The sequence below is a fragment of the Prionailurus bengalensis genome, chromosome B3 (genome assembly GCF_016509475.1).
Source record: "Prionailurus bengalensis isolate Pbe53 chromosome B3, Fcat_Pben_1.1_paternal_pri, whole genome shotgun sequence".
In the NCBI taxonomy this organism is placed as follows: domain Eukaryota; kingdom Metazoa; phylum Chordata; class Mammalia; order Carnivora; family Felidae; genus Prionailurus; species Prionailurus bengalensis.
The window spans coordinates 24975589-25263946 of NC_057355.1; the positions used below are offsets into that span (position 1 = coordinate 24975589).

At 41.8% G+C, this 288358-nt stretch overlaps 1 protein-coding gene across 3 annotated transcripts; it reads right to left on the reverse strand.

The window, feature by feature from the left end:
• Nucleotides 1-32408: 32408 nt before the first annotated feature.
• ATP10A (ATPase phospholipid transporting 10A (putative)) lies at nt 32409-231356 on the reverse strand. Of its 3 annotated transcripts, none has more exons than XM_043554896.1 (22): nt 230709-231356; nt 142818-143022; nt 85918-86003; nt 71407-71513; nt 70883-71014; nt 69694-69824; nt 67964-68216; nt 64579-64796; nt 62357-62551; nt 59360-59942; nt 52015-52118; nt 51795-51921; nt 48846-49030; nt 47264-47350; nt 47023-47119; nt 44316-44392; nt 41176-41301; nt 37351-37551; nt 34719-34799; nt 34537-34641; nt 33879-34066; nt 32409-33710 (listed from the first exon to the last, which is right to left on the reverse strand). In XM_043554896.1, the coding sequence occupies exons 1-22, from the start codon at nt 231173-231175 to the stop codon at nt 33092-33094; spliced, it is 4374 nt and encodes a 1457-aa protein (XP_043410831.1). In that variant the 5' UTR covers nt 231176-231356; the 3' UTR covers nt 32409-33091. The 3 variants fall into 3 exon arrangements, with proteins under 3 accessions (XP_043410831.1, XP_043410830.1, XP_043410829.1); XM_043554895.1 differs by having other exon boundaries at nt 33879-33903; nt 34036-34066; nt 47023-47350; XM_043554894.1 differs by having other exon boundaries at nt 47023-47350.
• Between the last annotated feature and the right edge of the window lie 57002 nt (nt 231357-288358).

The window sequence follows — 288358 nt, forward strand, 5'->3', positions numbered from 1 at the left end:
GTGTCTGTTTGTTCCGTCTTTTCTGTGTGAGCTCATTTCTGAAATTCTGGTAGTGCCCGACGCAGTCTAAATGGACACACTGGAGGACCATGGCTGGGAGTTTCAGAAGACATTCTGATCCTCCCTTTTGGAGGGATGCAGAATCCCCTCATCGGTTTTGGAGGGACGTGGAATCTCCTCAAAGGTCTAAGCTAGCTTTCAGTTTTGCTTCCATGGAGTTGGAAGACTTTCTAAGGGCCTTCTGTTTGTCTGTTTCTGTGTTTCTCTGTTTTGTTCTGTGGACTTACTGGACGGACATTATGGGACAGACTCAGACTACCCCTCTACCCACCCTCTTGGCTTAAGCCCTTCCTAGCCCCACTGCCCCTGGAGCCAAAACCCATTCTTGCTATGCAGGGGACAAAGAAGAAGGAAAACAAGAAACGTCTTACCCAGCCTTCAGCACCCCACTACCCTGTCCTACCGGGGGGGACTGAAGAAGAATTAATTTTTCCTCCCTGTATAACCCCCCTAGGATGCCGGAAGAACACCATCCTCCCCCTCTGGGGAAGGCAGACGCTGTTCTGAGAGTGGGAGGTGGAAACACTCCAGTGGGAAGCCTGCTCTTTACCAGACAAAGGGCTCAGAGGGAGCAATCCACCTCCGCCAGCGACTCCACTATTCTGCCCCTGTGAGCCACCAGACCCCCGGACCCGGAGGGGAATCAGCCCCATCGCTATTGGCCTTTCGCCATTAGTGACCTCTACAATTGGAAAGCTCAGAATCCTAAGTTTTCCGAGAAACCGGCAGGGCTTATTGATTTATTAGACTCTGTTCTTTTTACTCATCAGCCCACATGGGACGATTCCCAGTAGCTTTTTTCAGGTTCTGTTCACGACTGAGGAAAGAGAAATAATCCTCAATGAGGCCTGAAAACTAGTTCCAGGCACAGACGGGAATCCCACCGCCAACCAGGCTCAGATAGATGCCTCCTTCCCCTTAACTTGGCCCCAGTGGGATTTCAACACGACAGAAGGTAAGGAGAGGCTCTGGGTCTACCGCCAGACTCTAATGGGTGGTCTCTGAATGGCTGCTAGGAAGCCAACCAATTTGGCCAAGGTAGGAAATGTACAACAGGGAAAAGATGAATCTCCAGCTGCCTTTTTAGAACGGATCATGGAGGCATTCCGTACCTATACCCCCATGGATCCAGAGGCTCTGGAAAGCAAGGCAGCTGTTATCATGGCCTTTGTAAACCAGTTGGCCATAGACATTAGGAGAAAATTACAGAAAATAGATAGACTAGGAGAAAAAAGTCTGTAGGACTTACTGGTGGTAGCTGAAAAGGTATATAATAACTGGAAGCCTCCTGAGGACAAGCAGGCTTGTGCCATGGCGGCTGCCAGTAGTAAGCAGACTCAAACCTGGCCAGAATACTACTAGCTATCTCTGCTGACTTCCCCGAGGAACGAGACTGCTGTCTCTGGCAGCTGGCAGATGACGCAAGAAAAGGTAAAGGATCCACCAAGGGGGGGAAGCAGAGGCTGCAGAAAGATCAGTGCGCATACTGCAAGGAGATAGGGTATTGGGCCCGAGATTGTCCAAAAAGGGCCGACGGGAAGGGAAGCAAGACTGATCGAGTAAAAGTCCTAGAGCTAGATGAACTGATTAGGGGAGTCAGGGATCATACCCTCTCCCCAAACCCAGGGTAACTCTTAAAGTGGAAGGGGACCCCCGTTGACTTCCTTGTCAACACCAGAGCACAACATTCGGTCCTCTGCACCCCACAAGGAAAACTAGCCAGCAAGAAGTCCTGGGTACAAGGGGCAACTGGTATGAGCCAGTATTCATGGACTACCTGAAGAATGGTAGACTTGGGGCCGGGCCGGGTATCCCACTCCTTTATGGTAATAGCAGAATGCCCCTACCCACTGTTAGGACGGGACTTACTGACCAAGATTGGAACGCAGATAACTTTCAGACAAGGGGGGCCTCAGGTCACCGATGGCAAGGACCACCCCATTCAGGTCCTGACCATGAAACTGGAGGATGAATACCGCCTCCACCAGGAGGCGCTCCTGAGAGAGGATAATATAGACAGATGGCTACAAGAATTCCCCTTGGTTTGGACAGAGACCGGGGGGGGGGGGGGGGGGGTGGGCGGATAAGACTAGCCACTCACAGGACCCTGGTCCTGGTAGAGCTCAAGCCAGGAGAGAGTCCGGTAAGGATCAAACAATACACCATGTCTCAGGAGGCCCGGAAGGGGATCCAGCCACACATCCGGAGACTACAAAGCCTAGGGGTACTAGTTCCTTGCCAGTCTGCCTGGAACACCCCCCTACTACCAGTCAAAAAGCCTCATACAAATGACTACCGACTGGTACAAGACCTCCGGGAAGTAAATAAGAGGGTCACGGACAGACACCCAACTGTTCCCAACCCATAAACTCTCTTGAGCTCCTTGGCGCCCTCCAGGGTCTGGTATACTGTACTAGATTTAAAGGACGCCTTCTTCAGTCTGCCGCTGGCACCCCAGAGCCAACCCTTGTTCGCTTCTGAGTGGCATGATCCGGAGGAGGGCTACAGTGGGCAACTCACCTGGACACGGCTACCTCAGGGATTCAAAAATTCACCCACCATCTTCAACGAGGCACTACACGAGGACCTGGGTGAGTACAGAAGGGAGCACCCTGGCCTCACCCTCCTACAGTATGTAGATGACATCCTGATTGTTGCAGACAAGGCCAAAGACTGTGAGTGAGGGACCCAGGACCTGCTGGCTACCCTGGGGGCCTTAGGGTACCAGGCATCCACGAAGAAGGCTCAGATATGCAGGGAGAGGGTAAGTTACCTGGGATATATCCTGGAGGGAGGACAGTGGCAGTTATCAGATGCCAGAAGAGAAACTGTCCTAAAGATCCCTACTCCCACCTCCCAAAGAGAAGGGAATTCTTAGGATCAGCAGGCTACTGCCGCCTCTGGGTTCTAGGTTTTGCTGAGATCGCCAGGCCCCTATTTGAAGCTACCAAAGAGGGGAAAACATTTAAATGGCCTGAAAAGAAGAAACTGCCTTTAATCAGTTAAAAAAGGCCCTCCTAAGTGCCCCAGCCCTGGGCCTGCCAGACATTATGAAGTCCTTCCACCTCTTTGTAGACAAACATAAGGTAATACCAGAAGGGGTTCTAACTCAAGCCTTAGGCCCCTGTAACCACCCAGTGGCTTACCTTTCCAAGAAGCTAGACCCAGTGGCTGCTGGCTGGCCGCCATGCCTAAGAATTATTGCAGCGACAGCATTCCTAGTCAAGGACGCAGACAAACTGACCCTAGGACAGGAGATCTGGATCACAACCCCACACGCCATTGAAGGGGTCCTGAAACAGCCTCCTGATAGATGGATGAGCAACACACGTATGACTCATTACCAGAGCCTCCTACTCAACCCTCCACCAGTGCGGTTCCACCCCTGTGCAGCCCTCAATCCTGCAACCCTGCTGCCCGACCCTGACCTAGGTGCTCCACTACATGACTGTGCGGGGATCCTGGAGCAAGTACATGGATTCAGGACGGACCTGACTGACCAGAGCCTCCCCGATGCCGAGGCTACATGGTTCACTGATGGCAGCAGCTTTGTGCGGGACGGACACAGGTATGTGGGTGCAGAGGTGGTCACCGAAACGGACACCGTATGGACCGAGGTTCTACCTCCGGAAAGTCAGCCCAGTGAGCAGAGCTCTTCGCCCTTACCAAGGTGCTAACGTTGGGAGCTAGAAAATGGCTTAACAACTACCGGACTTGGGAGACCCAGTTTTACCAGACCTGCCCAAATACTCCCAGGAGGAGTTACAGCGGATCAAGAAACTCCCCATGGCCCAGGAGATAAAGGGATGGTGGTATACACCTAACAAGGAGCTCGTGCTGCCAGACCGGCTCGGAGTCTCAATATTAGAGCAAGTTCATCGGTCTACTCACATGGGGGCCCGAAAATTAAAAGACTTAATCCGACATGCCAGAACCAAGATTCACCAACAGGACACCAAAATAGAGCAAGTTTTATCTGCCTGCAAGACCTGCTAACTCACCAACGCGAGAGCCACATCAAATAAAAAAAGGAACCAGGCTCAAAGCACCAGACCGGTAGCCCAAATGGGAAGTCGACTTCACTGAAGTCAAACCAGGAAAGTATGGTTATAAATATCTTTTAATATTTACAGACACCTTCTCTGGCTGGGTGGAGGCATACCAAACCAAGCATGAAACAGCTCAGATGGTGGCTAAGAAGCTACTAGAAGACATCTTACCCAGGTATGGTTTTCCTGCCACGATAGGATCAGACAATGGACCAGCTTTTATCTCGAAGGTAACGCAGGCAGTAGCCAAGGCGGTGGGGGCAAACTGGAAATTACATTGTGCTTATAGGCCCCAGATCTCAGGACAGGTAGAAAGAATGAATAGAACCCTAAAAGAGACCCTTACCAAATTAACCATGGAGACTGGCAGGGACTGGGTGACTCTCCCACCATATGCCCTTTACAGGGTTAGGAACACTCCTTACTCTCTGGGTTTTACTCCCTAGGAGATCATGTTTAGCAGGCCACCCCCTATTATTCCCAACCTTTAGTTTAAAGGTCAAGAACTTTTTCTTTCCTTGAGAGGGCTCCAGAGGGCGCACGAGGACATTTGGCCATGCCTCCGTGCCATCTACGAGGCTGGCCCGACCCCAACACCTCATCAGTACAGGCCGGGAGACTGGGTCTATGTCAAGAGGCACCACTGAGAGACCCTCGAGCTGCGCTGGAAGGGACCCTACATCGTGGTGCTGACAACCCCCACTGCTCTCAAAGTAGATGGCATCGCGACCTGGGTCCGTCACACCCACGTTCGGCCAGCGGACCCTTCCATGATCCGGTAGGACTTCGTCATGCGATGGGTCGTCAATCGGGACCAACACAACCCGCTCAAGCTCACCCACCTAATATTGGTAACTCTGTTAACTCTGCATGTCATTGCTTATGCTGCCGGGAGTCCCCACGCCCCCAAAACATCACCTGGCAGATCATAGACACCAGCTTGGGGACAATACTTAATCAGACCTTCCAGAACCACCCCAGGGACACTTGGTTCCCAGAACTTTGCGTAAACCTCCAAACTCTGTTCCCCTTGTCACCATAAATGCAGCCGGTCCCATGATTGGGTCCGGAAGCTACATGACAAGGGGGGAATGAAAAGGCGGGCCTACGCCAGCTGACTCCATCTTGTTCTGTGTCCTTCACCTTGACCACGACTCCTCCCCTTGAGTAACCTCCCGCTCACCTGCCTATCAGGACTCAGACCATTCCCCAGCCAATCGGCTGAGGCCACAGCCATTACCTCACCAACTGCCCCTAGGCCCCAATAAAACCTTTGTCCTTTTGAAACTCGCTCTCTCTCCCTGGTATCTCACCGCTGCGTAGGTGCAGGTAGGGGATTGAGCTCGAGCTAGCTTGAATAAAGGCTCTTTTGCTTTTGCATCGGACTCAGCTCCCTGGTCGTCTTTGGGGATCACGAATTCTGGGCATAACATATGTATCTGTGGTAAAATACATATAACATAAATTTTACCAATTTATTTATTTTTAAGTGCAAAATTCGGTAGCATTAAGTACATTTACATTATTGTGCAACCATCACCATTATCTATCTTCTGAACTCTTTCATCATTCCAAACAGAAACTGTACCCATTAAACACTAACCTCCCCATTTCACCTCCCCTAGCCCCTTGCAGCCTCCATTCTACTTTCTGTCTTTATGAATTTAATTACTTTAGGGACTTCATATAAGTGGAATTGATGAGGTTTTGGAGTGGGGGTGGGGGGTTTGGAGCTGACAGTCAAGAAAGAACTCCTGAAGATGTCTTTGGTGCAAAAAGGTGATTTTATTAAAGCGCAGTGACAGGATCTGTGGGTAGAAAGAGTTGTGCTTGAGTTGTGAAGAAAGACTGGATATATACTATGGACTTGGGGAAGTAAAGGCAAATCTGAAGTTTCCAATGAGATTTTCATATGCTAAAGAAGATTCACCGGATATTGGGGGCCTAGCTATTGTCAAGCTAAGGTAGTTCTTCCCTCCAGCAAAGCATTAACATTAAGACAGTATGGAGTTCCTGGAGAGATGTTCTACTCTTTTTGCCACAAGTATTTGCCAGTGGGCTGAAGGTTATAAGGAAATTTAATTTTACCTGCCATTTTCTTCTTGCCTTTGTTCCCCATATCACTATGGAGGTAAGGGTGATGTTGGGGCTCCAGGAAATTGAATCTACAGGTTTCTGGAGTTTTGGCTATTGATAAGATTGCCTTTTTTCCTGTAATTTACTAAGGTATTTATAAACTGATGGAGACTCATGTCTTGTATGACTGAGATGTCTATCAATTAACAATTTGTTTCCTTTCCTTTGTTTTTGGGAAGCCAGGAGTGCCTGAGGGATATCACACATATCCCATCTTGAGGGGTGTGGGTACAATGAGGTTTGGGGATGATAGTGGGATTAGTGGGGTCCGGACCTGGCGGCCAAGAAAGAATTCTTGAAGACGTCTTTTGTGCAAAAAGATAACTTTATTAAGGCAAGAGGACAGGACCCATGGGCAGAAAGAGCTGCCCTGAGACCATGAGGGGAGATTGGTTACATACTATGGAGTTGGAGGAGGTAAAGTCCAAGGGAAGTTTCCAATGAGATTTTCATACATTAAAGACGATTCACAGGATGCTGGAGACCTAGCTATTGTCAAGGTAAGGTTGTTTTTCCCTCTAGCAAAGCATTAGTATTAAGACAGTAGGGAGTTCCTGGAGAAACATTTTACTCTGCCAGCCTCAAGTATTTGCCAAAGAGCTAAAGGCTATAAGGCAATTTAATCTTATCTGCCATTTCCCTTTGCCTTTGTTTCCCACATCAGGTGTGCTAGCTTGTGCTTTGCCCCAGCTTGCCTTACGGTCCTCATTAAAATCATACACATTTTGCCCTTTTGTGACTAAGTTCACTTAACATAATGTCTTCAGGGTTCATCCATGTTGTATGTAACAGTTGTCAGAATTTCCTTCCTTTTCAATGCTGAAAAATATTCCCTTCTATTAGTTAGGGTTTTTCAGGGAAAGAGAGTCAGTGGGATACTTATAGATATATTTAAAAGGAGATTTATTATAGGAGTTAGCTCATGCAGTTATGGAGGCTGAGAATCCCACAAACTGCTGTCTGCAGCTGAAGAACAAGGTAAACTGGTGGTGTAATTCAGTCCAAGTCCAAAAACGCAAGAACCAGGAGCTCTAATGTCCAAGGGCAGGAACAGATGAATATCCTATCCCAAGAAGAGAGAGAATTCACCCTTCTTTTGCTTCTTTGTTCTATTCAGGCCCTCAATCGATTGTGTGATGTCCACTGATGAAGTTCTGGGGTGATGGGGGGGGCTTCATGGGGTCCAGTGCTGATAGCCAAGAAAGAATTATTGAAGACATCTTTGGTGCAAAAGGGTGATTTTATTCAAGTATGGGGACAGGACCCATGGACAGGAAGAGCTTGCACTGGGGTCCTGACAGGTAAATTATATACCCTCAGGTTGGGAGGGGCTCAGGGATAGAGTAAGACTCTAAGGTATTTTGGAAGCAAGTTTCCAGGACCTTGAGGGACTAGCTGTTGATAGGAAAATGTCATTCATTACCATTTAATAAGCTTAGAGTATGATTGCCAGCATATATCTTGGGGCAGTTGAGATAAAGTAGACTTACAGGATTCTCAAGGTTGGGATAATGTTAAGCTAAGGTTCTCTTTTGCCCCTAGCAAAGTATCATCATCCAGGCAGCTGAGCTCCTAGAGGAAGGTCACTCGCAGTGGGCTGTAGAAAGTAAGGGAATTCAATTTTTCATTTGCCTTAGTTTCTCACATTACCATGGCAAGCACTTAACCCCCTTTCCTTTGTTCTTGGGTAGCCAGGAGTGCCTGAGCAATATCACACAGATCCCACCTGGGGTGGGCGGTGGTGCTAGCTTGTGCTCAGCCTGCCTCATGCTCCCTCATCACCGACCAGCACTGGTGAGTGTGGATGTTTTTACTCAGTCTGTTGATTCAAATGCTAATCTCTTCCAGAAACACTATCACAGACACTGCCAGAAATAGTTTTACAAGCTATTCTGGCATCCTTTAGCCCAGTCAAGTTGACACAAAGTTAACCATCACAAAGATTGTATACATACACCACATTTTCTGTATCCATTCATCTGTCAATGGACATTAGGTTGTTTCCACCTTTTGGCACTTGTACTGGCACCCATTGCAAATAATAGCTCTAGAGGCGGTATTGCGGGTGGAGGGTAGGGATGGAAATGCCACATATGTGATGAAATGGCCATTTCCACTGCCTTGGAAGACTGATCTCAGAGATGCCATCAGCTGAGGAACAGAACTAAGACTAATGTGAAACTGGAGGACAGGGTGAGCATGCCACATCACAATAAGAAAGTATGTAATGGGGTTTTCTTTTACTTGTTTCCAGGTTAATTGAAAATGTTCACCAAACACTTTTACTTTGTATAAGGTGTGGGAACCATACTGTTTGTCCCCTAATGTTTCACAGAATGTTGTATTTTTATTTTTATTTTTTGAATTCAGATAAAAACGATACTTTTTTTTTTTAAGTTTTTTTTTCCAACGTTTATTTATTTTTGGGACAGAGAGAGACAGAGCATGAACGGGGGAGGGGCAGAGAGAGAGGGAGACACAGAATCGGAAACAGACTCCAGGCTCTGAGCCATCAGCCCAGAGCCTGACGCGGGGCTCGAACTCCCGGACCGCGAGATCGTGACCTGGCTGAAGTCGGACGCCTAACCGACTGCGCCACCCAGGCGCCCCAAAAACGATACTTTTTAAGTGTAAGTATGTCCCAAATATTACATAGGACATACTTGTATTAAAACAACATTCATTAATTATCAAAACAATTATTTCATACATAGATTATTCTGTATTTATGAAATTCATTTTAGCCAAGTATCCTGTATTTTATCTGACAGCCTTATTATAAATACTCTTCTAAAGTAATATGCTTCATGGGGCGCCTGGGTGGCTCAGTCTGTTAAGCGTCAACTTCGGCTCAGGTCATGATCTGGCAGTCAGTTCAACAACCCCCCACACTCCCCGCCCCCATCAGGCTGTGTGCTGACAGCTCAGAGCCTGGAGCCTGCTTCATTCGATTCTGTGTCTCCCTCTCTTTCTGCCCCTCCCTGCTCATACTCTGTCTCTCTCTCAAAAATAACAAATGAACATTAAAAAAAAATTTAAAAAGTGATATGCTTCTTCACAGTGTGTTGTAGAATAACATTCCATAACATATAAAAGCAGCAGGAGGGCAAGCCAGCCTCAGGGATACTGCCCTTCTGTGCAGGACCAAAGCCTGACTCTAGGTGTGGAAGGGCTCACCTCAACCAGTCAGGCTCCCACCAGGACTGGCACCAAGGAAGAGAAAATGTCTTTACAGTACTATACTGTCAAAAATCCATGTATAAGTGGATCCATGCAGTTCAAACCAGGTTGTTCAAGGACCAATTGTATATGTATTTTCTATTATCTCACATAGAGCTAAATTAAAAATGAAAAACAAACAAACAAAAAAACCCCAAAACAACCTTTATCCTATTCAGTGTAATTGGTCTCCTTTATCATTATTTTTTTCTTTCTACAAGCTTAGCAATATGAGTCTGGGGAGTCCATGGTCTTCACCAGACAGCCGAGGAGACCCATGGCATAAAGAGGCTGGAGTCCTAGCACTGCAGCACTCCCAGCGCTCCCAGTAGGCATGGGCCTGATGGCAGCCCCCATGTGCCCCTGAGGCCAGGACCACTGTGCAGTTCAACAACTCTGTTGACAGGCTGCCATGTTCGGCCTAAGCACATAAAGCCCAGAGCATAAGTCTGAGAGCTCTGATTTCAGCCTCTCATGCAAGAACAAGAGTCCCAGCACACTGCCATGTGGGTCTGGGAAGCCCCACCACTCCTGAGAGACCCCTCTCCCAGAGCTAGAGGCATCTTAGAGTCTGGAGGTGACAATGAAACTGAGGAGCAAGGACCCCTAAAAACTGAGCATCCCCCTAAAGGACTACTTTTATGGCACAGGATAAAAGCTAATTTGCGGTGGATGGAAAGACCAGATTATTCTAGAAAAAATCAACCTCATTTACTAAGTATACTTGTGCTATAGTGGCATATACCCTGTGTTCAGGTGTACATGGGGGATCTAGAATCTTGTGGCAAACCCCTGCCTCCATGTCCAACTCCAACCTGCCACACCCCTTTCTATTTCTTTGTTTTGGGTCAAAGCTGGAATCTTCTTTACCCAGTGCCTCTGTGCACATGTGCACCCACTCTGGCTGAACTTCTCTTGTTCCTCGGCCTGCCTCCTCCTGGCCCATCTAACCTTTCCCCAGTCTGGCTCCTTCACAGCTCTTGACGTGGGTGACACATCTGATATCAGTCACATCCCTATCTTGATTCTTTGACACTTGGGGTGGGTAACATTCTCAACTTTTCTGGGACAGGGCTCAACAATGAAGCCATGTGCTAACAGGGGAGCCCCTGCAACCTGGTACATCCTTTGTGCTCAATGCAGATTTGTTGAATGAGTGAAGGAATGGATGAGGGAATTGAATTAAATAGTAGGTGTCACATGAAACTTAGAAATAATGTATGTCCCAGCAGAATTACATTTAAAGTACTGAAGCTGTTTTAATTTACTTTATATATTAGTAAAATGCTGGAAGCTGAGCTGTCCCAGCCTGAGTGGCAACGCCCGGGCTGTGGACGGATTGTTGACTGCAAGGTGGCCCACTGACAGTGAAGCTTCTTGTACTCCCGCTTTTAGGTAATTTGGCCTTAAGTACTTGGGGCATTGTCTGTTGGGGAATTGCCCTCCACAGGTCCCCTGGGAAAAGAACCATTAGGAAAGAAAATACGGTTCCACAAGAAATTGTGCTGCCTTACCTTTAGCTCTTGCCATCCCCTATGGGGACTCCTCTACTTACAGTAAGGATAACCTCACCATTTGCCAGCAAAGAAGGCCTGTAAAGGAGAGACATATGGATTTGAAAACCTCACTCCGGCAACTAAGGAGTGTGTCTCTGGGCACAGGTGACTTCAACCCCTAGGCCCACCTGGCCCCCAGGAGGCATTCCAGAGGATGATTGAACCTAGTCAGTTAAGGTACAGAATGGTTCATTAATTCCTAGATTCATTGTCTCTCTGAGAATGTATGAGGCATGGGTTCCTAAGGCTTTTTCCGCCCCTTCCTGGCACCTCGTACGGAGGCAAACACATTGTTCTTCTGGCCTCATGTGGTTAGGAGGTCATGTCCCTGTAACTGTTCCACTTGAGGTGTTCAGAAATGGAGGCCCTTTCATGAGAACAGCAAATTAAGCGCTTTATAGATTATAGATAAACGCAGATGCATAATGGAATAATGTAAGAAATTAATAATCAAAGGGTATGCGGGAACATTAGGAGAAAATCATTATTTCTAAAAGGTTGATTACACATAGGAACATTTTCAAAATTAGGTAATGCTAGAAAAACATAGATGACGTATGTTACAAGGAAATCACTAGCATATATAATGCCACGTTTGCTACAATAAATCAGTCAGTTCAACACATTGCTGTTGTCTGTGTCCATTTTTATTTTTGTTTTAGTTTTATTTTCACCTTTTCGCCGACGCCGTTCAGCCTTAGGGAACCCCTGGACCTGCTGGAGCTGGACTCCAGCAGTAAAATTCTTTTTCTGAACTTATATGTAGAAGTTGATGTTTATTGAACTTTTCTCTCTTTAATACAGATACCATGATGTGAGTTAAGACTCACATGCTAGCCTGCCTGGGTTCAAATTTCAGCTCTACCACTTACTTTTGTGCAACCTGAGCACAATAATTACCCTTATTGGGCCTCACCTTTCCCCATCTGAAAAATGGATAAAATTAGAATATACCTTACAAGCTTTTGTGAGAGGTAAAGGTATTGTCTGTAGAAATCACTTAAACCAGTTGGTTGACTCCAAAGCTTAAATATGTAGATGAAAACAAGTATGATTAAAGGGATGAGAAAGTAATGCAAAACAAGTATGTAAAATACATTTAGGTCTGGAGGGAGCCTCCGTGGCTAAGTTGGTAAAGCATCTGACTTCAGCTCAGGTAATGATATCATGGTCCATGGGCTCAAGCCCCCATCAGTCTCTGTGCTGACAGCTCAGAGCCTGGAGCCTGCTTCAGATTCTGTGTCTCCCTCTTTCTCTGTCCCTCCCCAGCTCAAGCCCTGTCTCTCTCAAAAATGAATAAATGTTTAAGAAAAAAAAAAGAAGTTAAAAAAAATTCATTTAGATCCGGGATACAGTATGCTACTTCTCACTTATGCCTAATGGGAAGATTCAGATTGCCCTACATACTTTTGTGCCTTTGTTTCAAGAAAATAAATTAATATCATCTCCATTTTAAATAACTCAATTAAAGCCACATTATAGAGCACATACTGCAATGTGCATGTGTGTGTGTGTGTGTGTGTGTGCGTGTGTGTGCATGTGTGTGTATGTGTGTGTGTGTTGGGGTGGGAGAGAGAGAAGAAAAGGTTTCCCAGGGGTTACTTACACGTATCTTCTCCCCTCAGGTACCCCCTCTGTATCACTTTCCTGATATATGCTTAATAATCTGCTGCACTTAATAAATTAAAAATCCATTGACACTTTTTAAAGAGGTGATTATTATCTTTAGCATCATGTATATATTCACGAAAATATGGGACAATTTTTTTAAGGACTACATCCTCATTTAAAGAGATCTCTCTGTAGGGGCACCTGGATGGTTCAGTTGGTTAAGTGTCGACTCAAGTCATGATCTCACGGTTCATGTGCTGACAGCTCAGAGCCTGGAGCCTGCTTCAGATTCTGTGTCTCCATCTCTCCCCTCCCCCACTCATGATCTGTCTTTCTCTCTCTTTCTCAAAAAATAAATAAACATTAAAAAAAAACCTTAAAGAGATACTTCTGTAGTTCTGGGTTGGGTTATCTGTGTTTGGTTCCTGGTCCTGACCAGCTTTGGGAATCCCTGTCAGAGCAGAGGGAAAGCATGGGGGCAAACACTGGAGAGAAAGAGCAGGCTATCCTGATTGCTTTTCTGCACCAAGCAGCAGCAGATGCTCGTGGCCAGTCCACGTGAGAAATTCAAGCTGAAAATAGTGCAGCCTCACACTCAGGAAGGCACAATTTTTCATCCAGGGTCCTAAGTGGCCTTAGGAGGGCTCTGTGCACAGCACAGAAGAAATTGCAGACATCAGAGGCTTTGGTATATTTTAATCTGCACACTGGAAAACATTGAATGCCTAGGGATCTTTTTTTTTTTTTTTTTTTTTTTTTTTTTTACTCCAGTGTCTTCTGATGCAATCTGGAGTGTGTAAGGGATGCCACGTTACCCAAGGGAGCATCTCCCAAAGTTTGAGGTTGTGAGAACCCATCTCCTAAGCCTGGGAAGGTAACCAGGCTCTGTACACAGGAGCCTCTAGCAGAAGGGTTACATGTCTTAGGATGTGTCACATGCGCTCTCTTTTAAGAAAAAACTATGCAGCTCCATTGTTAGGTATAGCCAAGAATCACATTCTTTTTTCACACAGTGGAATCTAATATTACACTTTGTATTAAAAAAAATATGTTTTCTCCAGCAATAAAATTGCATTGTTGCTCCTATTTTTTTGTGATTCAACAAAAAGAGATCAAAGAAAGGGAGTTTGGGGTAATTTCTGAAAACATTCAAGGTATACCCCATAAGGAATGTCCTTTTATTGAATCTTCTTATAAATGCTCAACCAAATTTTGTGTGTTTGGAAAATCTGGGATTTTCAGCATCAGGGAACTGATGGAATTTGTGCATTTCTTTCTTTTTTTTTTTAATTTTTTTTTAACATTTATTTATTTTTGAGACAGAGCATGAGTGGGGGAGGGGCAGAGAGAGAGGGAGACACAGAATCAGAAGCAGGCTCCAGGCTCTGAGCCATCAGCCCAGAGCCCGACGCGGAGCTCGAACTCACGGACCGCGAGATCGTGACCTGAGCCGAAGTCGGAAGCTCAACCTACTGAGCCACCCAGGCGCCCCTGTGCATTTATTTCTAAAGAAAAGCTAAAAACTTGAGGAACATATCTATGCTTCCTGGTGTGAGATGGAGCTGATATAACAAAGATAAAAATGACATAGTCAATTATAAAAACTGTCCTCAATTAACTATGAAAAATACTGACTCATCTATCAGATAATTTCTGTCTCTCACATCTCTCCTTCCCTCTCTTTCCCTTAATGTCCCCTCCCCCACTTCCTCTCCTCCCCACACTCCCTCAATATTTCTTTCTTGTGTGGGATACTGGAAAAGGGAACTTCCTCCCTTGGTGGGAAGGATTGAGAAGGGGGAGATAGGAAATAAACAAGTAAAAAGTAGGCAAGATAATGTCATGGGGTGATAATTGCTACAAAGGAAATGAAGTGTATGGCAGACAGAGGATGTCTGTTTGGGGTTCTAGGAAGGTCTCTTAGGGTTACCCCTTGCAGAGGCTGGATGCCCCATGAGAGCTGTCCTGAGAAGGTGGGCAGAGCACTCTGCCAGGACTTGGGCACAGGTGATCCCTCAGGGAGATCTCCACACAGCCTCTCAGTGTGCGCTGACCCTCATTTCCTCTGAAAGAAGGTGGGAGCTGAAAACAGCAGAAAGACTCCACCTGGATTCCCATGGCCAATGTGTTTCCTGCTTCTGTGGGCCACACACAGCTCACAACAGCGATTCATGGCCACCTGGTTCCAACAAGTTATTTAGAGTTTCTGACTCAGAGTAGACACATTTACTGTCATGTTTCTTGTATAAACAGATAAACTCTCACACCATCAGACAGTGAAGTGGGATTAGGCAGGCCCAACTGCTGAGCCAGCAGGAGAGCAGGCTAGTGCAGTCTCTCTGGACTGTGTCAGATCATGTTTCAAAACATTTTAATCTAAAATCATATTTTCCAAGGTGCTCTTGACTGTGTTTAAAATTTTTCTTTACTTACTTTTTAGTGGTAACATGCACAAGCGTAAAACTTACCATTACGTGGCCATTTTAAGTACACGGTTTAATGGCATTAAGTACCTTATTTTGCAGCCATCACCATCATCTATCCACAGAGCTTTTTCAGTACCCTGAACTAAAACTCCATCCATTAAATTATAACTGCCCCTTTTCCCCTCCTCCCAGCCCCTGGCAACCACAATTCTCCTTTCTGTTTCTATGAAGCTGACAACTCCAGGGACCTCATATATAGTGAAATCATATAGTATTTGTCCTTTTGTGAGAGGCTTGCTTCACTTAGCTTAATGTTATCAAAGTTTATCTATGTTGTAGCATATGTCAGAATTTTTTTTTCCTTTCTATGGTTGCTAATATTCCACTGTATGTATAGACCACATTTTGTTCATCCATTCATCTGTTGGTAGACACTTGGGTTGCTTTCACATTTTGACAATTGTGAGTAATGCTGCTATGAAAATGGGTACGCAAATATCTGTTTGAGTCTTCATTTTTTTTTATTTTTATTTTTTATGTTTATTTATTTATTTATTGAGAGGGAGAGAGAGAGAGACAGTGTGTGAGAGAGAGGGAAAGAGAGACAGAGAGAGAGAGAGCAAGCCAGGGATGGGAAGATGGAGATAAAGATATTCCAAGCCAGATCTATGCCCAGCACAGAGCCTGACATGGGGTTCAATCTCATGACCATGAGATCATGACCTGAGCTGAAATCAAGAGTCAGATGCTCACCAAGTGAGCCATCCATGCACCCCAACATTATAAAATTTTAATAAGTGATTGCTAACACTATGAAAAGAGCTCTCATAGGTCATAAGCAAAAACATGGTATTTAGGAAGAAGGTATTCCTGGGGCAGGACGAGATACCGCTAGATGTTTTGTGCAGAGAGATAACAGGCTTAAGAACTAATCTATGGTTATGACTCCTGACACACAGGAACAGGAGCACATGCTCAGTTACACTCCAAGCATAATACCCATAGTGTAGGAAACACAAAATGAGGGTCCACAGGGACAGTTGCCAGTTAGCAGAAGAGAAGGCCCACACCCAGGACCTGCACGTATTTATGGTAAGCTATCTGCCATAGCAATCAGCCACAAGAAGGACCCCTAATCCCAGTTCATGGAGGATGGGTTGCAGAGGGGCAGCCTGCTCCCCTGAGTGAGGCAGGTACTGACAATCATCCTAGGCATAGGTGGGAAGCCAACCATACTACACATTTTAACAGGAACTCCTTACATAACATTACAAACAAGAATGGAGAAAGGATAGAGCTTCCTGAGTGTCTTACCAGACTTCCACTTTTGGGAACACCAGCGGGTCATAGCTAAACATTAGAAAGAAAATAAATAAATCCCTGTCAGAATTGCCCTCGTTTGGCAGTCAATTTGCTCTTTGGTTCCAAACAACTCTAATGTCTCCTCAGATCTCACTACACACCAGACTTTCAGAACCAGGCACTCTCTGAACTCTGCATCTGAAGAAGGACCATGACTTCCTGGTGTGGCTCTGTAACAAGGTGAAAATTGCAAGTGGGTTTTCAAGAGCCTGCTTTGACTGTCAGCAAGGAAGGCGTGGCATACCCTCCCTTGTCTGCCTTGGCTCATTCTTGGGGTTGCCAAATTTAAAATACTCAAGAATAGTGCTTGAAATATTGAAATCTCTTTTCTTTGTATTTAAAGAAGGGAGGTAGAGAGCAATACTCCTCTGTGTGTCCTTATGTGAAGTACACCCTTTCTATTGGGATCCTCAGCCCTGCTTCATCTGATAGGAGCCATCCTGAAGTCACCTGTATGTCATGGGTGTGATGACCCGCGTGGCCATCTTGGGCATTCACTTGGTGGATGTTTTGCAGCTCCAGCAGCACTGTTTATTTTATTTGTTTGTTTTGGGGGACTTGGGGGGCCTGGAAAGTATGACACAAGAACGGAGTTCACATGCCTTAGATGGTCACTCTTAGACTGATGAAAAGAACATGATGAAAAGCCTTGGAATGTATTCTCAGTGTGGGACAGTCTCTGTCAAAGCTGCAGAGTTAGTACACATAGGCCTGAGCCTCATGGGGCCCTGACCTATCAGCAAGGCTGGAGAGGAAACAGGAAACTCACTCGATGTCCCCTCAGAGCTGTTGGGGTGCAGAGCCATTGTGCACCATGGCCAGATGCACTCCCCAACACAGGGTCAGGATTCCAGATAATTTTCCACAGAGAAGCCACTGGAACCACTTATACCCAAAAGCCGAGGAATCACAGGCTCTCAGCTCATATACAAAGTGGAATTCATGAAGAGAAAGAAGCTAGTAAAACAACTCTATTTATCTTGGCTGCACATACCAAAGTATGGACTTCTGTTTACATAAATGACTGATGAGCTCAAATTAGAGTAATATTCTAATAATCCTCTCCTGTTTTATTAAGTTTCTGTGTCCCTGCATGGGTCTTCTTAAAATTCATGGCTGTATCCCAAAGTGTAATGGATCAGCCAAGATTGCCAAGAACATTTTTGCATTTCTCTGTGTGTGGATTATTTGCTAAAGCCAGCAAGCAGTGTATTGTGTGTCATGTATTAATCTTTTGTCATTTAGGTTTGAAAAGCGAGATACAGAGTCAAAAATCTCTAAAACCCAAAATCAATCCCTTTCACATGATTAAATTACAGCCTAGGAAATATTAATTTCTGTGGTAAAAAATCTATTTTGCCTGGGGTGACATAGAAGGCAGCTCTGCTGAAAGTACAGGAGGCAAACCACAGGACAGCTTGTCACTTTCCGAGCAGTTTTTCTCATCCTTCTCTCAGCCAGGGTTGACCCCATCCTCCAGCCAGAATGGGTGAAAAAGGGTAAGAACCAGTGTTCAGTTCAGTAGAGAATCTGGGGCTTGTAAATTGGTTTAAATAAGAACTGAGCGGTGAGGTTGGGGGCAGGGTAGCTCTGAAATCAAGAGGTTTCGGCTCAGGTCATGATCTCACCATTCGTGAGATCAAGTCCCACATTGATCTCTGTACTGATAAAGCAGAGACTGCTTAGGATTCTCTCTCTCTTCCTCTATCTCTCTCAAAATAAATAAATAAACATTTTTTTAAGTTTAAAAAAATAAAAAAAGAACTGAGGATGACAGGTGGTTCTTGACCTTTTTACCTAAATGTTGATTTGAGAGACTTGACATATAAACATACATGGAATCGTAGTGTAAGACAAAATTAAAACAAACAAAAAAGAGCTGAAGAAGCTGAAAATCATAATAGCAAAGAAAACCCAAGAGTCACCTGACATCCACTCTGAGATGTCAAGACCCACTGTGTGTGGAATGGGCACAGAGCTCAAGAGCTTAAACAGTGAATGGTCCTCCTGGCAGAGTGGGAGGGCCACCATGTACCAGTCAGGACTGGGCATGGTTAAGGAGCTTTACTTTGGTTTCATTATGCCGTCCAGTGTCTTTATTGTGTCATAGACTTTCCTGTGGAGGCCTCCAGCTGTGTTTCTATTAATGAGGACAGGAGGAAAGCAACACTTTTATAAGTATCTTGAAAACACTCTGTCACTATTGTTTTTTCCAAAACACTTCAAGTTAGATGTGAACTAAGTTCAAATTGTTCAAAGAAGGTTTAGTACTTTTAAACAAAAAAAAGAAAAAAAAAACAGGTTGTGATGATGTTAAAACTGGCTAGGTTGAGTTCAAAAAGGAACTGGAAAATGCAGATCCTTCTGGCAAAGACACTAGGACTTGTGTAATGGTCCATGTGACAGAGAGGCTGACCCTGGGCAGCACAGAGGTGGCACTCGTGGAGATGTTTTCCATTCTAAGATCAAAGTACAAAGTCTGGGAAGGAGGTGACCAGGCACTGTTATCTTCCTTGTGGCTTTACTCAGATGACGAAAAGCCATCATTTCGTTAAAAACAAAAATAAATAAATAATTAGTGGAGAAAAAGTTGATTTCATAATCTATGGATGGGCCCCAGTGTGAGAACCCAAGTGTGAGAAGCCCTGTGACATAGGATTTGCTTCAATGGCAGGATGGACACTGAAGTAAAGTCTTTGTATCTTTGAGAACAAGTCTGAATTCAGAGTTTATTTAGTAGAGACACAAAAAATGCAGAATGAAGGTGAAACTGAGTGGTAGAATTGGGGCCAGCACACTGCCAGGGGCTTGGGCAAAAGGCCCATGGAGCTCTCCCTCCTTGGACATACAGATAAGGAGGTGAGGGTAGGGCATAGCCAGCCTGCCTCCCTAGACAATGAGAGTCAGGGATCCTAGGACTTCTCTGCACTCACTTCTTTACCCATAGTCTCATCCTTGCTTTTCTCTCTGTTCACCTTTCCCTCTGCCTACTGCCCCCCAGCTCATCTTTGGCCTTTCTTGGCCTAATCTGCTTGCAGCTGAAGTAGAGGTACTCTGTCAATTAGACATGTGGCCACTGCAGACTTATAATCAGGATTTTATTTTCCACTCATTTCATAGTTACAAGCACAGAAACAAATTGCTTATAATATCTTAGCTCCTATAACCATTTCCCCCCTGCTACCTATTTTATTCATTTTTGAGAGAGGATCAGGCTATATTTGTGATCTTTCTATTTCCTCTTTCTGTCAATTTTTGTTGCATGTATTTTAAAGCTCTGTTATGAGGTGTACACTATTCAGGATTGTTACATCCTCCTAAGAAACTGACTTTTTTCATTATATGATGTCCCTTTATATGTCTCAAAGTCTACTCTACTGATAGTAATCTAATGACATCACCTTTCCTTTTTTATTTATTTATTTAAAAAAATTTTTTTTCAACGTTTATTTATTTTTGGGACAGAGAGAGACAGAGCATGAACGGGGGAGGGGCAGAGAGAGAGGGAGACACAGAATCGGAAACAGGCTCCAGGCTCTGAGCCATCAGCCCAGAGCCCGACGCGGGGCTCGAACTCACGGACCGCGAGATCGTGACCTGGCTGAAGTCAGACGCTTAACCGACTGCGCCACCCAGGCGCCCCCACCTTTCCTTTTTTAAAAAAAATTCTTTGTTATCATATTTGTATTTTCTTTTTATAATTTTTTAAATGTTTATTTATTCTTGAGACAGAGACAGAGCATGAACAGGGGAGGGGCAGAGAGAGAGGGAGACACAGAATCTGAAACAGTCTCCAGGCTCTGAGCGGTCAGCACAGAGCCCGATGCAGGGCTCGAACCCATGAACTGTGAGATCATGACCTGAGCTGAAGTCAGACGCCCAACCAACTGAGCCACCCAGGCACCCCTCCTTTTATAATTTTGTAATGTGTTTTTTAAATTATTTTTGAGAGAGAGACAGAGCATGAGCAGGAGAGGGGCAGACAGAGAGGGACACAGAGGATCTGAAGCAGGCTCCAGGCTCTGAACTGTCAACACAGAGCCCCACATGGGGATCGAACTCATGAAATCATGAGCCGAAGTTGGACACTCAACAGACTGAGCCACCCAGGTGCCCCTCATATTTGTATTTTCAACCTATCTGTGTCTTTATACTTCAAATACATAGAGTTGAATCTTATTCTTTATCAAGTCTGAAAATCTTTGTCTTTTAATTGTAGTTTTTAGCTCCCTTACATTTGTGTAATTATTGATATGGTTGACTTAAGTCTATCATCTTGTTACTTGTTTTCGATTTATCTGTTCTTTTTTGTGTCTGTTCCTCTTAGCTTTGTATAGAGAGGGGTATGAATCAAATAGTTTTTATATTTCTAATCTACTGTCTACTTTTTTACAGTTAAAATTCTTTGTATTGTAGTTGTTTTATGTTTATTCTCAATGGACTATGGGTGCATGATTTTTTGTATAATTCTTATTTCAAATATTGTATTGTTCTAGGGACTGCCAGAGTGGGGAACCCTGATTTCTAGTTAGGCAAATATGGTCATGGTGTCAAGGAGGTTCAATATGAAGTGAGAATAAAACTAGGGACTCTCATCTCCAATGTAGAGACAGCAAGCTCTTATAAGGAGAGCTAGAGTACACCAGAGGGTCAGAGTTTACAAAGACAAAGTGAAACAGAAAGAGTGACTTTATTCTTCTAGTGATGCCTGACATGGACAGCTCAACTAATTTTTGATAAAAATGGTAATTATTGAACAAGTCATTCTGAAGAATTACAGATGCTACCCTCAGGGAGCTAATAATCTATGAAAGGAGAACCAGGCATTTATGGTAATGTTGGAGCACAGGGACAAAACTGATGCAGATCATAAAGAAAGACTCCGGTTCTTGGGAGTGAAAGAGGGGAGAGAGCATTTCTGGCTGAGAAGAGACATCAGGAAAGGCATCCAGGAGAGGTGACATTGGCAGATGTGGTTCAGTGATGATGGAGTGCTGCAAGCCCAGAAGCCACAATGTGGCCACTTGGGGGATTGGCAGACCAAAGTGCCAGTCTGTTTTTTTTTTTAATGACTAAAGAAGCTTAGTTCTGCTTGTAGACAATAAATTCAAGACAATAGGGGACAATTATGATACAGAAGTGTACTGAGACAATTAAACTCTTCCACTGTAGTTGTGATTTCATATAAATATTTTGATGTTTACTTAAGAATGGCTTAAGTAGACCATTTCCATGAAAATTAGTTCCTAATTTGGGAGCTGTTTTAGTTCAGAATCATCTGAGACTGAGATTACTGGATAGCAGGTCTCCCGGGAAATGAAAGAAGAAGGACTGGGCAGAGGGAATCAGTGAACTATGATGAAGTTGTAACAGAGGTCTTGGCTGATCCCATAGGGAGTTTTGGAGCTTGGTTGGCCCGTCAAAGCTGCTCAGGCCTTGGTACATCCACATAAAACAAGATATGGGTTGAAACCAGGGAGAAAATATGAGCTTGGGAAAGTAGTCTTTTTAGCTGAGGGCATTTATGGAGAGGTACCTATCAGAAAGCTGTTAGAACCAACACTGCCTGGAGCTGGGGAGTAAGTGCTGCTATCATAAGAGGACCTGGAGGGTCTTGGTGGCATAGCATCTATGACAGCAGCTCAGATTGTTTTTACCTTTTATTTTTTTTTAAACCGGTGGCCTATCCTAAAAGAGTAGAATTCTAGAATGAAGAGGAGTTTATTAATTATTTTACTTGGACTATTTTTCAACCAGGAAAAGTACACCATAGAGAAGGTAACATTTGTGCATCCATGGTCTCTGTGGCTCAGCCAAGACAAGAATTCCAATTTTATGGTACTCTATCTAGTTTCCACTGCTATATCATGCTGTTTTTCAATGATAAGGATCCAAAAACAAATGGAAATGGACATATGAAACAATAGGTCCAATGGATCCAATAGACATGTCCACAAGTGTCAAATTAAGTTAGAGACTCTTTTAGTATGGTTTTAATAGCACAAAGTACCCATTACCCCCAAGGCCTGTATATACTGTGTGACAGGGTTTGTATTCTAGCTCAGAAAATATGTATTTAGAGTATAATATGTGCCAGAGTTTGTACTAGGACTTGATTACTTGCAATTAAACTATAATAAATGGTTTCTAAATCTGGCATCACAAAGGAGCTCTTTTATTATGTTCCCTCAATGGACTCAATACTGTTATTAATAAAATCCATATGTAACAGTCTATCAAAAATTCAAGTAAAAACTAGGTATATTTAATGTGACACTGAACTTTGCAGCCTTATCCCTGGGAAGTATACTTTTTTTTTTAAAGTAGGCTTCATGCCCAGCATGGACCCCATTGTGGGCTTGAACTCATGAAATTGAGGTCAAACCTGACCTGAGATCATGAGTCAGATGCCTACTTAATTGAGCCACCCAGGTGCCCCAGAAATATACGTTGTCTAATAGGATTTCTGAGATATTGGAAATAACTTATTTTTTCCTCTTGTTCTGTTGCCAAGTCGGCAACTATTCCTTTTTTTTTTTTTTCAGTTCGATTAATTTCTCTTTATTTTTTACTTTTTAAAAAATTAATAACTTGTTTATTTTTTAATTTACATCCCAGTTAGTATATGGTGCAACAATGATTTCAGAAGTAGATTCCTTAGTGCTCCTTACCCATTTATCCCATCCCCCTTCCCACAACCCCTCCTGTAATCCTCAGTTTGTTTTCCATACTTTTGAGTCTCTTGTATTTTGTCCCCCTCCCTGTTTTTATATTATTTTTGCTTTCCTTCCCTTATATTCATCTGTTTTGTATCTTAAAGTCCTCATGTGAGTGAAGTCATATGATGTTTGTCTTTCTTTGATTGACTAATTTCGATTAGCATAATACCCTCTAGTTCCATCCACATAGTTGCAAATGTCAAGATTTCATTCTTTTTGATTGTCAAGTAATACTCCATTGTGTGTGTGTGTGTGTGTGTGTGTGTGTGTGTGTGTGTGTGTAGCACATCTTCTTTATCCATTCACCCATCGATGAACATTTGGGCTCTTTTCATATTTTGGTTATTGTCGATAGTGCTGCTATAAACATTGGGGTGCCTGTGCTCCTCCAAAACAGCACACCTGTATCCCTTGGATAAATACCTAGTAGTGCAATTGCTGGGTCATAGGGTAGTTCTATTTTTAGTTTTTTTAGGAACCTCCATACTGTTTTCCAGAGTGGCTGCACAAGTTTGCATTCCCACCAGCAGTGCAAAAGAAATCCTCTTTCCCTGTGTCCTCACCAACATCTGTTGTTGCCTGAGTTGTTAATATTAGCCATTCTGACAGGTGTGAGGTGATATCTCATCGTGATTTTGATTTGGATTTCTCTAATTATGAGTGATGTTGAGCATTTTTTCATGTGTTGCCTGGCCATCTGGATGTCTTCTTTGGAAAAGTGTCTATTCATGTTTTTTGCCCATTTCTTCACTGAATTATTTGTTTTTTGGGTGTTGAGTTTGATACTTTCTCTATAGATTTTGTATACTAACCTTTTATCTGATATTTCATTTGCAAATATCTTCTCCCACTCTGTTAGTTGCCTTTTAGTTTTTCTGATTGTTTCCTTCTCTGTGCAGAAGGTTTTTATTTTGATGAGGTCCCAGTAGTTCATTTTGGCTTTTGTTTCCCTTGCCTCTGGAGACGTGTTGAGTAAGAAGTTGCTGTGGCCAAAGACAAAGAGGTTTTTGCCTGCTTTCTTCTCGAGCATTTTGATGACTTCCCGTCATACATTTAGGTCTTTCATTCATTTTGAGTTTATTTTGTTTATGGTGTGGGAAAGTGGTCCAGGTTCATTTGTCTGCATGTCCTCGTCCAGTTTTCCCAGCACCATTTGCTGAAGTGACTGTCTTTTTTCCATTGGATTTTTTTTCCTGCTTTGTCAAAGATTAGTTGGCCATATGTTTGTGGGTCCATTTCTGGGTTCTCTATTCTGTTCCATTGATCTGAGTGTCTGTTTTTGTGCCAGTACCATACTGTTTTGATTATTACAGCTTTGTAATACAGCTTTAAGTCTGCGATTGTGATGCCTCCTGCTTTGGTTTTTTTTTCAAGATTGCTTTGGCTATTCGGGGTATTTTGGGGGGTGTTATTTTGTTAGGTATTGCACTGAATATGTAGATTGCTTTGGGTAGTATTGACATTTTAACCATTTGTTCTTCCTATCCAGGAGCATGGAATATTTTTCCATTTTGGGGGGTCTTCTTCAGTTTCTTTCATAAACTTTCTATAGTTTTCATTATATAGATTTTTCACCTCTTTGGTTAGGTTTATTTATGGATATTTTATGGTTTTTGGTGCAATTGCAAGTGGGATCAATTCGTTGATTTCTCTTTCTGTTGCTTCATTATTGGTGTATAGAAATGCAACTTATTTCTGTGCATTGATTTTATATCCTGCAACTTTGCTGAATTCATGGATCAGTTCTAGCAGTTTTTTGCTGGAATCTTTTGGGTTTTCCATATAGAATATCATGACATCTGCGAAGAGTGAAAGCTTGACCTCCTCCTGGATGATTTGGATGCCTTTCATTTGTTTGTGTTGTCTGATTGCTGAGGCTAAGACTTCGAATACTATGTTAAATAACAGTGGTGAGAGTGGACATCCCTGTCTTGCTCCTGACCTTAGGGGGAAAGCTCTCAGTTTTTCCCCATTGAGGATGGTCTTAACAGAGGGTCTTTTATATATGGCTTTTAGGATCTTGAGGTATTATCCTTCTGTCCCTACTTTCTTGAGGGTTTTTATCAAGAAAAGATGCTGTATTTTGTCAAATGCTTTCTCTGAATATATTGAGAGAATCATGTGGTTCTTGTCTTTTCTTTTATTGATGTGATGTATCACATTGATTGTTTTGTGGATATTGAACCACAATACCTGGCCCTGCATCCCAGGTATAAATGCCACTTGGTTGTGGTGAATAATTCTTTTAATGTTTTGTTGGATCTATTTGGCTAGTATCTTTTTGAGGATTTTTGCATCCATGTTCATTAGGGAAATTGGTCTATACTTCTCCCTTTTAGTGGGATCTTTGTGTGGATTTGGAATCAAGGTAATGCTGGCTTCATAGAAAGAGTTTGGAAGTTTTCCTTCTATTGCTATGTTTTGGAATACTGTCAAAAGAACAGGTGTTGACTCTTCTTTAAGTGTTTTGTAGAATTCCCCTGGAAACCCATCTGGCTCCGGACTCTCATTTTTTGGGAGATTTTTGATTACTAATTTGCTTTCTTTACTAGTTATGGGTATGTTTAAATTTTCTATTTCTTCCTGGTTCAGATTTGGTAGTTTATATGTTTCCAGGAATTTGTCCATTTCTTCCAGATTGACCAATTATTGGTATATAATTGCTCATAATATTCTCTTATTATCATTTGTATTTTTGCAGTGTTGATTGTGATGTCTCCTCTTTCATTCTTGATTTCATTTAATTTGGTTATTTCTTGTTTCTTTTTGATAAAACTGGCTAAGGGTTTATCAATTTTGTTAATTCTTTCAAAGAGCTAGCTATTGGTTTCATTGAGCTGTTCTACTGGTTTATTTTGGTTTCAATAGCATTGATTTCTGTTCTAATCTTTATTATTTCCTGTCTTCTGGAGGTTTGGGGTTTTCTTTGCTGTTCCTTTTCCTGCTCTTTAAGGTGTAAAGTTATGTTGTGTATCTGAGACCTTTCTTCCTTATTTAGGAAGGCCTGGATTGCTGTGTACTTCCCTCTTATGACTGCCTTTGCTGCATCCCAGAGTTTTGGGGCTGTGGTGTTATTTTCATTGGCTTCCATGTAGTTTTTAATTTCTTCTTTAACTTCTTGGTTAGCCCATTCATTCTTTAGTAGGATGTTCTTTGGTCTGCAATTATTTGTTGTGTTTCCATTTTTTTTCCTTGTAGTTGATTTTGAGTTTCATAGCATTGTGGTCTGAAAATATGCAAGTATGATCTCGATCTTTTCGTACTTGCTGAGAGCTGATTTGTGTCCCACTATGTGATCTATTCTGGAGAATGTTCCATGCACACTCGAGAAGAATATGCATTCTGCTGCTTTAGGATGAAATGTTCTGAATACATCTGTTAAGTCTATTCCATCCAGTGTCATTCAAAACCATTGTTTTGTTGTTGATTTTATGTTTAGATGATCTGTCCATTGTTGTAAGTGGGGTGTTGAAGGCCCCTGCTATTATAGTATTATCAGTGAGTTTCTATATGTTTGTGATTAATAGATATATATGTTTGGGTTCTTCCGCATTTGGAGCATAAATGTTTACAATTGTTAGATCTTCTTGGTGGATACACCCCTTAATTATATAATGCCCTTCATCTCTTGTTACAGTCTTGATTTTAAAATCTAGTTTGTCTGATATAAGTATGGCTACTCAGGCTTTCTTCTGGCTACCATTCGCATGATAGATGGTTCTCCCTCCCTTTACGTTCAATCTGAAGGTGTCCTTAGGTCTACAATGGGTCTTTTGTAAACAGCATATAGATGGATCTTGTTTTCTTATCGATTCTGTTACCTTATGTCTTTTGATTGGAGCATTTAGTCCACTGACATTTAGAGTGAGTACAGAAAGATAAGAATTTATTGCCATTATGTTGACTATAGAGTTGGAGTTTCTGGTGGTGTTCTCTGGTCCTTTCTAGTCTTTGTTGCTTTTGGTCTTTTTTGTTTTGTCTTTTCTCCCCTCAGAGAATCCTCTTTAAACTTTCTTCTTTCTTCTTTCTTTCTTTCTTTCTTTTACTGTGTATATATTTATTTGCCATATATATATATATATATCTGTAATTTATACAGAAAATAGTAAACTTTTTACTCTGTCCCCAGGAATTTATTTTGTTATATTAAATATAATTTATTGTCAAATTGGTTTCCATACAACACCAGTGCTCATCCCAACAGGTGCCCTCCTCAATGCCCATCACCCACCTTCCCCTCTCCCCCACCCCTCATCAACCTTCAGTTTGTTCTCAGTATTTAAGAGTCTCTTATGGTTTGCCTCCCTCCCTCTCTGTAACTTTTTTCCCCCTTCCCCTCCCCCATTTTCTTTTAAGTTTCTCAGGGTCCACATGAGTGAAAACATATAGTATCTGTCTTTCTCTGCCTAAACTTTCTTCCAGGGCTGGTTTAGTGGTCACGAATTCCTTTATCTTTTGTTTGTCTGGGAAAATTTTAATCTCTCCTATTTTGAATGACAGTCTTGCTGGATAAAGAATTCTTGGCTGCATATTTTTCTGATTTAGCAAATTGAATATACTCTGCCACTCCTTTCTGGCCTGCCAAGTTTCTGTGGATAGGTCTGCTGTGAATCTGATCTGTCTTCCCTTGTAGGTTAAGGACTTTTTTTCTTACTGCCTTCATGATTCTTTAATTGCCTGAGTATTTTGTGAATTTGACTATGATATGCCTTGTTGATGGTCATTTTTTGTTGAATCTAATGGTTTTTGTTGAATCTAATTCAACGGTTTTGTTGAATCTCTGTGCTTCCTGGATTTTGAGGTCTGTGTCTTTCCTTAGGTTATGAAAGTTCTCCGCTGTGATTTGCTCACATAAACCTTCTACCCCTTTTTCTGTGTCCCCTATGATTCGGATGTTATTCCTTTTTAAGGAGTCACTGAGTTCTCTGATTCATATATTGTGCTCTTTTGCCTTAGATTCCTTCTCTTTTGCTGCTTCATTATACTGCGTATATTTGTCCTCTATATCACTGATTCTCTGCTCTGCTTCATTCATCCTTGCTGCTATGGCATCTATTTGAGATTGCATCTCAGTTATAGCATTTTAAATTTCGCCCTGACTAGATTTTACTTCTTTTGTCTCCACAGAAAGGGATTCTACGCTTTTTCAACCCCATCTAGTATTCTTATTATCATGATTCTAAATTCCGGTTCAGATATCTTGCTTGTATCTGTGTTAAGTCCCTGGATTTCATTTCTTCCTGTTCTTTTTTTTGGAGGGGGTGAATTCCTTCATTTCATCATTTTGGAGGAAGAAAAAGAATCAAGAATATAAAATAAATAAATAAATATTTAAAAATTTAAACAAAACACACACACACACACACAAAACAAATAAATGATGCTAGATGCTAGGTGTTGTTTAATCTGTTTGTTGAAAAAGCTTGATAGACTAGAGTAAAAAGGGAAAGAAAAGAAAAGGGAAAAAAAGGAAACAAAAAAGAAAAACACTTGAAAATTTAAAAAAATGAATATAATAGAATAAAATGAAATGAAAGTAAATAGAATTAAAAAGCATTTACAATGAAGTACAAAATATAGTAAAAAATTTAAAAACATTTTTTATGAAAACATAAATAAAATAAAATAAAAATAAATTTTTTCTTACTGTATTCAAGAATTAAAAAAAAAGAAAAAAAATTGAATAGATTGACTAGTGAACAGAATGAAATATGATTGAAATTACATCTAGTTTCTCCTGGAAATCAAACTCTGAAACGCTTTATAGTCTGCAAACCAAGCAGGTGGAGAGACTTTTGGTGTTCCTCTAGTCACAGTTGGCACAGTTAGAGAGGCTTGGTGTAATGGCTCCATTCTCCACTAGTTGGAGCTGCTTAGTTTACTGGGGTGGATTTTTGTGGCACGTGTACACATGTATGCACATGTGCGAGTGGGCTGAAACTGTCATAACCTAGCTACCCAGTCTTTTGTATCAGAACTCTGTGCTCTTGCCCACCAGCAATCAAGCACCCCTCCTTTGTACCTGGCTTCCATCCACTCCCCGCTTCTACACTGTCTACGACCAAACCGTCTGCCTGCCAGGAGGCACCTCCCTTTTTATCTCCAATGAGGCTGTGTTTCCAAACTCCTAACTTCTGAGGGCCCTACAGCTTTGACCCACTCACACCCTTGGGGTAGGGTCTCACCAAGCAATGGCTGGGTGCCAGCCCCACCCTAGGAATGTTCATGCAACCCTGCTGCTGATGCCCAGAGACAGTGGCTGGGTGCAGCCTGCCCCAGAAAAAATCATGTGTTTGTGTAGCAGCAGCATTTCAGGATTATGGTAAATCACAACACACATCTGGCACCAGGCTTCACCCTTAATGTCCTTATTCCAACACCAGCAAATGTGGCTGTTCTCTGGGATCACTGGGAGCTTTGACTGTAGGGAGACCACACAGCCTATACCAAATGCCCTCTCAGCAGGGGAACCGTCCCTAACTGTGTGGCCCAAGGACCCCTCAGACCTCACTGTCTGCTCCTGGGGATTTGCCCTTCCTATCAGAGCTCCACCAGGTATCGAGCTGCGGAGTTTCAGACTCTGTGCTCCCCTGTTTATGGAGACTTAATGGTATTTAAACCCTCTCCTTTTTCCTTTCTCCCTTTCTAAGTCTCTTACAGGTGTTTCCACTTTCTTTCTCTCCAGCTGCTTTCAGGGGAGTGCTTTTCCTGTACTCTCCCCAGTCATTGGCCTCTCTCTGGAAGCAAAAAGTAGATCCCTACCCTCCGTGGCTCTCTTCCTTCGTTCTCTCTGTGCCATGTACCTGCCAAGTTCTGTGGTTCAAGTTGTGCAGATTGTTGTGTTAATCCTCAGGTAAGTCTTCTAGGTGTGCAAGCTGGTTTGGTGTTGATCTAGCTGCATTTCAGGGATGAGAGAGGCAAAACAAAACAAAACAAAACAAAACACAACTTCCATGCTCTTCTGTCATCTTGACCCCACCCCTGGTATTTTAATTTTTGTTAGTGTTGATGACTTAGGTCTTTTCCTTCCCCCATTATGCTCTATAGGGTTTGTTTTCCTCATAGTCAGTTTATTGCTTCTTATTATTAGCCCTGAGCACTATTTAATTCAGATTTTTTAGGCATATAAGCATATCATGTGTAAGTAAGTAATGATAATTTGGTCTCTAATTCCAATACCCATTCTTCTCAAAACTTCATGTCTTATTGCATTAACCAGAAATTCCAGAAAATATTAAACAAAAATGGTTTATAATAAGCAACTCTCCTTTAGCTCTTATTTTAACAAGAATGCCTTCAGTATTTTCACTATTAACATTTACTTAGGTTCATCTGACATTCTAAGAGCTAGGTTCTAAAACTTTTTTTTTAAATGTTTATTTATTTTTGAGAGAGAGACAGAGTGCAAATGGGGTTGGGGCAGAGAGAGAAGGAGACACAGAATCCAAAGCAGGCTCCAGGCTCTGAGCTGTCAGCACAGAGCCCAATGCAGGGCTCATACCAACTGCGAAACCATGACCCGAGCCAAAATCGGAGGCTTAACTGACTGAACCACCAAGGTGTCCCTGAGAGCTAGGTTCCATATGCTAGTGGTAAGAATACAAGGTGAAGAGGACATAAGATGAGGCCTCCAAGAAATTAAAACTGATTTAGGGTTTGAAGTAGGCATTGTGTATAATGTCAAATGGTTAATCTTGCCATTTTGTCACTAGGGGAAGAAGTCGCCTTAGAAAGCCAGATTTGTTATTTATATTTGTAATTAGGATTGGGTGACATATATTTCCCAGTGATTTTTTTTAGATAATCATGCAGTTCAATCTATACCATGTTCATTTTGAGATCAAACTTGCTTGTGATGGATTATCATTGTAGGCTTCTATTAATGTTCATCTTCCTACAGAGCAGTGGACAATGCCCTTTACAATGTTTATTTCTCTGAAATGGTTTTGGTATGCATATTCCCAAAGCCACTTCCCGGATCATATCATTTTCCAAGAGGAACTATCTATGGAAGAGAGAAGTCCTTGGGAAAGGTTAATTGTGAGTGCAGGAAAATCTGGAAGCTGGAGCATTCTGAACTCTGATAATCAGGGAAATGTGCATATAGTTCTTCTTGTGCTTTGTGCTAACAACCATTACCCTAACTCAGGAAAGCACAGTGTTGTGCATCTTCCTAAGTTCCTTTTGTACGTGTTGCTATGAGAACAGATGAGGCACCCTTAGGCATGCAGGGGGAGGATTGGGACAGTATCACCTCCCGTTCTTCTGGCTGCTGAAACTCTTTCCACTCCTCATTCTCTCTCCCTGCTCTAACAGGACCCAGATATTCCTCTGAGAGTCCACTCATGCAATTCAGGTTCTTAGAAGGAAGCTGACTTCTCTTCCAGCTCTAGCCAGAAGCTCCACTCATTCCCCCTCACTTTGACAGCAACTGCAACCTGTGCAGCTTGAGCTGAAGAAACCCAGAACTCTGGGAGAATGTGGAGAGCAACAGCCTCTCTTCTGCACAGTGGGATGGCTCCAGCCATGTCATCAATATGAACAGAATCAGCCTTAAGACAAAACTGACCTCAGAAATCTCAGGGCAGGAGGAATGGTGTAAAGCCCCAGGTCTGAGGTGCTGAGTTCAATGGTCCTAAAGCCCAATGTGTCTCTGGCCTTGTAGACATCGAACCCTGTCTTTTCTTTCTATATAACTAGATGGGGTGCATCTTCTATCTTGTTCAATGAGCCACACACAATGGATAACCAGCCATTCTTCCTGATATGCTGTGCTCAGGAACTGCTTGCTCCTGAGATCCTCCACACTTTTTGTACCTTGCTGTTCGTAGGGACACCCAGCCACAAGACACCTAAGCAAGGGTCACATGATGCTCACTTCACATCCCTAGGCTGAACAGAGTAACTGACTCACAGCTGATGGCAAAGTGCAAAGAGAAGTCTCTGAAGAGGAAATGATATATCATTAATGGTCTTGGATATTTAAATTTTTTTCCTCCTTTTCCCACTGTTTAGAGTAAGAGAAATAATGACTTGTAAGATAAATGCCTAAAGATACACACTTAAAAAGCCTTGTCTCTTGGAAGGAAGGATCTGGTAGGTGCTGATAGCCTGGTGCAGGGAGCCATGGTATAAACCTAGTGTTACAGTGTGCAGCTTTCATGACACCCTGCTGTATCCTGCATGGTGTCTAAAAGTGTCCTGTGGTACTTAGAACATGTTGTTAGGTCACATATTCATAACTTCACACAACAGTGGCAACAGGACATATTCTCTTTGCAAAGTGAAAGTTTTTATTGCTTGTTATGATTTTGACAGGCAAAACCCTACATAGGGACTGTAATATCTACAATACCTATAAAGTTATCTTTATAGAATGCCTGAGTAGACTTCAACGTTAGGATGAACTCCACGCATGCATTCTCTCTTTCCTTTTTCTGGGTGAAGCAGAGCCCAGCTCTCCCAGGTTGGTGGAGGCAGGGCAAAGGAAAAAGGACAAAGACAGAGAACCTGCATTCTTGTCCCATCATCTCCCCTCACTACTGGCCATACCCACCTGGGATTCACTGAGCTCACACACACATTTTCAAGTGGGGAAAACCAAGGTCATGCATGTTGAAGAAATTCAATCATATTGCATTTTCTTATAAAATGAGATGAAAAAATAAATCTAAACACACTTTTCAAGTGTTTCTTTTCTTTAAATTTTTATATATGTTAAATCTCTTATTTTCCTTTTCAACATATTCTACTTAGAACTTTTAAAAAATAAATTTTCTTTTTGGTACCTTTCATTTCCCGTGTTAGCCTTGGAAACATAAAATACATCTCACTAGAACTCTTCTGTGCAAAATAATAAACATAAATAATATTAACATCTAAGTTATATAAAAAGAGGCCATTTCAAGGTTTTCACTGCTACTGCCATCAGCTGTGGTCCCTGGAAGATGCTCCTAGAAATAGTTGGTGGTCTGCCCATTTAAGCCACACAGATCCTGGTCTGGCTGAGGCGGGTTAGGCAAAAATTCACTGTCCCTCTTGTCCATCTGTAAACTACTTCGAGAGAACTGTAAGACACTTCCTAGCCCATTGACCAGCGAGAGGGGGGAAATCCAGTTGAATGAGCTGAAGTTGGGCAGGTTGAAAATGGACGACAGGGAGGCTGCCCTGCTGGTGCTGGTGGGTTTCATCTTGGAGTCCCCAGGACACCCTTCCAGGATAGCCTCCCTTGGCATGGAGGACCCTGGGGACTGACTGCTCAGTCCTTCTAGCAGAATGTCCTCCCTTAAGGGCACATTCATGTCAACCACACTGGGCTCCCCACGAGCTTCTGGGGAGCAGGCTGGCCGCTGCATATGCCAAGATGCCTGTGAGATGCAGTCCCGGGAGAGGGATCCAGAGGTACTGATTCTCCTCTGTTCAGATGATTCAGTTCTGGGTTCTCCTGGGAGGTGTCCCTGAGCAAAGGTCTCTTTGGGAGCAATGAGTTTCTTGGGGGACCTCTTGGCCATCTGGCGCCCCAGCTGAAGTTGGGTGGGGAAAAGGCTCCCCTGCATGGCTTTGAAAAACAATCTGGAAAGAGCATATAAAAAACAGTTATCCGTGGATAGAGCTTTTGAGTTTTCTGAGACTTGCACAATGTAAAAACACTGAGAATGTTTATATATTCTGAGATATATAAAGCCTGAGAATGCTACAGAGCTCACTTAGGACTTAAGGGACACTGTCCCTTATACCTACCTGGGAAGCAATGCAGCAACAGGTGCTATGAGACAAGTCAAGTAAAATACGGGGTCGCCCAGTAATGTTTGCATAGTCCAATAAGGATTGGATGGAGGATAACACGTTGCACAAGAAGCATTGTAAATCAAAGCCACAGTGAAAAATAAAAGGATACTGAAGCCACAAGCTATCCAGTTGAGCCAGGTCTAAGGGGAAAAGAGAAAGACAGGACTTTTATTTCAATAAAAATGCACTGGTCAACTGTGAGTGGGTAGCTGTTCTAAGGGTTTAGCAAAAACACAGGTCTTTGGCACAGACAGCCAGGAGGCCTTGATGAGCATCTATGGACCAGCCTGGACACAGGGAGATGGAAGTCAGGGATATGAATGAAAGGAGAGGGGGAAAGGGGGTGGGACATGAGGTAGAGGAGGAGGGGAGAGAGGGCAGGAAGGAGCTTAATGCTGCCCAGGTGAAGTATTTGTGTCAGGATGCAGCAGTTCCCACACCAGGGGCTCCATACATGTGGCAGGCCCACATATTTGTTTTCCTTATCCACAGTGAGACTAGCTTTGTAGTAACCTGTCTGCTCAGAAACCTTCTAGATGTCATGGAATCTCCCTGGGAGTGTGGGGCCTGCAGCATCAGCACCCTTTGGGATCATGTCCACAGCACTTACCCAGGTCTTGGTTTCAATACCAAGGTGCAAGAGGAAGGTGAACAGCGCGATTGCTGTTATGGGGGTCCCCCAGGTAAACACATCTGTGTCTGAGTCATAGTAGGCCTGAAAGACAGAAGTATCCTGTGTCTGTGGGTCACTGGATGAAGCTGATTAAGAAAGACTGCCAGGTGTCAACTTACCAGGTAAGGAATGAAAAAGCAAACCAGGCTCTGGAAGGCAGCATCAGCCATGTTTAACCAGAAGGTACGTGGCCGATATTCCTGAGACACAAAAACAATCACAGATTACAGGGAAGTGTACATCTCTTCAAATGATGTTTTCCAGTAGCTACAGGGCCTATAGATATCACCCTAGGGCAATTTGCTAATTCAGGACTTTTGGTGCTTGAGGTCCCAGAGGGCTGAGGAAAAAACACAATGCAAACATCTGCAGAGGCATCCAACTGAGTCAATCACTGAGAGCATCTGTATACAAGACCAGCTACAGTAGTTCTAGGCCAACAATAGACAGATAAAACCATTTTCTAAAGCCTATGGGGAGCATTTTCCTACGGTAGACACAGCAGCTCAAATTCTGGACATCTTGCTCCAATTTGAGTCCTTCTACTCCTACTTTGTCAGGGTTTTGCACCCTTTGTTGGTGGGTCTTTTAGAATGTTTCTTAAAAGTGTCTTTTAAAATTAGATCATGGATGTATTTAATGTCAAAATAAAAAAGCTGTACACTGGGGCACCTGGGTGGCTCAGTCGGTTAAGCGTCCAACTTCGGCTCAGGTCATGATCTCATGGTTCGTGAGTTTGAGCCCCATGTCAGGCTCTGAGAGCCTGGAGCCTGCTTTAGAGTCTGTGTCTCCCTCTCTCTCTGCCCCTCCCCTGCTGGTGCTGTCTTTCTTTCTCTCTCAAAAATAAATAAACATTTAAAAAAATTAAATAAAAAAAGCTGTACACTGAGGGCAAAAATGACCTTGATGTGGACTGATCAAGCTTTCATTAACTGGGTAACAAAATGTGTACTGGACTCTGAGTTCCTGAGCAACTGGGGCTGGTACTGGCTTGCAGGAAATGTAGATTGGACTGAATGAGCATTTACTGAGCAGTTAAGAAAGTGCTGGTTAGGCCCTTCCTTCAGTTCCCTAGTTCCACAGGACAAACTCCCTGTGTCTGGTTCCCTAGGCCAGCCTCAGCTGAGGCTGAGCTGAGTATAAGAGGCCCAGCTGAGCACAGGAATTTCTCCACTGACAGGCAACTAGCAAAGGCCCTCCTCATTGGCCAGACCCTCAGTAGCTCCTATCCTGCGGCCCAACCCCCTCTCCCCCTCCCCACCCCCCCAGCTGCCTAAGAGGGAACTCAGTGTCAATGAGGGTGATCAGGGGAGTCAACTCAAAAGTAAACAAGTTCTAAATTAGAGACTGTGTAGTTGTAAGAGATAGGGAGGATACATATGCATACATATGATGATTCCAACTAGCAAAGAGAAGCACTTAGAGGGCCTGAGTTATTTATTTTTATATGAAATTTATTGTCAAATTGGTTTCCATACAACACCAAGTGCTCATCCCAACATGTGACCTCCTCAATGCCCATCACCCACCTTCCCTTCCCCCCAAACCCCCATCAACCCTCAGTTTGTTCTCAGTATTTAAGAGTCTCTTATAATTTGCCTCCTTCCCTTTCTGTAACTTTTTCCCCCCTTCCCCTTCCCCCTGGTTGAGTTTCTCAGGACCCACATATGAGTGAAAACATATGGTATCTGTCTTTCTCTGCCTGACTTATTTCACTTAGCATAACACTATCCAGTTCCATCCACATTGCTACAAATGGCCAGATTTCATTCTTTCTCATTGCCAAGTAGTATTCCATTGTATATATAAACAACATTGTCTTTGTCCATTTGTCAGTTGATGGACATTTAGGTTCTTTCTATAATTTTAGAGGGCTTTAAATGATGGGAGGACTAGCTAGTAATCAGCAGTCAATCTATGTGGTGTATTGATGTAAACATGTATTTATATATCTGTTTGAATTCACTTATTTTCTCAATGTTTTCCCCATGGGTTTATCTTCTGGTTAAGTCCCATTCAAAATAATCACACTGTGGATGGGGGATAGGAGGTTGTTTTAGAAAAATCCCTGCTCTGGGGCATCTGGGTGGTTCAGTGGGTTAAGTGTCTGACTTCGCCTTAGGTCACAATCTCATGGTTTGTGGGTTTGAGCCCTGCATTGAGCTCTGTGCTGACAGCTCAGAGCCTGGAGCCTGCTTCAGATTCTGTGTCTCTCTCTCCCTCTGCCCCTCCCCTGCTTGTGTTGTCTCTCTCAAAGATAAATAAATGTTTTAAAAAAAAGATTAAAAAAAAAAGAAGAAGAAAAATCCCTGCTCAGGAGTCAGCCACCTGGCCCTGACTTCAACTCCAAGTGGATTTTCCTTGCGTTCCTGGAGATTCTTGGTGTAGAGACAGTTTTCACCTCACTATACTTTTTCTTTAAAGCTCCCTCTTTTTTTTTTTTTTTAGCTTTATTGAGGTAAATTGATACACAAAACCTGCACACATTTAATATATACATCTTGATGGGTTTGGGCATATGCATACACCAGTATACTGTCACTCCAACCAATAACCTCACTCTACTTAATGTACGGCACAATCAAGTAGATAGAATCCATTTTTTCATCCCACTGGTCATTTTCCACAATTTTAACAATTTCTCCCAGGGTGTCCAGTTAAAGGGAGGTGTGAAGACTTGCACTTTCTGTAAGGTGAACATGGAGAGTGGGAGGGCCAAGATAGGAAGTGGGTACAGGAAGGGTCCCTCACCTCCATGTTCTGACCACTCTTGTAGAGCTGTGGTTCAGTCAGCAGCACATCAGCTGGCACATCCTTGTCCAGCACCCCAGTCACAAGCTGGGGAAGTGACGAGAAGAGCAGATTAAAGAAGATCAGATACCACTGGTCAATCATAGCAGATGCAGAGAAGCCACAGTAAAACTGGAACCAAAACAGGAGGCCCACAAACATCTGAAATCAAGAAAGGAAGAATGGGGATAAGCAATTTTTAGCTGTCCCTGCAGATTCTCATCCAAGGGATCTAAGAGTTTTGCAAAATTTGACTAACAGGATTAAACTTATTGACAACAATTTCCTCCAAAGATAGCCGTAACACTGTTGCTCTCTGTCTCTCCCTCCTCATTTCCTTGAGTATGAAGGACCAGCAATGGGAGATGAGAATTCCCAAGCAGAGCCCATGGAGAGAGGACACTGGTACCAGCCTGTGAGAAATGCAGATTGGATGGAACAAGCATTTACTGAGCACTTATGAAAGTGCTGGTTAGGCCTTTCCTGACAGTCCCTTAACTCCACAGGACAAATTCCTTATATCTTGTTCCTAAGGCCAGCCGAGATAAAGTCCAGCTGAGTAGAAGAATTCCTCATAAAGGTCCAGCAGGGTCTAGGGTTGCTCACATTTCAAAAGGGTCAGCTGTGTTCTTCACCCATTGCAGCTTCTTCCCTAGCACCTCTCCTCTGTGATAGTAAACTAAACCTACTTGTGTTACATCCCAGATCTTGCCACTGTCTTTAGTCACAAACATTTTCTGATGAAGAACAGTGGGAAATTATTGCTTCCCATGGCAAAGAGGACACACAGGAACATGGCAGAAGTTGGTAATGCTACCAACATTGGTGCCTTGACCAAGTCCTGATATCCACCGGGCACTCTGCTGGCAGGTGAGCTGTAGTTATTATCACTGGTTCTTACAGCTACCCCCCACTTTGCCAAATAGTAAAGTGAAGACCACGGAGCTTGAACAGCCTCTTCAAGTCCATGCTCAGTAGGAGTTGGGTGGATCTCTTCCCACTATCACTGAACATCAGTGGCTTGAGTGTATTTACATGAGAGCATGGCAGTTTAGTGATGGCAAAGCATTTACACTTATAAGTTGTACACTTATCAATTTGGCACAGATCATTTAACCCCTTTCTGCTTCAGTGTCCTTGTCCATGAGATGGGCATCCCAATGGTACTTAGCTATGGGTTGTTGTAAGGATTAATGAACTTATGCATTTAAAGTACTCACAAGAGCTCCTTGTGAGTACTATAGGTACTCACTTATGGTTTGTACAGTTAGCAGTACAGTTATTTTCTTAGCCTCAAGCAGGGCCAGCGTGTTTACCCCATTTAGAGAAAAGGAAACTCAAGTCCAGCATGTTAAATGACTTAACTATGGTCATTGTATAAGTAATAAATCCAACTTGTTCAGCCACTTGTGGGTCTGGGCCTGGAGGGTATGGACACTCCCAGGACAGAACACGGTGGAAGAACATTCTCTGCTGGGGACCACAGGTAATGGCCTGGGTTTTAGTTCTGGAGCTGTCACTGTCTCTTTCTGACCTTGACTCAGTCACTTACCTTCTCTGAGCTTTGGTTTCTGGACCTGAAAATGGCTTGCTCTGAAGATCAGAAAAAAATGACACGTTTCCTCCAAGTCTTGTTTCAGTCTATGACCTAATGCAACTTTTCCCTTCCACACTGAAAACTAACAAACTTGGATTTTTCATTGACTTTCTTCCATTCTCACTCCGATTGTTGACTTTCACCCACCCCCATAGGCTCAGCCTAATGAGTCATCAATGAGCAACTAGAATCAGGAGAAAGAGGAGGAAAAGTACTTAAATAATTGAGACTTCTTTTTCCCCTGTAGTACCAAAAAGACTTCTTCCCAAACTACTGTTGCTATGGAAACTTTCCTTCTCTCCTAAAACTAATGAATTTCTCACTTTGGGAGGCAGGGTGATTTTCCTTGCACTTCTCAACTAGATTAAGTGCTTGTTAACAGAGGCCCTGCATCTTATGTGGAATAAAGACAAGTACCCCCTCCTTCTTCCATTCCCTCCAGGACAGATTCATTATGGCAGGCAGGAGGCTGTGCTCATTCAGGTAGCCACTCTGGCACTCATTTGCAACTAAAATGTTGAATTTCTTCCCCTCAGTCTGCGAAATTTTCATGAGGAATTACAGAGAATAGACCTCAATTCTCATGTTTTGCTTTTAGAAAACAATCAGAAAAATCCCTAGGAAGCAAAAAAACTTGCTCAAGATTGCATAAGTAATTAATGACAGAAAGAGAGCTAGGGTTCCATCTGCCCAGCCCCACTCATCTGTACTCAAGCACCCATTCACCTCTTTGGGAACTGGGAACCTCTAAGTTTGCAACTATATGCATGGAGACCTCAGCTCTGGGGATGCAATGCTAGCATGGCACAGACTTCCTTGGACAGAATCCTAGGCAGAACCTAATCTGAATTAATTTCCAGGACCCAACCTACCAATCAGACATGCCCTGACTGGTCCTGAGTATCTGTATTCATTTTGCTAGAAGACATTTTGAAAATGGACGAGGGTGAGGGGGCAAGAGGGTTGGGAAAGATAGGTAGGTCTAAATCTCCAGAACAAACAAGAACAAGAGGCATACCGGTGGCAGTTTAGACTTAGTATGATTTTTAAGTGGAATTAATGGGAAAGAAATAAGAAATATATCTTTTCATTTATTGTGTATTTTATTCTTTTTCAGAAGAGTATAGGATGACCTTGACATTGGAATTGTGGTATCCAATGTGATAGATTTGTGGGACTACCCTGAAAGATCACTTACACCAAGAGTTTATTTTGTCTGTTTATACATTCAGCCACAAGCTATCAGAGACAAGAGCAACACATACCCACTCAGCAACTTCTTAGCAAAATGTCTATCCCTCACCTACAAGAAGGGCAGGGTTCAGAAATGGCCATGGCATCCATTCTGGAGGGCTATGGAGAAAGACGCTTGTCTGCCAAGGTCTTAGTAATAAAAGAACTAAGAATTAAACATTAGGATCAACATGAAATGGAGAAATGTCCTGGATTAGAGCCTCTGGAGAGAGAACTGTCATCAGCCAGCCTGGGTATGACCCAACTGGAGCGTCAACTACAGACTGAGCTGGCCAGAAGGGAGCATGTCTGCCCTGCCAGCACAGAAGAGAGTGTGGCAAGACCCTGCTGGTGGCCCTGTTTCTCGGGCCCTAAGCTTGCATTCTGACTAGGGGACTGGCACACTGGCCCAGTGTGGGTATGTTTCAACAGAGGCTGTTCAATATTGGAATCACAGCATGACTAAGTCTTGTCATTCTGATTCCAGGACTGCCAATACACTCCTACTTGTCACTGGATTTCCTGACTGCTCTAGAGTGAGCAATGATCAGAGGACTCCTGTCTGTGGACACCTCAGCAGTCTGCTCCTGAGAAACACATTAACAGAGTGGTTAAGAGTTGGGAGCCAGATGAACTGGGGTTAAATGCTGCCTTGACTACTCACTAGCTGTGTGACCTTGTGCAAACAAGTGGACATTCTTGTTTGATGCACCTGTTTCCACAACTTACTCCCTTGGAGGTGCAGTTACCCTCATGTGCCTGTGAGTTAGACTCCTGAGCCTATAGGGTGCAAGCCCAGGCCAGGCCTGGGGGAAGTTCACAAAGGCTGAGGAGGATGGAACCGACAGGAAGCCTTGCGATGGCCAGTGGGCCACATTCAGGTGATGGTCCAATAAATCTCAGCTAAGGCTTTTTGAATTCAAACACTCTAGAAACCAGAAGTGTCAAATACCTACTGTATTTTTGTAGAAGAAGTACAGCACCATGTTGGCAAGTCGGGAATAGCACCAATGTCCATGAACAATTAAGAGTCTCTCAAGGTATCGGAATCTCGGCACTGCAAAGTCACTGGCCATCACTGCCTTGAAAGGGAGAGAAATCCCTGTTATTGTTGACACCTTATTCCACCTAAGGTCTGTCATATCTTCCCCAAATACAAGGCAAACATGCATGGAGAAATCCAGTTTCAAACACAAATGTACATGTGACTGGCCAAGGCTCACTTTACCAGGATTTCCCTTATTATCTCGTTCAGTTAAAAAAAAAATCAATCTCAACAAGCACTCTAGTTCAGAGATATCATTTTATAGAAGTCATTTAAGATTTAAAATATATGTAATTGATTTTTACAAGTTTTTGTTTTCCAATGCTTTAACAAGCAAAAAACAAAAACAAAAGCCCAGAGATGTACACAGCTTCTCTGCTATTCTCCACTCTCTGATGTTTTATTCATATTAGGATCTGAACCCAGAGATGAACCAAAGCTGCCCCTTTTGTATGCATCCTGACAGTTGACCATCCGGATAGGTATGTTTTGGGTCCTTCTCCTCAGGAGCCACAGGTGATAAGCAAGGCCAAGCCTATGGCTCTGCAGGCCTTCACATAATCCAGTCCCAGAAAGCCGCTAAAGGGCAATGGGTGTCCACTCCACCCAGAAGACAGTGGGGGAAAGCAGGTTTCCTCCATGGACAGGAAAGATGACTGGGGGTGGAAGCTTCCTCTCACTTCACTCAGCATCATGCTCTATACAATTAAACTGGGCCAGAAAAATGCCATCAAAATTATATCTTTTGTACCCAGAATAACTTAGACCCCACCATATAATGAATTTTTCTATGTGGGAAAAAAAAGTTAAAGAAAATACCAGGAAAAGATAGATTTCTGCTTATCTTTGAAGGATTGTTCTATACAAAAATGTCAGTCTGCTTCATTTATTTCCCTATAGTCAAATAACTCCTAGAAAATAGTAGATCACACTTAATGTGGTCTTCTGTGGATCAGAATAATGTAATTATACATGACAGAAAAGTGAGAAGCCTTAGAATGTCTGCTTTCTGAATCAAAAGTTAAGGATTTCAAAGCAAATACTGTTTCTATAACTCTTTCTGTCACCACTGGGGTTTGGAGGGCTTTGTGTATTCCTCTCCAGACTTCTGACACTCCTTCCTGCCTCCAAATCTAGGCCCCAAACCCACTGTTTGTCCCTCTGTCAAGGTGGATCCCAGCTAGGTTAGATCCTCCATGCAGAAACTAGTGTTTCTCTTTGATGGCATTTATTGCAATTGTGACTATTTGTGAACATTTAAAATATGTATCTGTCTTCCCAGCTTTTTTCTGGACATTCCATGAGAGCCAGGATAGTAGAGGTTGTGATCACCCTGAATCCTGAGTTCTGAGTCAGTGCTTGGCCCCATGAAGTGATCAATAAACATGGGGAACTAGATGACCCCATGAAGACCAAGCTTCTTGGAGATGCAGGATCTCCTTTGTCCAATTGGGATAGCTTCTCCCATCATGCTCTATACAGTTAAAGTAACTGGGCCAGACAAATGCCCAGTTGGCTAATCTGGGAAGCTCCAAACACTCTCACTCATTCTCGATCTGCTCAGATTCCTAGTGTCACTGTTACCACAGCATCCCACAAAGTCTATCTTCCAAAGGGCTCACCTTTATTTACTGGACTAAAATGAAAGCAGGTAAATATTCCCTGGGAACCTGAGCACTTAGAACAGTAAGAAAAGGTATCAGGACTTATTGTCGTCTTACTTAATGCATCCTTAATAAGAAATGTGCCTTTAATAAATGCAAAAGTGTCCAGCAACATCCTACCTGGAAGTTATGCCCACTCAAAGCTTTGTCTCAGTATGTGCCCTATGGCTTGGCTGTTCCCATCACTTCTCACATGATTTCAATCATGGATCTCTCTGGCCCCTGCCTTGAGGAAGTGAGTAGTGGTGGCAGCTCAGTCTCTTCCCCATCCAAAAACCTGACCATCTTTCACACAAAATGTATTTACTTGGTGCATTTCTCTTGCATATACTATTTATGGGCACTGCCCTGGTCAGCTTTTCACTACAGGAAACCAATGCAATGGCGGCGATAATGAAAACATCAAAATGAACCAACTATTATGATTATGTTTATCAATTCACCACCCTAACCCCTTCCCCTGGGCACACAGCACTAAAAGGTAGGGATGGAACCAACCCTGGGCTGCATTTTTAGTTTCACGGAAGAATTAAAACCACACAAGTAACATAGCACAGTGACAGGTCAGATGAGAGCAGGAGAGTAAGGCATGTGCTGAGATTGGGCCAAGAGGGAACTACTGTGTTTCTAGCTCAGGACTTTCCAACTTACTATTATTTGCATGTCAGGTAAGGAAATTAAGGAGTTCTGGACAGACCTGGCACATATTAAGCGTTCAACGAATAATTACTGATTGCATCAATGAATGAATCAACCAATGACTAAATGGTGACCAACATCTGGATTTTTAGGAGAAGAAAACAGGATAGATTGTTCTCTAAAATCTCCACCAAGTTAAAAAAAATGTCATGATTCAAAGTTAATCAAATGTTGGAAATTGTTGTGATACTACACCCAGAAGAAAGTTATTTTTAATTAACTCAGTTGTTCAATATATAAATCACATGTTGAGAACCAACATAGTGACAAATGAAAAAGGCAGAGACTAATTTTCATGTGAGCCAAGATGGCTACTTTCAATTTTTATAATGATACCAGGTTCCAACTGTCCTACAGCAGATTCATTTTTTCAAATGGTTATCTCTAATGTTCAGGAACAGCAAAACATGCTCGCCAAGGATGAGCCATAAATAGCCATAGCGGTGATGACTCACCTTGCCTTACTCTGTTCCACTTATTTCACAAAAATATACTTATAGACATAGGCAAAGGTTTTTACTGCTTCATAAACATGAAGGACTAGCCATCTTCCACTTTATCGTCTACTACTGGCTTACAACCATCATGTTTTATTAAAGGCCAACCCTTTAGCTTACTTGACAAAGTTCATAGCAAGGTATGTCAGTGGGCCACTTGGACACATAGGACAGTCCTGATTGGTCTTTACCTGCATGCCCTCCTGGCCCGAGATCCCCACACCCACATCTGCCACCTGGATCATGCTGACATCATTGGCTCCATCTCCTAGAAACAGCACAGGCAGGAAGAATCGTTTGAGTTGAGATGCACAGAATCAAATGGCTTGACGGATCTTCATGGGGTCCCTATTGGGCTGAGTCCTGTGAAGGGGTCATGGGGATGAGTGAGGAAGAGGCAGTACAGAGTTTGCCCAGGAAATTGAGTTAAGCAGTCAGAAAAAAACATGGTGTGAGGTTTGGAACTGCCTGCCACATCAAGAGATGTTTCAGAAAGCAGGCTCGCATGGTAACCATTTTACTTAGTATTTGCTCTACATTATTGGCTCATATACCTATACAGAGAGCCCATAACACAGTGCGGTGCCTGGCACAATAAAGATGGTATCATCACCATTACTTACTGAACTCTAGCCTTTATCACATGTAGAATATATCAGTCAAGTCTATTCTTATTCATACTAACAGGAGTGGCTTTCTGAACTGAACAAAGGAGGTTAAATTCTGCCCAGCAAACTGTAGAGTTCTTTTTGTACGCTGATTACCAGCAAGTTTATTAGCTATTGTGCTTGCCTTTAGGTCCTTTAAAGATGTAATAAAGAAGAACTTCTATTTGTTCAGTCAAGCTGCTGATGGTTAGAAAATGGTTAGGAACATAAAACATAGGTTAGAGGTCTCATCATCTTCAGGGAAAAGCAAGCAGAGACTTAAAGTCTTTGTCACTAAGCGACAATGACCATTCTTGGAATGGGGCAATAGAAGGGCCCAAATCCCAGAGTACCTCCCAAGTTTCAAATGTGCAAAAAGTGCAGACATACAAGTTGGAGTGATTCATAATGTGGCTATAGGATATCTGTGTCCTATGATTTTCCTGTTCTTTATTGTGCTGGCCCAACATGAGTGATCAGTCAATATTTGTCACACTGAAATTCTGTGAAGTAGTAACAATCTCTGCAGCTTCTCCCACAATGTCCCAATCAAAGTGAGATATGGTAGGCAATAATGTTCTCTACATTATTAACTGCTAGACACCTGGGAGTAGGTGCCATCAATGCTTTCACTCATGGTCAAAGAAATGAGCGAAAGTTCTGATGGGTCATTACTTTCCCTTTCTCTTTTGAGATTCTATTTTGTTTTTTCTTTTCTTTGTAACCAACCAAGACTCTACCTCCATTTTTCAAAAATGAATACCATACACCAGTGATTCAGTGACTGATCCAGGCACTGATTAAGCTTTGAAAATGTGGTTTACTCATTTGTGTCTTACACCAACCTTACCAGGAGGTATGGTCCTCATGTCACCGCTGAGAGTTGCTCAGAGAAGCCTGCACCCAGCCTGCACACTCCTCAGCACCTACAAAACTTGCTCAGGGAGCTCTGAAGGCCACTCCAGACACATGGGGGCAAAGGTGGTACTGAGACAGCCTCCTTTGGAAGGGGTCCACCCATGGAGACTTCCCACAGCCTGGACCAGGGAGTCATGGCTAAACATGTATTCACATCTATGCTCATCTCACTCCCCTTAGTGGTTACCACAGCCCTCAAGATGTACAGAGCTGTCTCCATGACAACCACACTAAGGCCCCCCCGACCTCAGACCCAGACTCTACACTAACCTCAACCCTATCCTAATGTGAGAGGGTAGTAACCCCCACATCAACAAGGGGGGCTGTCACAGACCTTTTGCAGAAAATACTATAAATATTATTGATTAGTGAGGACCCTTTATTTCAAAACTAAATCTCACCTAGGTATGCATTCTATATTCAGGGAGACCAAAATTTTTGAGATCTGGGGGTCAAGGAGATCACTCTTTTCCCCAGGCTACCCAGTCTTTCCCAGCCCTCACCACCAAGTGGTGCTGCTGAATCCCTGAACCTGGTTGGAGACCAGACCCCACCCAACCAGATGTGGGTGGGGATGGTGCCCTGGGAGGAGGAGACAGGGGGGGGACCAGGTAGCACTGGATAGGAGCCTAGAAAGCTCTCCAGGCCAACAGTCTGCAAGGAAAAGCCACCATTAGATGCACAGTCCTTAAAGAAAGGATGTAAGATTTAGCAACTATTCACATGCTTATGTGAATTACATGTGAATTACATTTAATTACATGCTTGTCTTGGAACATTCAGCAAAATTCAAAGGATAAGAGGCAGTGGGAATTATGATCACCATCAAGTCTTTGGGCTCTTGTAGCATTATGGAGTCTTGGGACTCCAGTTGGCTCACAGTGACCGGAAACACCTGCAAAGGATCTTCTTTCTAAGGTGTTCTGGGGTAATGGCTAGCATGCAGGGCTCTGCTGTGGTGAGGCTGCCTGGAATGGCCGATCTCTAGTTTCCTGTCTTGCAGGAAACACTATATAAGTTCTGTCTTCTTAAACCATCATTGTATTACTGGCTTCCTATATATAGCTATAACTGTTGCTACCATAGTTTGTAATCTTCAAATCTACATTTTGTATTTCAAACAGGATGTCTGTTTTATTGTATTAGGTGTGATTTTAAGAATAGGAAAAAGACGTTGAAAAAAAAAAAAAAAAAAAGAATAGGAAAAAGAGCAAGGAAGTGTTTCCCTGTCTTACAGGAGAGCATAGAAGGGGTGGAAAATGCAGGAAGCAGCTGCACAAGATGGGGGCTACTCATTTACACAGGGCCCTGCCTGGCTAGCCTGGATACTTGCCTATGGCCAGGGTCATGGCCTTGAGCTTGCTTCTGACCAGTTTCACCACCATACTCTTCTGCAGAGGTGTCGAGCGACAGCAAAGGACTGACCGGCACTGCTTAGCGAGAAAGAGAAATTTGTCTTCTAGGTTTTTCTCAAGGGCATAGGCCAGACTTCTCCCGTCGATCACGAGGCTCGGGCTGGGGCCAGAGGTGGTAGACGTGGAGGGTGGGCAGAGAGGGGAGAACCCCACGCTCACGTTGTCTGTGGTCTTCTCAGGGGCAATGCGGGGGCTCCTGGACTGCACGTAGTGTAGGCACTGGTCTAGCAGGGCCTCACAGGCCTCCTGAAATGGGCATGAGAGGACAGTGCAATTCATTCAGCTGCACCACAGATTACCTTCCTTGACACTCAAAGTCTGATCATCTCAAGGGCACCAGGCTGCAGGCTCTGCCCAGAAGGCCTCCCTCCTGAAACTGGGAAATTAGTTGAAGATGAAGACTTTCCACATTGAAGAGGATGAACTTGTAGGGTTTTGATAAGATTCTACTTTTAATTTCCCGTTGTACTATGTGGAGGTTAGATAGAATATCTTCATTTTGGAAGGCCTGAATGTATGTGGCTAAACTGCTGGCTGGTTAGGCGAGGAAGCCTTATATGTACTTCTCCCTGGCTCTCTGAGGCCTTTACTCAGCCCTTCTTGTTTCTTCTTGAGGTACAAAGCCCTTTAAAAGTCTTTGTTGTGATCATCCTCTAAGGAAGTTAATTATCAGTGTTTCCCTAATGTCTCCAGTTGACCAGGGAAATAAATTTTTTAACAAGCATACAAAAGGCTTTTACTGACAATGCCCTTTCAAAACTGTACCTGAATTCCAGAAAGAATAGGAACATTTAATGGGGAACCTGAGGGGTCAGGGGACATAAGAAAGACAACTATTTCCAGAAACAAACACACTCCAGGGAAGGCAAGTAGTTCTTGGCCCTTTATAGACAGTAAGCCCACTGGGTAAGCAATCGATTTCCTGCAATATACCCTGAAAATCCAGCTGTGTTCAGTAAGTGCTTATTGAGGAACTCTTGTACTTAGAAAAGTGAGTGAGACAAGACTTTGGCTCAGGTCATGATCTCAGTTTGTGAGTTCAAGCCCCACATTGGGCTCTGTGCTGACAGCTCAAAGCCTGGAGGCTGCTTCAGATTCTGTTTCTCTCTCTCTCTCTTCCCCTCCCCCACTCATGTGAGTGCATGCTCTCTCTCTCAAAAATAAATAAATATTAAAAAAAATTTTTTAAAGAAAAAGTTGATGAATTGGACCTCATCATCCAGTTCAAAAAGATTTTTCAAGTGGGATCTCACTCAAGGAATCAGAGCCCAGACCAGGGCTTTATGAGAAGTAGATAATCCCTACATACTTGATGATTTAATAGATAAATGTGATTGGATCAAAACCCTCAGTGCACAGTGGGGCATCAATGAGACAACCCATCCTGTCCTGAGTACATCAGTGCTGAATGGACTGGTTCCCTGGCTCATGTGACCTCATAAAAGACTTCTCCAACATTGTTGACATGGACAGGTCAGGGAAAACAAGTTGAACTTTGCATTTGTAAAGTCCAGATCTATGTCCCTTTGAAATTAAGAAATTCCAGCAAATTCCACACCTTCCTAGGCAATGACAAAAACATTCTAAGTGCCAGAAACACAACACAGGTGTAAACAGAGAGGTAGAGGGCAAAGGCCTCTCATAGCAATTGTCAGAAATTGAAAACATTCCTGTTGCTGGGGGGGCTAGTTGGGTATGAAGCTGTCCCAGGTAGAACACAGGCTCCTGGAAACATACACACCTGGGACTCAGCATTCAGGGTGATGACTTCCTCATCATGGTCCAGCAGTTTGCAGGCATATGCAATGTTAATAGCTGTTTCTTGTTTGTCACCGGTAAGAACCCAAATCTGCAGGCCTGCTTGACGCAATTTAGCAATGGTCTCTGGGACTCCATCCTGCAGGCGGTCTTCAATCCCAGTAGCACCTGGTCAAATGTGCAACAGTGTATGTGATCCCCCTCCTCACATGCCCTCAGACCCTGATGGGGTCCGAATGCCATCACCAACACACCAAAGATGCTGGCATGACCCCATAGACTGGGAGCAGCTTGAGGCTGGTCTCATGTGGAAGCAGTGTTTGATAATTCATCATTTCAGGACAGTGGTAAACCCTTTCAATAACTCCCTCGATTGACACAGTCAAGAATGAGTCAGAATAACTGAGGCACTAAACACAATTCTCTGTTCATTTGCCAACAACAAAGCACTTCCAATGTTTTCTAACATGCAGCTAATTTTTAACTTAATAGATAACATGGAAACAAATCTTGTGGGGAAATGTTTATAATGACCATATTCTGAAGGATGAAAAAGCTTTAAAAATTATCCATTCCATGTAAAATTTCTGGTGAATGACATCCACAATATTTGCTCTCAGCAATGCTTACCATTATCTGTCTACACAGACCACACAAGCCATTATTTCTTGAAAGCAATGTTATCCAGAAGGTACTGTCCCCATAAATGTAAGTAATAAGCAGTGGCTTTCCCTAGGTAGGCCTCTGTATATTGGAACAAATCTACTCAGTGCCAAAAGATGCTCTCCAGGCTAGCCTCAGTTTTGTTCCTGTTGCCAACATAATGAGATTGTCTCTATCTCCCCTCTTAAAGTACAACATTGACTGAGGGCCCCTCATCAGCCCTACCTTTCTCTTTTATGCCATACTCATCCCTGTGATAAGAGGCTGCTATGGGCTGAATGTGTACCACTACTCCCAAAACTCATAGGTTGAAGCCCTAACCCTCAGGGTGATGGCATTAGGAGGTGGTGCCTTGGGGAGGTGATTAGGTCATCAGAGTGGAACACTCATGAATAGGGTTAGTGCACTTATAATAAGGGACACAGGAGAGATGATCTCTCTCTACCATTTATGGATACAGAAGGAGGACAGTCATCTGCAAACCAGCAAGACAGCCCTTTAAGGAACCAAAATGGCCAGTACTTTGATATGGGACTTCAGTCTCCATAACTATGAGAAAGCAATGTCTGTTATTTGAGCTGTCCAGTCTGTGTTATTTTGTTATGGCAGCCTGAAATGATTAAGATAGACACCACTTCCTTTTCTCTTCCTAAAACAGATGAGTTGGCAGATGCAAGGAGGGTGGAGTCAAGGTATAATTGACCTACAAAAAGCATTCAATAACTTAAAGACACATCACCACATGCGGCTAAGTACTGGATCCTGTGCCTGTTTCTCACTCAGTGCTCCACTGCAGCCCTTCTGTTCACCCCAGAGAATTATCACCCAGCAGAAGGAAACTGGGATGTCAAAAGACAGAGTCACATGCCCAGGCTCTCATGACCAGTAAATGACAAAGCCAGGACTGAACAACCAAGCCAAGGCTCCTAGCCTCTGAAAAAAGGAAAGGTAGGAGTGAAATAGTATAGGTGAAGAGACAGACTAGGGGGCTCACAGCCAAGTCCTCAAATAGTTAAGGTCTTACCTTCTTGGAAGGGGAAGAGATTTTATCTGTGTTGCTCCAGAGGGTAGTACAAGTGTCCACTGGAAGAAGAAACTGGGGAGGCAAATTTGACTCCACTCAAGAGTCAGAGCTCTCCAGGGAGAGTGCCCCACAGTGAAGGGTCAGAGAACTTAGACAGGCACACCTGTCCTCAGGCCAAGAGGACAAGCAGGATCCCCTGCCTTGCCAAAGGGTCTCATCTCTTTTGGAGAAGCATGTTCTAGATGTGAACAGTCCTATCTCAGTAAATCAAAACCTGGCAGACTAGAAAAAACTGTTTCCAAGTGTTTTCATTTAATCACTCCCAGGGATACTGCTCATGATGTCTCTGGGCCTCTGGATCTTGGGCCTTTTTTGCGCAGTGCATGCCCTCTTATAGGATACCACAGGCAGAAAAGAATACTATATAAAGTATGTATGTTATGCTACTAAATATATTATTAAGATGAATTAAATGTTATATTAGGTATGTATATATAGATATGTAGGTAGCCCAATTCCTTTGTCCAGGGAACAAGGGCAAATGAATTACAGCCTCTCTGTATTGAATGAAGAGATGAACTCCAGTTTCTCCATGCCCCAGGTATACCATCTGACTACTAGCACCACAGGATGTAGTGTGTGTATATACAGCATGATTACAAATGGTGCAGTCACAGAGAGCATGTATACAAAGACTCAGCTAATTTAATACAAATTTAATATTAAATATTTTAAATATTAAAATAAATACTCTTATAAATACTAATATGAACACAGTAGCAAATATGAGCACATTTTAGTAAAAAATGAGCTCATTTTCTTTTTCAACCAAATTGAATCCATGAAACATTCATAAGACATAAAGTACAGCCATTTCTGGAGTCCAACAGTTTCTTTTTGTCTTAGGGGTAGGAGGTAGACTCAATAAGCATCAATTGTTGAGAAGCCTTGTTCCTCATCTCTATTTCTGTGGGAAAGCAGTGTTTAAGGGAAGGCAAGTCAGGTGTTGTCACTGGGTGTCTAGTGGGACAGTACATAGAACATCAAGAAACGGGACATGGTGTGAATGTTCAATCAAGGATGGTTGGTCCTGGGAGCCATGCTAGCATCAGGCCAGGCAATTCCTTAATCAAGGCCAGCATGTGAAGAGCTGCCAAAGACTGGAGCCATGTCACCTCACCATCCAGAACTGTCTCTGCAAATTCCATACTGCTCAGTGCAACGCATGCTCATGTGCATAATTACCCAACAGATGCAAATTTGTTTCCAGGCGAATGGCAGACTGGAAGAGAAGCTCTTCACGATTGTCCAGGGAGGATTCTGCTTCTAAATGACTTTGCAACCAACAGGCATACTCTTCTTCACTCAGAACCTACATGAGACACACCGATGAATCCAATGCAGGTGCTGAGCACTGTTGGGGCAGTGGTCAGCACGTGCACTTGTGGAGGGGGCACCCACTCACCCTTTTGGCAATGCACAAAGTGCGCAGACCCTCCACTGCGTACAGGTTGAGGTAATTCTGAGTCTTGCTTCGGATTTTCTTTTGATGCCTTCCTCTGGCGTCATCTAGGTTGGAATAGAAGCAGAAACATGGATGAGTAAGAACAGAGTCCAGCAGACTGCCCTGGACCACTCCATAAACCTCAGGTAGCTTTGCATGGTGTTGAAACAGCTCTACACATATACCTGACACAGAGGAGAGGTCAGCACCACTCTAGATGTTCTAGCCTGGAAACTCTTTTCACCCAGCTTCCAGGCAAGCCTCCCATGAAAATGGCCACATTTTTATGGTCTGAAAGTAGTCACGTTCACAGACACAGAAAGGAGCATAGAGGAGACAAAGGAATTGTTCAAAGGATGCAGAGCAATATGAATCTATTTAACACTAGTGAACTGTATACTTATTAAGATGGTAAATTTTATGTTATATGGGGTTTGTTTTTTACCACAGTTAAAAAGAAAAAGCTAAGAAACTAGCTGTCTACATGTGAGACCTCTCCAAACATCCACCCTTTTCTGTTTCCTGTAGACACAGCTGAGCATACTTATTGCTTATTACTGAACTATGGAAGTGCTGACTTTGAGCCTCACCCAACTTGTGGCATCCATGACAAGGTGACACACACTTTTGTAACTCTTAACATTTTCTTGGGTCACCAATTATGAGTGGGAAATCATAAGGCACTTTAGTTTGTGCATGATAAAAGTATATTATGACTGTGTTTCAGGGCCAGTGAGAAAGAAGTTGTCTTCACCTTTCTGCAGTGTTCTAGCTGACTGCATTTGGAATTGCATTTTGTTGCAATTCACTAAGCAGGAATGTCACAAGAGCATCCTACTCCATGATTTACTCCAACAATCTCCTGTGAAACCTCGGTACCACTAGATTCATCCCATGTCTATTTTGTCATTTGTAAATTGTACACACTTTTCACATAAAATTTAAGGTAAAAGCTGCTTTGTTATTTTAAAAAGAACCACATCATATTTATGACTGTTACTAATGACCTTTGTTGAAATGAGCTCATATAAACAAAACTTTATTAGTGATCTGGTATCCCTTTGGTCCAGGAGGTACACATAAATTAAGGTACATATTCTTCTACTTTGCAAAAACTTGTACTTTAGCAGAAAGTGCAGTTTCTACCCCCAAAATGCCAGTAGTATTACCAGATAGAATATAAGATGCATAAATAGCACATAAGACATACTTTTACTGGGGTATCTAAGTGGCTCAGTCAGTTAAAAGTCCAATTCTTGATCTTGGCTCAGGTCATGATCTCACAGTGGTTCATGAGATTGAACCCCGCATGGGGCTCAGAATTCTCTCCCTCTTTCTCTGCTCCTTCCCCCATTGTGTGCACATATTCTTTCAAAATAAATAAACTCAAAAAAAATACATACTTTTACTAAAAATATTATGTTGTTTATCTGAAACTTAAATTAACTGGGCATTCAATAGATTTTGTGTGCTAAATCTGGCAACTCTATTTATCAGTGGTGAGGCTCCTGGTTTGGGGAAGGCTGTCTACTATCTGAGTCAGGCCCTGGACAAACTGGACCTGGCAGAAACACTTTCACCTCTTAGACATGTGTTCTCCATAAAGATAGCACCCCTATGGGTCTAAAACACTGGTTGTGGGGCAAAAAAAGCCCAGACATGGGGTGCCTGGGTGGCTCAGTCGGTTGAGCGCCCGACTTCGGCTCGGGTCATGATCTCACAGTTTGTGGATTCGAGCCCCACATCGGGCTCTGTGCTGACAGCTCAGAGCCTGGACTTGCTTCCGATTCTGTGTCTCCCTCTCTCTCTGCCCCTCTCCCGCTTGTGCTCTGTCTCTCAAAAATGAATAAATGTTAAAAAAAATTTAGAAAGCCCAGACATAATTTTAATTATATATTTAAAACATATTTAGGTACAGCATAAAGCACAGATATATATACAGCACATAAACAAATATATATATATATATATATAGCCTATCTGTGGCATTAAAATGTCATGGGGGGAATAATTTAAAAAATATCTAAAAAGGCTCCTTAAAGGGAGCAATAATGAATAAAAAGAGAGAGAGAGAGAGAGAGAGGGAAAATCCTGCCCTAGATGACTTTGCTTTAGGAATTTAAATTTCCTGGAAAAAAGACACTCAAAAAATGACATCTTAATTGTGACTACCATTTACTCCTGATATCATGATAGAATTTTTAGAACATGATAACAACATTATTCCAGACGCTGGCTGTTCCTTGACCAGAGGCATCTGTCTAAGGGGCTTTGGAATTAAAATAATAATCATAAAGAACTTCAGTTCTCCAGAGAGGAGAGGGGAAGAAGGTAAAGGAGCAGTATGCAGGGGCTGTGCCCAAACACTTGTCAAAACAGAATCAATGAAAAAGAGGCAGGCCAGGCAGCTTGGCATTCTGGGTGCCCTGGATGAGTGTGCAATCACACAGGTGACCACACTGAGCTGTTTCTGTATGGGAACACCCACAGCAGGGCCTGGGAAGAGCCCAGCAAGCCCTGCAGAGAAGCAGTGACTGCCCTGCCTCATTCCCTCCCTCCTCTAGACTTGAAGACATACATCTCCTCTGCCACTTGAGGTAAGACCTTGCTTCTGGTTCTTACATGATTTCTCCCTTACAGATTCCCACTACACCAGTAGCTGGACAGTCACTGAGAACCAATGTCAGGGTCTGTAGGAATTGGCTCTTTGTGAATGCTGCGATACATCTGCATTCTGATGGAGGGGCCAGGATGGTAGAAAGAACTCAAACCCAAAGCAGACAAGCACCAAAGAGCTGGGGGCACCTAGGAAGAGTGGATTTGGTGCTGTCCTAGAAAGTACACCCGTGGACCCCCAGAGTTATGTGGTAAGCCTGGCTCTCCTGCACTGATCTCAGATTGCAGGCATTGTAATGTTCACATTGCATTTTCAGTGATATTCATGCAGTATCTGACTCTTCTTTCTGATACTTTACAGGCAACCCAGACCCCCTGTGGCTTTTATATCTATGGTAGTAGGAAGAATTCTGTGTTGCACTGCAAAACAGCCAGTTTGGTAATGGAGCAACATCATGGCCAGAGGTAGAACCAATGCTACCCAGCACCTCCTGGAGAGAGGTGGTGGCCTGAGGGGCACAGGAAGAAGGTCTCTGCAGCCACATCTGGGTGCTGGAGGTAAGGAGTGGGGGGCAAGCACAGTGTCAGACAGTAACAGCTCCTGTCAGTAAAGAAGACTCCCATGTCACTGCACTCAAGATGCAATAGGACTGAGAGGAGCCCTGTGCCAGCTCTGGCCGAGTAGTGCACATGGACACTGCAGCAGGGTCCCCACCAGTGTACTGCTGGCAATTCTCAGGACCCTGTGAAGAGGCGCTCAGAGGAAAATTTCCACTCTTACTCATGATTTTAACACGTGCTTTTAAAATGCTTAGTGATACTTCTATTTCTTAATTTTTTTCATTTTCTTAATGCTTTTGACAAATTTGTTTCTCTTATAAAGAGTCATCTCAGCAAGATGGCAAAATAAAGTGAATTTCCTCCCTTGTTTATGCATGCATTTATTGATTTATTGAATAGCAGCAATGGGTGATTCCCATGCTATGTGGTGGGCTACTCTCCATCCTCACTCTTGGAGAAGGTGGGGCAATCTGGGGGTTTGTGTCTTAAACACCACACAAAGTAGCAGCTGGACCAAACCTCAAGCAAGTGAATCTTAAGGGGAAGGAACCAGAGAGAAGGGAAAAGGGAGCTAGCTTATACTTTATGCTTATATAACACCAGACACTGTGCCAGGGGTTTGGACAGGGGCTTCCTATGAGGTCAGTATCCTGATTTCCTTTGTGCAGATGGGAAACTAAAGCAAAGAAAGTGACTTCTCCAGGGTCACTACTTCCAGCCCATAAATGTAGACCTGGGATTTGAACAGAGGTCTGTAGGTACTAGAGTAGGATACAGTCCCTGCTTTCTACCTGATCCCCCACAACTTCTAAGATTTGATCACGTCCTGAGAATATGACACACTCCCTCTAACACAGTCACATCAACCATCATCGTAGCCTCCTCTTGCCTTTTTTTGTAGAAGTGTTATATCTCTTTGAAGAAAGATCTTAAAGATCTGAAGTAATCCAGAGGATAATACTTGTGTGCCCACCTTACTTTATCACCAGTGCACAGGTACAGCAGCTTGAACACAGTGCTCTACTTCCTGAGCACAGGTAAGTGCTCCTCAAGTATGCTCTCCACACTCCATCCACCCACAAAGTAAAAGTTGAATGATTTATACATAATGCCGGGGTGTTACCAGTGGATAACTTCAAGGTAACCCCAGAGCCATCCTATAGCTCCTCTCTTGGGAAAGCAATGGAGTCTCAGAACATCTTGAATCTTAAGTTGCTGGATGTCTACATGTAGATCTTCCAAACATATCTGAACCACACACTGCTTGGAAATTCCTTGAGTGAGGTGGAGAGCTACACAAATTGTCTATTTTTAATCTGCCCCTTTCAATGTCATGGTTTGGACAATGTGTCACTATAGCAATGTCACTCTTTTACTTGTCTCACCCATAGTGCAACAGATGGAAGGCTTTGCTTCTTTTCACCTATAGTTACCTAGATATGGATAGTAATTTCCTCCCAGAGACCTGCAGTAGATGGACAGTAGAAGAGGAGGTGAGTGCAACAGCAAAGCTACACAGGGGCTGAAGGATCAGGTGAAGAGGGATACGAGGCTTCCCAGGCTGCTCTTAGTCTCCTCACATGCCCCTGACCTTGAAGTTGATTATGAGTGGTAGGAGTTGTTTGTTTGTGCTTTGTCTAGAAATTTAAGACTATGTACTCATTTAAAAGTGACCTGCCAGCAAAGTACAAGTGTGGCAACTACTGTACTTGCACAGCTCAACAGGATCCCTTTTCTCTATGGTGGGCCCCACCTACCACCCTGTCCTACCCATTTCTTAGTGCTACTCCAGGCCTTTTACCTTATACATGACCCATTGTATGTGGTTAATTCTTAAATACAACATTCCATTAAACTGTCTTTAATTAAAAGGACAAAGATTTTTTTTTTTTACAGTAGAATTAAATCTCAGATAATTGCTGTATCTGTTTTTCTTTTGTGTGGATGCAAAATCAAATTTCAGAATGAAGAAGCCTCAAAGAATGTATTTGGAAGCTTTCCTTCCTCTTCTCTTTTTTAGAATAGGTTGAGGAGATTTAGGTATTAACACTTCCTTAAATGTTAGGCAGAATTCACCTATGAATCCATTTGGTCCTGGATTTTTATTTTTTGGTAGTTTTTTTTTTATTATCAATTCAATTTCATTACAATTAATTGGTCTGCTTGGATTTTTATTTCTTCCTGATTGTTTTAGAAGGCTGTACTTTGCTAGGAATTTATCAACTTCTTCCGGGTTTTCCAATTTGTTGGCATATAATTTTTAGTAGTATTCTCATAATCTTTTGTATTTCTGTGGTGTCAGTTGTAACTTCTTTCTTGTTTGGTCCTTTCTCTTTTTTCTTGATGAGCCTGGCTAAAGGTTTAGCAATTTTGTTTAGCTTTTTCAAAGAACCAGTTCTTGGTCAATGATTTTTTTTTTAAGTCTCTGATATTTATTATTTTCTTCTTTCTACTTCTCTTGGTCTTTGTTCTTCTTTTTCTAGTTCCTTTAGGTGTAGTAAGGTTAGATTGTTTATTTGAGCTTTTTGTTGTTTCTTGAGGTAAACCTGTATTGCTATTTATTTCCCTCTTAGAACCACTTTTACTGTACCCCATAGGTTTCAGACCATTGTATTTTCATTTTCATTTATTTCCATGTACTTTCTGATTTCTTCTTTTGTTGCTTAGCATCCTGTTGTTTAGCCTCCATGTGTTTGCGTTTTTTTCAGTATTTTTTTTTCAATAAATGGTGGAAAAACTGGACAGCTACATGTAAAAGAATGAAATTGAACTATTCTGACACCATACACAAAAATAAACTCAAAATGGATTAAAGATCTAAATGTGAGACCTGAAACTATGAAAATCCTGGAAGAGAATACAGGCAGTAATCTGACACTGGCTGTAGCAACATTTTTCTAGACATGTCTCCTGATGCAAGAAAAACAAAAGCATAAAAACTATTAGGACTACATCAAAATAAAAAAGTTTTGCACAGTGAAGGAAACCATCAAGAAAACAAAAAGGCTACTGAATGGCAGAATGAAGGCGGCTCTGGGAATGCAAAATCAGCCTGTGTCTACACTAGCACAGAATCCCTGAGGTGGAAAGGCAAATCTTGCCCTCTGGTAGGTTATGCCCATGAAAAGCTATCCAAACTGTTTTCAGAGCCACATTTGCAAACTGAGAGGTATTCCCGTGGGAAAAGGATTTCCTGTCTGTAGAGATTCCTTAGTACACTTTCCCACAACAGAGTGGTGCTGGCCTAGAGAGCTAGGAGTCCAGTTCTGAGGCACTGAAATTATGGTGAGAGGACCATGGGAAGTAAATTATTCCCTAGCTCCATCCAGTGTACAAGGTTTCACAGCAGGTTGTACCTAGAGCTGTTTCCAGAATACAATAGATAAGGAGACTGTGGAGGTCAGGCAGCAAAGCCACAGCAGATACCCTTCTATCTGCCAGCAGCACCCTCACCTCCACCCAGTCTCTCTCACCTAGATATGTACTCCTTCATCCTCCAAGTACAGAGGGAAGGGTGACCAGGTTTACTGATGGGGACCTTGGCCACCCCCCTTCCAAGGCCCAGAAGCATGTGTCTAGAAGGAGATGCAAACAAGTCCTTCTGCTGGATAAAGTTCTAACTGTCGACACCAGTGATTTAGATTTCTCTTTTTCAACACAGAAGTTATATGGAACTCTAGTATTCAAAAGAGACTTCAGGCTCTGCCTGAAGTTGGGACAGATGACAGTGAGTGAGAGGCCAGCAGCCTGTGACCTGAGGCAGCTCCACAAATTGGCTACAAACTATGACCTGGCTTCACAGTCGCCCTGGTCCAGGCAATCACAGAGTAGGAATGAACCTTCCGGAACTTCTAGTCTAAAAGTTCTTGACCTCCATTGGCCAGATTTAAAACGATGCTAGGCCTCACCTCAAGTAACCCCCAACCCCACTGTTCTGAGGTGAATTTAGGCACTGAAGCCCTCCATCCTCCACCCCCCAGAGCATTCTAGTCCAAATACCTCAGAGGAGGGAAAGGGTGATCCAGAAAGGTAATCTCTGATAGGCACTGCTTTAGAAAAGGCTTAATGAAAATCACTTTACTCATGGAAAGGGACTGGAGGTGCCGCCCAGTGGAGAGGAGCTGGATACCTGAGGAGCAAGGCAGTAAGAGGTCCATGACCACTGAGTCAGCTCCTTTGGTATAGACATTGATCTCATCGGTGAGTGGGTGCCGGATCACCACTGACATCCTCTTGCGAATGGAGTCGAAGCCCAGCGTGTGTAGGAGCTCGAAGGTGAGCCTGCCCAGGTGGGGCAATTCCACTGATACCTGGTCATGCAGTCTGTCCACCAGCGTGCAGTTGTAGGCCCGTGCAGCATACACAAGGGCTGCCTCGTCGGGGCTCTCTGCCTCATAGCGCAGCTCCTGCTCCTGCTCCAGCTCCACCCCCTGCTCCTGGGCAGTGTGCTCTGGGGCCCAGCTGGCAGCCCCACTGCTGTAGCCATTGCTGGCAATGGCTGGGGCTGGGTGGCCCAGCCTCTCCTCCAGTCTGAGCAGTGTGCTGTCATTGGACAGGGTGGACAGAAAGTTTGACCCTGACTTGTGAGTGGTCTTGTTGGTGGCCAGGCTCCCAATGCTGCTGCAACCGGAGGTCAGGCGGCTGGGTGAGAACCTTCGTAGGAAGTCTTCTATCGTCTTCACCGGGGACTTCACCTCCAACCTCACCCTCACCTGCAAGAGAAGCAGTTAGAAGACAGGGAAGGTGTGTCTAGAGACCTCACCCCAACTACCACTTCCCCAGTGGGGCCTCGGAGCATAGAATTCCCATTTCCCAGATTTTGGGGCATGCACTAAAAACTACAACCAGAGCCAGCATTGATCTTCCTTGAGATCACCCTTTGGCCTCTTACACTTCACTTAAGCAAAGATTCGCAATATATATTCTTTTAGAATTTGATCACCAGGGTAGCTACATGGAGGCCCTGAACTGACTCAGGGGACTCAGGCCAATGGTGCCTGCAGGCTTTCAGATTATCCTTTCTGCTGGCTGTCTCCACACTGCAATGTCCCACTGCTTTGCAGAAAAGGCTCAGAAGAGCATGCCTGTCATTGCCTGGCACAAAACCCAGCCTTTTTTTTTCCCAACTTGCAAAAAAAAATTTAACAGAAGACCAGTTTATACAGTCCTTTGAATTATGTCTATATAAAATTTAAATAACATTCCCAAACCCAAAAGAACTTTTCTAAACAGCTAAATGCATGGACAAATTCAGGATTGAAATAATTTAGCTCACTTTTTTTAAGTCACAATAAATTATATAGCTTCTAACAAGAAATGAAAACAACAAAATAACAGTTATACACATTTGCTAGAGTTCCAAAAAGCTCAATGATGGAGCAACAACAATATTTTATTTAAAGGAGTATTGTTCACTAATGCTGGCATAATATACCTATTTTAACTTTCTGCTAGAAAATGGATTTAGAGCAAATGTTATAACAATCAAAACACGGAGTTATAGTTAGCCTTAAATTTTCATAATTTTACCTGTGTGTCCAAAGTTGTATATTATACAATAGCCTCAAGAAAAGTCAGGTGTGTGGTCAAGCAGGGCCCGTAGGACCAACTTTGATAAAGGTACTTCTTCTTTGTTCCTATAATAACCTTAAATGTGCTACATATCCAAGGGGGAGATTCAAACAGCCACACTGGAGTTCCAGCCGGCTCCAAATACCCTGAAGATTTAGTACTCATTAATATGTGAGAAGAGGAACACATCCAGAGACCCGTTCATTTGCAGTCTGAGGGTGGGTGATTAAATATTCTCCTCCCAATATGGAATGCACTGCTTATGTCACCATCATCACATGCCTCAGGTTATGCTGGGGTCTTTCTCAGTGATTCAGTAGTTGCAACAATGCCTGAGTTTGTCAGACAGGTTCTACTAGAATGCAGGGATGCATGTCAGAGGGGCTGAATACTAGGTGGTGGAAGAACCCAAAGGCCAGATGAGGGATGCTGAGGCAGCTAAGAGGTGAGCTGCAGCAGAAAACACCTCCTGACTAAGGCAGATGGTGCAACCCTGTGGTCTCTGAGTGGTGGGATCTTGTCCGCTCTGGATCTACCAGGCCCACTGGGGCTTTTGCAGGCCAGTGTCGCAGAAGCAAGGGCACAGGGGGTGCTGCATTACTGCCAGATAGGCTGCTGCCAAGAGAGAGCAGAGACCTCTTGTTCAGGCCACATCACACACCAATGGCGCCATCAGTGGAACCTGGTAAAAGGGCTAACCCAGGAGGAGGGAAAGGGGTCTGGGAGGGTAGGGGATTGACAGGCAGGTCTATGGCATGCATCTAGCCCTAGAACACTTTTATTTTTACCCATTTAAAGTTGCCTTGCTGCATTATGTACATCCATCCTTAGGTGCACCCTATACAAGCATACATCCAGCTCACCTGGAGGACTTTCTCAGAAGCACCTGGGTTAGAGAGGATCTTTTTGCACATGAAACTTTAAGAATCTTATTATTAACCCAAACAAAAACCAACTTAGATTACTGCTATGTTTCCACCATCTTAAGTAACTTCCCATCGATTCTTGACCACTTCTCCTTGAAAGATGATCTTAAAAGCCTTTGTTAACATCAAATACATTTATTGTGTGCCAAGCCCTACTCTGAGCCCTTTCCCTAACCCTCACCACTGGCCTCATGTCACATAAGGCACAGGAGGGGAAGGCTTATCCAAAGCCACTCAGCTGAGTGATAAAGTCAGGATTCAAGTCCAGGTGATTTGTCTGGGCCCCAAGCCTGTCTTGTGCACTCTTCTCTGAGAATCTGGAACCCTGAAATTCTGTGTAGGTAGTGTAGGGCAGCCTCACTCCAGGCCAGGCTGTTATGTGCCCCACCCATCATGGGAGGATGTTGTCCTCTCTTACTTGGCCCCAAACCCCTCACCTGCCTCTGGTAGCCTAGGAATGGCACCACGGAACCAGTGAGCTGGCTTGTCCCATATAAAGCCCCCTGATATATCCCCTTAAACCTGAGAGAGGTAGTGTAAATAGTCCTGTTGTAAAGGGTAGACGGACAACAGTGGGGCCATGCTGAAGGTCAAAGGTATCAGCTTCACAGGGAGACTCCAGAACTTGCCTTTTGTCGTGGTTGATCCGGGGATGTGACTACTACTGTGTTGCAGATGGTGAGTGCGATGAAAAAGTCAAACACATCAGAGAGCTCTGGTGAGAGGTGGGCCAGTGGGTATTCCTGGTGCCTTGCGATGGCCAAACACCTGTCACATTCACTCACTTTCTCAAACAGCTTTGGGTCAGGTGTAATGTCTTTCTCCTGCAAGAAAATGGAGGCTTAGGGGTGAGTATGACCCAGTGACCTGCCAAGCATCCTGGTGCTTGACTATTTAAGGCACCTTGATTTTATTCTAAGTTGTAAAGGCCCCTTCATCTGACTCATCTACATATGCCATTTTATAGTGATGACTTACACATAATTTTAAATTGTGTAAGAATGTAATATCCATTATATGTGAAATGAAATGTATATATTCTTATATAGGACATATATATGTTGTCATTAAAAAATAATACAGCTAAGAATATAGATTATTATAGCATATCTGACTCAGAAAAATTTGAAAAAGACAGAGAAGGGAAAATGGAACAAATCTGTATCGCACCAGCTCACATACACACTTTTTGAAACATGTGCTTCTGTTTCCTTCCAGTCTTTTTTCTAGACACTTATGTTATATATATAATAAAATATTTTATACATTTTCTTTTGATATAAACCCAGAAGTGGGATTGCTGGATCATACAGTAATTCTATTTATAAGCTTTTAAGGAAACTCCATACTGTTTTCCCTAGTGGCTGCACCAGTTTACATTCTCACCAATAGTACATGAATGAGGGTTCCCTTTTCCCTATATCCTTGCTGACACTTCTTATCTCTGGTCTTTTTGATGATAACCATTCTAACAGGTGTGAAATGATATCTTATTATGGTTTTGATTTGCATTTCCCACCTTAAATTTACACATTATATGTCAATTATACCTCAATAAAGAAAAAATATACATAAATTGGCAGTTTGATGTTCCCCAAAACGTTATACACAGTTGACCCCTGAACAATGCAGGGGGTTGGGGCGCTGACCCCCCATGCAATCGAAAAGTCCATGTATAACTTTTGACACTCCCAAAATTAGCCTACTACTGACCAAAAGCCATACTGATAACATGAACAATGTACTAACACCATATTTTGAATTTTATATGTATTTTATACTGTATTCTTACAATAAATTTAGCAAAAATAAAATATGAAAATCATAAGGAAAATACAATTACAATACTGCACTATATTTCTTTTTTTTTTTAATTTTGCATGTAAGTGGACCAGCACAGTTCAAACCTGTGTTGGTCAAGGGCTAACTGCAGTCTGATCTTTTCCAGGCTTTTAAGAATCATTTGAAAATACAACTTTTAACAACTTAGAAATTATATATACTATGATTCATTTGGCCACTCTTTTATCACTGAATACATATTTTTTTCATTGATAAACTTCTATGCACAGAAATTTTTGACTGAATCACTAAATTCCTAGGTCAGAAAGTTTGAATATTTCAAATACCCTTGGACCCATATTGTTACATCGATGTCAGAAAAGCTTGTTTTCAACACAGTGCTCCTCCTGCCAGGTGGTAGAGCCCGACTCCCAAGTGCCCTGTATAAAACCACCAATCAGCAACCACAATTTAAATGGCAGCCTATATAGGTTTCAAAGGGCACAGAAGAATGAGGCCAACACAGAGTAATCAAAATGGATTCTTCCTCTCTGTTCTTAAAACATTTTAGAAGTGAAAGGATCTTTTAAAGGCTATCACTCATTCACTTCTGGAAATTTTCCTGCCTGATGAGAATGGTCCATAAATGTTGGGGCAAGGCAATGGAGAAAGAAGTTTATTGGATTTGGGCTCATCTACTTAAAACTTTTTTTTTTTCCATCTGTCTTTTCTTTTTCACAGTTGTCATCTTGCTCTGATGTTTTATTCATTTCATTTGGTAGGACAGACTTCCTCTCCATCACTGATCTGAGTAGTTCACCAACAATTCCCTGGCCTTAGAGGCCATGACAAAGGGGCCATGTCAGTGTTTTAGAAAAGATTCAGCAATGTAGGGTGAAGAAAGTGTTGGCCACACAAGTTCTGTTAACTGAACAGAGCTAACCCCCCAGCAACAGCTCATTTGTATTATTACATACAGATACTTCTGATGAATGGAGGGAAATGACAGGGCAAGGAAAGGTGGTGTTGTCCCAGCATGGGTAGCTGCTGTCCTCTGAGTGGGACTCACCATAGGGCTGCTGAAAGCTGTGTGCTTGGACAGCATGCTGGCCCGCTTGGCCTCGGCCCGGCTGCCTGTGCGCCGATGTGACTTGGTGCTCTGGCTCCTGTGCATGATGCGAATGCTCTGATGGCTCCCAATGCTGCTGCGCTGGGGCAGCGAGCCCCCTCTGGGCACTGCCTCTTCCTCCTCTGAGTCTGCCTCCTGGTACCTGGCCAGACGCTGGGCTGTAGGGAAAGGCACACAGGGTGACACATCATGGGGAGGCTAGGAAAATGAAACTGATTCAGAGCACTTACCACCCTCACTTTCCCAAAGGCAAGGCCACATTTAATAAAAGTTTCCACTGAGAGATGGAGGCTTTATGTGCACCTACAGTCAACCTCATGAGGTTGATATTCTCCACCCCGCTGCACAGATGAGAAGACTGAGTCTCAGAAAACTTAAGGACCTTGCTAAGTACACAGGATTCAGGAGGGTGGAGAGGACACCCAGGTCAATGTGATGCCAAAGCAAAGATCCTGTGCATTTTGGCACAGTGGCCATTGAGCTCCACAAACAAGTAAGGTGTGGACAGAGACAGATTCACATACAGCCCTTCTATTCAGGTGGACCCTAGGTGTGATGAATGTGGTTTGGGCAGCAGACAGTGGGGACGAAGGCAGGGCAATGAAGTCCTCTCCCACAGTGTAGCCAGGCTCCAGGCTTTGCCCTTATCCCAGGGTCATGGGGCCACCTGACTCACTAGGGCTGTTAGGACAGATCACAAGTTGAACATCTGCCCTGCAATCACACAAAAATAATAGTTTTCAGTCTGTATTGATGGTGCTTTCCCACGGGCGCTCCTTGTCCAGGGTCAGGTAGGGGGTGGGTATTACCTGCATTCACCTTGTAAGGATGAAGCTCTACCCAATAGGGAGACTAACAGTCCTTGTGGGATTGCATAGATTGGACAAATGTCACCAGGGTATAGACCCACCAGCAAAGATCCATTTTAGATGATCTTGACTGCACTGTTACACTTGAATGCTTAGTGGGGCATTGCCCAGCAAAAATCCTTGTGGCCATGTGGCCAGCCACTCAGTGAATCACATGAAGTACATCTGCTCTGTTTCTTGCTAATGAACGGCTCTGAACACATTTTTCTGGCTTTGGCCAGTTTTAGTTCAGCTTATTTCATCATAGATGAGCAAGGAGGCTATTCATGAGGATTACTCATTCAAAACAAGCAATTGCTAAGAACTTCGAGGGCAAGTCTAGTGCTGGGTGTGAGCACAAAATATCTTAACACAATGTGGCCTGCATAAGGGACAAAGAGGAGCCCTCCAATGCCTGTGGCCTTATATTTAACATCTTTCTTTAGTTAAGACTTTTCTTTAGGGATGAGAAAAACAGAGATAAGGAAAGGTAAGTCAATTATGGTCACAAAACTCAGTAATTGCCAACACCAGGATCCCACTGAGGGAGCTCCTCACCCCAGAAGCAAATCTCCTCCTGCACATCCCACCTGCTCCTGCTGATATAAGTCACAGTTTGGTGGTGAATGAACATCAAGGAAGAACAAAGCCTGGACACAGTGCTGTCAAGCTTCTAGGCTTGTGCATTAGGAACTTGGTGTCAGCCTCTCAAAGGATATACCTGCCTATCCCAGTCTCCTGCAGTAGTAGTCAGATGTTAGCCTAAATGTAGCCATCCTTCAGACCACTGTTAATATGACTGGTCTACAGTGATGCAGCAATTTCTGACCAACAGTGGCCTGAGCAATGCCTTCAGTGTTCCTGGGGAAGATAAAGGCAAGGAACAGGTGATGCTTTATTCTAGGCACACTGTGTCACCAGGACAGAAGGTCAGAGGGCCATACCAAGAGTCTCCATGGCTGGTTCAGATATATGTGAACTGGGCTCATCATACAAAGCCAAAGTCATCTGAATTCATTTTACTAATGAGATCTGTGAGGTCAGACCACATAAAGTAACAGCTGAAGATGCTCTTGGCCCCAGGAGCATGTCAATGACTGATCATAGCATTTCTTTCAAACATGCAGCGGAGAGGCCTGGTTTTTTTAGTCTTCACCAGAAATGTTTTCCTGTATCTTCCAGAGGCAATGCTACCTTTAGTTTTATAACAAACATCTAACAACTATCAAAATTTTTCTGTAATCTTAGTTGGTATTCTGCCCATAGAGCCTCAGGTCCAGCTTTCAAAGGCTGCTTCTGACCTGACTTCAGACCCGGGTCTCTGGTTCCTTTACAACTAGGCTGAACTCTGCCTTCAGGCAAATGAGCTCCTCTGCACTAGGCTGAGGAGTTACAGAAGGGTAGAGTGAAAAGGGACAGGTGGGCACAGTCACTGACCATTTACTTTGGGTGGCAAATAAAGTTAAACATAGTGTATAAGTTCCTATGTCTTCTGTTTAATATGATTAATTTTACATAAAGGGCCTTAGTGGGTATCATAATTGTTTTATGAAACTCACAAAAATCCCATGCTTCCTTGAGATCTTTCCTACCATATCCCCTCAATAAATAAGTTTCCTAATGATGACCACGTGCTGACTCCTATACTATATTTGCTTCTGTTCCTGTGGCAAGACTCTTTCATGTTCTCAGATGCTGTTATAGGAAGGAAAGGGAGTCCTGGTTGCAGAGTTGATGGTGCCTCTCAGAGGCGCCATAGCTCCACAAACACTACTGTGGCACAGGGACCCTTATTGTGGTGCCCCTTCCCGACTCGGGTGGGTGGCTGGTTCTAGTCACACCCTTCACTTATGAAGTGGATAGCTTCTCTATGGGATCAGGGAGGACAGAGGCAGCAAAGCATAAGGAAAGGAGAAGTGGGAAGAGTAACACCCTGTAAACTTCAAACAGGAGTAACATTTCTCTTCAGCTTCCATGAACATCATTTTCTAAGGGGAAGAGTACAGCATGAATTGCCCAATGCCCTTCTGAGAATTTTTAGTTAATAACAAGAAGATCGATGGGTGACAACAAAAACATCTCTTCATTCTTGGCATGGCAAAGAGACCACATACCTCACAAGTGAGTTCCTCAAGATTGCCCTTCTTGGTTCTCTTGTCTGACAAAAAATGAGTGTTTAAGCAGATGCCCACCACACTAAGATACCGCAGTGAGTAGGGCACTGTCAGTAAATGGAATTCATTATTTGCTTCTATAAATGCTGCTAAGCTTCAGTCTCCTGGTTGCTCTAACAGCCTATGTTTTAGTCTCTCAAAAATCAGCAATCCCTGAAGCTTAGTGTGTGTGTGTGTGTGTGTGTGTGTGTGTGTGTGCATGTTCATGTGTGCATGTATGTGCACACAGGCACATGTGCATGCAGCTTTTCTACAGCAGCTCCCTGTCCAGCCCAGACTAGGAGTTCCTACCTCGAGACTCACCATTTGCATCATGGGAATATTCTACGCCAGACACAGTGCATCTTCGGAAAACCATCTTATTCTCAGTTAAAGTGCCAGTTTTATCTGAGAAGATATACTGTATCTGCCCTAAGTCTTCGGTGATGTTGAGAGCTCGACACTGCAGCTGTGAGTCCGTTTCTTCATCGTACAACTCTATATCCTGATTAATGAAGTAGACTTGGCATACTTTAACAATTTCAATGGAAACATATAAGGAAATTGGGATCAAAACCTAGAAGACATAAGGCGTAGAGGAACAACTGTAAGGAACAAGGAGATGAGAACTAGTCTAATCTATTCAAATGACAAATGACTACAACCACAAGTAAGTAGGGACTATACTGTACCTTTAAGGGCTTAACCAGGTTGGTTTAGAGTCAGTAATGAAAAAGTATTAGGATTGGCAAAGAGTTTAAACTAGGACAGCCTATGGTGTCACTGCAGAGCAGAAATCCACTATCATGTCTGGAAGAATGGTAACCATGGCTTGGATAGAAGAAAGCATTTTCATATTACTAAGTTGTGCTTGACAGAAGCTATGAAAGGAAAGAAGAGAAAGAGAGAAAAAAAACACAAGGCACAGTCAGAGTCCTCATAAGCAAAGTCACTTTGCACCACAGTGGCAATTGGCCCCCAGGCTCTCCCAGGGCTCCTGGCAACAAGGAGCTTCCCATCCCATGGACACAATCCCACAGCTCAGAAGAGACAGTCTTTCCAGAGGCTGGTTGTGTTGAGGGACAATTTCTGTGATCTTGTATGATACAGAGCAAAGGGAAGAAGGCTTTGAGGAGAATATTCACAGTTAACACTTTGACAATTTAAGAATAATCTTCATGAAATCAATGTTTAAAAAACATTTTTTTTTGAGTAACAGTATTGAACTAACCAGACTAAAAGACTAATTTGGGAAGTTAAATAAGTCTGTTTCCATTCTATGAAGCACATGTGATAAAAGAGCAGAGCTCCTCTCGTAGGCAAAGGCTAAGCAAATGACCTCTGTTCACTTTGCGTTCCTAGGATGATACCCACTGTCCCTTCCCCACTCTTAAACAGGCCTTTTGGGCATAGACTCTTAATTAGTGACGAGGAGCTGCTCACAAGGCATGTGAACTAATAATACTAATGGTAACAGTAATAATGATAATAAAAACCAATGCTGCAAAATGCAATGTGATATCCTGAATTGAATTCTGGAACAGATAAAAGCACTTAGTACAAAGACTAGTAGAATATGATGTCTAAGATTTAGTTCATGGCAAAGTACCAAAGTTAGTTTCTTGTTTTAGACAATGCACCATGGTAATATAATATGTTCACATTAGGGGACTCTGGGTAAGGGACATATGGAAACTCTCTGTACTCTTGTTTGTAACTTGTCTGTAACTCTTAAAATTATTCCAAAATAATAATTTTGGGTTTTTAAGAAGTAATTGAGTGGAAAAATAAAACAAACACAATGATCAAAAAACCAACCCCCCAAAGCTTAAGAATTTTAGGAATAGCAAAGGAGAAAGTTAACTTGAAAAGCACCCAAAAAGACCCCATAGAAAAATTAGGTGGAAAAGTAAGTAAGATGTAATACATTAGGCAGGTATATTTGTGGTCCTCCCAGATGCAAAATTTGTAAGGAAATTATCAGCAGAGTAAGATGACTTTAAATTCTTACCAGATAAATAAAGCAATTATCATATGGTACTTAGTACTGTTACCTGCAGAACTATTATCATTGTCAAAAATGAGTAAACTGCAGCTGTGACTGGGGATAAAGAGCTGCCATCAGACTCAGGGACATCAAATAATGATTTCTTCTCTTGATACCGCCATACCCACAGTCCATGTCCTATAGCAACGTTCAAAAAGAAACATCATACATCTAAATGTTAAAATAAGACACTGCTACTGCAAATGAAAGCAAAACTTCAAGACTTGACACAGACACATTTGGCCTTCTTAGTCTGCCTTGCCATGTAAGACAGCAAAAACACATGACCAGTACTGGTGGCACCAACAAGCAGACTGCTGGGAAGCAGTGGTTCTTAGACTCTTCCTCATATCAGGCATTTCCCATTGCTGGTACTGAAAAGCAAATGGTCATAAGGCAGAAACTGGATATGCGCTGGCAGCTATCAATGGGAAATCCCCAAGAAGATTTTCCCAACATGTGCCTCAGAAAACATCAGTCTTGCCATTTGGCCCTGGATACTTCCCATTACTAACCTTTGCTACAGACTCAAAATGCAGATGTCATAGACTCCCAGAAGCCAATGGCAATGCACATATTTCATTAAGTGGGTCACACACCTATCTGATAACAGAAATCCTTTTCATGTCCCATACACCTGTGTTTTTTTACCACTGAGCTCCACGACCACGTCACACCTGTCTGCTTCATGACGGGGGCAGGGGATGTGGTGAAGACCATTTACTCAGAGGTAAAGGCAGCATGCCAGGTCTGAAGGCCATCGAAGGCTGGAGAGTACCACAGCCTGTGTGCAATCTAACTGCTAACCCCTTCTTAGCACCCAAATACTTTTTTTTCCCTCTTTTCATGGAGTTCTCATTAGTAGCATTTGTGTATCTCCTGATATATTATTCTCAGTTTATCACCAGGTTACTAATGCTTCTTCTACCAGAATCATTACTACTGGTGTGATTAAACCATTCTTCCATCCAAGAAGCTGCAAGTTTGAAAAATATTATCATTTTATCAAGATCTTTCATCTAGGCATCTCTAACATGGCCCATGTTGATACAAATGGCCCTTCAGTCTAAGTGGATGACAAATGTGTGTTTTAACTTTAGAGTTCTGGATCAGAATGAGTCGTCAGTAGCCCACCAGGCTCACCTGGAGGCTGTCCAGCAGTGCCCTCTTATTCATGACCCATGAAGGAGACTTACCGACCGCAGAAAACAGAGACATACAAACGAGGAGGAGGACACACCAGAGCACGTCGCAGTTCATCTGCCTCTCAAGTTGGCTGCGCTTGTAGCGGGGCCCGCTGTTGTTCAGCAGAGCCTTGGTTTCATGTCCTGCAAGGGAGCATGAGGGGCATGGTAAATCAATGCCCAACAGTGAAGTGTGGAGCTCCCTGACTGGTGAACTGAAGTACAGTGCTGCCATCCAATCATACTTACAGGCTAGGCTCAGTCGAAAAAGCAGGGTATAAAATTCATCTTAAATATGTAACCACCATGGAGAAACAATGGAAATAAATAAGCTAAAATGCTGACAGAACACTTTAGTTAAGATACTATTAGAAATTTTGCTTCTGTTTTTCTGGTTTTCTAAGTTTTTACAATGGATACATGCTGCTTTTATAATCAGGAAAAAAAAGAAAGAACAAGGAACAACATTCAAGAACGTACAGCAGAGGCGGCAAGCCAGCACTGTCACAGACTACCTGTGCCACAGCCACGCCTACCTGCATAGATGACCATGCCAACAACAGCTTCCGTGTTTCTGATGGTGCATCCTCGCAACAGCAGGTTTTCTTTATACAGCCCAGCCTTTTTCCCATTGTCATGTATACTGTTGAAGAAAAGGTAGCATGCATCACATGGATGCTTCCAAGCACCTCATGTCCCAAGAAGCACTACCTTGGGGAAGGAAGGCCTAGACGCTGGTCTGGGAAGGGGCACGGGGAACTCCAAGAGTGGGTGGCTTGTCTCAGTGGATCTCTGCAAGAGCCGAGAGGGAGCTGGTGCTCACTAGTAACTGGGAAGGACTCCTAAAATCCTGGAAAATAGGGCTGCTGGGAGGATCTTTTCTTCTAGTACTTAGTCTTGACTCCAGTTCCCAGCATAGGGCACCTAAAACTCTTGTAATTTCTTAAGTGGTATGAGCATTAGCAGTATCTTTTGTTCTTATATTTGGTCTCTGACTCCAGTTTTTCCTGGCATAGGATACTAAATCCCTTTTAACTTTCTGGGTGATACCAGTGTCTTTTGTTCTAATGAAGCCAGTCTGGGTGGACTCCTGGATGGGGTTTAGTCACCAGAAAGACCAGGCCATGATTAGAAGCTTAGAGTTTTCAACCTTACCTCCCATTCTCTAGAGTGGACAGGGGCTAGAAATTAAGTTAATCACTGATGATGCCTATGTGATGAAGCCTCTGGAACATCCCAATAGTTGGGGTTTGGAGAGCTTCTGGGGTGGCAAACACATGGTGGTGCTGGAAGAGCAGGGTGCTCAGACAGGGCATGGAAGCTCTGCACCCCTTTGCACATACCTTGCTCTATGCATCTCCTCCATCTGGCTGTTCATTTGTATCCTTTATGATATTGTTTTATAATGAACTGGTAAACAGTAAGGAAATTGTTTTCTGAGTTCTGTGACATGCTCTAGCAAATTAACTAAACCTGAAAAGGGGATTGTGGGAACCTCTGCTTTATAGCACATCAGTCAGAAGGACAAGTAACAACCTGGACTTGTAACTGGCATCTGAAGTGAGGAAGTCTTGTGGGCCTGAGCCCTTAACCTGTGGGACCTGACACTATCTCCAGGTGGTGTCACAGGATTGCTTGATGTGTAGGAAAACCTCACAGGTCAGAATTGGTGTCAGCACTGCAGGCCTATTTTCATCACAAGGATAGACCACAGCTAGAGAGGGCAGACCTGGGAGCAGTGAGGCCTAGTTAGAAGCTGGCCAGGGAAGGCTGCCAGGTGGTCTGCCCACTTCCTGCTCATCATAGAGAACACTGCTCCTCATCAGTACCTTGTGTTGTCACAAATACACAAATCCTTCTTTTTCTTTGAGTTTTTATTTAAATTACAGTTAACAAAGAGTATAATCTTAGTTTCAGGTGTACAATATAGCGATTCAAAAATTCCGTACAATACCAATGCTCATCACAAGTGCATCCCTTAATCCCCATCACCTGTTTGGCCCATCTCCCCAGCCTCCTGCCCTCTGGTGACCATCAGTTTGTTCCTACAGTTATGAGTCTGTTTCTTAGTTTGCCTCTCTTTCTGTTTTCCCTCCATGTTCATTTGTTTTGTTTCTTAAATTCTACACGAGTCAAATCATAAGTTACTTGTCTTTCTCTGACACATTTTGTTTATGATAATACTCTCTAGCTCCATCCATGTCACTGCAAATGGCAATATTTCATTCTTTTTTTACGGATGAGTAATATTTCATTATATATATACTCTAACTATTCTTTATCTATTAATCAATTGACAGACATGTGGGCTGTTCCCGTAGTGTGGCTATTGTAAGATAATGCTGCTATAAACACTGGGGTGCATACATCCCTTTGGATTAGTATTTTTGTATTCTTTGGGTAAATACTTAGTAGTACAATTGCTGAATTGTAGGATATTTCTGTTTTTAACTTTTTGAGGAACCTCCATACTGTTTTCCACATTGGCTGCACCAGTTTGCATTCCCACCACTAGTGCAGGAATGTTCCCCTTTCCCCACATCCTCACCAACACTTGTTGTTTCTTATGCTGCTGATTGTAGCCATTCTGACAGGTGTAGAGGTGATATCCCATTGTAGTTTTAATTCGTATTTCTCTGATAATCAGTGATGTTGAGCATCTTTTCATGTGTCTGTTGGCCACCTGTACGTCTTCTTTAGAAAATGGTTTCTTAATGTCTTCTACCCATTTTTTAATTGGATTATTTGTTTTTTGGGTGCTGAGTTTTATAAGTTCTTATGTACTTTGGACACTAACCCTTTATCAGATATGTCATTTTCAAATATCTTCTCCCATTCCATAGGCTGCCTTTTAGTTTTGTTGACTGTTTCCTTTGCTGTGCAGAAGATTTTTATCTTGATGAGGTCCCAATAGTTCATTTTTGTTTTCTTCCCCTTGCCTCAGAAGACATATCTAGTAAGAAGTTTCTGCAGTTGATGTCAAGGAGGTAGTGCCTGTATTCTCCACTAGGATTTTAATGTCTTCCTGTCTCACATTTAGGTCTTGCATCCATTTTGAATTTACTTTTTGTGTATGGTGTAAGAAAGTGGTCCAGTTTCATTCTTCTGCATTTTGCTGTTTAGTTTTCCCAACACCATTAGTTGAAGACACTGTCTTCATTGGATTCCATTCCACTGTCTTCACTCTATTCCATTGGATATTATTTCCAGCTTTGTCAAAGATTAATTGACCATACAGTTACAGATTCATTTCTGGGTTTTCTATTCTGTTCCATTGATTTATGTGTCTGCTTTTGTGCCAGAGCCATACTGTCTTGATCACTACAGCTTTGTCATATAACTTGGAAGTCCAGAATGGTGATGCCTCCAGCTTTACTTTTCTTTTTCAAGATTTCTTTGGCTATTTGGAATCTTTTGTGGTTCCATAAAAATGTTAGGATTGATTGTTATAGCTCTGCAAAAAATGTTGTTGGTATTTTGATAGGGATTGCATTAAACGTGTAGATTGCTTTGGGTAGTATAGACATTTTAACAATATTTGTTCTTCCAGTCCATGAGTATGGAATATCTTTCCATTTATTTGTGTCATTGTCATTTTTTTTAAGTTTTATTTATTTTGAGAGAGAGAGAGAGTGAGCATGAGCAGGGGAGGGGCACAGAGAAGGAGAGAGAGAATCCCAAGCACTGACAGTGCAGAGCCTGATGCAGGCCTCAAACTCATAAACGTGAGATCATGACCTGAGCCAAAACCAGGAGTCAGACGCTTAACTGACTGAGCCACCCAGGTGCCCCAATTTGTTTTTTTAATGTTTATTTATTTACTTATTTATTTTGAGAGAGAGGGTGGGGGGAGAGAGAGGGAGAGGGAGAGAACATGTAAGAACACAAGCAGGGGAGGGACAGAAAGCAGGAGAGAGAATACCAAGAAGACTCCACATTGTCAGCACAGAGCCCAAAGCAGGGCTTGATCCCAAGAACCATGAAATTATCCTGAGCAAAAATCAAGAGTCAGACACTTAACCAACTGAACCACCCAGGCACTCCAATTTCTTTCATAAGTGTTTTATAATTTTCAGTGTATAGGTCTTTCACCTCTTTGGTTAGGTTTATCCCTAAGTATCTTATTGTTTTTGGTGTAATTGTAAATGGGATGGATTCCTTAATTTGTCTTTCTGTTGCTTCATTATTGGTGTATAGAAATGTGACAAATTTAGAAAAGGGAATGGTATTGGTTTCAGCAACATTTTCTATATCCTTTTTTCTTATAAAAAGTCATACAGTTATTAAAAACATTAATATATTAAATTTTAAATGTGGTACATTCCATTTTATGGGTTTCCCTGTTGTTTTGATTCAGAGAGACAGTCTAAGTATAAGCCACTGGTTTTCAAACTTATCCTCTTGATCCACTATGGACGGCCTCTCGTCATCCATGCAGCCAGAGCACCCCATGCTGGGATCACAGTGGGACAGATATGGTCCTGGAGTCTGAAGAACAAGGGGAGGCCTTTGAGGCTTCTGAAACTAGAGTAGGGGTCCAGCCTACACCAGGCAGTGCCTCCAAAGGGGACTTCAGAAAAGCTACCTTCTCGCATCATCAGTAGACAGCCTCCCCCTCCCACACATGGATAGCCCAAACTCCTCTGTGGTTCTTGAAGCTCACCAAGGACACCTGAAGGTGTTTTCCCTCACACCAGTTCTTAGCACAGTGCCACTGACATGAAATAGAGTTGGTACGCGGAGGTACGAGGTCAGAAGAAGAATACAAGGTTTCTGGGGAAACCATATTTCTTGCCACATCTAGACCTTGGTCACTGGAATGATGGGCCAGGGCTGCCATTCAATCTGAGACACAACCCATGTTCTTCACAACAAGGAAATGATTGTATTTTCTGGTGAAAAAGACAGGCTAAATCATAAAGACAAGGCCAAAATGCATGCTAGGGGGATGCATTTTCCACAAGCCTGTTACTTAATTGATACAGCATCAATGTTTCTGCAGAAGGTATGCAAAGGAACACAGTGGGGTATTCAAACAACAGTGTGTCTATGCCCCCATTTGGCAGTTCCAGGACAGAATGAGGTTTTGCTTTAAAAAAGATTCAAGACTGAAAACCTCACTGTCGGATAATGCATCAAGACCTCAGTATACATAAGATGGTACATATAAAACACCATTCCCACCTCTGGAATGAGAGATACCTATGGCCACAGTTCTCTTGGTAACAGCTGGAGATGGACACGATTTCTGAGGGAGAGTAGTAAAAAACAGTTTCAATCAAAGTTTCCATCATGCTTACACAAAATAAGAGACAAACTCAATAAAAACAAGAAAAAACATTTTATATTAAGCCTTCTTTGATATAACACACTTTTTAGCAGCACTGCACTTTCTTTTTTTGCTTAATTTTTTTAATGTTTACTTATTTTGGAAGAGAGCACAGGTGCACATGCAAGTAGAGGAGGACAGAGAGAGAAAGGGAATGTGAGCAGGGGAGGGAGAGAGACAGGGTGGGAAAGAGCATATCAAGCAGAATCTCAAGAATCTCAAACCCCAATGAGGGGCTCAATCTCACAAACCATGAATTAGATCATGACCTGAGTTGATATCAAGAGTCAGCCACTCAACCAACTGAGCCACCCAGGTGCCCCAGCAATACTGTGCTTTCTTATCAGACCAAGCCAGAACAGAACTCATTACCAGCAGGTGCACAGGCCTGTGAAGACTACAGCCACAAGGACAGGCAGTGCACAGACATGAATGGCCTTTCCTGAGTGAACGGCCGTTGCATTAGAAGAGGGAGGAAGGCAGGCCAAACTCCAGAAGGATAGCTGAAGAACAAGGGGAAGGAAGACGATAGCCCTGTCTTGGTCTTCAGAGAGCAAAAATACTCTCCGAAGGCAAAACAGGCCCAAGGCCAAGCAGCTATGAGGCCTGATTCCAGGAAGACACACTCCATAATGTTGTCCTCAATACCCACTTCTTTGGTATGGGTTGATGTAAGCTCCCTGCCCTGTAGTTCATTTGTTGAAGCCCTAACCCCCAGTACCATAGAATGTGACCACATTTAGACACAGAGTCTTTAAAAACGTAATTAAGTTAAAAAAAGATCATACAGATGGGCTCTAACCCCATGACTGGTGTCCTTATAAAGAGAAATTTGCACACAGAGATAGACAAGCATAGAGGTTAAAACCACATGAAGACAGGGAGAAGACAGCCTTCTGCAAGCCAATGAGAAAGGCTTCAGTAGAAACCAATCCTACTGATACTCTGCTCTCAGGTTTCCAGCCTTCAGAAATGTGAGATAATAAATTTCTGTTGTTGGGGTGCCTGGGTGGCTCAGGTCATGATCTCAGGGTCCTAAGTTGAGCGCCATGTTCGGCTTCATGCTGGACATGGTGCCTCCTTAAAATTTTCTCTCCCTCTCCCTCTGCCCCTCCCCTTGCTTGCGCATGCTTGCTTGCTCTAAAAACAAGCAAACAAACAAATTTATTTCTATTGTTTAAGCTGCCTGGTCTATGGTGACCCTGAGCACACTGACACATCCTTTAACATTTCATCTGAGCCTCTGAGGAAAGTTTTTCTGGTTCAAGTCTCCCGGCATCCTGACTCATCAAACCAATCTCTTCTAAATCAAAACTGTCCCAAAGTACAATGTGATGATGAGATAGCTGTTTGGTGAGAATGTCCTGTGCACTGGGAAGCACCATATGCAGGCTCCTTGGGAAATGGCAGAGTTTAGCTAATTAACAACCTGCCTGGCTGCTCTTTCTCAGGAATCGTAATGTCTCCCTGCCAGCACTGGCTGTTAGTAATGGGTCTTGCACGTCAGTCCTCGTTCCTCCCAGCATGTGAAGGTGCTAACAGGACCAGCAACAAATAGCAATCCATTGGTTCAAACACAGAGGTGCAAAGTATACTTGCTGCTGGTATACTTGTCCAGGGTCACAGGCAGTAGCATGAGAGTTCAGGAACCTTGAACAGCAGCCTGCAGCTCTCTCCCTTCCTCCATAGGTCACATCACCTCCAGCACTTGGGCCCTCCTGTCTGCTCCATCCCAGATAGTGGTCCACCTTCACCCTGGTCACCATGACCAGCATCCTTGGGTGTCCTTCTTGCCCCCTCCTCCCTCATTTTTACACTCACTCAAACACCAAACCTTAATTTTTCTCTCCTCATTGGATATTTCTTGAATCCACCTCCTTCTTGCTCCCTCTGTACCTCACTACCCTAATTTAGGCTTCCACATTTCTCTGCTTAGAGCTTGCAACACACCCCTTGCTGGCCAGCATGCCACCAGCCTTGGTCCCTCTTATCCATTTCTCACAGTCACCAAAGCAACCTTTCAGTGTGTGCATCTGAACACTGCATTCTCCTGGGCACATCCTGTGTGAGCTCCTTACTTCCTCATGCTCGATACACATGGCCAGCTGGCTCTGCAACACCTTTAGGGGTCCTTCCCATGCAGGCTTAAGGCTCCAGCCACCTCACATTGCACATCCTTCTACCCACACTGCCTCTCATCCCAGGGTAACCCATTAGCCTGGACAAGTCTGGCCTGTTATCCTGGGCTCACATTTTATAGCCTTCAGGAAGATTATCTGGGTTAAGCTCCCCAGGACCTATAGACAGGAAACTGTGCAGTATTCTTTGATGCCTCCTTCTTTGTGTCCACTTCTAAATGTGAGCTCCTCAAATTTTATTCTGTTCTGCAACCCAGATGCCTACCTCAGTGCCTGGGAAATGCGAAGGCTGCCTTGTCCCTGGCCTCAGGTTGGATCCATCCAATGGTGATGTCAAAAGGGCAGGGGAGTAAACACAGGCAAGGGAGGATGGGGAGGTTATTCCCTGGCACCTTTTGGGGAGAGAGCATTGGGCCAGGTATGTCCCTAGACCAGGGCTGTGTGACTCCCCAGGTGACTTCTTGACCTGAGTCCCAGGCAGCCACTCCTTCCCTGGAACCATTGGACTCACAGGGGTGACACTTCAGCTGCTACTAACTCTTGTAGCCGTACTCACTCCTGCTTCAAAGGATCTCCACTTATGTGAATTATCTACGTGTAGAAATAATTCAATTGTGTGTTTTATGCAAATGTTAGATTTTCTTGATATGTAAATATGTCAATTAAAAGTTATCAAGGTAAAATGAAAACTTTCCAGTTTTAATGAGTTCAGTTGATGCAGTTATAGTTCATCTTAATGCCTGGTTATTGGTAATGAGAACATCTTGGACATAAACCCACACAAAGCTCCATCCAGACACTGGGTAGGAAGGGTGAGGGACCATGAGGGCTCTCCTGTTAGTAATGGTCCTGATGATGAAGGACCCAAAGGCAAGCTGAGGGCATACACAAGCTAGCAACTATCCCCACCCCCACTCCCATGGGATAGGTGTGACATTCCTCAGGCACTTCTAGCTGCCCAAGAACAAAGGAAAGGGAAAAACCAATGGTTAACTGACGGAGATCACAATCATGCAGGACAGGAGTCTCCATCAGTTTACAAATGTCTTAGTAAATTACAAGAAAAAGGCAATTTTGGGAATCTCAGTCAGTCAAGCTCTGACTTGGCTTGGGTCATGATCTTGTGGTGGTTCGTGGGTTTGAGCCCCACATCAGGCTCTATACTCAGAGCCTGGCGTCTGCTTCGGATTCTGTGTCTCCCTCTCTCTCTGTCCCCACCCCCCCCCAAAAAAAAACTAAACATTTAAAAAATTGAAAAAAAAAAGAAAAGAAAAATGAAGAAAAGAAAAAGTCAAATTTATCAATAGCCTAATCTCTAGAAGCCTATAGATTCAGTTTCCTGGAGCCCCAGCATCACCCTCCCCTCCATAATGATGTTGGGGAACAAGGCAAAAGGAAATGGTATATAGAATTAAATTTCCATGAGGCTCTTGGGTGGCTCAGTCTGTTAAGCCTCCGACTTCAGCCCAGGTCATGATCTCAAGGATTGTGAGTTTGAATCCTGTGTTGGGCTCTGTGCTGACAGCTCAGAGCCTGGAGCCTGTGTCTCCCTCTCTTTCTGCCCCTCCCTCACTTGCTCTCTCTCTCTCTCTCTCTCTCTCTCTCTCTCTCAAAAATAAACATTAAAAAAATTACACAAAAAAATTTCCTTATAATGTGCAGCCCATTGACAAATACTTGAGGCAGGCAGAGTATAACATTTTTCCAGGAACTCCCTACTGTCTTAATGCTAATACTTTACTAGAGGGAAAAACAACCTTAGATTGACAACAGCTGGGCCTCTGGTATCTTTGGAGTCCTCTTTAGTATATGGAAGTCCTTTTGGAGGCTTCTCTTTTGCCTTTACTTCCTCTAACTCCATAGCATATAACTAGTCATTCTTCACAACCCCAGTGCAGCTCTTTCTGCCCATGGGTCCTGTGCCCATGCTTTAATAAAATCACCTTTTTATACCAAAGATGTCTTAAGAATTCTTTCTTGGCCTTCAACTCTGGATCCCCACCACTCCAAAACCACATCACTGATGTCTCCTATAGGGTGACAGTGGTAGTGGAGTGTGTCATCTACAAGGTGGGGATTCTACCCCTACAAGCACGCTCAGGCTCGCAATGGCAAGTTCCCAGCCCTATAAGGTCAAATAAGGCTCTGCACCATATAGGGAGGGAGCTCAGAGCTCACTCTGTGGAGGACTCTGGGATAAGAAATAGAACCTGGCTTTTTACAACCTGAAATGGAATTTTAGTCCAGACCAAACCAACCAACCTCTCTGCTTTATTCCTAAGGTAAGTGAAAATATTTGATTGACTGGTGCCCTCAGAAGTCACCCACCATATGCCATGAAGTTGGCTGAGCACATCTGAGCAGGGTGCCCAGAGCTGCTGGGGCATAGGGCCTCTGAGCTGATTCCCATTCCCATGGGCCTCTCTGAGCTGCAATGCCTCGGGGCAGGAAGAGGGCAGCCCAAGGGGTAGACAACAATCAGGATTTGGTTAGTGCTTACAGGAATGTCTTAAACAGTGAGCATTAAAGTACACTGGAATAATGAAGCTCCTAACACTTTTTTTTTTTTAACAGCTTGAGATACATTTCACATACCATAAAATTCACTCATTTAAAGTGTATGTGGTTGAGTGTTTTGTTTGTTTTTTGTATATTCAGAGTTGTACAGCTATCACTATCATCTAATTTTAAAACATTTCCATCATCCTAAAAAGAAACCCCAGATCTATTGGCAGTCACTCTCCATGCCCCTTCCACTCCCAAATCATGGCAACCATTAATGCACTTTCTGTCTCTAAATGATGTGGGAAACAAATGCAAACAGAAAATATAGATAATATTAAATTTCCTTATAACCTGTAGCCCAATGACAAATATTTGAGGCAGGTAGAGGATGACATTTCTCCAGGAACTCCCAAATGTCTTAATGTTAATGCTGTGCTAGAGGGAAAAACAACCTTAGCTAAACAACAGCTAGGCCTCCAGGATCCTCAGTCTTCTTTAGCATATGAAAATCCTTTTGGAAACTTCCCCTGTCTTTATCTCCCCCAACTCCCAAATATATAATCAATTGCTCTTAACAACTCCAGCAAAGCTCTTTCTGCCCAAGGGTTCTATCCTCATGCTTTAATAAAACCACCTTTTTGCACTGAAGACATCTCAAAAATTCTTTCTTGGCAGTCGGCTCCAAACCCCAACACTTTCCACATCATAAACACATTCCTATTGGAGGCATTTCATACCAGCAGAATCACACACCAAGGCTAACACCTCTCTTATGAAGTGTTCTAATTCACCTCATGCTTCACCCAGATTCTTTCTCTCCATTCTCATGTCAGCCATTGTTATCTCCAGCATTAGGAGGAAGCCACGTTCTGAAATGTGGAATAACTTGCTCAGTCAGTGGGCAAAGCTGGAATTCAAACTTGGTTCTTCTTGCTGTAAATCCAAGCTTAGGTCTCCAAGTGCAAATAGCTAAAGTTTTAGTTCAGATTGGATGGTCCAAATATGAGTGAAACCTGCTGGTATAAATGGTGGCTAGGCTTGGCCTGATCTCACAGCTGGAGTGAGGCTACAGGGCAGCAGCTGAGTCAAGACTGAAGGAAGGTCACCCTCAGCAGATAATGAAAGCAAGCAAACCAGCAGACTAAGGAACTGGCTGCTGATTGGCTCTATGGGCCTAAACCGCAGATTTACCACCCAAGCTAGTCCCACCCCTGAGCATAAGGACCAATATGGGAACTGAGGTCTCCCTTTTCTCTGCCCCAAACAGGACACAGTGGTGTGAACAGGACCCTTCCCTGATGCTCACCTTACCTGTCCTCCTCTCCCCTCACTCTTCCTGAAGCACTTCACCCTGACTGTGGCAGGACTGCTCATGCTATTTGCACCACAGTCACCAGAGGAAAAAAACTTTTAACTCAGGGTCATCTGTGTCCTACGTCCAGAGGGTGTTGGTCTGCTGAGAGAGAGGCTAGCCACATCCTGACCTTTCTGTAGCCAATCCAAAATGCCTGCCTTGGTGGAAATAGCAAATCATAATTAAACAGCAGTCTACTATGCAGAGGCCTGAATGTGCAGCACCTAGACTACTGGGGTTTGTGTCCAGACTCAGAGGCGAGCCTCAGTGCAGGACAATTTGTTGGAAAAAGTAAGGAGAAAGCATGGCAAAACTAGAGAGTAGAGCAGGGAAAGATTCATGCAGCAGGGAGTTGCCCTTCTTGCATTACTTTCTCAGGAGATGTGCCAGTGAGGGCCCTTGTATTAGGAATATTTGCTGTAGGCATCAGCCAGAGAGGCCGAGTAAGCCTGGCTGGCCGTGGGGCAGAATGATGTCCACCTAAGTGGCCATCTTCTAAAGAAAGAAGTGTTTGGGGGTGCCGAGTCAGCTAAGGGCAGGGTGTGGAGGCCATGCAGTGCTGGAGGTGAGTTAGGAGCTGCGTGATGTTACCCCTCATTGATCACCAACTCCCCACACTTGAAAGTTACCATGCCCCCATGTAGATCTCCACCAGCCTGGCTTTTTGTTATCTTCTCTTTTCCTACTAAGAGTCCATCCCTTTTCTTTGAAGCTTTCAGCTCTAGCCCTGTTCTTGCTTTTTAAGCCACATTTCTAGAAAGAGTGGTGGAAAATATAATTCCTCTTCTACCTCCTGCAATCTGGACTCTGCCCCTCTGGGTCTATACTCCAATGGTGTAGCCCTCCCATTTCTTAGGCTGCCTGTGGAGTCTAGCATGCAGATTTTCTCCTGAGTGTCCCTGCTATGCCTCCACCATTGTACCATCCTTGGAACTACATCCCTATTACACCCAAGGACACCTGCTCCTACCTGTGGGGTTATTCTGTATTTATTCCTTTCCTTTTTTCCCTAGCCTTCTGTCCATGTTCCTGGGCCTCTTCTCTGAGTTCATACATGACTTGTAGGTAGAGGGTCTTCAAACCTGACCTTTAGCTCCTACGCCCCTGAAGTCCTGGCACACTTTTTTTTTTCTATCAAAAAATGTCACTGCACCTTACGCACTTGACGGCTCCTCAAACTCAGGAAATCTCAAAACCCCATTTTCCTTTCTTCTATGGCTTCTCCTACACACTGAAGACAAATCTCCCTCCCCTGGACACATTTGTGTTTTTGCCTAAATCTCTCTTCTGACTCTTTTATCTCCCTGCTCTAAAGTGTCATCTATAACGGTAATATTAACAACAGCAGCAACAACCACAATAGTTGCAAGTATTTATTAAGCACACTTCTGAAAGATTTGTGTGTATTAGATTGACTAAAACTTTGCACCAAGGACTTGAGGGGATTCCTGTGATCTTCCCCATTATACGACAAATAAAGTTAAGCAGATTGCCCAAGGTTATCTAGCTAGAAAGTGTGGGCTCCAGAGCCTGCCGGCATCAACACTAAGCTGGACTTGTTTAATAGCCCTATGACAGGAGTGCCTGGGTGGTTCAGCCGGTTAAGTGTCTGACTCTTGGTTTCAGCTCAGGTAGTGATCTTGTAGTTCATGGGATCTAGGCCCATGTTGGGCTCTGCATTAACAGTGCAGAGCCTGCTTGGGATTCTCTCTCTCTCTGTCCCTTCCCCACTCATGCTGTCTCTCAAAATAAAAGTGGTTTTTTCGTGTGTTTTTTTGTTTGTTTGTTTTTTAAGCCCTACGACAAAGGTAGTTCCTGGAGGGCAAGACTAAGAGCTGCGGACCTAGGGTTGAATCCATTTCAGTGTTAATCCAACTCAAGCGCAGGCAACAAAAGTATGAACAGTCATGAGAGCACAGGAGCACTGCATCTTTCAGGGGTGTTGGAGGAATCCCACAGAAGAGAAGACAGACTACAAGACGGTCTTTGGTGAAGGATGCCTACTCTTCTTCCTTGGAGAGCTGGCTCCCCAAAATTACCCATGAACAAGAAGATACATAGAATAGTCTCCCTAGAGGATGTCCTAACACCCTTCAAAATGGTTATTTTAGGGTCTTTGGAAACCCAGCATCTGCTCCATTCAGCTGATGTGGTCCTGGAAATTCACAGTAGTGCTAAGAATAGTGCCATATATGAAGTCCTGGGGACAACGGGTTAAAGGGCCTCTGGCCACAGAGGATGGAAAAATCCATGGCAGACCAGTTATATGTGAGTAGTTGAGTATTCTCCCCCTAACTTTTACATACTGCATTTTAACATTTTTCTTAACTTTTATCCTCTTTTGGTTGGTTCCTTTAAGGGACGATCTAACATTTTCCAAGTTCTGATCTTCAGGCATGGATCAGCAATTTCAGTGGGTGACTAGGCCATCTCTTGGCAGCACACACATTTCATTCACCCTTTACTACTTAACACTTTTCATTCAATGATCACCTTGCAGCATGACAGAAAGTCTCCTGAGTGGTGGGCAGAGGGCAACAATGCTGGATATGCCAGTGAACACAAAGATTCAAATATACACTGAAAGGTCATGGAAAGGAAGCTCACTTCCATAAAAGAGAGCACCCTGCCTCACCCCCACATGTCTGTGGGGGGCCACTCTGTGCCTGGACCACCAAGCAGTGGGCCGACTGGTCACCTCACATCTCAAGCAGGAAAACTGGCAGAGAAAAGGCCCCAAGTTCATCACACAAGAAGTCTAAGCCTAAGAGCGCAGACTAAGGTCCACAAGGTCAAACATGAAGTCCTCAGGATCTTGCCCACACATCTCATTTATTCTCTGTGAGGCTGCCCCCACCTGCTCTGGCACCCAACTCAGCAACTCCATGCTGACACTCCCTTTTCTCTCCCATTTTATTTTTCCCCAAGCCAACCAACTACACACACACACACACACACACACACACACACACACAATTATTATTATTAAAGTTTCCAAATGAACATGAAAGTAGAGAGACTAGCATATACTTCCCATGTACCCATAGCTCAACTTCAGCAAGCACCCAACACATTTATCCACCTTTTTGCCTTTCCATTTTGGAGCAAGGGATAGAACTATTTGACACAGTATATACTATACTTATGTTTTTGTTTATGGTCTTTTCCCCTAACTAGAATGAAATAAACATGAAGGCAGTTCACAGCATTCCTCTCAGAGTCTTCAACAGGGTCTATCACGCAGCAGATGCTCAAAAAATACTTGGATCAATGACTGAGTACCTAAATGAATGAATGAATGAGCTTCTACCCAGGCTCCTCTTGTGTGGCCCCTGTGCTTCCATTTAATGGGGCCATGTGTAGTCAACCATACTTCCCTTGTTCCCCTCACCTTTCCAGGGCCAACTAGAGGAAGGAAAAGCAGAAACTACTCATCACAGGCAATGTGGCTAAGTTTCTACTGCTGACAAGATCTTGTAAACAAGTCCCATGAGCAACCAAAGAGGCTCAAGTATGGGCAACATTCCCAAAAGACTACAAAGGTGGTAAAGAATATTAAATGCATATTTTAGAACTGTATGCATATACAGATACACACACACACACACACACACACACACACGTGTGTGTGTGTGTGTGTGTCTGTGTGTGTGTCTGTGTGTGTGTATGTGTTATGTTTGTCAAACAGAAGAAAAAGCTCAGGCATATATACAATACTCACATGCAACCACGAAACCTAGTCAGGTCGTTGTTTGGCTTCTCACACTCGATTACACTGGTGAACGTCAAAGGATTGAATTCGGAGACCTAAAATAACAGCATGCATACATCAGAGAATCGGCTTAGACCATTCCATTCTAAAAGGCACTTGCTCTTCTGTGTAACATCTATGTAGGGCAGGGAAATTTCATGGAAGGAGTCTGCCCAGTAACCTCTTCAGAATGCCAATACACACACAGCACTTAGCTCATGTTTTCTCATTTTTATACTGAATGATAACCAATCATTGTAGAACTAACAGCAATTAGTAGAACAGTACTGGTAAGTGAGCTGAAAGGATTACTGCTCCAATGAAAATAAGAGAACATGAGAAAACAGCAAAGGAAGCCACTAATGATTGAAAGGGATGAATGAGTTTTTTGAAACAGACCAGCACCTTTCAACTTCCAATATAGATTTAGAGAAGCAAATTCCATCTGGAAAATAGGAACTTATAATAAAAGGAGAGTTCCTCAATGTGCACCAAAAATTTTGCACAAATACTTAATGAAAAACATCTAAATATCCAATATGTGGGGCGCCTGGGTGGCTCAGTTGGTTGGGTGTCAGACTTCGGCTCAGGTCATGATGTCACAGTTCATGAGTTCGAGACCCACGTAAGGCTCTGTGCTGACAGTTCTGAGCCTGGAGCCTGCTTTGGATTCCGTGTCTCCCTCTTTCTCTGCCCCTCCCCCACTTGTGCTCTGTCTCTGTCTCTCTCAAAAATAAACATTAAAAAAATTAAATAACCAATGTGTAAACCCACAATTTCTTTATTATTCCGCTTGATGAAAAAACAACAGCTCACCATAAAGTCTCTCATTGGTAGTTTTGCCACTGATAGATGCAGCAGTGCCATAAACCATACAAACAAATGAGGAGAGGAATGTGGGAAGGAAATGGGGAGAAATGAGGGAAATGCAGGGAATAAGTCTTTTGGATAAGTGACGATAGTTAATGGATTTTTTTAAAAAATCAGCTCATTGCTCAGGCTTGTCATTCTCTTTTCTCTACCAAGTGTCACAACATGGTAAAAAAATTAACTCTTTGCTCACACAAGTAAATCATCACACAAAAAGTGCAAGTGGTTAAAAATCACAGCAATCACAAATACTGTTAACACCACCCCACGTGATTATTACTCTACCACAACAACATAGTTTCCGACACAGAATACAGCCATAACAGTAATTACTCAAACATCAGTTCTTACTGTTTTCCAGTGCATCGTGTACATTAAACAGAGAATTCACTAGATAACAGTAGCTTAATTCAATAGATGAAATTAAAATGCCATTTAAAAGGCTCTTCTTGAAGTTTAATTAGCCATCAGCTCTGCTCTTCTTGGACTGAAATGGCCTCTGGCTCTATTTCCAGAGCGAGGCTATGTTTCAAGCTGCCTTGTGTTCATTTAAAGCCATGCAAAGTATCTTGAAGCCAGTTGGTTGCCTTTTCCAGGGCAGACATCTGCAGATACAGCATCCAGGATAGCCATGAAGGGACTTAGTTCCACAGCACACAGGATTATTCTTGGCAGACAAGGAGGGTGCACTTAAAATACACTGTCTCTGTTTGTTATTCTTTCTCTCTATGAAAATGTAATGTGAATGGCTCAGAAACGGTAGGACATTTTGTCTCTGGACTTCAGCACTGCATTCATAATGTTCTATCAATAACCATGTGCCTTGAGGAATGTGCACGTCCAAGGCACAAGTTGCCTGGCTTCATCCACTTCGTCTGGAATTCGGGAGAATTCTGAGGATTTTTAGAACCAGAAGGATCTTCAGAGACTGTTACAATTGAATTGTATAACCACCACACCCCCCTGCCCCACACCCCAGAATTCATATGTTGAGGTCTTAACCCCCCGGAACCTCTGAATGTGACCATGTTTGACACAGGATCTTTAAAGAGATAATTAAGTTAAAATGAGGTCATTAGGGGGAGCCCTAATACAATCTGACTGGTATCCTTATAAGAGGAAATTTGGACACATACAGCAAAGGACAATTATATAAAGATAAAGGGAAGAGATGGCCATCCACAAGCCATGGAGGGGGTGTTCAGAAGAAACCAGCCCTGTGGACTCATTGATCCTAGACTTCCAGCTTCCAGAACTGTGAGAAAGTGAATTTCTGTGGTATAAGCCACTTAGTCTGTGGTATTTTGTTATGGCAGCCCTAGCAAACTAATACAGAGACCATCTTTTGGTTTCTCATTTAAAAAGTGTTTCATATCCAGAGCACACCTTTCAGATGGGAAAATCCTACTTACATTGATTGTTTCTACGTAAATTGGCAATGTAATAATATCCCATTTAAGAAATATATTTATTTTTCTCTCCATCCACTCATCTATCTGTTTGCTTCATTCCAAACTGGCTTCAAGGTCACACCATAGTCACTATCAGCCAAATTTCTGTCAACCCCGTCCCCTGAAGCATGGACAGACTTAGAGCGCCCCAATACACCCTTCCATTCTGAACATGCTAACTCCATTTTTTTTTTAAAGCACACAGTTGGGGAAGATGAAAAAAATCTGAAAGTGGATGGTAATAAAGGTTAGTAAATAAAATTAATGCCACAGAACTGTACACTTAAAAACAGTTAAATGGTAAATTGTGTGTAATATATATTTTTACCATGACAAAAAAAGTTTTTAATTTTTTTTTAACATTTATTTATTTTTGAGACAGGAAGAGACAGCTCATGAATGGGGGAGGGTCAGAGAGAGGGGGAGACACAGAATCTGAAACAGGCTCCAGGCTCTGAGTTGTCAGCACAGAGCTCGATGCGGGGCTCGAACTCACGCACCGTGAGATCATGACCTGAGCCGAAGTCGGCCGCTTAACCGACTGAGCCACCCAGGCGACCCAAAAAAAGTTTTTAAAAAAGTATATATAAACTGAGAACTGACAGTGAAGAAATGACTTCATCATCAAGTAGAACATAGCCCAGAAACCCAGGGATTTCAATACAAATATAGAAAACATGCATAAGTAATTATTGAGAGCACCACTGTACTATATCACCTGAATCATTGCCACCAATTACAATTTTTTGATAGCTTGTTAAATGCCAGGCCTTGTGCTAAGTGCTATTCACCACCATTCATGACAACACTATGAGGTTGCTTTTCATGCTACCTTTAATTTAGGATGGTTAAAGACCATGCCCCAGGTCATGCCCAAGGTCAAGAGGTCTTTGAGTAACTGACAGCAGTTCCTCAGCCTCTCAGACATCCAGCTCAGCCGCTGACATCTTGCTGAGACTATCTTGCTTTAACAGGAAAAGATTACATTATGTTTAATAGCCAAAATGTATACAATTAATTCTACAGAAAATTTCAGGGGCACCTGGGTGGATCAGGTGGTTAAGCGCTTGACTTCTGCTCAGGTCATGATCTCATGGTTTGTGAGTTTGAGCTCCGCACTGGGCTCTGTGCTGACACTGCAGAGCTGGCTTGGGATCCTCTGCCTCCCCCTCCCCTCTGTCCCTCTCCCCACTCATGCACGTGCTTTCTCACTCTCAAAAATAAACATTAATTTTTTTTTAAATTCTACAGAAAATTTCAAAAATTTAAATATGTCTCTAAGTTTTAATGTTTTTAAAAACATGCTTCAATTAAATATATCCTGGTCTGTCGATATCCGCCCCCTTCTCATCAGCAACGCCTGTGGATGTAGAGTTAGCAGAGTTTACCCAAAAATCAGATCTGGGATTTAGTCCTAGTTCTTCATCTTAAAAAATGTGAGATTTTTACCAAGTGAATAGAGGGCATTTGGACTTGGATCTCTGAAGTCTCTGGAGCCATATAAATGCACAATTCCACAGAATGCACAGGTGATTCTAATTCACCCGTATGCTTGTGACAGGCTCAGTACTGGGAGGTGCTGCAGATGCATTGTTACCTAGGAGATGCTCTCACACTGGTCAGCCCTCAAACTGAAGCTGCTGGCCCTCTATAGCACCACCACAGCACGCCAAGTATCTTGGGCCAAGTGTAGTTGATGACAACACCCACTGCAGAGCAGACGTGTCCAAACAAGTACTACACTCATACTTTCTGTTGCTATACTCCAAATATCTCTGCAGCTTCTCTGGACAAAGTGATTTGATCTTATGAAAAGGAAGAGACAGGGCAGTAACACAGGAGAGCTCTGTCCTTGAACTTGCATTTTTGTTAGATACTGCAGCAGCCAAGAGCCTTATGAGCCAAGCCGCTCCAGCAGATGGTCCCTCCTTCAGACACCCAGCACCTACCTCCCACTCAGAGGCACCCCCTCCAGGTAGAACAGGTATCTACGCAGGTACTGTGTCCCCGATCCAACCCCATGGAAGAGACACGATGTCTAACTTAGCAGTGCCCAGACTGTTCACTGAGTGAATGCCTGATTCACAGGGAAGATTCTGCTACCATTCTTGTATTTCACATTTGTGTTAAGTGAATTACTAATAACTATTTAGTAAAAGCCAAAGGACACTTCCTCTATCCTAAAACAAAAGCCATAATGTCTAAAAGGACATCTGTAATCCATTAAAGTAGACACCATTATTTTTTATCTTAAGAGAAGTGAAATGAGCCAGTTTATACTGTTTTGAAAATGAGATAAGCTTATGTTTCCAAAGGCCCCACTAGCTCTCCACATAGAGATTTCAGAGTAAGGCTGTGTCTTGGTCTCTGGAGGACAAGGTCACAGCGAAGCCTGGTAAGAGAATGCACAGAGCCCAGAAATGACCAACAAGACAGAGAAAACACACATGGCTCCTTCTGTCCTCTGCATCTGGGACCCTGTCCAGAAAATGCCCTTTGTGTCACGTGTCAGGATGCCTCCAGTCACAAGGGACTTGGGGTTTCCCCTCTTCCTCCAGCCTCAATATCACCACCCCACATCAGCCTTCAAAGGCTGATCACCCTACACCGGCTGCTGCCTTACAGGATGAAATCCACATCCTAATGCAGTGACCAGACTCTGCTCCAGGTCAGCTGCTGCCCCTCCCAACTCCTATTCCTGTCACTTGGGATGTTCTGGAGAGGCCCAGACCCTTCTGCATGGCTTCCCTTGCCCTCCCACACTACTCTACCTAGCTAACTGCCTCCTGCATTTCAAGATGTGACAGCCCACTACCTTAGGTAGGATAGGCAGGTGCCACTGCTTTGAGCTTGAATGGCTCCAGGTACATGTGCCTGGATGAAGCTGGCTTCATCCATGCTTTACTAGACCTCAGGTTCCCTGAGGACAGGAGCTCTATTCCCTTGAGGCCAAGACAGAGCCTGGTGCACACATGGTCCAGGGGTGACAGGTGTTTATTCTGCAAGGATCTCATGTACCACAAGCTTCCAAATAGACTTAGAGCTCCATGCTAGGCTCTTGGGTCCTAGAACCTCTGCCTACCAGGTGCTCCTCACCTGATGCTGAGGCAAATAGGACTATCAACGGGGCTGACTGTGGGGTTTCTCTGTGTTTCAGAAGCATAGTCCCTCTTTGGTGCAAGTGCATTTCACTTAGTAGCAATATAAAAGAATTTTGTCAGTCTCTATCTGCTTATTTATTAACAAAGGGTGAACAATATCTGAATTTAGGCAAAGCATTTTAACATAAATTAATGGAATAATCACTCCAACTCTTTTGTTTTGCATTTTTTAAGTTTATTTATTTATTTTGTGAGAAAGCGAGAGTGGGAGAGGGGCAGAGAGAGTGGGGAAGAGAGAGAATCCCAAGCAAGCCCTACGCTGTCAATGCAGAGCCCGAGGTAGGGCTCAATCCCATGAACCATGAGATCATGACCTGAGCTGAAATCGAGAGTTGGATACTCAACGGACTGAGCCACCCAGGTGCCTCTGTTTTGCATTTTTAATCCAATTTGTATTTACCATATGACTTTTAGTGCTGTGGGAATTCAAAGGGCAAATAGACCAATACTGCATGAGCAAATGAACAAATAAATGAAAATTTACTTATTCACTGCAAAGATTGTATTACCAAATCAATATTTCCTCATAGTTAACCTGAAATAGGAAATAGTCTGCCTTGTTCACCCAGGTGTCCCCTGACACATAGTCAGTACTCAATCAATCAATCAATCAGTCAAAACCTGAATGAAATTGTAGGCATTCTGGTACTGGTTGCAGAAGACATCAAACATGTAAGGAGCCTTAAATCAAAGTAAACTTTTGTCTCACTGGGAGTTTATGCCCAAATACAAATGATCAGAAAACACATTTAAATTTTTTTTTTTTCAACGTTTATTTATTTTTGGGACAGAGAGAGACAGAGCATGAACGGGGGAGGGGCAGAGAGAGAGGGAGACACAGAATCGGAAACAGGCTCCAGGCTCTGAGCCATTAGCCCAGAGCCTGACGCGGGGCTCGAACTCCCGGACCGCGAGATCGTGACCTGGCTGAAGTCGGACGCTTAACCGACTGCGCCACCCAGGCGCCCCTGAAAACACATTTAAATAACTATTTAATTTACAGTTGCAATAGTTGTGACTGTATTATCTAATGTGTCCTGAATATACAAATGCTTAAATATGTTGGTGCTGCAGCCGCAGCAAAGCACTGGATGGCATGTAGTCCAGCCCTGATGGCATGTAGTCCTTCCTGATGTCACAGTTATCTCCAGGGAAACCAAGCTGGCCAGGACCATGGGAGGGGCATAAGGGCTTTAGCCGGCCCTACAGGAGGCTTTGGAAGCTCAAAGCCTTTGACAGCTCATAGAAAAACTGATCAAGGGGTATCTAGGTGGGTGCTTTCTTTTTCTAATTGCAAATTTTCCTGTCCTAAGAACAAGGATCAGGTGGACCTCTCTTTGTTTGAAAATAGAAAGCCAGCCTTGCCCTGTTGACTCAGACTTGAAAACGCAGGAGCAACCCCGCCCTTAGTTTCCCTGCCTTTTCATCCTTTGTTCCCTTGCCTCCTTGCTGTTTCATAGTCAAAAAGTTTCCAAGCTTTAGTTTAGATGGTAGCAAAATTCAAAGGCCCAGAGTGCTGGGTTTGAGCCTAAATTCTCAAAATCAAAAGCCTTTCCTTCCGTCGTGCTGCCTTCATGGGCTGTGATTGCCAGCAGAGCCCTGCTTTTTCTTTTATCAAATGTGTTAAGAGTATATAAGGACAGGCTATGCAGACAGAAAGCAACACGAGTTGTTTTATAGAAACCAACTTCAAAACCTCAATGAGAGCTATATTTTAAAATAGCCCTCTGTAAAGAATCTGTACTTAATCCAACAAGGTGCCACTGTATGAAACATGTCTACAGCAATGCTGCTGAGTTAATTTGCACTGCCAGGTTACAAGTCAACCTGTCTGCTTCACAGCCATGAACTTCTCTCTCTTCCATCACTACAGGTGGGTATGAAGGAGTGAGCAAAGACAGGGCTGTGGGTATAAACCTGTCAAGTTTTGGGGATCACTGGACAGATATCCTAGCTGGAGATAAGGTGCTCTCTTCTCACTAGGCGGCACAGAAAGAACGAGAGACATCTACAATGAAGTGGCCTCTGAGGTCAGGTCCCAATGGTACCCACATAGGAAAAAAGTCAAAATTCTAGTGTTAGAGTAAAATCAGGATGGAGAACTTAAAAAACAAGTCAGTGAAGAAACTCTTGCACTAATTTGAGAATGAGTCTGAGACCAAAATGGCAGCAGGATTGTGAATTCTGAAGCACAACCAGACTAGCTCAGTCATCAGATTCAAAAGGAAAATTCTCCATTATTAAGGACTAGGCAATTGGGACCAAACATCAAGCTGAAGGGAAAAAGAAACATTAGGGAAATATTAAAAACACATGCCCAAAGGTACCAGCGATTTGTACCAGAGATTTTACAAGAAGGTGAAGAATAGTCAAACCAAGATCTAGTGAAGACAAAAAGTCCAGGGATTTGAGATTGGTCTTTGGGGCCTCTTTTCTTGTATAGGAGTTTCTTAAAGAGGTAGTTGAGAAACTGAGCATAACTAGAGGAATGAATGCTGGAGTTTAGAACCTTAAATATGGGGCACCTGGGTAGCTCAGTTGGTTAAGTGTCTGACTTTGGCCCAGGTCATGACCTCATGGTTTGTGAGTTTGAGCCCCGTGTCAGGCTCTGTGCTGACAGCTCAGAGCCTGGAGCTTGCTTTAGATTCTGTGTCTCCCTCTCTCTCTGCCCCTCCCCCACTCACACTCTGTGTCTCTCTCACAAATAAATAAACATAAAAAAAAAAACCTGAAATACTTTCCTATTGCTGCCATAACAAGTTACCACAAACTTGGTAGCTCAAAACAATACACTGTAACATGTTACACTTCTGGAGGTCAAAGGCTGGAAATAGGTATCACTGAGCTAAAAACAACAGGTATCACTGAGCTAAAAACAAAGCTTCAGCAGGGCTGTGTTTCTTCTGGAGGTTTCAGGAGAAAATCCATTGCCATGCTTTTTACAGCTTCCAGAAGCTGCCCATATTCCTTGACTTACGGCTTCCTTCCATTTTCAAGTCAGCAGTAGTGAAACCAAGTTCTTCTCACACTCCATCACTGTGTACTCTTTCTCCTGCCTCCCTCTTTCACTTAGAAGGCCCCCTGGGGCGCCTGGGTGGTGCAGTCGGTTAAGCATCCGACTTCAGCCAGGTCCGATCTCACGGTCCATGAGTTCGAGCCCCGCGTCAGGCTCTGGGCTGATGGCTCAGAGCCTGGAGCCTGTTTCCGATTCTGTGTCTCCCTCTCTCTCTGCCCCTCCCCCGTTCATGCTCTCTCTCTGTCCCAAAAATAAATAAACGTTGAAAAAAAAAATTTAGAAGGCCCCCTGTGATGACACTAAACTCACCTCTAATAATTCAGGATAATTAGGAATAATCTCTCTACCTCAAGGACAGCTGATTAACCACCTTAATTATATTTGCAATCTTAATTTCCCTTTGTCATATAACACTATCCATTCTCAGGTTCAAGGAATTAAGAAACAGACATCTTTGATAGGTTATTATTCTGCTTCCCATTGAACTTACCAACAGAAGGGCCTGATAAACAGCTATGCCTTTTTATGGGACCATGAAGAACTGAAACCCAAAGAAAGAGTGAACTGGAAAAGTGAGCCTTTGTAGAAACTGCCACCCAGCTTAAAGTCAATTGAGTGGCCCAGAAAAATCTCAACCCCTAAAATTGGATTAAAGCAATTCTGGATTGCTAGAACCTTCGAATACTGGACAAAGCAAACAAAAGTCCTTTCTTGATAAAAAAAAAAAAAAAAAAGTAATCCTAGGCTTCAAATTATTTGTGAAAAGCTAATTTCCAAGTATAATTTCATATGCATCCTCATAGATAACCAGGTACAAGAGGAGATAGGCATCATGCAAAAAGAACCAACAAAAACAAGAATAGGAATAGGCTCACAGGAACTTGTAAGTTACCATGCTTGCTATGATCATGAAACTAAAGACAAGACGGATATTTTGGAAGAGGTAGAAACCTTAAAATGTGACCTAACAAATTTGAAAACAAGCAAACAAGAAAAAAAAATTAGACCTGAAAAAAAAAATTCAATCGAAAGACTCAATGAATAACCGTTTGATAACAGATTTGGTAACCTGAAGAAAAAAAATTAGTAAGCCAGAAAAAAGGTGAGAAAAATTGTTCAGAATAAAGCACAAGGAAACCAAAAGGCAGCAAACACAGCAGAGAGGGTAAGAGACAGAGAAGACAGGGAGGAAGGGCTAGAATGCGTGTTACTAGAGCCCCAGAAGAAAAGAAGAGAAAGAATTATGCAGGAGCAGTATCTGAAGAAATAACAGCTGACAAGTTAAGTGAATCCCATGAAAAAGCACTTATCCACAGATCCAAAAACCTGAAACTGGATAAATAGAAGAAAATTATACCTAAGCACATGATGTGAAAATGCTGAAAACCAAAAAAGATAAAATCTTAAAAGGAAATTGACAGCATTTGTTACCAACAGACCAGAACTAACTGCTAAAAACAAAAGACTGTAAATAGTGTTCTCCAAAGACAAGGAAAAAATGGCCCTAATGAAGAAGTACAAAAGAATGAAGAGCAACAAAAATGGCACATATCAGGGTAAATATGAATGCATGTTAACTGTATTGAAAAATGATGATGTCTAAGGGGATTCATAAACAGGTATAATTATAACACATGACAACAAGAGTATATAAGGAGGGAATAAAAGGAAATTTTTAAAAATAAAAACCCTTGTATAATCCAAGCAAATAATTAAAAATCAACCCATATTAAATACTGATAAGTCAAAGATGCATGCTGTAATCTCTAACATTAACTAAAATGAGAATAAAGAAATGTATAACTGTCAAACCAAACGAAGAAAGAATAAAAACTCTCAATCTAAAAGAAGGCAAACATGGAGGGCAAAAGGAAACCAAGCCAGGCAGAACAAATAAAAATGAAAGATGAAAGCTTCATACTCAAATATACCAATATTAACATTAAAAGTAAATAAAGTAAAATAATTTACTGAAAATAAAAAGATTACCCAACAGAATTTAAAAAAAACAAAACTCAACAATATGTTTATAAGAAATAAGACCTAAAAACATATAGATACCAGAGAACAATGTGAAAAGATGAAAAGGGCTTATCTGACAAAGATTAACAAAAAGAAGGCTGTATTAACATTAGACAAAGTAATTTTAAATCCAAAAGCTTTTCTATATATAAAAAGGGTTAATATGAAATGACAAAAAGTTTGATACATTAGGAAAATAAAAATAATTCTTAATTTACATATTTCTAATAACAAAATTTCAAATTATATATTGCAAAAATCAACAGAAACATAGGAGACATAAACAAATCCACAATCTTAATCAGGGCATTTTAACATTCCTTTCTCAGTATTTGATAGAACAAACGGTCAAAAAACCCAGGAAGGTACAGAAAATTTGAACATCACTATTAACATATTTATCCTGATGGACATATATAAAAAACTGCATTCACCAACTATAGTCTTTTCAAGGGCACTCACAACATTTAAAACTATGGATCATATTCTGAGCCATAAAGCAAGTAATAACAAATTTCAAAACCATAGCTCATATAGAATTTAATTACATCATAATTAAAAATAAGAAGAAAGTTCTTTTTAAAAAACCCATTTGCTTTGAAATTATGGATTATAATTCTAAATGACCAATCGGTCAGAGAAAAAAGTCACAAGAGAAATTGGGACATATATTTAACAAAACGGTATTAAATATACAATACGTATCAAAATTTGTCAGATAGTTTCTTTTCAGGAAAATTAAGAGCCTATTTGCACATATTAAATATTAAAATATAAATTTAATGAGCTAGGCATCCATTTCAAAAATTAGAAAACAGTAAATGAAATCTGAAAAAAGTTAAAGGAATAGCCAAAAAAAAAAACCAAAAAGATACAAATATAATAACCCACCCTAGAAAGACTGAGCTTGAAAAAAATGAGTACAAATGATGAATAACTGGAATAAAAAAGAGGATACCACTACCAATAAAAGTATTATATGCATAATTATATGACAATAAATTTGAAAATAATTTTTTTAAATATTAACTTGCTTTTATTTATTTTATTTCATTTTTTAAAATTTACATCTGAGTTAGTTAGCATATAGTGCAACAATGATTTCAAGAGTAGATCCCTTAATGTCCCTTACCCATTTAGCCCATCCCCCCTCCCACAACCCCTCTAAGTAACCCTCTGTTTGTTCTCCATATTTAAGAGTCTCTTATGTTTTGTCCCCCTCCCTGTTTTTATATTATTTTTGCTTCCCTTCCCTCGTGTTCATCTGTTCTGTGTCTCAAAGTCCTCATATGAGTGAAATCATGTGATATTTGTCTTTCTGTGACTAATTTCATTTAACATAATACCCTCTAGTTCCATCCACATAGTTGCAAATGGGAAAATAATTTCTTTTTTTGAGAGAAAGTGGGCACAAGTGAGCGAGGGGCAGAGAGGGGTGAGAATCCCACAAGGGGAGGGGTGGGGGAGAGAGAGAGAAGCGGGATTCCTGGTCACCCAAAGCAGGGTTCGCACTCACCTGGAGTGGGGCTTGAGCTCACCAACCATGAAATCATGACCTGAGCAGAGTCAGATGCTTAACTGACTGAGCAACCCAGGCGCCCCAGTAAGTTTGAAAATTTAAATGAAAAGAACAGATTACTAGAAAAATGCAAAGTACTAAAATTTATAGTAGAAAAATACACATTATATTTATTTAATATTAAATACACTGAAAGATCATTTAAATCTTTCCACAAAGAAAATTCAGATGGTTTTACCCACGAACTTTACTAAATAGTTCAGGAAAAAGTAACACTCAAGAAACTCTTCTAGTGATTAGAACGAACACTTCTTAACCTATATTATGAAGCCAATACCAGCTTGATACCAAAACCCAACAAACACATTATAAAAACAGAAAACTACAGGGGCGCCTGGGTGGCTTGGTCGGTTGAGCGTCCGACTTCGGCTCAGGTCGTGATCTCACGGTCTGTGGGTTCGAGCCCCGTGTCAGGCTCTGTGCTGACAGCTCAGAGCCTGGAGCCTGTTTCAGATTCTGTGTCTCCCTCTCTCTCTGCCCCTCCCCTGTTCATGCTCTGTTTCTGTCTGTCTCAAAAATAAATAAACGTTAAAAAAAAAATTAAAAAAAAAACCAAAAAAACAGAAAACTACAAGCCTATCTTATTTATAAAAATGTTCTTAATAAAACATTAGCAACTAAACCCAACTATATATTAAAAGATAATACATCTGAAAAGTGCATATAGTCCAAGAAATCAAAGTTGGTAATAGCATTAGAAAAATCAGTATAATCATCAACATTAGTCCAAAAGGAGAAAAAAAAATCATATAATCATCTCGACCGAAGCAGAAAACACATTCAATACAATTCAACATCTGTTTATGATTATGCTTCCTTGCTAGGGGAAAAGAAAAAAAAAAAAGAGAGAGAGAAAAAAAAAGGATCATCCTTCGTCTGCAAAATGTATTCAGCAATAGCCTAATAAAATACATATAATAGTAAAATGTTCAAATTTTTCCCTTAAGATTGGTATCAGGGACAGAATATCTGTCATCACTATTTCTATTAAAGACTGAATTGGAGCCCTTTGCCATTCATTGCAACTGCGTAAGAAAAAAGAACCAAAAGTATAATAATTGAAAAGGTAGAACAATGCTATCATCACTTGCAAACAAAATGATTATATGCATAGAAAATCTAAAATAATCTTCAGAACATTTTTAGAATTAATAACTGGGTATAGATTTCTAGATATAAGTCATCTACTGTATTTCTACAGATTTCATACACAAACATATATATGCATATACATACACATATGTATGTGTATTGACTTTACTACCTTATAAATGTGCATACATATTACATTTATAAACACACTGTAACAAGCTTATAAAATCATTTTGTAGAAATAAATCTAACAAGAATGTGCAAGTTCTCTATGCTGAAATTACAAAGTATTATTGAGAGAGATTAAAGGATATATAATTAAGGGGAGAAATATATATTTATGAATTAGAGGACTCAAAATTATAACTATCAATTACACTCTCTCCAAACTTATTTATATATTCAATGTGATCACAATAAAAATCCCAACATCTTGGGGAGCCCGGTGGTTCAGTTGGTTAAGCATCTGACTTTTGGTTTTGACTCAGGTCATGATCTCATAGTTCATGAGATAAGCCCTGCATTGGGCTCCACACTGACAGCACAGAGCCAGCCTGCTTGAGATTCTCTCTCTTCCTCTCTCTAAGTCCCTCCTCTCTCTCTCTCTCAAAACAAATAAATAAACTTAAAAATGAATCCCAACATCTTTGGGAACTAGAAAAGTTCAGTCCAAAAAAAACATGGAAAGCCAAGAATAGTTGATGCTCTTGGAAAGAAGAACAAAGTGAGAGGAAGATCTCTACCATGTATGAAGAGTTAATCAGAAATCCAAAATAGTTAAAACTGTAGTACTGGTGTGAGGTTAAACAAATGAACAGAACAGAATAAGGGGGCCTCAAAACAGAGCCAGGAACATATGGTCATCTAATTTATGATAATGTGGCATGATTCTAGGAAAAGGATATCTTTTTAGTAACTGATTTTGGGACAATTGGGCATTCATATGGAAAAAGGGAATGAAACCTGATCCTACCTCTCATCTATAAAAATCAATTCCAGATAGACTGTGTCTGTAACTGTGAAAGGTAAAACAACAAAGCTTTTAGAAAATTATAGGAGAATATCTTCATGATACCAGAAAAAGGCAAGATTTATTAAATGGAATTTCAGAGGAATTAGTCATAAAGAAAAAGACCAATATATTATCTTATAGAGATATTTATGACTTACTTTCATCAAAAGACACCATAAAAAAGGGTGGAAAGGCAAGTCATAGAATGGAAGAAAATATCTGCCTGGGGATTTGTTAAGACTATATATGCAGAACTCCTAGAAAATAATTACAAAAAGACAGCTAATCTAGGAGAAAATTAGACAAAGGATTTGAATAGGGATGTTACTATGTATCATGTATCTATGTGAGAAAAAAAATTAAAAGGTGTTCAATATCCTTGGTAAAGAAAAATACAAATTAAACCATAGTGAGATACCTTGACCCATCAGAATGACTACAAGAAATAAAGTACCGAGTACTGATGAGGAACTAGTACTAAGTTAACTCTCACACACTGCTATTGAGTTCAACTACTTTGGATGACTGGCATTATCTATTGAAGTTAAAAAGATGTGGGAGTAGAACAGCCCCTCTTCTTATTACTCCCAGGGACTATCATGGGGAATTAGTGCTTCTTATCCCTTCACCTTTAGGCTATAGTGGACAAGAAGTCCTGGTTCCTGGAGGAAGAGAATAGGGGTAGGGTGAAATAATTTTCCACCAGAAAACCATCCCATTGGGTGGCTCAGTCAGTTAAACATCTGACTACAGTTCAGGTCATGATCTCATGGTTCTTGAGTTCAAGCCCCACGTCAGGCTCCGAGCCATAGAGCCTGCTTCGGATTCTGTGTCTCCCTCTCTCTCTCTGCCCCTTCCCCTGCTCGCTCTCTCTCTCTCTCTCTCTCTCTCTCTCTCTCTCTCACACACACACACACACACAAATGAATAAAACATTACAAAAAAAAGAAAACCATTCCATTAAGCTAAAGCTATGGCTGCTACCTATCATAGGCTCCTCATGCCAGAACACCAACAGGAAAAGAACATTCATAAGTATCATGGAGAGGGTTGCCAGTATATCACTGGGACAGGGAGAAGCAGGTTTGAAATTTACAGAATTTGCTATGGCATCACTGGTGCTTCTGTAACTGGTGACAATGAAAGTGGAACTGCAGCAACCATAGCCAACAAGGACCCAGTGACCAGAAGCTCACTGGAAACAAAGGTCTTGGTCACTCCACAGAGCAGACCTAGACCAACCAGCAGCTGGGTGAGGTGAAGGGAATATGAAATAGGTGGCAGAGGAGAGTGATCATATATACTAATTATGACCTCAGGAGCAACAATCGTCTTGTTTTACTTTATAAAAAGAAACTGTAATGGCTGCCACTTAGAAGTATTGACTGCTTACACTCAAATCCTTTTCTCTGTGTTTCAAGACAAAAAGATAAATGACAGGGGTTCAAGAAGAAAGCTCAAGAAGAGGGAAGAAGAGATAGCTTTTGAAATACACTTCTGTTTCCTCACTTTTATTCTCTTTGTACTCCCATTCTGGTTTCTAGGTTAATTAGAGAACACATGGCTTCTATCAATTTGGTCCCATGCTTCTTTCAGTGACTCCTGCTCCCTAAGAAAGGAAGTATAAATGCCTCTACCTGTCATACACTACCTTAAAAAAGTGGCCCCCAAATGACTTTTTCTCCAGAATTTTTGCTGGCAGTCATCTTGAATCTGTATGTTAATCCACCTAGAGAACTCAACTTTTTCTGAACACATCCAAAGCTTTCTTGACACCCTATCCTTAATTCAAGCTGTATCCTACGCCAGGGGAGCTTCCTTCAAGTGTTGCAAAGTCCATATTATCTCCTTAAGAGAAATAATGAGGGGCACCTGGGTGGCTCAGTTGGTTAAGCGTCCAACTTCAACTAAGGTCATGATCTCGCTGTTTGTGAATTTGAGCTCTGCATTGGGCTCTGTGCTGACAGCTCAGAGCCTGTAGCTTGTTTCAGATTCTGTGTCTCTCCCTCTCTCTGCCCCTCCCATACTCATGCTCTGTCTCTCTCTGTCTCTCAATAATTAAACGTTAAAAAAATATTAAAAAAAAAGAGAATTAGTGGGTGTCAATCTCCACCAATTTTAAAGTACTATTCAAATTTGAAGTTTTTTATACTAATGTAAGAGTCTAACCAAGACTCATCACTCTTAAATATCATCTTCTATATGAAATGATTTCCTTCTATCCTTAAATTCTGAGTTCTTGTCCACCAAACTGTTAAGAGTCTTACTAACTCCTGTTTGGATGAAAGCAGTCCATGTACTTATCTTAACACTCCCCTGTGACTAAGTGTTGTGAAGGCAGGGGCCATCCTCATCATGGATGAGCATTCTCCTTGCAGAACTAAGTGCCTTGTTCATGAGAAGAGGTTGAGCATGCATAACTAAGTGAGTTGAAAGACAAGTACAATATTCATGGGAAAAGCATTCTCAACAAGGAGGGAGATTTTAAAATGTACAGTTCAGGACTTCTGCTACTGGTAAATAGTAACAGAGACTGGACTTAATCTACAGTGAGAAATAACAAACAGACAAAATATATAAAAGAAAGACATTCAAGACACTGAACATTTGGATAGTAACACCTAAGAGAGAAAACAAAGGATGTGAGCCCTACATTTGCCCCACATTACTGCTTTGGAAGACTTTTTAGGCCATGACAGAGGATGGGGAAACACAGCTGGTTGTTTTTTTCAGTGAAGGAGCTTCACTTGAGAATACAAGAACAAGAGCTAGAGTTTTCAGTATAGAGTCCCAGAGAAGACAGAAGTGCACCGAGAACCCTGGGAACATGTAGAAGGCCCCCTCGAGTATCCACCAAAGATGATAGACATATGCATATGACAGAGCTACTGAAGAAGGGAAAGCACAATCTGAAAGGATTAGAGGGAGCTGTATTCTGGGCTCACACATATCCTGCAACAGTGTCTGTTCGAAGCAGGAATAGAAGAAGTCATAATCCATGAACGCTGGTAGAGCACTCAGAAAGGGAGAATAATTAGCTCTACATGAGCACTGCTTTGATTACACCTAACAAATCAAACAATTTTCAGTTACTTAAGTGAAGCTCAAGTTTCAGAATATTTAGAAACATGAAAATAGGCAGCACCCAATAATGTAAAATCCAAATATCTGACAGGAAAATAAGAGCCTGAGAAAAATTAATAAATCAGTTAAAATTGATTCAAAAGAGACACACATGTTAGAATTATCAGAAAAGGACATTAAAATAGTAATTATAACTAGATTTCCTATGATCAAAACTTAAGTAGAGACAGGGAAGGTATAAAAAAGGGGCTCAACTGAACTTCTAGATATAAAATCTATAATGTCTGAGATGAAAAATAAACCAGATGAGATGAATACCAGAGTAGTAATTGCAAAAGAAAAGACAGTGAACTTGAAAGACAGCAACAGAAACTATCCAAACTGAAATACACAGAGAGCAAAGAATCAATAAAGAAAAGAACAAGGGAGCCTGGGTGATTCAGTATGTTAAGTGTCTGACTCTTGATTTCACCTCAGGTAATAATGCCATGATTGGTGAGTTTGAGTCCCACATGGGGCTTGTGCTGACAGTGTGGAGACTACTTCGGATTCTCTCTCTCTCTCTCTCTCTCTCTCTCTCTCTCTCTCTCTCTCTCTCCCCCCCTCCCCATCTCTGTGCCCCTCCCCTGTTTGCACACTATCTCTCCCTCTCTGTCTCAAAATAAATAAATAAACTTAAAAAAAAAAAAAAGAAGGGTTGGCCTGAAGATGGCGGCTTAGGAGGACGCTGGGCTCACCGCACGTCCTGCTGATCACTTAGATTCCATCTACACCTGCCTAAATAACCCAGAAAACCGCCAGAGGATTAGCAGAACGGAGTCGCCGGAGCCAAACGCAGACGAGAGGCCCACGGAAGAGGGTAGGAAGGGCGGCGAGGCGGTGCGCGCTCCACGGACTGGCGGGAGGGAGCCGGGGCGGAGGGGCGGCTCGCCGGCCAAGCAGAGCCCCCGAGTCTGGCTTGCAAAAGCGGAGGGGCCTGACGGACTGTGTTCCCACAACAAGCGCGACTTAGCGTCTGGGAGGTCATAAGTTAACAGCTCTGCTCAGAAAGCGTGAAGGCTGGAGGACAAAGGGAGGAAGAGCTGCTGAGCCCCCTGACAACAGAGCTCAGTTTGGTGGGGAACAAAGGCGCTCGCCAGCGCCATCTCCCCCGCCCATCCCCCAGCCAAAATCCCAAAGAGAACCCGTTCCTGCCAGGGAACTTGCTGGCTCCGCGCAAACACCCAACTCTGCGCTTCTGCGGAGCCAAACCTCAGGCAGCGGATCTGACTCCCTCCTGCTGCCACAGGGCCCCTCCTGAAGTGGATCACCTAAGGAGAAGCGATCTAAGCCTGCCCCTCCTCCCCCCGTGCACCTTGCCTACCCACCCCAGCTAATATGCCAGATCCCCAGCATCACAAGCCTGGCAGGGTGTAAGTAGCCCAGACGAGCCACACCATCCCACAGTGAATCCCGCCCCTAGGAGAGGGGAAGAGAAGGCACACACCAGTCTGACTGTGGCCCCAGCAGTGGGCTGGGGGCAGACATCAGGTCTGACTGTGGCCCTGCCCACCAACTCCAGTTATACACCACAGCACAGGGGAAGTGCCCTGCAGGTCCTCACCACGCCAGGGACTATCCAAAATGACCAAGCGGAAGAATTCCCCTCAGAAGAATCTCCAGGAAATAACAACAGCTAATGAGCTGATCAAAAAGGATTTAAATAATATAACGGAAAGTGAATTTAGAATAATAGTCATAAAATTAATCGCTGGGCTTGAAAACAGTATAGAGGACAGCAGAGAATCTCTTGCTACAGAGATCAAGGGACTAAGGAACAGTCACGAGGAGCTGAAAAACGCTTTAAACGAAATGCATAACAAAATGGAAACCACCACAGCTCGGCTTGAAGAGGCAGAGGAGAGAATAGGTGAACTAGAAGCTAAAGTTATGGAAAAAGAGGAAGCTGAGAAAAAGAGAGATAAATCCAGGAGTATGAGGGGAAAATTAGAGAACTAAGTGATACACTAAAAAGAAATAATATACACATAATCGGTCTCCCAGAGGAGGAAGAGAGAGGGAAAGGTGCTGAAGGGGTACTTGAAGAAATAATAGCTGAGAACTTCCCTGAACTGGGGAAGGAAAAAGGCATTGAAATCCAAGAGGCACAGAGAACTCCCTTCAGACGTAACTTGAATCGATCTTCTGCACGACATATCATAGTGAAACTGGCACAATACAAGGATAAAGAGAAAATTCTGAAAGCAGCAAGGGATAAACGAGCCCTCACATATAAAGGGAGACCTATAAGACTCGTGACTGATCTCTCTTTTGAAACTTGGCAGGCCAAAAAGAATTGGCACGTTATCTTCAGTGTGCTAAACAGAAAAAATATGCAGCCAGGAATCCTTTATCCAGCAAGTCTGTCATTCAGAATAGAAGGACAGATAAAGGTCTTCCCAAACAAACAAAAACTGAAGGAATTTGTCACCACTAAACCAGCCCTACAAGAGATCCTAAGGGGGGACCCTGTGAGACAAAGTCCCAGAGACATCACTACAAGCATAAAACATACAGACATCACAATGACTCTAAACCCGTATCTTTCTATAATAACACTGAATGTAAATGGATTAAATGCGCCAACCAAAAGACATAGGGTATCAGAATGGATAAAAAAACAAGACCCATCTCTTTGCTGTCTACAAGAGACTCATTTTAGACCTGAGGACACCTTTCGATTGAGAGTGAGGGGATGGAGAACTATTTATCATGCGACTGGAAGCCAAAAGAAAGCTGGAGTAGCCATACTTATATCAGACAAACTAGACTTTAAATTAAAGGCTGTAACAAGAGATGAAGAAGGACATTATATAATAGTTACAGGGTCTATCCATCAGGAAGAGCTAACAATTATAAATGTCTATGCGCCGAATACCGGAGCCCCCAAATATATAAAACAATTACTCATAAACATAAGCAACCTTATTGATAAGAATGTGGTAATTGCAGGGGACTTTAACACCCCACTTACAGAAATGGATAGATCATCTAGACACACGGTCAATAAAGAAACAAGGGCCCTGAATGAGACACTGGATCAGATGGACTTGACAGATGTATTTAGAACTCTGCATCCCAAAGCAACAGAATATACTTTCTTCTCGAGTGCACATGGAACATTCTCCAAGATAGATCATATACTGGGTCACAAAACAGCCCTTCATAAGTTTACAAGAATTGAAATTATACCATGCTTACTTTCAGACCACAATGCTATGAAGCTTGAAATCAACCACAGAAAAAAGTCTGGAAAACCTCCAAAAGCATGGAGGTTAAAGAACACCCTACTAACGAATGAGTGGGTCAACCAGGCAATTAGAGAAGAAATTAAAAAATACATGGAAACAAACGAAAATGAAAATACAACAATCCAAATGCTTTGGGACGCAGCAAAGGCAGCCCTGAGAGGAAAATACATTGCCATCCAGGCCTATCTCAAGAAACAAGAAAAATCCCAAATACAAACTCTAACAGCACATCTAAAGGAACTAGAAGCAGAACAGCAAAGGCAGCCTAAACCCAGCAGAAGAAGAGAAATAATAAAGATCAGAGCAGAAATAAACAATATAGAATCTAAAAAAACTGTAGAGCAGATCAACGAAACCAAGAGTTGGTTTTTTGAAAAAATAAACAAAATTGACAAACCTCTAGCCAGGCTTCTCAAAAAGAAAAGGGAGATGACCCAAATAGATAAAATCATGAATGAAAATGGAATTATTACAACCAAGCCCTCAGAGATACAAACAACTATCAGGGAATACTATGAAAAATTATATGCCAACAAATTGGACAACCTGGAAGAAATGGACAAATTCCTGAACACCCACACTCTTCCAAAACTCAATCAGGAGGAAATAGAAAGCTTGAACAGACCCATAACCAGCAAAGAAATTGAATCGGTTATCAAAAATCTCCCAACAAATAAGAGTCCAGGACCAGATGGCTTCCTAGGGGAGTTCTACCAGACGTTTAAAGCAGAGATAATACCTATCCTTCTCAAGCTATTCCAAGAAATAGAAAGGGAAGGAAAACTTCCAGACTCATTCTATGAAGCCAGTATTACTTTGATTCCTAAACCAGACAGAGACCCAGTAAAAAAAGAGAACTACAGGCCAATATCCCTGATGAATATGGATGCAAAAATTCTCAACAAGATACTAGCAAATCGAATTCAATGGCATATAAAAAGAATTATTCACCATGATCAAGTGGGATTCATTCCTGGGATGCAGGGCTGGTTCAACATTCGCAAATCAATCAACGTGATACATCACATTAACAAAAAAAAAGAGAAGAACCATATGATCCTGTCAATCGATGCAGAAAAGGCCTTCGACAAAATCCAGCACCCTTTCTTAATAAAAACCCTTGAGAAAGTCGGGATAGAAGGAACATACTTAAAGATCATAAAAGCCATTTATGAAAAGCCCACAGCTAACATCATCCTCAACGGGGAAAAACTGAGAGCTTTTTCCCTGGGATCAGGAACACGACAAGGATGCCCACTCTCACCGCTGCTGTTTAACATAGTGCTGGAAGTTCTAGCATCAGCAATCAGACAACAAAAGGAAATCAAAGGCATCAAACTTGGCAAAGATGAAGTCAAGCTTTTGCTTTTTGCAGATGACATGATATTATACATGGAAAATCCGATAGACTCCACCAAAAGTCTGCTAGAACTGATACATGAATTCAGCAAAGTTGCAGGATACAAAATCAATGTACAGAAATCAGTTGCATTCTTATACACTAACAATGAAGCAACAGAAAGACAAATAAAGAAACTGATCCCATTCACAATTGCACCAAGAAGCATAAAATACCTAGGAATAAATCTAACCAAAGATGTAAAGGATCTGTATGCTGAAAATTATAGAAAGCTTATGAAGGAAATTGAAGAAGATTTAAAGAAATGGAAAGACATTCCCTGCTCATGGATTGGAAAAATAAATATTGTCAAAATGTCAATACTACCCAAAGCTATCTACACATTCAATGCAATCCCAATCAAAATTGCACCAGCATTCTTCTCGAAACTAGAACAAGCAATCCTAAAATTCATATGGAACCACAAAAGGCCCCGAATAGCCAAAGGAATTTTGAAGAAGAAGACCAAAGCAGGAGGCATCACAATCCCAGACTTTAGCCTCTACTACAAAGCTGTCATCATCAAGACAGCATGGTATTGGCACAAAAACAGACACACAGACCAATGGAATAGAATAGAAACCCCAGAACTAGACCCACAAACGTATGGCCAACTCATCTTTGACAAAGCAGGAAAGAACATCCAATGGAAAAAAGACAGCCTCTTTAACAAATGGTGCTGGGAGAACTGGACAGCAACATGCAGAAGGTTGAAACTAGACCACTTTCTCACACCATTCACAAAAATAAACTCAAAATGGATAAAGGACCTAAATGTGAGACAGGAAACCATCAAAACCTTAGAGGAGAAAGCAGGAAAAGACCTCTCTGACCTCAGCCGTAGCAATCTCTTACTCGACACATCCCCAAAGGCAAGGGAATTAAAAGTAAAAGTGAATTACTGGGACCTTATGAAGATAAAAAGCTTCTGCACAGCCAAGGAAACAACCAACAAAACTAAAAGGCAACCAACGGAATGGGAAAAGATATTTGCAAATGACATATCGGACAAAGGGCTAGTATCCAAAATCTATAAAGAGCTCACCAAACTCCACACCCGAAAAACAAATAACCCAGTGAAGAAATGGGCAGAAAACATGAATAGACACTTCTCTAAAGAAGACATCCGGATGGCCAACAGGCACATGAAAAGATGTTCAGCGTCGCTCCTTATCAGGGAAATACAAATCAAAACCACACTCAGGTATCACCTCACGCCAGTCAGAGTGGCCAAAATGAACAAATCAGGAGACTATAGATGCTGGAGAGGATGTGGAGAAACGGGAACCCTCTTGCACTGTTGGTGGGAATGCAAATTGGTGACGCCGCTCTGGAAAGCAGTGTGGAGGTTCCTCAGAAAATTAAAAATAGACCTACCCTATGACCCAGCAATAGCACTGCTAGGAATTTATCCAAGGGATACAGGAGTACTGATGCATAGGGCCACTTGTACCCCAATGTTCATAGCAGCACTCTCAACAATAGCCAAAGTATGGAAAGAGCCTAAATGTCCATCAACTGATGAATGGATAAAGAAATTGTGGTTTATATACACAATGGAATATTACGTGGCAATGAGAAAAAATGAAATATGGCCTTTCGTAGCAACGTGGATGGAACTGGAGAGTGTGATGCTAAGTGAAATAAGCCATACAGAGAAAGACAGATACCATATGGTTTCACTCTTATGTGGATCCTGAGAAACTTAACAGGAACCCATGGGGGGAGGGGAAGAAAAAAAAAAAGAGGTTAGAATGGGAGAGAGCCAAAGCATAAGAGACTGTTAAAAACTGAGAACAAACTGAGGGTTGATGGGGGGTGGGAGGGAGGAGAGGGTGGGTGATGGGTATTGAGGAGGGCACCTTTTGGGATGAGCACTGGGTGTTGTATGGAAACCAATTTGTCAATAAATTTCATAAAAAAATAATAAAAAAAAAAAAAGAAAAGAACATCAGTGAATTGTGGGATAACTTCAAGAGGCAACTTAATACTTAAGTACTTGGAGTTAGAAAAGGAGAGAAAAGATATGAAAAAAAAAATTATGAATAGTTCTAGCTAAAAAGCTTCCAAACTTAATGAAAAACATAAACCTGCAGATCCAAGAATTCCAAGCCTCAAAATGATGAAGAAAATTACAATGTCATATCATAATCAATTAGCTCAAAACCAACAATTTAAGAAAAAAATCTTAAGAAGAGTTGTTTTATATACACAGTTATGAAAATAAGGATGATCACAGACTTCTCATTAGAAATAATGTAAACAAAAAGACAGGCGATGCAACATCTTCAAAGCCCTGAAAGACAAGGTACTGTCAAATACAATTTATACACAGTATAGATATATTTCAAAAATAAAAGCAAAATAAAGATGTTTTCATACACACAAAAGCTGAAAAAGAAATCATCACCAAATAACCACACTATCAAGAAATATTAAAAGCTCTTTGGACAGAAGGAAAATGTTATCATTTGGAAATTTGGCTCTAGACAAAATAATGAGGAGCACAGAAAATGTTAATTACATGGGTGAATACCAAGATTTTTTTTATTATATAAATCTCTTTAATAAATGTGTAAATACAAAAAGATAGCAAGGCATTGTGGTGTTTAACACACACATGTAAAATAGTACAAAGGTTGTAAGGCTTCAAGAAAAGAAATGGAAGTATACTACTGCAAAGTTCTTTTATTATAGGTGAAGTTGAATATCACTTGGGATAGGCTGTGGTAAGTTAAAGATTTATACTATAAACCCTGAAGGAACTACTAAAGTAGCAAAACAAAGAATTGTAGCCAATTAGACAAAGAAGAGAACAGAAAAAGATGAAAAAGAGAAGATGAGGAAACAAATATCAAGATTATACTAAACTTAACCATGTCAGTAATCACATTAAACGCAAAAGCTTTAAACATCCCAGTTAAAAGGCAGAGATTGTCAAAAAGGATTAAGGGGGGAAAAAGGCAAGACCTAACTATCTGTTGCTTATAAAAAACAGACTTCAAAAATAAAGTCACACAGGTTAAAAATAAAAGGTGAAGATGTTAAAAGTAGTCCAAAGAAAGCTGGAGTAGACAGAATAAATCTCAGCTCAAACAATACTGCCAGGGTATAAGGTCATATCATAGTGATAGAGGAGTCATAATGCCCCAAACAATGAAGCTTCAAAATAAATGAAGCAAAATTTATAGATCTGCAAAGAGAAATAGACAAATCCACAATTATATTCAGAGGTTTCAATAGCCTTTTTCAGTAATTCATAGAATAAACTGGAATAAAGTTAGTAAGGACATAGAAGACTTAAACAACACCATCAACAAGAAATTAGCAAGGACATAAAAGACTTAATACCATCAATAACAAATGCTTGACATTTATAGAACATTCTACCCAAGAAAAGCAAAATTTGTACTCTTCTCAAAAAAGCCATTAAGAGGGACCATATTCTAGGTAATAAGTATAAATAAATTTAACACAGTTCAAGTCATATAAAATATATTCTCTGACCACTATGGAATTAAAGTAGAAATCAATAACAAAGATCTCTGGAAAACACCCAAATATTTGTAAACGAAATAACACATTTCTAAATAACTTATGGGTCAAAAAGAATTCAAAAAGGAAATGAGAAAGTGTTTTGAACTGAATGAAAGTGAGCACACAAATATGTGGGATTACATTAAAGCAGAACATAGGGGTAAATTTATAGCACTAAATTCATGCATTAGAAATGAATGGTCTCAAGTCAATGACCTCAGATTTAACATTAAGGAATTAGAAAAAAAGAATAAACTAAATTCAACATAAAACAAGGTGATGAAGTTCAAATTGGAAATAAATGACAGAAAACAGAAAAACAATAGAGAAAATCAATGAAGTCAAAAGCCTTCTCTCAGAGAACATTGATAAAACTGGTAAATCTCTAGCCAGGCTGATAAAGGAAAAACAGAGGGAGACATAGAGAGAGAGATTGAGAGAGAGAGAGAGAGAGAGAGAGAGAGAGAGAGAGAAGGCTCTAATTACCACTATTAAGGCTATGAGCAAACATTGCCAATAAACTCAACAAATTGGATGAAAAAGGAAAAATTCCTTAAAAGACACAACTACCAATGTTTACTAAGGAAGAAACAGATAACCTGATCACTCTATATCTACTAAGAAATTGACATTTGATATGATGCTATATAAAGTCTCATGAATCCTCAAGAATGGTACTAGAGTTAATAAATTCAGCAAAGTTGCAGGATACAAGATCAATACACAAAAATCAGCTATTTCAATCCATTAAATACAAAGACTGGACTTTGTAACATTCTGGAAAGAAAATTAATAAAGCTATTCCATTTACAATAACATTTAGAAAGATAAAATATCTGGTAACAAATTTAACCAAGGAGTTGAAAGACTTACATATTGAAAACTACAAAATATGCCCGAAAGGGAGCACCTGGGTGGTTCAGTCAGGTAAGCATGTCTTGATCTCACTTCAGATCTTGATCTCAGGGTTGTGAGTTCAACCCCTGTACTGGGCTTCAAAGGTGTTAAGCCTACTTAAAAAAAAAAAAAAAAAAAAAAAAAGAAAGCTAACCTATCATACAACCCAGCTATTCCACTCCTGGGTATTTTATTTATCTAAGAGAAATTAAAGCCTATTTCCATATAAAGACCTATACATGAATTTTCATAGCACCTTTATTTAACAGCCAAAAACTGTAAACAATCCAAATGCCTATCAATGGATGAATTATGGACATAAACAGCTGAGATATAGCTACATAAAGGAGTATTACTAGCAATGAGAAGAAACAAATTACTAATACATAACAACTTAGATGAATCTCAAAATGTCTGTGCCAAGAGAAAAAGGCCAGATGAAAAAAGTACATACTACAAATCTCTGGAAAATCCAAAATAAAGTGACTGAAAGATCAATGGTTGCCCAGGAGCTCAGAGAAGGGTGGGAGAGAAGCTTTACAAACTTTTAGGGGTGATGGATATGTTCATGAACTTGGCTGTGGTGACAGTTACTCTAGTGTATACGTATGTAAAACTCATCAAACTCTCCATTTTCAATATGTACAGTTTATTGTGTGTTGATTGTACCTCAATGAAGCAGTTTTATAAATGAAAGGGCAGATGAAGTTTGCAACTGATAATTAACTAGTAAAAGTGTTTTCTCCCTCCTAGTGGCACACTAATTTTCCCTAACTTTTATTATTTGGTGGGTCTTACAGAGAAGCGAAAAACAACTGCTAAATAAACTGGCCTTTAGGAAGTACACTGTCACTTGCCTTCTCCAAGGCTATTTTCACCTTAGGAAAAGAGAAACTCACTCTCTCTCTCTCTCTCTCTCTCTGTCTCTCTCTCTCCCTCCCTCCCTCCTTCCTTCCCTCCCTCCTTCCTTCTCTCCCTCCCCTCCTTCATACCTTCCTTCACTTTAGGAAAAGAGAAACTAACTTCCTTCCTTCCTTCCTTCCTTCCTTCCTTCCTTCCTTCCTTCCTTCTCCTTCCTCCCTCCCTCTCTCCCTTCCTTTCCTCCTTCCTTTCTCATTCAACAAATAATTATTCAGCACCTAAATATCAGGCATTATTCTAGACACTGTAAAGTCATAGAGAATATAAGCAAAAACTCTTGCTCTCATGGAGCTAACATTTGAGTGGGAGAATACAGACAATTAAAAAAGTAAGTACAATAGATGGTATGTTGTTTGAGAAGAATTATTATGGGGGAAAAAATAAGGCAGAAAATGGAGGGCCTGGCCAAGAAAAAGGAGTAAACTCTGCTTTTCATGAGGAAGTCACAGAAATAATCGTGGAAAAGACAACATTTAAGTGAAGATCTAAAGAGGGTGAGGGGTCAGCCACGCAGACAACTGGGGAATGAGTATCACAGACAGAAGAACTAGCAAGTGCAAAATCTCTGGGGCAGAAATGTGCTGGCTTTTGGGGAAACAGTGAGAAGTCCAGGGTGGACTGGTGAGAAGTAAGCAAGGAGGAAAGTAATGAGATTATGTCAGAAATGATAGGGAAAGATCATAAAGAGGCTGGTGAGCCATTACTGATTTTGACTCTGAGTGAGATAGGAAGCCATGGAGGCTTGAAGAGGAGACTGGGTGGGGGAGGGGCAGAGGCTGGGTTGGAGTAAGGGAAGGTGGGGAAGGGTAGAAGCAAGGAGGGTATTTAGTATGGGGCTACTACAGTAACTCAAGCAAAAGATGATGGTGGCTTGGTCCAGGAGGTAGAAAAAAAACTTGCTTACAGTCATGAATGAAATAGGGAGAAGATGGGAGTCAGGGATTTTGGCAAGAATAACCTGAAGGATGAAGGGACCAAAGCTGAAATGTGGAAAATTGTGATGAAATACTCTTAGGGGGAAGATCAAAAGTTCGATTTTGTATGAATTGTGTTTGAGGTGCCAGTAAAAAACAAAACAAAACAAAACAAAAAAACCCAAAACACCTCCTTTAATGGGCTTAGTAAGGAAGAACAGAAAACAAGGGGGCTCATTTGAAAATGAAATGAGGTCAAGAGTGATCACTATTAAAAGAGAAACCTAGCATTCTAGCTAGGTGCTGGTGAAAGCCTGTGGCTACAGTGATGCAGAAGAATGGGTAGACACATTTAGGAGGTGAAAATTAACAATGCTTGGTTCAGTGCTATAAGCAAACAAATCTAGGATAAAATACTAAGGTAAAACTCAGAAACCATCATGGTTTGCTAAATTTGTTCAGAAAGCAAAAAAGGAAATGCAATTAATTCTTGATAATTCTGGAGCGCCTGGGTTGCTCAGTCAGTTAAGCATCCGACTCTGGATTTCGGCTCCATGATCTCATGGCGGCTCATGAGTTTAAAGCCCAGCATCGGGCTCTGTGCTGATAGCTTGCCCAGCTGTTTGAGATTCTCCCTCTCTCTCTGCCCCTCCCTTAAGCACACACGCACTCACATATGCCCCCACCCATCAACACAAATAAATAAAATAAAATAAAAATTCTTTATAATTCTAATGAATGCTTCTTTTAAATCCAGAGACATGGTGCAGTATTTTAAGTGACATGTAAGGCTCGAATGCCTAAAAATAGGGCAGCATGTATACATTTATTTATGTACATAGACATGGTGCAGTATTTTAAGTGACGTGTAATGCTCGAATGCTTAAAAATAGGGCAGCATATATTAGGGCATGAGAAATACCAGAAAGGAGATACTGCCAAACATTTAGAGTAGTTATCTCTGGATGGTGGAATTTCTGGTAACTTTCTTTTATTTTTTTAATTTTTTTCTTTTATTTTTTTCTTTCTGTTTACTAAGCTTTATCATGATTTTTCTTTTACAATTTAAAACAGAGATTCAGTTTTGTTCCTCTAGAAAGAACAAGAAAAGAGGCAACAAACAATCAATGAGTGATTTACAGTTGATCAAATTCTTGCCAGATTACTTGCTCCACTTTTAAGCTCGGAGATGTCAGAAGCTATTAACAAGAAGATTCCAATTTGTGTAAAAAATGAGATTTAAAGTCTTTAAAATTCATTAATAAAAAATACAAGTTCTTCTTAAATATTAAGAACAAACTGAAGGTTGATGGGGGGTGGGGGAGAGGGGAAAGTGGTGATGGGCATTGAGGAGGGCACTTGTTGGGATGAGAACTGGGTGTTGTATGGAAACCAATTTGACAATAAATTATATTAAAAAGAAAAAAAATTACAAGTTCTGTTTGCCATGCAGGTTAACCAAGGTGGCATCTAGAATATGATGTCAGTCTTTTTAAATACTGTTTGTCAATACTGGGAAGAAGAAAGGCAAAGAATGATCATCTGTTGAAGCAAAGTGAACTATAATTGTAGATGGCAACAATAATTTGGGGCCTGGAAAGCCCATCTTTTCCTTTGATTTGCATTTGGATTGATGGAGTCTCTAACTTAGAATAATAAAACTAACTGCTTTGTTAAAGCAAAGTGATAAGAAATTTCATTTCTTCGTCTCAATGAAGCCACCCAAAATCCCATGTATTTTCTTTTGTAAATTGTTTATTTTTAATACTCTACGCTCATTATTCTTTTATATGCTGAATGTTAACACTTTGGTGATGGCATAAGACCATCCCTGCTCCTGTATGTTTTTTTTTTTATTGAAGTATAGTCAACAAACAATATCTTATTAGTTTCAGATGTACATCATAATGATATGATTATTTTTATACATTATAAAATGACCCGCACTTTAAGTCTACATCTGTTACCACAAAAAGTTATTACAATATTATTGTCTATATTTACAGTGCTGTGTATTACATCCTCATGGCATATTTGTTTATAACTGGAAGTGTGTACCTCTTAATCCCCTTTGTCTATTTCACTTGCCCCCAACTCCTCTCCACACTGGTAACCAAAGACCGTGTGTAAACTGTGTGTGTCTGGCAGCTTCCGCAGGCCAGGGAGAGCTGGAGCAGGTGCAGGACAAGATGGTCCCAGGCCACACCGAGGTTTCCTTTATGGGATGGCTGTATCAGATGCAGGCCAAGAGCAGTCTCAGTGCATGTTACATAGAAGCCAGTGTGGCAAGACAGCTGGGGCTAGAGTGAGCACATGCCAGGGGTGTCCCTCGGCATGCCAAACTGGGCTGTTATGGCAGGCTGGCTGGAACTGGAGCAGCTGTGGGGGTTGGGGGGGTGCTGGAGCACAACATACTGGGACTGCATCTTAGCAGGATGGCTGGGTTGGGCACCTGCCAGAAGGGGTCCCTGAGCTCACTGTATCAGGGCACCCTTGACTCAGTGGCTGGAGCTGAAGTGGGTGCAGGCTAGTGATGCCCAGGCTGTGTAGTACTGGGGTCCCCTCAGGGAGACAGCTGGAGTTGATGTAGCTTAGGGGTCTGGGCATGCTGAGGTGGCCCTAACAAGTGAGAGTCCCTGGAATCTGCTCCTGTTGGGTTCATCAAGGTGGAGAGTCAATATAAAAAGTGGCTCTCGCTGGCACCTTCAACCCAGAGAGTTCCAGTAGTTTCCTGCCCATTTGGCAGAGGCTCTAGGGTTAGTAAATAGATTTCCTTTACTGACAGTCTAGTTGTCCTTTAAACCACAGTTTTTTTCACTGTGCCCCATGGCATTCAAGTTTGCAGGCCAGGCTCTTCAGTAATATCCCTCCCCACTGCAGGTGGCACTTTGGGAGTGGGGATCCTGTCACCACCATGTCTCCTGGACTTAAAGTCAATGGTGGTACGGTTTACCTAATCCCTGTCAGGTTCACTCTTACATGCTGTTTGGCAACTGTCCTGGTTCATCCAGATCAAAGCAGAGGAAAAGTAAGGAATAAAAGGAAGACAGAAAGGGGTGCCCTGGCTCTTTGTCTCTCTATGGCTCCCACTGCACTATGACAAATATCCATCTTTTCCAGGGAGGAAAAGCAGTCTTCTGATCACTCCCCTTGTTATATACATGTATAATCCACCTCTGACAAGTGGACACCAATGCATACACAAGCACTCTACCCATGATGGCCGCCGACAAGATCCACCATGCAGAAACAAGTTAAAACAGAACTTCTATTGATACCCATTTTAAATCTCATCTTGTAATGTTTCTTTTCTATCAAATATTTTACAAGATACCTAAAGTATTAGTTTAGTAGTAATTTGACCCACAAAACCAGTAATGGTTCAATCTAATGCACAGACCTTAATTTACAAGGAAGTAAAAAAGCATACATTGCAGGGAAGATATGTGTGCTTGGGCACTGGTTACCAATTAGGGTGTATGAATGAGTCTTGGAACTGGTAACCTCACTGGGAGGACAAAAGGTATGGGCAGAGTCAGACAATGCCAAACAGAAAATTGAGGTCTCCCTGTGCCTGCCAGCAAATTGCTGCATCTTGCTGAAATTCTGATTCCCACATGTAAAATAGGGATGACGGTGGTCCTGTGGGATGAGTCACTTGTGGAGAGTCCAGCCTAAGGAGGCACCCAAACTGAAGCATAAACCCTCTAGGCCACCAGGGCCCTTTGTGTTAAATATCATCCCAGCCCCTCCTTCTGCTAATGAGCACATCCCTCACTGCACAGCTGCTTGCTGACGACAATGCAGCAAAGCCAGGAACTTCTTCCCCAAGCTGAGGCCCCTGTTGCAGGGAATTCTGTCTCCCTGGCCCCTCCCACATGAGGTTAGGACACATAATTGTCTTTTTTTTTTAATGTTTATTTATTTTAAGAGAGAGAGAAAGCATAAGTGGGAGAGGGGCAGAGAGAGAGGGAGAGAGAAAGAATCCCAAGCAGGCTCTGGACTGTCAGCTCGGAGCCCCACATGGGGCTTGATCTCATGACTGTGAGATCATGACCTGAACTGAAATGAAGAGTTGGACGCTTAACCAACTGAGCCACCCAGGTGCCCCAGGACACATAATTGTCTCAATAATGCAGGACAGTCTATCTCCATGTCTAATTTAAATGTTCCCTGCCCAAGTCTGTCTTTCTCTGTTCTAAAGCTGCACCTCTCCTGCAGTATAATGAGGCAGATGAGAGCAGGCTTAAGCTGAAAACCTGAGGCCAGCACTTACTGCATTGCATCTCATCTGAGAAGCAGATTTCACTTCCCTGTGTCCTGGATGCCGCATTTTTAGTTGTAAAATGGGAACAGTGACAGAAGAAAAACCTGTCAGGTTTTGGTTTGCCTGAGACGTGGCATACTGTGTGTGCACAGGTGGGCACTGTGGCTGGATGCTGTCACAAGAGGGTGCAGCTGCTGCCCCGTCACTCCACACTAATGCTATGTCCTTGCCCTTTCCCATAAAAGGCAGCCACAGAGTGGGGACAGGAGAGTCTCTGAGACCTCAAGGGTCAACAATGTCCATTTCCAGATAGGGAACAAGCCTGGGCTTTGAGAGGAGTGACATGGCCAAGGTCCCATGACCATGTCATGGCTGGTCTCCCTGCTCTCTGTCCAGCTTCACTGCCCCCTGAAACTGTTCACCATGATTCCATTCCCCACCACCTCTCCTCCCCTTCATTAAACACTGTTCCTGGGTATGTCTGTGTGGGTGTTCCCAGATGAGATTAGCATTTGAATCAGTGGAATCAGTATAGTAGATGGTCCTCCCCAACATGGGTATGTATCATCCAATCCACTGGGGACCTGAATAGACCCAAAGATGGAGAAAGGAGACATTCACCCCCTTTTTTTCAGCCTCACTGACTGAGCTAGGATATATTATCTCATCGTCTTCTGCCCTCAGACTGAGATTACATCATTGGTTCCTCTGGATCTCAGGCTTTCAGTCTCAGACTGAATTACACCACTAGCTTTCTGGGATCTCCAGCTTGCAGATGGCAGATCATGAGACTTCTCACCTTCCAAATCACATGAGCCAATTTCTACAACAAATCTCTCTTTAGACATATAGATCTCCATATATATAAATATCTGTATCTCTCTCTTTCTCTCTCTCTCTCTCTCTCTCTCTATATATATATATATATATATATATATACATATATATACACACACACACATGTTTATGTGTATACGTATACACACACACACACACAGAGAAATTTATTATAGATAATGGCACATAGACATTGACATGGAGAGACAGACAGAGACATCTACCTATCTATTTCTCTTAATGACTCTGTTTCTCTGGAGAACTTAATACAATACCCAACAACCTCTTAGGGTCTATTACCCTTTCACAATACCCCAAGATTCCTAACTAAGGCCTCTTCCCAAAATAGCCTCAAGGCCCTAAGATATGAAACAGGAGAGGTTTCGAAGAACAGTTTCTGTAAGTGGGTTCATCTTTCATGATTTCTGCCTCCTGAGTATCAGCTGACCTAACTGGTAAAAATCAAGATTCTTGGGCAGACACCTCCTCATGGGAAAACTGCATATGTATCTTGATGTATCTATCTATACACACACACATGCACACTCATGTGAGATGCATGAGTGGATGGTATGCCTGCAGCTTACCCTTACATTTTAAACTTTAAAAACAAAGAACAATTATTATATATTTTAATCTTGTGTTGCAAGATTTCTGGAGGCCTTGAAGGACAGGGTGTGGTGTCTGGAATTTTAAAAAACAGGCAGTACTTGAAAGGAGGCCAGACTCCAGGAGCAAAGGAAATCCCCAGGGTTGCCCAAGTTCACACCTAGACAGAAACCTGGGATACCAAGCAAAGGAGGTCTGGGACATGCATTGACGATATTCCAAAATGCTAGTGTCTCTTAAAAGTGTGTCCACTCTGCAAGGTGGTGGACTGAAATAATTTCACAGAGTCAGGGGGAGGGCAGACAATGAATGGCTAGCCAACAGTATGAAGCAAAACAGTTCAGATGTGGAATAGCATTTCGTGGTAGGGGGGCAGAGGGACTTCATTAGGAGGCCAGTTGACAGTGATCCTCATTAGGGAAAGCTGGTGGGACCATGCTGCCAGTTCAATGAAGTCTGGGACACAGCACCTGCTGTAAAAGGATTCACTCCAGGAAGCACTGTTCATAATTAACTACTACACAGATCAGAGCCAGCTAGCACAGGCTCCTCCCACATGAATCAACCTAACGGTAATGCAAATAAAACAGCCCTGAAATTACATCTATGAAAGAATATCACTTAATTTTATTTTATTGAGGTTTTCAAAAGCACATCTTTTGTAGGTGATCAATGTTTGTGATTTTTCAAAAAAAAAGTGTCTTAATTAGTATATTATGGAAATATCAGCTTCTATTAAGAGGGCAAGAAGAACATAAAGACTGATTATTATCCCATTCATGTCTGGAAAACAGAGGAAATAATTATAGAAAAGTAAGTATTTATACCCAGGTGTAAATCCTGCACTGCATGGCTTCTCAAACTTGGAAGGGGCTTTTCAAATATAAATTCCCCAGGGACCAAGTCAAAATTCAGATCCTATCTCTGTTGGTCTGGGTGGGACCTGGGACCTCTGCATTTCTCAACAGCCTTAGGTGACAGCAATGGTGGCACTAAACCTACCACCCTTTGAAACAAGGACCTAGAAAACCAAAGAATTATGTGTAAATAGTTATTCAAAGATCCATGATGCAATATGGGTTTCTAGGACTGAGGATGCTCCCTTCCTGGTGATCTCAGCCATCTTTAACTTACCTCCCTAAAACACAAGGGTTATCACCATGGAGGGTTCCATCTGTGATAGTACAAATTGTACAGGCTCTTCCCTCAAATTCAAGGGGGCCAAGAGCTAAGGGCTCCAGCCTGCCAATTGCAGAGGGTAATTCTGCAGTGTGCCTAGTAAACACTTATGAGGAGGCAGGAAAAACACTGGACATAAATTAAGGCTTGCTTCTAGATTATTTTCCCTTTGAAAGCTTGGCTTTTATAACAGTCCTTCAGCTTGAGACAGAGCATCTCTGAAGAGCCCTGGTGGCCACATGGGCCCTCATAATGAAGTTGGTGCTAGCACTATGGGGCATGTGTCTGCTGAGCTCAGCACTGTAGCCCAGGCTCCTGGGCTGCAGGTACAGATTTTTCTAACAGCCACTGGCACATCAAGTCAATATCTTCCCCTCTTCTGTGGAATACCTGCCAATAACTGCAATATGTGACCAAAGAATTCCTGCAAAAAATCACAACTTTCCTTTAAAAGTACAAAGTTCTGCCCCTGAGATTAAGGCAAGTAGCAGCCCCCCAAAGTGTTGCTTCTGTTGTATGTGTTCCTCTGGTTTTATACCAGGGGGGGCTCAGGTTAAAGCTACAGACCTGGCATTCCACATCCCACAGGCCAGCACTCTGCCAGTGGAGAACTTGCTCTTACAGCAGTATTAAAGCTGCCCTGCTCTTGGGCACGGGCAGGCAGTGACTCCCACAGCCCGAGGCAAGGGGTCAATAATGCAGCCTCCTCTTTTCCAGAACAGTGGACAATTCTCAACTAACACTTAAACTCTCCAGGCCTCTCCATTATTCTGTGGACTCAGAGCTCAAGGCAAGCCTCCCACTTGCAACAGTTCTATTGTGTTTACTATCAGGCCCTTCTGCACAGAGAGGTGAATGCTTCTCCCTGTAATGAGGCCCAAAGGAGCTTCTCCCTCCCTCCCTCCCTCCAGAAGCCCTTCAAGGACAGCATCTGGGGCAGGAGAAAGGCTGGTGATAAGAATGGCTACCCCCATTGACTGTGGGCCTGGCAGGAAAGAAAGGCCTCTAACACTGTTCCCATTTTGCAGATGCTGAAACTGAGGACCACAGAAGTCATATGACTCCTAGGTCACAAGCTAGCAAGTGTAGGACCAAAGCCTGGTCTCCACACTGCTCTGCCACCAGTCTCTAACTTCAAGCAGGACCATGCCTGCCCAGGCTCCTCCTCCTCAACCCCCAACTGTCCACCTGCATCATTTTTGTCAAGCCCTTGCAAGGCCCTGTCCCCTTTGAAAATAGGGGCTTCCTCTTAGCCAGCAAGAGGCGGTGAGAAGAGCCAGCCACCACCACAGCAGGTTGGGAAACTGAGAAAGCAAAAAGTTGAATACCACTTCACAGCTTTATTTCTTCTTTGTATTAACTAAAGGGCACAGTATTAAGTCAGCTTTCCCAGTTCTGCTCTCCTGTACTACTACTGAGTTTTTCTCCTAGAAATTCTCAGAAGGAATGGAGCGGGCAGCATCCATAAGCACATGGCCAGGCATCCTCTCCACCCTTACCAAGTAAGGGCAGTCTGGGAGGCTGGGACTATTCCTTCTCTCCAGTTTGAGGCAGGCTTCACTGTGAATCCAGCTCTGCTGCACTCAACAGATCAAATTACTTAGCAGTGCTTCCTTGAGAGAAGGGATTTTTTGTTTTAATTACAAGGCCTGGCACACATAAGTGCTTAATAAATCTGTGAGCAATGAATCAGTCTTTCAGAACCTCCTGCTTCCTCCTCTGCACAACCTAGCTACTGCCATCCTCTGAAGGGCAAGGCCCCAATCCTCAATACTGCCTCCCTGCCTCCACTCTGGCTGCTCCTCACACAAGGAAGGCAGAAAGTAAAGACATGGTGAGGGCTTAGTTCTCTCTGCATCTTGGCCAGATCCCTAGAAGTGATAAGTTGTCATACTAATTAAGCCCAAATGTAGCACTTCCATGGCCACACATGATGTGAGGGACACCCAGTGCTGCACCCTTGCTGAAATGCAACTATTTCCAATCCTCACTATCTGGTAACAGGAGCGTGTGCTGAGTACATGCAATGGGCCTAGATGGGTCATGTCATCCCACCTGCCAATAGCCCCAGGAGGGTTCCCCATCACTCCCATCTTACCAGTTGGGAGGTGTAAAAGAGAGGTCCTTAGGGGCCCAGGCAAGGCCTTTCCATCCCAGAACCCCAGAGCTCAGCGTCTGTGCTCACCCGGAAGAACACCCACTGCGCTGCAGCAAAACCTTCTGGAATGAATCCATGGACTAAAATGACAACCTGGAAAGGCACACAGTTGGATTGCACCCTAGCAATAATCTAGGAGGTGCCTGGGTGGCTCAGTCAGTTAAGGGTGCGACTTTAGCTCAGGTCATGACCTTGTGGCTCATGGTTTAGAGACGTGCATTTGGCTCTGTGCTGACAGCTCAGAGCCTGGAGCCTGCTTCTGATTCTGTGTCTCCCTCTCTCTCTGCCCCTCCCCTGCTCACACTCTGTCTCTCTCTCTCAAAAATAAATAAATATGGCACAAAAACAGACACATAGACCAATGGAATAGAATAGAAACCCCAGAACTAGACCCACAAACGTATGGCCAACTCATCTTTGACAAAGCAGGAAAGAACATCCAATGGAAAAAAGACAGCCTCTTTAACAAATGGTGCTGGGAGAACTGGACAGCAACATGCAGAAGGTTGAAACTAGACCACTTTCTCAAACCATTCACAAAAATAAACTCAAAATGGATAAAGGACCTAAATGTGAGACAGGAAACCATCAAAACCTTAGAGGAGAAAGCAGGAAAGGTCAGACCTCTCTGACCTCAGCCGTAGCAATCTCTTACTCGACACATCCCCAAAGGCAAGGGAATTAAAAGCAAAAGTGAATTACTGGGACCTTATGAAGATAAAAAGCTTCTGCACAGCAAAGGAAACAACCAACAAAACTAAAAGGCAACCAACGGAATGGGAAAAGATATTCGCAAATGACATATCGGACAAAGGGCTAGTATCCAAAATCTATACAGAGCTCACCAAACTCCACACCCGAAAAACAAATAACCCAGCGAAGAAATGGGCAGAAAACATTAATAGACACTTCTCTAAAGAAGACATCCGGATGGCCAACAGGCACATGAAAAGATGTTCAGCGTCGCTCCTTATCAGGGAAATACAAATCAAAACCACACTCAGGTATCACCTCACGCCAGTCAGAGTGGCCAAAATGAACAAATCAGGAGACTATAGATGCTGGAGAGGATGTGGAGAAACAGGAACCCTCTTGCACTGTTGGTGGGAATGCAAAGTGGTGCAGCCGCTCTGGAAAGCAGTGTGGAGGTTCCTCAGAAAATTAAAAACAGACCTACCCTATGACCCAGCAATAGCACTGCTAGGAATTTATCCAAGGGATACAGGAGCACTGATGCATAGGGCCACTTGTACCCCAATGTTCATAGCAGCACTCTCAACAATAGCCAAATTATGGAAAGAGCCTAAATGTCCATCAACTGATGAATGGATAAAGAAATTGTGGTTTATATACACAATGGAATATTACGTGGCAATGAGAAAAAATGAAATATGGCCTTTTGTAGCAACGTGGATGGAACTGGAGAGTGTGATGCTAAGTGAAATAAGCCATACAGAGAAAGACAGATACCATATGGTTTCACTCTTATGTGGATCCTGAGAAACTTAACAGGAACCCATGGGGGAGGGGAAGGAAAAAAAAAAAAAGAGGTTAGAATGGGAGAGAGCCAAAGCATAAGAGACTGTTAAAAACTGAGAACAAACTGAGGGTTGATGGGGGGTGGGAGGGAGGAGAGGGTGGGTGATGGGTATTGAGGAGGGCACCTTTTGGGATGAGCACTGGGTGTTGTATGGAAACCAATTTGTCAATAAATTTCATAAAAAAAAAATAAATAAACTGGAAAAAAAAATAAATAAATATATTTAAAAATGTTTAAAGAAAGAATGTAGTCAGGGTTCTGTCAACACTTTAAAGGAGTGGAACTCTCTTATCAAACAAAATCTTAAGCGAAACCCATAAGTTTGTGTACATGCATGTATCCACTATATGCATATACATGTATTTACATATATGTGTTGTGCATGCATATATTATAGAGACACATGGAGATACACACATACATACACATTTTGTCCTGCCCTGTTTCTTGGCATCAACAGTTTCTCTAGACCAAGCTGTTCTGCCCATTACAGTCAGATTTTTGGATGGTAATCAATTTACTTTCTGTCTGTTCTAGCCTAGGCTGCTGCTCCTTAACTTTACTACAGTGCCAACTGCCACTGCAGGCTTCTGAGCCAGAGAGTGCCCAGAGGAGTGCTGCGATCCGTGTGGAGGATCCTGGCAGCTGCTGCCCAGAGTGCAAGGCTGACTGCGGCAAGAAAACCCTGCCTGGACCCAGTACAGCGCCCTTGAGAAGGTGCAAGGAGGGGCCAAGCAGACTGCTGTGGGTGGGAAGCACAAGACAGATGCAAGCATCCCTGAAGGGTACCGCCAGTGAGCCGGAGTAAGTGAAGGCACAGGAGGAGGGGCACTGCAAGAATGGGCTCTGCAGCCACAACACCTATTTGTCACAGCCCCACTTTCTGACCAGCTGCAGGATTTTATTACACAAGGTACCTAACCTCTCAGACCTGGGCCACCTTACTTTAAAATGGGAAGCAACTGAACCTGTCTTGGGATGGTGGTCCACAGCCCTGGGGAGCTTGGAACACCCCAGTGCCTACCCACCCCACACCAAGGGAGCCAGAGTGCTGGTGGGCCAGGCCCTCAAAGATGTGTATAGCTCCCCTGAAGATCGTGTGCACCTCCCATGGTAGATTTAGATCAACCATACTAGTAACAGGCTAAGTGGTAAGTACTGGCAAATGTTAGCTGTGGAAACCAGTACCACAGGCAAGCCACCTGGCAGCTTTCAAAGATCTGAAGAACTCTTCTGTGGAAGGAAGATTAGATGTCCCCCATATGGCCCCAAGGCCAGGGCTGGGAGAACCTTTCAAAGTCATAGATTTGAGGTGAATCTGATGTGCCAACCTTGACAGGTACATGGAAGGGCCCTGCATGTCTCTGATGCGGTGACACCTGGTGGAGGTGGGGCTGAGGAGGGCTGCTTCCCAAATTCCCCTCCTCCCTGGAGTCTGGTTCCCAGGTACTGCCCTGGTAAAATCTATAGGCCAGGGAACTGGTTGTCTGCCCTCAGTGAGGCAGGGTCAGGACAGTGGTAACTCCAATTGCAGGGCCGGGGTGGCTTAGAAATGAGCAGACCATTATAGGATTAAGTGAGAAGGGCAGCCATGACAAAGGGAATGGTCAGGTCAGTGGGGCCTCCTAAGCTATGTGATGGGTGGTGAATAAAAGGAGTGCCCAGGCTACCTGCACCCATGGCAACTCAATACCATTAACTGTGGACTATTTTTGTGAAAGGTATAATGAGGGGTGAAATAGTTTCATCTGCTTAGAATAAAAGCAAATGTGTCCTACTCCTTTCATGTCATGATTGTGGAATCAGAAGCACAAACTCTGAGTTGGTCAGGAGGCCTTGACTGGGGCCAAGCATGGTGGTGCCGGCCACAGAGACTTGGACTCCCACCTGTTTGCCCCAAAGAGAGTCACCCTCTGCCCCCCCCCACCCTGGGGCCAGGCCTCATTTTTCAAAACTGACTCTCAAGGGCGCCTGGGTGGCTCAGTCAGTTAAGCATATGCTTTGGCTCAGGTCATAATCTCATGGTTCATGAGTTTGAGCCCCACATCAAGCTCTCTGCCATCAGCATGGAGCCTGTTTGGGATCCTCTGTTCCCCCCTCTCTCTGTCCCTCCCTGCAAGCTCTCTCTCTCTCTCTCTCTCAAAAGTAAATAAAAACAAACATCATATATATATATATATATATATATATATGTGTGTGTGTGTGTGTGTGTGTGTGTGTGTGTGTGTGTGTGTATAAAACTGACCCTCAGAAGAGTTCTCTTTTTAATACTGGTGTAAAATAAGTCCTGAGATTACTTTTATAATGTAAAATGAACAGGTGAATACAAAAAATATAAGATATTCTGTCAATGGAAATGATCTCTTCCTTGAAGGAAACTCTAAAATCAAAAGACTTCAGTCAAGAGTTGGAAGGTTTTTCCCTGACTATTTCTAAGACAAATTACTTAGGAAGAAGTGTTTATGTCCTGGCATGGCATTAACTATTAACTGACTTAAACAAACATGTGCATACATGTGTACACACACACACATACACAAATACGTATAAGTACTCTAACCAAATTTCTGAAATCTTCCCAATAGTACAATTCTTGTTCTTTTTGTTCCATTGTAATTCACAGAGTTTTTAATATTTAATATACATATAATAATATAAATTTTCTTGGCAGGCTGCAGCCAGCCAGAGAAAGCCATCCTGCCTAAGCAGGAAGTACCATTCATCCCCCCTGATCACTTTCCAGAGTTTCAGGTACCCACAGTCAACTGTGGTCTGGAAGCTGATATTCCTCCTTCAGACCTATCATCACAAGGTCAATAGCAGCCTAACACTATGTCACAAAGCCTACATCATTCACTTCACTTTGTCTCATCACACAGGCATTTTATCATCTCACATCATAAGAACGGTGACTACAGTAAGATACTTTGAGAGAGAAATCACATTCACATACCTTTTATTATAGTATATTGCTACAATTGTTTTAATTTAATATTAGCTATTATTGTTAATCTATTATTTTGCCTGATTTGTAAATTAAACTTAATCACAGGAATGTATGTATAGGAAAAAACATAGTACATAGAGGGTTCGGTACTGTCTGTGGTTTCAGACATCCACTGGGGGTCTTGCAATGTATCTCCCATGGATAATGGGGGACTACTATATGAGGGCTCAAGATTCTAGCATTAATTTCGACAAGAGACAGGATCATATGGTTCTTATCTTTTCTTTTATTAATGTGATGTATCACATTGATTGATTTGCAAATACTGAACCAGCCCTGCAGCCCAGCAATGAATCCCACTTGATCATGGTGAATAATTCTTTTTATATGCTGATGAATTTGATTTGCAAGTATCTTGTTGAGAATTTCTGCATCCATATTCATCAGGGTATTGGCCTGTAGTTCTCTTTTTTTGCTGGGTCTCTGACTGGTGTGGGAATCAAAGTAATGCTGGCTTCATAGAATGAGTCTGGAAGTTTTCCTTCCCTTTCTATTTTTTGGAACAGCTTGAGAAGGATAGGTATTATCTCTGCTTTGAATGTCTGGTAGAATTCCCCAGGGAAGCCATCTGGTCCTGGACTCTTATTTGTTGGGAGATTTTTTATAACTGATTCAATTTCTTTCCTGGTTATGGGTCTGTTCAAATTTTCTATTTCTTCCTGTTGAGTTTTGGAAGTGTGTGGGTGCTTAGGAATTGTCCATTCCTTCTAAGTTGTCCAGTTTGTTGGCATATAATTTTTCATAGTATTCCCTGATAATTGCTTGTATTTCTGAGGGATTGGTTGCAATAATTCCATTTTCATTCATGATTTTATATATTTGAGTCCTCTCCCTTTTCTTTTTGAGAAGCCTGACTAGAGGTGTATCAATTTTGTTTATTTTTTCAAAAAACCAACTCTTGGTTTTATTGATCTGCTCTACTGTTTTTTTAGATTCTATATTGTTTTCGATGAAGAAAAAGCATTTAACAAAATTCAGCATCCTTTATTAATAAAAACCCTTGAGAAAGTCGGAATAGAAGGAACATACTTCAACATCATAAAAGCCGTTTATGAAAAGCCCACAGCTAATATCATCCTCAATGGGGAAAAACTGAGAGCTTTCCCCCTGAGATCAGGAACACGACAGGGATGTCCACTCTCACCACTGTTGTTTAACATCATGTTGGAAGTTCTAGCAACAGCAATCAGAAAACAAAAGGAAATCAAAAGCATCAAAATAGGCAAAGATGAAGTCAAGCTTTCATTTTTGCAGATGACATTATACTATACACGGAAAACCCGACAGACTCCACCAAAAGTCTGCTAGAACTGATACATGAATTCATCAAAGTCGCAGGATACAAAATCAATGTAAAGAAATCAGCTGCATTGTTATACACTAATAATGAAGCAAGAGAAAGAAAAACAAAGAAACTGATCCCATTCACAACTGCACCAAGAATCATAAAATACCTAGGAATAAACCTAACCAAAGATGTAAAAGATCCATATGCTGAAAACTATAGAAAGCTTATGAAGGAAATTGAAGAAGATACAAAGAAATGGAAAAACATTCCATGCTCATGGATTGGAAGAATAAATATTGTTAAGATGTGAATTCTACCCAAAGCTATCTACACATTCAATGCAATCCCAATCAAAATTGCACCAGCATTCTCCTAGAAGCTAGAACAAACAATCCTAAAATTTGCATGGAACCACAAAAGACCCCAAATAGCCAAAGTTATAGTGAAGAAGAAGACCAGAGCAGGAGGCATCACAATCCCAGACTTTAGCGTCTATATAAAGCTGTAATCATCAAGACAGCATGGTATTGGCACAAAAACAGACACACAGACCAATGAAATAGGATAGAGATTCCAGAACTGGACCCACAAAAGTATGGCCAACTAATCTTTGACAAAGCAGGAAAGAATATCCAATGGAAAAAAGACAGTCTCTTTAACAAATGGTGGAGAACTGGACAGCAACACGTAGAAGAATGAAACTAGACCACTTTCTTACATAATTCACAAAAATAAAGTCAAAATGGATGAAGGATCTGAATGTGAGACAGGAAACCATCAAAACCCTAGAGGAGAAAGCAGGAAAAACCATTGTGACCTCAGCCACAGCAATTTCTTACTTGACACATTCCCAAAGGCAAGGGAATTAAAAACAAAAATGAACTATTGGGACTTCATGAAGATAAAAAGCTTCTGCACTGCAAAGGAAACAATCAACAAAACTAAAAGGCGACTGATGGAATGGGAAAAGATATTTGCTAAATGACATATCAGACAAACGGCTAGTATCCAGAATCTATAAAGAACTCACCAAACTCCAGACCCAAAAAACAAATAATCCAGTGAAGACATGGGCAGAAAACATGAATAGACTCTTCTCTAAAGAAGAAGACATCCAGATGGCCAACAGGCACATGAAAAGATGCTCAACATCACTCCTCATCAGGGAAATACAAATCAAAACCACACTCAGATATCACCTCACGCCAGTCAGAGTGGCTAAAATGAACAAATCAGGAGACTATAGGTGCTGGAGAGGATGTGGAGAAATGGGAACCCTCTTGTACTGTTGGTGGGAATGCAAACTGGTGCAGCCACTCTGGAAAACAGTGTGGAGGTTCTTCAAAAAATTAGAAATAGAAGTACCCTATGACCCAGCAATAGCACTGCTAGGAATTTACCCAAGGGATATAGGAGTGCTGAGGCATAGGGGCACTTGTACCCCAATGTCTATAGCAGCACTTTCAACAATAGCCAAATTATGGAAAGAGCCTAAATGTCCATCAACTGATGAATGGATAAAGAAGTTGTGGTTTATATATACAATGGAATACTATTTGGCAATGAGAAAGAATGAAATATGGCCTTTTGTAGCAACATGGATGGAACTGGAGAGTGTTATGCTAAGTGAAATAAGTCATACAGAGAAAGATAGATGCCATATGTTTTCACTCTTATGTGGATCCTAAGAAACTTAACATGACCATGGGGGAGGGGAAGGGGGAAAAAAAGTTACAGAGATGGAAGGAGGCAAACCATAAGAGACTCTTAAAAACTCAGAATAAATTGAGGGTTGATGGGGGGTGGGAGGGAGGAGAAAGTGAGTGATGGGCATTGAAGAGGGCACCTGTTGGGATGAGCACTGGGTGTTGTATGGAAACCAATTTGACAATAAATTTCACATTAAAAAAAAAAGTTCTTTAAGAGAAAGCATCTTCCTCCTCCTGGCAGTGGAAGAGAAGGGATGTGGAATTCAACAGTGGGTTTATTTGAGGTGATTAGCATGCTAATGCTACCTGCAGAAATGGCATCACTTTCACCAGGAGACTGCACTGTGATGGGCTGAGTTGTGTCCTCTCTCAAAATTCCTATGTTAGAGTCCTAATTCCCAGCATCTCAGAATATAGAGATGGATCTTGAGCTAATGAAGGTAAAATTGTCATAGGGTCAGCCCTAACCCAATCTCAACTAGTGTCCTTATAAGAAGAGTAGATTAGTGTACAGGCACAGAGGGAAGACCATGTGAAAACATAAGGAGAAGATGGCCATCTACAAGCCAAGGAGAGAGGCCTCAGAAGAGACAAACCCTGTGACACCTTGATCTCAGACTTCCAGTCTCCAGAAATAAAAGACAAGAAATCTCTGTTATTTAAGCCACTCTGTCTATGGTACTTTGTTGTGGCATCTCCAGCAAATGAATACACACACATTTAAAACATGATCTACACAGAAATTGAAAATCACCTCAGGAAAAGCTTGAGCCATCGCTACCTGAGGATTTCAGCTGGGAGACCCCCCCCCCCAGCCCCCCACCTAGAGCTTGATGCTGAAACATAAGCTGGTATGCGTGTATACTCCCTCACTCCTGCAAACTGAAACTGAAATGAGCAGGAACCACCATGCAGTGCTGGGCCCCAAGGCCTCAGAACTGGGGTTTGAGGGCTGGAGTATCACAAAGCTGATACCAGGTCCCCCCTTCCTTCCTTCCAGCCCTGACATAAGTCTGCATTTCCTCCTCATTCCTCAGGAGGATTCCTCGTCAAGGCTCAGGACAGTGGGCAGTCTGAGCACTCATGCTAGGACGGCATGGCTAGCACCTGGCCCATGCTGTGTGGGGTCTCAGGGCCTGCAGCTTCAGGGAACTGGCATACCTAGGCTTGGCCACAGCAGCAAGGGGGTACTTCTTGGTGAGTGCCACCAACATGTCACCACCACAGGCCAGTATGTCCTTACTAGAGGAGAGGCATGCTCTCCTTACATGCTCTCGATAACCCAGGGACTTAGTTAATTCCATTCCCCCAATGTAGGCAGGTCAGCGAGCACAAGGTGGTGACCAACCATTGCCTTTACAAACTAACTTTTCAAACTGACCTACCTGTGTTGCTGTTCCAGTGTCAGAATTACCCAAGTCCATGAGTTAAAATTTTGATTCACAGAAATACTTTCAGTTGCTCATGATTTCTTCCAGACTTTCCTGTGGCTGTGGATTAGCCCAACTTGTCCCATATCAATTCCAACACTAAACACCAATAGTTGTAATGTCTCTGGAGGTGGCCTTGGGTGGGCCTCACAATCAGGGACTGAGTCCCACCAGTCTGCCCCAAATCTGGCTCACCTCTCCCTCTGCCTCATGTTGGGCCAAGGGGCTGAGTCCTTGTGTCTCAGTTACTCATCTGTTTCATGGGAGTAACAACAGCACTTCCCTCACAGAGTCATCAAGAAAATTAGAAGAATCAATGTCATGTGAAGACTCGGAAGAAGGCCTAACACACAGTGAGCACTGAATGAGTACTAACTGGTACTATTACCCAGGATATGGGGGGTTGGGGAATCCGTTGTTCTTACCAGAAGAGTTACAAGCTTTCTGACACTGACACAGAACTCTCACCAATCCCAGGTTCTAGGTGGTGCCAGCCCCTGGATCTCTCATCAACAAGTGATTTACAAGCAGACTGTCACAAAGACCCCAGGCTCCCAAGGGTGCATGATGTGCAGGAATACTCGGAACAGGCAAGAGGGCTCCTGCCTTGCATATCCACGTGTCCCCAAGCCTCTGGACTTTAATACTTGAGATGAACACATCACATACCTCCAGTCTCAGCAACTGAACCCAGCCTTACATGCACAACCTTCCCCTGCCCTGCCCACTGTTAGTTTTGAAAGGCCAACACACAGAATACCAGAGAAGGATTTCCATGGCCAATTCCAGCTTCACTGGGCCAAGGTGAAGACATAAACCTCACAAGTCTGTCCTCAACAAAATTTCCGGCCTCATGGTCAAGACACCAAACACTTGAAAAAGGCCGGATGAGCAATCCAACTGTTTGAAGTCTCATCCAAAATAAACCAAAATCCACAATTCTTTGAAGTTGGCCTTTTTTACCAACTGAACAAAAACGCTCATTTTTGGACTATAGCAGGAACTACTGCTAAAAAGTGAGTCATTACAGGTGAGTGAGAACCAAGTTTTTCCCCCTTTCTCTCAAAGACACAAAAACCATATGAAGACATTTTTCTTTGGGTAAGTTGTGTGTGTGTGTGTGTGTGTGTGTGTGTGTATTATGTGACAAAGAATGATTTAAGCTTTGGCCCAATTCTTAACTTATAAAACCGCATGCAGATGTATCTAAGTGCTTACTCTCTGGAACTGAAGAGTAAGACTTTTGTCACTGGCAATGAAATGACACTCTTTTTAAAAATGCAGGGGGAGGACACCCGTGTGGCTCAGTCAGTTGAGCATCCAACTTTGGCTCAGGTCATGATCTCACTGTTTATGAGCTCAAGCCCCACATCAGGCTTGCTACTGTCAGTGCAAAGGCCCCTTTGGATACTCTATCCCTCCTTCTCTGCCCCTCCCCTGCTCATTCTCTTTCTCATTCTCTCCCTCTCTCCCTCTCTTTCTCTCTCTCTCTCTCTCTCTCTCAAAAATACATACATACATACATACATACATAAATACATAAATAAATAGGCAAGCAAACAAACATTTTTAAAAATAAAAAATAGGGGCTCCTGGGTGGCTCAGTTGGTTAAGTGTCCAACTTAGGCTCAGGTCATGATCTCATAGTTCATGGATGGGTTCGAGCCGCACATCAGGCTCTGTGCTGACAGCTCAGAGCCTGGAGCCTGCTTCGGATTCTGTGTCTCCCTCTCCCTCTGTCCCTCCCCTGCTCAAGCTCTCTCTCTCTCTCTCTTGAAAATAAATATACTTTAAAAATTTTTTAGAAGTAAATAAAAGTGAAAGGGAGAGCATACAGCAACCTGACAGACATACTATTGAAAATAACTTCAGTGAAGGGGCGCCTGGGTGGCGCAGTCGGTTAAGCGTCCGACTTCAGCCAGGTCACGATCTCGTGGTCCATGAGTTCGAGCCCCGCGTCAGGCTCTGGGCTGATGGCTCAGAGCCTGGAGCCTGTTTCCGATTCTGTGTCTCCCTCTCTCTCTGCCACTCCCCCGTTCATGCTCTGTCTCTCTCTGTCCCAAAAATAAATAAACGTTGAAAAAAAAAATTAAAAAAAAATAACTTCAGTGAAAACCAACGAATTAAAGAAGTTTGCTTGAGCTCTCATCTCAGCTCAGTTAAAATTCTGTTAAATAACATCTGTGGGTACCTTTCACAACATAGATTATTCATTACAAATAGTTAAAAAGCCCTGAATTTATTTTATCACAGTTGAAACCCAATTTAGATGTTAGGAGAAATGGCTTCATCCACATCCAAGTAGATAACAGTGTTTTATGAAGTATCGTTCTTGTTTAAGACAGATATTTTTATAAGGTGTCATTTATGTTAATATCATCATGAGAGTACAAATGTGTATACACATATCTCTGTGTATACATATGTATATATGGTGTGTCCCACTTGTGAAGAGGGGAAATTCTAGGAAGCACTAATACCAAAATGAGAACCAAAGTACTGCCTTTTCATTGGAGGAACACATGCAACAAAATTAGAATAGCTCACAGAATTCAAATGCTGTAGCAATCAGGGTGTGGTGACTAGTTTCATGTTGCGGAAATAGGGGTTTTCCTTTCATTGGGGGTTCTTTTCACAAAACAAGTGGAAGGGACATGACACCAGCTACACACACCCTATCAAGGAGCAAAGTATTCCCCAGTCCGCTGAGCAGAGAGTGAACTGTCCGGACACCCACCACCTAATGCTCACAGTGCACAGCAGGTGCTCCATAACCAGACTGACAATTCCAGATTCTCCAGGAATGTGCTTTTACAGATCAATCTGCTTCCAGAACATCATGTCTTAGTCCAGGAAACAGTATTTATTCTCTCTTCAAGGTAACAGAAAGTGATAACTCAAGACCTTTCACTTCGTTTTGCTTTCTTCTTTGAACACCCACAGCCATGCCTGCACATATACTCTCACACACATACACATGCCTATGCACACTCACACACTCACAAGTGTGCACACATGAACACACTCATCCGTTCTCATGCTTACACGTGTGCACACACACATATGCACACACTCTCACCCGTAAACATACACATCCATACCCACTTATGAGTGTTAACTGGATAGATCTCATAAATAAATTTCTAATTCAGAAACAGATACACACAGCTCAAACTCTTTGCAATTGCTGATGCAATTTAACAATTAGGAAAGCTAGAATTATCCTTTTGTTTTCAATGAAAATATAGTCAAAGAGAAAAATAGCATTTCACATCACATACCACCATAAATAGAACAAAAACCTACTAATGCTTTGGTTGTCTTTTCCCTGGAATAAACACATGACCACTTCCAACCACATAAAAATGTGAAGTTAAGTGTATACAAAGAATGTTCAAGTTTCCAAGGACACCTGGGTGGCTCAGTCAGTTAAGCGTCCAACTCTTGGTTTCAGCTCAGGTCGTGATCTCATGGTTTGTGGGATGGCACCCCATGCTTGGGATTCTCTCTTTCCCTCGCTGCCCCTCCCCTGCTCGCTCGCTCGCTCTCTCTCTCTCTCTCTCTCTCTCTCTCTCTAAATAAACAAAGATTTAAAAAAAAGTATGTTCAAGTTTCCATATGTAATAAGATTTTTTTGTATTAACATGTCAGGTTAGCCTAGTTTATCAACTTCATGGCATTTAGTTTTTCTCCTTAAGATCATAGTGCTTTACTCTCTAGGAGCAGGGATTTGCTAGACCACAGGTTCAAGGCAAAGTATCTGTGGCAAAGTCACTAGGATTAGAAACGAAGAAACAAAATCTTATTATATAGCCAAATTTATGTTCCCCATGAAGTATAAACAGCTGATATTATAAACTATGGTATATCTCAGATAATTATATTACCGACCTAACCAAATTACTTTGAATATCCATACTTGCTGGAATTGAAATTTTAGTCTAAATATGGCTGTGTTCTCAAAGTAATCTTTCCTAATGGCTTTCCTGTTACATATTTACTATTCTTCAACTAAAGTATCTGGTTTAAGTTTGGGAATGAAAATGTCCCACAGTATAAATTATGAGCTTAGTGACTAATATGTAAAAGAAAACCATGAATCTTTTTGTAAAGACTTGATATTGACCTTTTCAATTAACACACCCAGCCAGCTGTCTTTGTTTTCCACTTAGATGATAGATTGTTTCCTCCTTCATTCCACAGCAATGCATGTAGCTAATTTAGTTAAAGACTAACAACCTGAAAAGCTTAAGGAAAAACAGCTTTGGTACAAGATCTTGCAAACCATCCTTTTTCACCTCTGGTTTTCCTGTGGTAGAGATAATTTGGGAGGAAACAAACAAATATACAACATAATAATTTTGTCTCCTACATAATAACTTTGTCTTCTCCTATATAAAGTGATTTTCTCTAAGCTCCTTTAATTCTGTCAAGTAACTTGGGGGAGGCCTAACTCTCCCTTGTAAAGGAAACTCTGCCTAGAAGTGCCTGGCACTTAAGAATATTGCTGAGAATCTAGTAAAAGTATATATGCAAAAGGGAGGTAAAGCCACATTATTGTCTTGGAATCAGTGCAGGTCTAGATATTAGGCACATCTTTTAGACTAGTGCTTCTCAGATTCCCCCCAGCCTAGGAAAGTTCCCATACTAGTTTCATTTTTTCTTCCTCATTGAGAGCAGTCAGCAGACACACATGCACATGCCCATGCACGTGCACACGCCCATGCACGTGCACACGCCCATGCACGTGCACACGCCCATGCACATGCACACGCCCATGCACACACCCACACACATCTGGGAAGAGCTAGCTAGCAACTGCAGGCTTGTGATTTCAGTTCTTCCCAAAAGCCTCACAATCACTACTCCAAACAGCCTTAAGCAGATGGCCCTGTGGGTGTAGCCCGTATAATAACCCCACAGGTCTACCCAAGAGACAAACTGGAGGAACATTTTTTCTCAGTAAATTAACCAACACAGAAGTCATTCCCTGAAGGTTCCTCCCTGACACTGAAATAGCTCGTTCAGCAAGATCTCAGGTCTGTACTCTCCTGCTATGCTGGGGGAGGCCTGCCCTGCCTCACCCCATGCCCGTCCAAAATTCTAACACCCACCTGACATTACACGTCACTGTTTGTGCTTTTTCATTTACCCCTTGGCACATATCACTATTTATACAGGTCACGTAAGCATCATGAGAGCGAAGAGGTTTGCCTCTTTTGATCAATACAATGCCTAGAACTGCATTTGAAGTACAGTAGGTGCTCAATAAATATTTGCTGAAAAGAATGAAAAATCACAAAATTTAGTCTCTAAAATATTTTTATATAAAATTATCAGCCTAAGGAACTCCCAATTCTGCAGAAATCACTGCAAATGTTATAGATGAACTAGAAATTTCTACCGGTATAGAGACTAAATGCATGCAGCCTCAAGGGCAGGGCTGCAGGTCAGAACAAGTGTGTGTCTGTAAGAGGGAGGGAGAGAGAAAGGCAGCATGCAAAGCGAGAACAGATGCCCAATGCAAAAGCAAAGGCCTGGATGCTGGAGAATCCCCCCATCCATGTCAACTCAGGAGGTGAGAGAACTGAGAACTGCCTCCCAGCTCTATGCTGATTCAGGGAGCCACAGCTGGTGTGTCTTAGAAGAATCTCTTGTCTTCACATTTTCCGTTTCTGGTCTATAAAAGGGTGTGATAATCATTATCTCACAAGGTTTATATTCTAAAATGTGTGAAGTGGTTTCTAAAATGTCTGTGCTAGTACAAATGTGAGAAGCATGGTAAGGTCTGACACCAGGGGAGGCTGAACAAAGGTGAGTTGTTACCATGGGAGCTTCGTGTGAAACACTGGGGTTCTCTATTACTCCTGGGATAATGCCAATTTGGCTCCAACTTTTAAATTATATGTTTATTTTGAAGTTCCATTATCTGTTTCCTTTTGCCAGACACCAAATGGCTACGTTATTTAAGGTCCTGAGGTCATCACAAAGTGTCTTATCCTCAGATTCAAGGGTCTGGGCAGGCCATGCATGCTGACTTCCTGCTTCCAGTCCATGAATTCTGTACAATTTTGATACTGGGAGTCTGCTAGTAAACAAGCCTGACTCGTCTAGATATTGGTCCCATTGCCTTAAATCATTAGACCCGGTAGCACATGGACCATGTCCCTTTCTTTTTTTTTGTTTTTGTTTTTGTTTTCATTTTTGTTTTGTTTTGTTTTGGATTGGGCTTTTTTGCTCATGGACCAATCTAAGCTATTTATTTAAGACATCTCCTGCATAAGCAAAGGGATGGAAAATCAGTATACTGGTCATCATTTGATACAAGTAAGGAAGGTGAGCTTAAGGGTCACATATGTGTGCAGAGTCATGGTCCAAACCAGTTCTATAGTTCCCCACTAGGTCAGTCGTACAGGTTTTCTTTATTCGTCTATATAGCCCATTGGAAGTGGACTCACTTAAGAGTTACGGAATAGAGTATGATTAACATCTCCCCAGGGAAAGGGCTTGGACCTGATTCAGAGAAGGGGGGGTAGGCAATGAACTTAAGTCTCTCATGCTCTCCATGATGCAACATTAGAAGACATTCAGCATGCTCACTCCCACATGGGAGAGAACTAAGAAGTAGGTGAGGGCCTTCCACACGCTAGCTGAGCCGTCCTCCCCACTTGACATGGACCTCCTAGCTGTGCCCTGGACTGCCCTAGCATCCTGGAAACCCGGACCCAGCTGCCACTCCTATTTTCAACCCAGAAAGCCTCAGTGCCACCCAAGTCCCTCTTTCTTAGCATCCTTCCCTAAGCAAACAATCACTTCATAAACGACTTCTAGAAATGAAGCTAAGTTTTTACCTTCTCGGTAGAGGGCGTTTGGAGGAACATTGCAGGAGAAGGGGTGGGAATTCAGTTGGAGGGGTGTGTGGATTTGTTCTGCACTGCCCAGCCCCCCTCTAGGTTTCTCCAAAGCAAGGATCCTGCAGTGTAGTTTTTTTTTTTTTTTTCCAGGACTAGATCAGCCACATGCTTCCTCCAGCTTTCAGTTCAGGGTAACCAGAGACCCTAAAGGCATGGGCCCTGACCCCAGTGGGGGCTACTGCTCCCTCTACCCTTTCCCGGGCCCTCTGCCTGTGCAGGTCTGGGCTCTGCAGGGTTGGCTGTCTAGAGAGCCACAACCCAGCCTTTGTCCACTGCAGTTGCCAGAGCCACAAGCAGAAGGTAGCATCCCTAGAGCCCAGCTCAAGCAGTGCCCAGTGGCCAGCAGCTGCCCCTGGTATCTTCCACATTCCCTGGCTTGGCACTTTCCTATGGATGGCTGACTTCTGGCTGGCACAGCCCCTAGCAAGCTTTTCTACCATCGTGTGAGTAATGGCTGTGCCCTCACATGAAAATAAGACTCAACCTCGGGAGCCTCTTCCCTGGGCACTATCTCAGCCCCAGGGCCAGTGGCTGCTCTTTATGTCAGATACGTCCGTATATTCTTGCAAGTCTTTGTTCTTACTTTATTTACTTCACAACCCCCCACTGGAATTCTTAACATCAAACTTTCCCTGAGTCGTGGGTAATTTTTGCTTCTTCACCAGACCCTGACAGATACACAGAGTCCCTGCATGAATACTGAGGTCCTCTCACATTTCTTTACCTCCGTTTTGCAAATTGCTTCTAATTTAAGTTTTGCTAAGGGCCACCACTTCCAACTGGCCATTCATCAAACTGGCAACATATCACTCTCTATAGTTCTTCCCCCGTCTGAGGTACACTAGCTGACTCCATTCTATGAAAAAACCCACTTAAATACAGAGAACTAAAATGTTCTTGACGTTGCAGCATTGTAGTCATAACCTTGGCTTTCCAACTGTCAGGCTTTTAATTTTTAAAAAAATGTTAGGGGCACCTGGGTAGCTCAGTTGGTTGAGTGTCCACTCTTGATTTCAGCTCAGGGCATGATCTCAAGGTTCATGGATTAGAGCCCTGTGTCGAGCTCTGTGCTGACAACATGGAACCTGCTTGGGATTCTCGCTCTCCTTCTCTCTCTGTCCCTCACCTTGCTCTCTCTCTCAAAATAAGTAAAAATAAACTTTAAAATTAAAACAAAATTAATTTTAGTTTAGTTGAATTAATTTTAATTCCAGTATAATTAAAATATATGTTATATTAGTTTTCCAATTATCAGGCTTTTAAATGCCAGAGACTTCCTATCTTTATTCTCCATGGAGCAATTCTTATATTTCAGAATAATAATGTATCAATGGGAATTCAGGTACCAGAAAAAAATCTTTGGACATTTAGAGGGGAAGTTAAAAAAAAAGAAAAAGTGAAAAAAGACACCAATAATAGGGACAATGTGAATGTATACTGAAGAATTTGGGTGCTGATAAAGATTGCTTTGGTTGTTAATTTTGGCTATTTTGACTAAATTATGGCTCAACTCCATTTACTTCCTCAGGCATTCATTGGGCCTGAAGGAGGGTGATATAGGATGTGTCTATCTGTAACCATCTTTGAATTTTAAACACCCAAACAGCTGAATTACATAAAGCACTTACAAGCAGCTGAATTATATTAAGCACTATTGAGCTATGAAGTGTTCTAGTTGTTATTTGGGAAAAAAGTGGGTGGAGGAGGCTTGTCAATATTACTGGGATTACAACAATTGAATAAAATTAGAAGACATGAAACATGGACGTTATTCTTGAGAGCTGACCAAGGAGATACACCAATGTGGCTTTTCCCATGCCACCACCACAAACATGTACACTCTGCTTGCCAGTTCTCAAATTTTCATCCATTAGAGATTCATGTGTATTCATTCATGTTACAGTCCTCTTCCGTGCACACTGGCCACACTGCCAGGAAGGTAACATTCTAGCTTGTGCAGCCACTGGCTCCCCATAATCCCATGCATGCTGAGATCACAAGAACTGAGCTGGCAATGCAGCCCCCATACTGATTTCAGGCTTAGTCCACACACTAATCTGTGCCCTGGAATTCTGGGCTCTAGTCTTGTAGACTGGGGTAGGCCTGATGGAGAAAGCCTGGAAGTAAGGTCAACCTTAGGAGAACACATAGGCACGGGGGCCGAGGGGCTAGTAGTGGAAGGTGAGCCCACATTTACTGCCAAACCCTGGAGCACAATAATGCAGATGCTGGAAATCTCCAGCACTGTGCCCCCAGAGGTCCCTAAATTCCATCAGTTCTCCTGATCTAGGATGATGACAGCACTCCATTTTTTAAAACTGCTATTTTTAGTATTTATGTCAGCTTTGTATCATTCCAGGAAATATTTGCGGCAGCTCACCAAAACAAAACAAAACAAAATACACCTGACACAAAAGAAGGCTTAAAGAAAAGTAAACGAGTAGGGACTATAATCCTGCACTGTATATTTGAAAGTTGCTAAGAAAGTAGATCTTAAAAGTTCTCATCACAGGAAAACAAAATTGTAGCTGTATGTGGTGATGGATGTTAACTACACTTACTGTGGTGATCACTTCACAATATACTGAATCATAACACTGTATACTTGAAACTAATTATAATATTGTGTCAATTATTTCTCATTTAAAAAAAAGTAAATGAGGAAACATGTAGAAAGAAGTAAGGGCAGATGCTGGTAATGAAGTCCAAGTACACTCACTGTAGGCTGGAGGAGTGTGAGAAATTCCCACCAGCCAGGGCAAGGTGGGGAGCCCCAATGTATGGAATTCTATCTGGCCTTTTGAAAGTGTACAGAGGTGCCTTTGTTGTCACAGTGACCAAGAGTGAATTACATGTTCACTCGTGAGTGGGAGGCAAGGATGCCAGCCCCCAAATAAATCCTGCCCAATGAACACCCACCCAAAATACTGACAATGCTCAGGATGAGATCCATAAGCTGTAAAACAAGCCAACTGCTCAAGAGAAGGCTACCTTATCTTGATTCTAAGGCTGATTTCCCCGGGGGAGCTCATGGAGAGGTCTCAGTGACACAGAAGAAAATCCCCAAAGTATGACATTGACTGACACATGTTATGTGAGAGAGGACAGTGAACAGAAGGTTAGAAACCCCTGAAGGGTTTGAATTTTCTGGCCACAAGGCTGTTGGTGAATGTAGGCAGTCAGACCTGACTTCCCTTCCTACTTCTCATTTCCCATCAACTGTGCATTTTTGAGCTGTGGCTGAGGCTCTCTAAAGCAGAATTCAGATACAGAAAATCAGATGCCAAACTCACAAAACAGCCTTGAGGAGAAAATGTTTCAGAACTACACTCTCAGAATAGGGCATTACTTCTGCTGTGTTGCCATTTAGCAAACTAGAGCAACTACTGGATAAATGTCAACAGTCAGCTGGTCATAAACATTCTCTGCAACTTTAAATACTGTTTTGAGAAACTCAGAAGTACAGAGTGGAAATCAAGGTTATAAAAACTGGGTTCTGTTCCCCCCAGCCATAGGCCAGTCATGGGCTCAGGCAGGTCCTCTCAGGCCTTCAGTCCCACACCTATCTACTAGTAAAAGTGGCCTGGCCACTGGAGTTGGGGGATAGGGTGCGGATGCAGAGGGCAATGTGGGAGATACTGTGTGGGCATGGTGCCAAGGGTGCCCTGGACGTATCCAGTCACTTACGAGCTCTGAGAAGCCGCGGACCACCTGCCGTCGCTTCAGGTTGGTCTCTCCATCCAGGTTGGCAGTCTCAATGTGGCACAGGCCATCTGGGTCACTGGAGGAGAGCAGGAGAATGTCTGCAGGGATGATCTCATTGCAGCGAAGACGCACAAAATCTCCCACACGGATTTCTTTCCAGAATCGGTTCACATACTGCTTTTCCTCCCTGATAAAGAGACTGTCATTAACAAAACTGGCAGGAGGCTGATCATTCCTGAATCTGTGTGATGGGCACATTTAACAAATATTTCTACTAAAAATTTCCATAAGGAAAGTGTTTAAAAAGGATACTCATTAATACCACATATACAGTGTGACTCCAGTTATGTGAAATATTCAGGATAGGCAAATCCATGGAGACAGAAGGTAGATTAGTGCTTACCAGCAACTAGGGGTAAGAGACATGGGGAGAAACTGTTTATTGAGTACAGGTTTCCATTTGATGAAAATGTTCTGGGACTAGGTAGTAGTGATGGTTGCACATTATAAATGCACTAAATGCCACTGAATTATATACTTTAAAATGGTTAAAATGTCTACTTCTAGGTATACCCCGAAGAATTAATAGCAAGGACCCATATAGATAATTGTACATCTGTCTTCATAGAAGCATTAGTCACCATAGCCAAAAGGTGGAAACAACCCTAATGCTCAATGATGAATGAGTGGATAAGCAAAATGTGGTATATATCTAGACAAGGGAATATTATTCAGACATGAAAATGAAGTTACATGCTGTAACATGGATGACAGTTGAAGACATTATGCTAAGTAAAATAAGCCAGTCACAAAGGGACAAATATTATATGAATGCACTTTTATGAAGTGACTGCAACAGGCAAATTCACAGAGAGTAGATCCTCTCTACATCTCACTGTCCTGCTGTCTGCAGAACGGAGATAACAGTAGATGCATCCTCTCCACATCATTCAACACGAAGTGGACAGCATATGCCAATCATCCAGAACAATACCCAACACAGTCAGCTTTCAACTTCCAATAGTTACTATTAACAGATATTTAGATGAAAACATTGTAGATTTCTTCTTCAGATTTTTTTTTTTTTTTTACTCTGAAAATACAGGCCAATTAATCCTACAAAGGGCATTTTTAAGAGTTCCTTCATGGCAGTTTTGCGCACTTAATTTATAAAAATAAGTATAGAAACATGACTTTAGATCAACATGATATGCTATAAGGAAATCTCATCAAGAAATGCTCTGGGTGATACTGTTGGGGGGAGAAAAACATGAAAACACATTTCAATGTAACCATCACCTTCTTACTGGTTCCTGCCCCATACAATGCCTCTCCCTTGCCTGAGTTCCCAGAAAGCCTGAATTCAGGAAGCAAGTCTGGATCTCAAGGTAGGCCGAGTCAGCCACAACTTATGGACTCCTCCACTTTGGGAGAAGTATTGAGGTTTTACACATCTATTTAATTCCACACTGTGGATTTGAGGAAACCTATGGAAAACTTCCAGGAGCTCACAGCTATCAGCTGCTCCATCCCTGTCCATTTTAAAGCCTCTATTTTCTTGTTCTTCCAATTCAAGATCCACCAAACTGATTATGTACAAAGCATAGTTTGGCCACGTTAGGACCAACAGAGATAAATTAGATATAGCTCTGTCATCAAAAATAATGCAAGGCAAGGCCAAACCACTGGATAGCAACCCTTGGGGACTGTATAATCAAGCCCCCAGTGTGAGCAAAACTATCCTTCCTAGGCCAACCCATCATTCCTTACAAGGCCAGGGTGTTCTTCAAGGCTGCTTAAATAGGTGTGATAAGGTCCCATCAGCCTCCAATCCGACATCAGCTGGCTCTAAGATAAGGCACAGAAGGGGCATTCAATCACCTGACCATCCTGCTGGCTCACTTCCAGTCTGACCTCTTCCCTGTGGACAGATAGCCTTGATGTGAGACAGATGAAACATTTTTAAATGTTCCTATTTCCTTTCCTAAAGGTCAAACCTTGATTTTATATCACTGCAAGCATTAGCTCCTTAATCTTTATTCCTTATCATGACCATTTGTTGGGTTCCCACAGAAAGTACAAAGAAATGTGAAAGAGCCTATCCTCTTCCAGAAGAAAGTTTCCAACAGCTAAGTCACAAAGGAGGGCAGCATACACTCTTGAGAGTGAGGTGGACAGGATTTGTGATGACAGGGGTTGCCAGGAGACCAGTGGTCCCAGACTTGCCCTGGGATGGCACAGGAAGGTGATGACAAGAAGAGGAGCAGAATGGTCTGTGTTCAGTTTATCTTAACTACATTCCATTTACAGAACTCATCAAACATAGAGTCAGTTTCCACCTGCTTTGAAATCTTAAAACGTTAGCTTGCCCACTACATCAGAGCACTGCTTTTAAACCAGCAATTCTGGTGGAGGCACTGAGCCACACAGGAGATTCCCCCACAGCAACCCCTCAATCCCCCTGATGTGCCTGTAATCTGTGAGCACTCAGTCACAGTCCTCGAGAGAGGACCCATGTGAGCCATGGAAAGCAGAGGGAGCAGGACACAGAGTAGCTCCATAATGGCTTCTGTGAAAAGGCCCTGCAGTTCACGGGAATTCTGCAGGAGGCTGGGCCCTTAAAACCCAAACCTGGGAGTCATTTGTGAATGAAGAGCAGCATGACAGAACCCCTTTGGCACACCAACAGACCAAAAATTCCCCATCAAAGCCCCACAGTCCCATCAACGATTCCAGCTGGAGACCCACACTGAGTCTGGACCCTACATCAACCCCTGCAATATCCCTGTCTACTTTCTCATATTGCTATATGTATACTATATTATGTTATATATTATATATTCACATATATGTATACTATATTATGTTATATATTATATATTCATATATATGTATATATAACATCTCTTGCATATAACACATTACATATAAGTAGCCCTTTGTCTCATGAGGGGGGTATATGCTTATTTTTTCCCAGGAACTGTATTTGGACATAGGGTCTAAAGTTGAAATGAGGTCACAGGGTGTGGTCCTAATCCAATGTGACTGATGTCCTTATAAGAGGAAAAGACACCAGGGATGTGTGCACATGGAGGAAAGGCTGTGTGTGGTCACAGAGGGAAGACAGCCATCTGCAAGCCAAAGAGAAAGGCCTCAAGAAAAAGCAACCCTGCCGACACGCCTTGATCTTGGACTTCCAGCCTCCAGTACTGAGAAGACAATAAGCTTGTTTTAGACACTCGGTCTGTAGTGCTTTGCTATGGCAGCCTGAGCAGACTAACACCTAACAACTTCAAGTCCCAGGACTCCTGCTGGAAGGACCAGCTCCCAGCCTGCAGTGACAGAGGAAGAGACAGCAGAGGAAGCGGGTAGTGGAGGGGCACCATGCCAGGCGATTTATCCATAGGCATGAGTCCCACACTGCCCCACACATCTGTGCACAGGAAAAGCACCACAGAGAAGACAAAAATAAATCCTTTGACACAATACTATAAACACTAGCTTCTTAATAACACTCTTCTTCAGACTATTCTAAGCAGCAGGTAAATGATTTGGAACTGCCCTCCATTTCCTCAGGTCAGTATGGATACAGGTCGGGGTAGACACAATGTGTGAGCCTCCTCTCTGTGGCACAAATATCAGGAGATAATCTCACCACCCCATGGCCTCCCTGCCAAATCTAATCCCAACCAGGCATGGGCCTGCATACCTGCAGGACCATAGGACTCCCCTAAAACACACGGATTATATTTTTTACAGTGGCAAGTTTGAAATCATCAAAGTCCTCAATATTCTGGATTCCTTCATAGCAATTAGGAAGGGGCACTGTTTAGTTTGCCCACACATTCCTTCTAAGAACAGGTGCCAACTACCCCTGGCAATAGGATTCTGAGATGGCCCCCAAATCTCCACCCCAGTCCTGGTGTCCACACCCCTGCCAGCTCCCTTGAGTGAGGTAGGGACTAAGTATGAATGTGGAGGAAATCACTTGTGAAGATGTAACTAGGGTGACCCAATCAGTAGACTATGAGCCAACCAACAAAGAGATCATCTGAGTGGGCCTTACAGAGCCACAGGAGTCCTATAAACCTGGGCCTAATGACAGGGACAGGAACTCAGAGGGGCCACATGACCAGAGCTGAGAGCACAAGGCCTCAGCCCTACCACCACTGGAACTGAATTACACTAAGAACCTAAAAGAGCCTGGAAGAAGATGCAAGCCTCAGACAAGAACACAGCTGCAGCCAACACCTCACCCGCAGCCTGGTGAGACATCGGGTAGAAGACCTGGCCAACCCATGCCTGAATTCCTAACCTCCAGGAAATGTGAGATAATGTATCTGGATTCTTTCTTTTGACAGGTAATATCCTATTAGTTTCAGGTGTACATCATGGTGATTCAATATTTTTATAGATTACAAAATGATCCCCATGATAAGTGAAATTACCACCTGTCACCATAGAAAGTGATTATAATATTATTGATTATATTCTCTACACTGTACATTACATCCCCATGAACTATTTATTTTATAACAGGAAGTTTGTGCCTCTTAATCTCCTTCACCAATGTCCCCCCCTCCAACCCCTCCCCACTCTGGTAACCAACAGTTTATTCTCTGTTATCTATGACTCTGTTTCTGTTGTGTTTTGTTTGTTCATTTATTTTATTCTTTAGATCCCACATATAAGTGAGATCATATGGTATTTGTCTTTCTCTGACTTATTCACTTAGCGTAATACCCTCCAGGTCCATCCATGTTGTTGCAACATTGTTTTTAGTTGCTGAGTTTGCAGGGATTTGTTGCACAGCAATAAAAAATTAATACACACCATTTCCATTTTCTGTACAGAAGCAGGAGCTAGATGCTTCTCCCATCCTGGCAGCTTCGTCTTCTACAGTGTGTAACAAACTAAAGATTCTGCCGGTAGTTTTATAGTCTGCATACTTGAGGAAAAACTACTTAACGAGAAAAGAATGCATAGAACAAGACTGGTTATAATCCAAAAGTGTTTTTCTCTCTCCACATAAAGTGGAAGCCCATCAGAGGGCCTGAATAACATATTAAAATGTGGAGAAACCCTGAAAATGTGCAATCTTGAAATACGGGCTATGTTATAAATATTACAAACATGGTGCATGATTCCTCCACAGGAATGACAACTGGCTCTTGCATTTAGCTGCAATTTTCTGCTCATGATTCCTGACAGGTCTGAACAGAGTGTCAAACCAAGATTTCAAAGGTCATGAGCGAAAAAAGTGTGATTCTTCTGAAATGGGGGGCAAAGAAAAACACTAAAAAGGGAAAGAATAATAAAAATGTCTTACATTTAAAAGCACCACGTATGAAGCCAGAGACAAAAGCCAGTTTTTTCTAAAAAAGCCTGCCACTCCTTTTTCTCTGCACCAACCACCTCACTTCTAGGCCAGCTGTTTCCTCAGCTAAACAGTGAGAATGTTAAATAGATGATCTTGAAAATCTGTTCTGAGGCTAATGTTAGCCTTCTGTGATTAATAGATTTCCTCTTCTGGGAAAATCTATTACTAACATTTTACAATTAGTCATGCTGAGCTTTGCAGTTCTCATCTGAGCCTTTTTTTTGTCCAAAACAACATAATGCACAGGTGAAAGAATAAGGAAATATAAGTATGACAAGTGACAAATTTTATTTAAAGACAAGCAATAAATAAAATTTTAAGATCCCTTAATTTATCATTTTTGGTTATTTAATATTTAGGCTGAGTTAAACTATTTATTTGTATTAGTTACGTTTTCAAGGTTCTTAAGTAGGGGCACCTGGGTGGCTCAGTCGGTTAAACATCCAACTCTTGATTTCAGCTCAAGTCATCAACTCACAGTAGGTGAGCTCAAGCCCTGAATTGGGCCCTCTGCTGACAGTGTAGAGCCTGCTTTGGATGGAGCCTCTCTCTGCCCCTCCCTTACTTGCGTGCTCATACCTGCTCTCCCCCTCTCTAAAAAAAAAAAAAAAAAGGTTCTTAAGTAAACAATTCCCTAAGGGGAGGCAGCTGACTTACAGAATTTACAGGAATTACTTTAAGTAGTTGAAAGCATGTTTTTCCTGGAGATCACTATTACTTTTATGTAGCTATTCATGAATACAGGGTTCAAGAACTACTGATCTGAAATGTTTCATTAATGTTTTATTTTTTTGAGAAGCATTAGAATGTTGCAACCCTACTGACCCCTGACCCCTCCAGTGTTTAAGGTGTCTCTGCAATGGCTCAGGGTTTTCAACAATGTATTTATAAATCTTTCCAATGTGGTGAAGTTGGATCTATTTCATAAATCCAAACAAATTTAGATCGAGTTTTAAAAAAAGGCATGTGCAGAAAATGAGGGAATTACACTTTCATCTTTAACGTGTTGTTTTCAAGTAGATTTGCATTTCAAATATATTTGAGATTTTCCCTCATAGTAAAAGAGCATTTTTTTTTTTTTTAATTTAAGGTGACAACAGATTCCAAATTTGCCCACAACCAGTCACTATTCCGGGTTACCCACTGCCATTCCTTCTACAAGGGCAATCACAACAATAATTGTCCCTGATCTCCAACCTGGTCTATGAATTCATGAATGAATTGGATCTGTTCTTAAGAGTCCTCCTGGGCTGCAGAAAGAGGCACACTAATTTCTGGTTCCACACAAGTTACTCCTCACTTGTAAGATGACATCATCATTCAAGTTTAGTGACACTGTAATCAACACAAAGTAGCAGTGGGTGTCTGCAATGCTACAGTGCCCACACTTCTGATCATGTCCACAAAATACTGCATGCCACACACACAGAGCTGCCACCTGCCAGCTTCTAGGACATCTTACAATTGGAGATGCTTGCCTCTTCCGTTTTTTGGTAATTTAGGAGATGAATGAAAAGTCTGAAATGTTTGTAGCATGCATACACATTTGATTTTCTTACCCTTACATTATCTAACATCTTTATATGGCCATATTTTATTGTATACTTTCCCATGTTGTAAAAATGTCAGCTTTAATTCAATTGCAAATTATTGTCACAGCTACTCATGAGAACCCCACTCCTGCCCTCCCACCATTCACCACACCCACACCCTACTCAGGTGCTGGCAGTGGGGGTGCACAGGGGTAACAGGCACATCTCACTTGACTCCCTTGCTTTCTCTCCTTCTTTAAACATGTCTCTCCTTTAATAAGACTAATCAACAAAGGAATATCTTGGGTAGATGAGTAAGAAAGGAAGTGAGAAAGAGAAAGAAGAGATGCAGGTTTGGGGTTTTAACGTTTGAGCACTACAATTTTTAAGTACAATTTAATGCTGAAGGAAGAACACTTACTTTGATTAGGCAATCAGGGACTGATTCCTGGAAGAGGGGACATCTGAATTTAGATCTTAAAGGATGAAAAGAATCTTAGCCTAAGCCATTCCCCACCCTCCCCCAAGGAGACTGTTTATACTAAAGAGTGCAATTTAGGGAGAGGTTGGAAGGGCAGTGCCCAAATCAAGGATAAGGCAGGGCTGGATCAAAAGAGATCCTGAGAGGCACCTGGGTGGCTCAGTTGGTTGAGCATCCCACTTTGGCTCAGGTCATCTCATGGTTCCTAAGTTCAAGCCCCACATTGGGCTCGCTGCTATCAGCACAGAGCTGGCTTCCAGTCCTCCATTCCCCAACCCCCCCCCCCCCGCTCTTCCCATGCTTGTTCTCTTTCTCTCAAAAATAAACATTAAAAAAGAGAGAGAGAGAGAGAGATCATGAGACTCAGAAACAGCAACAGGGTAGAAACAGGGGCCACCTGGGTGGCTCTTTAGGTTAAGCATTGGACTCTTGATTTTGGTTTAGGTCCTGATCTCACAGTTCATAGAATCAAGCCCCATTTAGGGCTCCATGTGGACAGTGCAGAGCCTGCTTGGGATTCTCTCTGTCTCTCTGTCTCTCTCTCTGCCCCTCCCTTGCTTGTGTGCAGTCTCTCTTTCTCAAAATAAATAAACATTAAAAAAAAAAGACATAGAAACAGGAGGAAATGATGGGCATGAAGTTTGACTATATAATCTATGTCACTGGACACACACCATGAATGATTAGATAAGAATGGGCATTCGAGTATCCACATCTCCAGTTCTGGTGGCTGAAATGTGAGTGCCACTGATCTTACCCAGGAGTGGATCTGCTGTGGGAAGGAACAGAGTCCAATTGTGATCTCTTCAAGGTGCTGGTGGGGCATGTGGGTTGGGCTTGTAGGAGATGGCCACATCTTTGAAGACAAATGCAGATAAAGAGGAATTTGGGGCTCATGGCATGGAGATGACCAGTCCCCTACTGTGGATGCCATCACTGAGATTACCAGAGATATCACAATGATGAGAGCTGAAATAGTAACGAGAACTGAAAATGGACTGGGAGAACAGGAAGGGTAGGAAAGGGTTGAAGTAGGGAAGCCAGCAGGGGTGGCTGGGCAGACAGGGTGGGCACAGGGTAGAGACCAGCAGAGCCCAGAGTCCCAGGAGCCAAGGTTCCATGGTGGCTGCCCATCACCAAGGGCAACCAGGGGCAGGAGTCCAGTGTGCCACACCTTCCGTTGCCTCAACACCTCTCCCTTTGCCCTTACTATGCCAAGTGAACCAATCTGGAAAGGCAGTCATGGAATGTGTGCACACAATCACCATAGTTTCATTTCTTATTTTGAAAAGGCAATTTTCAGTGGCACACACTTGAAAATGGCACTCCCATTAAGACCAAAGGTCCCCTTTCCAAACATTCCTGGTGCTTTTCTCCCTTCAGACCTTTTCACCACTCAAGCACATTTGTGTGCAGCTCAAGTGAGAGTTCAGTCTTTGGAAAGACTAAGAGATATGGACCTCCTATAAAAGGTTCATGAATGCTTCAAGTCTTAGGATAAGTCTTTCAGGCAATACCAGCTGGACGTCTAGACACCAAATCCCTGTCAGTACTGAGACATCGGTATCTTAATAATAATAACAAAAGAAAAATAAATACAGCTTTCCTCCTCCATATCCTTATTATGAACCCAGCACTTCACAGAGCATTTTACAGCCTTTATTGCAGGGAGTCTTCACACAATCCCAACACTATATTCCCGTTTACAGACATAGAAATAGACATGGAATGACCTGCCCAAAGTCACACATCAGGAAGTAGCGGGGTGAGGACCAAATCTCTCTGACTCTGGGAATCATGAATCCTTGGGGCCATGTGGTTTTGAAAGCACATCTGATCTAACGACCTAAAGGAAGAACAACTAAAACTCATAAAGGAGTTGTCTAGTGACAACTTTGCAAAATTCCAAGCCAGAAACTCTGTATTTTTTTTTCCTTTTAAATTATGCAGCCCAGAGACCAATGTAGCCTGAAAATAAAATAGCACTATGCTTGAAAAAGGGTGGAAAGGCAGACAGTTCCAGACCTATAAGCAGTGTTTGACAGACACAGAATAATGAATTTCAGTCAATTTGCCTAAATGCCTGCCTATTTGCAATCGACCAAAGGAGCCATGTCCAAGGTTAGAAGTCACCAAACCATGGTCTCTGCTACAAACTGGGAAGTGTGCCCTAAATGGGCCTTGGCAAATTGAGAGATGAGCTCATCACTGAGACCACCTGTGGCTGGGAGCTTCTGAGCTTCAGCAACCTGAAGGACACCACCTGACTCAGTCCTCTGGGGGGACTCCCTCTGGGGCTGAAGGAAGGTTGGTGGAGCAGGAGAGCAGTTTATTCTCATGGCTTTGGAATGACCTGGTAGCTTTGACAAGTGCTCCCAACTTCGGCCGGGCACACGTGGCACTTTTGGAGACAAGGCTATGGACCAAACTATTCCAGCTCCCCTACTGCAGGCATCTTACAGGTCACTTATTTTTATTTTTTTAAACTTTTTTAATGGTTGTTTATTTTTGAGAAAGAGCGACAGAGAAAGAACGCAAGCGGGGGAGGGGTAGAGAGAAAAGGAGACACAGAATCTGAAGCAGGCTCCAGACTCCAAGCTGTCAGCAAACAGCCTGATGCAGGGCTTGAACTCATGAACCATGAGATTGTGACCTGAGCCGAAGTCGGACACTCAACTGACTGAGCCACCCAGGCACTCCATCCAGGTCACTTTTAAGCAAAGCTGCCCCACCCTTTCTTGAAAAATCCCTCCCCCAGAATATATTTACAAACAGTACTACACAGCTGGCTCTGGAATGATCAATAATTAATGATGATGCCTTGCATCTGGCCAGTGCTCCTCCTGAGGGTCACAAGCCCCCGTATAGGCACTATCTTGCCAAGTTAATGACTCATCCTCATTAAGAGGTGAAAGGGAAGGAGAGGGCTTGGGGCTCAGGCACCTGACCTCCAGCACCTCAGGTGCCTGGCATATAAATGGGGGTCTGCCTTCTCACAGAAACTGTTCACACCAAACCCCCAACAGCCCTTCATTCTAGTCCCACAGGCTTCCCACTCTCCAGGTGGGCATCAGAGACCATCCGCCGGGACCTCCCAACTGAGCAAGGCCACAGTGTCTACTTTGACTTCACTTTCCTTTTTTTTTTTTTTTGTGCATGATTTTTCCCCACTATTATTTTTGAAGCAAGTATTTGATTTTGACCAATAAAATCACAAATACTTCTAATGAACAAGTTACACCTTACATTTAATTTATGGTTTGGAGTTAAAGCAAGAGCTGCTATTTTGTTTTATTGACTTAGAAAGATGGTAAAATTATCCATACAGTTAAGTGAAGCACTTGGATGGGTACAGCTTAATGTATAGTCATACATTAAGACTATAAGCTTAGCAGCATTCTGTACTATTTCATTAACACAGAGCAACTAACCCCTGTAAAAAGAAAAGTTCTTCTCCAAACGTCAATTTGCTTCTGACCTGCCAGCTTATCACATTTCCTATTGGTAAGACATCCCATAGGTGAGACAGGCATGCTGCAACTAAACTTGTGCTTCATTTACTAAACCAACAAAAACAGACTTGGTCAGAAAATGTGTCTTATGGACAAGAGAGTTGAATGCATATGCTTCTCTTTTAAATAGTTCAGGGTTGAGCTAGGTTGAAATGCAAAGTATCTAGAAAGATCCACAGAACACATTTTTAAGAAAAAAAGGAATACCACGGAACAAACTTAACATGCAAACCAACTAGAATGAGGCCTCCCCAGCATAGGCAGGCTGAAGAACTCCTCAGGCCCAGGAAAGAGAAAGCTGCACAATACATTTTAGGCAAACAGAATGAAGGAGAAACCAGGATGCAGTGAGGCAAGCCCTAAATGGGAGGTTCAGAGCAAGTGATCCAAGAACCTTGTGGAATAATCATCAGTGCCAAGGCCTGATGCCTTGGGGATAAGAAAATCCTTCATGGAATTTATTTTTCATATTGTGCACAAATGAAGGCATGTGTGTGGAGCAAAGAGAGACAGAGACCAGGAAAATTCTCACAGCACTTTAAAAAGACCCATTAAATTACTCCCAATTCAATAAACCCTCATTACACAACAGGCAGAGGAGTGGAAAGCCCAGAATGAGAGGCAGTGGCTTTAAAGCAGGGGTTCTCAACCTCCCACAATTGACATTTGGACCAGATAATTCTTTTTTTTTTATTTTTTTTTAATGTTTATTTATTTTTGAGACAGACAGAGACAGAGCATGAACGGGGGAGGGGCAGAGAGAGAGGGAGACACAGAATTGGAAACAGGCTCCAGGCTCTGAGCCATCAGCCCAGAGCCCGACGCGGGGCTCGAACTCACGGACCGCAAGATCGTGACCTGGCTGAAGTCGGATGCTTAACCGACTGTGCCACCCAGGCGCCCCTAGCTTTTTATTTTTAAATTTTGTTTAATGTTTATTTATTTTTGAGACAGAGACAGAGCATGATCAGGGGAGGGTCAGAGAGAGAGGGAGACACAGAATCTGAAGCAGGCTTCAGGCTCCGAGCTGTCAGCACAGAGCCCGACGCGGGGCTCAAACTCACAGACTGTGAGATCATGACCTGAGCTGAAGTCGGACGCTTAACCGACTGAGCCACCCAGGCGCCCTGTGGACCAGATAATTCTTTACCATAGAGGGCTGGCCATCCTGCTCTGTAGGATGCCAAGCAGCATACCTGACCTCCACCCAAGAAATGCCAGCAGCACACCCCTCCCCACAAATTGTAGCAGCAAAAAATGGCTCTAGATGTTGCCAAATGCCTCCTGGGGCACAAGATCATCTCAGGTTGAGAAGCACTGCTTCAAAGCACCTGGGACAAACATTCTGGAACATGGATTATTAAGTAAACATTTACAGGACCAACATAATTTAAAAATCACATACGTGAGAACTCAGCACTGAAACAGAAATGGCAAAGTCTGCAGGAACTTGACCCAAATATATTGTGCAACATCCAGAATGTGTCTTCTTTCCTCTCTAAACTGAAACATCTGCTCCTCTGGTGAGACATGCTAATGACTTCTGAATCTAATACTAAAAGTCAGAGGCAGTGAGAGAAGATATTTGGGGTGATTTTTCTGCAGTGAATCTTGCAATAGTAAAATTACCAAAAGTACAGTAGTTTAACCCATATGCATGAAATGTATTTTCTAAAATATGTGCTATTCCAGATGTCTCCTAAGAGCTACATGCACTCGGGTGCTTGGGTGGCTCAGCTGGTTAAACATCTGACTTTGGCTCAGGTCATGATCTCGCAATTCAGTGCTCGAGCCACATGTCGGGCTCTGTGCTGACAGCTCAGAGCCTAGAGCCTGCTTCAGATTCTGTGTCTCCCTCTGTCTCTGTCCCTCCCTGAGTCACACTGTCTTTCTCCCTCTCAAAAATAAATAAACATTAAAAAAAAAAAAGCTACAAGCACAGTTAAGAAACACTCCAGACATGTGTGAGAAACACATGTGTGCATGGAGGAGACTTCTTACATGAATCAAGATGAAGGAAAATGCTGGGCCCTCTGAGGTGAAGTCAGAAAGTACTGAAGCTGTCCCAGCAGAACTCTCCCTGACAACAAGGGCCTCTGGCTTTAGAATTAAGATGAGGTGCAGTTTCTCACATAATTATTTGGTACAATGAAACACTGCCCACCTAGAAGAAACAATTTTCCCTAGGAAATGTACTAGCTTGTGATACTAGCAAAATGATGCCTTAAAACAAGATCACTTAGAAACTCCCTGGTGAGTTTTGACATAAGAACTTTTTTTTTTTTTTGATAAATCATTTCTAGTGCAGTCTTTTCTGAATTTCATGGGACATTCTCAAAATAGCTCAGCAGATATCAAGACCAGGGGATCAGATTCTTCATCATAATACCATTACCACTTGTAAAGCATGTAAAACACTTTGGGGACACTACAGAGTTGTCAAGGTAATTTCCTCTACATTAATTCACTTGTTGGCATGATATTGTCACAAAATGGGCAGAAATAATATGATCCACATTCTTGCAGGTAATGCCCTAAAGCTGGGAAAGGTCCTGTGTTGTTAATAATTTTTCTTAATAGGCTGCAACAATTCACATCTCTCCATGGGTATATAAAAGTACCAGCGCCCTTATTTTTGCAAGCAATCTCTGCTCTTTCTCTCTTTAAAACCCCCCTGCCAGTTTGATAGGCAGGACAAGACACTTTATACCTTTCTATCTGCATCACCCTGACTCCCAGGCCAATTGACCTGTTCTTCTGGGAATTAGCTACCTATGTTCCCCTCATTTTTTCTACTGTATTGTTTGCTTCCTTCTTGACCACTTAATTTGTGAGAACTTTCATATTAAAAATATTAACCTCTTTACTATCTTCTGCCTTGAAAACATTTCTTTTCTGTCTAAAGAACCATGGTTTTATAATGTTAATTTGTGGCATATTTTGCCTTATCACAGTTAATTTTTTTAAGTTTATTTATTTTGAGAGAGAGAGAGAGCACAAACGGGGAAGTACAGAGAGACAGGGAGAGAGAGAAAGCCTGACATGGGGCTTGAACTCACAGACTGTGAGATCACGACCTGCGCTGAAATCAAGAGTCTGAGACACTTTACTGACTGAGCCATCCAGGTGTGCCAACAGTTAAAATTCTTATTTAGTTAAATATTCCTGACCTTTATAGGCCTGGCCAAGAGAGTCTCCTGTGCCTTTGGACTGTACCATGTAGCATTCCTGTTTTTTTGATGGGGGAAGTACAGAGTTCTTTTATTTTAATATTTAAATGTTCAAACCAACTGATACCCATTTTTACAAGGTACAACCAAAGGGTACAATGCGGTTTCCTCCCCAGAGCCAACTGTATAAACGCTATTTACTAAATAATCATTTTCCTATGGAACTTAAATACCTACTCTAAAATTCTCACACACAATATCTTTTATTGGGGGGTTATTATGTTCAAGCAATCAACTTGTTTTCAAGTCCATACCGTGGTACTACTGATTTGATTGCACAGTGTATCAGATCAGCTCCAGCACTGGGTGCCCCACTCTGGGGGGAAGAAGCCCCCAGGCAGCTGGCTTAGCATATGGAGGCGACTGTTGGATGGGTTCCTACCCCCACTTTGCAGGGCACCTCATGCTGCAGCCCTGGTTCTACTAACTGATACGAAGCTCTCCCTTCATCTTTTAAAAAAGTCTTGGCTATACTGGAACATTATAAAACTTTTAAGGTCATTTATGGACTTCAAGATGTATTACAAAGCTATAATCATCAAGACAGTATGGTACTGGCACAAAAACAGACACTCAGATCAATGGTCCAGAAAAGAGAACCCAGAAACAGACCCAGAAATGTATGGCCAACTAATATTTGAAAACGCAGGAAAGAATATCCAATGGAATAAAGACAGTCTCTTCAGCAAATGGTGCTGGGAAAACTGGACAGAAAAATGAACCTGGACCACTTTCTTACACCATACACAAAAATAAACTCAAAATGGATGAAAGACGTAAACGTAAGATAGGAAGCCACCAAAATCCTAGAGGAGAAAGCAGGCAAAAACCTCTTTGACCTTGGCTACAGCAACTTCTTACTCAACACATCTCTGAAGGCAAGGGAAACAAAAGCAAAAATGAACTATTGGGACCTCATCAAAATAAAAGCTTCTGCACAGCAAAGGAAATAATCAGCAAAACTAAAAGGCAACCTGACATAATGGAAGAAGATATCTGCAAACAACATATCAGATAAAGGGTTAGTATACAAAATCTATGAAGAACTTACCAAACTCAACACCCAAAAAACAAATAATCCAATGAAGAAATGGGCAGAAGACATGAATAGACACTTGTCCAAAGAAGACATCCAGATGGCCAAATGAAACATGAAAAAATGCTCAACATCACTCATCATCCAGGGAACACAAATCAAAACCACAATGAGATGCCACCTCACACCTGTGGCTAACATTAGCAACTCAGGCAACAATAGATGTTGGCAAGGTTGGGGAGAAGAGGATCTCTTTTGCATTGCTGGTGGGAATGCAAGCTGGTGCAGCCACTCTGGAAAACAGTATGGAGGTTCCTCAAAAAACTAAAAATAGAACTACCCTACAACCAAGCAATTGCACTATTAAGAATTTATCCAAGGGATACAGGTGTGCTGTTTTGAAGGGACACATGCACCCCAATGTTTATAGCAGCACTATCAATAATAGCCAAAGTATGGAAAGAGCCCAAATGTCCATCGATGGATGAATGGATAAAGATGATGTGGTATATATATACAATGAAGTATTACTCGGCAATCAAAAAGAATGAAATCTTGCCATTTGCAACTACGTGGATGGAACTGGAGGGTATTATGCTAAGTGAAATTAGTCAGAGAAAGACAAAAATCATATGACTTCACTCATATGAGGACTTTAAGAGACAAAACAGATGAACATAATGGAAGGGAAGCAAAAGTAATATAAAAACAGAGAGGGGGACAAAGCATGATTCTTAAATATAGAGAACAAACAGAGGTTTGCTGGAGGGGTTGTGGGAGGGGGGATGGGCTAAATGGGTAAAGGGCTTAAAGAATCTACTCCTGAAATCATTGTTGCACCATGTGCTAACTAACTGTAAATTATAAAAAATAAACAAATTATAGAAAAAAAAACTTTGAAGGTCGTTTTATTTAATTCCAAGAGAACCTTCTAGGCCAAAATGCACACACACATGTATATTCTTCTTGGGAAAACTGGGATTATGACAGCACTTGCTCTCCCACCCAAGGCTACAGGAAGCTTTTCATCACCTCATGCTCACCAAAAGGTACTACACTTTTCTTCAGGAAGGGCTTGAGCCTTTGTTAAATTTGTTCCGAGGTATTTTACAGTTTTTCTTCCCATTTTCAGTAGCTGATCTTCCCCATTTCCCTTTCTCAGTATGCTCAGTGCCCTCAATTAATGTGAGCAGTTCTCTGTGTGGCCACAAGTCTCTCTGCCCCTGACTCGATTTCTCTTGCTCAAACCATCTTCCTCTTCCTGGCGGCCAGGCCCCTTTGGAGGAATGGTTATTATTCTTGGTTAGCACACCTGGGCTGGGCTGTGCTGTGCTATGCTCTGCTTTGCTTTCTAAAGTGATAGCTGGTCCCCTCTGTGGAAGGTGAAGTGGTTCTCCAGGTGAGTGGGGAACACAAACCTTCACCCAGCCCTCCTTGGCAGTCTCTTCCAGCTCCAGGAGCAGGAAAAGATCCCAAGGACCAGGGCATCTGGTTAGCCTTGCATGCACTGACAGCCACCTTCCCCACTGAAAGCCAAAAGACTTCTGAAGGCCCAGGTGTTGTCCAAGATGCTCTGCATTGTACGACTCACCTCAGGGCTCTCTGATGCTGTTCTCCAGTGCCAGCAGCCCATGTCAGGAAGCTGTGCCAGTGCTCTCCAAGGACCCAGATGGACCAAAGGTCTGCTCCAGATGCAAGGAGACCTAGGCATCAGTGGCCACTTGGCTCAGGCATTTGAGGTTAAAGGGTGAAAGGGTTTGCATGCAGGCCACCATTTCCCCGAGTCCCCTGCTTCTCTGAATCAGAATTTGAAGGTGAAAAGGTTTTGCTGATGACAAGATCCCTCCCATTAATTTAATATTTTGAGTAGACTAGAAGCCAGAGAAGCTTATCAGTTTTCTTACTCAATGGGCATGGCAGACTGGGTGAGGGCAGCCCAAATTGTCTCTCCCTGAACCACTGGGAAGTCTTCCTGAAAAGCATTTACCTCCAGATCAGTCCCTGACCAACACCACCCTGGGTTTCTTCCTACTGTGCAGAACTACAAATCATGCAAGCAACCTCTTCTCTATATTAAGCATTTCTAAAAGAATCAGTACAATAACATTTCTCCAGAACTATTATAAATGTCCTTCAATTATGACAGCCTACAAAGCAGGGTCAGTGAAAGACCTCAAATAAGCACTGCTCTTCTCAGAGATGAAGCCCCTTGAATAGAAGGAATGTTAAAATATAGATCAAACTATGCTATGGTAACACAATTTCTTTTGATGCAGTTTGTGTGGTGACCTAAGACACCTTTGGTATTGATAAGTGAGAGCCAAATCTTATTGTTCTCTAGCAAAGCAATAATGGCAGCAGTAACCTGGGAAAATGATTTCACCCAATTATTTTCTGTGAATCATCAATAATGCTAGAATTCAGTTTTCCTCTTTGGGTAAAAATATGGTGAGACTGCCCACTCTGACCATCACCCCCATGCCACACAAGCTGGACCCCACAATGGTCACTGCAGAGTCATGGTTTGCATTCTGTTTCTGCAGTGCCCCTGAAGTGGTGACATTCCCATTTTAAGGATGAAGAGACTGAGTGTCTGAGGGTGTTAAGTCAGTAAGTCAGTGCCCAAAGACCTGCAGGTAGAAGTCAGGAAACCTGCTCCAAAACTAAAGTAACTCTCACTTTCCAACATTAGACTATTAGCAGGGGGAAATGCTGAAAAATGGGGATTGCTAAATTGTACATGTTTTTGCCAGTTTTATTTAGAAAACAAACAAAACATTTCTCTTCTTTGGGACATGAAGCAGGATACAACTGGTTACATACACAGTGTCGTCCATCACCTCACAAACATACAAAGATAAGAAGCATGCCCCTTCTGACAAACTAATCAGCCAGAAGGTTCCCACCACATCAGTACTAAATCACTGTTGTACAGCTGAGCCCACCCCATGAGGCAGATGACTATCACAGGTCCCCGATGGACCTCTTACCTCTGGTCCAATTTTAAACATGAATATTGATCACTTAGGGCCTTTGCTGCAGTCTACTGAGACGAGGGAATGACGGACTCTTCCCTCAATTCTCCCTAGTGATTTCAGATTCAAAGAACTTGTGAATAGGAACAAAAATTACTTTAATGTTTCTGATTTCTGCTTATGTTTTTAACAATCTAAATGCAACTGAATTAGATTTATGGTTTTGGCTTTAGCAATGTGTTATTATCCTTACCACTCGTGTTATCAGTAGTATTTATTTTCCCAAAATATGCCAGATAGTGTGTTAGCACTAGAATTACTGGAAATATTTCTGTAGACATTTTATTCCTTAACTCTGGAATCATATGTCATGAAACCCACTGAGAAAAAAATTTTTTTTTCCTTAAGTAGGCTTCGCATGGATGACAGAATGTGCACATGAAATCACAATGACTCTTGGAATGTGCCTGGTGGGGGAAGGGTCAGATCACCTACTGCAGCCTGCCTGTGGATGTCCTAGCAAATGACCAAGGATACATTAGAAGGCAGCACCGAACAACGAGAAGACTCAAATCAACAGGAGAAAAAACAAGCTGACTCTTTTCTCCTTCCCGCAAAGTGCCAAATTCCAATCTGGTGAAATGGCTTCCAGGTCCCCACTGCTAAAGTGGACAGGACAACACACAAACACTGAGCAAAACCTGATTCTGTGGGAGCTGCCTGACCACTCTGGCCAGCCATCGCCCTTCTCCCCTCCAAAATGTACACAGTGCCACCCACATGTGCACAAGCCAGATAACACCACTCCTCTTGGAGTCCCCAATAATGTAAATAAACCTAGTTTAGTGTGGAAAGGTCAGTCCTGCAGCCCACTCTGGAACATTCCCTGAGGCTTCCCACCTGTCCTAATTAGATCCACTTTATTTCAAACACCAATACTCAACAGTAATGATGTTAACCATCTATTTCTTATTTACTTTTTTGTTGTTGTTTTTCCTCAGTTTTGTTACTAGTATTTCAACAACACCAGAGACTGTGTTTTTACAGAGGTAAAATCAACGCATTTAATATATTCTTATAACTAGCTGACTGCACTATCCTTATGTTTACCTGATTAGAGCTTCAGCCGCAGGCCAAGAGTTTGGTGAGTCACTCTGGGTGAAGGGAAAATATGTTTCCTTTTAGGTAACTAACTTGAAGAAAAGCCTTTGGCGTGACAGTGCACAATGTCCCCAGGGAGATGGGGCTGTATTAGTGGATTCATCCCATGTGTGCTCGCCCACACGTTGTCATGTACACACTGGGATTTGAGGAGGCTACTCAGCCAGCAGCTCCCCAGACCTCCAAACAGGAGCCCACGCACAGCGGATGGGGCTGTCTGAGTGCCCCTCAGTGGTACCTGGGCACAAAGCATGAGGCAAGTGAGCTGAGAAGAGCCCAGGGCAGGACTATGCCCTCAAGCTAAGCCTCCAAGTTGGCACTTGCAGCTGCACAGCCATCATGTCTCTGAGCCTCGGTTGTCCCTATCTGTAAAATGAGGACAAAAGTTACTGTTGCCAGGATCATGGGTGATGGAGAGTGGAGGTGTTAATGTGGGTAATGCAGCATTAAACTCTCTTCTGTACTTAGGGCGGCTGTGAATGCATCTCAGGTGCAAGCTTCTGGGGAAAGGTACAACCACTCAGCCTTGAAATGCTGACTCTTATTCACATCCTAGGGAAGCCAATGCCTGGGTCTCAATTTGCTCATTTTGGTAAAACTGCTCCACCTGGCATGGAACAGCTTGCTTTACAAAAAAAAAAAAAAAAATACACTTTCCAGCTCTATACAGCACCCTGGCCCTGACACTACTGGACTTAACGTTTACCTGGCCAGCTTTTCTTTCCTACCATTGAGCAGGAAGGGCATCACAGTCCACCACAGGAAATCCCCCACACTAATCTCTGGAGCCTGAGGTGTCTGCCAGAACATAAAAGCCACTGTAGTGGCAAATCTCCTCTGTTATGGATTCACTACATCGCTAACTGATCCAGGTTGGTGAGCAGCTAGCCTCATGCCCTGGGCCAAAGGCTGAGAGAACCTCCCAGTATTCCAAAGGGAAGGATCTCATCTACATTTTTATGTCAACAAAGGGAACATGTGCTCCACATGATGAGGGCATGTGGCCTACTTAGGTTCAGTACCGTATACAAAGCCATCTTTGTTCACCAGAGAGACTTTTAAAATTATTTTCCTGTTTTAAGTCAGTAAAATGTTGCTTTTGGGCCAACATGTTACTTGGAAACTCTCCGTCTGGATGCTTTTCTTCTTAGAACAGAACAGAAATTGGGCAAAGTGCACTGTGGAAACACTGGCGTATGCCCATCCCCACAGTACAGACTGTGTTGTCTTAACATCGCAAACACAGAGTTGGGCTTTCCTCTCTGAAAACTGAGATGAATATGTTGATAAATGTCGAGGCAGATTCTCCAGGCCTGAGAGCCTCCCTCACTGCAACCTGGACTATATAGACAGTCTGTTGGGTCAGGTCAATAGCATCATGAATCTGTTTTCTATGGCTGCAGTAACAGATCGCCACTAACTCAGTAGCTTAAAACCATACAAATTTACTATCTTCTAGTTCCAGAGATCAGAATCCCAATATAGGTCTCACTGAGCTAAAATCAAGGTGTCAGCAAGGCTGTGTCTGTTTCTGAAGATTATAGGAGAGAATCTGTTTCCTTGCCTTTACTAGTTTTTAAAAGCCCTCCCACATTCCTTGGCTCATGGCCTCTTCTTCCATCTTCAAAGCCAACAATGGAGGCCAAGTCTTTTCTACTGAGGTGCCATCTTTCTGGTTCTCTTTCTGATTTTTTTTAACGTTTTTTATTTATTTTTGAGAGAGAGAGAGACAGAGAGACAGAGAGAGAGAGAGAGAGAGAGAGAGAGAGAGAGAATGAGTGGGGGAGGGGCAGAGAGAGGGGAAGACACAGAATCTGAAGCAGCTCCTGGCTCCGAGCTGTTAGCATAGAGCCCAATGTGGGGCTCAAACTCACAAACCATGAGAACATGACCTGAGCTGAAGTCTGACAGCTCAACCAACTGAGCCAGCCAGGTGTGCCCTTTCTGATACTTTCTTCCACTTCATGGACCCCTGTGATTACACTGGGCTCACTAAAAATCTAAAATAATCTCATTTTAAGGACATGTGATTTTCACCACTTCAATTCTACTTTGCCTTGTAACCTAAAATGTTTACAGGTTCTGAGGATTAAGTGATGGACATCTTTGGGGAGGCCATTATTCTCCCTGAAATGAATCATAGCCAAAAATTTGGTACATACAACTGCATTTTACATATGAGGAAAGTGGGGTGTGCCATTTTTGGGATTTTACCCAGAACTCAATTTCCATCTGGTGCCTACATGACCAAGGAATCTTAGTGAGGTGGGATAATTCCTGATAAGGCAAGCCAAGTCTCAGCAATACATCTGCATCTGACACCCTGGACAAAGCAATCTCAGGGGTCTGAGGGGAAGCAAATCATTAGTAAGGAGGTAACTGGCAAGTAAGTGCCAGTAAGTGACACTGTGGCCCGTGTTGGTCTCCTCTCTTCTAGATTCTCAGATAGGTCTACCACATCATTGCCTCTTCACCAGCTAGGCTCCTTCCTTCTTTCATTCATTAATTTATCAAGTGTCTGTTGTTTCTGCTGGGCACATGCTAGGTGCTAAGGACACATGAGGTGCTAAGCAAGCTGGGTGCCAATGTCATCTTGGAATCTGGGCATCTGCACATTTTCTCTGCTTCTCAGCCACAAGGACTGTGTCTCTAGAGCAGCAATTCACACGACTGTCAAAGGTGCTTCTAAGAATCAGATAAGCAGCCTGAACTGCTCTTTGTACATCCGGATGAACCAGGGTTTAGCCCCAGTGCAACTGGATTTATACTCAGGCAGGTTAAATCCATCCCCATTCATAAGTGCCTCTGTCACCAGCACTGCTTCAACAAGGATACACATTCTCCAAACTCCACAAAGCGTGTTGCCATCCTGTTTGTACTTCCAAGACAGCTCACAGTGGACATGCCAGCAGGTGAACTGAACAGTAGATTCAGAAAACCCAAGAATGAAGCTCACTCAGTTTTAACCACATTGGGCAGTTCCCAAACCTCCATGGGCCTTGGCTTCTCTGAGTATAGAATGGGAACAGCAGTTTCTCTAATACTTCTAATACTACCCACATGCTACTGGTCTGTCTTCACAATGCTCTGCCCCCAAGATGTGTGTGTGTGCACGTACATGTATGTGGTGTGTGTGCACATGTGCACAAAGAGGTATACACAGATATACATATAAAAGATAACTGACAAGAGAAGCATCAAACATCAAAATAGAGCAGAAAGAGCATGAGACCTAAAACAAACAGCAAGTGTTCAAGTTCATCTCTGCCATTCACTGTGTGAGTGTGCATGGATATGCCATCCAACTTCTGTCATGTGACTGTTACTCATCTTATTTGTAAAATATGGCTAATGATGCAAAGTGAATTGCCTCTCAGAACCGTCCATGAGAATCAAATCAGAATTTTTCCAACACAGATTACAAGTTTATTCAATGTTTAACACATATATTCAAATAAATGTTTCTTGAATAGTTGAATGAATAGTAAATGTGAAATTTCTTTTGAAAGTATGAAATATTACAGAGGGGCACGTGGGTGGCTCAGGCAGTTAAATGTCCAACTTCAGCTCAAGTCATGATGTCGTGGTTTGTGAGCTTGAGACCCTTGTCAGGCTCTGTGCTGGATTCTCTCTCTCTCTCTCTCTCTCTCTCTCTCTCTCTCTCTCTCTTTCTGTCCCTCCCCCATTCTGTCTCTGTCTCTCTCAAAATAAACAAGCATTTTTAAAAATTAAAAAAAATAAGTATAAAATATTACACAAATGTTAAGAATTTTTAGATTTGCTTAAATTATAATAAATCCTGGGTAGGTAGACACTCTGGGTTTGGAAAATGGGGAGGCATGATTGGAGGAAAAGTAAAAAGTGTCCTGAAATATAAGGCACATTGCCAGAAACAGGACACTGATGGTAGTCCACAAAGATGTAGTCCACTAAGATGGCAGTCCACAAAGAGATGCCAGTCCCAACATCCATACATGGGCCCACATGAGCCTGCTGGATACCCACTCAATGAGACTTTCCAAGCTTGTTTTTAGATGACCATCATACAGATGGAATCTGTCATGCCCTGCCTTAATACTGGCCTCAGAGCTAGTATCTCACAGGGACTGGAACTACGCTGCCACCTACATGGCTTTAAGTTCTTTCTACTGTGCCCAAGAGTCATGATCCAGGGAAAAGATACTGACTTTATTAAATACAGATAGATAGACAGATAGATAGATAGATAGATAGATATAGATAGATAGATCATCATCAATTTTTCGGTGGTAGAATTTATCAAAAATGTACCTACCCACTGCACGATACTTCACACTTACTTTTGTACTATTTCTGAGTTAAAACAGTAATCAGTTTTCTATTTATAGATTTTGGTGAGGAAATTAATGCATTAACATACAAGTAAAGCCCAGATAAAAGTCAAAGTCTTATAGCCTAACAAATGTGAGTCATGTTCCTCTCTAGCACCTTCCTGGGCCCACAGATTAAAGGGCTTCTCTTCTAAAGGGCTGAACACAAGGAAATATTAAAGGGCTTCTCTTCTAAAGGGCTGAACACAAGGAAATATTAAATCCATTTTATGTAAAAAATGAAGGCTGGGCTATTTTCCTTCCCCAAATTCACCTAACTGTAGGGATTGCCAAGCATTTCATAATTTGCTTCATGAAAACAAGTTTCTACCTTTACTAAAAATAAAAGACAAAAAATAAAACCTGTAATTCCCATAATTCCCAAACAGACTGGAGAAAAAGGTATTTTAGAATCAAAAATGGAAGGCACATCTCCTATTTATTTCAAATAATCTTCCTAAGATGTTTATCTTATTACAAGTGGCCCTTACTGCTTTCAGAAGAAGCAATGAAAACTGTTCAACATGATTATTTCCATACAGAAGACTAATGGCCATGCATGGAATGAGTGATTTTCTACTCATTCCACGGATACACAAAACAGCTGCCCTAACACATTCTTTTCCTCTACCCCACCATAAATGTTTCCTTTCCCCAAGTCATAATTCATTCTTTCCCTAGGAATAACTGAAGGGCAGGCATGTATTTTTCTCTACTTCATCTAAATTACAGTTGTGACCACAGCCTACCTCAACACACCCATGTTTCTGTCAAACAGATGGGTCTCCATCACAGCTCAGAGTATGCTTTTTAGTCAGCCACGAAAGAACAAAAGGGAAGAGTTGAGAGGTTCTCAGGACTTTTAAAGAATGATTATACTGAGACTAGCAAAACATCACTCACTTCTTCATTTGGTGGAATCTTCACATTTTTTTAAGAATCGGCTCAAATACCTTCTTCTCTCTACCACCAAATAGCTCTGCATTCTTGAGGTGACCGGATGCCCAGTCTCAGAGCACCTGTACACCAGCAGGTGGGGCTGGTAGGCAGGTAGTGCCGTAGATTCACTGAGTCCACAACAGCTAAATGCACAGGGCCCTAGCTGGTCTTCAGGGCACCATCCCACACCCAGTCATGGCAGGCCTCCCAGAGATACTCTGGCTGAATGAATGAACGCTTTGACAATTCTCAAAACAGTCAAGCATTCCTTGTGGGATGATAGTTTTAAAAGAAATCTTAATTAACCAAATGTTTTTAAAAGAAAAATACATTTATTGGTACTATTTAGGACTCTGAAATGACTTCTTTCTGAATTTTGTAGCTACCTTGTCTTTATAATGGAGGTGAAGTTAAAGTCTGATTTCTTTGAGGAAGAACACAGAAGAACATACTAGTAAGAAAAAAAAAAGCAATAAGCAATCATCAAATAACATTTAAAGTTAAACATTATATTTACTTTTCAAATGTGCCAAATATATCAGCAGGCTGATAGAACACACCCCGTTTAACTCTTTGTTCCCATGCTGTACTACAATAAGGCACTTCATTTTGCAATCTGAAAATAACATTGCCATGAGTCACCCCTGGATATCAAGGTTCCTTCCTAGTTCTCAAGTTTGTTCTCATATTTGCATCTGCTTTTTTTCAAGGTTTCACTATGGCCTTACCGTCTTGCAGGATATTTGGATTAAGCAGCTAGCCATAAATTAATGGTTAAATGAACAACAAGGATTATTTCAACACAATTGCTCAACAACTTTCATTAAAACAGTCTCTCATTTGTGTCTTATTTCTCAGGTGGAAAACATTCTGTTTAAGTAACTACTGATTCCCAACACATGTGATTTTACACCAATATTGCTCCCTAATAGGTGACAAGCCTGGATCTATGGTATTGTTATACCAAATGCTATCCATTCTTTGGAGGAACATAGAGAAGTTTCTTGGATCAGGTAGGACTTGGGTTTAGGATTAGAGGATGGTGAAATTCACAAGCGCTAACATTAGAACAAGCTTTCCTGGACATTGGGAAAGACGAAAGTAGTTGGGAGGATGTGATGTGCTCACTGACTGGCCGCAAGATGGGGATGTGTGGAGAGGCCAGATGCAGGCAATTAAAGTCCTAACAGAAGAGGGGCCACACTGTGAGGCTAAATGAGAGGGTCCCTGCTGTATTCTCTGAGGCCTGGACCCCACAGAAACTTTCTGAGCACTGGGACGAACTGCATTCTGAGTAAGAGCACCCCTGGTGGCCATGGATGGGCTGCTGTGAAGTGAAGAGGAAGGACCACTACCAGAAAGAGCACAGCTGTGTAGGATGGTGTAGGCCCTGAGAGATATCATGGTGGAGGACAGCTCCTCCTAGGACACAGGAGGAAGCCTAGAATTCCCATATTTCCCAGAGTCTAGGGGTGAACAGGGGGGAAGAGGTGAGTCATGAACCAGGGACATTCACTCTCCAACCTTCAGAGACAATTACAGCTTTGCTGAGTAATGTACTTTACTTTGATTTTCTCTAAGGAATGGATTTTCTTTCAAAATCAAAGACAAGGAAAAAAAATCAAATGGAACATCAAACCTTAATTTAAGAAACCCATCCACTTCATCATAAATTTACTATAAGCTAAAAATAAACAAAGAGCACATTTACTTTATACGAGAATGGTGTTTTGTTTTTTGGTTTTTGTTTGTTTGTTTGTTTGTTTGTTTTTGGTAAAGTCGATCTTCAATGTAGCACATAATTAAATTTCTCCTTTAAATGTTTCATTTGTATTCATTTCCCCTTTATTCTTGGGAAGACCTCAAAGTCACTCATAGTTCCACAGATGTATAGTGTGCCTGAGAACCGTACTCATGGCCCAGGATATGCTAGGAAGGCAGGAAGATATTTCCACTACTGCAATAAATTGGGTCTCCGACAGCACATTGTGATTTAAGCATGGGACTTGCTACTAAAAATCCTCAAAGAGAATAAGAAAGGGACTAAAGATACTTGACCCTCTTTCTCATGGCCTTTATTCTCAGTTCCACCTTTGGAGCTCTGCCACCTGGGAGGTAAGACCTGTGTTGGTCACCCAATGGGGAAGTGGCCTGTCCTGGAGTCACCTAGCTACAGACTCTTAAGTACTTCATATAGATCTAGGACACATATGATAAACTATCTGAACATAAGAAATTAATTACAAGAACTTTTTTTCCAAAAAAAAAGAGAGTGTATTTTAGAGCCTAGTCTTAAAAATCAGGGTCATCAACCAGAGACTAAGGCTTGCCGGCAGTTTCTCCCATCATTTACAGCTAACTCCCAATGATCCATGGCAATGATGGGGGAACAAAGAATGAGGAGGCCAGAGCAAGATAACGATTCTCAAGCTCCTCATCTCCCGCAAACCTTCTAGAAGATCTGTCATCAGAAAGCCCCAGAGCCTAGTTCAGGTTTTCCCTAATTTTCCTGTCCGTGGTCACCTAACAGGATAGCTGCTACAGAAACAGTGGGGTTGCCAGGAAAACATGAGCAAGGTGGTGGAAGACTTGGGTGAGTTACCAACTATTCACTGGAGCCTGACACACCCTCATCTCTTAGAAATCACAACCAGTCATGGGCCACGCATGGGTGGAGAAGTCTGTTAAGCATCCAACTTCAGCTCAGGTTATGATCTCATGATTCGTGAATTCGAGCCCCATATCAGGTTCTGTGCTGGTGGCTCAGAGCCTGGAGCCTGCTTTGGATTCCGTGTCTCCACTCTCTCTGCCCCTTGCCCGCTCATACTCTGTGTCTCTCTCAAAAAAAAAAAAAAAATTTTTTTTAAGAAATCACAACTACTCATAGGCAGTTCAAGTGCAAACTAATCCTCTTGTCTGCATGTTTTATGGTTCCTTTAAATCTGAAGGTGTCCTAGGAAATGCACATCTCTGTATTTAATTGTTTTCAAAATGTACCAATGCCAACAGGGTTCTGGGCAAAGAGACTGCCTTGCAAAAGTTAAAAATACACCACGAGGGGCACCTGACTGGCTCCGGCAGTAGAGCATGGACTCTAGGTCTCAGGGTCATGAGTTTAAGCGCCACTCAGGACATAGAGCTTACTTAAAAAAAAAAAAAAAAGATAAAAAATACACTATGAAAGATAGCCAAAGAAAATAATAGCCAAACTGAACTCGGATTATATGTCCAACAGGGCTTCACACCTGCCTGCAAAATCAGCAAGGCATGTTTGTGCACAATCTGAAAACAGCAAACAGTCCCGGCAGAACTTAGGGGGAAAGAGCTGTGCAGGATCTGATGTAAATAAGCTTTCTATACAAAATACCACTCCTGGGATTCTAGTGGGAAACCACCAGGTGGCCAGTGAATCATCCTCAAGCCAGTAAGATGAGGTGCTAAAAGACCCAAACACCAAAATTTATGTTTAAAAGCTAAGTAGAGGGCATAAAATGGCCTGTTTTTTTACCACAACCTTACAAAAGCAAAGAAAAAGCAATGAATCCCTGATTGGAGAGTCAGCTTAAGTCTTCTAGTTATATGACAACCATTGTTGTGTTTAAATGAGGTTGAGGAATTGTGTTATCCAGCATGGGTCACAGATGACCTTGAGGAGCACCTTAGCAAGAATTTTACTTCATTGGATTAATTACAACCCATTAACAACCTTCAGCTACCAGACAATGGGGTCCTTCAAAAATAGGCCCTAGATAAGTCAGTGTGGATGGGACACAAGAGACAGGAAAAAGTCAGCATCAGAGGATAGGGCATGGGCCCAGATGGGAGCTGCCAGGATGTCACAGTCTGTGGTTCTTACAGCCTCTTCACAGATATTGGAGTTGAGTGATTATGAAGACAAAGAAGGCCAGAAGCAAATTTTGCTGACTGGCCAGTTCCTGGCCACAAAGATAGGGATGTATCCCACCAGGACATAAGGCAGGGCTGAGAGAAGAAAGGAGAGGAAGAAACTAAGAAAAAGGAACAATAGATGAACAGGGAAGACAGAGAAGAAAAACAAAATTAATAGTTTGGGGCATGCCAGAAGCCCTCGAACAACAGCCCCATGTGGAATTGATAAGGGAGCACAGAGCAAGCTGAGGACAAAGTACAGGCTAACAGCACCCTCCACCAGGGTGGAATATGTGTAATATTCCTCAGATACTCCTGGCTATGCAAGAACAAAGGAAAGGGTTTAAGTGCTTGCCATGGTGATGTGGGAAACTAAGGCAAATTAAAAATTAAATTCCCTTACTGCCTACAGCCTATTGACGAGTCCTTGAAACTAGCAGAGTGACCTCTTTCTAGGAGCTCAGCTGCCTCAAAGAGGACATTTTGCTAGGAGCAAAAGAGAATGTTGGCTTAACACTATCCTGACCACCCCACCCCCACCAGGAACCTGTAAGTGTACTTTAACATATAAAAATTCCTTTGGAAACTTCCTTTATCTCAATTTCCCCAAGATACATATGCTGGTAATCATACTCCAAGCTTATGGCCCCCTGGTATATATCTGAAGGGTCTCATGACTGAGGTTTTACTAAACGGTAATAAATGGCGTTTTCCTAGCAACAGCTAGCCCCTCAAGGTCCTGGAAACCATGCTTCCAAAATTCCTTAGAGAGTGACTCTATCCCTATCCCCCTTCCAGCCTGAGAGTATATAATCAGTTACCCACCACAATCCCAGCGCAGCTCTTCCTACCCACAGGTCCTGTCCCCATGCTTAAATAAAATCACCTTTTTTTGCACCAAAGACATCCTTAAGAATTATTTCTTGGCCGTTGGCTCCAGACCACCCCCATCACCCCAAAACTTCATCAGAATGATGAGGGAGCATAAGTCAAACTGAGGGCAAAGTACAAGCTAGCAACCCCCACCCCCAACAGATACACACACCCTGCCAGAGGTGGGATATGTGTGGTATTCCTCGGACACTCCTGGCTACCCAAGAACAAAGGAAAGGAAAGAAAACAAATGTTAACTGATAGAGATCACAGTCATGCAGGACATGAGTCTCCATCAGTTTACAAATGTCTTGGTAAATTATAAGCAAAGGCAATCTTATCAATAGCCTAACCTCCAGAAACCTATAGACTCAGTTTCCTGGAGCCCCAACATCACTCTCCCCTTCATAGTGATGTGGGATACAAAGGCAAGAAGGAAATGGCAGGTAAAATTAAATTTCCTTATAACCTGCAGCCCATTGACAAATACTTGAGGCAAATACAACGCATAATATTTCTCCAGGAACTCTCTACTATCTTAATGCTAATGCTTTGCTAGAGGGGAAAACAACCTTAGCTTCACAATAGATAGCTAGGCCTCCAGTATTCTGTGATCTTCTTTAGCATATGAAAATCTCTTTGGAAACTTCCCTTGACTTTCCCTCTCCCAACTCCCAAGTATATAACTAGTCTCTCCTCAGCATCTGGGGCAGCTCTTTTTGCTTTGAGAAAATCATCTTTTTGCACCAAAGATGTCTTCAAGAATTCTTTCTTGACCATTAGCCCCAAACCCCACCATCACCCCAGAACCCCATAAGAAACTACCTCTGAGGGTTGCTCTAGTTTTAAACAGATGGAGACAGTGCATACTGTCATCTCCACTATTTTTTAAGTGTGTGTGGCAAGACCATACCTCAATGGAAAAGCAATTCGAAAATTTACAAGAAAGCAAATGAAAAAGCACTTATGAGATTGTGGGAAGGAAAAGATTCAGGGGCTCAGAAACACCACATGTGTCAGGAGTACAAAGACAGTGCAAAGACAGAGTTCTCTGATCCATGGGGACCCAGCTCAGACCAGCCCAGCCTTGAGGCACTTCCTCAGTATGGCTGGACTGCAGCTGGTCCCCACCAGCCACTGTGTGTCTATCCATGCCTGAGTCCACCCCATTGCTCTCCACTCTACAAGACCCTGCCTCAAGGCCAGGGGAAACTGAGGCATGTGGCTGGAGCTGCCAGTGAGCAGAATGCCAGCACCCTTGGCAGTGCATAGCATTGCATAGGAACCGCGCACGAGGATGGCTCTCACCCAGAGCATATTCCATGTTTCTTCCCAAGTGGCGCCTCTGAAATTGACCAAAAGACAACTAGGAAACAGAATGAACACTGATAAGAGCAAAGATGACAGCTCTGGTCCCTGCATGGCACTCTAAGAAACCGAAGCCTAGAAGTTAAAGCCAAAATGACTTTGAGTTTTAGTTTTGTTTGCTTGTTTGTTTTTTTAAGTTTCCTTAGTTTCTGACTATTCTCTGGTGAAGAGCATGGTATCAATCACACTTAAAACATAACAAGTCAGGAAATAGGAACCTCACTCAGATTCTTACCATGTTAAAGAACACTTTCATAATTCAGATATCATGCCCTGTACTGAGTACAAAGCTCTGTTTGTTTCTGCTTTGTAAAGTAGAGTGTTATGTTCTACCTGTTGCTACACAATCACTTTGAGGAAACATTACTACAAAAATAAATAAGTTTCTTTTTTCATTCAAAGCGAGGGAAGAGGGAAAATAACAAGCACGCCCAAAGCACACCCACAAACCTTTTCCAAGAACACTTTCATTTGTTCCTGGGCTAGCAAGAATGCTTTGCTGATGATATCAAAGTCCTTTAATTGATCTACAATCAACCCGACTTAAACACAGGGGAAAAAATAATCATTTTGTTCCACTTTAAATTAAAACAAGTTAATTTCTTTGGTACTGGGCTGTCTTTATTTTTCTTTGAACACAGGGGAATACACTATTCTGAAACCTTGAACTCTTATTCTCCCTTGACTATAGAAGGGCAGCAAAAACATTATTAATCTCTGAGTTGGATTTTTAGAAAAGACAAAGTAAAATTCCATTTCCAAAAATGATCACAAACTTCCACTTCTGACTGAGATGGAATGAAGGTACAGGATTTACCCTCCTCTGTGAAATAAGTAAGAGACTGGAACAAAATACATTAAAAGAAAGTGGTGTCCGACATTGAACCACAGGGACCCAAAGAGAGGGGAACACACAAAGTAAGTCCTACTCCAGACAACTTTATTGTCTGGAGAAAGTTGCCATCTGCATGCAGACAGGACAGGGTACCAGGAAAAGCCCAAGGTCTCTCTAAGTACAGGAGATACAGCTGAGGGCCCAGGGAAACGAAGGCAGCTGCAGTTTGCAGGGCAGAGTGCAAGAAAGGGGAAAGCTACCCAGAGACAGATGGCAATGGAAGTCAACAGAGTGTCCTCATTGAGTTTTCGGCACAGTCTTGGTCAGTGCTGCATGGGAGGAAACTACCCAGGGCCAGGGAAAGAGCCACCTGAAAAAAAAGCAAAAGAAAGTTGCTGGAGCTCACAGGGCTCCAGGAATAGTTCTCGCTGTCACCAGCCAGGGTAAAGAATCTCTTAATTCAAAGGGCACCTGGTGGAGTAACCTGATGGGTATTATCTCAGTAGTAGGGAGAAAATGAGTCATAGACTGAAGGCTGCTCTGATCCTGCCGCACAAAGATTACAGGTAAGGCTCTACAGGACCAAACTGTTTCTAAGTAATTTAACTACACTGAGAACAAAACTCAAGAACATTTATAGGAATTAACATCCAAAATATATAAAGAACTCTGGAGGCACCTGGGTGGCTCAGTCAGTCAGCTGAGCATCTGACCTCTGCTCAGGTCATGATCTCACAGTTTGTGAGTTCAAGCCCCACATCAGGCTTGCTGCTGTCAGCCTGTCAGAACAGAGCCCATTTCAGATCCTCTGTCCCACTCTCTTTGCCCCTCCCCCACTTGCATCCCCCCCCCAAAAAAAATTAAAACAAAACAAAGTATCATAAAGAACTCATAAAACTCACTACCAAAGAACCCAATTTAAAAATGTGCAGAGGATCTGAATAGACATTTTTCTGAGGAAGGCATACAAATCACTAACAGACATATGAAAAGATGCCAGCATCACTCATCATCAGGCAAATACAAATCAAAACCACAATAAGATATCACCTCACACCTGTCAGAATGACTAGAATCAAAAACACAAAGTGTTGGCAAGGATATAGAAAACAAAAGAGACTGCACTGTTGGTGAGAATGTAAACTGGTGCAGCCACTATGGAAAACAGTATGAATTTCCTCAAAAAATTAAAAATAAAACTATCACATGATCCAGCAATTCCACTTGTAGGTATTTATGTGAAGAAAACAAAAACGCTAATGTCCAAAGATATAAGCACCCCTATGATCACTGCAGCATTAGTTACAATAGCCAAGATATAAAAGCAACCTAAATGTCTGTTGACAGATGAATTTCCATCTAGTATTATTCCATTTATAGATAGATAGATAGATAGATATAGATATAGATATAAAATAGAATATTACTCAGCCATAAAAAATGAGATCTTGCCATTTACAAGAACATGATGTACCTAGAGGGCATTATGCTAAGTGAAATAATTCAAACAGAGAAAGACAAATACCATAAGATTCCACTTATGTGTGTAATCTAAAGAGTAAAACAAACAGAAAAGAAAACAAACAGACTCACAGGTACTGAGAATAAAGTGGTGGTTGCCCAAGAGAAGAAGGGTAGAGGGAAGGACAAAACAGATAAAGAAGTTTTAGAGGTATAATCATTCAGTTAAATAAATAAGGCAAGGGGATGTAATGTATAGCATAGGGACTATATTCAGTAATATTGTGACAACTCTATATTGTGACATATGGTAATTAGACACTGTGGTGACCATTTCACAGTATAAATATTGAACCACTATTATACACCTGTAACTAATACAATGTTGTATGTCAATTATTCTTCAATTTTAAAAAAAGAACATTTAAAGGAACACAAAAATGTCTAACACCATATAAGGTGAAATTCAAAATGCTTGACCTCTAATAAAAATAATTACCAGGCATGCAAAGAAACTGGAAAATATCACTCATACTGAGGATCAGAGATGATACAGATAAAATAAATAAAGACATGAAAATAGTTGTGATACCTGTAATTCATGTGTTCAAGAAGGTACACAAAAGATTTGAAAAAAAATCACTGGATGGGATTAATGGTCGATTAGACATCATAAAAGAAAAAATAATTAGGGAACCTGAAGACACAGCAGTCAGATGAGCATGTGACTCATGATCTCAGGGTTGTGAGTTGGAGTCCCACGTTGGGTGTAGGGACTACTAAAAAAGGTATAAATTAAAAAAAAAACTAATACGAAACAGATTTAAAAAAAAAAAAAAAGGTGGGCAATAAGAATGAGAAGAGCATCAGTAAACTGTCGAACAACTTCTAGTAACCAGATTGGGAAGAGGGGTGGAGCAGAAAAAAATGGATGAAGAAATAATGACCAAAAATGTTCCAAATTTGACGAAAACCAAACAACCACAGATTCAAAATGCTCAGTAAACCCCAAACACAAGAAACAAGAAAAAACAAACCCAGGCTCATCCTATTCAAACTGCTTAAAATCAATGACAGAACCATAAAAACAGAAAAAAAGATTACGTACACAGAAGCAAAGATAAGAATGAAACTTCTCACTGGAAACAATGAAGTAAAAAGACAGTGGAGCAACACATTTAAAGTACTAAAAGAAAAACTGCCCATCTATAACTCTACACCTAGTTAAGATATATTTTGAAAACAAAAGAGAAATAAAAACTTTTTCAGGTTCAGAAAAATGAACAGAATTTATCCTGGGCAGACCTGTACTCTGGGAAAGTAAATGGAAACCCTTTGGGCAGAGGGAAATCTTGTATGTAAGAAAGCCATGAGAGGTATTAGAAACAGGCAACTGTGCCTACTGTCACTGATGACGCCTGCAGATCCACACCTTTGGGTCTGGAGTCCAAATCCTCATTTGCCCTTTGCTCCCACACTTTCCATACTGACTGAGGCCTTGTTTTCGTGCTTCCTTAAAGTTGCTCTGGAAAATACATGTTTCCTTGTGATCTTGTAGATTTCCATAGTCCTAAAGCTGGGCAGATGGGAGTCAGTTATTTGGAAAGATAAATGAATGAGCCTTTTTACATTTAAATTAAGCTACTTTGGATTTCCTTTGGAACTATTTCTGGCTTGGGAACTGATTTTGTGTATAAAAAGTGAAAACTCTTTTACATTTCGAAATTTGAGTACAGAAAGACAATAAAGGCAGAGTCAGCTGGAATTCTGAAGGATGTCAGAGTCTGGGGCCAATGTTTAAAAATTAATGGGAAAATGCACAAATATTTGTACTTTTTAATGTATGGTGTATACCTTCTAAACATAAAATGTTCATGTCGATTGTGAAGAGTATGTATGGACAAAGGTTCTCTCAAGAGACTAGAAGGCCCTTTTAAGAAAAAAGATACAATTGAACTTCCTGCTGTTTGCTGAAATTAGCTTGATTAAACTGAAATCCCTCCCCCCCTGCATCCTCTACCAAGCTTACATCAGACTACTAGGCACTCAAGTTAAATTCCATAAAACTCATGCTGGTATGCTCCATCAAAAGAAAAACAAAAATCTGAATAGATGTTTGCACAATCAATCTAATTAGTTAAGATTATTGATCAGTTGCAATTTATCAGTGCTCAAAATGATTCACATAACCTCAAATTCCAAAACAGGAGAAATCTGTGTAGCATTCTAGGGAGAGGGCACAGGGAAGTAATAGGAGAGCCAATATACTGTGACCACAGTCTGGCCTCTCACACACTCCAGGCTTGTTTTCTGATTTTTTTATTAAGTATGTTTTATAAATGCATTCTCATTGCATAAAGTAGGAACTGTGGCACTCTGTCTCAAGGTTCTATTTTGAACCCTTCTAAAATAGTACCTAGAGAGTCGACAGATGGTCAGTTCCATGGGAGTGTTGAGGTCCCAGACCAGTGGTCCACAATAACCTCTGCCCTCAGTTGGAAAAAAAGGTTTATAAAAAGACATTTATAAAAATCTCCATGTCTGGCTTATTGTGAAACCCAGCCAACACTGCAACTGCATGGGAACAAGGGGCATCTCTTGGGGCCGATCTGGCTTCTATAGCCACCCAGTGCCATGTACATGGGGTGCCTGCTGGACCTGGCCTGTACCTATGGGTGTACACACCCTTCTCTGAGGCTTCCCACTTCCAAAGTCAGGAGTGGCCAGGCAGCAAGAAAACTTCCGTGTATCACTTTTGCTATTCAATAGCAGATATTCTTCAAATTGCAGAATCTTAGAAGGTAAAGAATCTTAGGGCTCACCTATTCCAATTTTCAATAGTTATTGCAGGACATGGGCTAAAACCAAACTCAGAAATGAATTCTACAAAAACATTAAGTTTTTAAATGATTATATTTTCATCACATGTGAAAAGTGACTTTCCCCCAAGAAAATGAGATTGTGCTAGAAATGTTCAAACAAGACTAGTTTTTTTTGTTTTCTGGTTTTTTTTTAAGACTGGTTTTACTTACTAGCCATTTTAGAAGATATGGTAACTTAACCAAGCAACTAGCTTCCTTGCTTAAATAATACATTTTTGTTTTAAATAGGGTGATACCTTTACGGTTCAAAGTGGTTTGTTATTTTAGTTCCAACTCTTGCAAACGTTAAGGAAATTTTATCTTTCCAATTCTAGGCTGATAACCCGAGGATTAATCTGACAACTATGTCATATGAAAGAGTTTTAAGAAAGGAAGGGAGGAAAATTACCTAAATCTTTTTTAACCAGAAATTTCCATAGGGTTGTAGAATACCTGTAATAATTAACTTATGAGAAAACTAAACTATTTCTATAAGTGTGATACTTTCAATACCAGTAACATTTAAATTTAGAAATTAAACTGTTTGAAGTTGATAAATAGAACTTGCAGAATAATGAAAATTATGGTGAATAAAATGACAAATTTTATGTTGCTTTTCTGGCTTTGCTTTTAAAGCAAAAGTGTAAAAATATGGAAAACCAAATGAATTCAAAGTTTTTCCTTTCTGGCTGTGCCTAAAGAACAAAATTGTGGGGCGGGGCGGGGGGAGGTGACTGGGTGGCTCAGTTGGTTAAACAACCAACTCTTGATTTTGGCTCAGGTCATGATCTGTTGGTTGGTCATGGGATTGAGACCCATGTCCAGCTATGCACTGATAGAGCAGAGCCTGCTTGGGATTCTTTCTCCTTCTCTCTCTGCCCCTCCCTCCCTCTCTCATTCTCTTGCTCTCTCTCTCTCTCTCTCTCAAAATAAATAAATAAACTTAAAAAAAATGGTTTTACATATGGTAAAAATTCAGATTTCTGTTAAGTGACAGACACAGAAAAAAATCTATGAAATATAGAATTCCATGTGCTTTTTGTAGAGTATAAATGTATTTAATATTTCCAAAATACTGCTATGCCTTAAACATCACATTAAAAGATAACCATCGACCATGCTAAAAGTTTGGCCACCTCTCTCCCTAACCCTGCAATCTCAGCCATTGCACTACAGTTTTGAGACAGTGTAATATTCTGAGTAATTTAAAAATGAGGGGAAAATGTGGACTTTTTGTTTGTTTTACCCATATGAATTTTTGAAGTCTGACCTATCTGTGAAGTAAAAAGACCTAAGATCTCCATGTTTAAAGAATCACTCTCCTCATTAGGGAGATGAGAGGCTTACAAAAGGAAAGCCTACTAAAAAAATGGGTGAGAATTCCTACTGTAGCTTATACTCAGGCTACAAAAGGGTGGGTCTCTATCTTGGAATTTGAAAATGTGTAGGAAAAAAAATTCTGCCCAAATTTTACAATTTCACTAGTCTATAAAATCGACTATTTACAATGTGATTTTCTCTTCTTTTTTTTTTTCTGAGTGTGCACAAGTGTGTGCAAGCATGCACACCGGCAGGTAAGGGAAAGAGAGAGAGAAAGCATGACAGAGACTGCAAAAGCATGCACACGGGTGGGGTAAGGGCAGAGAGAGAGAATCTCAAGCAGGTTCCATGCCCAGCACAGAACTGCACGTGAGGCTCAATCCCACACGGGAGATCATGAACTGGGCTGAAATCAAGAGTCTGACGCTTAACCAAGTGAGCCACAGAGGCACCCTTTTCCTATTTATTTTAACAAACAGTGCAGTCTGCATCCCACTGGAAAGTAAAACCCTTATTTAAATAGATTAATTCCCAATTTTGATAGTATGAAATGATTAACATGAAAATACTATTCATTTGGGGAACTTAATTTGACGTAACATACTTCATCTTACAAAAGAGTCTAAGAATGGGCACCTGGATGGCTCAGTCGGTTGAGCGCCCAACTTTGGTTCAGGTCATGATCTCATGGTTCGTGGGTTCAAGTCCCACATCTGGCTCCAGGCTGTCAGTGCAGAGCCCACTTCAGATCCTCTGTCTCCCTCTCTCTCTGCCCCTCCCCTGCTTGCACTTTCTCAAAAATAAGAAGCGTTAATTTTTTTTTTTAAAAAAGAGTCTAAGAATGATTGATAAAATAATTTACTTGGTGAGGACAACTGCCCAAATGTATATAAACATAAATTGCTGACTCTTCTTTTCTCCAAACTTTCTCATCCACTCAGATCTTAGGTAGAAGGACACTAATCTCTGCAGGGTAAAAAGTGATTGTGAGGCTCAACAATCAGTCCAACTGTTAATAGATCCAGATCCAGCTGTGTACACATTATTTAACCTTTTCTGGGGTCAGATTCCTTATCTCTAAAATGGAAACAAGAAGGGGCATCTGGGTGGCTCAGTAGATTGGGCATCCATAACTCTTGGCTCTCACACCTTTTGTGAGATTGAGCACCACCTCCCCACCTTGGGCTCTGTGCTAACAGCCGGGAACCTGCTTGGGATTCTCTCTGCCCCTCCCCGACTCATGCTCACATGCATACCCTCTCTCTCAAAATAAATAAATAAATTTATATGCATAAATATAATGAAAACAAGACCACATCAAGCTCTCTCAAAGAGGAAGAGTACTAAAGAATTTGAAGAATAACATGAAATGAAATGTAGAATGCTATGATGATGATAAAGTAAAATGGGGCTTGTAAATGCTCATTCTTTTTGGTAGAATACAAACATACTCATTTTTGCTTTTCACATGAAATTAGTTTTAATAGTCTAGTAAACTTAATTTTTGTGGAATTTGTTTGAAACAACTGCAAGATAAATTCACAAATATAAAAAGCCACACAGAAAAACGTAATTAACCTATAGCATTATTTATTTTATCTTAAATTCCATTAAAATGAACCATAGGGATAATTTTAAATTGCCAGTTGAACTTTATTTTTATACAAACAATACACAAAAAGAAAAATATTTACTATTTATAGGAGATAACACTTAAAGCAAACTGAAACCAAAAAGAATTTTTTAATGTGAAAAAATACAGGATGAATATATAAGAAAATATTTTAATGACAGTAAATTAATACTAAGCAAATATTTTTAAAGAAAATATATTAAATGAATAGGTCATATGACAGTGATAAATATATACAATAGAACCATCATGATCATAGTCAAAAACTTCAATAAAATAACCACATACAACTGTAAATACCATACTTATGGACTCACACAAACTAGCTCAAAAATCTGGGGAAGGAAGCTTGTCCAGGGAAGGCAGTCCATTGACAACAGCACAAATATTAAATATGTCAGAAAATAAATTTAAAAATTAATGTGCAGAATCTGTATGGACAAAATAGCACTGCTTTCTGAGTTATTTAAAGGGAAACTTGGCTAATACAAAGCCTCACCCACCACTGCCCTAAATGGAAATATAGAATACTGATCTCTTACATAAGGGCAATCTTAACCAAAACTCCAAAGGGACTTTTTTTGAAGGGAGAGGGTGGTTTGAAAATACCTCAAATATTTATATGGAAAAATAAATAGGTGAAAATATCCAAGAAAACTATTTAAGGAGTGATTTTTTACTACCACATGTTAAAATGTTTACAAATGTTCAGTGTAATGTGCAAGGTAAGATCAGCAGTCTGAAGTAAGAAGATTGTAAAAATTAATACAATAAACATAGGATTTTAAATTGGTGAGGAAGAAAAAATCCAAAACATACTTCCTGAAAACATTTATTATGTGAATGGGAAAAATAAACCTCTACCCTTTCACTACCCTGTAAAACTTTGAAATTAGGACATAAAATCATAAGGAAAATAGAAATGAATATAGGTGACTATTGGCATATTTCAGGGTTTAGAAGAAATTTTTAAGTTAAAAGGTATAAAAAAGCTAAGGACTGGGTGGCTCAGCTGGTTAAGCATCCAACTTCGGCTTAGGTCATAATCTCACAGTTTGTGGGTTTGGGCACTTTATCAGGATCTACGCTGACAGCTCAGAGCCTGGAGCCTGCTTTGAGTTCTGTGTCTCCCTCTCTCTCTGCCCCTCCTCTGCTTGTGCTCTCTCTCTCAAAAATAACTAAACATTAATTTTTTTTTAAAAGCTAAGGTTTGACTACATGAAACTTTTCAGCCTTTATGTATCAAAAAATTCACCCTAAAAAAAAAAAAAGAAAAATAATAGAAAGTAATGACTAAGTGGGAAAAATACTTGCAACATATATATCAGATAAAAATTAATTAATATGATGGGATATATCTATATATCTTATAATTTAATGAAAAATAAACACCATGGCTTTTTGTAACTAGCAAAGGAACAAGTGATTTAAAAATCACTTGAAATACATATAGCTGGTAACTGTAAGGAAATAATGTGCAATCAAATAATATCAAAGACACACAAATTAAAAACAAGAAGATACCATTTTTGCCTGTCTTTAGACACAGACTAAACTGGTATCCAGTGTCACTGAGCAGGGGAGGCCTCTGTGGGCAACCATGTCAGTTGTGGCATCTGATATTGGAAAGGGCTTTCCACAAGTCTCAGGAGGCCCAGAGCAATATACCTAGAGGTCATAACCAACAGAAGTGTGCACAAGGGTATACAACCAGTTCAAAAATTAATAATGAAGTAAATAGTGACAATCTTTAGAGCAGAAACTTTGTAGTCTTTAAAAGTCATATGTTTTCAGAATATTTCATGACACAGAAAACATAATAATGATGTAACCAACATGGGATACAAAACTATAGATATACCAGGATGGTGAAAATATCTCTGAGTGGCAGAAAAAGTTACACAATTATTATTTTTTTTCATTCTGTATGTTCCAAATGATTTACAGTTAACTTACACACTTTAGAATCATAATAAATGTTATTTACAAATACATATTGTATGATGCGCTAAATTGTTATGTAGTACTTCTCAAAACACAATGGTACATAATAATCTATGTTTATTTCAGTATTATATTAAAATTTTAGCATGGCTATGTAATTTTTGGGACAGTGTGTAAACTTTATTATCTGGCTTATGATTTTTCCTCCTATCCCTACTGACCAGATACGTCATAAGGACCAAACATGCCTTTGCATAACTCACAATAACAATATGAGGTAGGTAATATTCCCATTTTACAGAAGAACATGGACTTTAAGTATGCTCAAATTAATTAGCACCTAAGCAGAGCTGGGACCAAAATTCAGGTCTATTTCACTCCAAAGGCATACCAATTTATGTACTGTCTCTCACACACACAACCTACATCTTAGAAAATAATGTCAATAGGGAAAACTGTCTTACATATAACAATTTCCTCTCTCCTTTTATACTTTACACAAAGCAGGGTACTGCCAATTCACAGCAAATAAATGTTTAAATGTGCAACTGTGGTAAACCAAAGTTTAAGCCAAACTGAACTGCTAATTCTAACCTAAAATAAAAACAAATCTGGATTCCTATATGTCTTTCTTACATTAGATTTTCCATCTAAGGTTATAAATTTCACCATTAAGTTATGAACCATTTAATCTAAATAGGAACTCTTGACACCCCTGCAATGTGCAAACTTTCATAAGTTAACCAACTATTTAAAAAAAAACAAACTCATTTTTTACATATTCTAGTAGATTTTTAAATTTAGAAACTTCAAGAGTGAAAGAGACATTGTGATTTAAGTTTGGAAAAGCCTAGTATGTTTTTAAGTTAATAAAGAACTTAGTAACTTAAAAAAAAATTCTAGCTTCAATGCATTAGCAAAAGAAAAATTCTTCTGTATCTCTATCCTATATTAATAACTATATTATTAGTAATAATAACATAGACAATTGTTTAGCTCTTATCGTTTATGAGAAATTTTCACATACATAACCTAATTTTTGCAAAGCATCTCCAGAAGAATTGTATTATATCCATTTAGTGGAGGAAAAAACTGAAGCCAGGAAGGCAAAGTCACCTTCCCAAGTTCACACAGCCAGTCACTGAAAGCTTCAGTATTTTTTCCAGATATCCTGGTTAGTGCCCTTACACAGGTATTCTTTCTTCTTAAAATCAGAAATTCATAATATTGAATTTCAAATACTGGACTAAATTGTTTATAAGTGCAAGATTTGCCAAGGAAGTTACTATACAATTTATTCAGAGCTCAAAACATCACTTGAATTAATTCAACATCACTGATCTTCAATTTCTATATGCAAGTAAAAAATTTCCATAGCATAACATTGCTCCTAATTAAAATATTCTAATGAATTCATTCTAATGGATTCTTGAAATTAGGGCTTTGAAAAGAACACATAGTAATAAACAAACTTTAAGCTAACACCTTTCCCAATTCATTAATATACCAAAAAAAATTAATATAGTTACTTACTATATTACAGAGGTTGGAAAATTTTTTTCTGTAAGGGGCTTAAGAGTGAGTAAACTTTATAGGCCATAAGCTCTCCTTTGCACCAACTCAACTCTGCCACTGTAGCACAAAACAACCAACAAATGATATATAAACAAACAGTATGGCTGTATTATAAAATTTTATTTACACAGGGGCCATTGTTTGCTCACACTCACCAGTTACCAATAATTTGCTATAAGGCAGCTTATTTGTGTATGAACATAAAATTTATAGATAACACTTCCTACTGTCAGAGAGAAAAGATAATTTTGCTAAACCTAGTAACTGAAAAAATATTCCTCAATTATTATTTCATATATATATATATATATTTTAAAGTTTATTTAGAGAGAGAGAGAGTACGTGCCAGAGAGAGAGCAAGACCAAGCATAAGCCAAGAGGGGGAGGGGCAGAGAGAATAGTGGGGAGTCCAACACAAGGCTCAAACTCACGGTGAGATCATGACCTGCCTTGAGCTAAAATCAAGAGTCAGACACTTAACTGAATGAGCCACCCAGGCACCCCACTTTCTTATATTTTTAATATTCTTACATTTTTAATATTTCAACAAATTTTTGAAAAAATATTCTTAACATTCTATGTTTACACTGTCAATGCAGATGGCAGAGAAAAGATCCCTATTTTCTCCACCATGTTAGAGAAAATTCTCTCTTCTAGATTAGCAATGAGAATACTGGAAAAAATTGTCAAAATCAACTTTTTCAGATCTCTGAAAATTAATCAAAAACTAGCTATAATCTGGGAACATTTATTGAAGAAAAATGGCTGAAACTCAGTAAGTGAGTTTTCTGGCATTTTAACTTTCCCTAGTTCCTATTCCCCTCACTCTAGCATCATAGTAGCCATAACCACAGTAAAAACCAACAGCATGGAAGCCAAGGGGGTAGCAAAATACAGGAGCTTCCTCAAAGCCCCATTCTCACAGAATTGTCATTATTTGACCAGTTTGTTTCAAGGGAGACTCCACTCAAAAAGCTGTCTTTATTTGATCGGATTTGGACCTCAGTCAATGTGAAAAGCCTTTTTCCTGGGGGTGTTTGCCAAAAAAAATTATAGTCAATTGTATAGGCTGCTTCAGATGGTGGATAAGAATCAGGGCAAACAATAGGATGACCAAAAGCTTAAAAAAAAGAAAGAAAATCTGGGGAATGAGATAATAGATAGCCGTGAAAAACTCCAACATGTTCCCAGGAATCTAGAAGACCACATGCATACATAGGAATGTGCACATGGCCAGAGCCATGTGCATGCTCAAAAAAGACCTAAAAACGCCTTAATCTCTCACTTCTGACTATGAAGTTCTGAAGAAGCAGAAAGTATAGGCTAAGACAGGGTAAATTGTCTGGTTGAGTGTTGAAGACATGCCACAAGATAAACAAAGAGCCCATCAGCAAAGACCAGGAGACTGTCCAATCATTATTTTACCACTAAGTTAGTATTCTAGTCTTCAGTGGACAAACAGAAAAAAAAACACAGATTTTAAGAAGTGGTTCAGAAAAGTCACTAAGCAAACAACAAAGAGCAACAACAAACCCTGGGAAGGAGGGAGAATTAGATTTCTGGAGTGTCCACATTATATTCTTTTAATGTCATTTTCAACAACAAAAATTATGAGACATGCAAAGAAACAAGAAAGTACAGCCCATACGCAAGCAAAACTGTCACCAAGGGAGTACAGGTGTTGGATTTACAAGACAAAGACTTTAAATCAGCCATTTTAAGTATATTCAAAGAACTCAAAGAAACCATGTCTAAAGAACTAAAAGAATATATGAGAATGAAGTATCACCAAATAAAAAATACCAGTAAAGAGATAGAAATTATTATAAAGAACCAAGTAGATGGGGTACCTGGATGACTCAGTCAGGTAAGCATTTGATTCTTGGTTTCTGTTTAGGTTATGATGTTACAGTTCATGGGTTCAAGCCCCACATCAGGCTCTGAGATGGGAGCACAGAGTCATCTTGGGATTCTCTCTTGCCCTGTCTCTCTCTCAGCCTCTCCCCAGTTCTCTCTCTCTATCCCTCTCTCTCTCTCAAAATAAATAAATAAACATTGAAAAAAAAACAAATAAAAATTCTGGAGTTGAAAAGTATAATGCTGGATATGAAAAATTGAGGGCTCGACAGATCTGAGAAGATAGAAATATCAAAAAACTTGAAAATAAGTCAATTTAGATTGTTCAGTATGAGGAACAGAAAAAAAATAAGAATAAATATCAACAGTCTTAAGAGATCTGTGGAACACCAAGTGTATGGAAACATACAAAATATAAGTGTCAGAAGAAAAAGAGAAAAAGGGGGAAGAAAGTATATTTGAATAAATAATGGCTGAAAAACTTACTAACTTTTGATGAAAAACATTATTATACACACCTATACTCAATGAACTCCAAGTAGGATAAACTCAAGATATCTGAACTTACACATATAATAACCCAATTATCAAAAGCCCAATGCCCCAATTTGAGTAACAAGGATGAATTTTGAAAGCAGCAAGAGAGAAGCAACTCATCTCAGACATGCTATCTCTAATAAGTGTAACAGCTGATTTCTCATCAGAAATCATGGAGTTGAAAAACGTATTCAAAGTGCTTAAAGAAAGGCTGCCATCCACTAAGTCCATATCCAGCAAAAACTATCCTTCAAAAATCAAGGAGAAATTCACATTCAAAAGTAAACAAAAACTGGGAAAATTTATCACTAGCAGACTTCCCCTACAAGAACTACTAAACAGTATCCTTCAGGTTGAAATAAAAGCACAGTAACTTGAATCCACATGAAAAAACAAAAAGCACAAGTAAAATCTACTAAGTAAACATAAAAGACAGTATAAATGTAGTTTTCCCTTTGACTTAAAAGACACCTGCATAAAGCAATACTTACAAATCTATGTTGATAGACACAGAAGTATGTAATCTGCATAGTAAGAGTACAATGGAAGGGAGAACAAATGAAGGGATTAGGAGCAAAAATTTTATCATGCTGTTTTTAAGGTGGTATTAATCTAAACTAGAGTGGAACAAATTAAGATGTTAATTTTAATACTCAGGGCAACCAATAAGATATTAACTCCATAAATAAATAAATGAATAAATAAATAAATAAATAAATAAATAAATAAAACAAGGGGATAAAAATGGTACAATAGGAAGTATCTATTTAACAAAAAAATAAGGCTGTGATGAAGGAACAGAGGAAAAATACATGACACATTGAAAAGATATAGCAAAATTACAGACTTAAATACTGCTTTCTCAGTAAATACATTAAATGTAAATGGATCAAGCTCTCTAATCAAAGACAGAGACTGACAAAATGAAGTTTTCTTTAAAAAACATGATCTATCTATATGCTGTGTATAAGACAACATTTCTTTTTTTTTTAATGATTTTTTTTAACGTATATTTATTTTTGAGACAGAGAGAGACAGAGCATGAACGGGGGAGGGTCAGAGAGAGGGAGACACAGAATCCAAAACAGGCTCCAGGCTCTGAGCTGTCAGCACAGAGCCCGATGCAGGGCTCGAACTCACGGACCGCGAGATCATGACCTGAGCTGAAGTCGGCCGCTTAACTGACTGAGCCACCCAGGTGCCCCAAGACAACATTTCTTTTTAAGTGAGAGTACGCACATGCACAAATGGGGGAGAAGAAAAGAGGAAGAGACAGGGAGAGAATCTTAAGCAGGCTCCAGGCTCAGCACAGAGCCCAACATGGGGCTCGATCCCATGGCCCTGGGATCATGGCCTGAGCTGACATCAAGAGTTGGACACCCAACAAACTGAGCTACCCAGGCACTCTATGACACACATTTTAGATTCAAAACACAAATAAGTTGAAAGTAAAAGGATGAAAAAAGATATAATAAGAAAATGGTAACCAAAAGAGAGCTGATTGGCTATATTAATATCAGAAAAAAACAGATTTAAAATAAAAATTGGTACTAGAGTGATAACAAAAGATGTTTTATAATAATAAATGAGTGAATCCATCAGGAAGTCATACAATTATAACCATAAGTTCACCTAAAAACAGAGTTCCAGCACACATAAAGCCAAAATTGACAGAATTGAAAGATGAAACTGACAATTCAACAATATGTAGAGATTCCAATAACCCACTTATGATAATGAATGTAACTATCAGAAAAACAATACAAAACTTAAACAATGAAAATGAACTAGATCTATCAGACAACTACAGAACATGTCACCCAACAACAGAATACACATTCTTCCCAATTATACATGGAATGCTCTGTAGCACAGACCACATGCTAGGCCATAAAACAAGCCTTAATAAATTTAAAGGACTGATATCATACCAAGTGTGTTCTCCAACCACAATGAAATGAATTTAGAATTCAGTAACAGAAGGAAACTTTGAAAATACATAAATATGTGGACATGTGGCTCTTTAAGAACCAATGGATCAAAGAGGAAATCACAAGGAAAACTAGAAAATACTTTGTGATAAATGCAAACGAAAACACAACATACCAAAATTTATGGGATAGAGCTAAAACAGTGCCTAGAAGGAATCTAACATCCTATATTTAATATCATTTCTGTTTTTTTCAAATATAAGCATTTCCATGCAATTAAAATGATTTTTAAATGTAATTTAACAAATATATAATATCTCAACAAATGAATATACCATAATATCTGGCTATTATGCTAATTTGGCAGCATTAAGTTATATTCTATTTTTGCTGTTGTAAAAATTAACTGTCTTTGAGCACTTTAATCTTTGTATTAAAGATTCTTCTCCCCAGGGGCATCTGGGTGGCTCAGTTAAGCGTCCAACTCAGTTTTGGCTCAGGTCATGATCTCACGGCTTCATTGGTTCAAGCCCCGCATGGAGCTTTGCACTGGCAGCATGAAGCCTGGTTGGTATTCTCTCTCTCTCCCTCTCTCTCTGCTCCTACCCCACTTGTGCTGTCTCTGTCTCTCTTAAAACAAATAAACTTAAAAAATATATATTATTTTCCCCATATTTTATCTGTAGAAATGAAATGTATACTAAATACAGGTGTTTCTATGGCTGGTGATATCTGTTAACCTTATTAGTAAAACTATGTTCAAATCATACATAGTGATATAAATGTTTGGGAGAAAGGATGGGTGGTAAATATCATACTCCAATATGTCTGCAAGAATCAACATGGTAAGAAGAGGGAAGTGGAAACCAGTTGTATTCCTTCCTTTTCCATTTTCTCTTTTAATAACACAAGTAGATCAAAGAATGCTTTGTCATAAAAGATTTTTACAAAGCTTGGTCGCGTATGTCTGGGGTTAAGTGGAAAGTGTCGGTTCACGCATCTTCATGCGTGGTAGTGATATACCACCAGTGATGATGCTAACCTCTGACAGCACCCAATGAGCAGTGACTTCAGGTCTTTGCAATTATTTAACCTAAACTTCTACTAAGCAGGTAATATCAGTTCCATCTTAAAGATGTGCTAAAATAGAGAACCCCATAAATTTTATTTTTAGTAAAAGCATTTCTTAACTGAGTCAATAAATATTGAGTGTGTTGATGTTCTTTGTTCTTTAAAATATATTCATATAAATGCATCTGAAGCATCATTTAGGAGGTAGGCATCACTCTACTCGAGGAGCCAGGTGTGCAGCCACAGAAAAAGTTACTGCCCCCCTGGAGTTTACATTATGAGGAGACAGGGTTGCAAAACAGCTAAAGGGCAAACAGGTAAGAGGGCAGATGGTGGGTAAGTGCTATCAAGATAACCAGATCAATGTAAGGACAAAGGTTGCCAGGGAAGGACTCCCTAAAGATGTGACAGTGGAGCTAGGGAGGACTAAGGCAGGGCATAGTCAGGAGGCCAGTGTGGTGCAATGCAGGTGCAAAGTGGAGTGGCTAGAACACAAGTGAGGGAGGTGCAGCCAGCCACGTGCAAAGACCTACAGGCATGGGAAAGGGCTTCAGGGTATGCGGGTAGGGAAAAGGGGCTTTTGAGCAGAGGTGTGTGTGATCTGCTTTATATTTTAAGGCATCACTATGGCAGCTGAGTGGAGGGTACACAGTGTGTACTAAGGCAAGGATAAAGGCAAGAGCTGGTGAGGGTAAAGGCGGGGAGGCCAACTAGGACACCATGGTCATAGTGGAAGGGAAGCAGCTAGGTTCTCAGGGAAAACCAGTGAAAGCTGTGGATGAATCTACAAAGGGAACAAGGCATGAAGAGGGACCACCCCACCACACAGGCATAGCAGGGGGTGAACTGGAGGAAAGAAAGTACACAGGGCAGCTCCTGGCCCTGCACGTACATCCTCACCTTCACCTCACTCAGAAAGTGTCCCCAGACATCACACCTCTGCTTTACTAAAGCACTGCTTGCTCTGTGTGACCCCTCTCCTCCTCTAATTGTGTGTTTGGGATCTTTACTCCAGAACTCTAACACTGCGACTCATTTTCTCCACACCTGAGCTGTCCCAGGAAGATAGGACACTTTAAAACTATCTCTTCATTTTAACTATTAGACCCTTAAAAAAATTAGTTTTGCTAAACTTGTCACCTGATGAGGACTTTAATATCTAATAGTTTATGGGAATCAGTATTTCAAATTTAAGGAACTCATTTCCTCAGACTTACAAAAGACACCAAAAAATAATTAGCTGAGCAAGCAGTACTTCCAGAGGGAGATATCAATACTTCCCTGGCTTCACAGCTTCATGTCCTGCCAGACTTTCCTTCAGCTGAGTGCCCATCCACATTATTCAAAGCCAAAATTATATTTGGAGTGAATGACGAATCTGCAATGAATGCAAACAAAACTAACAAAACTCCTTGCCACCCACCCACGTTCCCCACCACACCCTGTCCTACCCTCAGCAGACAGACTAGACCCCGGGCCTGACCTAGCACCCCCTCTACTTTGTCTGGACGTCTGGAATTGCTGCCCACACCCTCTCCCTTCTAAGGAAGCCTAGCTCATTCCAAAGCCATGTGTGGCTTGGGCCCTCCATGGACTCCTCCTATACAAGGTACCCATGCTGCAATTACACATTGTTGGGCAATTACTATAACTGTAATGGGTTCTGTGTGTTTATGCTCCCTCAGAAAAATGCCAGATTTATTCACGGACAGTTAATCTTCTTGATAACATTTTTCAGGGAAATGCTGTGGGTGGGTAATTCCTAATAAGGGATGGAACCACATTTGGGAGTTCTCTAAAAATACACATTCAGCGTGTAGAAATGTGAAAGTAAAGCTGAACTAGCAGTATCCTTGAAATATGTGGCAATCAATTAGACAGCCTTCAAGGATTTTTTTCTAAATACCATATGGATTAATGTACCATGTTTTCTGAGTTCTTATTTATCCACAAACACTAGCTGAGCTCATATGATGTGCAAGGCATTGTGCTAGGCAGGGGGTAACTGTGACATTCTCCCTGTGTGTACTATCTCATTGCCTGATCCAGACATCCAGAAGACAAACACTGTCATGGATTTCCAAAGAGCCATACAACCTTCTGCTCTTAGTAACTCCTTATTTTTCACCACCAAAATGGAATCTTTGAAAAAGAAACAAAACTCCCTACAGAGACTTGAAAGTCAGTAAGCAACTATGGCAATTATACTATGATGAATAGCATCCCCCCAAAAGTCATGTCCACCCAGAACAAAACCACATGACTTTATCTGGAAATAGGGTCTTTGCAAGTGTAATTAGTCTAGTTAAAATGAGGTCGTACTGGAGTAGAGTGAGGCCTAATCCAATAACTGGTGTCCTTATAAAAAAAAAAAAGAAAATGAAGAAAGAGATTCACACAGAGAGAAGACGGCCATGTCGAGATGAAGACAAAAATTGGAGCAATAACAATTTCTGGCCACCACCACAAGCTGGAAGATGCTTGCTAGCTACCACTAGAAGCTGGATGAAGCAAGGAAGGATCCTTTCTTGAGCCTTCACAGAGAGAGCGTGGCCCTACTGACAGCTTGATTTCAGACCTCTAATTCTCGAAACAGGGAGAATAAATTTCTGTTGTCTTAAACCACCTGGTTGGTGGTAATCTGTTACAGCAGCCCTGGGAGACTACTATAGTAACGGTGGAGAACTGAACGCTATTTTCCGTGCCAACACATGGCCTCATTTCTGGGAGGGCAATTACACTGAGTGTGCTGTGCAAGCCACAGACGTCACAAAGACTGGAGACACTCTGGATCCATCACTGGAATTCTAAATTGGCATCTTTACATCTCGGGTTACTGATAGGCAGATTCCATTTTATTTTTGTAATCATGGGTTCTATTTAAAATGGGTTCCAAGATTTTTTCAAACATATTTCCTTTGCATCAGTCACTCTACTTTGATATACTACATGTAAAACAGAAAACAAAACAAAAACAGGCAAGAGCTATAGCCTTTTGCCTAAATAAAATAAATTAAAAGAGCACAAGCATGCATGCATGTGAGCCATGCTCCCCAAAAGACCTCACTAAACTGGAATACTGATGTTTCTATGGAATCTAGACTCAGTGAAACCTAGTTTATAGCACCAAAGAGGATGGGATTGGCTAGAGGCCATTTCCTGCTAACTTTCTCATTACAACACACAATTTTATTTTTTAAAGAGTTGTCTGACAGTAGAGTAATGCTACCAAACTATATCTCTTCACTTTGGTGTCAAAGATTTTTTAAAAAGTCATGCTCCATGACTGACTGGCCCTCCTGATACCCACAGGGGCAATATCCCTCCCTTACTTGTCACAGAGAGCATAGGGACACAGACTCACTCAACAGTATCTATAGCTGTTTTAAGGGCTCCAAGAATCAGGGCAGTCCATACTGAATGAAGATGGCCCAGAAGCTTTGTCACTGGGCACAAGAGCATCCCACTCTCCCTTCCAATCTGTTGCTCCTTTTTTTTCCCCTTCAGTTCCTTCTACTCTTCCTGCTCCATCTTTCCCACATACTATTCATTTCGTTCTCTGAACTCTTTTTCCTTTGTTAATTCTCTTCCCTTTCTAACTTCCTTTCTGAGGGTTGTTTGAACCAACTACCGTGTAAGTGTGGCATGGCAAAGGAAACACTCCCTGATCACAGAGGTGGCAGTGCTGACATCAAAGTGAGAAGCATATAAAGCTCATGGTGTGGGCTGAACTGCTGTAGCCAACAGTGAAACAAACCAATCAAGTACAAACATAATTAATTTAATGAATTAATTATCTATTCAAACACTAAGATATCCCCAAGGCCCTGTATAAGCCCCACCTTCTCCAGAAAGTCTTCCCTCTATTTAATTAACACCAACAATGTGCTAGAACCATCCTAAGAACATTGTAGGTATTGGCTCACGTGCACTATTCCCTATAACAAACCTAGGAAGTGGGTACTATCATCATCCTTAACTCACAGGGAGTGAAGGCAAAAGTCACTTGCAAAGAGCCACACATCTAGAAAGGTCATGGATGTGCATGTCTGTCCCTCTCACTACACTGTAAGTCCCTTAAAGGCAAAGATTAATTTTTCACCTTTGTCCACAAAGCTTCTGGAACTGGGCTTTGTTATGTGTAGACGATGACACTGACTTGAAGAACAAAGCAGAAAGTTATAAACTTCAATATTCTTTAAGCTCTAAGAACTATTATTTAACACAAATAGCCACTAATGGACAATGAACCAGAAAACAGGCACATTCACAAATAGCAAATTCAGTGAAAATCCCCTGCCTGATTCTAGTTAGCAGGAAGGGCCCCTAGAAAATGGCCGAGGACATGTGGTAGACAGGACAAACTGAAGGAGAAATATAAAAGTAGACTTGGTTAAGAGACAGACATAGACCACGGTTAAACTAGGTGACCACGCTTTTGGAAGGAAAACCCTGGCTGGGGGGCACTGATCCTTGGCAGTGTGGGGGACAAGAGGAGCGACAGAGCTGATAGTTACAATGCCCAGGGACAGCTTCAACTTCAATGCCCAGCCCAACTTTAGCATATGACAGCATCAAACAGATTATGGTGTCCACCCCAGACTCTCTGATTCATCTGGTCGAGGACAGAATGTGCACCTCTAATAAGTTCCCAAGTAATGTGATGATGTTGGCCCAGGGACCACATTTTGAAAACCACTGTTCTTGGGGGTTCTCACCATAACTTAGGAAGTTGTTCCAGTGTTTCCATGAAGGTCTACATTGGATGTCTCAAGCATTAAGTGGCTGGTCAAACAGGAAGGCCCTGCTAGGAAGTGTATACCTCGTTCAGACTCAACTGCCCTGAGATTCAGCAGGTTCTTGTTTGACCTGATTCAGACATATCAGAAACTGTGATACTTTGATTTTTTCCATGTGAAACCAACCCTCTGCAATAAGAGGCTCAGAGGACTAACACTTTCGAACATACTCTTAATCTCATTTCAGATAATTTGCCTGCATAACACAGGCCTAAGACACAGGCACAGGACACCAAGCAAGCTAAGCTACTGCACAACCCTCAGTTTCGTTCAGGGAACAGAAAGAAGGCACAGGGCAGGGCACCTGGGTGGCTCAGTCGGTTAAGCAGCCAGCCTCAGCTCAGGTCATGACCTCACAGTTGGTGGGTTCGAGCCCTACATCAGGCTCTATGCTGACAGCTCAGAGCCTAGAGCCTGTTTCAGATTCTGTGTCTCCCTCTCTCTCTGCCTCTCCCCCACTCGTGCTCTGTCTCTGTCTCTGTCTCTCTCAAAAATAAACATTAAAGAAAGAAAGAAAGAAAGAAAGAAAGAAAGAAAGAAAGAAAGAAAGAAAGCAAGCAAGAAAGCAAGCAAGCAAGCAAGCAGGCAGGCAGGCACAGGGACTGTCAGATCCAAACAAGCCAAGCCTGTGAGCAAATGTGCCATATAGCCAGTAATGGTGACAAGTTCACACTCTCAGCAAAGCCTCCCCTAGCTAACACCTTCCCAGACACAGTGTCAGTAGGAAAGCCCAAGAGGCCTCTGCCAGCTTAGACTGTATTATACAGCATCCCAATTGCAGCCTCAGGGCTTGGCTTCATACTCAAATACCCTTTAATCTCTGATCATAGCTAATGTATCATTAATCCAACAACTGGGTGCTATTACTGAAATCAAGATCAAGTTTCAATTTTCTGTATCTTTAACTCTGCAAGAGAGTCCCTTGCTGCTTTTTATAGGAAGCATCCCACTGACAGTTATGGTTCTTGATAATACTGCATGATGCATTTCCTTAAAACCTGAGAAAAGGGAGGGTGTAGGTATTACTCTAGGATACTATTTCAGTTGCAGAAGGAATATTTTTTTACAGTTAACAATCAATGTGTTTTCAGAAGCATTTCCCATTGAGAACTTCCTCACTTTTCCATGAGCACAAGACACTTGCCCCATGCTATGTCTTGTCTCATGGGAGTGAACATCTCTGACGGCAAGCTTGTTTATTTTAGGGACAACCCATAGCAGTGTAGTATTTCACTATAGTATCCATTTCTCATAAATGTGTCAAAACTGCATATTTACTTAGGTGTCAGCTGTAATGTAGCAGCATGCTTTCTATCCAATACCTGTTCTTTCTAGACGACATTGGCTGTTCACATGCAATTACAGTTCTGGTTTAAAAGGCAAAGGGCTGTGACACTCCTAGGATTCAGACAGGAATAATACATAACAGGGTGTGTGCACTAGTCTATCCCTTCGAATTGTAATTATCTGAATTATTCATAACAATAAAAGTACATTAAAATAAAATACTGGTGGATATTTCTAGGCATTAATTTAATGAGCTAATATTCCCAAGCATTTTATATCCCTTATAATCAGAGAACTAAGTCTCCTTAAAGTGAGGTGTGAAATAATAGTAAGAATCCTCTATTTGTCCTTAATTACATTTATTCACAAATTTTACATGCTTATGCCTGTACCCATGAGAGATGCTGTTACTGAAGTGCTTCATCTTTGCTAGAAAGAATGCAAATCTCTGATGCTACCTCTCCCTAGGAAAAACAGCAGGTACATCTTCTCTCCCAATCTTATTCGAAGTGGCCGAGCATCCTGAGGAACAAGGGTTGCTTCTGAGGCTGTGGTCCTGGCAGTTCACATTCCCATTGCCTGGGAATAAGTTTCTGTTGTCTCATTTTCATATTTAATAATTATAGTACTTAATAATAAAATGAGTATTTTTAAACTTTTTATTTTGAACTAATCATAGATACACAGAAAGTTGCAAAGGAATGTACAAGGGAGGTCCTGTTCACCCTTCACCCACCCTCCCCAATGTTAAGACACTACATAACCAGAGTACATTAGCAAAACCAGGAAATTGGGACACCTGGGTGGCTCAGTCAGTGAAGCATCTGACTTGAGCTCAGGCCATGATCTCATGGTTTGTGAGGTCAAGCCCCGCATTGGGCTCTGTGCTGACAGCTCAGAGCCTGGAGCCTGCTTTGAATCTGTCTCCCTCTCTCTCTGCCCCTGCTTGCACTGTCTCTTTCTCTCTCTCTCTCAAAAACAAACATTAAAAAGAAAAAAAAAAGGAAATTGATATTTGCACAATCCACAGAGCTTCTTCAGATTTCATCAGCTTTGAGCACACTCGTGTGTGTGTGTGTGTGTGTGTGTGTGTGTGTGTGTACCTCAATGCAATTTTCCACATGTAGAGCCTCTTATAACCACATCAAATATAAGGACCCATATTTAAGTCCTTTTTTTCTTGTCTTTATTTATTTTTTTTTAATTTTTTTTTCAACGTTTTTATTTATTTTTGGGACAGAGAGAGACAGAGCATGAACAGGGGAGGGGCAGAGAGAGAGGGAGACACAGAATCGGAAACAGGCTCCAGGCTCCGAGCCATCAGCCCAGAGCCTGACGCGGGGCTCGAACTCACGGACGGCGAGATCGTGACCTGGCTGAAGTCGGACGCTTAACCGACTGCGCCACCCAGGCGCCCCAATAATTTATTTTTTAATTTACATCCAAGTATCCAATCAGTTAGCATACAGTGCAACAGTGATTTCAGGAGTAGATTCCTTAATGCCTCTTACATATTTAGCCCACTCTCCCCCCCAACCCCTCCAGCAACCCTCTGTTTATTCTCTATATTTAAGAGTCTTATGTTTTGTTCCCCTCCCTGTTTTTATATTACTTTTGCTTCCCTTCCCTTATGTTCATCTGTTTTATATCTTAAATTCCACATATGAAGTCATATGATATTTTTCTTTCTCTGACTAATTTCACTTAGCATAATACCCTCTAGTTCCATCCACGTAGTTGCAAATGGCAAGATTTCATTCTCTTTGATTGCTAAGTAATATTCCATTGTATATACATACCACATCATCTTTATTCATCCATTGATGGACATTTGGGCTCTTTCCATATTTTGGCTATTGTTGATAGTGCTGCTATAAACATTGGGGTGCCTGTGTCCCTTTGAAACAGCACACCTGTATCCCTTGGATAAATACCTAGTAGTGCAATTGCTGGGTTGTAGGGTAGTTCTATTTTTAATTTTTTGAGGAGCCTCCATACTGTTTTCTAGAGTGGCTGCACCAGTTTTCATTCCCACCAGCAGTGCAAAAGAGACCTTCTTTCTCTGCATCCTCGCCAACATCTGTTGTTGCCTGAGTGGTGAATGTTAGCCATTCTGACTGGTGTGACGTGGTATCTCATTGTGGTGTTTTCTGGTAGATTACTTAAGAATTTTCTTTATAGGCAATCGTGTCATCTGTGAATTGAAGTTTGGGTGAGGTTTTTTTGTTTTTGTTATTTTGCCCAAGCTGATGCATTTTACTTCTTTTTCTTACCTTTTTGAGTGATAACTTTTTTTAAGCCTTTTGTTTTTTCTTTTTTAAGTTTATTTGAGACAGAGTAAGTGCGAGCTGGGGAAGGGCAGAGACAGGAGATGGAGAGAATTAGAAGCAGGCTCCTCACACTGTCAGGGCAGGGCCAGATGTAGGGCTCAATCTCATAAACCTCAAGATCATGACCAAGAGTATGTCGCTTAACCGACTGAGCCACTTAGGCACCCCAAGTGATAAGAATTTCTAATACTGGATCACACAAAAGTCATGAGAACAGGCATTCTTGTCTTGTTTTCATTCTTAAGGGGGAAGCATCAGACTTTCAATCATGAAGTATATTGTTAACTGTAATTATTTCTGTAAATATTTTTAGTAAGGGAATGGATGGTACCTCCCTGCGTTACCTTCTGCTATGGGGTGGGTGAGTGGGCAGAAGCCCATGAGGCAGGGTCTCCTTTACCCACTGGATGGAGAGCAGGAAGACACAGTGTTGTGATGTGGCCCCTGCAGGAGGACCAGACAGCCTGCTGGCATCAAGGGTGTAGGGCAGGACTCTGGGCTCTCACTAGGTCTCTGCTGGCCTTCTCCTGCAACCACAGCATTTTTTTTTTTTTTATCTTGCTTTGTTTTGTTTTTGTGTATCAGTTCTGGTGACAGACCTCTCCATGTCTAGTCTGGGTATATAGGAGAGATAAAAAGGAAACCTGGAGGGGCTCCTGGGTGGCTCAGTCAGTTAAGCGTCCGACTTTAGTTCAGGTCATGATCTCACAGTCTGTGAGTTCGAGCTCCGTGTCAGGCTCTGTGCTGACAGCTCGGAGTGTGGAGCCTGCTTTAGATTCTGTGTCTCCCTCTCTGCCCCTCCCCTGCTTGTACTTGCTCTCTCTCTCTCTCTCTCTCTCTCTAAAAAATAAACATTTAAAAAAAAGGAAATCTGCAGAATTCACCATCTTCTGAGGTACCTAGCCAGTCCACCTTCTTCTCCAACTTCTAGTGTCCTTTTATTGTGCCTGTTGAATTATTTCCAGGATTTGGTTTTATTTACAATGAAGGAGTAGGAAAAAGTGAATCTATGTCATCTTGTTCTGGAACCAAAAGTCTCTGTTTTCTATTTTTCTATTTACTGTGTCTAAATCCTTTTTTTTTTTTTTAATGCTTACTTATTTTTAAGACAGAGAGAGAGAGACAGAGAGACAGAGAGACAGAGAGAGAGAGAATGGGTGGGGGAGGGGCAAAGAGAGATGGGGACAGAGGATCTGAAGCAGGCTCCATTCTGACAGCAGAGAGCCCAATACAGGACTAAAACTCGGGTACTGTGAGATCATTACCTGAGCAGAAGTCAGACGCTTAACCAACTGAGCCACCCAGATGCCCCTCTACTTACTATATTTAAAGGAACTGCTAGAAACCAAAACACTAATTTATATTCATTTGCATTTTCTGAGATATTTCTATAAGAGTCATATGATTCTCACAGAATGTGATTAATAGAATTTACATCATCTACATACATGATTGACATCCACAGTGTTTTAGGCCAGTCATTAAACATCATTTCTGATTTTATAAGGCCTCTTGTCACTGTAAAAGTCTGACTCTATGATCACAAAGTTTTATTTAAATATTATAATTACCTCCCTCCATTATCCAAAATTTCACAACCTAGTATTCTAAATGGCTGCAGGAGGTGCCAACAGTTTAATGTTAGAGGGAGGGTACAAAACTAAATTTTGCAAACTCATGTCCAATATAATCACTCCACGAGCCTCCTCCCTGGTGCCAGAGAGCTGACAGGAACCATACAGCAGTAGGTCCCTCCTCCACACTCCTACCACAATTGTCTGCAAAAGTCTTTTATCACCACCCAAACCCACATCAGTGTACACAGAGGCTTTCAGGGAGCACAGCTCTGCAGAAGCTGAATTTCAAAGCAAAAAACTAGAAATAGAAGGAAATCCTCTCTCTTCAGTTCAAGTGGACAAAGATGTGATTTATTTTTTTTATAAATGTTTATTTATTTTGAAAGAGAGAGAGAGAGAGAAAGTGGGCTCTTGAGATGAGCCTGTGCCTAAGCAGGGGAGGGGCAGAGAGAAAGGAGCTCCAGGCTCTGCACTGACATCAGAGAGCATCATGGGGGGACTTACACTCATAAACTGTGAGATCAAGACCTAAGTCGAGGTTGGACACTTAACCGACTGAGCCACCCAGGTGCCCAGAGAGATGTGATTTAAATGGTAGAGAGCACAGGAACACCTGGGTGGCTCGGTCTGGGTGGCTCAGTCGGTTAGGTTAAGCATCCAACTCTTGATTGAGGCTCAGGTCACAATGCTATGGATCTCACAGTTCATGAGTTCGAGCCCTGCATCCAGGTCTATGCTAACAACATGGAGCCTGCTTGGGATCCTGGATCTCCTCTCTCTGCCTCTCTCTCTCTCTCTCAAAATAAATAAATAAACATTAAAAAATAAATAAATATAATAAAAAAATAAACTAAGTGGTAGACAGCATAATAAATTACCTTAGAAGCTGATTGAACTTTGCCTCTATATAGACATAATAATAAATTTTCCAAACACAGTGTCCAGATTTGGTACAGAAAAAAGATACTCCTCTCTGTGCAGGAATTTGTCATTAACATCCTGAATTATATTATAGCAAATACAGGTTTGTGTGTACACACACACACACACACATACACGCATGCACATTAGTTCTTTTAGACATCTATGAATGAATGCAGCTTCTTTCAACATCCCTCCCTAAGCTGTAAACTTACTGATTCCCACATATTCAGAGTTCATCCAAGAATCCAAAACAAAAAACATCCCTTGAGGATACTCAAGGGGAATTCATTACCAATATAAAAGACAGACATATGACCACCAACATGAAACTCCCACCATTTGAATTACCTAGGTAAATTACACCATGCCCACAGCTATTCCCATAGACCCCACTAATTCTAGAAGCTATTTCTGGATGCTCTTTCCAGTCGATGTACAAAACTCTAAATACAAGAACACTCAACAGGCAACTGTCAGAAAAGGTTCCTTTTCACCTAATTCTTCTTCCCAGGGACTCAGTGTACAGTTTTGGAGTCAGTTTTGGCCTAAAATGACAGTAAAATCCTCTGACAAAACTGTGACAAAGCCCACCACAGGGGAAACTTTTGTTCAAGACAAATTAAGTGGAGATGACACCTTACTTTACTATCACACCAAATATAAAGGAACTAAAATGTCAGAAACAAATCATGTCAGGCCACAAAGCACGTCTTATTAAAACTGTCTTTGTACTTTGATAGCATCTATTATTTCCAATCGGTTGTATGTCATAACATTGCAAACCAAACATTTTCAAAAGGAGAATTTGCCATTCAGTAGAAAAGACCTCAAGATAACAAGTCTTGGGTTTCTCTCTGCATCCCATCTCTTTCCACAAAAGAGAGGATTAACTACAACTTCAAGGTGAATTATGATATAAATAAAAGGAATGTTTATAGGTTTTCCTAAACTAAGGATCCTGTATAGAGTAATGAAGCTTAAGAGATATTTTTCTACCTATCACCATGTTTCTAACATATTTTTATGATATCCTATTTTTTTTTTATTTTTTTTTCCACGTTTTTATTTATTTTTGGGACAGAGAGAGACAGAGCATGAACGGGGGAGGGGCAGAGAGAGAGGGAGACACAGAATCGGAAACAGGCTCCAGGCTCCGAGCCATCAGCCCAGAGCCTGACGCGGGGCTCGAACTCCCGGACCGCGAGATCGTGACCTGGCTGAAGTCGGACGCTTAACTGACTGCGCCACCCAGGCGCCCCTATGATATCCTATTTTTAAAGAGATCTATTAAGTTCTCAGGTAATCAAAAGAGAATTAAATGAAACGGTTTTCCTTTAGAAGCAATTTCTGCGTTCCTGACAGCTTTTCAAATACAGGTAGAGCAAGTACTCATTCATTCATAAAAGAGGTTAAAAACAGCCTCTTTCAGGGGCACCTGGGTGGCTCAGTTGGTTGAGTGTCCAACTCTTGATTTCAGCTTAGACCACCATCTTGAGGTTCATCAGTTTGAGCTCAGCATTGGGCTCTGTGCTGACAGCTTGGAGCCTGCTGGATTCCCTCTCTCTCCCTCTCCCTCTCACAAATAAATAAACTTTAAGAAAAAAAAAACAGCCTCTTTCAGAGGGGGCTTTGTGATCACACAGTGAGTAATGGGTGAAGTGGAAAAACAACTGCCAGGGTGCGGCCCCACCTGTCCCCTCACCATGAATTCCCTGCCCTGCCCCACACACCCTGGCTCAGCTCCCAGCTGCAAAACAGCCAGCATGGTGGACACGTAGACTTGCCTTCTGGGGACATGCACAGCCCCACCTGTAATATGAGACACAGAATGGGGCAGACACTAGAAGGCTGGGAGCCTTGGCATGATCACTTTAAGGACACACGAGATGATATCAACTTTTCCCTATCTTTAGTGACAGATTTTAGATACGGCTGCTCTTCCTGCTCCTCTGATCACCAATCGCTGCACGCTTCTGATTTAGCCAAAAGGGACAGAACCCTGAACAAGGGCCTTGTCAATAGGTTGCACTGACTCAGGAGAAACCCCCAAATGCAGGGAGAAAGTGGCACCTTTGTGTGCCATGGTGGCCACTCACCAAGTAAGACCTCAGCTCCCACACCCCTCAGCTGGAAATTCTCCTGAGCTATAAGATACACTAGAGGGCAACTTCTCACTCTGTTTGGCTGCCAAAAATCAGTGTGAACAAAGGACACAGACTATGAATAACCATTAAGGAAGAATTTGAATGAAAGGCAACAAAGACCACATCACGGCTTCAAAATCATCCAGTCAGCATGGCCTATTATCCGTATGTGCAGAGGCTACCTTGGTGATGAAGACGCTGCTGACCAGGCCTGGACTCCTCCAGCAGTGTGCTCTCAGCCGCCAGCGCTGCTCCCCACACTCTAAAGCAAGCCCACTGCTGTGCCCATGCAGCCAGCAAGCAGGGCTACCTCTGGATTCAAAAGAAATCTCAAATTCAAAGATAAAGGGTGGGATAATATCCAGGCAACAGACCATAGAGGAGCACTTGACACTGTCTCTATCGATAGCAACTCCCCCAAGCTCACTGTGTGTACTTGTCCATGGAGGCGGACAAGGGTGGTGAGTAAACACCTGGCCAACACCCCTAAAGGCCTGTCCATTGGCAGTATCACCTGGAGTTAAAGGGCTAATGCAACATTCTCAGAATTCTTAAGAGCAACACAAAAGCTAACAGTGGGAAAATGACCCCATACATAGCTCACACTGCCCTAATAACCATCCCTCACTGTGCCACCCTGGATACAGCCCCTGGAAAGCACATCCAAAAGAAATTCATGCAAAACATCTCCATAAATGTAAACCACAAGATACTCAAGCAGGTATCTGCACACCAACATTCACAGCAACATTATTCACAACAGCCAAAAGCCAAGTGTCCATCACCACACGAATGAGTAAGTAAAATTGGGCATATATACATCCTCAAGTATTATACAGCCTCAAACTTGAGGATGAAACTTGAGGACATCATGCTAAGTGTATAAGCCAGTCACAGAAAGATAAATACTGCATGAACGACTGCACTCATATGAGGTACCTAGAGCAGTAAAAATCATGGGGACAGAAAGTAGAATAGTGGTTGTCAAGGGAAGTGTTCAGGGGGTACAGAGTTTCACTTTGGGAAGATGAAAAAGTTCTGGAGATGGATGGTGGTGATGGTTGCATAACAATGTGAATATAACTAAAGCCACTGAATTGTACACTTACAAGTGGTTAAAATGGAAAATGTCGGGGCGCCTGGGTGGCTCAGTCAGTTAAGCGTCCGACTTCAGCTCAGGTCATGATCTCACAGTCTGTGAGTTCGAGCCCCGCGTCGGGCTCTGTGCTGACAGCTCAGCACCTGGAGCCGGTTTCAGATTCTGTGTCTCCCTCTCTCTCTGCCCCTCCCCTGTTCATGCTCTGACTCTCTCTGTCTCAAAAATAAATAAACATTAAAAAAAATTTTTTGGGGGGCACCTGGGTGGCGCAGTCGGTTAAGCGTCCGACTTCAGCCAGGTCACGATCTCGCGGTCCGGGAGTTCGAGCCCCGCGTCAGGCTCTGGGCTGATGGCTCAGAGCCTGGAGCCTGTTTCCGATTCTGTGTCTCCCTCTCTCTCTCTGCCCCTCCCCCGTTCATGCTCTGTCTCTCTCTGTCCCAAAAATAAATAAACGTTGAAAAAAAAAATTTAAAAAAAAAAATTTTTTTTTAAATAAAATAAAATAAGATGGAAAATGTCATGTATATATATATATATATTTAAGTTTTAAAGCACAAGAGAGAGTGCACTCAGAAGCAGGTGGCCAGTGCACCTGTGCAGCATAGCTCAGGCTGCCCAGTGTGAAGTGACCAGCCTGTCTTGGCTCACCACCTATACCAGCAATGACCCACCCAGGTCTGGAAAGTGGATATAGTCAGGCACTCAGCATCTCACAGGCTCTGACCACCAGAACCTGCCCCACTGCACACAAGGAAAGACTGCCCTTATGTGCACATGGTAGAATTAGTGGTGCCTACGGTTCTTTAAAACTTCCTAAGTAGCCCCAGATAAAAGGGCAATTAAGAGAATGAACTAAACTTATGTACAACTAAAAGTATGCAATGTTTTCTCAGTGGTCTGAGATGACTTCACAACATAAAGCTACTTCAAGATGTTCTAGGGCAACGATCCCTGAAGCAATGAACATACACAAGAAATAAACCATCACTGAAATGCAAAAATATCACAACTTGTATTTGTAATTGCCATTTCTCTAATTTATTTATTTACTTATTCATTCATTTATTCATGTACTGTATGCCTATGATTTATGCATCAATAAATACACATTAATTACATATGTACAAGTACTTTTTACTAACAGAGGTGTGAGATCAAAAAAGTTTGAAGATTTACACCTATGATCCAGCTACACTAAAAACAATGTCGACAACAACATTTAAATTTTTCTAAAAAGCATATATGTGGCCTCCTTGCCATTTATCCTTGGTAAATTCTAGGTCCTGCCATGTATCAGGATAATTATCTGGCTTTACACATTTTCCCAAAAGCCTGAAATATTTAAACAGTTGGATCCTACCTACATACAAATCCAAGGTGAAAATGGCCCAGGATGCTCATGCAGGGTAACACATGATCAGCATGTGACCAGTGGCTCTGAGTAGCATCACCTGGTATCCTAGAGCCCAAGAACCACCTGTCTGCTCCCCAGCTCTGCACCTTCTGAGCTGAGACCTCTCTCTGGGCCACCATTTCCTAAGAGGATCAACAAAGAATTTATCAGTACCTTGCAGGGCTGGCCAGCAACTTCACCAGACAAGTTCATAAAAATTCTGAAAAGCATACAGTGCTAGAGAAATGTGTAATGTTCTATCATTAAATATTTCAGTGGAAAAAAAAACCACCTCTTTTCCATTATATCATGTCTTCATGATCCCACTAAGCAACATGGGGATCCTCATGTATTCTCAGCTAATTCAAATGGCTACAAATGTTTTCAACTGAAATTATATAAATCAATAGTTACACACTAAAAACTATAGTTCAAGCACTTGGTTTTGTTAGATCCTCCCATGAACAGGAATGTGTTGAGTTCCTATGGCTGCTGTAACAAATTAAAACTCAGTGGCTTGAAACAACACAAATGTGTTTTCTTATAGTTCTGGAGATGAGGAGTCAGACATGGGTCTCACTGAGATAAAACTGAGTTTTCTGTAGGACAGTGCTCCTTCTGGAGGATGCAGGAGAAAGCCTGTTGCTTTGATTTTTCCAGCTTCTCCAAGCCACCCACATTCCTCAGGTTGTGGCTCCTCTCCCATCCTTGAAGCCAGCTCTTGAGCTCTTGAGCCCTTCTCACATTGCATCTTTCTGCCCTCTTTTCTTCTACATTAAGAACTTGCGATTTGATTAAAAGCCAAGATAATGTTGCCATCTCAAGGTCAGTTCATTAGCAACTGCCATTTCATCTATGACCAATCTTAATTCCCCTGCACCATGTAACTTAACAGTCACAGACTCTGGGGATTAGGATCTCTAGGGTGCCATTATTCCACCAACAGGCATTCACTGTGCCATGACTTCTGTATCATGAGGATTAGTTCACTCACTCATCTATATACTCAGAGATGCTGAGACCCTACTCCAGAACAAGAACCACAGGGACAGTAAAGACTGGCTGGCCCCAGAGTGGCCCAGAGAGCAGGACAGAGCAGTATGTCTTTAGGAACAGCTGGAGCAGGGAATAGCATGAATACTCAGAGTACCCGGGAGGGACTTCTGCTCCCGGCACAGATGGCAGCAGGAAGAGAGCACTTACCAGGTCTCAGAGAAAAAGGCTGGAGATGGGCTGAGGGTGGCAGGGTGCAAAGGGACTACAGGTGTGTGCAGAGCAGTTGAAACCGTGGGTCCCATGCATGGAGGTCCAGGGCTACAGTCTGGCATGCAATGGAGAGGACTTCTAAATTCACTGGTAGGTTCCAAGATTCAAAGAAAAGACAAATTTATAAACTGAAAAATACAGCTCTGGGAATGATGAGGAAGGAGGACCAGAAGTGAGGCACCAACAAAGGCAGTAGATGTGAAGATAGGTGAAGTCAGACACACAAAGAGAGTGAAGAGGGCCTGAGGGGAGTAGCTCCTGGGTATGTGTCTTCAATGAGGGTTTATTATTATTCAGGTGCAGTGAGGCCAACAGATCAGGAGATGAGTGACAATGAAAATATAGTTTGCCATTCACAGTCCCAAGAGGAAAGGGCACATCACACCACACGAGGTCACACAGAGAAGCACTAGGGTCCATTAGGAGCAAGGGGAAAACATGGGCAAGACCCTTTATTGTGGTTTCTACTGGAAGGAACGGACAGGGCAGGATAAGCAGGCTTAGGAATAACTTAAGTCAGCTCTGGGGCATAGGGGCTGCCTCTAGTTGTCTGGCATCTGGCTCTGGGCTGATTAAGGCAGGGGGATTAGGGCAGGGGGATGGTGGCCCTGAGTGTGGGCCTGATAAAGAAGTGTTGTGAGTGTGGGCTATGGATTGGTTGGTTTGCATAAAAAAGACACAATCACAGGCAAGTCCTTTGTTCTCTCTAGGAACTGGCAGGTCTTGGGAGGGGCTGCCCCTCCAGAGTCAACCAGATCCCAGTTGCCAAAGCATCAAATATAGACAATGAAAAGACAAAGGTAACATAGAATTAAAGAAGCAGGGACTGATTTAAGATGTCACTGTATGCTATGCACTAGTTGGGAACAGAGCCAAGAATTACAGACACAATACGCCCTCCACCCATCCACACACCCTTCTCCCAGCCCCACGGCCTTACTATGAAGGAATTCCCATTATATCCGCAGACACTTCACGGAGGAATTAACAGGATGTGAAACCAAGAGAGGAAAAAGAAAGTAAGACCATTAGCAGGGAGGTTTATGATTATCAGCAGTGAGTACAGACAGAACCCCTGAAGACATTCCTAACCATGGGGCCTGCCACAGCACTGGACTCTGGTTCTCACCTCCTCCATGTGAAAGGTCACCAGGGGCCTCTGCAAGCTTGGCATCCCAGCCGTAGCACACTCACCACAGTGCTACAGATGGCAACGCAGCAACCAGATTTCAATGTAATGAATCAAACTTTCCATCCCACTTAAAGGCAACGATTTTCTTTCCAAAAAAAGAAAAATTGTACATGGAAAATGTTACAATGCAAGTCACAATGCCAGTTAAGTGCCAGGAAAAGTCACACACATCTGTTTGACTAAAGTCTGTCACGGCAAAATGAAGAAAAGAATGAGGATGATAACAATTACAATATGGAATGGCACTGCCTAGGTTTCTACCAACTAGCCACAAGGAATATCAGGCAATTTAAGAAAAGTGCTCTTTTTAAGAAAATAAATAAATGCTATGTGTATCTTGAGAATGCTGAATGGACAGGAAACATTTGTCCTTATTTGTCGTTTACAGGAGACATTTTGAAACGAATCACTTGGATTTATGTTTAAAAATGGTTTGCCTGTCCTGAAAGCATCCCAAGAGAAACCACTGTCCCCTCCCAATAACACTCACTTCCTGCATTGCCTTTTTGCCTCAGATTGTTCTGAGTTTTTGGAGTCAATAGATTTCCCTAGCCACTGTGCATTGAAGATGACCTAGATAGAAAGAGTGGATGGATTCTATAACTGAAATGAGAATGATGTCCAACTTGGCACAGGGCGAGGGGAGAGGCCCCATCTGTGTCTCTGCCCCAGCACAGAAAAAGGATATGGCCACATCCTTGGAGTACGCCCCAGGGCCTCCCCCTCCACCCAACTTACTGAACTGCTAGGTGAGACCACCCGAAAGAGGCTGGTGGAATGGTGGAACAATGAGCCCAGACATCACAGACAGGATGCCACTGAGCATCAGCCATGCTAGCCTCCCCAGCCACAGCTGGCTTGCTACACATGTCAAGAATCCCAAGGTCACATTTTGACAAAGGATGGAAAAGAGGAATCAAACACAGACTCTTCTGAACTTGATTTAAAAACAAAAACAAAAACAAAAACAAAACTGCTATTAGAAGTATACAAAAACAAAGGGTGGGATAAAAGAGTGGTGAGAAGTGAGAACAAAGGGCTCAGTTCAGTGGTCTGGTGACAGCTGGGTTTCCTTCCATTTCATTAACCCCTCTGTTACTGGATCCTTTGGGGGGCAGAAGGTTCCATTCAGAAAAGCACTGGAGGTGGGAGAAGAAAAACAGGAAGAGACTGGAGAAGTGGGATGTCCAGGGGGGTCCTGAGCATTGGTAGGGGCAACCTTTTAAGACCCAGACCATCCTCATGTCTGTTTCACACCCTGGGGCCTTTCTAGGAAAGTCCTATAGTTTCTGAAAGATGGAAAACCTGATTGGGGGTAAAAACTAAGGCAGATTTCCACATGGATCTAATGTCTTGACTGTTCTAAGACCACAGATCATAACACCCGGAAAGCACTCTTCCGAGGAGTCCTGCATGGCACATCTCTGGAGGAATGCGTCCTGGCAGCTCAAGATTTACTTTCCTTTTGAAAACCAAAGACTTACTTTAGGTTGTTTTTTTTTTTAATTTTCCTAACAGTTAATAAGCAAAAATGAGAATTTCAAAGATACCATTAAATGGATCAATGAATTAAACTTACCTGATGTGGGGTTTTTAAAAAATTTTTTTACATTTATTTATTTTTGAGAGACAGACTGAGACAGAGCACAAGTGGGGGAGGGGTAAAGAGAGAAGGAGACAATGTGAAACAGCCTCCAGGCTCCAAGCAAGCATTCAGCACAGAGCCGGACGCAGGCCTCGAACCCACAAACTGCGAGATCATGACCTGAGTTGAAGTCAGTCATCCAACTGACTGAGCCACCCAGGCGCTCCTGATGTGCTTTTTTAAAATCTTTTTTTAAAATAATAAATCCAATAATAAAATCAGATGCATAAAATACACCACACTGCTTTCTACTAAGCAAATAATGCCTTAATTTTGCTATTTCTCTATAACGCTTTTCCAGTGAAGTGCATTTCTATGAAGACACTTGGGCCAACCAAGGGTATCCCTAGATTATCAGGAGTCCATGAGGTACTTTCAATATTTTGAAATGCTTTCCAAAAACTGCCCATTTACCCATGATAAAACCACACAGACTAGATGACACTTAAAGTTCCTTGTTTGCGCTGGAAGTACATCAATTTCAGTGTAACAAACAATGTTAGGAAACATTTTGACCAAAAAATCTGAATAACAATAGAAATAACAGTAGTAGTAATAATCATAATAATGAGTTATGGATAACCTCTTCAACACCTGCCTGCCTGCCTGGCATTGCTCCAACCTTTTGTGCATCATCTCACTTAATCTCCCTCCTATTTAAATGAGGACACTGAGCTGAAGAGAGATGCAGCCTGCCCAGCATCTAACTATTGTCACATCTAACTGTTGGCAAGGGTTCAAACCTTACTGAAGGGGTTTTAATTATCCCTCTTTGGCTTAAAATGGGCAGAAGAATTTGTTGTTACCTAATGAAAATAGTTTGGTAGGCAAAGTATTTCAAAATACAGTATTCCCAGGGAAAAAATAACCACAGAGTGTATATCCAAGGCAATGCCTACAAACTGTACTCCGGGAAAATGCAAAACAAACTAACAAGGAAAGCCAAGCTAGAGTATTCTAAAAAAGCAAAATCAACATAGCATTTCCATTTTTTCCTATTAGTTTTTTCAATGCACTATATATATAGCAAGGTAAGTCTTGTACAAGTAAGTACATTGGGCTCCCCTGTTTCAGGGATTCAACAAGCAACTGGAGCAATCCATTGTGAAGGGCAGGATCCTAATGTTACATAGCCCCTACTCAATCTTCCCAAGTAATCCAGAAACACAGATAAGAGCTTACTTTAAAAGTCTCCCAAAAGTGTTTTCAACCAGGGCCTAAACTGGCCTTGGTGGCAGGACAATTCTGTACAGGGTGGGACTATCCAGAGCAAAGCAAGTATATCACATACCATTCAGCACCCTGGCCCATGAATACCAAATACCAGGAAGACCAGCAGTCATTGTGATAGCTAAGTATTTGCAAGCACATCTGGAGGCAGTGCTGCCCCCAGACAGGAGATACCTGACCCCTTCCAGGAAGATGGAACTTGCAGAGTTCATGATCACAGTAATAAATAACCATTAGAAGAGGATCCAGCTATACCACAGCATGGAAAACCAGGACACTGGGCTTCAGAAACCACTGAAAGCTACAGAAGAAACGCATTAAAAAACAACAAGGCTTCCAATCCAATGAAAAAAAATGAACAATGGATCTTAACACACATTTTTGAAAGAAATACAAATGGTCAACAGGTACACATAAAGGTGTACAACATCACTAATCATTAGGGAAACAAAAATCAAAAACTCATGAGTTCATGAGTTCAGGCCCCACATCAGGCTCTGAGCTGACAGTACAGAGCCTGCTTGGGATGCTCTCTCCCCCTCTCTCTCTCTGCCCCTTCCCTGCTCTCCCACAAACTCTCAAAAAAAAAAAAACCTTAAAAAAAACTGTGTTGTATAAATTTGAAAGTTGTTAAGAGTTCTCATCAGAAAGAAAAAACTTTTTTTCTTTTTGCTTTTATATCTATATGACATGATGGATGTTAACTAAACTTACTGCATTAATCGTTTCACAATATATGTAAGTCAAGTCCTTGTGCTATTAAATTGATGCAGTGCTATATATCAATTATATTTCAATAAAACTGGGGGAAAAAATAAGAAGGCCCTTTCAGGTTCCAGAAGTATGCTAGGAGATGTTTAATATGAGCCAGGGATACAGACCAAAAGAAATGGGTGCAAGTTATGTCAAAAGATTCAAGAGCCAACTGGATTGGCTCCTATTGACCAGGGAATATTACAATAATAACCACAATAAGCCCAAAACCAATAGATTGTATTTAAATCTATGAATTCCAGGAGCACCTGGGGGGCTCAGTTCGTTATGCGTCCCATTGGGGCTTAGATCATGATCTCACAAGCCATGAGATCGAGCCCCTCATCAGGCTCTGCGCTAACAGCTCAGAGCCCAGAGTCTGCTTTGGATTCTGTGTCTCCCTCTCTCCCTCTGCCCCTCCTCTACTTGTGCACACATTCTCTCTCTCTCTCTCTCTCTCAGAAATAAACAAATACTAAAAATAAGTAAATAAATCTATGAATTTCATAGTAAATAAATCCATAGTAAATAACAAACTTTTAAAAGCTAAATGCCCCTTAGGAAAAGTGGTTAATTCTAGAACCAGAGCAAAGAAAATAGAAGATAAAACTGGAATATCTTATAGAGTAAGAAAGTAAGAAAGAGCTCAAGAAAGGTTAGGGACATGTCAAGGAACAGAAAAGCCTGACTGAGAGAGCTCCCAATCACCAAAGCTGGAACAAAGTGAGAAATAACGAAAATTACAACAGTATTCAATCACAACCTACAGAATAAACATCTGCTAGTCTGCACCTATATGAATAAATGAGTAAATTAACAATGAAGAAGGAGGGGCGCCTGGGTGGCGCAGTCGGTTGGGCGTCCGACTTCAGCCAGGTCACGATCTCGCGGTCCGTGAGTTCGAGCCCCGCGTCAGGCTCTGGGCTGATGGCTCAGAGCCTGGAGCCTGCTTCCGATTCTGTGTCTCGCTCTCTCTCTGCCCCTCCCCCATTCATGCTCTGTCTCTCTCTGTCTCAAAAATAAATAAAACATTAAAAAAAATTAAAAAAAAAAAAAACAATGAAGAAGGAAAAAAAATGGCTCTTCCAAGAATTCTACTTCATAAATACAGAAGGAAAGAGGTAGGGGGAAAGTCACCATTAGAACACCACCACAATTATTACTGCAGGCAAGATCCACCTCCGGGTCCTAAAATTGGAGGGCAAAATTTTGAGAAGTAAGATACCTACATAGTCTCAAAATATCTACCCTACGATACTTATTTTTTACAACAGGAAAAATAATAAATCTACAATGGAGAAACCCAGCAGACACCATCCTAAGAGATCAAAATTAGTGTCATCAATAAAAGATACATGGACATCATATACGCCCTGATATCATATAGTGAGAAGGCAACACTTCAGCAGTATTCCTGCCAAAAAGCCAGTCTCAATCTAATCATGAGAAACACACCAACACAAGCTAAGGGAAATTGTATAAAATAACTGACCAGTAGGTGGGAATGACAGAATGGCAAATGAGGACCTCCATATAAATTTGCTTCTCCATAAGAGCAACACTGGCAAAATTTCCAAACTAACTTTTTCAGAAGCCTGGATTTTAACAAGTAAGGCTAGCCACAAGCTGAGCAGAGTTTATTCAAGAAAGACCGTTGAACCTCAATAACCATACTAGGATTTGTGGTATTTTAACTTGACCTATTCCCATCCCCCTCTCCCTAGCTCCACAGTACCTATGAAAATCACCTGGCCTGATGCCACCAGAAAAGGTACATGGAGTTCAGAGTTCCTCAAAAAGTCCCAACCCCAGAGCAGTGTTGTAAATGGAGCTGATTTGGACCTCGCTCTATGGGAAAAGCCCTATACCCAGGGCATCCATTGAAAATAATAAGCAGCAACTGTTCAACATTGCAGTTACCTGAAGGTGATACACCAGTTGAGGCAAAAAAGACAAGCATATTTTTTCATAATTGTCTCTTCTCCTATGTGGATTTAAAAGACAATGCCATAGAGCAATAATTATAAATCTGTGTTGATAGACTTATAATGTATAAAGATGTAAATTTATAGGATACTAATAGCACCAAGGAGGGGGAGAAATAGAATTATACTGACCAAATTTTCTAAACACTAGGAAACTGTTAGTATTAATGTGAACTACATTATTTTAAATTAAGATGCTACTTATAATTCCTGTAGCACATAAATATAAAAAAAGAAACAACAAGGAATTAAAATGGTACACTAAAAATGTATTTACTTAAAGAAAGCAGTAACAGAAGTCTATGGAACAGAAACATGTAAGAAATCACATGTATAGAAATCACATAGCAAATTGGCAAACATAAATCCTACCTTGTCAGAAATTACATCAAATGTTAATCAAAAGGCAATCAAAAAGCAAAAATTGCAAGAATAAAATTTTTGAAATACATAACTCAATTATATGCCAACTTCAAGACAAACACTTTAGATTCAAAGACAAAAATAGGTTGAAAGTAAAAGGATAAGAAAAGATATACCATGGAAACAGTAACCAAGAAAGCTGGAGTAGCTATATTAATTTTAGATAAAATAAATTTTAAGACAAGAATTGGTATAGACAAAGAAATGCATTTTATAATAATAAAAGTATCAATCCATCATTAACACATAAAAATTTTAAAAACCTATGTATCTGACAGCCCCAAAACACACGAAGCAAAAGCTAACAGAAGTGGAAGGAGAAAAACAATTCAACAAGAGTTGGGAAACTTTAAACACCCTACTTTCAAAGATGACTAAACCAGTAGGCAGAAGATCAACAAGGAAATAGAAAATGTAAATAACATTTTAAATCAACTAGACCAGGGAGCCTGGGTGGCTCAGTTGGTTAAGCCTCCGACTTCAGCTCAGATCATGATCTCATGGTTCATGAGTTCAAGCCCTGCATCCAGCACTCGGCTGTCAGCACAAAGCCAGTTTTGGATCCTTTGTCCTCTTCTCTCAACCCCTGCTCACTCTCTCTCTCTCAAAAATAAACACTAAAAATATGTTTTAAAATAAGTAAATCAGCTAGACAGAACAGTAAATCAGCTAGATATCTATACAACAGAATATACATTTTTCTCAAGTACACAGGGAACATTTCTGAGATTAGATCATGAAACAAGTCTCAACAAATTTAAAGGATTGATATCACACAAAGTATTTCAATCGAATGAAATTAGAAATGAGTAACAGAAAGAAATTTGAAAACTTCACAAATGTGAAAATTAACAAGACATTACTAAATAACCAATTGGTCAAGGAAAAAAATCACCAGGGAAACTGGAAAATATTGAGACAAAGAAAAATGAAAATATGATACATCCAGTGTTACGGAATGCAATTAAAGTAGTTCCTACAGGGAAATTATTGCTGTCAATACCTACATTAACAAAGAAAAAATGTCTCAAAAAAATAGCCTAACCTCCTACCTTGAGTACCTATAAAAAGATCAAACTAAACCTAAGGCAAACAGAAGGAAGGAAATAATAAGTATTAGAGTAGAAATAAATAGAGAATAGAAAAATAGAGAAAAATCAACAATACAAAAAAGTTGGTTCTTTGACAAGATCAAAAGAATCGTAAAATCTTTAGCTAGAATAACCAAGCAAAATTAAGAAAGCTCACATTGTTAAAATTAGTAATAAAAGATGATACATCACTACCAATCTTACAGATATAAAAAGAATTATAAGGGATGATTATGAACAGTTGTATGCCAACAAATAAGATAAATTTAGATGAAATGGATGTCCTAGGAACATAAAAAAGTACCACAACTGACTTAAGAAACAGAACATCTGAATGTACCTCTAACAAGTATTGAGATTGAACTAGTGATTTTCAAACTCTCCACAAAGGAAAGCCTAAAGTACTCTTCAATGTTGAATTCTTCCAAACATTTAGTGAAAAATTAATACCAACTCTTCACAAACTCTTCCAAAAATGAGAATAGTAGCAATGAAGCCATTATAGTGTTTTCTTTAGAGCAAAACCAAAGATACCCACACACTCCAATATCCCCAATAATATAGAGATGCAAAAAGGTTCAGCAAATACTGTTAAACTGAATCCAACAAATTATAAAGGAATATTCTCCATGACCATGTAGGACTGATCCCAAGAAGCAAAACAGTTTTTTTTTTTTAAATTTTTTTAACGTTTATTTATTCTTGAGACAGAGAGAGACAGAGCATGAACGGGGGAGGGTCAGTGAGAGGGAGACACAGAATCTGAAACAGGCTCCGGGCTCTGAGCTGTCAGCACAGAGCCCGATGTGGGGTTCGAACTCACGGACCGCGAGATCATGACCTGAGCCGAAGTTGGCCGCTTAACCGACTGAACCACCCAGGCGCCCCAAAAGCAAAACAGTTTTAACATATGAAAATCAATCAGTGTGATACACTGTATTAATTTAATAAAGGACAAAAGCCACATGATCATGCCACTAGATGAAAAACAGCATTGAACAAAATCTAACACTCTATTTAAAAGAAAAAAAAAAGTTCAGCAAGGTAGGAATAGAAGGGAACTTCCTCAACCTGATAAAGGCATTTATATAAAAGCCAAAGCTAGCACCATATTTCATGGGAAAAGACTGAATGTTTCTCTCTCATATCAGGAACAAGACATGATTGTTTAGAGAAAATCCTAAGGAATCCACAAAGCAAGTACTAGCACTGATAAATGAATTAGCAAGGTGGCAGGATACAGGATCAATATGCAAAAGAACTGACCCACTCCAGAAAGCATTAAAGGAAAAACTGTTCAAATCTGAATTTTTAAAAAACTTAATAGCTTTGTGCTAATGTTAATTTCTTAGTTTTTACCACTGTAGTACAGTTAAGTAAAATGTTATAGTTAGAAGAAGGTAGATAAGGCATATACAGGAATTCTGCACTATTTTTGCAACTTTCCTACAAATTATATCAAAATAAGGTTAAAAATTTTAGAAAGCCAATTGGTTCCCATCAGAAGATCCTGGGGATCCAAACTGAGCACTTATCTCTCTTTTCCTATGATCTGTACCACTAGGAAACCAGGTAGTTGATGAGGCGAAGGGTCTTTTGATAAAAATATTCCCAATAATAAATGAGAGAATTAGATCATCAACATTTGGCATCCAGTAACAAATTAATGGATGTAGGCAACGGTCATCAATGGCTGCTAACACCAGAAAAAGAGGGACAAAGGAATATTATGTTCCTCTTGATAGAAGTGCACAACACCATCTATGAATGTGGTTTTGACCAAAAAAAGAAAAGAAAACCAAATCTGTACCTGAGGAAGTTCTGACAAAGCATCCAGACCAATCTACACTAAACAGGAATTACTGTCCAAAGAACATGTCACGTGATATCGCAGGAAAGTAAGAGGCAATATTCAGGCCAAGGGAAAACCTACAGTATAAATAACTCAATTTATTCAAAATAAATTGCAAGGAGGAAAATGAGAAAGAAATGGTTTAAGAGGGGGATGTCCACAGATTAGAGACCTAAAAGATCTATCAGCCAATCACAGTGAGACCTTATTTGGATCTCATTCAAACATACAGATAGAAAAAAAAAATATGGTATTTATGAGACAAGTGAAAATCTGAACACAGATTAGAGGCTTAATAGTATTAAAGAATATAAATTTAGGTATAATAATTATACTGCAGTTTAGTTTTAAAAACATTGCAGGGTACCTGGCTGGCTCAGTCAGTAGAGCATACAACTCTTCATCTCAGGGTTGTTGAGTTTAAGCCCCACATTGGGTGTAGAGATCACTTAAAAATAAGATCTTTAAAAATAATAAAAATCAGGGGCACCTGGATGGCTCAGTCGGTTAAGCCTCCAACTCTTGATTTGGGATCAAGCCCCACATTGGGCTCTGTGCTGAGCCTGTTTGGGATTCTCTTTCTCCCTCTCTCTGACCCTCCCCTGCTCTCTCTCACTTGCTCTCTCTGTTTTAAATAAACATTTAAAAATGAAATGAAATGAAATGAAATGAAATGAAATGAAATGAGTCATTGCTTTTCTAAAGATAAATAATGAAGCATTTACAGAAAAAACTATCTGGGATGTGCTTCAAAATAAAAGGGAAAGAGGGAGTGGGTAGGACAAACCAATGTTGGCCATGAGCTGCTAACTGTTGAAACTGAAGGATGGTTCGTTATAAGTGCAATTCTCTATATGTGTGAATAGAACGAAATTAGAAATCTATAACAGAAAGAAATTTGGAAAATGCACAAATATGCAGAAAATAAGACATTCCTAAATATCTAATGGGTCAATGGAGAAATCATAAGGAAAATTAGAAAGTACTTTGAAGTGAATAACATTTTCAACTATTTTTTAAAAAATGAGGCTTACTTCTCCTACAGGTAGGGGTTGCAAGTACAAAAATGACAATAAAAGTGCAGCCAGAGCAGAACTGTGGACTTAAGCCGTGGTGCTGCTGTCTAAGAGGGAGAACTTAGGCAAGCTATCTATTTCTTAAAGCCTCAGTTTCCCCATCTGTGAAATGGGGGTGTAAAAAGTAAAGGGGATGTAAAAAGTAAAGGGGCTATTGGTAAGACAAGATGAAGTTATGGCCTCAGTGTTCTCATATGTGAAAAATGGGGATGTGAAAATATGGCTGTGGTTAGGTAAAGATGGAATTACATGTACAAAACACTTGTCTCCTATCAACAAGTAAAAAAGAACTGCCCCATGAACAAGACTGCCTTCTGAAGGCAACCAAGATTGTAGGGAAAGAAAGGGTCTTTTTCTACAACTTGACAACCATGAGTGCAGTCACAAATGACACATGGCAGGTGTCAAAAGAAAAACAACTTCTAAAAACCAGGTGAATGGCAATGTCCAAATATTATCCAAGTGTCCCCCAGCCTGGCATGTGTGAGGGGCCTTAAAGAGGACATTCATTATCTGAGCATGTTCCTGTCTCCTGGATCTTATCCTGGTGTCTGCTTTTGTGAATCTTTTACTCCAAATAAGATAAAGTTGCTATGCTTCCAGGGAAAAGATGTTTCTGCTGCTGACATGAAGGCAAGATGTTTCCTGCCCAGGAAAGGGAAAGGAGAAGGAAGACAAGATAAATGAACAGAAAACAAAAGGAAAACTTTGCTGGGTCTCATTTCAGGCTCTTCTGAAAAAACAAATCATGAAGACCAGGGTAAGCAGGTTGGGACAGATAAACCCAGTGAGCTGGGGAAATGAAGTGAGAATCAAAGGAAAGGGAACAGACAAAATTAGAGCAATTCCAAGATAAGCATTAGAGTACCCCTTGATTACCTGTTTTCCCACAAGATAATGGAAAGACACCAAGGCACCATACTCAAATACAAGTACAGAGCCCAAATGACTCTGGAAAAAGTCATCTCAGATTATTTCATGCAGAAACTCTGTTTCCACCATTCTGGAGACAGACATTGGAAGGTGTCATTAAGACTAAGTCATTTAGGGGCGCCTGGGTGGCGCAGTCGGTTAAGCCGCCGGCTTCAGCCAGGTCACGATCTCGTGGTCCGGGAGTTCGAGCCCCGCGTCAGGCTCTGGGCTGATGGCTCAGAGCCTGGAGCCTGTTTCCAATTCTGTGTCTCCCTCTCTCTCTGCCCCTCCCCCGTTCATGCTCTGTCTCTCTCTGTCCCAAAAAAATAAATAAACGTTGAAAAAAAAATTAAAAAAAAAATAAAGACTAAGTCATTTAAGTCATTATACAGGGGGGAGGAGACAAGATGGCAGAACAGCATGGAAGATTTTTTCTGTGTCTTGCATCCATGAAATACACCTAGACCAACACTGAACCATCCTACACACCTAGAAAACTGATCTGAGGATTAATACAACGATCTGCACAACATGAACCACAGAACTCAGCAGGTACACAGCAGGTAGAGGTGAACTGGGGGAGAGAAGCTGCAGAGGGCAGGGAGCTGCTTTTGTGTGCAGAGAGACGATGGGGGGGGAAGACTCTGGAAAAAGCACCCCCCCACCCCCCGCAAAGCAGCTGGAGAGAAACTGGAAAAGTAGAAACAGCCATAGGGCCTGAACTAAAAAGGGAGAAAGGAGAGGGTTTAAATTCCATTAATACTATAAACAGGGGGAGCACAGAGTCTGAAACTCCTCAGCTCAATACCTGGGAGTGCTCTGGTGGGAAGAGTGAATCCCCAGGAAGAGAGTTGAGTCCAGGTGTCTTCTGGCCACATGGGGAGAGGTAGTTCCCCCGATGGGAGAATACCTGGTAGAGGCTGTGTGGGTACCCCAAAGGCAAGGCCCCAGTGGACCGGGGAGAACAACCACATCCACTGGTGCTACAACGTCGTTCAGGGTGAAGCCTGGTACCAGATGTGTATTGTGATTTTCCATAATCCCTAAGACGCTGCTGCTACACTATCTCATGGACTTTTTCTGGGTCGGGTGCCAGCCCGTCTCTGGGCATCAGTAGCAGCACAGTCCTGCAAACATTCCTGGATGTGGCCCGCACCCAGCCATTGCTTGGTGAGACCCTCCTGCAGAGGGGCAGAATGGGTCAAAGACACAGTCCCTTAGAAGTAAGGGGTCGGGAAAAACAGCTGCATCTGAGACAAAACTCAGGAGGGAGGGTCTGCCTGGGGCTTGGTCACAGACTGTGTAAAAGTGGGGAGTGGAAGGAAGCCGAGGACAAAGGACAGGTGCGCGACTGCTGATTGGGGTGAACGGAGTTCCCATACTAGAAACTGGGTAGCTGGGTGATGCCATTTTCACTGCTCCCACGCACACGCACCTACAATTGCCACAACAATCCACCCCAGAAAGCTAAGCAGCGCCATCTAGTGGAAAATGGAGCCATTACACTAAGCCCTGCCCAACTGGGCCAACCTCACTCTTCAGGAACAGAAGTCTCTCCGCCTGCTTAGTTTATGGACTATAAAGCACTTCATAGTTTGACTTATAGGGGAAAACAAAGTAATTTCAGTCATATTTCAGTCTGTTTGCAGGTCGATCTATTCAATTTTCTTTCGTTTTTTTTCCTCTTGTTTCTTTTCATTTCTTAAATACAGAAAGAGAAGAAACTCATTTTTATTTTCTATTTTTATTAAAAATATTTTTCTTTAATTTTTTCTACTATATTTTTTACTTTTGTGTAAATTTTTTCAAATTCTATTTTACCTCCATCATTTCATTTTACTCTACTTCACCGTATTCATTTATTCAAAGTTTCAAACAATTTCCTTTTTTTTCCCCCCTTTTTTCTCTAATCTATCAAGCCCCTTTCAACAGCCAGACCAAAACACACCTAGGATCGAGCATCATTTATTCGATTTCTTTTTGTGTGTTTGTTTTTAATTTTTTAATTTTAAATTTTTTTAATTTTAATTTTTTTAACCTCATTCTTTTTCTCCCTTCAAAATGATGAAATGAAGGAATTCACCCCAAAAGAAAGAGCAGAAAGAAACGACAGCCAGAGACTTAACTAACACAGATAGAAGCAAGACGTCTGAACCAGAATTTAGAATCATGATAATAAGAATACTAGCTGGAGTTGAAAACAGATTAAAATCCCTTTGCACAGAGACAAAAGAAGTAAAAGTTGGTCAGGATGAAATAAACAATGTTACAACTGAGCTGCAATCTTGAATGGATGCCGCGGCGGCAAGGATGGATGAGGCAGAACACAGAATCAGCAATATAGAGGGCAAATTTATGGAGAATAATGAAGCAGAAAAAAAAAGTGGGAGATTAAGGCAAAAGAGCATGATTTAAGAATAAGAGAAATCAGTGACTCATTATAAAGGAACAACATCAGAATCATAGGAGTCCCAGAAGACGAAGAGAGAGAAATAGGGGTAGAAGGGTTACATGAGCAAATCACAGCAGAAAACTTTCCTAACCTGGGGAAAGACACAGACATCAAAATCCAGGAAGCACAGACAACTCCTGTTAGATTCAACAAAAAACAACTATCAACAAGGCATATCATAGTAAAATCACAAAATACTCAGGCAAGGAGAAAATCATTAACTCAGCAAGGGAAAAAAAAAGTCCTTAACCTACAAGGGAAGACAGATCAGTTTTGCAGTAGACCTATCCACAGAAACTTGGCAGGCCACGAAGGAGTGTGGCAGGATGTATTCAATGTGCTGAATCAGAAAAATACGCAGCCAAGAATTCTTTATCCAGCAAGGCTGTCATTCAAAATAGAAGGAGAGATAAAAAGTTTCTCAGACAAACAAAAATCAAAAAAGTTTGTGACCACTAAACCAGCCTTGCAAGAAATTTTAAGGGGGCCTCTCTGAGGGGAGAAAAGATGAAAAAAAAAAAAAAAGACAAATGAAGACCAAAAGCAACAAAGACTAGAAAGGACCAGAGAACACCACCAGAAACTCCAACTCTACAAGCAACATAATGGCAATAAATTCATATCTTTCAGTACTCACTCTAAACGTCAAAGGACTAAATGCTCCAATCAAAAGACATAGGGTAACAGAATGAATAAGAAAACAAGATTCATCTATACGCTGTTTACAAGAGACCCACTTTGACCTAAAGACACCTTCAGATTAAAACTAAGGGGATGGAGAACCACCTATCATGCTAATGGTCAACAAAAGAAAAACAGAGTAGCCATACTTATATCAGACAATCTAGACTTTAAAATAGACTATATCAAGAGATGCAGAAGGGCATTATATCATAATCAAGGGGTCTACCCACCAAGATGACCTAACAATTGTAAACATTTATGCACCAAATATGAGAGCACCCAAACATATAAATCAATAAATCACAAACATAAAGAAACACATTGATAGTAATACCATTGTAGTATGAGACTTCAATGCCCCACTCACAGCAATGGACAGATCATCTAATGAAAAAAATCAACAAGGAAACAATGGCTTTGAATGACACACTGGACCAGATGGACTTAACAGATATATTAAGAATATACATTCTTCTCCAGAGCACATGGAACGTTCTCCAGAATAGACCACATAATGGGACACAAATCAGGCCTCAGCAAGTACGAAAAGATCAAGATCATACCATGCATATTTTCAGACCACAACACTACGAAACTCGAAATCAACCACAAGAAAAAATTTGGAAAGGTAACAAATACTTGGAGACTAAAGAACATCCTACTAAAGAATGAATGGGCTAATTAAGAAGTTAAAGAGGAAAAAGTATATGGAAGCTAATGAAAATGATAACACCACAACCCAAAACCTCTGGGACGCAGCAAAGGCAGTCATAAGAAGAAAGTACATACCAATCCAGACTTTCCTAAAGAAGGAACAAAGATCTCAGTACACAACCTAACCTTATGCCTTAAAGAGCTGGAAAAAGAACAGCATATAAAACCCCAAACCAGCAGAAGACAGGAAATAATAAAGATTAGAGCAGAAATTAATGCTATTGAAACCAAAAACACAAAACAGATCAATGAAACCATAAGCTGGTTCTTTGAAAGAATTAACAAAATTGATAAACCACTAGCCAGTTTGATCAAAAAGAAAAAGGAAAGGCCCAAATAAATAAAATCAAAATGAAAGAGATCACAACCAACACAGCAGAAATAAAAACAATAATATGAGAATATTATAAGCAATTATATGCCAATAAAATGGACAATCTGCAAGAAATGGACAAATTCCTAGAAACATACATACTACTAAAACTGAAACAGAAGAAATAGAAAACTTGAACAGACCCATAACCAGTAAGGAAATCGAATTAGTAACCAAAACTCTCCCAAAAAACAAGAGTCCAGGGCCAGATGACTTTCCAGGGTAATTATACCAAACATTTAAGGAAGAGTTAACACTTATTCTCTTGAAGCTGTTCCAAAAAATAGAAATGGAAGACAAACTTCCAAACTCTTTCTATGAAGCCAATATTACCCTGATTCCCAAACCAGACAGAGACTCCACTAAAAAGGAGAAGTATAGACCAATTTCCCTGATGAACATGGATGCAAAAATCTTCAACAAGATATTAGCCAACTGAATCCAACAATACAGTAAAAAAATCATTCACCATGACCAAGTAGGTTTATACCTGTGACGCAGGGCTGGTTCAATATCCACAAAACAACATGGTTCATCACATCAATAAAAGAAAGGACAAGAACCATGTGATCCTCTCAATAGATTCAGAGAAAGCATTTGACAAAATACAGCATCCTTTCTTGATAAAAACCCTCAAAAAAGTAGCGATAGAAGGATCATACCTCAAAATCATAAAAGCCATATAAGAAAGACCCAACGCTAGTACCATCCTCAATGGGGAAAAACTGAGAACTTTCCCCCTAAGGTCAGGAACAAGACAGGGATGTCCACTCTCATCACTGTTTTTCAACATAGTATTGGAAGTCTTAGCCTCTGCTAAGACTTTCACTCTTCACAGATGATATGATGCTCTATATAGAAAACCCAAAAAATTCCACCAAAAAGCTGCTAGAACTGAGTCATGAATTCAGCAAAGTTGCAGGATATAAAAGCAATGCACAGAAATCGGCTGTATTCCTATACACCAACAATGAAGCAACAGAAAGAGAAATCAAGGAATAGATCCCATTTACAATTGCACCAAAAACCATAAAATACCTAGGAATAAATCTAACCAAAGAGGTGAAAAACCCATACACTGAAAACTATAGAAAGCTTATGAAAGAAATTGAAGAAGACACAAAAAATTGGAAAAATATTCCATGCTCCTGGATAGGAAGAACAAATATTGTTAAAATGTAGATACCACCCAAAGCAATCTACACATTCAATGCAATCCCTATCAAAATAACACCAGCATTCCTCGCAAAGCTAGAACAAAAAAATCCTAAAATTTGTATAGAACCAGAAAAGACCCTGAATAGCCAAAGCAATCTTGAAAAAGAAAACCAAAGCAGGAGGCATCAAAATCCTGGCCTTCAAGCTATACTACAAAGCTGTAATCATCAAGACAGTATGGTACTGGCACAAGAACAGACACTCAGATCAATGGAACAGAATAGAGAACCCAGAAATGGACCCACAAATGTATGGCCAACTAATCTTTGACAAAGCAGGAAAGAATATCCAATGGAATAAAGACAGTCTCTTCAGCAAGTGGTGCTGGGAAAACTGGACAGCGACATGAAGAAAAATGAACCTGGACCACTTTCTTACACCATACACAAAAATAAACTCAAAATGGTGAAAGACCTAAATGTAAGACAGGAAGCCATTAAAATCCTTGAGGAGAAAGGCAAAAACCTCTTTGATCTTGGCCACAGCAACTTCGTACTCAACACATCTCCGGAGGCAAGGGAAATAAAAGCAAAAAAGAACTATTGGGACCTCATCAAAATAAAAAGCTTCTGTACAGTGAAGGAAACAATCAGAAAAACTAAAAGGCAACCAACGGAATGGGAGAAGATGCAAATGACATATCAGATAAAGGGTTAGTATCCAAAATCTATAAAGGACTTACCAAACTCAACACCCAAAAAACAAATAATCCAGGGAAGAAATGGGCAAAAGACATGAATAGACACTTCTCCAAAGAAGACATGCTGATGGCCAACTGATACATGAAACAATGCTCCACATCACTCATCATCAGGGAAATACAAATCAAAACCACAATGAGATACCACCTTACACCTGTCAGAATGGCTAACATTAACAACTCAGGCAACAACAGATGTTGGCAAGGATGGGGAGAAAGAGGATCTCTTTTGCATTGCTGGTGGGAATGCAAGCTCATGCAGCCACTCTGGAAAACAGTATGGAGGTTCCTCAAAAAATTAAAAACAAAACTAACCTACAACTCAGCAATTGCATTACTAGGTATTTATCCAAGGGGTACAAGTATGTTGTTTCGAAGGGGCACATGCACCCCAATGTTTATAGCTGCACTATCAACAATAGTCAAAGTATGGAAAGAGCCCAAATGTCCATCGATGGATGAATGGATAAAGAAGAATGTCCACCGATGGATGAATGCCATCGATGGATGAATGCAGTATTACTCGGCAATTAAAAGAATAAAATCTTGCCATTTGCAACTACATGGATGGAACTGGAGGGTATTATGCTAAGTGAAATTAGTCAGAAAAAGACAAATATCGTATGACTTCACTCATATGAGGACTGTAAGACCCAGAACAGATGAACATGATGGAAGGGAAGCAAAAACAATATAAAAACAGAGAGGGGGACAAAACATAAGAGACTCTTAAATATGGAGAACAAACAGAGGGTTACTAGAGGGGTTGTAGGAGGGGGATGGGCTAAATGGGTAAGTGGCATTAAGGAATCTACTCCTGAAATCATTGTTGCACTATATGCTAACTAATTTGTATGTAAATTTAAAAAAATTAAATTAAAAAAATTTTTTAAAAAGACTATATTTAAGTCATTACAAAGGGAATGGAGGCAAAAGGGGGAAACATTATACAATGACTCAGGCAGAGTATGGAGCAAAGGGTCACAGGACAAGGGAGCCAGAAGGGGAATGCAGACCTGGGTTCAACAGCCCACTTGACAACTTAGGAAACAGAGTGCAGGTGAGGCAGGGGGCTTATGCAGCACTCCCACCTCAAGTTGTACCCTTAGGAGACCTGCTCTGTTTCTGGGAGCAAGGAGCAGGTTTTCCTGTTTAATGAAGTATTACCCACTTCCCTTAAAAGTGAAGACAAGGATGAGAGTGCTTTCTTACATGCATGGTCCCTGCTTCTTCCCTTTGGCTCTCCTGGGCAATATTCCCTTCTCGGAATGTTGCTTCTTCAACTTCCTTATCAATGTCCTTCTCAGACAACTACTCTCTGCTTTCCATCACCACTCTCCAGGCTGATTCTGTGTTCCCATGTCCTCTCCTCCTTCAGCCCTGCCAATCTTGCACCCTTCAACCATTTGTTCCCCTCTCAGCCCAGGCCTCTGGTGACACCAGCCTTGTCCCAGATGGCTGCTCAGTAAGCCCCCTTTCTTTCCACCTGTGGACCCTCTGGCCAGCCACAGCCAGCACCAAAATGGTCTGTATGACCAAGAAGGCCTTTCTACACCCTCCCCAACCCACTAGACCACAAATGCGTGATGCTCAAACTGACCATTTCTACCAGCTGGGAGGTCACTGATAGGACCCGACCCCCAAGATCACCCACCTCTCTATCTCTCTCATCCCACTGAGCATGGCTCAGGAGGATTTTTCTAAATACCACAGTATGAAATCCATGAGAGGATACAATGGGCTCAGGACATGGAAGCAAAGGACTGCTTGTCAAACTTCTGTGTGTTAACAAAGCTTTGATGAAGACACCAGCTTTCCCACCTCCACAGGCTAGAAAGCATGGGGTGGGGGCTGGGGAAATTGCATTTCTCACAAGTCTGATGGGGATTCTCATAAAGAAGGAACCCTAGGACTATGTTACTGAGAGAAACACCACATAAATAACTGACACACTGCAGGCTACAGTCATAACACAGACATGTCCAAAAGAAGCCACCATCCAGAGACGGTGTCAGCAGATAAGGCTTCCCCAACTAAACTTTGTTCATGTTCTGCATTTACACATTCTTTGACTAAACACCCCTCTGCACATCAACCAGAGAAATGATGCAGCACAGAACAGACCTTGACTGCTCACAACTGTGCTTCCCATTGTCTCTCTAGTAACCAAAGGCACGGAACAAACTTTGGCCTGACATAAAATAAGTCATCTTCTGGGCCACTCTGGCTGGTCCCAATGCCAGGCACCTGAGATCCTGGGCTTCAAGAATGCACCTTACCCCCCCCCCAAAAAAAAATTATGGCCTGGCTGCAGTCTTAGGCTGCCCTGACCCTGTCACGTGCCCCACCACCACCACCACCATCCTGTGTTCTCTCAACTGTGGCATCTGCCCTTCCCGCCCCTTGTCTGGCCACATCCTCCCTGGTCCTCACTCATGCCCTCCTCTGGGAGGCCTCTCCTCACCTGCATCCTGCAATGCTAGGCTAGGAGCCTTGTCCTGGCCCCAGCCCATGGACACGTCCTGCATAGTGCAATCAATCCCCACAGTAAGCTCCGGGCGAGACCCAGCCTCCTCCTTTTCTATCCCAGGGTGTGGCTAGGGCCTGACATGGTGAGGAGCAACTCAGGGCACTGGTTTGAGTCAAAGCACAGAACTTTCATGGCAGCTACACACAGCCTGGAATGCAATGGGTGCACAAGTCACCATTCTCAGAGGACAGGGGAGGGCTCAGAAATCCACATTACTCACAGCTCAGTCCTAAGAACACCAATCACAGACTTTCTAGGCCTGGAAGAGTTTGGCTTCTGAACAAGGATGACTGTCCTCCAGATAGTCTTCGTCTCCACAAACAGCTACCACCCCTCTTGCACATGGGACCTTCCTAAGGAGAGGGTCCCTTCTCTGCCCAGGAAAGCATTCAAGAAATTCAACTTGGGAGCTGGGAGACATTTAGCAACTTCTGCTGAAAGCACCATTATCTCTGAGGACCTGCCCCTGAGGGCTATACTGATTATTTAAGAATCCCAGTCTGGTCAGGGTAGAAGGTGAGGAGAACATGGACAGGTGTGGTCCAAGGGGAAGATGAAGGTTTCAAAATCCTATGAAACCTTTTGAAGTCAAGTAAAGAGAACTGCGTTTGGGTCCCACTCTATTTTCTCATCTGCACATTTGGGGTGATGGTGGTTTTAAGGGTCAAATGACTTAATGGATTAAAAACACTCTGTCAACTGAAAATATACTATATTTCCTGAGGCCTAAGTATTTCTGAAAAGGAGGCTACCGGAGCTACTGGCTCACTAATAACAGGAAGTGGTGTGTGTGAAGACTCAAACCTGCGACAGTCCCACCAGAGTTCTGTCTTGCAGAAGGCAGATGTACAGCTCCCAGAATCCTTACACTAGATGTCTGTGTAATAGATGCCCCCTCCCTTATTAATCTCAGGCTTCTTGTGAACAAGAGCCAGGAAATCCCACAGCCCTATCCACATCATGCTTGCCTACTGGGCAGTGGGTGCCCCTTGAGAACAAGAGAGCATTACTCAAAGTATAAGACATCATTAAATAAGCATCACTTCTGTGCTAATTAAACACTCAGATTCCTGGGTCCAATCCCAGATGGGTTTGGCCAGAAACACTGGCGATGGGAGCCTGAGAGTTGTAATTTTTAACAAACTCCTCAAGTAATTTTTATATAAATTTAAGAAGCACAAGCACTACAATGTTGGAAAAGCTGTAAAACTGACAAGACCTGGGTTAAATTCCAGTACCACTTCACTACATAGCAGCTGTGTGGCCTTGGGCAAGTTACTTAACTTCTCTGAACCTCAGTTTACTCATTTGTAAAATAAGTATGAAGCACAACCAATGTTGCTGGGAGGGTCAGAAATACAACTCTGCATCTAAGTTATCCTAAAAAGTAGGAATAACCATGACTCCCATCTTTTAGGGGAACAATCTGCCACTGAGAGCACAAGGTATTTCCTAGAAGCCCCTCACATGTGACAGAAGCCAGACAAGAGTAATGTCCTTAACTCAGCGGCCCACATCAGCCCCCTACACCAGGATTCAAGCAAAGTGAAGAGGAGGGAAAGATGGGATGAGCTTTGGAGAGAAGTCCAGACCATCTGCCTTCCTGAGGGGTTGGATTGTTGAGGTGGGCTCAGCTACTGGGCACAGCTCCAAGATGGATCTGGAGTGGCTCTTTGGGGGTGGATAGTCTAAAGGGAGAAAAGACACCAGTCACTCCGAGCCTGAGGGTCCAAAACTCTGGGAAGGTGCAGGGAGTGAGAAAAAGCCCAATGGAACGACATTCCCTAATACCAACCATGGGCAGGGCTGGAAAACCCCTCAAAGCCTCAGTCTTTACGTTTAGAAACGGGCTAATTTTTAGAAAATTAACAATAAACAGTCAACTATGGAATGGTGCTCAGTGGGTGGCCTGCTCACAGCTCACATCAATGGATGGCAGCTGCTATTATTACCTCTGCTTTTTTAATATGTCTGTGCTGGTCACACCAAAACTTGGTGGCAGTTTCACTGTTGTTCCAAGAAGAGATGTTACCTAAGCCTGAGCTTTAGGTACCTGGGTTGGTTGCTAAACTTGTTAAACAACCTATCCTAGAGAGCCTCATGGAAGACTGGGGCTAGGACTTCAAACCAGAGCACGGGGGGGGGGGGGGGGGGGGCGGTGGGGAGACGGGGGATGGATTTCCCTCCTTTTTACTTAAAAGGCGGGAGCGGTGGGGATGAGGACGCCCAGCGGCCGCTGGATTCCAGTCCTGGGATCATTCTGGTTCGGACGCGGCATCTCAGTGCCAAGCAATCAGGGACAGGGTACCCCCCGCGCTCCCAGGAGCAATGGAAGTCGGACCCTTCGCCCCCACTCGAGCGGCTCTCTGGGCACACCCCGCCCGGTGCCATTCACACAGAGCCCAACACCAAGTTATCGGAGAGCCGTGGCCCTGAACTGACCCCGTGCTCCACTGCTCCGAGCGCCCAACTCACCGGCTGTAGACAAGGCAGCCCAGGTGGTTGATCTCGTGGTCCGAGCGGTGGCGGCTGTAGTCCTCCCACAGGTCCTTGAAGGCCGTGACAGCCAGGATGAAGAGCACGGGCGCCAGCGCCAGGCCGGGCTGGAAGGCATTCACCGCCGGCACGAAGTTGAGCAGCGCTATGAAGACGAAGTACACATTTGCCAGGCGGTGGAACTGCTCGAACAGGTTCTTGGGCAGGAAGGACAGTAAAGTGTACTTGGTGGTCTTGAGCCGGTTGTCTGCCAGGTGCTGGGTGCCCCCGCGCCGCCGCCGCCGCGCACCCTTGGTCGCGCCCGCCGCGGGGTCCTCGACGCCCGGGGGCGGCAGCAGGTTGGAGCGCACCACGCGCGTCCTGCCGTCCCCACGCCGCCGCCGCCGACGGCGACGACCCGGGGACCCGGGCTCCTGGGCCGCCGCCGCCGCCAGATCCCGCTCCATGGCCGCGTGTCGCCGCGCCCGGCTCCTCCGCCGCTCGCGCCTGACCGCGCCAGCCTCCTAGGTGATCATCGCCGGCGGCTCGGGCGCGGCGGCGCGAGCTCCCAGCCTGCGGGACGCAAGGAGACGGCGGTCAGCGCCCGCCCCGCCCAGCCCGCCGGTCCGCAGTCGCGGCAGGGCGCAAGCGGGGCGGGGCGGGGCGCGCGCCGCATAGAGACCCCTTGTACTGGCGCCCTCCCGGCCATTTCCGCCGCCGCAGCTCCTGGCCCCGCCTCGCGCCAGGGCTGGAGATACCGTAGATAGCGGGAAAGAAAAAAAGCCAGAGCTGGAAACTTAGAGCAGTTTGGTTTCGTTTCCCAGAAGCATCAGTTCAGTCCCAGAACGTTAGGAACGCGCCTTGTCTCCGGTAGGAGAGAGGAAGCTGCAGACTGTGAGAGAAAAGGCACCGCAGTTCCCTGGCAGCTGCCAGGCTCTTCTTGGGCCAGCCCTGCTTCCTGGGCCCAGGACTAGGAAACAGTTTGGGGACCCGGGTTAGGAGCCTCCTTCTGGAATCAGCTAGAATCAAAATCCAAATGAGCCATGGCATACCACTGCTCCAATTTTTGAATCTTATTTATCGAGAATATCTGCTTTAGGGGAGAGCCTAAGAAGTCGGAATTCCGTTGCCTCTACGCCCTTCCCTATCCCTGCTCAACCTCCACCTACTTTCATATTCACTTCTTCGGTGAACTTTTTCTTTTCCCTTATCATAGCCGCCTTTCCTTACTTCCGTAAATAGGCTTTTTTTTTTCTTTTTCTTTCTTTCTTTCTTTCTTTCTTTCTTTCTTTCTTTTTCTTTCTTTCTTTCTGTCTCTTTCTTTCTTTCTTTGTCTTTCTTTCTTTCTTTCTTTTTTAATTGAAGGGAGGACTATTTCGCAGTGGAAAAGAAAGACAGGTTTGCAAGTATATTTTTCCTTTCCTCTCTGGAAAACCCTGAGAGCTAAAATATCCCTGTGTGCTGCAGTTTTGAGGTGGCCTTTATGAGAAACTGTGACAGGGAAATGAAAGTGGTTGTTGGGAGGGCAGGTGAAGACCAGCGGTGGCAGAAGTTTGGGGCAAAGGCTACCTTTAGTACTGATGGGCAATTGGAGAGGGGAGCGGGTAAACGATGGGTGTAGGAGAATATGCTGGGTATGGCATAAGATATGGGGGAGTCCCCACTCCTGCAGTAATGCTCTCCCCCAGATATACCACAGCTGTGACAGTTAGCCTTCTGCTTTGGAAGTACAGAGATAAGAAGCAGAGATTCTTGCTGAGGAGACTCTGGCTGGGAATTTGGGTGAGAAGAGCCATTATGGGCACTGTCTGTCTGTGATTCTGAGAGCTGTTGGCCTCCTCCTGTAGGCCAGCCCCACCTTTCTCTTCTTGCATTGGGATACTCAGTCATTGCCCAAGAGACCACCTTAGCAGCCTCTGCCAGTGCTGGGTTCATCCCTCCCAGGCCTTCTACAAGTCACTTCCTAAACTTTACTCAAATCATTTACCTATTCCCCATGATACTCTTACCTCCTGTACCCTGGTCAAACACCATCCAGCCATGCCAGGGTCTCACATCTCTACAGGGAGCCTTGCCAAAGACCACAGTATTTATCAGAATCCAGCATAAGGAGGGTAGAGTGACAGGTACTAAGAAAATGATGCATGCCATATATCAAACCTCTCCCCTGTGCCATTTCTAGGGGTATAATATTAATGTGTAGAGGCCTGGGTCAGAGAAAGATTTGGCTAAAGTACCTGCATTTTCAGGGAAAGAAATCAGATCTCACAATGAACCAATGGCATCCCAAGATGAGTCTTAACAGCAAATGAAGGACCACAACTTCCCTGGTTTCCAAGGACTAAGACCTCATGGACTCTTCTTTTCCTCCATTACCTAACCCAGTGAGGCCCCAGGGCCTCTATTTCCATAGATGCCTCCATCCCTGTAGGTATCCCCAGTGTGGCCCCAACCCTCTGGGAGGGTTTCCCTGCCTCCCAGTCTCCTTGCTTCAGCCAATCCACGTGTTGACAAAGTGGTCCCTTGATCTCCTGGACCCCTTCACTTCATTTCTTTACCCTGGAGCTTACCGGAGTCCCCTGTTGCTTACAAAGTCAAATGCTGACTCCTCAGGCAGAGGTCCTTTGAGGCCCTCAGGGGAACTGTCACCAACTTACTGATTTAACTCCACCCCTCCCTACCCAGGCCCAGGGCAAGAGGTTTCCTTACCCTTCTCAGAACAGGCCTTGTTCATTCCCATCTACATTCCGCTGTAAGGTTCCAAGATTCTATGAGTCACACTGCAGCTCCTGAAGCCTAGAATCTTTCCCCACTTGCTCTCACCGATCCAAATTCAGTATTTCCGCTAAGTCCTCACTCAACTCATCTCCCAGAAGGTTTCCACACTGCATGATCCATTGAACTTCATGGAATCACTTCTCTTCTGACTTATGTGCATTGGTATGTAAACCTCCCTTAGATTGCTCTGCAGGGGTTTTGAGCTTAGATGTCTTCTGCCAGTTAAACTCTCAGACTCTTGACTGCCTGGGCCTGGGCCAGGGCCAGGCTTGGGTGAACTCTGAGCTGACTGTCTGGACCACTGAGCTCTGATGAGGTCCTGCTCCTGGGCTCTAGACAAGTCACTTTAATTGTCCTCCTTCAGTAAATACTTATTCATCACCCAGTTTTTCCCCACACACTGTTCTAGGCACTGGGGACCAAGTTAGAAAAATTGCTGATGACAACTGATATTCTTCTGGATCTAACATTCTAGTAGGAAGAGACAGTATGACACTGGTTTATAATAATAAGTATATATTTGGTTTCCATCCCCATTTCTGGCATAAAGCTCTTAAACCAGTTTCCTAAGTGATGAGATTGATAAAGTTATCTTGATAGTCATAAAATCCTTTTTGCACCACACCTGGGTTTATCATAATGAGGTGACTTTCATTTTTTTTAATGTTTTTATTTATTTTTGAAGGAGAGAGAGAGACAGAGCATGAGCAGGGGAGGAACAGAGAGAGAGGGAGACACAGAATCCGAAGCAGGCTCCAGGCTCTAAGCTGTCAGCACAGAGCCCGATGCGAGGCTTGAACTCACAAACTGTGAGATCATGACCTGAGCTGAAGTCGGACGCTTAACCGACTTAGCCACCCAGGCACCCCAATGAGGTGACTTTTAGAAAGCACTTTCCATGGGGGCTGGTTGCCAGGGGAACCAACCACCTGTGATTAGAGAGTTGGAACTTTCAGCCCCATTCCACTGACCTCCAGGGGGAGAGAGGAGCTGGAGGTCAAATCAATTGTCAGTGCCCCATGTTTTAATCTTGTCTATGTAAGAAGCCTCCATAAAACCCCAAAAGGATGGGGGTTGGAGAGTTTCCAGGTTTGTGAACATATGAAGAGTCAGGGAAAGTGGCACTCCCAGACAGGGCATGGAAGCCCCATATTTTCCCTGTGCATCTCTCCCATCTGACTCTTCCTGAGTTATATCATTTTATAATAAACTGGTAATTGGGTAAGTAAAATGTTTCTCTGAGTTCTGTAAGCCACTCTAGCAAATGAATTAAACCCAAGGTGGGGTTGTTGGAACATCTGATCTATAGCCAATTGTTCAGAGGCACCTGACAACCTGAACTTGTGACTAGTGTCTGAAGTGTGTGTGTGTGTGTGTGTGTGTGTGTGTGTGTGTGTGTTGGGAGGCAGCCTTGCAGGACTAAGACCTTAACCTGTGAGATCTGATGCTATATCCAAGTAGTGTCAATTGAGTTGAATTAAAGGACACCCAGCGGTGTCAAGGAACTGCTTGGTGGTGTGGGGAAAAACCCCACAGACAACACATGTTAAGAGAATTAGTGTCCCTTAAAATTGGCAGCAACTAAACAAGACACCCTGAGAACACCACTAAGTCCCTGCTGTCAGGAATGCTATATCTCCTAAGGTGATTCCAACAAGAAGGATGTAGGAAGTGGAGGGGCACAGGGAACCCAGCAGGAAGGGTGTGCCTGGGCTACTATAGCTAGGGCTATCAGAGGGGGCCTCCTGGGACAGCCCTCAGCAGAGGCCTAAGGAAAAAACTGCAGAGATATCTTGGGGAAAAATGAGCAAGTGTAGGAGAGTGTGGGGTTCCAGGCCCAGTAAGATGGTCCAGGTGTCTAGAGCCAAGTGGCTGAGCAGAGATAAACCCATAGTGAGCTCATATAGGGCCTAAAGAATCAGAGTAAGGATTTTGGCTTTTAGCTGAGTGAGAAGGGAAGTTTTGGAGGGCTTTGAGCATAGGAGTCTTATGACTAAACTTAGGTTTCCAAAGATCACCAGCAGCTGTGTGAATAGAATGCAGAAGGGCTAGGTCAGTAGCAAGGAGACAGTAAGAGGCCATTGCAATAATCCTGGAGAGAGGAGTTGGTGTTTCATGTGGGAGTGGTCATGGTGCAGGGTGGGACATGGCCATATTAAATCATGCACAATATAGTGTTGAACTGGCTGTGGGATATGAAATAAGGAAAGAGTTGAGGAGGGCCCAAGCAACTGATATCTTGAGTTGCTGGGGCCTGAAGGCAGTGGGAGGGGCAGACCTGGGATGGTCACCAGGGCCTGGAGGGGAGGTCTGACAGAGGTGCACACAGCCAAGCTCAGCTGAGAGACCCAGCCAGAGATACAGGTTTGGGGTCATAGAGTGAGTATGGGTGGAAGAGAGTGTGGCTGGTAGTGGGAAGGGGACAGAGGGGCCAGCAGGCATGGACCATGCTGCCTTTGGAAGGGATAGGCCTCTAGATTTGCTCCAACTGCAATAGGAAGCTGTAGACTGCCCCAAGCAGAGGCATAAGGTGAGAAGATATTGTTATCCCTTTCAAAAGATGAAAGCTAAATTTTGAGCCCAGTGGGAGCAGTCAAGGCAACAAATTAGGAGGTGGCTTAGGCTCTAGGCAGTGGATAGAGTGGAAAACTACAAGTATCATAGATCAACAGCTTGGATGTTTGGAGGAGGAAAAGAGGTGAATCAAGAGTAACCTTCAAGAGTCTAGTTAATGACTTGGGGATGAAGGATTGTAGAATGCTCTAGCCCCAAATATGCCACTTTGGCATATTGATTATTTTGAATTAAAGTGACCTGAAAAACAGTTAGTGCAAGAGTGATATGCTGACCCTCTTTTGTTTCTCTGAAAGCAGGAAACAAATCTATGTGAAAGGTACCATCCCTGTACCAGAAGAGTAGAAGGCATCCTTATCACCAGAGATAGGAAATTTAAGAGCAAGAAGGTTGGGGGCGCCTGGGTGGCTCAGTCGGTTGAGCGTCCGACTTCGGTTCAGGTCATGATCTCGCGGTCCGTGAGTTCGAGCCCCGGGTCGGGCTCTGTGCTGACAGCTCAGAGCCTGGAGCCTGCTTCGGATTCTGTGTCTCCCTCTCTCTCTGCCCCTCTCCTGCTCATGCTCTGTCTCTCTCTGTTTCAAAAATAAATAAAAACGTTAAAAAAATTAAAAAAAAAAAAGACCAAGAAGGCTGTATAAACAGATCCTGTCTCTTCACCAGTTTACTACCCCAAGCCCAAACCCCTTTTTCTTGTCAATTCTTCACAAATTTATTTATTATTTTTTTGTCTAAAAGGTACAAATTTTTCCTGCTTTGGTCACTTCTTTGAGCCTCATATTTTTACGGGGCCCTTGTAAGTATGAAATTAATTTGTTTTTCTCCTGTTAATTTAATTATTAGGACAGCCAAGAACCTAGGTTGGAAGAAGGGAAAATTTTCCCACTCCCACAAAGAAAAACAGGTTTGGGGGAAAAAATACAAAGCTAACATATGCCATGTTAAAGTAGAGGTGGCTGTTTGACATCTAACAGATGTCAAGGAGGTAGAGGGATAGTGAAATATCAACATGACAGGAAAAGCCAAGCACTAGAGGTAAAGATCTGGGCCATGTCAGGAGATACCCGTGATTTAGAGCTGTGTGATGAGAAGGTTGTACCTACAGATAGAATGTAAATAGAAGAGACTCTGGATGATACATTCTCTCTGAAAAATATATGGAGTTGGATGAAAGAATCATGAAGACTGCTTCCAGCTTTCATGTACTACTTTGGTGGTGTGATGCTTACTTAATAAATGCTTATGGAATAAGTAAAAATCACAGTCTGTAATATTTTAAACTGATATTATTTGTTTAATATTTACTCTTGTAAGTGTCCCTAATTTTAAAATATATATTTTAGGTTTATTTATTTTGACAGAGAGAGAGAGAGAGAGAGAGAGAGTGCACATATGCAACAGAGAGAGAGGGAGAGAGCATCCCAAGCAGGCTCTGAGCTGTCAGCACAGAGCCCAACATGCGGCTCGATCTCAGAAACTGCAAGACCATGACCTGAGCTGAAATCAAGAGTTGGACACTTAACTGACTGAGCCACCCAGGTGCCCTCTGAGTGTACTTAATTTGTAAGAAAAGGTCATAAGAGATTCTGAAATTTGTAATTGGTAAAGTTAGGCATAGATATTGTACAGTAATTAACAAGGCCTTAACATTCATTTAAATTAAATTATCAAAGTATAGAGCTGCAGGGGCAGCTTATAGTGTATTTATAGATTATTACCATATAGTAATATTTTTGGTATAAATACTAGAAAAGAGGGGCGCCTGGGTGGCTCAGTCAGTTGAGCGTCCGACTTCGGCTCAGGTCATGATCTCGCGGTCTGTGAGTTCGAGCCCCGCATCAGGCTCTGTGCTGACCACTCAGAGCCTGGAGCCTGTTTCCGATTCTGTGTCTCCCTCTCTCTCTGGCCCTCCCCCGTTCATGCTCTGTCTCTCTCTGTCTCAAAAATAAATAGACGTTAAAAAAAAATTAAAAAAAATACTAGAAAAGAAAAAGGCACAATTTATCACTGTTTGCAGTGTCATGGTTTTTATCTAGGAAAGTGGTTAGTAATATAGTTAACTATAAGATAAAAATGTGCAATTATAAGTTTCTCATGTATAAGCAAGAGCCAATTAGAAAATATGATGGATCAACAGAAGGATTTCATTTTTAGAATAATATAAAATGCCTAATGAAGAACAAAAATGTCAGTTCAAGATGTATGCAAATAATCATAACAAAAACCAACAATAGAAGTGGTAATAACCTTTGTAGAGAATGTAAACTTTGTAGAGAATGTAATACCTGTCAGGCATGTGCTTAATCATTTTGTAGTGATTGTCTTCGTCCTCCTGGCCATTCCCATGAGGTAGGAGAATTTTTATCCCATATCACAGATGAGGAATATGTAATCACATGGTTACCAACATTTTGCTAAAGGTGGTAAAGGAAGATCTGGATAAATATAGACCTGCCATTTATCTGAATGGGCTTGCTTCTTAAACTAACCTGTGGATTTTGTGTATTTTCCAAACGAATTCCAACTGGATTTATTGTTTTCAACTTGTCAGTTTGAATACAAGTAACAGAAGAATAAAGGAAGATAAATAAGTTAAAAATTTTTGGGGTATAAGACATTAATAATCTACTACATTTGACAAAAATTAAGAAGTCATAATAACCTACCACATTTGACAAAAGTTAAGAAGTCAAATACTTAAGGCTCTAGAGGATGTGGATTAGAAGAACTTTTAAGCGTTGCCACTGGAAGTATGAATGGGTGCAGCCACTTTGGTTAATTATTTGGCATTCCATCTTAAATTTGAACATCTGAAGTCCTTAAATCTAAGCACCCCTGTCCCTAAGAATACACCAGAGAAAACTTGCACATGAACACTCATTTTGTAAATAGTGCACTTGTTCACAAATGGAGCAACTTGTTCCATCTTTGACTGTGTACAGTAATCACAAAATGAGAAATTTGTGCAGCTATGAAAATTAATGAACTATAGATACATGCAGCAATGTGGAAGAATCTTGGAAACCTAACTTTAGGTGAAAAAATAAGTCCCAGAAGACTATATACATAGCAATACTGTTTTTACAGATCCCAAATGCTAGACATACTGAGCAAAATATCGTTCAGCTACTTTTATCTGCAATAAAGCAGTTTGTTACAAAATTATACATGTGCTTACCAGGCAATTCTGTGACTAAACTACTGAATGTTTATCCCAGATAAATTAAAACTTACATTCACACAAAACTTGCACACAAATGTTTATAAAAGCAGCTTTATACATAATAGAAACAGGAAAGAAATCAAGTAACTGTAACAGGTAAATGGATAAACAGATTGTGATACATTCATATCATGGCATTAACTACTCAGCAATGAGAGAAAGGAGCTATGGATATGCACAACAGTGTGGATGGATCTCAAGGGAATTATGCTCAAAAAACAAAGCCAATCTCAAAAGGTTACATATTGTCTGATTCCATTCCGGTTTTGTGATAACAAAATAACAGAGATGGAGAACAAATGTGGTTGCTGGTGGTTTGGGAGGAGAAAGGAAGGGAAGTGGTTATGGCTATAGAATAGTATTGCTAGGGGTCCTTGTGATGGAAGTGTTCTGTATTTTGACTATAGTGGTGAGCACATAAGTCTACACATGCAACACAATCATATAGAACTAAATTCATATACAGCTGACACCTGGCTGGCTCATTTGGAGGAACATGGGACTCTTGATCTCAGGGTTGTGAGTTTGAGCCCAACATTGGGTGTAGAGATTATGGAAAAATAAAATATATTTTTTAAAAGAACTAAATTCACATACAAATACATACACATGAGTGCATATAAAACATGAGTGCATGGTGAAATTTGAATAAAGTCAAATTACATTAAGGTTAATTTTCTGGTTGTAATACTGTATTATAGTTCTGTAAGGTGTTAACATTAAAGAAAACTTGGTGCAGAATATACTGGATCTCTTTTTGTTATTTCTCACAATTGCATATGAGTCTACAATTGTTTCAAAATAAACATTTTTTGAAAATGCAGACATTAAAAAAAAACAGTGGAATGATACTAACAGGAAGCAGGGGGCTGTGTTAAGGAAAGGACACATGGATAGATGCAAGTTATCAGTAGTGTACTGTTTCTTGGTCTTGTTGGTGAGTTCATGGGTGTTATATGTTGTGGCTCCCAATGGTCCCCATCTCCTGGTATTGATGCCTTTGTGTAGTCCCTTTTCACACTGAATAGGAATGGTATGTGTAAAGAATGGGATACTGAGGAAATGACAGTGTGTGACCTCTAAGGCTTGGTCACAGACATTGCAGTTTCTGCCTACCTTCTTGGATCCCTTGTCCCAGGGAAATCCAGCTACCATGGTGGAGGGCACCCAAGGAGCCCTCTGGGAGATCCATGTGGTGAGGAGCTCAGATCTCTTGCCAACTGCCAGGCGTCCTTGAAGTGGATCCCCTAGCTCTAACCAAGCATTTAGAAGTTTGTAGCCTTGGCCAACATCTTAATGCATCTTAGGGTTATGAAAGATCCCAAGCCAGAACCACCAGCTAAGCAGCTCCTGAATTTCTGACCTACAGAAACAGAGAGAGAATAATAATTGTTGTTTTTTTAAGTGATTTTTGTTTGGGTAATTTGTTTTTTAGTAATAAGTATTATTCAAGTGTATTACCATGCTTTATAACTAATATATCTAACATATAATGTTTGTATATCAAATGATTTGTTTAAACGGGGCACCTGGGTGGCTCAGTAAGTTAGGCATCCAACTCTTGATTTCAGCTTAGGTCATGATCTCAGGGTCGTGAGATTGAGCCCTGTGTCAAGCTCTGCACTGGTCTGTACTGGGCATGGAGCCTGCTTAAGATTCTCTCTCTCCCTCTACACCTTATGCTCTCTCAAAAATAAGTAAGTAAGTAAGTAAGTAAATAAATAAATAAATAGTGGGCCAAAAAAAGAAAAAGAAACATTATAATTTCCTGTTTCAAAAAAAAAAAAAAAAGAAGGCTATATCCTATTACATGTCAGTTAAAGCTATTTTTCCTGATGGTTTTCATGAAGGAATGTATAACTGGGAAAAAAGCAACAAATTTCTGTATTTATGGAGAATTGGTCCGTGATAAATGTGGAGTTTTTTTTTTAATGTGTATTTATTTTGAGAGAGAGAGAGAGAGAGAGAGAGTGAGTATAAGTGCAAGTGGGGGAGGGGCAGGGAGAGAGGAGAGAGAGAATCCTAAGCAGGCTCTGCCCTAGGCTGGATGCAATGAACTGTGAGATCATGACTTGAGCCAAAGTCAAGAGGCAGATGCTTAACTGACTGAGCCATCCAGGTGCCCTCAAATGTGGAGTTTTAAATCAATGGAGGAAAGAAAGAACTATTCAGTATAGCATGTTGGAAAAATTGACTAGGGAAAAAATCAAATCCTAATCTCACACCATAAACTAAAACAACTTCTAGGTAGATTAATTATATAATTTTTTAAAAAGGAAAAAATATTATAGAAATGTACTATGTTTATAATGCTGGAGTGGGAAGATTTTTCTAAACAAGAACAAAAATAAGAAGCCATAAAGGACAAGACCAGCTACATAATTTAATTCTTCTTTACTATTAAAGCTTAACATATTAACATGTAAAAGGTAAATAACATTTTAACAGAGAAAAGCATGCACAGTTTTGCATACTATGCAGCCATTTTCTAAAAATGAGGTAGAATTTAATGTGCTCATGAAGAAGGACACCCATACCTTGATGAGTGAAAAAGGGAAGTTGGAAAATGATATGTGTAGTAATAATATGTGTTATATCTTATTTGTGGGATTTGAACAAAGTATATAGCAATGTATCCCTGTATTGGTTTTCTAGGGCTACCATTAGAAAGTACCACAAACTGGGTGCCTTAAACAATAGAAATGTGGGGTGCCTGGGTGGCTCAGTCAGTTAGGCACCCAACTTTGGCTCAGGTAATGATCTCACAGTTCACGAGTTCGAGGCACGTGTCAGGCTCTGTGCTGACAGCTCAGAGACTGGAGCCTGCTTCAGATTCTGTGTTTCCTTCTCTCTCTCTGCCCCTTCCCCACTCATGCTCTCTCTACCCCTCTCAAATGTAAATATAAATCTCTCACATTAAAAAAAAAAATTAAAAACCAGTAGATATGTATTGTCTCATCCTTTCAAAGGCTGGAATCCAACATCAAGATGTCAGCAAGGTTGGTTCCATTTGAGGGCCTTGAGGGAGCATATGTTCCTGGCTTCTCCCTTGGCTTCTGGTGGTTTGCTGGCAATGTTTGGCATTCCTTGACTTGTAGATCTCTGCCTTCATCTTCACATGGCATTCTCTCCCTGTGTTTGTATCTGTCTCCAAATTTCCCCTTTTTATAAGTACAACAGTTATAATGGATTAGGGCCCATCCTACTCCAGTATGACCTCATCTTCACTTTATGAATTATATCTGTAATAACTCTATTTCCCAATAAGGTAACATTCTGAGGAATTGGGGGTTAGGACTTCAACATGTAAATTTGGGGGTTCAAATTCAACCCATAGCAATCCCTAACATAAGAGATTAATTAATTAATGATTTATTGAGTAGATGCTTTCTGTATCTAGGCTATAGGAAGATGAGTCAGCAAGGAGAGAAGAAGGAACATCCATTTTTATCTTATAGAATAACCAAATTCATGTTTGGACCAATAATATATATTATTTTTTATCATAAATAATATATTGATCAATAGATATATATCGATAATATATACTAGATACATTATGTGCCACTTTACCGATGAAGGAATTGTTAAGATAGGAAAGTAATTAGTGAAAAAAGTACTGCTTTTCCAGGATGGCCTAGGTCCTCTTATGATTAACCTAAAGATCAATCAATCCATGCAGAAAACTATTTCACAAAGTGAATAAATAATGATTAAGTGCCTACTATTGCATACTGTGATAACTAGCAAGATTATAAGTATGCATAGTTAGTGTAAGTGTTGGTGCACTGCTCATTAGACAAAATGTTCTCAGTTAAAGAAGCAGTATGTTAACATTACATTCTGGTGCAAGTTCCTATTCTTTTTACAGACAAATGACAAATAGTGTTGGATATGCTAATTGAATAACACTAGAATAGGTCTTGGTCTCTGCCCTCAGAAGCCCATGTTGAGTGGGGGTACAAACATGCATTATGACAGTTTATCATCTCTGTCCAACCACATTCACATGCTAAGGCTTAAGTTTTCCTTTCCACACCACTGTTGCCCCTCTAGGTGTCAAGGACCCCACCTCTATTTTGGAAAAACACAGATGTGTCCTGTTCTATTGAACAGAAAAGGATGTCTATCAGGACAGTTTTGAGAATGCTCAAAATAGTAGCAAGATATCGGGAAAAAACTCTGCTAGAAAATTCACGATGACAACTGTGGATGACCAGCTGTAGTACATCAAGGCAAGAGAAAAGCACCAAGGCAAAGTGTGAGACTCCTGACAATTGTAGTCTTCCTGCATGCACTAACTCTGCTTCTACTGGTTTTCAGGAGCTGCCTCCAGGAGCTGTTTAAGAGTGAAACAAGATAGGATGCCAACGTCTCTACAATAGTGCACCAGGTCTGATGCCCACCTCTTGTACCCTGAAAACAGGACACAGCAGAGATAGCAGTATAAGCAAAGGGTAAAATAGCCAGCTATTTACAGGCTTTCTGCAAGAACTTAAGTATGTCTGTGTTACAAAGAAAACCACAGGCCCAAAATGGCATCAACTTAGATGGAGTCACCAAACCCAGTCTTAATATCTAACCTAGGGGCAATTTCAACCTCCCCCAGAAATGTAGTCTTACCCAGTCAGTCAGGAAATTTTCTGATCAGCATCAGTGAGGTCATTTGTCACGTGGGCCCTCTCTATCCACCCCACCCAAAAGAAAATGAGATAATCTGCATGATAAATCTCCTACTCTTCCCCTTAAGGGAAGTTGACCACACCTGAGACAATCCTTTCTTTTATTTTGCTAATAACTTCCTCACCTCACCTCACCTTCCTTCCTATAAAAATCTTGTATTTTGTACTACTCCTCAGAGCTCCCCTCTACTTGGTAGATGGGATGCTGCCTGATTCAAGAATCACTTAATAAAGCTAGTTAGATCTTCAGTGGTACTTAGTGGGATTTTTGTTCTTTAACATGTGGGAGTTAGGGACAGCGGTGGTGGGGCATGTAAAAGAGGGTGTCCTTTGAGTTATGTCAGTATGGCAGTTCTGTTTATCTTATACGTCTTGAGGAACAACATGATTCCACCAACCTCCTCTGTACTTCAGCTATCAAATGTAAATTACTCTTATTTCCTGACTGGATTTGAATCCTAAATTCCCTCTCCATCTTGCTGTAGACAATTCATATATAACAAAAACTTGCCTCATTCGGGACAGTTAAATAAAGGGAAATAGTTTCCATACAAAGAAGTAACTTTGACTAAAAACAACACACACATATCCTCATGTGTATAATTCAGGTATCTGTGTAGAAAAACGAATATTTTGTCTTCTTTTCTTTTGTCTGTGGTCATTGTCTTCTGACTTGGTTAAAACATCACTTTTTTTTTTTTGAAATAAAATTCAGGTCATATTTCAAGTAGATCTCACTGGTATTTTTAGTATCAGAATTATAGCTATAGGAAATGCCATAACTTATCATTTCAAAGGAAATGGAAGTGGGGCAAGGGAGTTGAAGAAATGAAAAATATATGTATCAAATGGAGAAAACCATGTATTTCTCAACCATTTCTGACATTACATTGGATGGCTCATTTCATTAATACTATTCTAATGTGTGTTTTCCAACACCACCAAGCAATTAACTTGATCTTGGGATTAAGTGTTGGCACCATCTACCTAGAAATAGTACATGTACTGCTGAAGTGAACACTACCTGGAGATAGTTATTAGATCCCACAGGTTAAGGGCTCAGTCCCAGATTGTTAGCTAGGATACAGCAGAGAGGTACTAAAATCTGAGGGCTAACATCTATCAGCAGAGCTGGGAGTGGGTAGGGGAACAACAAAAGCAGGAACAGGATATGTTTTATTTTGTATAGCTGGCAGCTCCCACCAAGAAGATTCCAGCTAGGTGTTTCACATGATAGCCCCTTGCCTGATCAAACTGGTTTGGAGCAGAGGATCTGCACAGAAGCCACCTGAGTTGTTCTGAAGTTTCTTTTAGTTGATAATAATACTAAGATCTTCTCCTATGGGCAGGGTTTTCTGTCATTTTTTGAACATACAGTGTATGCATTAGCATGTTGACATGCTAGGAATGCACAATTGAACCAAAGTGCCTAAATAATAGAATATGCATAAATTCCTTAATGTATATGCAAGCTCCCACCCTGCCCTCTAATATACTGGATAAAAGCTTCCTGTACTAACCCCATGGGGTGGGGGTGGGGGGCGGACAGTGCTTTTGTTATGGAACCAGACTGGAAACCTGGCGGCACTCAGAGATCTTGATGGATTGGAGATTTATTTAACACTGGCAGGCTCAAAGGAGACTGTTTCTCCAAAGGTCTGTGCCCAGAATGCAAGTGGGGAGGGTAATTTATAGTCGTCAGCTTCCATATCTGTGGGGGTTTTCGCATGCTCACAGCAAACAAAGGAAGAAGAACCCGGAAGAGGGGTCTCTAAGCTAGAGACCAGAGTATGTTTTAGCTCCATCGGCCATCTTTGGCATACTTTATTTACTTATCCAGCATTCCCCCCTTTGATGCCTTTAAAAACAACTTTTAGTAGGCATCACCTTTCATTTTTACAGGTTGATACTCTCTGAGGGCTAAGATACTTGCAGTAGTTTGGCGAGCAACAGTGTTTTCAATAAAATGAACCATAGCATTCAGTATACAAGGGCCGATGGATACAAGTAAAATTATGGAGAGGAGGGTCCCCACCAGGGAAGGAAGCCAGGATGCCCAATCCGTGAGATCCCATCCTTTCCATTGATTGATACTTTCCTGTTGTCTACCTTGAATTCTTTCCTTGAGTTCCTTAACCTTAGTTGTAACTATTCCTGACTGGTTTATGAAATAGCAACATTCCTCCCCCAGAAAGATGCAAGTCCCTCCTTTTTCTGAAGTGAGGACGTCGAGGGCTCGCCTATTTTGGAGGGTCACTGCCACCAGAGAGTTTATTTGGTTTTGTAAGGTTACCAGAGAATCTGCCACCAGATCCATGTCTTCATTTATCGCTTGAGATAGTTTATGGTATAGTCCTACAGATGAACCTATGCCCCCTATTTCAGTTCCTATTCCTGTCTCAATTCCTGCGCCTATCAGAATGGATAGCAGGATTGCCCGTTTAGCCCAGGACTTGGGGTTAAAGGCTGTTAGGAGCTGATCTTCAGTGTATATGGATATCTCTGGGGTCAGGAAGACAGAATAACATATCTGAGTCCAGTTGGCCTCTAAGCATTGGTAGGCTGAATTAGAACACAGATAGAATACCCCAGGGGTTGAACACAGGGTTGCATTCCTCTTTAAGGTTATATTTCTTCCACTTAGAGAGGTATGTTCATACCTTCAGGGACTGTACAGATTAGATTGTCGGCATTTATGAGACAGACCCCAGTGGCCAGGGGTCCAATTAAGACAGAGGTGTTGGTTTTGAGATTTTCAGGAGCTTCCCAGGTCAAATGGGTGGGAGTGGCTATGTAAGCCCTCCGGCTGAGGGGCAAGCACATCCAGCAGGTTTCGGTGTGATTATCTATTTTATGGAGGACTTGTAGAGTAGTATTGGCCCAATGCTGTAGTGGGGAATTGGTAAGCATCTGATTGAGAGCTCAAAGGTTCAAACCTTGGTAGGCTTCCAGGGGAGTGGTCGCCTTTATGGCTTGTATTACCCTATCCTGGGTATCTTTATAACTTTTTGAGGGGCCCTGTCTTGCACCCTTCCCCTGTCTGAGATCCCCCACTGAGGAAGGTAAGTATAGCAAGCTTGCTTCCCTCTCTGGAGGCCCTTGTTGTGACATGGGTTCCTGACATTTTGGGTTATCTCTATGGTCTAATACTTAGCCCTTGGGGCACCAGGTGACTGACAGAGAGTGGGTGTTTTTCCCTTGTAGCAGTCTTTGTGGAGGGAGGTGAAGGCGCTGAACGCCCTTAACACCCTATTGTCATATAACAATGCTGGGGGCAAAGTGGGTAAGCGGATTTTGTGAGGGTGAGAGAGGTTATCATAATATGCAGGCAATACTTAATAATCCTCCCACCCAGAGGAGGTATGTATAGAGACCCAGCATGCATCTTTTGTCCCATGTCCAGCTTGTTGGTGCAGTCTCTATCAACCCAACAGTAAGAAGTAAGATCAGGGCTATGACGCCAGTAAGTGGCAACGGCTGGCAGAGTTGCATCCAAACCCCTGGGCTAGGTTCACACATTTGGTGTCTTTCTATAACTTGTTTAGGACTGCCCCCAAGGCCTGGAGCTGTTCTCTTATTCCCTTGTCTCCAATCTGGTGTAGGTCTCCTGGGAGTTTTCCTAAACATGGCGGGGGGGAGGTCGTCCATATAATAACTCAAAGGGGGAAAATCCCAGTGCCCCAGGCGTGCATTGGGCATGCGGGAGGACCAGTGGTAGTAAATCTGGCCATGGGAGATTAGTCTCTTGATGGAACGTAGCCAGGGTTTCCTTGAGGGTGTGATTCATCCGCTCTACTTTCCCTGAGCTCTGGGGTCAGTAAGCAGTGTGCAGTTTCCAGGTATGTTGAGGGACTTTGTCAGGGTTTGTATAATGTCTGCCACAAATGCAGGTCTGTTATCACTGTGTATGGTTAAGAGTAGATCAAACCGAGGCACAATCTCCCATAGAAGAACTTTGGCCACCTCGCAACTTCATTCCCTTCTTGTCAGGAATGCTTTGACCCATCCCAAATATGTGCAGATTATTACAAGAAGATACCTGAACCCTTTATTTGGTTGTATGTCAGTAAAGTCCACCTCTAAGTCTTCGAAAGGGGTGGCCCTGATCCTTTGCATGCCAGGCGGGCCCCATGGGGCAGACCAAGCATTCTTTCTGGAACACGTTACACATTGTTCACTGACAGCTCAGCATAATGCCAGCAGCTGGCTGATATAGTAGTTTTTTTGAGAAGGGCCTCCAGTGCAGTTTTCCCTAGGTGCGTGAGTTGGTGATATTCCTTCACTAGGTGTTTTCCCATAGACAACAGGACAAAGATGTGCCCATTTGGCATGACCCACCATCCCTCTTTGCTTAATGTACCCCTTCTGTCGAGGCCCAACTTCTTTCTTCGTTGGAGCAGGGAGGCTTCCCTCTGGGGCGCAAGAGTCATACTGTAGGTAGGAGCTTTGCCTGGGTCACCACTGGTGGCTGCTCTGTTTTGTCGGCCAGGTGATTTCCTTGAGTTATGGGGTTGTCTCCTTTCTGATGTCCCTTACCGTGTAGGATAGCTACCTTGTTTGGCAGCCATACAGCCTCAAGAAGCTTTAGTATTTTTTTTTTGTTTGTTTTTGATAGTTTTCCCTGCAGCAGTAAGGAGGCCTCTTTCTTTATAGATGGCCCCGTGTACATGCACAGTAGCGAAGACATACTGGGAATCAGTGTAGATGTTAACGCGTTTACCTTTGCTAAGGATGAGGGCTCAGGTTAAGGTGTACATTTCAGCCCGTTGTACCGACCATCCTTCTGGCAAGGCCTTGGCTTCCAGAACTTCGGTGGTTGTGGTTACCAAATATCCTGCTCTTCAGCTGCCTTCTTGTAAATAGCTGCTCCCATTGCTGAACAGGGTGATCTCCGGGCTTGTTATAGCCTGGTCTTGGAGGTCCGGGAGGCTGGTGTAGACTTCATCCACTACTTCGGAACAGTCATGGTCGGGTTCTCCCTCCTCTGTGGGAAGGAAGGTGGCCGGGTTTAGTGTTCTTACTGTTTTGAGAGTGACTTTGGGTTTTCATAGAGAAGGCCTTGGTATTGTGTCAGCCAAGAATTGGAGAGAAAAATGATATCCTTGGGTGCTCATGAGGGACATGACTGCGTGTCACACCTTAACATTAAGTGTTTTTCCCAGTGGGAGTTTGTCTGCCTCCTTGAGCAGGACTGTGGCTGCCAGCACTCTGAGGCATGGTGGCCACCCTACAGCCACAGGATCAAGTTTTTTTTGACAGGTAGATCACTGGCCATTGCCAAGGCCCCATGCTCTGAATCAGCACTCCAAGGGCTATTTTATCCTTTTCACTATGAAGAGGTTAAAGGGCCTTTCTGTGTCAGGCAAATGAGGGCTTGTCCCAGAGCCAACTTTATTTCTGTGAAAGCAGCCCTTGCCTCCTCAGTCCATGCGAGGGGCTCCCAGTCTGGCCCTCCAAACAGATGATAGAGGGGCCTCATTATGGCTGAGAATCTGGGAATCCAAATGCAACAGAACCCTGTGGCCCCTAAAAATTCACGCAAGCCTCATTTTGTTTGGGGCTGTGGCAGTGTGGTGATAACTTTCTTCCTTTCTGGTCCTAGTTCTCTTTTTCCTTTTGTGAGGAGGAAGGCTAAGTATCAGACCTGCTGCTGACAAATCTGCCTTTTTCCAAGAGGCCCGGTACCCCAAGTAGGATAAGAGCTGCAGGAGGGCCTTGGTAACTTTCATACAGTCTTATTGGGTGTTGCTGGCAAGGAGGAGATCGTATACATATTGGAGGAGGACACACCTTGTGGTTTCCCTTGGAAAATCAGCGAGGTCTGCAGCTAGTGCTTCCCCAAAAAGAGTGGGCGAGTTTTTGAAACATTGGGGAAGTGGTGTCCAGGTCAGCTGCATCTGGCACCCTGTAATGGGCTCAGCCCATTCAAAGGCAAACAATGGTTGACTTTAAGGAGCCAGGCAGAGGCAGATGAAAGCATCCTTTAGGTCAAGGCATGTAAACCATCTGGCTCACTCTGGAATCTGGCTGAGGAGAGTATATGGGTTCAGAACCACTGGGTGTAAGGAAACAGTCACTTTGTTAATGGCCCTCAATTCCTCTACTGGTCGGTATCCTCCTCCTGGCTTCTTGACTGGCAAGAGCAGGGTATTCCAAGCCGATTGGCACTCAATTAGAATACCTGCTTCTCTGAGCTTGGTCAGGTGCTCTTGTATACCCATCTAGCCTCGAGTAGAAGGGGGTACTGCCTTTGTCTCTAAGGTGGGGCTCCAGGGATCAGGTCAACAATGATGGGGGCCTGACTCCAAGCTAGTCCAGGTGGGTTATCTTCAACCCAAACGGAGCGGAATGTAAGCCTGAATTCTGAGCGGCTATAGGGTAGGGCCTGGGCACAGAATAGTCTCCATTCTTCCTCCCTTGGTAGGGTAATTGCTAAGACCAGGGTTTCCTTCTGCCTTGGGTTTAATTGGAGGCTAGTGTGTCCAGTGGGTTCAAAAGTTATCTGGGCCCCAAGTTTGGAGAGCAGATCCCAGCCCAGGAGAGGAATTGGGCAGTCAAGTAAGTAGAGGAACTCATGCTGGACCTTGTGACCCTCAAGTTCACATTGTTGAGCTTGACAGAAGGGCTATTGCATCGTCCGTGTCCCAGTAGCCCCAAGTATAGTTGCTGTCTTTTGGCTTAAGGGTGCCACCGGGGAAGTAACAGCGGAGTATTCAGCCACAGTGTCAACCATGAAAGTTATTGTTCAGCCCCCTACCTTCATTTCGACTGTGGGCTCACTGGGGCCAAGAGAGAAAGAGCCCAGTCCCCCTCAGTCTGATTCTACCCCAGCCAGACCAATGAGATTCTCGCCTTGAGGTTCCTCCCCATATCGGCTGGGTTTTGAGGGCCCCTTATGATTCGGACATTCATTCTTCCAGTGTCCCTTCTCTGCAGTATGCACATTGATACCTTGCTAAGGAGGCTCTGGGCTTCCTCCCCCCCGCCCTTTTGGTGGTTGGTGTCGTCCTGTCTCCTCAGTGTCTGTTTCTTTTAGTGCTGCTGCAAGAAGGGTGGCCTTCTTTTTTTTAGTCTTTTCTCTGCTTCTCTTTCGGTTGCGACTTCTCTGTTCATGAAAACTTTATTGGTGACCTCTATCAGCTGAGTGATATTCATCCCGGCAAAACCCTCCAACTTCTGGAGTTTTCTTCTGATATCTGGGGCAGCCTGTGCCACAAAAGAGGTATTTACCATCTGTTGACTTTCTGGTGCCTCAGGGTCAAATGGGATATATTCACAGTATGCTTCGCATAATCTTTCATAGTAGTCTCTGGGAGACTCCCCAGGTTGTTGCATGACTGATGATATTTTAGTCATGTTCATGGGCTTTCTGGTTCCAGCTCAGACTCCCCGGAGGAGGGCTTCCTGGAATCCTCAGATGTGGGCCTGTCCTTCTTCTGTGGTGAAATCCCATGTTGGGCATTCTTCAGGTGTGGCAGCTTGAGCCCAGACTGCAGGGTCATTAATCCCCAGAGGTGTGTGATCTTCTAGGTACTGTCGTGCTTCTCTCATTCTTCTTCTTCTTTCTTCTGTATTAAACAGAGTCAGTCAGTGGGTCTGGAAGAGGGACTCCATCAAGTTGACCATTGTTTGTGGCTTTTCAGAGTATGATGGAGTGTTGTGTTTCCAGTTGAGGAGGTCGGTTGTAGAGAAAGGTTGATAATACATCATGGAACAGCTGGGCTGGACTGTTCATCCTCATTCTGTCTTTCAGGCTCTCTCGTCTCCCTTACAGGCATTTGAAGAGCATTAGGTCTGGGTCTGGGGCACAGTCTGGGTGCTGGCCCTTGTGGGGGAGGGTTCTCTGGGTCCGAGAGGGTTGGGGAGATGGGAGGTGCCGACTGCAGTGGCGGAGGCGGTGGCCACCACTGCCTTGGTGATTGCTGCAGCAGCAACTGTGGTGGCAGTGGCGTTGGCAGCGGTGACTGCAATGGCAACTGTGGCGGCAACTGCAGCGGCAGTAGCGACTACCGCTGTGGCAGAGAGACAGATGGGGAGGAGTTTCAAGTTCAGGAACAGTGGGGAGGGAGCTTGGCGAGTCATAAGGAGGCGGAAAAACAATATCTTCTGCCATGTCCCCTTTAAATATTACAGGAGTGGTGGGTTGCTTCTTTGGCTCCCTGGGTGAGCCTCCAGATAAAGTGGTTAAAACCTTTTTCTGGCTCCTCTTGCTAATGATGAATCACACCCAAGTCGGTGGATTTTTGGCAATTTCAAGCCAGGAGTCAATGTATGGAAACTGATCAGAGTGGCTTGGGTTCCCAGTGACTATTAGCAAAACCCTCTGCACTATTTGAGCATCTAATGTCCCTTCTGGGGGGCCATCCTACATTGAATGTGGGCCATTCTAGTTCACAAAAGGTCCTTAACTTCCTTGGTGTCATGTTCACCCTGTACTCGCCTGAAAATCCCTTTTTAAAATCTTTGAGCATGACCTCTAAAATCGTAGGCTTACTCTGTTTTGATCCCATTATTAATTTCTTTCTCGTGTTTGGTGTCGCAAAGACAGACAAAGGGAGGGTATCCCCTCGGATAGAGAACCAATCAGATACTCCTCTGGTCACATTCCTGAAGGAAACTTTAGGTGAGGTTTGGCTGTAGTGGCCTAAGCTTTGTGACTTGAGATTGGCATCTGATCCAATACCACCCTAGACTTTATATGCTCACCATGACACAGGAAAGCCCATTCAGATTCCGCAGACTTTTGGGGACCTTAAGAGTGCCCATCCATGGAGCCACGAACTCGACTGGCAAGCCTGGCCGAGCCACACATTCACACACACACACATGCATGCACACTCACACACACACACACCAGAGTCTATTATATTCACTCCTGCAAAATTCTCTACCTGTGAGACCTATTAAGGCCTCCAGGGATTGATCAGGTCCCCCTTCCACCCTTTTGGGTGGGCCTGACTCATTTGGGGCCCCAGCCTTACTGGTTCTGATGTCAGGTCCAGGTCCTCACCTACCAGGTCTCTTGAGTTCGGCGGGAACAAGTGTGGGGCCACCCCAAGGCAACCGAGAAGGAGACTGCTGAAATTCAGTCAGGGCATGCCTTCTCCCTTGCAATCCCTTGCTCCATCACCATCTTGCTGTTCTCCCAAACCGGTGGCAACAATGGGCCAGCACGGTTGGGTTTCCCAGTCAGGGAGCCAAGTATGTTACAGAACCAGACTGGAACGCTGGCAGAAAAACCAAGTGGCACTCAGAGATCTTGGTGGATTGGAGATTTATTTAACACCAGTGGGCTCAGAGGAGACTGTTTCTCCAAAGGTCTGAGCCCGGAATGCAAGTGGGGAGGGTAATTTATAGTCGTCAGCATCCATATCTGTGGGGTTTTTCACATGCACAGCAAACAAAGGAAGAAGAACCTGGAGGAGGGGTCTCTAAGCTAGAGACCAGAGTCTGTTTTAGCTCCGTCAGCCATCTTTGGCATACTTTATTTACTTCTCCAACACTTTAAGAGCTATCTCCTTGTCTTCTTACTTGTAGCAAGTAATAAAAAGCTTTTTATTTTATTGGGCTTTCAACATTTCATTGGGCTCTGCTCAATTTACTGCACTCAAGCACCAAACTGCTTGTCTGTTTACAAATTTTTGTGACCCAGATGAGACCTCTCACCTAACCCCTTTTAGTTCCCCCAGCTTCCAGCTGGCTACATAGTGAGGGTGGAGGGTTGGGGGATGAACTAATCTATGTTGCTGAGGAATCTGTAGGGAAGGGCATAGAAGAATCCATCTTGGTACCTGATTTGTCAAATTTGTACACCCTGAATCTCTGAATGGGCTCAGTAGCTGCTTAGGACATTTTAATTGGAGAGCACTTTGGAGAAATGAGTGGCAAGTAATTGGTACAAATCTGCTTTAGGGCTCTGCCTCTATGGCTGGGAGGGGGAAGGCTCAGAATCTGCACAGCTATCTGATCTAGTCTTGTTAGGGAATCTGAGGAGTTGCAAGTCCTGGAGGCTGATTGGAGATGCCTGATCATTGAAGTCGTCAGTAAGATAAATCTCATGTTCTGAAAATTGTGTGTAGAGAGGTTCCAGGGTGCTATACCTGAACAACCTGAGTGGGCATTCTTAAGAGCTTTTAAGAGCTTACTTGTCTACTCTCTAGAGAAGGAAATTTTCAGTAGGCTAAGAACAGCTGAGTCTGTGTCTTCAACTAGCCCTTATCATAGACCTTGGCTGCTGGGGGCAAATCCTCAACGGATATCCAGATCAGAGGAAAGGTTGTTTGTTTGCTTGTTTGTTTGTTATTGTTCTTGTTTTAAAAGAGCCCCTTAGGTGAATGCCCTGGTGGATTAAATGCTTATTCAGGTGGAACCTAGAAGTCCCCAAGTGAAAGAAGCAAGAGCCCCCTGGATCACTGGAAGCACGCACCAGGTACATGTTACTGGGATTAAAAAAAAAAAAAAAAAAAAAAGAAAGAAAGAAAGAAAGAAAACAATTTAGTATTATACTAAGGATTATTTTAACACTCATATGGCCTAAATGAAGATCCTTTGGAATACCTGATTCGTGTATTTGTACACCTAACTCCAGAAAGCTGCCTATTAACTAAACAATCTGAGCACGATACAAAGTTTGGTATTTGGAAGCTTGTAAAACACATTGACAGGACTATATGCTAACTAACTTGGATGTAAATTAAAAAAATTAAAAAAAAAACATCTACAGGATACTATTCATGTAAGAAACTAAAACTTTCTGAAATAGTGACAAAATTGAGCTTAAAAATATCACCCCCTGAAGCAGTATTTCTTACTGCTTTATGTTCTTCTTATCCATAAAATGAGATGCTGGAGAACAAGGCATTAAAATAAAAATTCTCCTCCTTACATTGGGAATGCAATGATAACTCTGTAGTCAAAAGTTGGCCAGACTGGAAGCTGATAATCAGAACATGATAGGAAATTTTTTAAAGGCCTTCTCTCCTAAATCCAAATTAGAAAAATGTACCCAGAGGGATAGAAACAAATTGAGAAAAATGTAATCAGATGGGTAGATCAACCTATGATGTCATTTGAGTTGCAACCCAATTCCTAGAGGGATTGAAAGCAACTGTCCTTATCTTACAAATCTTTGCAAAAACTAGAAATATAGCCTCAGAAACAATTCAAAGTCCCCCAGATTCTCTGGGAAGTTTTATCTAGATCATTCCCCATTCCTAAGATTGAAGGGGAAAAAAGGGGAAAAAGAGGCCTTTTCATTTTTTTTAATGTTTACTTATTTTTGAGAGAGAGAGAGAGACAGCATGAGCAGGGGAGGGCCAGAGAGAGAGAAAGACACAGAATTTGAAGCAGGCTCCAGGCTCTGAGCTGTCAGCACAGAGCCTGATGCAGGGTTCCAACTCATGAACTGTGAGATCATGACCTGAGCCGAAACTGGATGCTTAACTGACTGAGCCCCCAAGTGCCCCAAAACAGGCCTTTTTAAAATACAGCCTAGAAAATCATCCTTGCTCAAAATCTATCCCACAGATTTCATAAGGTACTTATCAAAGATAAATACAACTCTTAACTGTAAGATTTTTGTTGTGTCTGTCTATATAAGGTATTTTCTACCTCCAGATGGTATTGCTAAAATTAATTCTAAAAGAGCTCTATTTAGTTAACTTGAAGACAAGAACTATAATTGGGCATTCTAAAACTCAGAAAGATAGTAACTACCTCAAGTGGTTTTCAGGTTAATGTGATCTGGGATAATCTCTGGTAAAGTGTAAGCTTGTTGGTTTAATTAAAATAGGCATGTCTTTTGGACTTAGCATCAAATATAATACAGATAATCAACTTTTATTCTATCTAAATTTATTAAATTCATGTTGTATCTGTTGAATTTGTCAGCAAAAATGATTTAAAATGATGGTTGATTTTGTCTATCTCATGAAGTTTTCATGAGTACTTGTTAAGAACAAGTAGGTTAAATAGATAAATGGTTTATATAGGTAAACTTTTAAATAGTTTCCAAAATCCTTGGTAACTTAGAACTTTAAAAATTTAAATGATAAATTGAATTGAATTCGCTAGGTATCTAAGTCTTTTCCAAGTGAGATAAAATACTGAAATTTTGATTATTAAACATAGGTTTATCTACTTTTGTTATAGAGAAACTAAAGATCGATTTGGGTCTGTTAGTAAATGTATTTTATGTTTATAGAAAGATTGTACTATGGAGAAGTACATATCCCTAGAAATCATGAGATGTATTCATAAATTTGCCTATGTAAAGAATCCTGGTATCACAGAGAGTTCACAATTGTTTACCACTTAGTTTTTACTAGTATTAAGAATTCTAATAAATGTCCAGTAATTAAGACCACTGGAAAAAATAGGGGAAATAACCCTATATGCAAGGAAAGTAAGGTATATTTTTGGTAAGAAAGAATGAGGAATAGAAATACTTTTTAAATTTATTTACTTATTTTGAGAGAAAGAGAGAGAGTGAGCAGGGAAGGAGCAGAGAGAGCGGGGAGAGAGAATGTCAGTACAGAGCAGAGCCCAGCTTGGAGTTTGATCTCAGGAACCACAAGATTATGACCTAAGCCAAAATCAAGAGTAAGAGGCTTAACCAACTGAGCCATGCATGTGCCCCTGGAAATACACTTTTTGAGAAAAAATACAGTCATTTTGTCCTAAAATGAGACTGTTTAGCGGCACCTGGCTGGCTCAGTTGGTAGAGCCTGTGAGTTAGGCTTGGTGCTGATAGCACAGAGCCTGCTTAGGATTCTCTCCCTCTTTCTCTGCCCCTCCCCTGCTCATGCTCACTCTCTCTCTCTCAAAATAAATAAATACATTAAAAAAAATAAAAGAATACAGGGGAGCCTGGATGGCTCAGTCAAGTGTTTGACTTCAGCTCAGGTCATGATCTCACAGCTCATGAGTTTGAGCCCCCGGTTGGGCTCTGTGCTGACAGCTCAGAGCCTGGAGTCTGCTTCAGATTCTGTGTCTCCCTCTCTCTCTTTCTGCCCCTTTCCCACTCGCTCCCTCTCTCTCTCTCAAAAGTAAATAAAAACATTTAAAAACTTTAAAAAAATTAAAAGAATACTCGTATATAGGCTTGGAATTTGATTTTTCTCTCCTTTAAAATGACAAAGTTTTCTTAGATTATTGAATTCCTCTTGATAAGAAATTGTAAACAATGACTTTTTTCTTTATATGCCCAGTAAAAACAAAGTTTCTATGTTTTCTCTTTATCAGGTCTTTAATTAAGAAAACTGAATCTTCTTAATATTAAAAGAGCTAAGTTTTGACACTTGACTGGCTCAGTCGGTAGAGAATGTGACTTTTAATCTCAGGGTTGTAAATTCAAGCCCCATGTTGGGTGCAGAGCTTACTTTAATAAAATTTAAATTAGAAGCATCTGGGTGCCTCAGCCAGTTAAGCACCTGACTCATGATTTCAGCTCAGGTCATCTCAGGGTTTGTGAGATCAAGCCCCACATTGGGGTCTGTGCTGACAGAATGGAGCCTGATTGGGATTCTCTCTCTCCCTCTCTCTCTGCCCTTCCCCAACTCATGCTTCCTCTCTCTCTCAAAATAAACACTTTTTAAAAGTTTAAATTAAATTAGGGGCAGCTGGGTGGCTCAGTCAGTTAAGAATCCGAATTGGACTCAGGTTGTGATATCCAGGTTGGTGAGTTTGGGTTCAGCATCAGGCCCTGTGCTGACAGTTATACTATACACCTGAAACTAATATAAAGTGTATGTTAACTGGAATTAAAACAAAAACTTAAATAAAAAGAGCCACGATTTGCTAACAACTATGTAAACTTCTGTAGAATCTGTCACTGCCACATTGGTTAAATAGATTATTAAGTTTTGTATATCTGTGATCTCATTTAGGCATGCACATTAAAACTTCCTGAGGTTTTTAACTGACTTCTCCAAAATTCAAATTCTAAAAAGTCTTTTGGACTAAGTAGGCTTGTTTCTTTTCTATGTTAAGTTACATTGGGAAGCATTGTGATACAAATGATAAATCTTCTAAGGTTATGTTGTGTGGGTAAATGCTGTAACTATTCCAGAAATTATATGAAATTTCTAAAGTCTTAGTATGTCCTGAGATAATGCCATTAACTATAATTCTAGTTATTGAAATGTGTCACACATTTCCTTGTCAACTGTGTTGTAATGTACTCTCATCAGATCCTCAACTATGGTTATTTTTGAGTCTTTTGTCATTTACAGTTATTGTCCTGATGCTTTTGCAAATGTGTTTCATTTTCAAAGAGATTCATGGAAATGATTTTTGACAAATACTGTCAAAAAGTATTTGCTCCTGATACTGTTAAGATCATAAAACTAAACCGAGTAAGAATTTCTGGAACTAACAGAAAAAAAAATTGCATTCAAACAGAACAAGAATTAGTAACTTGGGACTGAATGAATTGAGATTATAATTTTTATGACTCTTGTTTGAAACATTGTTGGTTCTCTAATGTTTGTTCTTCCAGATTTAGGGAAACATTTTCTCTTAAGTTACCTATGACTTAGAAAAATTTGGTAAAATATTACTTTGTAAACAAATATTAAACATTTATTTATCTTTTTCTCCCTATCTAATCACTCCAGAATTTGGAAATTCAGTGAGTATTCTTACTTTTATGGCAATTGTAGTTATTTGCATGAATTCAATAAAAATTTGTTCTCCTTGTAACAGAACACCATTGGACACATTGGTCATATTACCAAAGCTTTGACAGGAATATCATATTTGGGAGAGACATGCATAGGCACAGATATGATCAGACAGCTTTAAGGAACTAAGGTTGATTTTATGGAGCCAGTGAGCCCCTTGAAAAAATTGACCTGGTTCCTTACTTACAAGTTTCCAGGGAGCCATACCAGGTAAGTAAGGAAGGTTACTTCCTGTCATACTTGGGAACATCAAGACATTTGAGTACTTACAAGTTTCCAGGGAGCCATACCAGGTAAGTAAGGAAGGTTACTTCCTGTCATACTTGGGAACATCAAGACATCTTGAGGCACTCCTCAAGAAGAGAGGAAGTGTCCAAAATCTACAGGTATTTTGGCAAATCTGATAGCAAGTATTTGGCTTGGCTTCTGAGCCTCGAGAAGCTGTTAACGTTCAATCTGAAATTCGTTATGAAAAGTTCCAGCAAAGTAGATTTAAAAGAGCCTATATGTCCAATCACTATTTCTTGCCTCACTATGTAAATATATAGGCCAAGTTCATTAAAACTGTACTTGTTTTACAACAAATTAGTCTTAATTTGTCTATCTTTGGTTGGAAATGAGGGTGATTTTAGAGAGAAAAATTACATTTCAGTAACACACCTCTGTGAATGTTAGATTCTAGTTCTGATTGTATCCGAGTGTTTGTTGTTTGCCTTTGAAACTGGGCTGGATCCTGAATTGTTCTGGTTTCACTGAGTATCTGGTTATGATTCTCCAAACTAAGGTTTCTAATTTTCTCCCATTCTTTGACTTGGGCTAGAGCTGTCCTTTTTCTTGAAGCCCTGCAATCTGAAAACAGACAACTTAAAGTAAACTTAAGAGACTATTGCCACAACAGCCCATGTTTATGAAAGGGCGGGCCTACGCTGGCCGACTCCATCTTGTTCTGTGTCCTTCACCTTGACCACGCCTCCTCCCCTTGAGTAACCTCCTGCTCACCTGCCTAACAGGACTCAGACCCTTCCCCAGCCAATCGGCTGAGGCCACAGCCATTACCTCACCAACTGCCCCTAAGCCCCAATAAAAACCTTTGTCCTTTTGAAGCTCCCCCCCCCCCGCCCCGCCCCAGTATCTCACCGCTGTGTTGGTGCAGGTAGGGGATTGAGCTCAAGCTAGCTCAAATAAAGGCTCTTTTGCTTTTACATCGGACTCGGCTCCCTGGCGGTCTTTGGGGATCACGAATTCTGGGCATAACAGTTTATACAATCTTCATGCCTGTGAGCCGCTCAGAAAGATTGAGAGACCCCATAAAGGAAGCTGTAGAAAAATGTAAGTACTGTGTAAAAAAGAAAAAAGATATACAAATTAACCTGCTGATTCTACCTCTAGCCAAAGCTATACAGCTAGAGGAACTTCACATGGGAAAGATAGGCAGGTGGATTTCAGTTATGCTTACTGCCTCTGGAAGATATAAATACCTCCTGATTTTCATAGATACTTTCACTGTGATGGGGTTTTAGAGTGATGGTGGGGTCCAGAGCCAATGGCTAAGAAAGAATTTTTGAGACCTGTTTGGTGCAAAAAGGGTGATTTTATTAAAGCAAGAGGACAGGACCTGGGGGCAGGAAGAGATGCACTGGGGCTGTGAAGAGTAACTAGTTATATACTATGGAGTTGGAGATAGAGTCAAGAGGAAGTTTATTACAGGGATTTTCATATGCTAAAGAAGACTCACAGGATACTGGAGGCCTAACTATTGTCAAACTACAGTTATTTTCCTCTTTACCAAAGCATTATCATTAAGACAGTAGGGAGTTCCTGGAGATTAGGCTATTGATAAGATTGACTTTTTCTTGTAATTTACTAAGACATTTGTAAACTAATGGAGACTGGGGTCCTGTGTTATCAGTTAATCATTGGTTTTCCCCTTTCCTTTATTCTTGGACAGTCAGGAGTGCCTGAGGAATATCACACATATCCCACCTGGGTGGGGGTGGTATTGTTAGCTTGTGCTTTTGCCCTCAGTTTGCCTTATGCTTCCTCATCAACTGGATGGATGGAAGCTTTTCCTTGTAGAAATGAAAAAGCAAATTAGGTTGTCAAGGGGGTGATTCCTAGGTTTGGTCTTCCCAAAACAATACAAAATGATAATAGACCAGAATTCCCTCTAAAATAACCATGGGTGTGCCCCATGCTCTAGAGATAAAATGGAGCTACGGGTTGCCTGGAGAACACAGTTATCCAGAAAGTGAGAGACATAACACTTTAAAGAAAACTTTAGCTAAGTTTTGTCAAGAAACTCAGGAAAACTGGTTGAGGCTGCTACCCATAACTTTAACCAGAGTTAGGGCAGGTCCGAAGAAAAAGCTTGCACTAAGCTCACTTTGATGTATGGGAGGCCTTTTCTGGGCATCTTAGGAATCTAAACTTGCCCTGGTCTGAGACTGAACAAGCAATAAAGCATATACTTCAACTAGGACTGTTGTGTTTGTCCTCAACTCCTTGAGTTTGGTTACATGACTGCCCCCACTATAATGGCTCACAGAACTCAGCTATGTGAAAAAGAAAATCAGAGAACGGACTCTCCGGAGCCAAGCATAGACAAGAGGCCCACGGATGAGGGTAGGAAGGGTGGTGAGGCGGTGCATGCTACACGGACTGGCAGGAGGGAGCCAGGGCGGTGGACGGGCAGCCCGCCGGGCAAGGCAGAACCCCAAAGTCTGGCTTGCAAAAGTGGAGGGGCCGGACTGCATGAGTTCTGACAGCCAGTGGGACTTAGCATCTGGAATGTTAAAAGTCAAAAGCTCTGTTCTCGGAGAGCATGGAGGGCGACAGGACTCCGGGAGGGAGAATTGTTGAGTCCCAGAAGGACAGAGCTGGGGCTGGGGGGGGGGGGGGGCGTGGGGAACAAAGGCTCTGGCAAGTGACATTTCCCTCTCCCATCTCCCAGCCGAAATTCCAAAGGGAACAAGTTCCCGACTCGGACTTGCTTGCACCGCACAAACGGCCAACTATGTGCTTCTGTGGATCCATCCCTCCGACATGTCTGCCTCCCTCCCAGTGCTGCAGGGCCCCTCCCGCAAGGGACCACTGACCTCAAAGCCTGCTCCTCCCACCCCTGTGCATCTTGCAGATCCACCCCGTCTAATACACCTTTGGCCAGATCCCATAGAAACAGCACCACAACCCTGCAGTGTGCAAGCAGCCCAGACAGGGGCCACCCCATTCCACAGTGAGTCCTGCCCCTTGGAGAGGGGAAGATAAGGTACACACCAGGCTGACTGTGGCCCCAGGGGTGGGATGGGGGCTGACATTGGGTCTGACTGTGGCCCCGCCCACCAACACAAGTTTCTCTGGACAGCACAGGGGAAGTGCCCTGCAGTTTGGAGCTATTGTAGGTACTAGCCAAAAATGATGAAATGGATGAATTCTCCCCAAAAGAAACTCCAGGAAGTAGCAAACTCTAACAAACTGATCAAAACTGATATAAGCAATATAACAGAAGAAGAATTTAGAATAATAGTCTTAAATTAATCGCTGGGCTTGAAAAAAGCATAGAGGACAGCAGAGAATATATTGCTACAGAGATCCAGGGACTAAAAAATAGTCATGAAGAATTTAAAAAATGCTATATGAGGTGCAAAATAAAATGGAGGCGGCCATAGCACAGATTGAAGAGGCAGAAGAGACAATAGGTGAATTAGAAGATAAAATTATGGAAAAAGAGGAAGCTGAGAAAAAGAGATAAAAAAATCCAGGCATATGAGGGCAGAATTAGAGAACCAAGTAATGCAATCAAATGGAACAATATCTGTATAATAGGAATTCGGAAGAGGAAGAGAGAAAGGGGCTGAAGGTGAACTTGAAAAAATCATAACTGAGAAGTTCCCTGATCTGAAGAAGGACAAAGGCATTGAAATACTAGAGGCACAGAGAACTCCTTTCAAACCTAACTTGAATCGATGTTCTGCATGACATCTCATAGTGAAACTGGCAAAATACAAGGATAAACAGAGAATTCTGAAAGAAGCTAGGGTAAATGGGCCCTAACATACAAAGGTAGACACATAAGGGTAGTAGCAGACCTATCTGCTGAAACTTGGCAGGCCAGAAAGGAATGGCAGGAAATCTTCAATGTGATGAACAGAAAAAAAAAAAATATGCCGCCAAAATCCTTTATCCAGCAAGTCTGTCATTCAGAATAAAAGGAGAGAGAAAGGTTTTTCCAAACAAACAAAAACTGAAGGAATTCATCACTACTAAACCAGCCCTACAAGAGATCCTAAGGGGGACTCTGTGAGTGAAATGATTCAAGGAACACAAAGTACCAGAGACATCACTACAAGCATGAAACCTACAGGTATCACAATGACTCTAAACCCATATCTTTCAATAATAACACTGAATGTAAATGTACTAAATGCTCCAACCAAAGAACATAGGGTATCAGAATGGATAAAAAACCAAGATCCATCTATCTGTTGTCTACAAGAGACTCATTTTTGATCTGAGGACACCTTCAGATTGGAAGTGAGAGGATGGAGAATTATCTATCATGCTAATGGAAGTCAAAAGAAATCTGGAATAGCCATATTTATATCAGAAACACTGGGCTTTAAATTAAAGGCTGTAACAAGAGATGAAGAAGGGCATTAAATAATAATTACAGGATCTATCCATCAGGAAGAGCTAAAAATTATAAATGTCTATGTGCTGAAGATGGGAGCCTCCAAATATATAAAACAATTAACCACAAACATAAGCAACCTTATTAATTAGAAAGAATGTGGTAATTGCAGGGGACTTTAATACTCTACTAACAACAATGGATAGATCCTCTAGACACAGGATCAATAAAGAAACAAGGGCCCTGAATGATACATTGGACCAGATGGACTTGACAGATATATTTACAACTCTGCATCCCAAAGCAACAGAATATACTTTCTTCTTGAGTGCACATGGAACATTCTCCAAGATAGATCATTATACTGACTGGGTCACAAAACAGCCCTTCATAAGTATAAAATAATTGAGATCATACCATGAATACTTTCAGACCACAATGCCATGAAGCTTGAAATCAACCACAGGATAAAGTCTGGAAAACTTCCCAAAGCATGGAGGTTAAAGGACACCCTACTAAAGAATGAATGGGTCAACCAGGCAATTAGAGAAGAAATTAAAAAAAATACATGGAAATAATGAAAATGAAAATACAACAATCCAAATGCTTTGGGATGAATCGAAGGAAGTCCTGAGAGGAAAATGCATTGCAATCCAGGCCTACCTCCAGAAACATGAAAAATCCCAAATACAAAATCTAACAGTACACCTAAAGGAAATAGAAGCAGAAAGCAAACACACCCCAACCCCAGCAGAAGAAGAGAAATAATAAAGATCAGAGCAGAAATAAACAATATAGAATCTAAAAAACTGTAGAGCAGATCAATGAAACCAAGAGTTGCTTTTCTGAAAAAATAAACAAAATTGATAAACTCGTAGCCAGGCTTTTCAAAAAGAAAAGGGAGATGACCCAAATAGATAAAATCATGAATGAAAATGGAATTATTATAACTAATCCCTCAGAAATACAAGCAATTATCAGGGAATACCATGAAAAATTATATGCCAACAAACTGGACAACCTGGAAGAAATGGACAAATTCCTTAGCACCCACACATTTCCAAAACTCAAACAGGAAAGAAATAGAAAACTTGAACAGATGCATAACCAGCAAAGATATTGAATCAGTTATCAAAAATCTCCCACCAAATAAGAGTCCAGGACCAGATGGCTTCCCAGGGGAATTCTACCAGACATTTAAAGCAGAGATAATACCTATCCTTCTCAAGTGGTTCCAAAAATAGAAAGGGAAGAAAAACTTCCACACTCATTCTATGAAGCCAGCATTACTTTGATTCCCAAACCAGTCAGAGACCCAGCAAAAAAAAGAGAACTACAGGCCAAATATCCCCGATGAATATGGGTGCAAAATTCTCAATAAGATACTAGCAAATCGAATTCAACAGCATATAAAAAGAATTATTCACCATGATCAAGTGGGATTCATTCCTGGGATGCAGGGATGGTTCAATATTCACAAATCAATCAGTGTGATACATAACATTAATAAAAGAAAAGATAAGAACCATATGATCCTGTCAATCAATGCAGAAAAAACATTTGACAAAATTCAGCATGCTTTCTTAATAAAAACTCTCGAGAAAGTCGGGATAGAAGGAACATACTTAAACATTATAAAAGCCATTTATGAAAAGCCCACAGCTAATATCATCCTCAAAGGGGAAAAACTGAGAGCTTTCCCCCTGAGATCGGGACCACAACAGGGATGTCCACTCTCACCGCTGTTGTTTCACATAGTGTTGGAAGTCCTAGCATCAGCAATCAGACAACAAAAGGAAATCAAAGGCATCAAAATTGGCAAAGATGAAATCAAGTTTTCACTTTTTGCAGATGACATGATACTATACATGGAAAACCTGATAGACTCCACCAAAAGTCTCCTGGAACTGATACATGAATTCAGCAAAGTCACAGGATACAAAATTAATGTAAAGAAATCAGTTGCATTCTTATACACTAATAATAAAGCAACAGAAAGACAAATAAAGAAACTTGTACCATTCATAATTGCACCAAGAATCATAAAACACTTAGGAATAAACATAACCAAAGATGTAAAAGATCTGTATACTGAAAACTATAGAAAGCTTATGAAGGAAATTGAAGAAGATACAAAGAAATGGAAAAACATTCCATGCTCATGGATTGGAAGAATAAATATTGTTAAAGTGTCAATACTACCCAAAGCTATCTACACCTTCAATGCAATCCCAATCAAAATTGCACCAGCATTCTTCTCAAAGCTAGAACAAGCAATCCTAAAATTTGTATGGAACCACGAAAGACCCCAAATAGCCAAAGTTATGGTGAAGAAGAAGACCAAAGCAGGAGGCATCACAATCCCAGACTTTAGCCTCTATTACAAAGCTGCAGTCATCAAGACAGCATGGTATGGCACAAAAACAGACACATAGACCAGTGGAATTGAGTACAGACTCCAGAGTTGGACCCACAAAACTATGGCCAACTAATCTTTGAAAAAGCAGGAAAGAATATCCAGTGGAAAAAAGACTGTTTCTTTAACAAATGGTGCTGGGAGAACTGGACAGCAACATGCAGAAGAATGAAACTAGACCACTTATACCATTCACAAAAATAAATGCAAAATGGATGAAGGGCCTGAATGTGAGACAGGAAGCAATCAAAACCCTAGAGGAGAGGGCAGGAAAAACCTGTGATCTCAGCTGCAGCAATTTCTTACTTGACCCATCTCCAGAGGCAAGGAAATTAAAAGCAAAAATGAACTATTGGGGCCTCATGAAGATAAAAAGCATCTACACTGCAAAGGAAACAATCAACAAAACTAAAAGGCAACTGATGCAATGAGAAAAGATATTTGCAAATGACATATCAGACAAACGGCTAGTATCCAAAATCTATAAAGAACTCACCAAACTCCAGACCTGAAAAACAAATAATCCAGTGAAGACATGGGCAGAAGACATGAATGGACTCAATTCTAAAGAAGACATCCATATGGCCAACAGGCACATGAAAAGATGCTCAACATCACTCCTCATCAGGGAAATACAAATCAAAACCACACTGAGATATCACGTCATGCCAGTCAGAGTGGCTAAAATGAACAAATCAAGAGACTATAGAGGCTGGAGAGGATGTGGAGAAACAGGAACCCTCTTGCATTGTTGGTGGGAATGCAAACTGGTGCAGCCACTCTGGAAAACAGTGTGGAGGTTCTTCAAAAAATTAAAAATAGAACTACCCTATGACCCAGCAATAGCACTGCTAGGAATTTACCCAAGGGATATAGGAGTGCTGAAGCATAGGGGCACTTGTACCCCAATGTTTATAGCAGCACTTTCAACAATAGCCAAATTATGGAAAGAGCCTAAATGTCCATCATCTGATGAATGGTCAAGAAGTTGCGGTTTATATGCACAATAGAATACTATTTGGCAATCAGAAAGAATGAAATATGGCCTTTTGTAGCAACGTGGGTGGAAGTGGAGCATGTTATGCTAAGTGAAATAAGTCATACAGAGAAAGACAGATACCATATGTTTTCACTCTTATGTGGATCCTGAGAAACTTAACAGAAGATCATGGTGGGGGAAGGGGAAAAAAGTTAAAGAGAGGGAAGGAGGAAAGGCATAAGAGACTCTTAATCTGAGAATAAAATGTGTATTGAAGTGGGAGGGAGGGTGGGGAGAGTGGGTGAAAAGAAAAAGAAAAAAGAAAAAAAAAAGAGAATTACAGGCCCAAAATGGAGGCATTTAGGCCAAATCACCAAACAGGGGCTTAATATCTAGCCTAAGTGCAGTTTCAACCTCCCACGGAAGTGTAGTCTTAAATGGTCAGTCAGGAATTTTCTGGTCAGCACCAGAGGTAATTTGTCACAGGAGCCCTCTCCATTCCCCAAAGGAGGATGAGGTAATCCAGCTAGTAAAAACCCCTGCCCGTCCCCTTGACAGAAATTGACCTTGACTGAAACAATCTTTTCTTTGGCTAATAACTTCCTTGTCCCACCATCCTTCCTATAAAAACCTTCCATTTTGTACAATACCTCAGAGCTCCCCTCTACTTGCCAGATGAGATATTTTCTGAGTCAAGAATCAATTAATAAAACCAATTAGATCTTCAAATTTACTCAGGTGAAATTTTTGTTCTTTAGAAGATATTTACTTAGGTTTACCAACTTATTATAAAAGATGTTATAAAGGATGCACATGACTAGTCAGATGAAGAGGTACATAGGGTAAGGTCTGGAAGAAAGGGTCCCAAACTGGAAGAGCCTTTGTTCCAGTGTATCTAGGGTACAGCACCTTCCCAGCATGTGGATGTTCATGAATATGAAAACTTATCAAATCTCATTTTAGAGTTTTTATTGAGCTTGATCTGCAATGCTTTTTCTCCCCTTCCCAAGGGTCTCTTGGTGGGGCTGAAAGTTTTCCTTCCAATCACTTGGCTTCCCTAGTGACCAGCCCCATCCTGAGATGGTATATGTCACCTCATTAGCAAAAGCTCAGGTGGACTCAAAAGGGGCTCCTTATGAATGACAAAATACACTGCTAATACTCAGGTAATTCCAAGGGTTATAAGAGCTGTTTGCCAGAAACCAGGGATAAAGGCCAAATATATTTATTCTTATACTACACCTATACATCTACTTATCTTCTGGTTTTGCCAAATGCATTTTTTTAAAGTAGGTTCCATGTCCAACATGGGGTTTGAACTCATAACCCTGAGATCAAAAGACACATGCTCTACTGACGGAACCAGCCAGGTGCCCCATGCCAAATGGGTTTTATTTTTATTTTTTTAATGTTAATTTATTTATTTTGAGGGTTGGGGTGGTATGGCAGAGATACAGAATCCCAACCAGACTCCAGGCCCAGCGCAGAGCCCCACGTGGGGCTAGATCTCATGACCGCAACCATAAGATCATGACCTGAGCTGAAATCAAGAGTTAGACACTTAACAGACTGAGACACACAAGTGCCCCCCAAATGCATTTTAAACCCCAGTACCCAGAGACTCATGCACTGACATGACAGAAGGTAGCATTTGAAGCAGAGTCAGAAGAAGGGCTCTGTTACTCTAATTTCTTCAAAATAATTTTTTTTAATATCAAGCTATTTCAAAACGTGCTATCATACTTTACATTTGTTTAATTTTCTTTCTTATTTTAAAATTTGTAGAAAATTATGTAAAGTATAACCTCTATGTGATGATGTTTGTGAATTATTGAAGTACAAACTTTAATAAAAGAGAAAAAGTTAAAGGAAGGAAGAAGCCTCTTGCAACTTCCAATTCTAGCCATGATGGAGTAACTGATATGACAGTAGATTTTCCACCATAAAAACTATACATATGGACAAAATACATAAAACAGTTGTTTTTAGACACTGAACTGTGACCCCTGGAAGAAGGAGAGAATGTGGGATGAACACCAAGATTGTCTCAATTGCTACCTGAGTGTATTTTGCAAACTTCAGATGAAGGTAGACTGAACACATTTTCAGATCTGCCAGTTGAGTTAAACAGAAATGGAGAGATTTCACCATCCTGGAGAGTCTGGGAAATATAGGAATTCCCATTCACCAGAAGTTTCTATCTTTAAAGATACAATGCTGATACCCTGAATATTCATTCAAATGGCCTCAGAAAGGCCATGCCATAGGGACAGACTATTTCAGTCCATGAGTAAGGGCTACTGTAGGTATACAATATCAAAGCCTAGAAACAGCCTCAAGTGGATGAAATTGAACAATGAATTAACTGCCTGTCAGAAAAAAAAAATCAAACACACAGGTCTCAGGAAGACAAAAATAAAACAAAACACAAACAACTCTTAGCAACCTAGCACACACAATGTCATGCAAAATATGAGATAAAACAGGAAAATGTGATACACAACCAGCAAAAACCAAAATCAAAACCAAACAAAAAAATAGAAACAAGCCTTTATGACCCACATTTAAAATGAGAAGGCAAGGACATTAAATTAGCTATTGTACATGTTTAAGTGCAAAGAAAAATATTGTCATGATGAATTAAAAAAATAAGGGATAGCAGCAAAAAAATTAAAACTATTGAAAGAACCAGATGGAAATTCTAGAAGTGAGAAGTACAATATATGAAATGAAAATTTTACTGGATGGGCTTAACAGTAGACTGAAGGTAACAGAGATATACTCCGTGCACACTGAGGTAGGTATATATGAATTAACCAAACTGAAAAAGAGAAAGTAAACAATATTGAAAACATTGAGTACAGAGTCATTGATCCATAGGACAATATTCAGTCGTGTAACATATGTATAATTGGAGTTCAGTAGGCGATGAGACAGGGCAAGAAAAGTGTTTTAGAAAATAAAGGGCAAATATTTCTCAAAATTGGTAAAAACATAAGCTTCCATAAGTTTATAAGAGGCTTAGAAAACTTCTGGGCAGGATGAATAAAAGAAAAAGAGAACTAGGCCATTAGAGTTAAATTGCTAAAAATAAAAGATAAGGAGAAAAATTTGAAAACCAGAGAAAAACATATACAGAGAAATTATATGAATGACAGCTACTTCTTTTTTTTTAAGTTTTTAAAAAATATTTTAATTTTGAGAGAAAGAGACAGAGCATGATCAGGACAGGGGCAGAGAGAGAGGGAGACACAGAATTAGAAGCAGGCTCCAGGCCCTGAACTGTCAACACAAAGCCCGATGTGGGGCTCGAACCCGCGACCTGTGAGATCATGACCTGAGCCGAGGTCAGACGCTTAACCAACTGAACCACCCAGGTGCCTCAGACAGCTACTTGTGTCATAAACAATGGAGAATAGCAGGTAAAAGAATATCTTTAAAGCACTGAAAGAAAAAAAAATCTTGATTCAGAACTATATATCCAATAGAACTATCTGTCCAAATAAGAATGAAATAAAGGTAGTTTAAAATAAATTTGTCACTGACTGACATGAATTATAAGAGAAGCTAGGGTGTCTGGGTGACTCAGTCAGTTAACTGTCCAACTCTTGATTTCGGCTCAGGTCATGATCTCCCAGTTTGTGGGGTTGAGCCCCACGTGGGGCTCTGTGCTGACAGCATGGAGCCTGCTTGGGATTCCCTCTCCTCCTCTCTCTTGCCCATCCTCTATTCACGTGAATGCATGCACATGCTCTCTATCTCTCAAAATAAATATTTAAAAAAAGAAATAAGACACTTAAAAAATGAATAGGAAATATGAACAGCTCTATATCAATTTAAGATATTAAGTTCATAATCAAAATCCTTCCCATGAAGGAAACTTCCGTTCCAGGTTGTACTATTATGCACATAGAATGACTTACATGGAAAGGAATGACAACACCCAATGTTGGCAAGAATGTGGAGAAACTAGAACTCTCATGCATTGCTGGTGGGAGTGTAACACTGGAACAACTACTCTGGAAACGACAGTTTTTAACTAAATAAACATCTGTTCCAATTTTAGTCCTTGGCATACACTCTAGAGAAACAACAATACATATACATAAAAAGTCTTGTTCATTGCAACTTGATTGAAAATAGCCAAAAACTGGAAACCACTTCAACATATATTATTACAATGGAAAACTATCCAACCTCTGCTCCCCGGCCTTAGTCTCTGGGGATCTTTGCACCTTGCCTTCCCAATTTAGCTTTGCATCTTGGTTCTGTCTTATCAGCCTGCTTACCACTTGCCTCTCCAGCCACGTGGTTCCTAATTAAAGAGAGAATGTGCACCTGGCCACAGCCCTGTCAGAGGGAGCACAGAAGAGCCTGCTGCTGACCTCTCTGGATCCCTTCCTGGGAGACGGTTTTTGGCAGTGATGCATGTCCTTACTTTAAATGCTGCTGCTGTATGCAATACATTAGATTATTCTCCTATAACAGTATATATAATTGTAAACATTGCCATTGGATCTTGTGAGTCTTAGCAATCAAGCTGTTTAACTGCCACTGTCAGTACATTAGGCTAAATCAAATTTCCCAAGGACATTGACATTCCAGTCAGTCTTTTAAAAAATGCTGTATTGGGACACCTGGGTGGCTCAGTTGGTTAAGTTGAAGTCCGACTTCAGCTCAGATTATGATCTTGTAGTTCACGGGTTCAAGCCCCACATCGGGCTCTGTGCTGATATCTCAGAGCCTGGAGCATGCTTCAGATTCTTTGTCTCCCTTTCTCTCTCTCTGCTTCTCACCCGCTCTCACTCTCTCTCAAAAATACACATTTAAAGAATTGTTAAAAAAGATAAAAATAAAAAATGCCATATTATTTCCTGTATTAATTGGTTTGCAGAATAATGAATTGGTTCCTAGTATCTTCCAATGGTGAGCAATTTGGGTATTTTGTTTTGTAACAAAATGAACTCATGGATTTTAACACATTTGATGTCTTTCAATCACTGCAGATAGCATTTTGGTGCTCCACCTGTCCTGTTATTGGTCGTGAGTATCAGTTCAGGTTGGTTTCTGAGTCTTTTTAATACAACTCCAGTTGTGCTTGACAGCTTCCCTCAACTTGGATAACATGATGTCCCAGGTCCATCCTACATTAGCTCTGAAATAAGGCATTTCTCCAAAGATCCCTGATGACTTAGTACAGGAAATGATATTTAGAAACTGTAGCCTGGGTGATAGGGCATTCATTGCTACTGCAGTGGTCATTGCATTTATATGCAACTTCCTTAATATGCAACTATAAAAATGTTTCATATTTTTATGTAGAAAATATTTTTACTTGGAATGAAAAATAAGAAAAATGACTTCTGGCACACTAATAAAAGGAATTGAGCAACACGTATAAATTAAAAAAAAAAAGCAATCCTATCACCACACATCAGTAAGTTTGTTATTTTTTACTTATTTGATCTTTTTAAATCTTTATTTACTTTTGAGAGAGAGAGAGAGAGAGAATGCAAGTGAGGGAGGAACAGAGGGAGAGGGAGACACAGAATCCAAAGCAGGCTCCAGACTTTGAGCTGTCATCACAGAGCCTGATGTGGGGCTCAAATCCACAAATCATGAGTTCATTACCTGAGCTGAAGTTGGAGGCTTAACAAACTTAGCCACCCAGGCACCCCATTATTTTATTTTTTTAATTTTAATTAAAAATATTTTTTTAATGTTTATTAATTTTTGAAGGAGAGAGAGATACAGCGTGAGTGGGGGAGAGCAGAGAGAGAGGGAGACACAGAATTGGAAGCAGGCTCCAGGCTCTGAGCTGTCAGCACAGAGCCCGACACGGATCCCGAAATCACAAACTGTGAGATCATGACCCAAGCTGAAGTCGGACACTTAACCGACTGAGCCACCCAGGTGCCTCTTTAATTTTAATTTTTAAAGATTTAATTAATTAATTAACTAATTAATTAATTTAGAGAGGGCACAAGTGAGGGGCAGAGAGAGAGAGAGAGAGAGAGAGAGAAGCAGGGCTCACGAGGCTAACCTGAAGCAGAACTTGTGTTTTACCCTAAGTGGGGCTCATGTTCACCAGAAGCAGGGCTTGAGCTCACCCAGTGTGGGGCTTGAGCTCACCCTCTGTAGACTGGAACTCACTAACCATGAGATCGTGACCTGAGCTGAAATTAGATGCCTAATGACTGAGCCACCCAGATGCCCTTTGAAATTTTAATTTTAAGTAATCTCTACACCCAACACGGGACTCAAACCTACAAGAGTTACATGCTCCACTGACTGAGCTGCCAGGCACCCTTGCTATTTTTTATTTCAAATAAATTATAAAACATTAAAAAGACACATTTAAATTAAGGCCTGAAGCTTTTTCGAGACAGACTAATACATATACAACATTTAGTTCAGATCTTTGGTTTCAAAAAGTTAAAAAAAAAAAAAGAGAGAGGGGGAAAGGAGGAACTTCAAGGAAGCGAAACAGAAGAGCTCAGAGACAGGAAAAGACTGTTCACTTTCTTTTATGTCTACATCCACTATATAAACTAATCCCACACGTTCAGCACTTATACCTTAACCCATCCCCCCTCATTGTAACCATGTCTATTGCTACCATCCTGGTCAAAGTCACAATCTTTCCCTTAAAGTACTACAATACTCTTCTGCCTACAGCTTCTACTCCACCACTTTGGTGTATTTCTTACATAGCAGCCTGAGTGATCTTTTTGAATATGTATATCAGATGAGGTTACTTCTCTGTTCAAAACCATCTATTGACGCTTCCATAGTCAGAAAAGCCCAGCATGTTTGTCTTCAGTTGTCTCCATGGCCCCATGTTATTCCTCTCCTTCTTGCTCACACCTGTACAGGCCAAACTGAACATGCTGAGTCTGCTCCCACCTCAGCCCCCAGGTATGCTGCTCCCCTAGCCTAGAGGTCCCTTTTCCCTGATCTCTATTTGCTTGTTCACATGTGAAATCCCAACTTCTTCTCTGCCTCTTTAGTCTGTCTCTCTGATTTACTTCAAAGCCCCTATCACCAACTGATATTATGATTTACATGCTGATTTTGTTTATTGTATGCCCTTTCTATGCTGCCCATAACTTATCTGACTAGAAAGTCTGTGATGATAGGAGAATAGAAATGTTTGCTTTGTTCCTATAGCTCTAGTGCCCAGAATAGCGTCTGACACATAATATGTTGTCAATAAATATTTGAAGAAAGAATACATGAGACATTTGGGCAAGGGTGTGAATAAGAAGCTGAGAAGCTGATAAACCCACATAAGTGTGTGTGCACAAACACACATAAAATAATACGTAATGATAATAGTAGTGCATGAATCTGAGGAAAAGGAACACGGAGATCTTGGGGCATAAGTAGAACTGAAAGCAAAACAAACACAGATGTGACAAAAGACTGAATAAAAGGGAAAAAGTCCATGGTAAGAAGAAGCCAGTGAGAGAAACACCATTAAGAGTTTGTCCCTGATCCTTTGGCCCAGCCCTGTGGGTCCATCTCTAATTCCTCTCCCTCTGGACTCTTGTATCATTGTGAAATCAAGGGAGAGTGAGAGAGAGGAATGACTCTCATCGTGAGCTTTCCTGAGGTCTCTCTCAGCTGTTTTTCTCTGCCACAAAGTTTTAAAAGTCGGTTTTGAGAAACCAAGTGCTGGATCTCTGCAATCCTTCTGGACAATATTCCTAAGCTGGTAAAACAAGAATTTCCAGGTTGCTGGAAATGGGAGGAGGGATATAGGGAAAGACACCTTGGTTATCAGCGTCTTATCTCACCATGCAAGTGTTTGTTAGGATATAAATGTTTTTTCTTCTCCATCCATCAGGAAAGCAGAGAACATGGTGGGTTGGGACAGAAAGACATGGGGCAATGAGGTTGGTGTCAAAGAAAAAGACCAGTGAGATGGGAAGTTCAATGCCACCTGTCACCCACGCCTCTTCTCCCTGGCTCTGTCTGTCTCTGTTTCCTTCCCACTTAAAGTCTTGCCCAATTACCCTCTTCCATGCCAGCAATTCTGGAGCTCATGACTTGCTTGGGGAAGTGTTTCTGCTATAGGAGAAAGGGTATGGGTGTTACACATGTACATGCCATGGCACCAGCTTACATAGGGCTTGCCAGCCCAGGATTTTCATCGTTATATGCTGGTTAACTTATTAACTTGTGTTTTGTTGTCTTAATTTTGTCAAATGGTTGTTGTTCTTGAATGTACTGGCTGCTCTCATGCTTTGCCCACTATTGATTCCTCAGTGACTTCTTTCTTTTGGTGCTTCAAAATTGGCTTTGTACGTTTTTTAATGCATTAGTCAGATTCTCTTACACAACCTACTTCCTAATTTGTGCCAGACATTTCCTAATGTTTACTATTTCTAGTTTTAGAAACCTGAATTCTCCTCTGGATTCACTCTTTTGATTTCTTGTATAACCATTATGCCTGCTTGGTAATTCCAGTACTTGGTAGTTTTGAACCTCAGTCCACTATATTTTCATTTAAAAAGAATATATATATTGGGGCGCCTGGGTGGCTCAGTTGGTTAAGCGTCTGACTCCGGCTCAGGTCATGATCTAGCGGTCGGTGAGTTCGAGTCCCACATCGGGCTCCGTGCTGACAGCTCAGAGCCTGGAGCCTGTTTCAGATTCTGTGTCTCCCTCTCTTTCTGACCCTCCCCTGTTCATGCTGTCTCTCTCTGTCTCAAAATAAATAAACGTTAAAATAAATTCTTCTTCTCTGTCTTCCTCCTCCTCTCCTCCTCCTCCTTTGACTTCAGTGTATAACTTTTACTTCCTAAGAGAATCATGACTCCTCCTGGTCTTTTGGAATGAGAAGGAGACTTGAGTTGGGGTAGGAGCCTGTAGCGAGAAGGAAGATAGGAGGGGCAACAGTGTGAGGTGGAGCCCAGCCACTATTCTGAGTCCTGTGCCCCAGAAACCATGAGATCACTGTTCATGTGCATGAGATCATGATCTGAGCCAAAATCAAGAGTCTGATGCTTAACCGACTGAGCCATCCAGGTGCCCTGAAGCTCTTTGTTTAAGAGCTCTCCTGGTGACACTGTGGAAAGTAGATTAAAGGGAAGGTATTAAGGGTAGAATATACATCAGAAAGGGGGAAGACAGAAAACAATTATCCAGGTGAGAGGAAAGGAAGGAAGGATTTAAGGGGTAGCTATTGCACCAGGCAAAATGGGGCAGGTGTCAGAAACTTACAGTAGGAAGGATCAGAAAGGTATTTGTCATATACTTCAGTGATTGCCCACACTCTTCTCTCTCCAAACCCATCATGTCACTTCCAAATTTGAAGACAGATTCTGTCCTGAAAGACAGCTGCAGAAGTGGTGCGTGCAGAGGAAAACCTGAGGCTCAGGTAGCCAACATCTAAGAGTTTGGGATCAGTCAGGAGGTTGGAACAGGTGACCACCAAGTTTACCTGCTATACCACAGTCCTGACACTGATTAGAAGAGCTTTGATTCTGGGTGAAAGAAAGCAGATTTTATTACGTCTCCAGAATTTTTCTTATATCATCAGTGAAGAGAAGTGTGTACAGATTCATAAGGTACCAAAATTTTTTTTTAACTGAGTTAGATGGGAAATTCCCATAAGGAAGTTTAAAATTGCTACCTGCAGTTTACTTCTCTTGAGTTGGGGAAGGAAATAAAGGATTAAGAAATATAAGTAGAAGATGTTTAGGTTAGAATGAAAATATTTACACATACTGGTTAAGAACTGGGTAGAGCAAGCTGTCAGCCAAGCCTTTATAGGAATTAATAATATTGGGATGGTGAAACTATGTGGCTGGCATTTTTATATAACATACCTTCCCTTTGATTAACACTTAATTTCCCTTGAAGTTTTTATTTATCAACACTATCTCATTTCATTTTAATATTTATTTACAAGGCTGCTTTCTAGTTCAAGGTGGAGGGTGGTAGAGGAGGGGGTGGGGGTGGGGTTGGGGTGGGGTGGAGTGTCAAAACGTGAGTCTGCAAAGTAACATCCTGTTGAAACTTGTAATGTCCTCACCCCATGAACAGTGCTGCCTAGGGACCCAGAAACAGGGAGTTTGGGGCTGTGAAATACTAAAAAGGCAAGAGATACCTCAAATTATAGCAGCAACATTTCACTGCAGTTGAATGTTGGCAGCCAAGGACAGTACCAAATAAAACTGATGCAGCCAATGGAATCCTGAAGGGCAGCCAGACCCATAAATTTGAAGAGTGGAAAAGAATTGCGATGGCAACAAAATATTTCCCTGAAACATAGCCAGGCATATGTCATATACAGCAGTGGCTTTCAAACTTTAGAAACAGTATTTCCCAAACAGAAGACAGTTGCAAGTTCCTGAAAGAGGCACAGGCCACCCTCAGATATTTGTTTTAATGAGAGACCCTTGAGTGAATAAAAAAAATTTACCAACATTCCTCCAGGGCCAGTCTTGGGGGAAGGGAGGGGAAGTATTTAATGTTTTATGATAAAAATATTTTTAAGCAAATACAAAAGTGAAGAGAATAACATAACAACCTTAACATAACCATTGCCTAGAATCCTCCTTCATTTTTACCATTACGTGGTACACATAGTGCATTCAGTTTCCTGCTATTTTGAGGACATGTGGGCTGTTTCTGTTCTTTTGCTGCAGTGAATACCCTATTGCCTACATTTTTTCACATTTTTGCAAGTGTAAATTTGAGCTAGATTCCTGGAATACATATGCAGCTTTGCTCCATGTTGCCAAATTTCCCTCCATGACATTACTACCTCTAATGTTTGAGAATGCCTGCTTCCTCATGATCTCTCCAGCAGTTTGTTGTCAATCTTTTGTATTTATGTCAACCTGGTAGGTGAGAAATGGTATCTCAGCTTAATTTTAGTTTGTATTTCTTCTATTTTTTCCTGTCCAGAATTATGAAGACTTACATATTGTTATAGTGACTATTTATGTTTTCTTCCACCCCTATTTAAAGATTATTTTTGCAAAGGTAGGGAATAGCAACAGGTACTGAGGAATTGGTAGTTGAGTGCCAGTTTGACAAAGATTCTGTGGCTAAATCCAGACTGAATAGGAGTAAATGTTCCATGATCAGCTAGTGATGTCTGCTTTGGGTGGTATAAAGATACCAGTGGTATATATGTCTAATTTTAGCCACTCTTGTTAGAACCAACTCTCACTTAAGTCAGAATCAGAACAATCAGAAAAACCCACACATATTTCCCCTTTATTTGAAAGTAAATCTCTTTGAAGAAAGATTATATATTCACTATAATTTTAGAGTTGTATTTTTCAATTGTCCCAATTCATTGAAATCAATCAATCAGGGCTTGAACTCACAACCTTGAGATCGAGAGTCATATGCTCCACAGACTGAACCAGCCAGGCACCCCTCATTTTCACATATCGAGCATGATATGAACATGAACATCCATCATCACACATAGTTATGAGTTTGTTTTTCTTGTGATGAGAACTTTTAAGATCTACTCTCTTAACAACTTTCAAATATACAGTACAGTATTAAGTACAGTCACTATGCTATACATTACATCTTCAGGATTGATTTTATAACTGGAAGTTTGTGTTTATGGACCACCTTCACCCATTTGCCCACACCCCACTCTCAGTATTTCTTTTATTTTGTTTATTTGGTTTGTTTGTTTATTTGGGGGGGGGGAGGGCAGAGTGAGAAGGAGAGAGAATCCCAAACAGGCTCCACACTATCAGTGTAGAGCCCAATGTGGGGCTTGATCCCATGAACTAAACTGTGAGATCATGACCTGAGCCAAAATCAAGAGTAAGATACTTAACTGACTGAGCCACCCAGGAGCCCCTATTTCTTTTATTTTGAATGAGACTTATCATCTTTTCATATGGTTAAGGGCTATTTACACTTTTTTCCTCCTGTAAACTCACTCTCAATATACCTTCTTAACTAAGTTTTCTATAGGGTTGTTGGTCATTGTTTTCATTGTTTCTTAATTTTTATTTTTGAATCATAATTAGGGAGGTTTTCTTATTCCTGGTGATAAAGAAGCTTACTTTTATTTTTTTCTAGAATTTAGATAATTTCAAAATTCCACATTTACATTTCTGTTACACCTGTAACATATTCTGGTGTGGAGTGAAGTATGGATACAATTTTACTTTTTCTAGGTAACTATCCAGTTGTCCAAACATTTATTTCAGAATTCTATTTTTTACTGACTGATTTAAGAAACCATCTTTATGGGGTGTCTGGGTAGTTCAGCAGGTTAAATGTCTGACTCTTGATCTCAGTTCAAGTCTTGATCTCAGGGTTGTGAGTTTAAGCCCCATGTTGGGTTCCATGCTAGGTATGAACCTTCCTTAAAAAAAAAATCCATCTTTATGATAAAGTCTATCTCCATATGTACTTGTCTCTAAGGATTTTATTCTGTTTCACTGGCCTGTCATCCTTTTACTTTCCAACATCACACTACTTTAATTAATGAAAGTTTATAATGTATTTTAATATTTGGTAGGAATAGTTCCCCACCCCTGTTATTTTCCTCCAAGGTTTTTCTGACTATTTTTTTTTAATCTTTCCATATGAACATTATAATCAATTTGTACATTTAGGTCTTATTTTATTGCTGATTTTATAAGATTGTTATCTGAGGGCAAGATGGTTGTGACCCCACAGTTGTCAAGAGTAGACTTGCGGTCATGAGCTAATTTGTAATAATAACCCAACACAAAACTAAGTAGAAGAGTTTCTGTTCTTTGTGAGCTTACAATCTAATGGAGAAGAACAAATATTACTACTATAACACCAAGAAAAACCTTAAATGACTAGAGGGGTGGGCTCACTTAATAGAAAGTTGCCAAACATATGTGCTAGTGTCTTATAAATTGTCAATGACTAATAACGTTCAATTACATTCAATTCAATTGAATGAATGGATGTGATGAAGGCTAGACTAAAATCCCAAGTTCCAAGGGGGAACAGAAGAAGATAGTCATTTAGAACTGGAAACCTTTGATAAGATGGTGGCATTTATGATTGGCCTTGAAGAATTACTGGGCTCCAGTAGTTGTAAATGGCTATGTAGGAGGAGAGATACCAGATGGAGAACAAAGTATGTAAAGACCAGAAGGCAAGGGGCTGTGGTATGTTTAGGAAATGGTAATGAATCCTTCATGTTGGAACAAATGATGCTGGGGTTTGGGTAGGAGAATGTGGAGCAGAGGTACCATGATATAGCAGCAGGTAAATTTGGAAATGCAGGCTAGACTCAGAAGTGGGTGAATATAAGATGTTGGAATATTCCCACCTACGGTCATTATGAACCTTTGAAATTTAGGGGCAGAGAGGAGACATCAATAACATGGTTAATGTGGGGGTGCCTGGGTGGCTCAGCCGTCTAAGCATCTGACTTCAGCTCAGGTCATGATCTCACCTTTCCTGAGTTCAAGCCCCACATCGGGCTCTGTGCTGACAGCTCAGAGCCTGGAGCCTGTTTGGAATTCCGTGTGGGTCTCTCTCTGTCTCTGCCCCTCACACCCACTCATGCTCTCTCACTCTCAAAAATAAATAAATATTAAAAAAATAGCATGGTTACTGTGATGAGAAAAATTAAAGTTTGGATGTGGTTAATTTCAGATACAGTAAGCAATTCTTTATTGTTTCAGTGAAAGATAATATTAAAAATATCATCAACTCAGGGTCCTTTGAGCCCCATAACCAAAGTTAACAAGGTACATACTCAAAGTAGAAAACCTTAGTCTACTCTTCTTTAAAGAAAGTTAGATGAGTAAATTTATATCTGATGTGGATTCTTTACAATAATGTAGCAATTCTAGAGAATTGGGCCATAATATTATCAGAATTTGTGAGCTGATCCAGGTGCAAAGAAAGTAGTTTTGTTATGACATTAAATCCTAATTCTCTGTTATAATATGATAAAAGGTAACATTCCTTTATAGAACTGTAATCTTTTATACTTTAAAACTCTCACTTTATACCAAAGTGAATTCATTTTTTTTTTTACTTCCATGTAGTTACAGGAAAAAAAAGTCCTTTATTTCCTTGCTCTTTTAGGAGAAAATATGGTGCTCCACATCATAAGTGCTTACTGCATTGAATCTTCAAATTTTCTATTTACGATCATAAAAACATACATTAAAAACTGTAGGTAAATTATTGCCTTACCTGGGGCACCTGGGTGACTTAGTTGGTTAAGCCTCAGACTTGGGATCAGGGCATGATCTCTCATCTTGTGGGTTCCAGCCCTGACTCAGACTCTAAACTGTGTGAAGCCTGCTGGGGATTCTTGCTTTCTCCTTCTCTCTGCCCCTTTCCCACTCATGCTTTCTCTCTCTCTCAAAATAAATAAGTAAACTTAAAAAAAAATATTGTCTTACCTGTAACTCTTTCCCAGGACAGCTGTGACTGAATAAGCACTGTGTGGTTGCTGTTGACTGATGTGCTGTTTTCCCTGAAAGTGGGACAGGGAATGGAGAAGAGACCTACTTTTCACTGTGCCTTCTCGCTCCTGAGCTTGAATATCAGCTTGCTCCTGAGATTGTCCTGGAATACTGGACAGGGCAGAGAAGGGTTAAAGAAAACAGAAAAATAAAACTCCATAATTAAAAAAGGAAGAGAAGTTGCATTTTAATTTAAGCACCAGGAATTCAAATCAAATGATCACAAAGCACTATTTTATCTCAAATTCCACTTGGTCATTGCCAGTATATAGGAAAGCAATTGAATTTTGTACATTAACCCCATGTCCTGAAACATTGCCATAATCACTTATTGGTTCTAAAAGTGTTTTTATAAATGTTATCAGAATTTCTTTATAGATAATTATACCTTTGCCAATAAATACAGTTTTATTTATTCTTTCCTAGTATTTTTTAAAAAATATCTATTTTTGAGGAAGAGAGAGAGAGAGAGTGAGGAGGGGAGGGGCAGAGAGAGAGACACAGAATCCAAAGCAGGATTCAGGCTCTGAGCTGTTAGCACAGAGTCCTACTTGGGACTCAAACCCACAGACCATGAGATCATGACCTGAGCCAAAGTCGGATGCTTAATTGAATGAAGCACCCAGGAACCCCTATTCTTTCCTAGTCTTTTATTTCCTTTCTTGTATTGTTGCATTAGCTAGGACTTCCAGTACAATGTTGAAAAGCATGGTGAGAAGGGGCAAACTTGCCTTGTTCCTGATCTAACTGGGAAGGTTTCTAGTTTCTCACCATGAAGTATGATGTTAGCTATCAGTTTCTTATAGATGTTCTTTATCCAATTGAGGAAGTTTCTCTCTATTCCTAATTAAAAATTATTTTTAATGTTTATTTATTTTGAGACAGAGAGAGAGCATGAATGGGGGTGGGGTGGTCAGAGAGAGAGAGAGAGAGAGAGGGAGAATCCCATCCCAAGCAGGCTCTGCATTGTCAGCACAGAGCCTGACATGGGGCTTGATCTCACACACCACAAAGATCATGACCTGAGTTGAAATCAAAAGTCAGACGTTTAATTGACTGAACCATCCAGGCGTCCCTCCCTATTCCTAGTTTATGGAGAATTTTTAATCATAAATTGGTATTAGATTTTGTCTAATGCTTTGTTTGCAGCTATTAATATGATCATGTGATTTTTCCTCTTTCACCTGTCGATGTGCTGGATTACATTAATTTATTTTTATGTTGTTGAACTTTAAAGAGTATTATTATTACTGTAATTGTTTTTATATGTAATAAACATTGTACAAATAGCTCAACTGAACAACCTAACAGGTAGAAGAGTCAGTAGCTCTGGGAGACTGAATTCAATGTGTGGTGGCAAAGAATAGAAAACAATGTAACAGAGTGAAGAAGCTTCATTCTATAAACTTGTTTTTTAACATTTATTTATTTTTGAGAGAGAGAGAGAGAGAGAGATTGTGTGTGTGAGCAGGGGAGGGTCAGAGAGAGAAGGAGACACAGAATCTGAAGCAGGCTCCAGGCTCTGAGCTGTCAGCACAGACCCCAACGCGGGGCTCCAACTCACAGGCTGCAGGATCATGACCTGAGCTGAAGTTGGACACTTAACCGACTGAGATACCCAGTATCTCCAAGAAAGCTTCACTCTAAATCAGCAAACAAAAGTTTGTGTATAAGAATAATAAAGAGATATACTGAAAAAAATGGTTTCTATTTGAAAAGAGTTTTGGAAAGCTTTCAGTATCTAAACTCAAATTACCCCAAAATTCTCCTGTGGGCCTTGCTCCCCAGTCTCACTCCCAGTCTCAGAGGTGATGGGGCAAGAATGCTCAGTGGTTGAGGAAGCTGGCAGAGAACCCATAACCTACAAAACTAGAGCCAACCCTGGTGGCCATCATGTATGGCATAAGGGAATGAGCTGTGCTGTCAATCCTAGCTGTTTGGTGTGAGGAGGATGCCCTTGTGTTCCTTGTAGCATTATTTCCTCACTCACAGTATAGTCTCCCTCAGGGCAGGGGCAGGGGGGGGGATCACAGGATGTGAAAAAGAGAAAAGGAAAACTCAATTTTCCTTAAAATTTCATTGAAGTACAAAATGAGTTATCAGGAAACATAAATTGGAGACAAAGAGTTCCATAATATTCTAATTTTTTCCATAACCCCATGTTTTTGCATTTGTGTCAGGAGGAAAGATCTCCTTGATTTTCAGAATCACCTTAATATAAGCTTCCTTCTCCCTTCCACTCTCCTTCCTTCTCTTTCTCTGATAAGATCATGTTTTCAAGAGTAGATGTTCTTTGAATTGACATCCATTTTATAATGATGTGTTTTCATTTTTCAGCTCCATGGCAAGATCAAAGAAAAAAAGGGTGTATTTTGAAATAACCTCCTTTCTCTTTTGAAGGCTAGGCATCAAAATTTAAATCAAGGTCATTCTTTCCCTTTGAAATTTATCAAGATGAACTCTGATCCACCTACTCTGATATTCCAAATCAGATTTCTTTTCCAACTGCTGACATTCCTGTTAGACCAGAGAAGAGTTTTTTCCATTTCATCTTAATCCCTTAATTTATCACCAGTTGATGTGTTCTCATCTTTTCTAAGTAAAATAAGATCCTATTGTTTACTTCTGCAGCAGCTAGATCTCTGGTCTCTGATTTCTTTTTTCTATTTAGACTCAAATTTATATCTAGTGCTCAGGGATTTCTTCAAAACCTTTGGAATTATTATACAACTCTACCTCAAGATGAAGATGTTACACATAATGTGTTTCTAGCTATATATGAGTGTTAATAAAACTGTAGATTTTCATTTTTTCTTTATAGAAGATGAGGGTGTTTATTACCAGGAACAGGTATTTAACAAAACTTATGGGGTACCAAGTAGATGTTAGGTACCCTCAAGAGCACACCATCCAGCTAAGGCGTGGAAAGAAAATGTACACACAAGATGTGAGTGAGAGGTGAAGGACACCAAATGTAGCATCCACTTGAGCCAATGAGATAAAAGACTCTACCCTTTCCTTCCAATTGGGCATAGTTCTAACAGGCTTGGTTGGTTTTCCTCAGAATAGATAAGCAATTACAAATTATCCAAAGGAGTTGGAGGCAGGTAATCTACCTACTGAAATATTTGATGGTCAAAATCCTGCTATCCAAGGTGGAGTCAGAATATCCTGAAAAAAACCTTCAGAAGGATTCAAGTGGCATTGAGCTAGAGTCCCTTTATGATGAAATTAACTGTCCTCCACACTTTACTGGCTCATGAAGATATCACATAAATGTTCCAACATGAGCTCCATGGCTTGAGAGGCCCCAACTCAGGTAACCACCAGAAATCCACCACACATACATAGATCAGGAGCTGGGGTATACCTGCCAGAACCACCAGTGCTTCCTACATGATGTCCTTTGTCCTCTGTTGCACTTTACCATTTACATCCAGCCAAATCCTTGAAGAAGAGACCAGTATATTTTCCTTGTTATAGCTTGGAGGGTAGGACTAAATTTCCCAAAGCCACACAACCAGTAATAAGTGGTAAAAGAGGGTCAAACTGAGGCTAGCTGGTTCCAGAATGCTTCTGTTCCTAAAGCATTTTCAGAGTCTTATAATCGATTTACCAGATATTCTTGTTAAAGTCCTGAGCTCCATCCTAACCTAATGGATCAGAATATCTGAAAGTGGAGCCTGGGTTCTGCTTCTCTGGGCAAAGCATGGCATTCTCATACACTGAGTGCAAGAGGCAGTCCATCCCCCAGCCAACCCCTAAACTCCAGGTCTCAGGAGACAAGCTGGGCAAACAATGGTGGATGATTTTGACCATGGAAGGACATAATGATGATAGTGATGACAAATATGGCCCAGGTAGCTCTATTACTTCCTCTAGGAATCCCATTGAAATCACAGAAAAGATGCTTTTGAAAAACAAGAAAATACATGGATGCAGGAACACAGGAGAGGGGTCATCAATAGGCCATTGAAGGTTGAGGAAATCTTGAAAGATATTATTCAGGTGAGGTCTGATTGCTTGGGCAAGTTATAATCTGAATATCATCAGGGGTTGTCCCCTGGAAGACAGAAGAAACAAGCTTGCATATGTCAGTACAAGAGCAGGAGTGGTGAGGAGATCCAGTAAACTGCTGCATGGGGACTTTAGCTGCATTGGGCCCTTACTTTCTACCTTTTGCCCACAAACAACAATGTGCAAAGTCCTCAGCAGAGGCCTTAATTTGATGGGGTGGGAGCCCTCTTGAAGGGCAGAGCTCACCCCTATGGAACAAGGCTCCAACAGCCTGTGCACCCAAGGATCTTTGGGTAGTCTTACTGCCCATGAGTTCCACCCTCTTCCCCACCATCTGTACTCATCCTCAGGGCCCTCCTTTCAAAGGAAAACTTGACATGTGGAGAAAACTTGCAACAGCAGAAAAGCAAGAGGAACCAACTGATGCCAGAGGAGAGAGAATACAGAGAGTAGGAGGATACTTAATTAGACATAAATATTAATTGTGTATAGGTATGTATGTAATTGTATAAATATATATACATATAGTATGTATATGTAATATGTATATATAACATAATTACACACATGTTATTATATATTGGTTCATATGTAGTACATATTATTATGTACATATTATTATGTACATATTATTATGTACATAAAATTAATACACAAATCACATATTATATGCATATATCACATTACATATGTGTTACATATACATGCATGTAGAACGTGCATGTGCATACATACAGTAGGAAGCTGTGACAATGTACTGCGATGAAAAAGGAACCTCTGAGAAACTTAATGTGTTCTTGGGGTTTTGAAACATTGTAAAAAAACTCTAAATGAAAGGTGAGGGTAGTATACTAAACTGGGAATGGCTGAATACCAAGCTGTATATCTGGAAGCTGAAATTAAGGAAATTTCCCAGGATCAGAGCAAAAAGACACAAAGGGAAATCCCTCAGAAGAACTGAAGCCAGAAACCATGACCCCAGGTTACCCTGGTGGAGTGTGGACTGAGGGAGAGAGAAGGACTTTGACTTTTCAGTGGGTGCCCTTCTGAACCACATGAACTTCTTCCTTTATAATATCAGATACCACTTAATAGATATGATGAATTAAACTTGCACGCTGTCCTGGTGGTGGCCAGGGAGGCTCTGAATAGGAATATTGAATCAAACCTGCCACAGGTTCTTTTGGATTTTTGCTGAACAACAAAAGATAAGAGTAAAATATTGCTTATTAGTTCCTTCTGTCACCTAGGGTCAGCATTTCCATACCTATTACATGAGTTTCTTAGTGAACCTTCTCTCTCTCTTTCATCTCAGATCTTCCTTTCCTTTGCCCTAGTTAATGTGTGGTTTGATAGGCATTTGGAATTAATTCAGCATTTGACGTTGAATGTGGAGGAGAACCCACATGGTTGGTGCCAAGGTGTTAAGCAAAGCCCTCATCTGTCTGGACAAACTTCAGCCCTCACAGGCAAGTGATTCACACCCAAGCTGCATGCATCTCCGAATGGGGCAAAGGTAAGGCTGATGGCTGCCTCAGCTGCTGATTTCCTTCAACACACAAATGGTGGGAGGAGGAACATGGGTCACAGAGGGGCGTCTGTCCTCTTTGGTCTTAGTGGAGTGTACCCTTTTGACTCACAGTCTTGCTCATTTGTCTGTCACCAGTTGGTACGTGATGACCACACAGTCTCCTGAGATCCTGCAACACTTGAACATGCATTTGGTTATCCCTGTTTTCAAGTGGGAGTGAATTCACTGTTCTCAGAGTCTGAGAGGAGATGAAGGATTGCAGAGTCAGCACTGGCCTGGCAAGAGCCTGGCAGAATCCAATAATGGGGTATGTGGTGGGCACAGTTCTAAATTAGTTCCAAAGATCCCTGGCCTTGGTGTACCTGTTCTGCCTAATCCTCTTTCTTTCAGTGGGTCCACACCTGGGAATAAGATAGGATTTCACCCTGCACTTGTGAATGGGATGGATTACATGACGTGGCAAAAAAGGACTTTGTAAATGCAATCAATATGCCCGATCGGTTCACCTTGAGTTAATCAAAAGGGAGATTTACTGTGAGAATGACCTAATCAGGTGAGTCCACAAGAGACAGAAAGTACTAATAGACATCCTCCTCCTTCTGGACATAAAAAAGAAGGCTGCCATATTTTGACTGGAGGGGCCGTGTGCCCCAGACCTGAGACTGGCCTATAGGAGCTGATAGTGGCCCCTGGCTGATAGCCAGCAAAAAAATGCAAATCTGTGTCACAACCACAAGGAGCTGAATTCTTCCAAGAATCAGTGAGTTTGAAAGAGAACCCCCAGACCCAGATGAAACTACAGTCCATGCTCACTCATATCTTCATCTCAGCCTGGTAAGACCCTGAGCAGAGAACCGAGCGAACCCATGTCCAGAATCCTGAGCTAACAAAACTGTAAGAAAATAAATAGGTGCTGTTTTAAGTGTCTGTTAGTTTGTTACACCACAATAGAGAGCAACTGTAAGTGAGATACTCCAGCACATCAAGCTAAGTTCAAGAGTGGGTTCCTTCAGCTGGGGGGAATTGGGCACTGGGGCTGATTCATCACAGTGGCCATATATGCAGAGGGGTAGGTTTCTGAGGGAAGCCTCTCTGTGAGGAATTCTTTGGGAATACACTGTAGGGTGGTGCCTGTATTTGGAGCCAGACATCCTAACGTGATTCTGGGTTCTGGGATCTTCAGGAAATAACTTCACCTCTGTAGGATGAAGTATCTGTAAAATGTGGGTAAGCATAGCTCCATACCCGGGACTATTAGGGGATTGAGTGAGACAATTCTTGGACAATTCTAGTCACAGAACTGGTGCCTAGAAAGGGCTCAGTAAACTCTAGTGCATTGTTATTCTATCCCAGAGGGTCACTGGAACACTTGGAGTGGAGTCTCCAAATGTGCCCACCGCTGGTCTCACAGGGACCTGGGTTCTGAACAGGGGTGAACCTGTGAGTGTCTGACACGATAACCAGCATGGGGCTGATGCTGGGCCCTATGGGGACTGGCAGTCATTGTGAAAAGCAAAAATAGCATTTGATTCTAATAATAATCCCAGTTGCTAAGGAAAGGGTAAGGAAAAATGCAAGGCCCATTTGAGGACATTTCTATATGCCTGGAGAGAATAGTTACAAATAACAGGAGTTTATGAGGAAGGCTGGCTAAGTTGGCTAAAGGTGGGACCCAGATTAGGGGAC

Coding starts and splice junctions, on each gene's coding strand:
- ATP10A (XM_043554894.1), bottom strand. CDS start 231,175: ATGGAGCGGGATCTGGCGGCGGCGGCGGCCCAGGAGCCCGGGTCCCCG. Junction 49,031..51,794: donor AACAAATTTGCATCTGTTGG/GTAATTATGCAC, acceptor ACATTTGACCAG/GTGCTACTGGGATTGAAGAC. Junction 34,800..37,350: donor AGAGTGGTCAGAACATGGAG/GTGAGGGACCCT, acceptor TTTGTGTCTCAG/GAATATCGGCCACGTACCTT.